Raw genomic sequence first — 243,793 nt, forward strand, 5'->3', positions numbered from 1 at the left:
GTTAGGAGTTGGCTGGTTTAAGAGACTTGCTGGGTTTGAAATTTCTTTTTTCTTTCCTTCTTTTCTCCCTCCCTCCCTTCTCTCTCTCTCTTTTTTCTTTTCCTCCTGTCCTCTTTCCCCCTCCCCCTCTCTCTTTCTTCCTCCTTTCTTCTCTCTCTTTCTTCTTTTTTTCTTTCTCTCTTCCTTTCTTTCTGGCACATTTACAAAGAGAGGAGAGAGAGAGACAGATAAAAAGATCTTTCATCTGTTGGTTCACTCCCCAAGCGGCTACAATGACCAGAGCTGAGCTGATCTGAAGCCAGGAGTTTCTTCTGGGTCTCCCACACAGGTGCAGGGTCCCAAGGCTTTTGGCCATTCTTGACTGCTTTCCCAGGACTCAAGCAGGGAACTGGAAGGGAAATGGAGCTGCCAGGACATGAATCTGCAGTTTCTATATGAGATCCCAGTTCATTCAAGGCCAAGATTTAGCCACTGAGCTATTGAGCCAGGTGTTGAAGTTTCTTTCTTTCTTAAATTGTGTTTACTGTTTAAAAACAGGCAAAGAGCGACAGAGACATGGGAAGACCAAGTGATCCAGGGAGGAGGAGGGAGCATGTTGCCATCCGCTAAGCAAGAGCCATAGCCAGGACCTAGGGACTCAGCCCTGCCCTCTCAGAGGTGGCAGAAACGCAGCTCTTAAGCCCCAGCAGGAAGCTGTCCTTGGAAGCCAGGGCCAGTAAGGAAGCCAGGTCCTCCTTTCTGGGATGTGAGTATTCTAACTGCAGGGCTGCAGGCTCACACACACTCAGGCTTGGACTTTGAGTCAACACCAGGGGAGGGAGCCGGCTTGCTTTCAGCTTGTACAAAGGTGGGACCCAATCCGGGAGGTAGAGGGTAGGACTTGTAAACCACCAGCAGTCACACCTCAAAATTAGTCACACAACTTACTGCACAGTGTATCTCTTTATAAATGCTTATTTCCTCACAAATTTGCATTTCATCCTTCCACAGGGAACATGCTAATCTCTGCATCATTCCAATTTTAGTATATGTGCTGTCAAAATGAGCATATTAAATGCTTATTTCTTATAGACAACTTATAGTTAGGTTTGATATTAAATTCTGACAACCTCTGCCTTTTAATTATTATCCAATCCGATTATAATTACTGAAGTCATTGACATGGTTGAATTGATATGGGCTATAATGTTATATTTCCTTTTTTTGTAGTTCCAATCTACTATTGAGTCTCTTATTTTTCCTTTCCTATCTGCTTTAGGTTAAATAAAATTACGCTTAGAACTTCAATTTAATTACTTATTAGATTTTGTAGTTAAAAACTTTTTTTAAAGATTTATTTATTTTTATAGGAAAAGCAGATATACAGAAAGAAGGAGAGAAAGAGAAAGATCTTCCATCCTGCTGGTTCACTCCCCAAGTGGCCACAACAGCTGGAGCTAAGCTGATCCGAAGCCAGGAGCCAGGAGCTTCCTTCAGGTCTCCCATGTGGGTGCAGGGTCCCAAGGCATTGGGCCATCCTCCACTGCTTTCCCAGATCTCAAGCAGGGAGCTGGAAGGGAAGTGGAGCTGCTGGGACATGAACTGGCGGTGCCCATATGGGCTCCTGGTGGATGCAAGGCAAGGGTTTAGCCACTAGGCTACCATGCTGGGCACTATTACATGTCCTATTAATGATCAGGTCTACTCAGGACTGATGACAGATCACTTCCCATACGTGTAAACAGCTAGCAATGCTATAATTAATTTACTGTTGTTGCAGTAACTGTGCCCACCTAATTGCCTGGAAATTAGTCCACCTGCCGACTATCTTGCTGGTCAATTCTGCAGGGCAGGGTTGAGGACAGCACTGTGGGGCTGTCTGGGCTCGGCTGCTCAAGTGCAGGGACTCAGCCAGAGGACTCGAGCCTTTGTAGCTGCCTTGCCAAGTAGAAGATGGCCAACGCTCAGTGAGGGGAGTTCTGAGATGGGCCAGAAAGGGCAGTTTGGTTTCCCGTTGGGGCTCCTTGTCTCTTTCCAGTGCTCATCCTTGTAGTACAGCTACCATGAGGCTGCCCAGTCCACACAGAGAGGTCCCATCTAAACATTCAGTTGTTTCAGCTCTGGTATCTCGTGGCTAACTTCCAGACACATGAGGAAACAACAGGTCTTCAGTCACTGTAGCATGCGGAGTTCCAGACTTCTGCCTGAGTGTGTAGACTCACAGGCCTTGGTGTGTTGAGGGATGTTTTGTGGGAGGCACTAACATGGATAGGACATGACAGACCATCCTACAAACGCCTCCTAAACCTAAGATAATTACTGTCTGTCCTCTACAGAAGAACGTCACTAACCACAACTCCAAGGCATGGCCCTTTCTCCTAAAGTGTGGCCCTCCTGGGATCTCAAATGTCCGAGTGCGTAGGGAGAAATCTCTCCACTCTGTCTTAAGTGCAAACTCCAACAAACTCTGGTCTCTGGAATACCTGTTCTTTACTAAGCGTTATGGAACCCCATCTGCCATGGACTCATGGAACCCCAACATGAACTTATTGTGCCTGCTCAATGACAAGCACTCCTGGACTCTGGTTCTGAGAAGTGTAGCCACTTCCACATCCCAACCAAACTCAAGTGTCCACCGCTCAGCATGGAGCCTTTTCGTTGTATGTCAGTCCTATGCCGCTGTGCAGTGCCTGAGAATGGCTACCTCATAATCCAGTCCTATCTTACAAGTTTTTTTTTTAATTATTTGTTTAGAAAGGCTGTTCTGGTAACTCCGTTTTTGTTACAGTGGAAGCCCTTTGACTCTTTTTTTTCATGTAGAGACTTCCTTTCCATCTTTTCATTCCTCCTCTTGCAATTTATTTATTGAATAAACTGTATAATTTGCATGATTTAAGCTATTTGTTTACTTGAAAGGCAGAGAGCCAGAAAAAGATTTTGTATCCACTAGCTGACTTCCCAAACACTGGCAAGAGCTGTGGCTGGGCCAGCACAAACCCAGGAACCAAGAACTCGATCAGGACTCCCAAGTGGCTGGCTAGGACCAAGTTCTTGAACTGTTGCTTGCTGCTTCCCAGGGTCTGCATCAGCAGGGAAGCAGGCAGGAGCTGGATCCCAGGATCTAGTGTCTTAGTCACTAGGTTACACCCATTTTTGAATGAACTTTTCTTAAGGTTGTCAGGTCTGCGTTCAGACGCCTTTAGTTGCCTGTAGCTGTCCAGTTGTTCTGATACCATTTGTTGAGAAAACTTACCTTCACTCTATTCTGTAGCCTTTGTTTCTTAACTAAAAGTTAAATGTATTCATGTGAGTTCATTTCTAGTTTTTTCCTTCCATGGATTCATTTATCTATTCCTTTTCCGGTCTCCCTCCATCTTGATGACTGTCGCTTCATTACAAGCCCTGAGCTGCAGGAGCGTCCATCTCCTCCTTCAGTAACTGTGTGTTATGCTGGTCCTTTTGCCTTTTATGCACACTCTAGAACATCTGTCAGTAGGCCGCTGAGCTCTGAGCTGGGCTGCTGTGAGCCTATTGATCAAATTGGGAAGAACTGACATCTTGACAATATTGAGTCCTTCTGTCCAGGTACATGGAACATCCTCCATTTATTTAATGCTTAAATTTTCTAATCAGAGTTTTCAAGTCCTTCCCTGGTAACTCTTCTGAGTGTTTTGTTCGACGTACTGCTAGGTATTTCATTTGGGGGAGACACTGAACTTTTAATTTCAAATCCCCCTGTTGGTTACTGATATCTAGGAAGGCAACTGACTTGTATATTGACCTTTCATCCTATAGGCTTACTATCTATTGTTTAAAAGTTGTGTGTGTGTGTATGCATGAGACAGAGAGAGACAGACAGACAGACACACACACACACAGAGAGTTCTTTCAGATTTTCTACACAGACGACCAAGTTCTTGTCTTTCTTGCATTAGCTAGGGTTTCCAGTGTTGAGGATTATCCTTGCTTTCTTATTGATCTCAATGACAGAGTTTCTAGTCTTTTGCCAATAAATGTCATGTTAGCTGTAGGGTATTGTTTTTAAAGATTTATTTATTTATTTCTTTGAAAGCGGAATAGACGGAGGGGAAGGAGGAACGCAGAGAGGAGACCTGTGGGAGAGTGCTAGCTACCTTTCACCCACTGGCTCACTACCAAATGATGGCAATGACGAGGGCTGGGCTCGGCCAGAGCCAGGAGCCAGGAAGTTTAGCTGGGCCTCCCACAGGGATGTGGGGGTTAGAGAATTTTGCTGGTTTTCCACTGCCTTCCAAAGTGCATTAGAAAAGAGCTGGAATGGAAATGGGACAGCTGGGATTCAAACTGGTGCCCATGTGGGATGCCAGTACAGCCATCCCACCACGCCCCAGCCCCAGAGGTAGGTCTCTTGTAGCTGGTCTTGAGCAAGTTGAGGAAATGTCTCTCTAATCCGAGTTGGCTCCTAGGCTGCTTTTCTTCCCAGCCTTCCCTTTTCCTGCCCTTCCTTCCTTCCCTTCTCCCTTCCTCCTCTCCTTTTCTTCCTCTTTCTCTCCCTCCCTCCTTCCTTTCTTCCTTCATAATCTTTTCTTTTTCTTTCATTTGAAAATGTTTTATTGTTTAATCCTTCTGCAGTTGCTTTTGGCTTGATTTGAGAGTAAGGTTTATTTGAGTTCTTCTCACTGACTCCATATCTAATTGAATTACCCCAACTACCCTGAGGCAAGGAGCCCTTTGCAAGACAGAACTTTAAACATCCAGTCCCTGGCTCTTGGCACCTGGGGTCCTCAGATGACACATAGGGTCCCAAGGTTACCCAGTCGGGAAATGACTTATCCACTCACAAAGAAAACCAAGCTGGTAGGCACCTGTAACTTTTGATTAGAATCTGATCCACTCCATTGAGCACCTGTTATGGACCCGAATCTACAAAACCCTGGGTTCTTGACAGTGATGTCAGCGAGCTCACGGAAAAAGAGGACAATCGTGGAAATGGTATGAATACCTCCTTTCAAAACACGAGGTCTAAGGAGGAAAGGCAATAAAAATGGGAATACATTGCAAGATTCCTTCGTGTCTACGAGGCCTACTCAGTTTTGCATACTCAGCACCTAGCCCAGTGCCTAGCACCTGGCAGGCACTCCAGTGACTTAGTGAATGAAATTAAACTTCAAAGAAATTCCAGTTGATGAAGGCCCATGAGCCACAGAGCCCTATTCTCTGGCGACAGAGTTTTAGCTTTCAGGGGGAGGCAGTGAACCCAAATGTTACATATTTCAGTGTATTCTTCCAGAGAAAGAATCTATATAGTCCTTCTGGAACTTGCAGACAATCCTGCCATAAGCCCTGTCCTGGTTAAGAAACACCCTCTTGCTCAAATTTGCTCCCTTGAATAAGATGTTGAAACAACATGTTAATGACTCCTGAGATCCAGATTTCTGGGAGGTGAGAGGTGTATTTTTCAGACAGACAAATGTCACTGGTTGTGAGCACCACCCCAGGGCTTCCTCCCTTGCCAAGTGCGTCGGAGGTTACTGGGTACAAGGATAGTGTCCTGCCAGGGAGACCCACACTAGTAAAATCCACCAAACCACTGACCCAGCTGGGCACATGAGGGTGTGTGCGTGTTCCCAGCTAGATGCAGACTTGGCAGTCAAGGTGGGCACTGCTTGCTGGGTGGACCCGGCCGCAGGAATCACCCCCAGACCTCTGTAACTCCAGAAAGGCACAAACTAAGAACATTCCAGGCCTGGCGGGAGAAGATGGTGGAGCTTCCACATCCCAGAGTGCCAGGGCGGCCTTCCTGAGTGGGCTGTGCTGGGGTGGTTCGCCCTGCCCTCGGAGGGCTCCATCTTGCCACTCTTACATGTGCACCTGGACCGCCTGGCCCAAGATCCCTTCTCATTAAAAACCAGGAATGAGAGCTCATAGCCCAAGTTTTATGGAAGGCACAGCCGAATGCACGTAAGCTGTGCCTTCAGAATTATAAAAATAAATCATAGGACAGGCTTTCCCTCCTCACATCAGTTTTTAATCCGACAAGCTCCACCTATAGGGACCAAGACAGCCATGCCTGACTTCAGGATCTGGCCAAGGCGCCACTGTGCCGATGCCAGAAGGTGGCACAAATGTCCACTAGATGGCGCCCCAGTCCAGGAAAATTGCCCCCATCTTGGCAAGCGGTCGGTTTTAGTGCTACACATCACTTTCCTGAAGGCAAATTAGCACAAAGCCTATGGAATCCTCACCTAAATAGTTTTGTTTCCATTAGAATAATTCTTTCTGTTACCCCTTACTTAGTTTATGTGACATTTATCTGTGTGCCTGTACAGGTGGTGAGCAGCCTTGTGAATGACAGTTTGCCCTCAGCGCAATGGATTTGACGTTCTTGGCAGTTTTCCGCTCATTTGGCCGTGTGGGGAAACACTGGCGAGGGTGGTGGTGGTGGTGGTGGGATGTCCTGGACTCTCTCCTCTGCCTGGCCCAGGGGACTGAGGGTTTGGCCCCTCTCACTTCAGACGGCTCTTTCCCTGCCCTGGGGTGGGGGTGGAGTTGGGGAAAGGGTGATATTTGATCTCCACCCCCTTCTATTCCCTGTAAGTACACTTTTTTTTGGGGGGGGGGAGTTATTTAATATTTACAGAAAAGTCGCAGATATTAGATATTTCCAGCCTAGGCACTCTTAGTTTCTTCTGTTGCATACATTAAAATTGCACATTTATCAAAACAAGTACATGGGAGAGGTGGGTAGCCAAAGAAGGGGCCAGATGGGGAGACCCCACCAAGTCCCGCCCTCAGACAGGAGTTGATCCCAAAGGATTTGTCCCTGTGTCCCAAATTCCCTTTGGCTGTTAAGAAGGTGCTTCTTAAGTTTTAAAAGAAAGATTTATTTACTTGTACTGGAAAGGCAGATTAACAGAGAGAAGACGAGACCAAGAGAAAGACCTTCCACCCACTGATTCACTCCCCAAATGGTTACAATGGCCAGAGCTGAACTGATCTGGAATCAGGAACCTTCTGGGCACAGGATCCCAAGGACTTGGGCCATCTTCCACTACTTTCTCAGTCCCTATAAAGAACATTGGATTAAAAGTTGAGCAGCCAGATTACAAACCAGCACCCATACGGGATGCCAGCACCACAGGGTTGAGGATTAGCTTATTGAGCCAAGGTACCATCCTTGCTTTCTAATTTTTAGTGTTTGAAACTTTTGCACTCTGCCAAAACAGAGCAGAGGTAGAGGGAGAGCTTCCATTGGTTGGTTCACTTTCCCAAATGCCCACAGCCACCAGTGCTGGGCCAGGATAAAGCCAGGAGCCCATTACTTGAACTGTCACCACTGCCTCATAGGAACACATGAACAAGAAACTGTAATTGGGGTTGGGGCTAGGACTTGAACCTGGGCACTATGATATGGGATATGGCATTTTAACTGCTGAGCCAAACATGCCCTCAGGTTGTAACACCTTAGTTACCAAGCTTGTTCTTTAACTTACCATGGCCCTTTTTGGCTTTGTAATCTATAGTCCTATGGTTATTAGTTTTGCTATAGTTTGAAGAGTGACTGAGGATATTTTAGTTCAGTTCTGCAAGCACTTAATACATTCTGCACCTGCCTTGCCTCCACCTTAGGTTAGGCAGTATGCGTGCTAAAAAGGCATGGAATTGCATACAGTTAAAATCCTACAGGGGAGCAGGAGGAGCTGCAAACACGACCACAAGGCAGAGCCTGGGGAAGGTCCTTGCCATCGGATAAACCCATCACAGCACTTTCTTGGGCAGCCTTTCATGGCTTCCAACGCTGTCAGGGCAGACCAAAGTTCCGGGCCTGCTTCCCAGCTCCTTCAAGACATCTCGCTGTTGGTCCTTTTGTCCCAGGAGCACTGGCTGCAGAAAGCTTCCCTCATGTCCTTGAGGGATGCCGCTGCCTTGAGTTTGGGCTTTGGTGCTTTACGATTCCTGCTGCGTGGAACAGCCCCTCTCTTTCCCCGAGCAGCTGCTGACCTGCAGCTTCTGTGTCTCATTGTCAGAGAGCTGATCCTCATGTGGCCTGGGCTCCAGTCTGCTGACATGACATCCTGGGGCATCCCGATTGCTCTGGGCTGACGCTCATTGCCTGGGGATGCTGACCCGCTGTTCAGGTCTGCCTTCTCCAGGCCTTGTCACTGTTGGGTTGTAAGTGGCCAGCACACAGGTCATGCTAAGAGAGGGAATTATGGGGGTAGATGGTGGATGATGGGAAGATGGAAGGATGGGTGGTGGATGGATAGACATAATGATAAAGTAGGTTTTGGATTTCAAGAGATGAGAAAGAGCGTTTATGTTGGTGAGATCAGAAAAAGGTTCCTGCGTAGGCTGACACCGACACGGTCAGAAGGATGGGCGGCTGAGCAACAGCACAGGCAAGATCATGGTGGCAGGAAGTGATCCAGTGTGGACAAAGACATGAGGGAGGAGAAGAAACCGAGAGCATAGTGCACGGAGGGAGTCTGGCTAGGGGACTGCCCGTAGCAGGAGCTGATGCCACTTGGTACCTGAGATAGAACAACGCATCGGGAAACAGCACCCCTCCTGCACTGGGAACATTTCCACTGGTGCCAGGTGGCCAGCTTCCCACAGTGTGCAGGAAGGCATTCCTCACTGGGTCAGAGGACATGCTAAGGCTCCCTCCAGTTTTAGAGCTGTTATCATTGCGATCTCTCTTCTTTCTGTTCAGTGGGCACACAGGCAGAGCTAAAGGACCCTGGCTGAGAATACAGGAGCGCCATTGCCCTGGAAGGAAGCAGCCGGCCCACAGCCTTGGACCTGGCTGGAGGTTAGGCCAGACTGCCTCAAAGCTGCGTACCAGCGACCTTGCTCCGGGAGAGACCTGGGAGGGAGATGTTGGGTGGAAGAGGCGGGGATGCCGTGAAGGGGACAGGGCAGGGGCTGAGGGCGGTCGGAGAAGCCCCCAAGGCCACACAGGGCAGGTGTTTCTTGTAAGGCTGGGGCTATTCCAGGGGACAGAGCTTGAAGAAAGTGGTGTCCTCAAGAGCTGAGGTGCACAGTGGGGCAGGAGGGCATAAGAAGGAGCCGGAGTGCCACTCCTCTGCGCCTGGCACCTGTGTCCGTGGCCTGCCATTTGGGGAGTGAGCCAGTGGGTGGGAAATTCTCTTAATCTCTCTCCCTGTCTTTTCTCTGTAAAATCTGCCTTTTAGATAAAAATAAACAAATCAAAGAAAGGAAGGAAGGAGGGAAGGAGTGAGTGGTGAAGGGAAATTTTTTTTCTCTTTTAAATTGAAGATTTATTTATTTTAAAGAGTTAGAGGAAGAGTGAGAGGGTGACAGAGTGGAGAGAGCGTATGCGCATTTTCACCTGCTGGTTTACTATGTAGACGGCTGCAGAGGCCAGGGATGGGCCAGGCTGAAGCCAGGAGCATCATCCAGATACTTCATGCGGTGGCTGGAGCCCACGTCCTCGGGCTACCTGCTGCTGCTGCTTTTCCCAGGCCCTGAGCAGGGGGTCAGTCCTGCAGAACTGAGCTGCTGCTCTAGCAGGCAGGGTCAGTCTTTGATTCAGACTGGCCAGATGGGCTTTGGACCTATCAAAGAATGGGTCCAATTAGCTTGTCTAAGGCAAAAGTGTTTTGGTTGTTTCAATTTTGTAGTTTTGTGGACTGAAGCCAGGAGCCAGGAACTTCTTCCAGTTCTCGTACATAGGTGCCAGGGCCCTCGCACTTGGCCTGTTTTTCATTGCTTTCCCAGAAACATGAGCATGGAGTTGGATGGAAAGTGGAGTAGCCAAGACTAGGACAGTGCCTGTATGGGGTGCAGGCATCCAGGCACAGGCTTAACTTGATAGGCCATAGTGTCATCCTCCTGAACTGTCTTGACTTTCTTCCCCTGTCCTACACACCAGTGAACTTCCTCCACATCCCCGAGAAATGGTGCAGGCCTGGGCTGGTGCTGCAGCACAGCAACTTAAGCCATGGCCGCAGCGCCAACACCTGCATGGCTGCTACGTGCTGTCCCAGTGATTCAGCTCCCTGCTAATACCCTGGGAAAAGTGACCAGCAGGGCCCAACGTGGTGGCCCAGTGGCTAAAGTCCTCACCTTGCATATGCCAGGATCCCATGTGGGTGCTGGTTTGTATCCTGGCTGCTCTACTTCCCAACCAGCTCCCTGCTTGTGGCCTGGTAAGGCTCTAAGTAGAGGATGGCCCAAAGCCTTGGGTCCCTGCACCCATGTGGGAGACTAAGAAGAAGCTCCAGGCGCCTGGCTTCAGATTGGCTCAGCTCCAGCTGTTGCAGCTGCTTGGGGAGTGAACCAGTGGATGGAAGATCTCTCTATATCTCCTTCTCTCTGCATATCTGCCTTTCCAATAAAAATAAATAAATCTTTAAGAAAAAGTGAGCCAGCAGATGGAAGAGCTCTGCTTCTGTTTTTTTTTTTTCTTTGTAACTCTGAGTTTCAAATAAATAAATAAAAGAAGAATGCCAGGTTGCCTGGCACAATCATGTCCCAGGCATGGACATGTCCCAGGTAGAGCTAAGACAGAGCTAGCAAGGATCTGCTATTTATTTTTTTTCTTGAGGTTGGCATTTGCTCATTTGCTCATGCTTTATTCCAGCCACCAAAAGGAGTCCAGTAATTCTTGAGGGGTTTCAGGGAGGTTGCTTTGAGGTAGGCCCTGATGGGGCCCGAGGAGAGGGTGGTGGTAGATGCACACAGCGAGGGGAGAGGTGAGTGGCACATGGCAAAGGTGTCATGTGACCAGGGAGGCAGGCCCTGATGCTGTACAGCGCCGCATGGGAGCTGTCGCTCAGAGTGCATTCAGTTCTTCTGAGCTGCTGAGAGAGGATTTTAACTGTTCTCATCAAGAAGTGGTGAGTACATCAGTCAGGCTGGGGTGGTCATTCCACAAAGTATGCATGTATCAAAGCATCATGTAGCACCCAGGAAGTCGATGACACCCCACAGGGGTGGGCCTGGCTGGGATTCCCAGATCTGCTCCCAGTTCTGGCTTCCTGTGTCCCAGCCACTTCTGTAGGAGTCCTGGAGGAAGTTCCTGGCATGTGGCTTCAGGCTGTTGCAAGGTGAACAGGGCACAGAATGTATTTCTCCCTGTCTCTCAAATACACAAAACAGATGGTTTAAAAGTTTGTGGAGGGCCCAGTGTGAAGGCATAGTGGTTAAGGTCCTCACCTTGCACGCACTAGGATCCCATATGGTCACCAGTTCTGATCCCGGCAGCTCCACTTTCTGTCCGGCTCCCTGTTTGTGGCCTGGGAAAGCAGTTGAGGACGGCCCAGGGCTTTGAGACCCTGCATCTGCGTGGGAAACCCGAAAGAGGCTCCTGGATTCAGATTGGCTCAGCTCCGGCCATTGCGGCCACTTGGGGGGTGAACCATCAGATGAAGGATCTTCCTCTCTGTCTCTCCTCTCTATCTGCCTTTCCAATAAAAATAAATCTTAAAAAAAAGTTTGTGGGAAATATGTATTATGAAAATGATGCCTGCTTTCCAAATTTTTCAATTTTTTTCACACCCAAATAAATGAATATTTTTTTAAAAAAGATTTATTTATTTTTATTGGAAAGGCAGATTTTACAGAGAGAAGAGACAGAGAATGAGATCTTGTGTCTGCTGGTTCAGTCTCTAAGTGGTCGCAACAGCTGGAGCTGAGCTGACCCGAAACCAAGAGCTTCTTCTGGGTCTCCAACGCGGGTGCAGGGTCCCAACGACTTGGTCCATTTTCCACTGTTTTCCCAGACCATAAGTGGGAGCTGGATGGGAAGTGGAGCAGCTGGGACATGAGCAGATGTCCAAATGGGATGCTGGGACTGCAGGCAGATGACAAGCTTGCTGTGCCACCATGCCAGCCCCATCAACATAATCTTTTAATTTTGGTTTTGCATGAATGGCTTGGAGTACTTTCATATATAATTATTTACCAATTAAAAATAAACTAAAACTCAAGGAGAGTGGTAGGGTGCGGAAAGCTTAGGTATGTGATGTGCACACAGCCTGAGGATGGGGCCCCGGGCAAACTATAGTGGCTCGGATGCATCTGCTCTGGGCTCAGCAGCAAGCAGGGGGACAGGAACCACAGCAGCCCGGTCCACACGGGTTCCTGCGGGTCTGAGATGGCAGCGAGGGCCTCTCCTCTCCCAGCGAGCCTGGAGTTCTGTCACTTGCATTTCCCGTACTTCCCAGCAGACGGCGCTGCTGCAGGTCCTGGCTTCACTCTGACAGTTGCTGGTCCAGACTCATCTCCACGAGGATGGCACTGATGTTGCAAAGTCTATCAGGGTGCCGAGCCTTATCATCTCCAATGCACACGCAAGAACAATAAGGTGGATGGAGTTCAAGCATACAGGATCACGTCACGAAAGAGCAGCAGAGATGGATGCCGTCCAAACGCCCTGCCCAGTGCCCCCTAACTGGCAAGCTCACTGCTGGCAAACAGAAAACCAACTAACAGCAGCAGGGTCTGGGGTCAGCCGGATGCCCAGAAATGACACTGTGAAAGCTCTCAAAAGCAGGACAAAGGAACTTGAAAGCCACGGATGAGATGTAGCTCTCCCAGGTTTTTGGCGGTGGGGGGCAGTGTTTTGTCAAGATGGGCAGGCCGTTGGAAAGCTGTCCCTTCCTGAATTCAGATGGAGGTCCCTTGGAAAACCTCCATCTTGGAGGAGTGAGGATCCTCAACAAGTCATGCAAATTGGCTGCAGCTACCGGGAGCTGAAAAGCCCTTCCTGGAAGGCAGAGACTGCAAGCAGAAGCACAAGGCAGTGTCTCTTTGGGGGACTGCAGCCTCCAGGAGCCAGGCTGAGAACTGCACTACCACAAATGTGGATAATGCTACTTTCCCAGCCATGCACCCCATCTCGCTCTGGTTGTTCCGCATGCTGCTGCCAGCACCGAGGATAGATGTTGTCCCTTGGTTGTGGCACCTGCCATCCAAGTCTAGAAGATGATCATACTCCAGCAGAGCCCACACCCCATGCCTGGCTTGGGGCCCCAGGGGACATCATTGGCTTCTACTGTGACCATCAGACCCTGCATGCCCAGGCCTCCTGAGAGGATGTGGTGGGCTGCTCTGTGTTCCCCTGATCCTCCCTTGTGGGGACCCTGACACCCAGCCCCCGTGAGTGTGTCTGCACATGAAAACAGGGTCTTTAAACACGAGGTCATTTGGGTGGGCCTCATCTCACTGGACAGGTATCCCTATAACTAGAGGAAATGTGGACAGACAACACCAGGGGTGAACGCCTGGAAGGAAGACCCTGTGAGGACACAGCATGGAGATACCTGTGAACTGTGTCATGCCCTGCCGCCACGTTGACCATGAACATCCACATCCAGACTGTAGCAGTCCTGGTCACCTGTGCTCTGTGCCAGCCACTATAGCTGACTCAGGTGGGAGGGAGCTGTTCCACCTGGAGAGGGCACTGGGCTACATGGCCAACAGAGAGCCCAGATCTGTCCTTTGCCTCCCACCAAGGGCACCTGTGGCTAAGGTTATGGCATCCAAGGGAGAAGCTCACTTGTGGTGGATAACATGCAGGCCCCCTGGTGACCACCCTGCCAGGGCTGCTTGAAGTCCATGTGGGGAAGCCTGTGAGTCTTGCAGCTGTACAGCCTCGGGAGCCTCCAGAATTGGCTTGGACTGGTTGCATTTGGCAAAGGTGCATGCCTTTGGGGCAGCCAGAACTCACCAGCTCAGGGTCTGGGCCACCTCCCAGGCCAGCCTGCCACCAACTACGCTCCTTGCCAGGGTAGCTGTTGGGCACTCTGGGAGGGCTGGGCACAAGTACACGTGTTGGCTGCAAGACCCCATTCTTAGGGGGAAGGTTGGTGGCCTTTGGCTCTCGGGTCTTGCCAGCTGTTGTCTTGGCCTGGGATGTACCCTCCCTTGCTTATGCATGAGCAGTTACCAGCCTCATGCTGGGTGCTGGGGACAGAAAGAGGATGCCATGGTGTGTGTGTGTGGGGGGGGGTACAGTGTCCTCCTACACCTGGCAGGGGCAAACAATTTAGCTGGAGGGACTGTTCTGGCACAGGTGAGAGAAAAACCAGGGCAGAATAAAATCTTATATCTTTCTGGATTCTGGCTGGTGGCATCAGATGGTCTCATGGCTACTTGCCATTCATGATAAGCCACACCTAGCTTGGTGTGAGTAGCTGCAGGCCCCAGTCAGCCCCATAAAGCTTGTGGCTTTGCATTGTCTTGGTCGGAAGGAAGGTGAGACAGGGATCCAGTGGGTGCATGTGTACTGTCCCCAAGCCCATCTCCGGGTCCTTCAAGTCTGAGCTTCGGGGACTTGGAGTGGCCTTGCATGCATCCCAAGTCACAAATCCTCCTTGTGTCTTGGCCTGAAGACAGGCTGGGGCTAATTAACTCTGCCCTGCACATGCTGGGTGACCTGGAGGGGAGCATTTGACCTCTCTGGGGCTGTTGCCCTCTCTGTAAAATGGGGTTAATAGCATTGACCCGTCTCACAGACTTAGCACAGGGGGCATCTCTAATAAAACTTGTCATAAAGCCTTTGTCCCTTCTCTCCAACTCACTACCCCCCACCCAGATCAGCAGTTACAGTGTGTGTGTGTGTGTGTGTGTGTGTGTGTCTAGAGGTGTGAATGGCAACTCTGTGTGTGTGTGTGTCTATGTCTAGAGGTGTGAATGGTAGCTCTGTCTGTCTAGAGGTGTGAATGGCAGCTGTGTGTGTGTGTGGTGTGTGTGTGTCTAGAGGTGTGAATGGCAGCTGTGTGTGTGTCTAGAGGTGTGAATGGCAGCTGTGTGTGTGTGTGTCTGTCTAGAGGTGTGAATGGCAACTCTGTGTGTGTGTGTGTGTCTAGAGGTGTGAATGGCAGCTGTGTGTGTGTGTGTGTCTAGAGGTGTGAATGGCAACTCTGTGTGTGTGTGTGTGTGTGTGTCTAGAGGTGTGAATGGCAGCTGTGTGTGTGTGTGTGTCTAGAGGTGTGAATGGCAACTCTGTGTGTGTGTGTGTCTAGAGGTGTGAATGGCAGCTGTGTGTGTGTGTGTGTGTGTGTGTCTAGAGGTGTGAATGGCAACTCTGTGTGTGTGTCTAGAGGTGTGAATGGCAACTCTGTGTGTGTGTGTGTGTGTGTGTCTAGAGGTGTGAATGGCAACTCTGTGTGTGTGTGTGTCTAGAGGTGTGAATGGCAGCTGTGTGTGTGTGTGTGTCTAGAGGTGTGAATGGCAACTCTGTGTGTGTCTAGAGGTGTGAATGGCAGCTGTGTGTGTGTGTGGTGTGTGTGTGTCTAGAGGTGTGAATGGCAACTGTGTGTGTGTCTAGAGGTGTGAATGGCAGCTGTGTGTGTGTGTGTCTAGAGGTGTGAATGGCAACTCTGTGTGTGTGTCTGTCTAGAGGTGTGAATGGCAACTCTGTGTGTGTGTGTGTGTCTATGTCTGTCTAGAGGTGTGAATGGCAGTCCTGGGAAGCTGGAGTAGCTGCTGCCTAGAAAAGACCGAGGGCTTTTCTGAGGGCAGTGCCAAGAAGAAGCAAGTGCCCCCTGCCAGGCCTCTCGTTGAGGGCTCTTGTGGCAGCTTAGGACATGTGCAGTACTCACAGTGACGCTGCCTCTGATGCTTGCTGTCTAGGGTTCACCAGCACTCAGGCATGAAAGAGGCCAATTTGGCTGGGAGTTTGTGTTTGCACAGAGGCATTGTTTGAGAGAGTGCCGAGTTCTGTGGTGTGCGCCCTGTGGGTAGAGCTGGCCACAGTTCCCTGCGGAGTGCTAGCCAACACCAGGGCTGCATGAATGTGTACATGTGTGGGGATGTGGCTGTAGATGGATATGCACACATATGTGTGTTTGAACACACATGTACCATGTAGTCGACATACATGTGCATCTGTATGCATGTGTGCACTTACATGAATAGTGAGTAGTGGTGTCTGCATGCTATGTTCATCATATCTGTGAGGATGTACGGATTTCAAAATCTTTTTACCCTAAAATGTAGATTCTGTTTTCACAAATTTTTAGAAGGATCCTCATGTGTGTGCAGGTGTATGCAAATGCAGGTGTGTGTGTATTTATGTGCCTGTAGATGTATGTGTATGGGGGCGGCTGGAGGACAGGGACCTGTCCACACGTCTTGCCTCAGGCCTTCACAAGGTTGTAACAAAGTCAGAAAGCTGCCTGGGATCTAGGGCCCGCATACCTATCCGGCTCCAAGGTGCACGAGCTGGCCTGTGACAAGGGGCTGCCGCACGTAGGTCCAGAGCCTGACTGTCCCTTCGCTCAAGGGCTGAGAGGTCAGATATCCCACATTCACTAGTCAAAAGTCATCCAAGCTCGTCACCTTTCCATATTTCAAATCTTACAGATGCCAGGGAAGTACCAGAACACACTAGTGTTTCTATTTTGCATCTGTGAAAATTAGGAAACTCCTTTGAGTTTCATCTCATCCAGGTAGTGCTACTGTTTTCACCTGATAGACATGTGGTTTTTCTTGCTAGTTTTCCAGTATTCCCTGAATGGCTGCAGTCCAGGACCACACAAAACTCTGTGCCAGCCTGAGCTGGCGGGGTTTGAGCTCAGTCCCATAGTTCTGCAGAGCAGGTTAGTCTTGAGAGAGGTTATTGGCTGATTTAAATCTTCATATTCACATCTCTAAAATGGGAAGGGCCTTATGGGACTGGTACAAGAATTCACTGAGATTCTGCAGGGTGTGCCCACCTACATGCCTGTGAGGTGCTAAGGCCCCAGCCACCAGGCTTAGCTCATTAGCAGCATGGAAGTCAAGGGCTGATTGTACTGTGGGGCCCACAGTTAAAAGAAAATGTGGAAGTTTCTTCTTAAAACATTGTCAGAAATGTTCAGATGATAATGGCAGAGTGATCGGCTAAGTGCAGGGTTCCCCCAAGCACATGGCATTGGTTGCCAGCCCAGGAGTCCCGCCGTGCCTGCAGGTGCCTCATGTGGAGGGATGAGTGACACAGGGAGCGACTCCCTGCAATATGGCATGGGCGAGGCCATAGTCTGCTGAGGCAGGGACTCCTGAGGCAGGAAGTTGGACTCCTGAATGTAACTCTGCCACTCACAGGCAAAGTGGTCCTGGGCATGGTGGTGCCCAGGCTGCTCAAGGTGCTAGCCAGCAGGTAGTCTGGCTAGGGACACAGGTGTTCCTGGGTGCTCAGCATCAAGTAACGTCAAAATGACTGCCTTTACCCAAATCAGGTGCTTTGTGACTGATGTGCCCTCCTTTCTAGCATCACTTGGCTTATCTAGTTGTATTTATTTTTGTTGGCAAAATTTATAGAGACAGAGAGAAAGATCTTCCATTTGCTGGTTTATTCCCCAAATGACCACAAGGACCAGAGCTGAGCCTAACCAAAGCCAGGAGCCAGGAACTTTTTCTGGGTCTCTCCCATGTGAGTACAGGGTCCCAAAGACTTGGGTTGTCCTCTTCTGCTACTCCAGGCCATAAGCAGGGAGCTGGGAGGGCAGTGGAGCTACTGGGACACAAACTGGTATCTATATGGCATGTCAAAACTTGGGAGTGGAGGATTAGCCTGTTGAGTTACTGCACTGACCCCAAGGTGACCACATTGACAAAGAAAGCACACCCCATAGACTACAACTCCACCATGACTTTGAGATACTGACTACAAAATAGGTTTGACTCAATGGTAGGCCTTCAGTCTAGCAATGAAGACACCAGGTAAGACACCTAGGTCCTGTCTCTGACTCCAGGGTCCAGCTTCCTACTAAGGCAGACCCTGGGATGATACAATGTGGGCTCACATAGTTGGGTACCTGCCATTCATACGAGAGCCCCAGACTGAGTTGCTTGCTCCTGGCTTTTTTTTTTTTAAAGATTTATTTGTTTTTATTGGAAAGTCAGATTTACAGAGAGGAAGATCTTCCATTTCCTGGTTCAATCCCTAAGTGGCCACAATGGCCAGAGCTGAGCCTATCCAAAGCCAGGAGCCAGGAGCCTCCTCCAGGTCTCCCACGTGGGTTCAGGGTTCAAAGGCTTTGGGCCATTCTCAACTGCTTTCCCAGGCCACAAGTAGGGAGCTGGATGGGAAGTGGAGCAGCTGGGATTAGATCCCACATTAGATGCCCATGTGGGATCCCGGTGCATTCAAGGCAAGGACTTTAGCCACTTGGCCATTGTGCCTGGCCTGCTTGTTCCTGGTTTTGACCTGGTTCAGTCTCAGCTGTTGTGAGTATTTGAGAAATGAATCAGTGGATCGGAGTGTGTGGAGTCTCCTCTTTCTCCCCACATTTTTAAAAGTTTGGGATCAAGTTCAAGGTACTAACATTATCAAAGTGCAGATGTTGTGTTGTCAATGAAGACCTTATAGAATTCAACAATTAAAATTTCAACTCACATTTGAGTCATATAGGCACATTTGATTTGACATTCAGGAGAGTGACGCTTGACTCCCCACTGCCCCTTAATATGTGATGGCTGTAGACACTTTTGCTACTATTTGAGTACACAAAATTTCTTTACAATGGTTTACACCAAAAATTGAAGCAATGAACCTTAAAAAGGGGTTGGGTCAGAAATTGGGTTTGGGAACTGGCACGGTAGCATAGCAAGCTAATTCTCTGCCTGCTGTGCTGGCATCTCATGGGTACTGGTTGGAGTCCCAGCTGCTCCACTTCCAGTCCAGCTCCCTGTTAATGGCATGGGAAAGCAGCAGAAGATGTCTACGTAGTTAGGACCCTGTACCTATGTGGGAAACCCCAGAAGAAACTCCTGGCTCCTGGCTTCCGATCATCCCAGCTCTGGCCCTTGGGACCACTTGGGTAGTGAACCAGCAAAAGGAAGATCTTTTCCTCGTGTCTCTGTAAAATTTTCAGCAGATGGAAAATTTCTATCTCTTTCAAGTAAAAATAATAAACAAACAAATAAATAAATCTTTTAGAAGAAAGAACTTGGGCTTAACACTTGAAGTATAAAAACCTAGCATTTTAAGGAGTAAACAGCAGTTGGAAGATCTTTCCTTCTCAAGCTCTCTCTCTCTCTCTCTACCTCCTCTCCCTCTCAGTTTTACTCTCTTTGGAACCCTGGCTTTCAGAGCAAACAAAGCCCTTAAATAAGGTGGTTGAGGAGGCGAGCTCAAGTCTTTCATGAAGCATGTGAATGTTTTATCTAAAGTCAGCTTTCACTATCTACCCTATTGCTTGACATTTTCTTTTTCTATTAATTAATTTATTTTATGGTACAGTTCCATAGGCTCTTGGATTCCCTCACCTTCCCCAAATGGCATTTTCTTTTTATCTTAATTATGAAGTGCCGGCTGAGTATGAAGGGCGGTCTCCCTTAGCATGCTGGGGGGAGGGGAAAGGCAGTTCACCCACTCACCCCCAGGTGCCACATCTGCAGCATCGTGCTCACTGAGGGCCAGGAGGCACAGACTGTTGCGAAGCATGGAGTGGCAGATGTAAGGGGCTTCCTCGCACTCAGCAAGCCGTGCATCATGTTAACGATGCCACTCCTGTGTTATTGCTGCACAGAATCGTGGGGAGAGATCTGAACTGGTTGTCAGAACCTGGGACTGGGAGGCGTGCTTCTCTCATAAACCATCTAATGATGCTAAATGAGTCACTTTATCTTTTTTTACATCTGTTTAAGATGCAGATTATCTCACATGCTCATTCCGCCCAATGTGTGATGCAAGGAGACTCCTCACCAAAGATCTCTAGGAAAGGTAAATTATTTTGCCAGTTCTGTTCTTTCTCTGAACTCAATGCTTTCTCATTGTGGGCATTTAACGTTAATAAAACTGGAGTGAGATTGAGCATCTAAGTGCTCAGTTATATAAGCTGTGCGTCAAAGCCGTCAGGGCACATTTGAGTTGACATGCAGGACAGTGAGGTTTGACTCTCCACTGCCCTAATCCGTGATGGCTTGACTCTGCTTCCCTTAACATGCAAGGTGTGCTTTCTGTCTCCTGTACCTCTTGTGGATCAGGTGGGAAATATTTAGATTGTCACATGGTAGTAACCTGTCATAGGTAAAACATCTTTTAAAAAGGCTGATTCTGCTTCTATGGGATGGGAAGATGCTGGTGGGATGTATACCTTTGATGGGTTTACCTTGTCTTCACACCCTTGAGCATTTTTAGATGTTTGGAAGGGCGGGAGCATTATAAACAATGGCAGAGGAAAATGGTATTGCCAGCATTAAGACCAGGACTGCGACTTCATGGGTATGATGTTCCCACCATCCTGAGCTTGACCATTTCCAAAGCCATTGTCAAACTTGACTACAGTGACTCCCTTGGACTCTCACCATCACAGCCCCTGTCCTCATCACCAGGCCTGTGTTACCCCAGGCATGTACGAGAACTGCTTGGCTGAAGTCTCTGAGCACAGCATGGCTGACTCTGGGTTTCAGGAGTCTGCTGCAGTTATCATTTGCTGTAAGGACACTAGGGAGAACGAACAGGGGATGGGTGCCATGTAGTCTTCCAGTTGTGGCTCAAATAGATCCAGGTCACTTCTTTATTTCATCCAGAACCCAAGTCCGTGGGCTAGCGCCTATATACATGGTTGCCTGGAGGGGAATCTTCTCCCTGATCCACTCTGGAACAAAATAGTATTTCTTTTGGCGCTGGGTTATTATTCAACCAAATCAGCTGGGGCAGCTTGAGGAAACACTGGCTTTCTGTCTTGCCTTTGGAAAAGGCTTGAAATGGACTTGGAAACTGAGCTTTGAGTAATCACTTTGCTCTTTTATTTACTCAGAGAAATGACAAGGACAGAACCTACCCAATGCAGAAAACTGCCTAATTAAAAGTTCTGTTACTGATCAGTTAAAATCAGATCATCAGCAATGTTTGTTAGAGACAAAAATTTGACATGCAAGATTTTTTTTTTTAAAGCTTGTTGAGCTGGCGCGGTGGCCTAGTGGCTAAAGTCCTTGCCTTGAATGCACCGGGATCCCACATGGGCACCAGTTCTAATCGCAGCTGCTCCGCTTCCCATCCAGCTCCCTGCTTGTAGCTTGGGAAAACAATTGAGAATGGCCCAAAGCTTTGGGACCCTGCACCCACGTGGGAGACCTGGAGGAAGTTCCTGGCTCCTGGCTTTGGATAGGCTCAGCTCTCAGCTCTGGCCATTGTGGCCACTTAGGGATTGAACCAGGGAATGGAAGATCTTCCTCTCTGTCTGTCCTCCTCTCTATATATCTGACTTTCCAATAAAAACAAACAAACAAACAAAAGCTTGTTAATTTTTAGAAATAAAAACTGACTTGGACAGCAGGTGTTTGGTCTCGTGGGAAAGATGCCCATGAGGAAGCCTGCATCTCCCAGCAGAGTCTTGAGTTTGGATTCCTGGCTCCAGCTCCCAGTTCTTACTTCTTGCCAGTGCAGACCCTTGGAAACAGTGATGTTGGCTTAAGTAGTTGGATTCCTTAGAGTCATAAATCGCATTTCCAGCTCTTCATTTCTGCTCCAGTCCAATTTTGGCTGTTGTGGACATTTGACGAGTAAACCAATAGAAGGCACCTCTCTATTTCTTTGTCACTCTCTCCGTCATAATTCCTAGTCGGACAAAAGAGGGCAAGAATGCACAGTATCTTCACAAGAATGTGTGTGATCTAGGCTATAGTAGATACTCTGATGTGCTACCATGGAATACTTGTTTCCCAGCTGCTTGATTCACAGCTCTGTCCTTGGTGAAATATGTTCAGCCAAAGGAAGTCCTCTTGCCCAGGGTTGGGCTCTCTTCCCAAGGGGGCAACTGGCACTTCATAAGGGTTGTTGCAAAACTATGACGTTTATGTCCCTTATTTTGGTTCAGGGTCTCTTTGATGGGCGAACCCAGCTTCAGCACTCCTTGATGTGGGTCAGTGTCTGCTGCCCAATTCTACCTCCCTTGCTCTGTCACAGATTTTCATTGGGGTGGGATTGCTCCCCAATACTACCCTGGTTTATAGATCTTAGGATCCCCTTTGTTTGGTAACCTATCCCATAGCTGGTCCTGGGAGGCAGTTGCAAATAAGTGAGGTTTTTGCAGATGATCCAGCTGCTAGAGGGTTACAATGAAGATCATAACATGGGAGATGGTGTATGGAGAGCCTGTCAGGCTGCAGTTGTGTCTGCCATTGTTAAAATTTTTATTAAAAATGAAAAGAGAAAGTGCAGCCATGGGTAACATAATCCAGTTCTTTGAGATGAGCCAGTGCTGTGTGTTACTGTAATAAAATACCACAGATGAGGTAGCCCAGTTATTTCCTGCAGTCTCAGAAACTGGAAGTGTGAGGTGAGGGCTCTCTCTCGTTCATACACAGCCACCTTCTCTTTGTGGTGCCCGTGTGGTAGAAGTGTGGGACCAGTGCAAAGCTCCTGGGTTTGTTCCCAAGAGGACACTCACCCTGCCACCAAGACCCCATAACCTCATCTGAATCTAAGCCTTCTCACCTTGGGGGTTAGTGCTTCAACGGATGTATTTAGGGAAGGGATCGACACACTAACCAGTCTAAAGCAGCCAGAGTAGTCATCATGCTACAGAGGAAGTTGGATTGCTGCTCCTGAGGGATATCAATGCCTTGAGAAGACAGCACATGGCTGTGGGAGATGGATCGCCAGCTGGAGCCTGCATGTGGCAGCACGGAGCTCCCTGACTGCACTGGGGAGACTCTGCTGAACTCAGAGCGCTGACAGAAAAGACTGAAGATCTGCCGGGGGTAGAATTGCAAGGGGCCAGCTCCAAGAGTGCAGGGTCCTGGGCCCTGAGGGAACAGATGCTGGCAGATGAGACAGTGATGGTGGCACTCAGGGCAACTGACTGTTAAGAGGTCTCAGAACATTCTGGGCCTGAAGAAGTGACCTATTCCTCCTTGTTTTAGACAAGATACAGGCGTCAAGATCCTTCAAGACAAAGCACACTCCTTCTGTATCTGAGCCCACTTCCAGTGCTGGCCATCAGACCAATCACTAGAGCCAGGTTCCAAGATAGCCTGGCCAGGAATATGCTGGGCCCACTGACACAGGAAGAGAACTATTCCCTGAAGGAGCTGCAGAGCCCCACCAACATGTTCTAGAAAGAGCGAGAATTTACAGTGGAAGATGGACTAATGGAGGCAAAACTCGAAACCAGATAAAGCAGAATGTAGCTATTGGAGCCCACTGTCTCACTTAATAACCTCGTCAAGTCTCCTGGATCCTGGGAGATGTTGCTGACACACTTAGGATGTTTTGAGTAAGCTCAAAATAATGGCTGACACTGCATAATTCAGAAGGCCCAGAATTGCCATCAGAGACAGCGGAACATGGGTCCAAAGGCCTTGGTGACGCAGGCATGCTGCCGAAGGCTGAAAACCTCACCAGTCAATGCTGCGTCTCAGGAGTGCCCATTCTGCCCACTATCTGCCCACCAAAGCCATGAGAAACAAGCAGAAATGCCATGGCAGCTGACCTCTGTGGAGCAGGGTAGGAGGGCAGGACTACTGTTGGATGAAGGGGCTTCCACAACAGTGGGACTGAGGAGGTTCCAAAGGCCGAGCAGAGGGGCTCTGATAAGGCAGGCAGGTGGGAGAAATGATCCTAAGGAGCACAGGTCAGAGGAGCTGCTTGCTGATGTGAGGGAGTTGCAGAACCAGCCTATGACAGCTGCTACACACGTGAACCACAGACAGACCCGATAGTGTCTTGCTGTTGTTCATCTCTTCCCAGCATATTGGGGAGATAATCTCAGAAGCCTGCTAGAGTCAAATTTAAAAATGTTCTATTTAAAATATAATCTCAGAAGCCTGCTAGAGTCAAATTTAAAAATGTTCTATTTAAAATATCCAGTTTCTTTAAATATAGCCCAAACAAATATAACCTTATGCACTTGCTGCTTATTTTGCATACCTTGCATCCAACCTTTGCAAGCTACAGATAGGACGAATCCTGAGACTGTGAAAGATATCAGACTATTGTTGCCCCTTTGAGAGCAGAAAATCACCTCAGGCTCCTCTCTAGTTCTCCTCTTTCCTAGGAGTTCTCTTGCCTTCTGCAGGCAGCCCTGTCAAAGCTTGCCCAAACCAAACTCATTGTGTGATTCTGCCATCGGTGGTCCCATTTGTTTTTTCTTTCATCAGCCCTGAAACCCCAGTCCATACCCCCAGGGACAAGACAGAGGAGTAGGCAGCAAGGGTATGGCTTGGCCTGTAGGATATATGGGCTAAATGACCAAGGAGAGGTGAGCCGGAGGCTGAGAGCAGCTATCTGGAGAAAGTCATAATCACTCACTTATCTTCTGAGCATGAGCCAGTTTTCAGACCTAGAACCTACCAGCTGCAGGAGAGGCAGTGTCCTTCGAAGAACAGATGGCACAGTACTGTGGCAAATGTATAGTTGTTGACCTCACCCTTCTCTAAAAAAACACCTACAGCTGCCTGTTTAATTGCTTCATGGGGAAAGGTGGCAATGCAGGCATTTTGAGCACTGTAGGATCCAGGTTGCAACTTGACATGGAATCCTGGGCCCCCCAGATTTCATTGTGTCTCCCTTGTTAGCATATGGAAGCTTTGTAGATGGAGTTTGGCCATAGATCTGCTCACTGTGGCCGTTGTACCCACCATCCACCTAGTGTATCTTCCCTTGTCATTGAATACATGATCAGAATAGACCTATTGGGGAGGTGGAGGAATGGCTACGTAGATTCTTTGTCTTGTGACTAAGAGGTATAGCAATGAAGGAAAGCAAATGACAGCCTCTGAAATCTCTCCTTTTACCCTGGCTAGGAAAGCAAATAGAAAAACCAAAATCACGTCCTCAGGGCAGAGGAAGAGCTTAATAAAATCTTTAAAGGTCTAAAGGATAAACTCATGATGGCCCCAATCATATGCCTGTTGGATCACGTTAGCCTAGCTCCTATAGTAGCCAGAGCATGACAACAGGCAATCACAAACTAACACAAACAGCGGCACCAATTCTAGCTACTGCACTGGATATGGTGATTTCAACCATAGTATATAGCCGTCAAGGCAAATGTGTTCCAATACCCTTTAGAAAGGAGAGTCAGAATCAATTTATGTTCATGTGAGACAAACATCATATACATTTGTATTAGTGGCCCGTGGTTGGGTTTAAGTTCTCACCCTTGGTCATAATGCAGACTTAAGGGGCCTAGCCAGTCCCAACAGGCCAGCTTCAGTCTCTTCATCCCCAGTAACCCAGTGACTTAAAGAGCTTAGGCTTCTTTTCTTGGAAGTTCTAGGAGGTCCTGGGGGGTCCTGATTTCCAGAGGGGAACTATATCCACCAGGACACATCACCAAAGTCTTTGTAAGCATCCAGCAAGGTTATTGCTGGAACATCCGGGGCTCTTGGAGCCAAAGGAATGAGTCACCCACCCAGCCAGGGTGTTGATTCTAATCCACAGGGGCAGGTGGGGCTACTAGTGAAGAATAGGGACCAGGAGGTATATGTCTGGCTCCCAGGTACCTGGTGGAAAAACCTGCTGGTGCTCCCCTGGTGATTCTGATGGCAAGCAGAAAAGGTCAGAAGTCATGACCTGAGAGCTTGGTCCCCAGAGTCTCCATGCCATGAATGACATTCAGAGTCACAAGCAGGGCAGGCACTCTAACAGGCAGAAGGGGTAGGGGGTAGGTTTCACAAACTCTAGAGGAGGGGGAAGATGAGTTCTGGCTGTCTTCTCAAGACGGGTAAAAGTGGCAGGGGCCATAGTTGGCCTCTTTCTGCGAGTTTCCTTTAGAAAAGAAGAAAACCCTGAGTTCCCTAGGTGCTTTCCAGATGGGGTAGACTTTGTGTGAAGAACAGGACTAGGCAGCTAAGGGGACAGACTGTGGTGGACACTGTGTTGGCTGAAGTCTCTTTATTGCCTTTGGGACCCAGGCACTCGTTCCTCTGGCTACTGTTGACTGTTGAAGGTCCACAGATGCTTCCCACCTGCAGGTCTTACCTCCAGGGAAAGCAACTGCTTCATCCAATGTTAGGCATAGTCAGTGCATACCCCGTGGCCCCTGGATGGAGGAGAACAGAGGCCTGGACACCTTGCCTTCTTTTGGGATGTGGCTGAAGAACAATTGCATTTTCAGAGTTTCCTTTGGTCCATCGCAGTTAACTTCTGCTGCCCAGCCTGACCTCTCACTTCCTCTTACTTACTGTGGGTAGCAATGTGCCTCAGCAAACTTTCCTGCATACAGTCTCTAACTTGGAGTTGGTTTCCCAGGAAATCAAGGCATACTACTTTCTCTATCTTTTTTTTTTTTTTCACCTGAGCACTTCTCCTTGGTGATTTTATTTTCCATTTCTTTTGTGTATAGGGTAATCAGATATTTTGGATTCCTTTGGACAGTCCTGTTTTACGTACCTGTTGGTATGGTGACTCATTTGACTGGTATTCCTTTTCATTTTCAAAAGGGTCCTGGTTTAGGCCACAAATTGTGTGATCATCCTACTAATTTATCACATTTTTATACTTATTACATTTTTACTAGGTGCTAGGAATATAGAATTAAATAAAATATTCCAGTCATCTGAGCCCAGGCACTAAATTCCTGCTGAAATTAAAAGAATATTATTGTAGAAAAAATAAAACCTATTATTTCTGGGAACCGGAGAAAGGTTCCATTCTCATACAATAAACTTCAAGAAATTTCTCTAAGACATATTACAGGTGCAATTGGATTAAAAAGAAGAATTTGCCTGGACAGGTGTTTCCTTAGCATTCTTATGCCATTTTTTGCAGATGAAAAGCTGCCTAGGGACCAGGGCAAGTTACCCCAGCAGCATGCCTTCATTCAGAGCCAGCAGGACCAGTGATGGCGTGGGTAGCTTTCATTTCCTGCTGGGATGCTGAGCCCTGCACAAAATGATTCTCTGACATTAGTATTATTCACCTGTTCAGGAATCCTTCTGACCACGGACCATGGGAGCTTACCTCTAGAAAAGCAAAGTGTGTAGTCATTCTGAATGCTTGCCTTCTTTCTTCATGAGGTGTGGGGGGGATCTCAACAAAAACCCATGCGAGCTCCTGCCTCTACTCTTGCTAGCCAGAAGAGATATGGGGGCGGGTGGGGGAAAGGAGTCCTACTCCACTGCTGGTGGGATTGCAGGCTGGTGTAACTACTATGGTAGTCAGTATGGAGAATACTTAGGCAACTGAAAATCAAGCTATCATACAACCCAGCAATACCACTTCTAGGAATATACCCGAAAGATTTGTTATATGAGAAAGCAACTTGCACCCCTATGTTCACTGATGCATAATCAATAATCGCAAAAACATGGAAGCAACCAAAATGTCCATCATCAGAGGACTGGATAAGGAAACTGTGGTTCATCTACTCTGTGGAATACTACTCAGCTATTTAAAAAAATGAAATACAATTGTTTATAGCCAATGGGCTGAACTAGAGACCATTATGCTAAGGGAAATAAGCCAATCCCCAAAGGTCAGATATCATATGTTTGCTCTAATTTAAGAAAATATGCTCTCAAATCTAAGGATTTTTCCTGTGAATTCTACCTTATTGCACTTCCTAATTATTTGTACCTTTGTAATAAGACCTTGTTATGTAATCCATTAATCAATCATCCATAAGAGACCGATTGCGTGTAATAAAAAAAGATTTATTAGAACTTATTCATAAAAAATACATTTGCTACAATTCAGCAACTAGTTGTGATCAAAATTCTTATTAACTGATATATTTTTATTAATATATCTGACATAAGAACATCAATAATATCCAGGACAAAGTTTGTGTACAACATGTCTACAGTTTGTCATTGTATTAGAGATCCTAGCCAATGCAACAAAACAGGAAAAATAAAACAGCTAAATTTACTAGAGAGAAGAAACAATTATCACTAAGTGTACATGACAATATTGTCTAATTGGGAAAATCAACTGAATAGATTAAAAAACTATATTCAACTAATAAGAGCTAAGTAAAAGGACTGCAGGAATAATAACCCATTTTCTTATATATTGGTTATAATCAGGGGTTACAACAGAAAAAGAGCATGCTTTCTAGGTAGGATAATTGAATCAATTTTTTTTTGTTGGACCTATATGAGAAGTACTATAAATTTTGCTGTAAGACATAAAATTCATAATCCAAAAATTCAGTTTCTTAGTTTTAAGTGAGTAATAAATTTCTGATTCTACTTTGTCACAGGTGTCACAGGTGGCAGCATGACCTGGTACACCCTAGTGCTGATCCCTGATTGCCACTTCCTAACATGAACCAAAATAAACTTCAAATGATAGTTGACATATAAGTAGCAAATGTATTTTGAATAAATGAATCAATTAAATGTTTCCATGTATCTGTGAGTCTTCAAAAAGTTCACAGAAAACTCATACTATGGGTACTCATACTTAGGGCAATTTTGCACCAAGATATTTTTAGTTTTATTTTCCCACAAACCTTTTGAAGTGTTCTTATGTAGCTAACATTGCGTTTCAATGAGTCTTCCAAAATTTGGTGCTTACTGTTAAAAGTGGAACCAAGATCTCAGTGAAAAAAAAAATCTATTGAGGGCAAAATTGAATGGAATAACAGAAAGCATAAGAAAATTTAATATTTAAATTATCTTGGAATGAGATGGCATTGCCTGAGTGTGACAGAATGGAGAATTTCATAAAGGAAAACATGAATGGATTTAACAGCCTATAATTTAGAGGAATGTGTGTGAGAGAGAGAGAGAGTTTGATCTGTTGCCTCACTTCACTGCTGTTGCTCATCTCTGAGGCATCCTCAAAAGAAGATGTCAGGTTGCGGCTTGTGGTGGCTTCTACAGCATCCAGTCCAGCTGCACATGGTCCATGTCTTGATTGTAGCCAAGGAGACCTAAGGGCTGTTTCTGGAAAAGCACTCACTTTGCTACACAAGAACAGAAGCTGCCTGTCTCTGTTCCTCTTGCCTCCTGCCATAACTGTGTGCCAGTCTTACTGCTGAGTCAGCAGTCTTGTACCTGACACAGTAAACATGAGGTTGAAACCAATACACAAAGGGTGAAGAGGTGGGCGGGGGAGAGAAAGAACCAGGAGGGTCCATGGCTTACAGAGTGCGGCACCCAACCTGGGCCAGAGTTCCAGCTGTGTGAGACAATTAAATGTCTCCATTGCCTAAAGAAGCACTTTTAGTCACGTATTTTGTCACTTGTAGATGAAAACATTATATATAAAATAAATCTATCCTTGCCACCAGGCAATTACCATAAAGAAAATGAAAGACACAGGAAGATTGGGGAGATACCTGCAATGCTCTTGGTAAATTAAAATTCAGCATCCTCAATAGAATAAGAACTTGCAGCTCCTCCAGAGGTGTATACTGGTCAAAACAAACAAGAAACAAAAACAAAACCAGAATATCACCTTGCTGGAAATTCACAAATATAAACAAACTACAAGTAAAAATGCAAAAGATAATGTCTACACTTAGAGAATTTGGCCAATTTGTAGAGTAAAAAGAAGTAGCCTCAAGGACTGAGGATGGCTGGGAATCAGGACCAAAGGCCAATCTCCAGTTTTGCTGGTGGAGGTAGAAACTTAACCTTCCCAGAGCCCAAATCTGCATTGAAACACAAAAACAAACACAGCCTTGGGTTTTGCAATTGTTGTTTAAGGACTTCATGGCAAGAAAAGAATCACAGGCTGAGGACCAACAGCTACCAAGATGTTCATCACAGTGCTGTTTATAGTGAAGAATTGGAAAGAAACGTAGACTGGCTCAGCAACTGGTGGTACGGATAATGAGCCACCATACCAATATTACAGGTTACAGTATAGCAGTATTTAATGGTAAGCATAGATATCCTACACGAAATTCGCCAAAACGTTACAACTGATGCCTTGATTCACAGTTGACCCCAAAGAAATATGTCTACAAGAAAGGTTGGGAGAAAACCTACCCCAACACTAACAGTCATCATTGATGTGGATGTTGTTAGAAGTGGTTATCAATTTCTCTCGTCGTTTGTCTAGGTTTTCTGCCAGCAACATACATTTTTATATTAAAGGTGCAAATAAAAGGACTTCTAGGGAGTCCTTTGGATCAGGAAATTTGGTGCCTCTCCTGGACACCTTCCCTGTTCGACCCCCCTTCCCTGTTAGCCCAAGCTCCAGGGGCCGCTCGGCTCTCAGCCTCGCAGATTCTCCCAGCTTCGTTCCACCCGGACTCTGGAACGCACAGCTCCTTGGGAGCTCAGCTCTCAGGGGACCGGGAGATTCCTGCAGAATCGCAGCCGCTCCTGCGGGTGACTGCTGGGGAAGGGGACGCAGGGAGGGAAGCGAACTGTGAATGGACTGTCAACACAGTCCTAAGGATCTTTGGAGAGTGCGGCACGGTTTTCTTCAATTCTCTGGCGAGTTCCGCGATCCCAGGGCACGCCAGCCTGCCAGCAGCGGTTGCAGGCTTGTGTCCAGGGAGGCAACTTGTGGATCACCGCTCCCAAAGAGCGCGAGTCCTCTTCCCCGTGGCTCCGGGGAAGTCACCTTCCCTCCCCCAGGGAAAGGCACCCACTCGGTGGTCCTAGCGGGCGCCGAACACTCCCGAAGCAAACATTCACCTAAAAAACCCGAGAACCCGCCAAACCAAGGTTAAAAAAAACAGGCGACTCAGAATTCTTCATTGGTCATGGGGAAAGGGGGGTTGCAGGTGAATCCGTCACATGGGAGACGGAACAGTCTCGAGGGCTCCGCGAGTCCAATGCGTCAACAGGATCTTGGTGGTTTTCTGTACGCAGGTGCTGGGAGCACACACGCATCCAAGGAGCTCCAGTTTCGTGCCAGTTGTCTTCTCACGCGGAAGGCAAATGAATCTGTGGCGGAATGGATATCCCTATTTCACGCGACGCAAACTGAGGTTCAGAGAGTAAGATCAAATGCCAGGCTCTAGCCTGGGTCTGTGGATACCGAAGCTGGTAGCTTGGGAACAGCACAAGCGCCCCCGAATTTGCCCGGGGTCAGATGTAGGCAGAGCCCAAGATGCGAGCCTTCCAAGGCGATTGGTCCAGTCCCTTGTGGGGCATGGCCACTAACGCCCCAAACAGGGCTCTAGGCTTTCTCTGCAGCTGAGAATCACCCCGCGGTGATTCTCCTTAAGCCCTATGGCCCAGGTCTGTTCTCCCAGGGGAGAGCAGAGAAGCTGCCCATCCATCTGGGCTACGTGAGCCTCTGCCCAGCTTAAGGCTGGAGTGGGCACCACTTGGGTGTGCCTTGGATGGACCTCCCTAAACCAAACTGAGTGGCCTTCTTTCCCACGGGGCGGGGGGCGGGAGGAGATCCTGGGTATCAGAAACGGAATTGCTTAGGCCTTGGCTTGAGGGGCGGTGTCCCACAGTTGTACGTTAGGACAACTTGAGCTGGCCACCTGGGCTATGTAGGGTGTGTGTGTGTGTGTGTGTGTGTGTGTGTCGATCTTCGCCTAATGTCAAATGCAATGGAGTTCCAGCCGGTGCCACATTTGGATGTGGGACCTAATGCCGCCACACACCCCCCACCCCCTTGGGAAAACAAGCGGATTAAGAAGAAAGTTGGGTCTGAAGGCCACGGGTGTGTGTCTGGGGGGACTGAAACCAGAGACCACTTGTACTGGGGATGGGATGGGAGCATTTGTCTTCTCTCCCCTGCACCTGTCCCCACCCGCCCCCAAGACTGTGGCCTTCCCTAGGGGCAGCCCCCGGGCGCGTGGAGGCGATGTGTGCACGCCGGGCCCGGGGTTGAGGCGCGCGCCAGTGCGCTCGAGAACGTACGTGTGAAATGTAGCGATTGCGGCCGCGGCCGGGAGTGAGCTCGGCAAAAAAGCTGCATAATCAACACGTCGCTCACACCTCCTAGGCGAGCCGGGAGGGAGCCCAGGCTGTCCCCCGGGCTTTCCCCTGCCGGCTGGTGCGAGGCAGGACCACCCGGAGAGGGGGGTGGGGCATCGCAGCGGCGCTTTGCGGTTATCTTCCCCCAGTTCGGCGGGGCTGAGTGGGGACAAGGCCTGTGTGTTGTGTGTGTGTGTGTGTGTGTGTGTGTGTGTGTGTGAGAGAGAGAGAGAGAGAGGGAGAGAGAGAGAGAGAGAGAGAGTACAGGTTTTTCTCGGAAGACCTGCTTGGTCTTGGAGGGTGCAAGATGGGTCTTTGTTGCCAGTATGGTCCCTGAAATGCCAGTTTTCCATACTCACTCTCAGTTTGTGCATCTGTGAAATTGGGGCAGGTAACTCTCAAAGTGTCCTGGCTAGTTTCGGGGTGAGAACACGACGGCCGGCGAGGCGGGGACTTCCTCTCTCAGCCTTTCAGTTCATGCCTGCTCCATTTGGCCCCGAAATCCGGTCCGTGTCTCCAGGAGGATGGTGGGGACCTGCTGAGGCCCTGCCTGCAGGCACAGATTTCTGGAAGGGACACCCAGCACTCCCTCCTTCCCCCAAAGGCCGCTAGTGGGTGGAAGCTGCACCAGGCACCTACCTCCCTCTCTCCAGACCATTTGACCCTCAATACCTGCACACTTCCTGAGCAGCACAAGGTGCTGGTTTCCTCGCCACCTGATGCTTTGAGAATGTTCTCTTGGCCTTTCCGCGTTTCTGTCCAGGCTTCCTCCCTCTTTGCCGGCAGAATAAGGCAGTGGGAGGAATGATCTTTTCCACTGGGCAAACCCAGAGGGGGAGCAGCAGTAGGCTGGAGGTGAGGAAGCTGGAGAGGGGGTGAGGTTGAGGAGGAAGACCCTCTCTGGAGGTGCCAAGCTTTGGAGCTGAGGTGAACCTGGCTCTACCAGCGTGGGGACTCAGCTGGTCAGGTCCATGTCCAGTGGCCCACAACACCTGCACCCATGCCTCAGCCTCTTGGCCACCAGTCCAGCTCTACTCTTCTTGGCCATGCAGGAGAAGACAGAGAAGCACTTCCGTTTTGTTCCAGACTGCATTGGTTGGGATGGGTGGATGGGGGCGTCCTGGGGAGAGCCGTTGTGTATGTCTGCACAGTTTTTCATCCTCCATTCTCGGCTCCAGTTTCTGGGGAAGAAAAAATGCTCATGTTGCCATTTGGAGTGAAAGTTCATGAAGCTAGGGACTTGAAAAATCATTTCATCAGGAATTTTCAGGAGGTGGTCCAAGAGGGCGGGCAAACATTTTTAACTACACACACACACACACATACACACACACACACACACACACACACACGATTCACATCCAAAGGGAGGCTTTGGGGTCGAGCACTTATTTGCAAAACTCAGACTGCTTGTCCCAGGGGATCCAATTCCCCCGGACTAGTCCAGCAGTTTGAGTGCTCCAGGCTGCCTATACGCAGCACAGCGGGTGTGTGCACTCGCAGGTGGAAGTGACCACCCCGAGGGAGGGAGGGAAAGAGGGAGCAAGGGGCTGTGACCTTTGAATTCATTCCAGGAGCCTCCTGCAGAGAACCGGCCCCAGAGGGCAACTTTAAAAAATAGTTCTCTGAGTTGGGCACCTTGGAGGAGACCGGGTGGCCGGGCCTGAAACTAGTGGCGAGTGCGGAGGTGCAGGGGCGAACCGTGTCTCTGGAACGTCCAGGTCGTTATTTGCAACGGAGGGGGCCGGGTAGAGACAGAATCCCGACGCCTTCGCCTATAGAAGGTCATAGCGAATCTTCGTTGCGTTCATTCATTTGAATTTCTCTCCACTTGGGCTGAGGGGGCCTAACGCAGCTAGCCGGCTCCGGGAGAGGAAGGGCAAGGGAGGGAAGGGGAGGCGAACCGTGCGGGGGCCTGGCTCCACACCCCCCGCCGGGCCGCACTTTCCCCGTTGCAGCTGCGCCCGCCCTTGCCCGGCAAGGCTCGGGGCGAATTTTGTGTAGCGCATTTAAAAAGGAGGTTTGTTCAGGGGTCGCCCGAGGCGGTGGGAAGGTCCCTCAAGGCGCAGCCGCTGCTGCTGCCGCCACTAGCCCCATCTTAGCCAGCGCCGCGTCCTCGGCTCCTCAAGACCAATACGAACTCAATGAGAACCCATTAGGTTGGCAAGAGCGCTCAGCGCCCACGAGTGCCGCAGTCTCTGGCGCTGCCCAGCTACACCCGAGGTCGCCGCGCAAAGACGGAGCGCCGGTGGGTCAGCTTCCCTCCGGCAAGGAACTGGTGCGCCTGCGGACAGCGCCTGGAGAACCTCCCGGCAACGCCCGACCCTCGGAGCCTTGGGAGCAGTGTGGACCTTCCCACCTGGTCCACAGCTCCCCCAAACCACCTCCCTGCGACTCCTGAACTTGTCCCTAGGGGGTGGGGCTGGAGTGGCGGTGGCCGGGCTGTCCCTGGGCAGCCGTCTGGTTGGAGGCGGGCCGCCTGGGAGCTGGGAGAAAGCAGCAATTCATTCGTTTCCTGAAGGGCATCATTTGGGTGGCAGCTGTTACCCGCGAGGAAAGCCAGCCGCGTCCCCGACCCCAGTTCTGCCCTTTAACCCTAGCCAATCTGAGCCCGAGGGGCTGAGCGTCCAGGCTAGGGGCAGGCCCGCTGCTGACCAGCAACCCCTTAGGGTACGTAGGCGTCTCTCCCTTGCGGCCAGAGGTGTAGCGGTGCAGCTGAGCGACATCCTTGGGCGAGATCCCCAAGGCTCACGCACACGTAGTTCCAGTCTCAGCCTCAAGCCCGAGGCTTTCGTCGGAGGCAACAGGGTCCGAACGGAATAGAGGAGAGGTTACTTGGGGTTCAAAAAATTTATCAAGGATGGGCAGGGACCGCGACTCTGTGGTTAAGTTTTGGAGGCACTTGAACGTTAGCCACAAGGCCTGAGTTTAACAGAGAACAGCAGAGTGGAAACCGGGCAGTAAGTTTTATCTTTGCAAATTTCCCTCTGTCTTGTTGTCTTGTACAACTCCGGTCTTACTGGGCTTTTACTGCCCCTGGGTCTGTCTTCCTGAAATCTAACTGTCTCGTGTGATTTCCCCCACTGCTGGGCCGGAGTCCTGGGGTCCGGTAGCCCCCTGCGGACACAAAGCAGAGGCGGGGTTTCACCTCCCCTTTCTCCTTTAGTCATCTAGCCAGTTCCAGAGAGCCGGGGCGCGAGGGTCAGGGTCCTGCCGTTCTGCACGCTGGCCCCTGGCTTTCAGTCTCTGGAGTGGAGCCCAGGCTCAGTTCCGCGCGCTCCGGGATTGGGCCGCGCCGCTGGCCCCGGGCACGGGTGGAGGCGCGCACAGGTCCCTTGGCGCGGAGCGCGCCTCTTCAGAAAGCGCAGCCTTGGGGCCGGCACCGACGCGCAGGCTGGCGCTGGCGAGGTGCCGTGTCCTCTAGCGGCAAACTCCCGCAGTTCAGTTCGTTGGCGAGCGCTCACCCACGCCTAAGGGGTCTGGTCCGGAGACAGTGGACGCTCACATCCGAGTCCCACGGGGGTGGTGGTGGGTGGGTGGGTGTTGGGGAAGGGGGTGTCTCTCGGAAAGGATCCAGGGTCGGGGCAGGCCCTGTCTGTGCTGAGGCCGGGAGACGCGGGCGCAGTCGCTCGCACTGCGAGCAGCTGATTGTTTCGTCCACGGCAGATGGTCTTTGAGCACAGATTTGCATTCATTGTCTTCAAATCTGTTTGCGCGCGGGTGTTCGTTCTAGATTTCAGCAGCCGATCTACGCACAGAGCAGAATATAAAAGGAGAAGCAAGAAAATCATACCCAGTCAGCCGGGAGATTTTTTTTTTTTTAATAGGCACCTGGAACAGCGGCCTTCGCTGCAAGCTAAAAAGCCGTCTAGGGTTTCAGCCGCGCGGCCGAGCGGATACCAGCTCCGCGGCCTGAACGCACGGCGGCGGCGGGCAAAGTTTCCGCCGCTTTTTCGCGGGCCTCCCGCACGGGGGCTTCAGGAGCTGGGGCTGGGGGGCCCCCGGACTTGCGCCCTGGCCTGCGCCCTGGCCGCGGGCGCTTCCTCCTGCCCCGTTCTGTCCGCAGCCTCTTCTCCGCACCGGCGCGCTTCCCGTTCACGCCGCCCGGGGGGTGTTTTCCTGAGCTTCTTCGCCGGCCGCTTTCCGCCACGCAGTATTTATTTGAGCAACACTCGAGCCTCGCTCGTCCACACACCCTACCCCTTCCCATCCCCGCCTTCAGGCCTTGGAGCCCACCGTGCCCCTCAACCCGTCCCTTCTCAACAACTTGCAGAACGCTCGCAAAATCGGAGCATCTCTGTGGAACTCCAAGAAACTCGGGGTGTGTGTGTGTGTGTGTGTGTGTGTGTGTGTGTGTGTGTGTGTGTGTGTGTGTGTGTGTGTGTGTGTGTGTGTGTGTGTGTGTGTGTGTGTGTGTGTGTGTGTGTGTGTGTAGGGGGAGGAGGGAGGACATGTGCGCGAACACGGGGACGTGGGGCTCACACCCTGCGCGCCTTCGCCGACACGCGCACACACCCAACCCCGTGCAAGCTGACTGCAGGAAAACAAAAAACAACAAACACCTCCCGCGTCCGGAGGCGGGGTGTCCACCGCTGCCCCTCACTCGGGTTGGCAGGAGCCCCCGCTGCCCGGCCTCCGGACAGGGTTCTGGGGGAGCCCCCGGCCCCGCACCGCGGGCTCCGACAAGGACGCGGCGCCCGCAGCCGCCCGTCCCCTTTCACCTCCCGCACTCGCGGCCACGCCGAGCGCCGCGCGCGCCGCCGGGGGACGTGGGCCCGGCCTGCCCGGCGCCGGCCAATCCCGAGCGCGCATGCAAATGAGGCTCCTTATCGGGCCGCGGCCCCGCCTCCGGCTGGCCGGCCGTAGTAACCCATGGACGGGGCCGGCGCGCGGCCGCAGCCGGGCTCCGCCGCTCCACGCCGCGCTGCGCGTCCTCCCCTGCCCGCTCCACTGAGCCTGCCGGCGTTTTTTTTTTTTTTCAATTGGAGAGGTGGGGAGGAGCAGGGAGAGGGAGGGAGCCTGGAGGAAGGGGGAGAGATTAGGCAGCCATCAATCTCCTCCCGCTTCTCCCAGAACAGGTGATGCTTCTAAATTGTGACCACTTTGTGGAGGCAGCACTGCGGCTGGAAGGATGCGAGCGACCTAGGGCGCAGGGCCTGGGGCGGCAGATCTGAACTTTGCGAAGGACAAACCCCAAACTTTTGACTCCATCAGTCCGCGTCACGCGCGTGAAACCAAGGCCCGGGTCTTCTTCTTCTTCCCCCACCCCCTCTTAATTTCAAGAGAGACTCAAACTTCAGCACTTGGTCCCTTTTCTTGGATTGCTTGGAAGGAGACAGTGTGGTGGCAGCCGCTGGGAACTGTTGTGACCGTGTTGTTGTTGTAAACTCTTGATTTTAAAGCGACAGTCAAGGATCAGACTTTGTCAATGTTTGGGATTCAAGATACTTTAGGACGAGGACCAGCTCTGAAGGAGAAGTCGCTGGGCGCGGAGATGGATTCGGTGCGCTCCTGGGTCCGGAACGTCGGCGTGGTGGACGCCAACGTCGCGGCGCAGAGGTAACGAGGCGGCCGCGCAGGGACTGCGCTCTGTGCGAGGCGCTCCCCTGCGCGTTCCCGCCGCCCGACCCCTCGGCCTTTCCCTCTCGGTCCCCATCTGTCGCTGGGCTCTCCTCAGGCCGGCGGGTCGCGGCCCTCAGGGGCGCGTAAAGGGCCCGGCGGCGGTGCACACTGCCTCGGTCGCGTGTGCTTCTTCCTGGCTTCATCCCCGAAGGCCACTCTCGGGGACAAAACCTAAAGTAGTACGTCGCCAAGACGAGGCTCAGCCCCTGGCCCGGGGAGCCGGAGCGGTCTGGGCGGAGCGCGGGGAGTCCAAGCAGGGAGCCAGGGTAGCTGCTGAGCCCGGGGGTTCGTCACCGCGCCTACCCTCCCGCATCACCTCCGGCCGGGTTCCCAAGGACCGGGAGCTGGGGTGGCCAGAGGGCGGCGACGACAGGAGACTGAGAAGCGCGGGCGAGGGCCGAGCGGCTCTCCGGGAAGGAGAGGTGCAGGCAGCCCTGGAAGGGACTGCAGCAGGAGACTGACCCGCAGGCCAGACACACAGAGGCGGGGAGGGCGAGAGGCGAAGTCAGGGAGTCACCAAAGCAGAATGGCGAGAAGACGAGCCAGTGCGCCTGGCGGCCGCCGGCGGGGTGATCCCCCAAGTTCACTTTGTTCCCAGGCGTCCGCGCTGGGATCCTGGACAACGTATCCAGGGTGCTACCCACGGGGACATCTGTCTGATTCACATTCTGCCGCTTAGGGGCTGGAATTTTTGGCCTCCAAGAGGCAGACTTCTTTCCTTCCCGCAAAGAGCCCAGTCCTTCTCTCCCGAGCCCCTCCTCGCCACTGGACCTCCCGGCTGTTCTGTAAGTCCCGGCGTCGCACCGGGAAATTGCTGCTCTCCCAGGCAGGCCATGTCTCCAGGTGTCCCGGGTAGAGCGAACCCGGCGCCGCCGCCTCCCTCGGAGCAGAGGAAGCAGAAGTTGAAGCTCTCAGGGCCCGGGGCCGGCGGCGGTTCTTGCCCGTGGGCCAGAGCTCGGGGGACGCGGGTGCCCACGGGTAGACGGCCCCAAAAGCAGCGGGCGTTCGAGCGGCGGCGGCGCCTGCCAAGGTCTGGGTACAAGCTGAGCTACGAAGCTCGGTGAAGCCGGTAGCGTTACCAAGGCGTCCCAGCGGCGCACCTCCTTCAAGACATCTCCCCACTTTCCTCCCTTCCCGGAATCAAATAGTTTGTGAAAGTTGGCAAAACCATGCTGGCCGGGTCTGTGGTGTTGGTGCTGATGCTGGTGATGAGGTCCTGCCAAAATAACTACACTCTTGAAAAAGAGTGAAAGTGCTTGCCACTGGGACACAGGGCTGGACGACCCCCAGTGCCACGGGACAGCTCCTGCCACCTGTGCGGGCCTGCACTCCCGACTGGACGCGCAGCGCTAGTAAGCGGAGGTCTTTTTGGCTTCTAGGCGTCTCTAGTAGCTCGGGGGTGTGTGGGGAGTGAGAAGGGGGGACTGAGCGTCTCCAATGTGTGTGGTCCACGGTGACTTATGGTCCCCAGGGCTGGTCGAGGTCATTCCGCCCCAGGCTGTACGGGTCACAAGTTTTCGGAAAAGCGAGGGAACCCTGAGGGTAAGGCCAATAGCAACGAAATTTGGGTACTGGGCCTTCCTGCTCCCTCGTAGGGTGGAGGGGAGTGTTATGGGTAAGGGCTCCAGGACCAGAAATTCCAATGAAGTAAGAGGGTCACCCCTTAATGAACAGATGAGAAACGTAGGTCTCTAGTCAGTGGGCCCCATCCATGAGCAGTGGGGGAGAAAGACGACCGGAGCCCAGCGCGCTGGGGACGGCTCCAGGCCAAGGTCGACAGCCGGGTCCTGAGCTTTCTATTGAAGACACCAACAAGCGATTGGCTTCTCGGTCCGAGTGCTGGCGTTTCCTGGACACCTGGCCTTCAACGCTCACCGCTGTGGCCACCGGGACTCCCCTAAGGAGTTTTCACTTCTTCCTCCGCTTTGAAACAAGGCCCAGGGTGCAGGCTCCTGGCGCCACCTCCCTGACGTGGCCCCTGGCCCCCTCTCTGGGCGCTTTGGTAAAGTGGTTCTCTCTCTCTTCCCCTTGTCACTGTCCCCCTGTGTTTCTTCTTGCGCAGCGGGGTCGCCCTGTCCCGGGCTCATTTTGAGAAGCAGCCCCCTTCTAACTTGAGGAAATCCAACTTCTTTCATTTCGTCCTGGCGCTCTACGACAGGCAGGGGCAGCCGGTGGAGATCGAGCGCACGGCCTTCGTGGACTTTGTGGAAAACGACAAAGTAAGGGACTCCCCTTGCACTCCCCCACCCTGTAACACACACACTCTCTCTCTCTCTCTCCCTCTCTCCTTGGGAAGCACTAAAGATTCCATCTGTCACAGGCGACACTTTTCGGCTCGCATCATCAGGGATGATAAATTGAGGCTTCTCACCCCCAGCTCTCAATCAGCCGATTTCCCCGCCACCTCCTCCTGCCACCTGCCCCCTGGACCCTGCGCTGTAAGGAGCGCTCCTCTTGCTGTGGCAGTGAACTTCAGGGTCATTTGCCCAGCCAGATCACAGCGGCGGCGAAACACACTTGCTACCTTCCCAGATTAGAAAATATACCCAAAGCCTCTGCTGTCCCTCTTTGAGTTCCTGTTCTGTTAGTTTTGCACCTGCCAGAGCCCACGATGTAGCATGGATGAGTACTAAAGGGAACCGCACTATCCAGTTGTGGCTCCTAACTCAAACCGAAGTTGGAGGCTTGGATCTGGTTTCAAATGAAGCACACTCCACCTAAACCTGATGTGTGACCAAAACTGCACTTACCAGGAAACCTTAGATCAAGATCCCCCTTGACTCTCTGGCACTGGGTCACTGAGCCCGTGGTGCCTATGGTCCCTGTGGGGTGCTGGCCAGACAGCTGCCTTTTCAATTGCTCTGCTCCTTTCCCCTCTGCTCTAGGGCTTCCTAAGGATGGACAGACAGAGCTGGATGGGTTGGGTGGGGTATGTTCAAAGGCAGCCTTGGTGCTGTGACTGCTGATGGCTTCTCTAGGGTCCCACTCCTGAGGACAATTGTAAAGGGGACAAAGAGCTGGAGAAGGTCAAGTGTTCAAGAGACTTTGCAACTTTCAGAGGTGGCCAGGGCAGGCAGCTGCTGCGACTCCTTGACCTGCGGTTGGACAGGAGGAGATTGTTGGAGGGGTAGAAGGCAGCGGGAGGTGGTGTGAGGACTGTCATTTTTTTTTTCTATCCCCCTCATTTGGGGCTGAAAAAGAAAGGGAACTGGATGCTTTATGTCTTTTTAGGAACAAGGCAACGAGAAAACCAACAATGGCACCCACTACAAGTTACAGCTGCTCTACAGCAATGGTGAGTGCCGGCTGCCCAGTGCCGCAGTCAGTCCCCGTTCCTGTCTTGGACCTTGTGCGATCCTCTTCATCCTCTTCGGGAGGCTGGGAAGTTGGCTGCCTGGGAGTGGCCCAGCCTGGGTGCTGGGATTGCTGGCTGACTGGCTCTCCATCTTCGAAAGGGGAAATGGGAAGGGGTTGGGGTGCCTAGTAGGGGCTCCGAGACCCCTGACTCATGCGCTTTCTCTTCGGCCCCACAGGTGTTCGCACAGAGCAGGATCTCTATGTCAGGCTCATTGACTCGGTCACCAAGCAGGTGAGCCCCATCATCTGCCGCCGCCTGGCACTGATCTCACCTGTTTCTGATCCCGCCCACCCTTATTTCTCTGACACCCCCCCTGCAGCTTGATTTCTTGGGCCACACTAACACCCCGTTCTGTATCATTTTCATCATTCACTCTGGATTTGTTTTCTCTCTCACCGTTTGCCTTGTTCTGTTGACTTGGGGAGAGATGTTGGAGGGAGCGAGAGGTGAGCAAAATCATGGCAAAAAGAGACAGCAGTTTTTGGGAGATTTAGCAGTTATGCATTCCCAAACTTTTTTTTTTTTCCTGGCTAAGAACTCTGGTCTCAGTGGGGGTGGACTTCTCTGGGATGATTTCCCTTGGATTTACCTGGCAACCTGCTCTTGTTTTGTGCTGTGTGTTGGGACTCCTAAGCAGGTGGCAGTTAGTGAGATGGAAAGCCAGGGTCGGTGCAAGATCTAAAATTCCTTCTTTGTTTCTCCACTCCCTCTGGTATCTTCCCTTCCTGCGTCCACCTGCCTCACAGCCTATAGCATACGAGGGCCAGAATAAGAATCCAGAAATGTGCCGAGTTCTGTTGACGCACGAAGTAATGTGCAGGTAAGAGCCACACGGGTCTGGGAATTGGCTGGGAAGCCGCGCAGGTGAGCGGTGCCTGCAGGGTTGCGCGCGCCGAGAGCGGACTCAGCAGTGAGGGCTGCCAACGAGCCAGCGCATGCTGGCTCGGGCCCGTTGCACTAGCCCTCGCCTCTATCTCAAGCAGGTGGCTTAGGCAGATTCATTAGGACCAGGGAAGGAAGCCCGCAGACTCTCGCAATTCCAGCCTATGCACAGCCAGAGGTTCCCGGTGGCCTCGGGCTGCGTCTGCTCTCCGGCTCTATGCACCGCAGCGCAGGGAGGTGACAGGGCAGCCTCCGGTAGGGCCCTAGACGGCGGATTCTCACGCGCCGGCTGGCTGCGAGTGGAGGGTCAAGCGGGGCCACCACCTGTGGAGTCGCCGAGGCCAAGTCCTGGAACAAGTTGCAGTGTGGCTCAGGGACCACCGCGCGGTGAGCCGCTTGTGTTCCCGCCGCTGGCTGCGCCTTCGCACCTGTCGGTGCCGGGGATGCGGGTCTTCTGGTTATTTATTCACTCCGTGTGAAGTTGATTCGCCTAGGACTTCATGTTTCTGCAAAATTTCTAGAAGAAAGACCAAACGCAATTCCCAACAGGATGTGAGCGGCACGCGCGGGCGGTGGTGGGGGGACCAGAGCCACAACTGTACTCTGATAGGCACGCAAAGTTGCAGGTGACTGGTATTTCTGTACCTTTCCCATTTGCCTTCCAGAGACCAATCCCTTCCTTTTGAGTTCTGCCAGTGGCCCCTTTCTTCTGATTGATATGAAGAAAAACATGTTAGAAGTTCATACACACACTCACTCATTCTTTCATCAACTGTTTGAGTGTCCAACTTGGACTGTATATTTGGGGTGTGGGCAGTGGGATGCCACTTGCCAATAGGCTAAGGAAGCCAGCTCTGGCAAGAGAATGGTTATTTCACTGTAAAAAAGAAGCCAATCACAAATGTTCATTCTGTCCACATTTCTTCTTCTCAGCTCCCCCAGAATTTCTGGTTGAAGGGGATTCCTCAGTTTTCCTTGCACTGCCCTTGCTTCAGCCTCAGGTCTCCCAATGCTATTCCTGCTGGTGCTGGTAATTGCAGACCCTCTAATTTAGCATGGGCTGTTTTATGGGTCACTCCCTGAAGCTCTGTTTCCCTCGCCAACCCAGTTAGGAAGAAATCATAACAATCAGACATGTTTGTTTTGGTTTTGACCCCATATTAGAAAAAAAACACGCTTGCCAAATGCCAAGTTCAGCTCAGCCGAAGGCTTCAAGGGAGGGGCGTTGAGGGTTCCGTGGCTGGATAGCAGAATGGGGCTTCGGGCCACGGACTCAGGAGATAGAGGCTGTGTTATCCTGAGGCTCCTACAAAGGCTTGTTCAGAAAGAAAATACAGTTCCAAGATGGACTTGCCTGCTGTATCTTGATTAAATAGTCAGAATGCTGTGATTTGGTTATCTAAGTGAAGGAAAGTTTAAAAATTTCTCTCTACACTTATAAATGTCTTAGAAGAAAACAAACAAAACCCCTTGTCTAATGAATTTTACCTATCACTTTAAATAATATTTTCGAACCCATCCAGCTGTAGTTAAGGCTGACATTTTTATTTTTAAGTCCCATCAAATCCTTCTCATTTTATGCTGTTTAAGTAGCAGCATCAATTTTTAAAGCCTCTAGTTTAGTCTGCATTAGTAACACAATATAAAAATTTAATGTACTGTAACTTCTCCATGTTGGAGACCAGGGAAGATGCACAGCTCTTTTCTACCCAAACTGGAATTTAAAACAAGTATTAATCATGGACAAATAAATGATCCATTGGATGGGTACTTCCTGGGGTGTGTGTGTGTGTGTGAGAGAGAGAGACAGACAGATAGACAGACAGACACACACACACGGGGTATGAAATAGATCCTGTCAAACATTGGATGCATCTGAAAGGGAGATTTTTACTCCATCTTTCAGAGCTGGTGATTCCCCTGGAAGAGGGGAGATTCCTTGTTCCACATTTTAAGAGTCAGTTCTGGCAATCAAGGAGAGGTGAAACAGATACCCTTTTCCAACAGTTATTGCATGCACTTAGTTTCATTTGCATGATGTTATTCGCCATACCTGGGTACTCCCATGAATGGTTTTTATGTTCTGTAATCTTTATTAAAAGGCTCCTAAATGGGTATTTAGTTTTGAGAGAGGAATAAAGCATAGGGACAAAAATCAGTCTGTAGGAATAACTTTTTTCTCCCTTCCCCAGTGGGTCTCTGATCCCCTCTCTCCTGCTTTAGTTCATTTTGCCAATTATTAGCAAGGAGAAATCTAGTTGTTATGTCGCTGCCAGCCACCTCTATGCCCTCAATGCTCAGAGGGTTAAAAGATATTATAATTTGAACAGAAGTCGTCTCAAGGCCTACAGCTGGCTAATAACAGAGTTGTATTGAGCGCGAGCAAACCCCACAGCTGTGACTTTTCGCCACAAGGCGCAGGCTAGACAGGGCCCTAATCAGATGGGCCAGCCGGGCAGTGGGGCCAGTGTCTTTATCGGCCAGATGGTGTGAATTTAGACACTTTTGTTATGCAATCGCAGGGAGGAGTTGGGGAGAAGAAAACAAAACAAAAGCCACCATGCTGTGCGCTTATTTGAGTTTGAAATTAGAGACAGATTTTTGAAAGTTGAGGGTTGAATTTTAAAATTGGTATTGAAGGGGAAGGGGACACATTTAGCTTGTCTTGAGCAGGAGTTGGCCGGACATGCCCTAGCTAATGCGAGGGCTTTTATTTCTTTTTAAATTTCCCTAGTCATCTTTTATACTCTTTATTTTTCTGGAAAAAAAAAAGCAGGTAAAATTCAGGATTGTGATAAGATTTCTCATATCTTCTCCCCCCATCCCCCACCCCCGCCTCAATTGTCTTGTTCTTTCTCGTTCCCTCCTTAAAGACTCCGTGTGGAGGAGGGAGAATGCAAGAGGCCTGTGAGCCAATTGCGAGGGTTTCAGGTGGAACTTATTCTCCAAATAAAAGTGCTCGAGTTTAAGTAGCCCAACCGAGCCGGACGGAGATGCAGAGAAGTAGCTTTCATTTTCTACAGGAGAAGGAGAGCATCTGGAAGCCTCTTGGCTTACTGCTAAGTTTAATTTCCTCTTTGTTTTAGAATCTCCCCCCCCCCCCCCCATCTTTCCCTACTTAAAGCCCCTCTCAGTCCCTTATTGGAAACTCCAGACTTTGAAACTTGGTTTGGGGGAAAGAGCCCTTCAAGCCTTGTAACCACAGTAGCTGAACTTGAAGCTGGTCGCCCAGCCTTTGTCTGTACAGCAGAGGGGAGGAGGAAGAGCGTTTGTCGACTGAGTAAGTCGGGGTCCCTATTCTTCAGGGTCAGCTTCGCATGTTGTTTGGGGAGGCTGGGTGTGTATTTGGTGTTCCGCTTCCCTTTGTTGGTTGGTAGGACTGTTGCTGGCATGAGGACTAAATGTTGAAATAAAACAAAAAATGAAAAACAGCTAGAATCTACAAATGAGCATTTTTAAAAAAAGATGAAAAAGAATTTTCTTTGGCTAACTTTTAAAGACTCAGAAATGTTAAGGGATCAAATGAGGCAAATACAACCAACTGCTATTATTTTTCTACCTTTAATATTACAGTTCAACAGTTAAGTGACTGTGTTTCCTATCTTGTCTGGGCTGAATGTTAACATTGGGGATTACATTTAAATATGTCACTGTTGGAAACTAGGGTTATCGGGTCCTAAAGTTCCTTTGCATTTTTCTTGGGTCATCATTTCTTTCCCCACACTGGCACCAGGCTTACATTTTTATCTGTTTTTCTTTTCCTCCAGAGCAAATCCCCATGGAAAGCAGCTGAGTTGAGCTGAGCAATTTTGCAAACTTTCTCAGCCTCCTCAGTCAGAATCATTTCTACCCAAACTAAACAGATTGGCACAATCTGCCAGTATGTGCTCTTGTAATTAAATTGTACCCAGCATCTCGCACATGTTTGGGGTTGGGTAGACATGCTAGTGATGTCGAGGAAGCATCTAACGTGAAGTCTTTGGGTAACTAGCAGGCTGTGTGCGTCTTTTAAAATTGTGCTGCTAAGCAAAGTGGTTGGCTTGAGCTGCAAAGGTGTTTCGCTTGATGTAACAGGTGAGGTGGGAGGGGAGCAAGTGGGTGGGGGTAGGGAGCTAGGAAGAGAGGCAGGGCTGGTGGGAGTGCAGCTGGCCGTACTTTCATTGGTGTTAATCTTGTCATAGATTGAAAGTTGAAAAGTTAAGACTTAATATGATTTCAAAGTCCAAATATTATTTCAGGAAGTCCCAGTGGCCAACTCTGGTATTAAAGTTAAGACAATTCTTCTTATGCTTCCTACTAATTTGATTAAATTTCTTAAAAATCTCGTGCTCATTTGGTGAAAATGTTCTAGCATTTTCTCCAGTGTATTTTCCTTTCTAAAGATGGGAGAATTGTTCACCAAGTGACTATGACATCCGTGAGTGAAAGAGATGAGCTTTAAGAGTTTTAAAGTGTTTGTTTTTTGTGTTTGATTCTATGAGCAGAAGTGAGGGGTTTTCTGAGGGCCACAGAATAATTTTAGAACTGGTACCATCTAGGCCTTGCACTCGATGGCTCATCCCTTTTCTCCTGTAGGATCATCATTTTGGAAGGATGCTCATGGAATCCTGTAGCCTCCTGAATTTAAACTGAGAAGGGACTCTAGAGAGAATCCAACCCAGTACTTTAATTTTATATGGAGGAGAGGTACAGCCCAGAGGGGTTAAAGAAATTTGACTAAATTCGTGCAGCTGGTTAGTGATGAGTTAGACGCCAGAGCGCTGATTCCCAGTTCAGCCATGTTTCTCTGGCACCACATCAATCTTAAGCTACAGAGAAACTGCCGAGGGAAGGGCAGGGTTCATAGAGTTTGCTTATTGTTAAACATTTATTAGACATATTCTCCAACCACTATGGAAGATAATGATTTTCTTACAAACTATGTCAAGGCTGCACCCTTAATCAACTACAGTTGATAGTGGACTGTGCACTTAAAATGACCTAAGAGGGCTTCAGTGGTGTGTGGGCCTGGCAAGTGGCAGAGAGGCACCATGGTGCTTGTGTCAGGTGGGTGGGGGTACCTCAAGTTTCTTTTGCCCTTCTCAGTTTGTCTCCATATTTGCAACACATCCTTTTGGACAGGAGTGTTTTGCTATCTGCTCTAGTCTTTCTGTTTGTTTCTGGTAGAAAGGTGCTGGGTAATGCTGTTTATTTCTTCTTTGTCATTAGCACCTCTCCCCCTCCTCCTTGTCAGTATTTCCCCACCCTAGGTGTCTACCCAGCACCTAGCCAGGAGGTTGCCTTGGGACGTGGACTTGTCAGGATTAGGGACTACATGCAATCAAATCCCGTTTCTTTCCCAGGTGTGGTGAAAATTACTGGAGAAATCATTTTACAGTTCCCTACCTCATTTTCTTCCCATTTTGAAATATACACCATGATGCTGGTCTTCCTCCTTCATGTTTGGAGAATGATGGAAATGAGTAAATGAATAAATGTTTATAAACTATGCTGAATTCTCTGGAGAAACATGCTATGTAAATAAGGTTTATAATAATGCAGGCAGCTCCTTGTGGTCTATTTTATACATTTGCCATCTCCCACCCCTCTCTCCTTAAATACTTTTTTTGCAACACAAAGATCTAAAATTAAAGAATGATCAAGTCATTGACTACTAAGCTGGAAGTAACCTCGTAGATCTTAAACTCCAGCTGTCTGTGGTTCAGGTTGCAGAGATGGCCCTTGGGAAAGCTGAGGTGTGCTGGGTGGTCATGAGTGGTGCTGATGTGTGTGTAGGTCATGGAGTGAAAATTTGAACGTGTGTATTTTGGCTTGACTCAGTAAATCTCTTCCTTTTTACAAAAGGAAAACACGGTGCAGATTCTGCCCTCAAGCAGTTGGTAGTTGAGAGGCTCCCCTGGACACAGTTTGCTTTTTGTGACCATTCTGACAGCGTGTACCCTTGGTATTACCTTGACTTAACACATTTTCTATGTACTCTTTTGGCTGCTTCCGGAACTACAGTCGCTGCTGTGAAAAGAAAAGCTGCGGAAACCGAAATGAGACGCCTTCAGACCCAGTCATCATCGACAGGTAGGGGGAAACATCTCTGGGGTCTTGTCAGTGTCTTTCCTTCATGAATTTCAGCTGAGCATTGGTGGCTCGTGCTTTGCTGTGAGATTGGCTTCTTCTCCAGGGTACTAGGATCACTTCTTAAGGGTTTTCTAGTGCTGGCTGGCCTTTCCTGGAAGGAACGAGAACCTGCCTTGTAGAACCTGTGTCTTTGAAGCTGGACTTTCCACCAGGTGTGCTAAGGTCAGCTTATTGGGGTGGTGGGGCGTGAATGATACAGGAGGTGAAGCCTACTGCAAATCCTGCCTGGTGGGGTCCGCCCTCAGTTTCTTGGGTGCAGCTGGTGTGGCCTGAGGCAGGTGGCTCAGCCTTGACCCGTCTGTGGTTGCTGCACAGGATTCACATGGCGTGGGGGTGGTGACAGGCCCTCCATTGCGCTGGGGCAGATTCCCTCTTACCGCCTGGGTGTGCCCTGTGGGTTCTGTGCTGCGTTTGGAGCAGAAGAGTGTCTTTGGGACAAGATGCTAATTCGCTGAAATGTGATTTAAGCATCCTCAGCTGTCTGTTTGTGTGATTGGAAACAGAACTTACAAACCAACAAAGAAATACCAAATTAACTTCCAGCAATCATGTAATTTTTAAGAAACCCCATATTCCCACCCCTAATTTTTTCTCTTTCGTTAAAAAACGGAGTAATTCCCTGTTGCTTCTTTCTTTGGGTTTTTGTGTTTCTAGCCAGGTCCTGAAATGGATTGGAGAGACCACAGTCTCCAAAGTTGTTATTCCAATATTCCAATGAATTCTCAGCTGGGAGAATGGAACCTCTGGCATCCTTCCCAGAAAGCTAGCTTGGTTTCTTCATGGAAAGTAAAGTATAGGCCTAGGAATCGAGGAGGTTAGAATTCTGATCCTGACCTAGCTGCTGACCTGGGATGAAGCACTCTACATCTCCATTCTCCAGATGTGTGGTGATGGGTGGGAGGGCGCTGCCTGCTACTCTGGGCTTCAGGAGGCCTCTAATATGTCATGACCGGAAGCAAATAGTGTTCTCTGCGATGCCTGGGGACAAGAAGACAGTTAGAGGGTGTCTGTTACTTGTGTACCAATGGTGCCTTTGCCATTTTATCAGGTTCCAGTGAGCTGGGGGAGTTCTTTGAGTTTCTTCAGCATTTTTGGAAGTGAGGTCACTCTGCAGGAGTGAGCCATTGGCTCCTTTTATACATGCTGGCCTGATTGATACCCCTGCGCTTGCGCAGCTGACCGTGGCAGAGCTTGTGCTAGAGCCCCGTGGTCCTTACTTCTAAGGCCTTATCCGTGCACTTCTAGAATGCTGTCTGTCTGAACAGATGAGGTGGGTCTGCTGGTTGCACATGGCAGGATCTCCTTGCATTTCAGGGTGCACATGGGGCTCTGCTGGGGAAACTGGATACATGAGAGGCCAGCCTGGACCCGAGTCCTTTGCTTTCTGTTGTGTAGACTGAGCTCCCTAGTCTTCTAGCCATTTTCACGAACGTGAGCTCCTCTTTCAAGAAGGTACTCTTCCCTCATGCCTGTTACATCTTTTCTTGTCATAAACACCCCATAAACCAGCTTTAGAAATGTTTGCCAACCCGTAAATGCTAACCTGCACATTACATCCACACACACAGCCTAACGACATGGTGCTTAGCAGCGGTGCTTAACCTTAAAGTACTACAAGTCGCTTGCATCTGTGGATAAAGCTGAGTATGTGTGTGCTTTCTTCCTGTGCTGTACACATGTTGCATGTAGAAAAGAGTCATTCTGCAGCTGTGAGAATATTGTCATATTGATACCATCACAGTTTATGCTAGGAAGCTTTTAATTCTTCTGAGAACAACAGTTGTATCTGGGCTTCATTTGATGGAGTCTTACATGACTCTGGCATTTGTTTTTACCATCCTAGGTACAATAAAGCAGCCAATTGATGTTGTCTGCATCATTTGAAATATGCATTACTTCCGAAATGTTGCCTGTCTGCACATGGAGACACCCATACCAAAGGGTGCCGTAAATTGACAGCACTGGGTTTTAAGGGAACCCGTTTTTATTATAAACAGATGCATTTGTTTGGCTTCATCACTGAAGGGCTTTGTTTGAAGATACTGTTTCTTCATCACAGCCTTGTCTTACTGCTTTTGAGCTTACCTTATTGCCTTCGTGCTGTCATTTTCAGAAGTAAAGACACAGGAATTCAGGTTTCCTTTTGCTCAAGTTGGAAAAGGTGCTTAGTGTTATGCGGAGGTGAGCTGTGCATCTGGTTTGGGGTGCAGTATCTGCCAGCTTGGAAGTGTCCGGTTTCCTGACAAGCACCGAGTGAGTGCAGAGGGCCCTGTATCGTTGCCCTTGTTCCTATAATGCCAACTAATGATCTTCTCCCCCTTGTTGCCCAGCCTTCCCAAATTTTACACAGACTTTCTTGAGTTTTCTCATGCAACAGGCCACCTCTTTTGTGGCCTAAGGGAAATCTGTTTAGTTCTTGACTGGCATGTTTGTTCCTTGGTGAAACTAGGGTGATGCAATGACATGCCTCTCAAGTGTGAAGCATAGCATTGCTGTATTTGTGATTCCATTTTTTAAAAATCAAAGATGTAAAGGATTAAGAAAGAATTCTCATCTCAGGCATGCTCTGCATGTCATCAGTGGCAAGTCAGTTTTTGATTGGTATAGGTGTATGCATTATCACATTTGCTGGAGAGACTTCAGCTCAAACACACACGGAAAAAAACCACTTGATCTTCTAGTCAGCCCTTGTGATAGTCAATTTCCAGTGGACTGGTTAAAAAAAGGAAAGGCACTTAGAGGCAGATGTTGTGGCACAGTGGTTTAGGCCATTGCTTGTGATGCAGAATTCCATGTCTCAGTGCCAGTTTGAATCTTGGATGAGCCACTTCTGATCCAGCTTCCTCCTAAAGTATCCTCAGGGACAGCAGGCGATGGCTCAAGTGCTTGAGTCCCTGCCACTTACATGGAACACCTGGGTGGAATTCCAGGCTCCAGGTTTCAGCCTTGTCTGACCCTGGCTACTGTGGGCATTTGGTACATGAACCTGAATCACAGAGATGAAAATAAATAGACATTAAATAGAAAGATTTCATTACCCTGTAACTCCTTAATTGTAAACCATTGTATTTTACAATAAGGGATTTCCCCCATGAGGGACTTCATTCTTCATTTCCTAAAAATTGGCCCCAAATCAAAGATGTGATTTTTTTTTTTTCTCTGTTAGATGACGTACTGCCTTGATATCTCCAGAAACATTAGCTGACTTGTCCACAAGCTTTGGTAGCTTGTTGGGCACTATGCCTCTCTTGGAAAAGCAGGCCAACACGCAGCACGGAGATCTGCTCTGTCAGGAGCTCTCAGCAGCGCCTTGCTCCTATATGAAAGACATGTATGAGCGCAGGCCAGGGGCAGGACTTTGATTTTGAAGATAAAAAGCAAAGGTTCCACTTGACAAAACCAAATCAGAACCCAGCAAAACAAAACCACCAAGATAACACCAGCCTTCTGGTGGTCTCCAGCCTGTCAGTGAAAATCCGTGTGGTACACAGAAGCTCAAGCTGATTCACAAGTGTGGGTTTGGAAGGAAGCTCCAATTCCCACTGGTTTGTCATGGGCTGTGCTGTCTTCAAACTCTCTTCTTTCCAAGAAACTCGGGAATACCCATGGAGTCTCCAGGACTCAGGATGACTTAGTGGCCTAGGAAAGAGAGGCTAAGGGCCAGTTTCACTGGTGTGGGAGCAGAAAGAAGAGTCTATAATTTCTATCTCATGGACAGTCAGATGAGTAGAGAAGAAGGTAGGCCCCCTTCTTACCTCTGTAGGGTGCCTCTGCCCACGTACATCCTTGTAGGGAGTTTTCCTGTGAAAAGAGCAGGTCCAATCTATTCCTCACTATCTTTAATTTGGGGATCTTGAGTATTTCAGAGTTCTGTCCTGAGAAGACTATTTCAAGAGTTGATTTTTTTTTTGAAGCAGAACAAATAACAGAATGACCGTCATTCAAAAGTTTCACTCAAAAATATCTGGTTTAGTTGTCTACAAGTGATTTCCCTGACACTATTTTGTATTTTCTTAAATTTCTAACTGACAACCTATGTACAATATAGAACATGTCATCTTAAACATTCGCTAACATTTTTGCATTTGTTTGAAAGGCTGTGTGACACACAAGAAGTTAGAGCCATCTGCCTTCTGTTAACTCAATCACTAAGTGTCCATAACAACTGGAGCTGGATTGTGTTGAAGCCAGGATCCTGGAAGTCAATACGGACCTCCTGTGTGAATGGCAGGAACTCACACACTTGAGGCATAACCTGCTACCTTCCAGGGTGGGCATTATCAGGAGGCAGAACTGGAAGGAAAGGTGGGGCTTGAACCCAGGCACTCCAATATGAAACGCAGGTATCTTTAGCAGTGTCTTAACGTGCCACACTACAATGCTTGCCCCACCTTAATCATTTTGAAGTGTGTGGCTCAATGGCATTAAGTATATTCACATATTTGAGCTCCCATTGCCACCCACCAGTCATGGCACTTTTCCATTTTACATTTTGATATCCATCAAAGGACTTCCACCGTCTCCTCCCTTTAGTGTCTTGCAACGCCCATTCAATTTCTGTCTCAATGACTTTGATTTGTCCAGGTAGTGTACTTAAGTGGAATCGTACCCTCTTGTCCTTTGGCTGCAAGCTTATTTCACAGGGCGTGGTGTCCTCTAGGTTCCTCTGGTGGAGCCTGTGTTGGGATTTCCTTCCTTTTTCAAGGCTGAGTTAGATTCTGCTGTGTGTGCTCACAGAACCCACGTTCTGCTCTCTGCTCATGTGGTGATGCTATGGGTGGCTTTCACCTTTTGCCTGTTGGAACCAATGCTGCTGGGAGTATGGATATACAAAGGGTCTGTTTAAGTTCTTCCTTCCAGTTGTTTGGGGGATACACCCACAGTGGAATTGCTGAATTACATAATAATTCTTTGGTCAATCTTCTGAGGATCTGAAATACTGTTTTACACAGGGGCTACACCATCTTACATCCTTGCCAACAGAGCACAGGCAAGGACTGGATCCTCTAACCGCTTGTTTCCTTTTGAATGTTTTTGACAGTAGCCCTCCTACTGGATATGACTCCTGTTTTGTTTGTGAAGTTTTCTCCTACCACCATCATCTTTGTCTTTCTTCCACTTTGGTCCAGCGCTCTTCTTTTCCTGTCCTTGGCTGCCTGGCATACTCTCCTTCTCTTTTCCCCTCAGACCACCTTGTTTGATGGGAGCATATGTTTGCACCCACTTTTTTTCTGGACCATATTTGTGATTCCTTTCCCTTGATAGGTCATTTGACTCCAGCAAAATCTTATCTATGGGACAGGAGCTTCTAGTAGTGGTGGGCAATATCCAGTGCCCTTGAAATCATTTGGTCTGATCCTGCAAAGGTGATTGCAGGTGGGGCTGGAAATTCAGTAACTCTATAGCAGGCTCATTTTAAAATTGATAGTTCTTTATAGCCCATGCATGATACTATAAATATCCAAATGACCCTTGGCAGGGAAAAGTTTCCTCACCAATGTAAGAACAAAACTGTGGGAGTAAAGCTCTCACCTGCTGTACGTGTTAGAGAATACTGTATCAGTCTTGAACAGTGTGAGTTTTCTTTCATTTTTTTGCTAATTTATCAAGGAAATTGTATATTAATCTATTGTTAGAAGCAGATTTTTTCAATTAAAAATTTAAGAATCGAAATCAAGATGGCAGAAAAGGGCAAGGACACGTTTAGACAGAATGAAAAACATTAGCCAGTGTGAAGCAGAGAGGGCGCATTCCAGGAAATAGAGGATAGACAATTAACAGAGGGACACCTGGACACTGACAGACACAGGAAAGTAGCAGACACAATGGTGTGGTGTTGCAGTAACTGATACCCCAGTGGCATTCAGCGAACGGCGATCTGAACTCCACCAGCAGCCAGAACTCTACCAGCAACAAGGTGGGAAGGCGTGTTCACCGGGAACTCAGGAGATGAACTCAGACAAAGAACTGCCCATCCTGTGAGTCATAAAGAGACATGAGAGAGAGATCTGTTGGTTGAATCTCTAAATGCCCCATTGGGTTCAGGGTGGGGACTGAAGTTGGCAGTTGGAGACTCGCATGTCAGGAACCTGATCCCTTGAGCTGTCACTGCTGCCTCCCAGGATCTGTCTGCCTCCCTGAGAAGAAGCTGGGAAGGGGCACTAGACCTGGGAATCAAGTCCCAGCACTCTCATGTGAGGCACAAGTGCACTAACCAATGTCTCTGTTGCTGGGCCAAATGCCTGCCCTCCAAATGGGCATTTCATCTCACTATTCCTTTCATGATAGAGATGGTTATTGGTATAGTTGGCATTCAGATTTATGGGTGAAATCTGTGACTGCAAATCTCCACATACTCCTGTGGGCCTTAGCCACTCAGGCTAGATTTCAGGCTGTCACATCTTCCTTCCCTCCAGAACTGGCTGAGCCTGGCATAACAGTGGTGACACTCCTTTGAATGAAGAATTCTGTTCTGAGAAGCACAGTTAAAATCAAGAATAAACATTTTACTTAATTGACACTTCTAGTATGCTGGGCCTTGTGCTAAGCAGTTTGTGCTAATTAAATGACCTTCTTAATTAGTTTTCAATGGTTGATCAAAATCTCAATTTTACAGATGGAAAAAATCAGTCTGAAGGAGTCAGGTAACTCGGCCAAGGACACATAGCCAGTTTGAGTGGTGAAAGCAGAGCGCAGTCAATGGGTAGAAGTTACAGAGAATAAGTGCCAGTATTGTGGAAGGAACAACTTCACAGAATTTAGCTCTGTGGGAGGTGGGATGATCTGGAAGAGGTGATCTGGAAGAAATTCTGACATAAACATTAGGGAGGGAATCTGCTTCCTGCAAAGGGGAGTGTTGTTGGCCCCTTTGGTGTTGTATTCAACCATGTGGTGTTCTTGATGTGGCTCGGGGTGGCTCAGTGAAGCTGAATGGGCCTTAGGTCAGGAGACCTGCCCCTGGTGCCAGGTTGACACATTTTATGTTTGTGAGTCTGCTTTCTGAACCTACGTTTCTCTGTTGAATGGGTTGATGGATGACCTCTTGTTACCTTCCCACTCTAATTTCTCGGGTTCTAGTTGAGGGCTTAGGGTTGGGTGTCTGCATTGTTAGTTTGGAACACTAGAGCTGCTCAAATGCATGTTTTCTCTGCCCAAACTTCGTTTCTAAAATGCAGAAGATGTAGTGCTATGAAGAATCTATAAAAACCCAATCCCAGGCCATTTTTCTTTTTTTGGGAAAACAATCTATTAGGAGAGTTGAGATTTTTTTTCATTAAAAATATGCATATTGTCTAACCAATGTGAATGCATCATTCTTTCATGTTCTCGTCCCTTTGTTTCCTAACTAAAGCTTTGCTAGTTTCTTGGCCATTTTGAGAGATGCAGACAGAGGAAGGAATTTTCACTTTCCAGTCTAGAAAACAATTTCCCCATGGGTCAAAGCTGTTCACTGGATGACAGCCTGAGCCAAACAGTAAAAGATACAAACAACATTTCCTTTGAGAAAATGATTTCTCTTAGTGTTTAACTGGGCGGTGCTACAAAATTGCAGTGTTGACTTCAGTTATTGGGTTAGATTCTAACAATCATAGTTGTTCTCCCTAGAATTGCAAAGCTATAGAACTTGACACGCACAGCTTAGTCACCTATGAATGGGTTTGTTCCATCGTTCGTTCACTTAGCAGTGTCTTGTGTTGTTCAGTAACTAAGCAAATATTTGTGAATTCCTAGCAGTGAGAAGTCAGCAGGGAGTATATAGCAGGTATGGTTCTTACTGTTGTGGAGTGTGCAGCTTACATAATTGCAGCAATGTGTTTATAAGCTGTGGAGATGCTCTGAAGACCAGGTAAATGAGTGACAGGTAGGTTCCAACTTTCTTGTCCAAGTATGCCTTTTCCACAAACTTCCAGGTCCATAACACAGATGTGGAATATTTACCTTTTTCCACCTTTGTATACACCATTTCCACCTGGAATATCCACTCCAGGCTCTGTCAGTCTAAATCCTGTCTCATTCAGGACTGAGTTCAGCATCTACCTCCTCAAAGAGAATCAATGTTTGTAGCCAAATTGACAGTTATCACCTATGCTTGTTGTTGTTTGTGTATGAGTGTGTGGATAGTAGTATCTTTTTACCCATTTGTGTTGCCTTACATTTTCAGTTACGCTAAAATTCTTGCCAGACACTGCATATCCCATAAGTCTTTTTTTTAAAAAAGATTTATTTATTTTTATTGGAAAAGCAGATACACAGAGAGAAGAGACAGAGAATGGTCTTCCATCTGCTGGTTCACTCCCCAAGTGTCTGCAATGGCCAGAGCAGAGCCTATCCAAGCCAGGAGCCTCTCCCAGGTCTTGCACATGGGTGCAGGGTCCCAAGGCTTTGGGCCATCCTCTACTGCTTTCCCAGACCACAAGCAGGGAGCTGGATGGAAAGTGGAGCAGCCAGAACATGAATCTGTGCCCATGTGAAGCCCCAGTATTCAAGACAAGGACTTTGGCCATTAGGCTGCCATACCAAGTCCCCTTATAAGTCTTTAAATTCATTTATTTATTTGAAGGCAGAGTGACACACAAAGGGCAGATTCTCCATTTGTTCATCTACTTCCCAGATGCCTGGAACAGCCAGTGCTGGAGCAGGCTGAAGTCAGGAGTCAGGAATTCCATCAGGTCCTTCCATGTGGGTGGCTGGAACTCAAGTACTAGAGCCATCATCTGCTACCCCCCAACAAGGTGCACCAACAAGATGCTGAGTTGGAAACAGAAGCAGGACTGATCCCAGGCATTCTGATGTGGGATGTGGGCATTCCAAGTGAAGCCTAACCTGCTATGCCAATGCTGCCTATCATTAGTCTTGACTCTAATATTTATTAGCTGTGTGATGGTGGTGTAAGTGATACCACTTCTTCAGGTGAGTTGTTGTGTTAAACACATTAATGTAGTTCAGGTATCTAAATAAGGCATGACAGAATAGATGTTTTAAAACAAGTCTCACAGTAGTTAATGCCCTATATCTCCTATGACTATAAGTGAATTGGATACTGCAGGGACACACTAAGCATTACTTGACAAGATGATTGTCAAATTTGAAAGAGTTGGGATGACTGAATCTTTGGCTATTCCTATGTTTGACAGCTGCTTTTCTGTCTTACCCTCAATGGCAACTAAATACACAACACTTCCAGAAACTTATCTAGGGTCATAGAGCCAAATGAAGCCTTATTTATTTTTTTTTAGATACTTATCCAGAGTCTATTATGTCACAGATTTTGTAAGATGTGCTTTGTGGTTTAAGTCTGTCCTGCACACTGGAAGGGCTTGTTCTCTGTGTTAATGGGGTAACACAGCTACTATTCAGAAAGATAGAATAGATTCAAAACTTTCATCCATATACTATTGGTTTTCATGGAAAAGCAACAGATTTACAGCTGTAACTAGGATAAAATGTGAAATGTAAAACATTCCAGAGAGAGATGGAGATAACTGCAAGAGGAGGTTGTGTCCTGGCGTAGCAAGTTAAACCACCATCTGTGATGTCAACATCCTGTACGTCCTGGCTGCTCCAATCCAGCTTCCTGCTGCTCTGCCTGGAGAGGCAACAGAAGATGTCTTCAAATAGCTGATTTCATATGAGGCAGCGGTTCCTCATCCCTGGGTACTGGGACATGTGGAAAATCATGAGTGGTTGGTTTCCCCCTTTGCCTCTCCCCTTCCCCCAGGAATAACAAGAAGAAATAGCAAATTTGGAAGTAATGAGTTCACCCAATTTTCCCTGAACCTTGATCTTCCCATCTTGATCAACCACATAGTCATTACTAAAAAATAACATTTAAAGAATTAGCTGATTTCTTGTCACCCATGTGGGAGACCTGGGTGGAGCTCTTGGCTCTGGTTTCATCTGGCCCAATTCTGGTTATTGTGCCACTGGGGGAATGAGCTAGAGGATTTAAGATGACTTTGTCACTTTGCTGTTCAAGTGAATACATAAATATTAAAAGGTGTACAATATATTAAAATCTTATATATACTGAGGGAGTGAGACAATTTTCATCTTCAAGAGGTGGATGGGGTGACAGTTGTAACTTGGATGTGCTCAGGCAGAAGGACATTGCAGAAGGACAGTGTGTAGGAAAAGACATATAAGAAGGATGTAATTCCCTAAATCTGCCTGCAGTTTTACATGTGTTGCATGAGTGTGATGCAAGACAAGATAAATTGGAAAGATTATTTGTGACCAGATTTTAGAGGGCATTGCATGTCCATCCACTTATTGTGGCATTATTCTATTGGTGATGGAAGACAGGAGGATTTTGAGGAGGGCAATTTCATGCTCAGGTTGACATTTTGGGGAGATGGATTGGAAAGCAGGAACTAGATCTAGGAAGTCAGTTTTTCCCTGCCAAATACATTATCAGTCACTGGAGATGAAAGCTCGTTTTTCTCACCTCTCCATGTCCCTCTTCCCCAATACACCCACCTCTCCAAAGCTGTTGCTGACATTACCACTTGTCCCTGTAAGTAGATATCTACTTTGCTCACTCGGTAGCTCAGATCCTTTGCAGGGAACCATTTGGCAATCTGAATTTCTCAGTGGCCTAAATGTTTGCGAGAAAGCAGAGGCTCTGAATTTAGAGTTCAAACAATTTCTAGGAAATTCTCTAAAAAAGAGGAAATATCCATCAATGTGAGTGTTTTGGCATTCGAAATGCTTTTGCCTAAGTCCTCCAGATCAATTAGAGGACTTACTAGTTGTGCGGGGTTACTCATAAGTCTTTGTCATGCCACAACTTTCATTTTCTTCATAAAATTGTGCAATATGATTAAATAGTAGCTTTGCCAGGAAACAGTTGAACTGAGAGAATAGCTGTGGAATTGTGCTATGCTGGATATAAGAAATAGTTATTTGTTTCTAGGAAAGGTATCCTACTATGAGTATGTCTGGCTTTGGGGGAACAAAGATCCTGGACCTTGGGAAAGATTGTGGACTTTTCATATGTAATTGTATCATAAAGTTCTTGAAGAGGTGTTTAGCTTAGATAAGATACCTACGTCCCATATCAGGGTGTGTGGGTTCTGGTTCCCGCCTCTAGCTTCCTGCAAGGGTAGAAAGCTTTGAGAAGGCATGGTGATGGCTCAACTAGATGGGTTCCTGTCTTCTATGTAGGAGACCTAGATTGAGATCCTGGATCCCAGCTTTGGCCATTCTAGGCATTTAAAAATGAATCAGGATGAGAGCTCATTTTCTGTCTGTCTTACTCTTCTTAAAATTAATGGAAAATACGTATTGTGAACAAACTGCATGAATTCTAATTTTTTTTTCTACCAAAATAAAATTACTTCTAGTTCAATTTTGTAATGAATTTTTGGAAACACCTTTGCATTTACCTAAAGAGAACTGTCTGGAGATCCCAGGTAGTCCCTTTCTTTTTCTGTTTGAGCAAGTGATGTTGGCTAAGTTGTTTTGGGCCTATTTTGACACTGCCAAGAGACTAATGGACCAAATGATTGGGAAGTGAAACACATGTCTCAAAGAGATGAGAAGAAGGTATCTATCCACAGATTTGCATATTTAGGGTTCTAAACACTGGGACTTCATAGATTATTTATGAGGACTGAAGTTTTGCAAGCATTGTACCTTGTTGCTCTATTTCTCACGTTGATTTAGAGTTGTATTCGGAAGGGATGTTTGATGAGTTGGGAAAGTAGTTAACTGACTAGAAGCTCGAACCTGTTAGCTGGTCTGGACCCAAGGCCACAAGGAGTCAGCATTTCAACAGTCTGTGTTCCAGACATGAAGTAACTATCCTCCAGGAAGGCTTTGTTCTCAACTCAGAATTTCCAGCAAAAAGCAAACTCTTCTGCACCTGGTTGTCAGGGCCAGGACTAGTGAGAAACTTTTCAGCTACCTCCATAGAACAAGAACTTGGTGGGAAATTTCTAGTTTTCAGATTTGATGTGAGGAGTGGAAGAATTTCCAGGGCTGGCATCATTGGCTCTAAGTTGTTCCTTTGGTTTAACACTTACATTTGTTGGACACTGGAACTTTTTCAAAAGAGACACACAGCATGGCAGTGGGGTTACAGCCAACACCATGATACTTCCCAGTGCTGCTTGCACATGATCCCTTCCACAATGTCCCCAAATGGATCTCTCTGGGGACAAGTAGGGAACTTTGTAGGTCTGTCATGCACAATTGCACAGACACTCCCAGGCTAAATCTACACTTATGATATATGCTCAGTTTTGTTGTTTTCTGGGGCTTTTATTCCACATCGCAGAAGAGAAAACACAGTTGAAAATGAGCTATTATGGGAGCTGTGCAGCAGGTCAGACTCTGCTGGGTTTAGAGGTGAGGTTTCTAGCCCCCAAGACAAAACCTGCAGGCAAAGGGACGGGAGAAGCAACAGAGTTCTTGCAGGAAGTACTGTTGCTCAATTACAAGGCTTCCAATGGAAATGAAGGTTTGGAGAAAACATCAGCTTCCAGGCCTGTGCCATGGGGCAGACAGATTGCGTTTTACTTTAACCAGATATTTTTGTCGCTAGCCAGTTTCTTCCATGCAAGAGGAATTTTCTTACTTCAGAAGAAGTAAGGAATATGCAGGACTAAGATTTATGAGATGTGGGCTGAGGACTTCACATGGCTATTACCCTGTAGAAGGATGATGGCTGTAGTGAGATCTGGCAAAGAAGTGGTTTGACTATTACTCTGCCACTCACTCACTCACTCATTCATTTCCTCCCTCTCCTTGAACCTAGAGATGCCAGAGTTAGCAAATGAAAATAGTTGAATGTTAAGTATCAGTCAAACATCATTTTTTTAAAGCTTACGTATTTACAGCGAAATTTGAGCTTCAATTAAACAATGAATCATTTTTCACTGTAAGTCCTTCCCATATGTGATATTTGGGATGACTTATGCCAAAAAATGACTATTTATCTGACATTCAGATTTAACTGGAAATTCTGCATTTTATCTGTGCAAACCCTTCCTGAATTGTTTTCTTCTCTGAAAGCTAGGAAGCTCATGGCTGTCTCACAGTATGTGTGTGTGTGTATATGCACGTGTGTGTAGGTGATGCAGAAGTCTTGTCCCAGAGTTAGTCAGTACGGATGGTTTTCCTACTTGTATGCGGCACTCATTATCTTTGCCTTCTAGGAGATGCACTGAAAAGCCGAATAGAGCAGCAGACAGCATTGTTGGGAGTTTGGCATATTCTCCCTCTTCTTTGTCAGCTGCTTCCAGACTCCTCATTCCTGTTCCCTCTCTTCCCTCCTTTTTTGTCACCTCTCAGTGCCTCAGTCTGATGCTCTGTCTAGACCCTGCTTTATGGACTTGTCACCTCCCCGGGATTGCTTTTGCTTAGCGTCCATGGTCCATGTCTGCCCACTCACTGTCTGACTTCCCTAAAAGCCTTTGTTCAGTCTTCCCTAAGTCTCCTTCCTTAGTGCTTCAAACATGTGGGATTGTTTAGGCTCAAGTGATAAATTGCACAGAGTTAAAGGTAAAGGAGAAGCTTCGCTCTCTCAGCTTGGTCTGGGCTGACGTTTGAACAAGAGCCAGACTTGACTTCGAGGGACCGCAGAGTCCACTTGATGCTTGCCCAAGCAAATGTAGAATGGCGAAGACGTTTTATCATTCAACTGTTGTCACAAGATGAAGAATAACTGCCCTTTAGACGTATCTCTGGATAATTTAGTGAACTTAAAAAAAAAAAAACCCTAACTTTGAAAATCGGAGTCATGTAGATTCAGCCTATGTAGAAAAAGGGCTGGTGGGTTTCAAAATTCCCCTTCTGCTTCCCTTGCTTCCTTTTCACCAGCACCTTTACCGTTAGCTCCCACTTTGTTTTTCAGTCCGTCTTTCCTCGTCCTTTCTGCCTTCCGCTTTTGGATCTCATTTGCTTTCTCTTAACCTGCGTTTCCAGTGGGGTATCTCACCTCAATTTCCACTCAGCTGGTCAGGAATATTTTTGTTAGCAACTTGCACCCTCTTGCTCTCCTTCCCAGTTCCCCTTCCTTTTTTCTCTCATTCCCCTCTGAAGAAGGAAATGTCTGATTCTCTGTAGGTGTCCCTTTATATTTCTGGTTTTCAAGTGGTGTCCATTGAGCTTGTAAATGGTATTGGATCAGTGAGCCCATAATGAGACCTTCAAACCCAAACACTGGAAGTCTGCTGGGATTTTATTGTTCATAAAGCTTCTTCCCCAGGGAGGGATAGAGTCATTAGGTGTGCACTGTGTTTAATATTTGGTCATGACAGGAGGCAATCGTTTTCTATTTTTATGGAGTGGGGTTCAGAGGTTTTTTTTTTTTTTGGTAATGCAATTGTTTAATTACCATGCCTCAAACTGAAAGCCAGTGAATTCAACAGTGGGGGGAAGTATGTATGGTTTTGCTTGGGGTGGATCTTGCTTAGCGTCACCCTGTACCTGATCTGCACTTCCTCCTATGGCTGCCACCTGCCTGTGCATAAATACAACCTATGAGGTCCCTGGACTCCTCGCCAGGTAGAAGCATTTCTTCTCTGAAGAGCAAGAACAATTGTTGCAAAAAAAGAGCCTCTTTGAGAAGCCCTCCCCTGTTGTTTGAAACATTCTCTCCCTCCCATGTGAGAGGCGTTTCCACCCTGCAAGTGACTGCTTCTGCATGTCTTGCCTTAACTCTTGGGAATGCAGGTGGCTTTAAGTGTGATTGCCATTCTGCAGATTTCCAACCCAATCCAGCATGAAAGAAGTATTAGGTCTCCCTGCCTCACTGGGGAGGGACATGGCTCAGGCTAGAAACTTCTGGGACAGAACCCAGGTGCTGTAGTAATCCCAAGTTCCTGGAGAATACTGGAGAAAGAGCTTTTGATCAGTTTGCATGTTTTCCATCCATTGAGCCAAGCAGAGCTCTGAGGCCAGATGATGAGGTGGGAGTTTTTGAGGAGATGAGTTCAGCTACACTTAAAGGACCATTACTAGCTGGTTATCCCAGAGGTCATGGGGCCCATGGTCCATTCAGTTCTAGATGCTCATCTACGCTGACAGCAGAATTTCCAGCTCCATGGAACCAATTTTCTATGATGTAATTCTGAGGACACCACAGGATAACCAGTGCACCAGCTGTTTTGGTTGCGATCCATTCTGGTTGTAGAATGTCTTGATCTCTTTGGAACATTTCTTTCTCCTAGTAGAAAAGTAAAAACGAGACTTCAGATGCATGCTTCTTTTGGATGTCATAGCCTATCTGTTTTTGAGTTTTCCAGGCTTAGTGGGAACCAGTTGAGAGAAATTATCCTGCTGGTCCTGGCCCACAAGCTATGGGACTAACTCTTTGCTGTTAATCGAATGTGATGGCCTTGAGAAATATTTTCTCAGGCGTTTGATGCCTCAACTTGTTGCCTATTAGGGAGACCAGGGAATGTTCGGAAAGCTTGGTCTAAAGGCACAGAGCCCAAGCCAGAGAGGACAACAGAGGCTCCTACCTACCTGTCCCCTGAGACAATATGTTGTAGGGATGCCTTGTGCTGTGCAGTGCAGCAAGGTTTTCTTAACCTTTTATTATTTTTTGCGGGGGGGTGCGGCTAGGAACCCTGCGGGTGATCCAGGGTGTCCTGTGAAGCTGTCCTTGTAGCTTTGTCTACATTTAAAATGGGAGGGAATGATGGATTTCAGTTTGAGAGCAGTGGAGGTAAAGATGTAATATTTACCGGTCCTAGCTGGGAGACCTCTTGGATTTCCAAGTGCGTGGGCAGTGCTACCAAGGACACTTGGTGTGCCCTTTCCTGTCTCCCGTCCATCAGCTCTCATTGTTTCCTTGCTCGTCTCTTGCTTTTTCTTTGTTCCATTCAGTATGCTTTTTTTGTTTTTGTTTTGCTTGTTTTTTGTCTGTCTGTCTTCTTTTTCCTGTTTCTCCACCCTCCCATTGCCCATCGTCTCTTTCCTAAGTTATTGAGGATGTCTAATGGGAGTAGCTGACAGCGTGTTTGTCAGTAACTTAGCCTTCACCATTCTATTGCTCTCAACGGCCCATTTGTTTGCTCCTGTAAAGAAAAAAAAAAACTTTTCCAACCTACGAGTTCCGTTGTCTCCCTTGGGACCCCTGTTTGAATCTTTGCTGTAAGATTTTTTTTTCCCCTTGCTCTATGAAAGTACCGAAGAAATAATTGCCTTATCGTTAACAAACAGAACCTGGCTCTTATCACTCCATACCCCAGAGTCTTGGTGCGAAAGTTGGGCCTTGCCAAGTGCATGCATTAACCTGATACGCGAAACCCCTTTTCAAAGCCAGTCCTCAGAGGACGCTCATTGAGGGCGTTTTTGTCGAGAGGTGGCACAGAGAAGCCACTTCTTATAGCTCTGGGTGCCAAAAGAGATTGGCTGGCGTTTACACCCCTGTTACAACAAAAAGGAGTGTATTCTTCCAGGAGGAACATTTTCAGATTGTTCTAATTGTCACTGGCAACAAACGGTCCTTGGAACTCAAATCTTGCAGTGGTCTCACTGGAGTTTTAAAGCATCCCTTGGCACAGGCGATTTGTTGGTTCTATGGGTGAGATGTGGCCTGAAAAAGCAAAGTGATCATGAAAAGGAGCAGGCCTGGCTGCTTGTTTGTCCTGGCGAGAGGATGTGATGCGACCTGGAGCTCTAAGCAGGCTGTCCATGTGCTTTCTGGGTTTGTTGTTGGAGCCACAGAAGCCTCCCATGAGAGCTCCTTTGCATGTAGTAACAACCTCTTTGCTGTTTTATAGAAAGGGCTCATCTTCCTTTGGAACCTGGGTGAATTGTGGTGTCTGCACGTTTACATTGATGGTATCATTTTCTGGAACATTGAGCTTGAGTTGGCCTCTGTCCTTTCCTTGCCAGCAACAGACCAACACCAACTTCTGGTGCATTTTTGGTTCTTTAATCCTGGTGGATGCTCAAGAGGCCTGGCAAAAGGTTCACTCTGGGATCTACTTGAATTTCCATCCTTTAAAAGTGTTTTCCCTACTGTATCTTCTTTGTTAATAGAAAATAAATAAATAAGGAAACCCCACACCAAAACACAAGCAAGATATATGATGTTGTTTCGGCATCAGACACTGACAGCAAGTCTCAGAAGATCCTTGGGGAGGCTTTTGTTTGGGGGTGGGAGAAATCTTTCTTTTAAGCATTTCCCAGCATTCCTTTCAGACATCTGGTTCTCTCATTTTCTGACTTCTGTGCCTTTTTTCTTTTTTGGAAATAACTCCACTTCTGTCATTATTTTTATTATTTTTAACCATTTAACTAAATGTGCTGAATGGTGATCTCCCATGACATCTTCTCCAAAACCCATTTGACCTTCAGAAGCGATGATCTTAACCAGTTTATACTGGCAAATGTCTTGACATTATTACTCGGAGACAGCTTCATTTGTACCTTGAGGAGTGAGTGAATTTGTTCTAAGAGCAAAGGGAAGAAAAGAACAAGGAGGTTCTACCTACCACCTATCTCTGTCCTAGGCAAAAATGTTCTCTTTCCTATCCCTGTTTTATTATCATTCTCGACATCCTTATATATTTTATAAAAATATAAAAAATAAGGTGAAATCTCACCCATGTCTTCCATAGCCACATTTCCTTCTTAAGGCTTTTGGGCAAACTTTTTTGTTTGTCCTTTGAAATTGCGTTGCTGAGTTGCAGAATCATCTAAAGTAATTACTGTGTTATTTTGTCCAGTCCAGGCAGGGGCTAAATTTGTTAAATATAAGATTGAATGGACAAGTAAAGCAAGCTGGGCCAGTGGACTCTGTTTTAATTTAGTAGGTGTAGGTTTGAGTAAAAAGGATGAACTTAGTTGCTTTTCATGCTACCCCTCGCCTATATTGCTAACCTCAATGCTAAGTGGGTAGAATGGCATGCAGTTGGTAGACACTGAATAAAGAGGCTCCAAGGCAAAATGATCACAGGAGATGGAGTAATCTATGTTGCATTGGGAGTGAGAAATGGCAGGAAAGCAGATCAGCATTGGGCTCCCTCTATTTCTCTGCATTAAAAGACAATTTGGCTTTCTGGCATCACAGATCTCAAGTTAGGAGAAAAGAGTGTTTAATCTGTAGCTTCTTCCCTGGAAATGGGAATGAATCTTTTGCTCATCTGAGGTTTCTTGTTAGGAAAAATACAATGGCCTTGACACTGAAACTTTCTTGTGAGGTGTGTGTGTTGTGAGAACAGTGAGAATGGAGAAAGGGGGCTTCTTTAGGGAGCAGATGTCTGGAGGGCATTGTGGTGGGGAAAGGTCCAGAGCTGCTCTCTGTTACCCAGTATTCACTTATATCACTGCCTTCAGACTCTCTTCTCTCTTAATAACATTGGCTCTAGTCATCTGAGCTTTAACACTTGTCAGGAAATTCAAATATCTTTGGCCAAGTGCTTGACCACATTATCAGGTACTGTAAAGAAGCATTTTTGTTGGTGTGCTGAGGTAAGATTTCTTTTATATGTACCATTTAAAGTTTGGATTGGTAGATCATCAGTAAATACCATTTGCAATAAGAGAAAGTGTTTTAGAACATTGAATTTCTTCATGTGACATAACTCTGGCACCATTGCTCTCATACTATCCAACGTTCTTAAAGATAAGGAAAGCAGTGCTGTTGATCCAGTTAGCTGATCATGCTTGGTCAACCCACCTATGAACTTAATTACATTAAGTACCATGGTAGAACTAGGGTAGGGAGTATGAGATTTTCTGGTTATAATGGAAGGGCATGGTGAGATTTGTGGCTATGGTAGAGATGACCATTTCTACATTCTTGGTTCTATCTATGCTTATCTATGTACCTAGAACTCTTAGGATATGTTGCACATTTCTGGGGCTCAAGTTCACCCATCAATTCTAGAAGTTATGCTGATGGCATTGCTAGGTTGTTTTTTAAATTCTGTGGTCATTATTAGTTTCTCGTCCTCCCCCTACCCATCCCAATCGCAAAACAGAGGTCATAGCACCATGACCTTTTCCTGGTGGAATGGACTGCTGAAGAAACCACACGGCCAAGTTTGTACTGGGGGTCCACATTTGTTTCTTCTACTCTTTTAATCAGAATGCTCATTTAATTCTATTCCAGCACCTGTTCGGCAATTAACACCCTACGATTTGCATCTTACCCTGACATTTGCTATCTTTCCAATTAGTTTTTATATCAGTATAATTAGGCAGGGTTATTACAGTGCATCAACCAGGGTCATGGTGATTCCCAAGCCTTTAAGCGCTTTCCCAGATTTGTTTAGGGAAGCCACTAAGGGCAAATGGTTGATTAGGATCACTGTTTTTCTTCTTCATTCAGATCAGGAGAAAGCTGTTTCCCCATGTGGCTCATGAAAGATCAGGGAAATATGTCAACCTATAAGAATTAGTATTATGTAGTTCATGACTTTGGGGCAAATTTACAGAGAAGTATAAATAAAGTACATAAGGTGGCTGTACTGCACACGTTTCTACACAGGGGCAAGACAAGTCCTTATGTCACTTATTTCTGGTTAGCAGTGGCAAGGACAAAAGGAGAACATTAAGAGACATTAAAGTCAAGTTTTCAGTGAGGAACTGGGGTAGGGGAGGTGGCAGGGGTGGGAATTTTCTCTCCAGGGTAAAAGAAACAGTTTGAAAACCATCCAATATATCTCACCTTCAGTTTGATTTTGTAATTTTTACTCACCTTGGGAGTATCCAAAGTGGTAACAACCAAACTTTTCTACCTAAACAAATATGCCAAGGGAGGATGAGAAAAAACAAGAGAAAGAAGTCAGGGCAGAACCTTTGCTCGCCTCGTTAATGTACCTGTTTATCGTAGCCTGGATACTTGCAACCATAATGGAGGTGTGCTCTGCAGATGATCTGTTATATGGGCTGGAGGGAATTGTTGCCTATCATTAAATAGAACATCCAGAGTAGAAGCTAACCTTTGATAAGATTTCAAGTAAATACCGTTCAACAATGTATTATCCTATGATGCAAATATGTGTATACTGTTCTCCCATATATTCCTATATTGGAATCAGAGCTTTCTTTTAAATGTGTATGCGCAGGTCAAATTCCAGTTCACCCAATACACATGTTCCAGAATACCGAGAGTTGATAACTATTGGAAGAATTCAGATTTTGGTAGATTTCGTGCTACTTGTAATGATACCTGACTTCCATGGTTTGAAGGAAAGAGACTGCTGAATTGGTAGGGTGACAGAGCAATATCTGGATGCTGCATCTGATACAGTTGTTGGAGAAACAATGCCATGATTGATGGGGGATGTAATAATGCCATATTCCTCAGGGAGAGAATTTTACACTGCCTGATTTCATATCGACAAGGTTTTCTTTTACCTGTGATACAAGATTGTGTGGAGTTATCTTGTTGGGCTTACCTTGATTTTTTTCTTTTTAATAATAGGAAGAATGTGATTTTTAGATGTGTGGATCAGAAAACCAGAGAATAAGAATTGTCATAACTGGAACACATTTATTTACTCTTTGGAAGATGTGTGAAATGAAAACCTCCAAGTGCTGAGCTGGGATGCTGTGAATTGTCTGCCTTAAGGAAAGTAGGAGAATGGGGAGGAGAAACAGACGAGCAGAACCATGGGATGGAATAGCTTCTGCTGTCCATTCATCCTGATAATTCTTCCTTGCTGTGCTTGACATCGAGTAGGCACCCATCAAATATTACTTAGTCATGATGGAGCCGATTGCTAAGACCCCAGGAACTCACTGGTCCAAGGTGAGTGGTAGAAGCTGTGACTTGACCTTGCAAAGTAAAATAGAAGCACAGCTCTTTTCCCAGCTGTGATTGGAATGGCACCAACTATGAGAAAGTCCTTCTTGTGAGTTGTGGCCCATTGACTTACTAGCGGGGACTCTGTGCCGCACCAAATAGCCTGTAGCTCGTTGCCTGGATGTCACCTTGATGGCACATCCCTCCCCAACCCAGCATGTAAACCCCCTTTTCCTGTTTTCCTCATAACACTTGTCACCAACTACGATGCTGTTTCTTTTACTCGTTTATTTGTTGATTGTCAAATTTCCCTTTCCCTGCCTCCCACTGCTAAGCTTTTCTGTTCCTTGGTATCTCAGAAAATGCCAAGAACAGCATTTCGGTGAACATTTGTTTAGTGGATGAATAACAGAAGACCTGCTACCATGGAAGGCTGTGTAATACTTCATGGCAGACAGAGGTGTGAGGATGGTTTCAGCACTCAGGACACACACTGTGACTAATAAGGACCTTGTCTGTTCATCTGTGTGCATTATTAATAGTTTGTTTGGCAGACACCCCCAAATAGAGCCCAAGTGTCTCCAATGAGGCATACATATGTTAAGAGTGTAGTGAAAGTGGTCGCCATGCCCATTTGTGGAAAAGTTAAGACCCCTTTGTGACTATCTCAGCTCACATTTCATATATTTCTCAATAGATCTCATCTTGGACTGAAACACACTTGTAAATACGAGATACTCACTGTGGGAAGAGGATAAACCTGAGAATGAGAGCAAGAGAAGCCAGTCTAGTGCAGGCATCAGACATCACTTGAGTGATTAAAGTTAAGGCAAATTTGGCCAGCTATTTCAAGCTAGTTATTTTTGATTGTATTGTTCCTTGCATAGTATTTCACAGAAACTAAATGTGGTCTTCTTTTCCTATACTGGACTATCTGACATGAACTTGACCAAGTCAAGGCAACCATTCATGGAAAAAAATCTCTGGTGCACCTTGTTCTCTTCCAACCCTCAAATTCCTGCCCATTTAAAATTTCAAGGTCAAAAGTAAACTTTCTTGAACCCAAATCTGTGACGTAACAGCGCGAAGAAAGTCACATGCTTACAAAGAAGTGGGAAAAGTGGACAAGCAGGCGTGATTCTCCCTCTTTTTCCTTGCATCAGGAGCAGATTTGGTTTCCCAATGTGATGAAGCTCCTTTCTCTACTTCAGTTTTCTGAGGCTTCTGTTCTTTCAAGGCCCTCTTTGTCAAGGTACTGCAGGGAGGCGGGAAGACATGAGCCCATGAGGAGGAGGGCTGCTGGGAGGCGGTGCTCGCCTCGGCCCCTGTTTGTTATAGATGTCACCGTGTTTCTGGCTGTGCACATGTTCTAGAAATATGATCTCGTGGTGCTTAGGAGACAGGGTCCCCAGAAAGCTGTTCTCCCTTATGTCTGCTGAGGGCTGGGCAAGTCTAAGAGTGGCCATCAGAGCAGACTTGATTCTTCAAGTAAGGGTCCATGGCCAGTTCTTGGTCCTTGTCTGTCACCGGTCCCATCCACATGTACTTAGACATCTGGTAAAGACCCATCCAGAAGCTGCTGCTGGTTTTCGCTGAAGCATCTCTCCTGTGGCAGTGCTGCCTGGCTGTGGTTTCAGTGTTGGACGGAGGGTGTATCTATCTTGGGATTATGTGTATTGGGTGTTTGGAGGGGACATGGTGCAAAGAGAAGTGATCTGAAGATATATATATATATATATATTTTTTTTTTTTAACTGGAAATGCAATAGGTGAGACCGGCATATAAAGCCAGTCTAAATAGAACTTAAAACAAGGCAGCTGGAGACTTTTCCCCTGCACAGAAAATCTGAAAGGAAAACAGTTCTGTTCTTCCTCTTTCCACCCTTGTTTGAGTGGAGCAAGCTGATTGTTTTATAAGTGCAACCTAAAAATCAGAAATCATAGCATGTGAGAGGAATGGCCAGATTAGCAACATGATGAATATAAACAATATTGCCAACTGTATGCAGTTTCCTCGGGAATAACCCTAAGTGACAAGGATGCAGTTTCAATCCCTGTGATCAATGCAGGTTGCATGGTAGGAGCAGAGCTGATCAACTGTTGCCTGCCTGCTTAGAGGTGGAAGCCATGCAGAGATTTGGGAACTTTGGCTGCTAAGAGGAATGTGAGACTACCTTGAAGCATATGTGTGCATACGTGTGTGTAGATATTTGCACATGCATACATAAGCACAGGCACATATGAGAAAAATCTCATCTTCTGAAGGTAACAGTCTGTTTCTGGACTTTTAAAATTAGTGTGGACTGTTGAATCTTGCCTATCCATGCCCACCTTGGTCAGTGCCTTTGAAGATCTCCATTCACAGGATGGAAAGAGCTACCCTCTGAGGTGGCCCCAACCCAGGCTTCAGGAAGCCGTGATCTTTAGCACTGTACCATCCAATTTGGGGCAGGCATTCCATGATGTCGTGAAAAAAAAATCACATTGACTGTTGTTTAGAAATCAATTAATTTGTAAGTTGAAAGGTCACACAAAATATTGAGAGCTCGGCGGGGCGGCTCTGGAGTGGCGGCAGTGGTGGCCCGGCAGCAGCTGGCGGGAGCGTGCACCCTCGCAGCTCTCAGCTGCTCCGCGCTGGGTATTTTCCACCGGGAACGGTGACCGCTTGATTAGTCGCTACTGGGTTTTGTTCAAGGGAGAGCTCTGCATGGTTGCATTTTAACACCTTCTCTGCTAAGCAGGAGGCCAGCCCAGGGTGCTAAATTCCTGTCTGTGGCTGTCTGTGAAATACATCTGTGTGTTGTGCCGTTCCAAGCTGTCAGCAGTGGTTCGCCCTGACGGGTCCCTGAAAGGAGTTTCCTCCCAGTCTGTGGAACAGTGAGCAGCCACTAGGGAGCTGTCTTTAGCTCGGATTTCAGAGTGAGCTCATTAGACCAATAACAGCAGACACTCTCCTCAACATATTCACAAAGTTATCTTAGGAGAAGGAGGAAAAACCCCACGGCCAGACAATGCTAATATTCGGTTTCCCTTGCCTTCTGCGCCAGCCTGCGGAGGAGACTGGGGGTGGGAGGGCTCTGTGACTTCAGGCTCCTTTTCCTTTGGTGTCCCCCTACTTTCCTTTCTGATGTGTGGCCTATCTCTGTGACAAGTTTATTTATAAAAGCCCAGTTTCTGCCCTTTCTGGCGAGCCAGTATCTCTTGTCCTTTTTCTTCATCCCTTCTTAATAGGAGTCTCTGCCAACGGTATCTCTAGCGAAGGCCGTCCAGTGAGATGATGATTCCTGGCCTGGCTGCTCCGCTTGTTCGTTAAATTGCGTGTGTTTTTTTTTTCTTTCTCGTGGCTTAGGAGGTCAGCTGGCCTCTCACATGTTTATGTGAGATTTTATGACATGAAGCCAGCAACTAGATGTCTGGATGTATGGTCTCCCCCACAGCAGTGCTATCCCCTACTTTTTAGTAGCTTCTTCAACTCTTGTATTTTAAACATCCCAGAATTTCTGTGACTCTTTGCCCTGGCTGTTCTTGGTGCACAGTTGGCAGACTAGAGGCCACGGAGCTGCTGTTTGCAAAGAGCCTCAGAAACCTTTGGTTTTAGGGGTGAATTTTCTTAGGGAATCCAAGCTAGAAGAAGCAACATCTCACCAACCCTACAACATGCAATGTTTGCATTTCAGTAAATGCTGTCTGCCTTTGAGATGATTTCTGTTGTAATTGTTTAAAAAGGACCTTAAGAGTCCAGTTCTTGGCTGATGTATCCTAAGGACTCGCTTACTGTGTTATTCCTGCAGCTAGTTGTCATTATGATGTGTGATCTGGGTTGGGTCTGGTAATGCTGGCTTTGCTGTTGTGTATGGAGCTGCCTTGAGGATTTCCTAGCACTCCTTAGTTGGAACATGCCAGATAGGTTCATGTCTGGCCTTAACACAATGGTGAATTTCTTTTTTCTGCAAAATAAAAAAAAAAAAACCCTGACTTAGGTGAAGTTTGCTCAGCCATTGTAAAGTTTCTCAAAGGGAAAGAAAGAGCAAAATAACTTTTTTCCCTCTTTTATGACAAATTCAAACTCCCACTCCATGTTTTCTTTTTTTTTCCCCTTTCACTCATGGATAACTTAAAAATGGCTCAACTTGAAATTTTCCATGTGTCCAGCAAAGCTCCTGGGACTTCTGAGGCTGTGTAGGCAGGAAACACTTTGGAATATATAAGCAACCAAAAATTTGTTTTCAGTTTGTGAGCGCGGTGTATAAAATACCACAAACTTTCTGGCTTAGCTACATTTGCCTACAATTTTATATGCACATAGTGTATGTTGTTATTTTTACTTTAGCTCAGTTTTTATACTGAGACACTGATTAATAAGGTTAAGAATAGTTTCGTTATTCTACATATGAACAATGAACTATTTCAGTATCAAGTAACTGCCATTCCCCTTCTGTTTAATTTCTAAGGAAGCAAATGCTTGGGATATGAAAAGCAAAGAAGAGACAACATTGATCATTTATTTTTTTAAAAAGATTTACTTATTTTATTGAAAGACAGATCTACAGAGAGAAGGAGATACAGAGAGAAAGATCTTCTGTCTACTGATTCACTCCCCAAGTGCCCATAAAGGGTGTAGCTAAGTTGGTCAGAAGCCAGAAGCTTCTGCCAGGTCTCCCATGTGGGTGTTGGGTGCCAAGGCTTTGGGCCATCCTCAACTGCTTTGCCAGGCCACGAGCAGGGAGCTGGATGGGAAGTGGAGCATCTGGGACATGGACCAGCACCCATATGAGATCCTGGCATTTGCAAGGCAAGGATTTTAGCCACTGAGCCATTGTACCAAGCCCAGCACTGATCGTTTAATACTGGTGGTAAAATTTCAGGCAGATGTTGTAAATTTTTGAATTTTACTCCTGTTGATTTTGTTTTATGGCTTTTCATTTAAGGGAATGTATAGTAACTGTGTAACAGACTATCATATCCAGATGTGAAAATACAATGCAGTATGCTTCTCTACTTCCAAATCAAAGATAGACTGCCAATGAAACTGTGAAATACATCTTGACAATACGATGCTGGAGTGTCTGCCATCGTCCCGACCTACAATGTCAGGACACACTTAAGCAACAGAATGATAGACTTACGACTGCTTATGAAGGGCTATACTCTTATAATAATATTACAATATACTATTGTAATAATGACAGTAGGGGGAGGAAATTTGGTGTGGGCTAAGGGGAATCTCAGTCCCCATGGAATTGTGTCGTAAAACAAAATAAATGAAAAAATATATTCAGGCTGGAAGAAAAAATGAAATGCAAACTCATAGTTCTTATCTGAACTGGATTTACTATCATGAGTATTTTGGTGGTTTCACTAAGTGGTTTGATGGACTGGAGTGTGAGTTCTCGGGTAGCACCTTCTCTGTCTTCCCTCGCTTTCCGTGGCACCTGCGGGCTGACTTTACCTGTACAGTAACTCAGACATTAATGCATTGAAACATGACCTCACCATGTACTTCTCACAATGAAGGAGGCAGAATGTGTTTTGCAGTATTATTCAAATGCAGAGTAGGAAGGGTATGGTAGGGCATGCAGAAAGAGAATAGAAAATGGAGGAGTGCAGAGATGGAGCACATTACAGTTTTTCATCCTTGCCGAGGGTGGACTTGGTGCTTACAGACAAGGAGAGGTTTTGTGCTGTAAGTATTGCTTAGTAAAATGGACCCACATCCCTGTTTCACTGAGGTCCCTCTCCGACGTAGTTGGAGAAAACCGATATTGACCTCAAAGATCTCCCAGGCCCTGCTAGTTATGACGATTGCATTGGAATTGGGGACAGAATCTCCCAAGTGGATTCAAATATTAGCCTCTGTGAACAGCCCAAATGTAGGACATTTAGAACGATTTCACTTGGAAACTATGCAGTGATAGCATTGTTTGCAGGAAGAACTGCTGAGATCTTCTGTGGAATCAGATTTTAGGGAAACCTGTGCTAGTGCTGCACAGTTCAGGTTATACCGTGTTGGGCCGAGGTATGTAACTGGGGCTGTTTTTCAGTGAGTGAGTGAGTGGGAGAGAGGGATAGAGGGAGAGAGGGAGAGAGAGGGAGAGAGAGAGAATGAGAATGAATATACAAAAGTGATAAGTGTTTAGGGAAGTTATGTTTGTTCAGGGGTTAAGATCTGAGTCCAAGCTTAGAAACGAAGGTGCTCTGCTGTTGCAGCCTGGTTCCCACTGCATGGGCAGCGTTAGCCTGGAGCTCCACATAGGGATGTGTAGTTAATGTATACTGGATTCCTCCGGGCTGTCAGTACCAGCCCTCCATACCAGTCCAGACTGAAATTTGTTTTCTAAATGGAGTTGTTTTGGTTGCCATCCATTTCTTTACAATAACCTTCCCCCCCCCCATTTTTTTTTAACAAGATAAATGGATCTGGAATTAGATGATTTTCCAGAAGCAACTCCAGTGAAATAGAGAACAGACAGCAAATGACAGTATTGGCAGGGAAACATGATGAAACAAATCGTGTCTCCATCTTCCCAAAGGGAACCAACACCGAAGCAATTCATACTTTGTGAATGGAGCATGTAGGAGGCCACAGCATGTGTTCAGGGCCTGCCTCAAGGTGGTGGAGTAAATCAGCCTGGGAGGCAGGACATGAAGCCTGTGCCTTATCAGCATGTCCCAAGGCCAAACTCTCTCCCTGTTGACCACTCACGTTAAGACAGTGGGGATAGAAAAAGCCTTCCTCCAGGAAACAGGATTCCAATGAACAAGAAGCCACAGTTGGCTTGAAGTTATACTTTAGTTCTCAGAGGTTTTCTTACGGCTTGGGTGGGTCCTGTCAGCTCCCTTGCCACTGTTGTCTGGAGGGGCTGCTCTTGGCGGCAGCAGTGAGCGGCACACATGCATTCCTTCTGGTGGAGAGACTCTGCTCCCGGCTTACAATAGCCAGAGACTGGCTTTGTGACGGTGACAGCAGAGTTTGGACTGAAAGCTATGTGCCTGTGGGTTCCTCTCCGAGGCCGTTGCCAGGTCCCATGACCTCTCAGGGCAGAAAGAAATGACACTGGTTCTAAAGAGATACAGCGTGGAAGTTGGAATCCTATTTCTATTCTCTCCGATATGGAAGGATGAGGACTTGGCAGTATGCCTTGTCCCACTAAAGCCAATGTCGTTCTGGCTGTTGGACTTTCTGGTTTTGCCTCCAAGGAACCCTGCTGTGAGCTGGCAAGGAGCTGGCAAGGAGGTGGCATCACAGAACTGTGGTTGACTGCACTGTGTAGTTTACTCATGAAGAAGTCTATGAGAGGTTGATTATTTTTGTGTAGACTCATGGGGAACGATGCAGCAGGAGAAAAACTGATGTCTGTGAATGTTCACTTCATTATATTATCTATATGAGCAAAGACCTCAGCAACCTAGTTCATCAGAGAAGACCATGCAAATGGTGGCATGGTGATGTGCAATTGGACAAACTGTTATCCCATGGAAGAGAAGCCTGTACCATCTAGCAGTCAGGGTATTGTTTGATAAAGACTTAGAATACATATTAGTCCCTACAATAGATAGTGTACTCCTTACTGGAATGCTTGGGACTAGAAGTGTCTCAGCTTCCAGAGGTTTCCAGATCCTAGAATATTGGACTGCATTGGTTGGACATCCAAAATCTGAAATGCCCCCAAAATATGTCAAGGATTTCGGATTTTGGAGCATATTTGATTTTGGAGTTTCTCAATCTGCACTGTGTAAAATATGCCTGCATTTGTGCATTCAGCAGCAGAGAAAACAGGTGGTGGTTAGGGTGGTAGCCTTATACCTCTTGGCCTGTTTTTTTTTTTTTCTTTTCTAATTTGTTTTTATCCTTAATGTAATTAACAATAAGATTTCAGAGAAAATCCCCTGGGCCAGCTTTTGGATAACCTGCCTTCATATGTTTCTCACTTTTTTTTAAAAAAGGATTTATTTATTTTTATTGCATAGTCAGAAATACAGAGAGGAGGAGAGACAGAAAGGAAGATCTTCCTTCTGCTGGTTCATTCCCCAATTGGCCACAACAGCTGGAGCTGAGCCAATCCGAAGCCAGGAGCCTCTTCTGGGTCTCCCACATGGGTGCAAAGTCCCAAGGCTTTGGGCCGTCCTCGACTGCTTTCCCAGGCCACAAGCAGAGAGTTGGATGGAAAGCAGAGTCGTTGGGATTAGAACTGGTGCCCGTATGGGATCCAGGCATGTGCAAGATGAGGACTTTAGCTACTAGGCTACCATGCTGGGCCTCCATTTTTTTCACTTCTTATTCCCACTCTGCCTTAGTGTGGATCCAAGAATGTGTGGCCCTTTTTGAAAATGAACCTTCATTTTGCAGAAGGGGATGTTTTATTTCCCTTTGTGCAGGGCAGGAAGCAGAAGGCCAGTAGATACATGTACATGGTGATGCTTTCATTTTAAAATCTCAAATTGTTGCTACTTTGGGAAAGTTTGTATGCTTTGCAGTTACTGTATCAAAGCCCAGGTCCTTCCTGATATGGTTTAAAACTCTTTCCATTAAAAAGAACACACAGCACACGCCATCTTACAGAGTTATTGCTGTGGACATCAATCTAGAAAAATAACTATAAAAAGTTAGTCCAGCTGTTCTCCAACATGCAGATAACTTTGGTAGCAGCACTCCATGGGTTTCTCATGACCTGTTAAAAAGCATATTGGAGAAAGAGAAAATCCTGTGCTCTCATTGAAATTTACCACTGACTTTGTGTTTCTGGGCAGGTGGTTCTAGCTCTTTGTTATCTTCGTACCCCCCTCAATAATCTCCATGTCTCTTGTCTATCTCCAAGGAATACCAGTAACCTCATGGGGCTGTTGTGTATGGATCTCATTGTTCTAGATACATGAAGCAATTAAAGATAATTCTACTTTACTCTGGGTGAATGATCTGTGTTTTGGAGTGAGGTGTAGCTATATTTGAACGGTACTACTCAGCTCTCATGTCTGGTTCTGAATTACTATATAGACTGTTAGCAGTGTAGCTGCCTTTCAGGGACTCCTGTATTTCTAAAAATGATATGTTTAATTTTGATGGACTGGCTTTTACAGGGGGCATTTTATAAGAGCAGTTTGATTTTTTTAGCCCTGTCTTACTAATTGAAGTAATTTACACTTTGAATGCAATTTGGAGACTAGGTGCCGATACAAATCATGATACAGGTCTACCCTGTTCATTTATCCTGCAATAATTTTGTCAAATGTGGCCAATTTAGAGACAGGTCATTTGTTGGGTTGTTCCCAGGAATAGCTAGTGTGTAAATTACTGGAAACAGTAGTACATTTTATTTTAAATACTTTTAATAATGAAAAGGGGAAATATTAATGAACTATTAGGTGCCACCTAGAAACTGAAGTCTTTAGCACAATGCTTAGAAAAGACATCTCCTAACGAGATGGAAAAAGAGGAGTGAGTGGCAGAGACAAAGAGCTTTGGCACAAACTACCCTGTTCCCCTGAGGGGCCAAACTCTTGCTGGCAAGAGAAAGCACTTTGGTTAATCCTTAATTGTTCTCTTGGTGTTTCGCCAAAGAGGTGCTTTTTCAGAAGACATGATGGTTCAGGTCTAAGTCTTTGATGATATGATGGTGAGAAGGACTGGTAGTATCTTCAATTCTGGGACAGGACTCAGTGAAAACTGTCCAGCAGTGGATTTGGGAGAGTTGGTGCAGGTGGAGCCAGGCGATGCCACTTCCCTGCCTGCAGAGGTGCACACTGCTCCAAGACCTGCTGCAAGTCGACCTTGGAGGCTTGTTGGGCAGGGCTACTCTGGGCACATACTGGGTGCTCTGCATTTAGCCTGAACTTGCCTGTGGTCGGGGAGAAGCCCACTCGCCATCAGGGATCCCTAAGGAAACCCCAGCTGCAGGCTCCAGCCTCCTGACACTGAGCTGATTCCAGCAGCGCCAGTGGGGAGAGCCACCTCCCTGATGAATAGGAGTAATTATAAATGACTGTTAGCTCTCTCTTTTGGGGAGAAGGTAGGGAGTAGCAGGAAAAGATGGCAGTATCAGAGAGCTGCAAGAAACTCTTGATTACAGAAACAAGTTTGTGATGATGTTTGAACAGAAAGGATGAAGAAGCTGATGGAGACTTGCTGCTCCTATCTAGCATGATCTGGAAGTTTCTGGCCACTTTGCAGCAGACTTTTCCATAGGACCAGAGCCTGAGGATGAAGGGTTACCCTTATATAGCCATTGCATAGCCACTCAAAGCCTCAGTTGCAATTTTACTCTGAGTTTCAACAGACCTCCAGAGCAGGAGCAGAGAAGTGGCCAAGAACAGGCTCTCAGAGTGCAGGTGAGGACCATACTCCTTGCCCCAGCCTGCTGGGGACTTTATTCTGTGGCTCCCTCTTCTACAGAATGACACTGGAAACAGGGAAGGAATGATGTCTAATGGGAGCAGTCTGGGGCCTTTATATAGCCATTGGCCCACCTGACCAATGCTTAGGATTGTGTCTATAGCCATAAACAGCCACACTCTGCTTTGAGAAGAGGCTTCACACCCAGGGGGGAGAGACACAGCCGGGAAGAATCAGGCCCATTATTGCCCTCATTATTTATTTCTCACTCAGCACTCCAAAGCCTGCAAGGAAAAGAAGTCTAATTCCCTCCGCATTTCAATCCTGCAATATTTACTCCAAGCCAGAGCCTCTGCCTGTTAATGCTCTCTCTGAGGAGCTGCACTTGCTTTGAGGCAGGTGCCATTGGGGAAACAGAACACAAAGGGAAGGGGATGCGGGGAAGTGCTCAGGCCAGGCCTTTGCCCAAGTGCATGGCTGTCGTGATCTCTACACCTTGCCTAACACACAGCACATGTCTGGCCCATGGAAGGCTACAATTGGCACTGTCTGCCTCACCATGGGCCTGCTGTGAGTATGTCAGCGAGACTCGTAATGATGACAAAGTAGTTCATCAATAATGTGTTCCCGTCACACCCTCTTCCAAGGACTGAGCAACAAAATGAAATCTCGCTCCCACCAACACCCATTGCACCAGCCCTGAGTGGACTTAGGCATGGGGGCCACAGGCTCAGTCCCAGAAGGTGGGTCCTGGCTTGCAGGCTGGGACCTTCCACTAGGCTTTCCAGCAGGAAACCCTGGCTGGCACCTTGTTTTCCTTTTTCTAAACACTCTGTCCAATATGGTAAAGTCAGGTGGTCCTTGGGTCCCTGTTCTATTATACTTCAGAAAGGGAAACTGCTAGTTCTTCTATAATCTTAGAGAGTTCAGTATATTTCAACTGCCTTATATGCTTCAGCCTTGAAGTTGATCTGGGAGTGGCATAGGGAACACCACAAAGTAGGTGGAGCCATTCTTTATGAAGATGTAAATGGGGCAGACATTGGTACAGCAGTTAGACGTCACGTGGGACACCTGCAGCCCATGTGAGAGTGGTCATGTTAAAATACTGGCTCAGCTTCTGATTCCAACTTCCTGCTAGCGTGATCCTGGGAGGCAGCCAGTGATAGTTTACATACTTGGGTCTGGCTTTGGCTTGTCCCAGCCCTGGATGCTATGGATATTTGGGGAGGAATGAATTGGATAACGGGAGATTTCTTTTTCTCTTTGTGAACCTACCTTTCAAATAAAATGAAAATAAACTTTGTTTTATATGTGCTATGTTTCGTAGATAAGAATTATTCAACATTAATGATATTATAGGAAGAACAGAACCAATCTACTGAGCCTAGTCACTACTAATATTTGCTAAATATGCAGATACTTATTCAGCTAGTTTGTTTTCCATTGATGTTTTTCTCTTTTCTGGAATTCTTCTTTTTCTTTTTCTCCTTCCTTTCCTTTAAATATGTACAAGTTTGCTACGAGAAGCAGGAGCCACAGAGTGGGAATTGTGGCCCAGCATAGTAAACCATTGTTTGCAACACTGGCATTCCAGAGCTGATTCCTGTTCTGACTGCTCTGCTTCTGATCTGGCCTTCACTAATGTGCCCTGGCAGGCAGAAGGTGATGATTCAAGTATTTGTGTTCCTTCCACCTGTGTAGAAGACCCAGATGGAGTTCTGGGCTCCTGGATTTGTTGACCTGGTTCAGCCCCACCTGTTACAGACATGTGGGGACTCAGACCCATGGGTGGAAGATTTCTCTTTTTGCAGCTCTTCCTTTCAAATAAATAAGCAAATAAACATTAAAAAATGTAGGAGCCAGTTTCATAAGATAAGATTCAGTCCATGCATATGTTCTCTCCTCTTGTAGGCATGGATGCGTGGTTGTTGTACCTGATGGGATTTGTTCTTTGAGGCCCCATTGCCAAGCATAGTGCTTATCTCTAGGTGTTGGGTTAGTGCTCATGAGTTATGTGTTTGTACAATGTTTGAGGTATCCCAGGGCTGTGTATTTATTTCTTCTGCTGGAAATCATATACTAAAGACTGTATCATAACTGGAATTTGTGGTAAGGGCCCCTTATTTAGATGAATCTAAGTTACACCCTCCCCTACACACACACATTTGAATTTGGCATTCACTTTCCAGAATATGACTGTTAGTGATCTTCACACAACGCAAAACTTTTTTCCTTGTTTCTCAGACTAGCTCCTTAGTTGACATTTTCATGATAATGTTGTACCTGTTGATAGAACAAAATTATGGCTGATGACCACAAGGAAGGACAGTTTGCAAATTCATTTTATCCTTTTGTTGCTATTGCAGCTCCAAAAGTAATTTAACTAATGTATTGTCCCTGGATCCCAGGTGTTTCCACGTGACTGTGTTGCCTGAGCCTGACTCCCTGGTGGGACATTCAAGATGCTAGAATGGATGCAGCCGATGAAATACTCAGTTCCATTTATTAAGGGCTTGAGGACCTCAGCATAGCCAGTTGATTAAAGTTACAGACAAATAGTGTCATTATTTTATTTATGTGTTGACAGATGGATTATTGCATTGGTCATCCTAACACAACATGGCCTCATCACTGGTGAACATTGCCAATGCTCACAGGTTTCAGGCTGTAAGTGCTAAGCTGACAGGGACTAGCAATATCTCTTCAACTTCTGTAAAACTTACCATTGCCATAAAATATGGTGGTACCTCATATCTGACATTTGGTGATGTTGCTGCTGATGGTATAGCTGGCACTTGGTGGCTGTGTTAGTTGGCCAGCCTAAAATGCAATGCCCAAAGACCATTTTAACTACTACCCTCTGTTCTTTCCCTTGACGACATGAAGTCAATGGAGGCCTAAACCTCTCCCAAGTCGCAGTTGCAGTGTGACTGGAAAGTAAGGATGCAAATTACCACATTCTAATTTTAAGAGGTTCCAGGACCCCCAAATTATCCTAGGACAATGTTGTGAATTGTTTGGTAATGTGTGTATTTTAATGCCAGCCCATGCAGGAGTTTATTCCCATGAGATAACACTGTTTGTGAGTTGTTGGTACTATTGCAAATTGGTCTTAAGGTCAAGTAGTCTGGAGTACTTCTGTTCCAGAGGCCACGCTCAAATGTATTGGTCCAAGGAGAGAAGGGGCTTGAGGCATGCAGTGGGACTGGAAGAAATTTAGGGAAAACACGCAGCAGAATCTCTGGTGGGGCATGTTAGACAGCTGGAATGGGCACATTCTGTGAAGAACTCACAATTCTGGTTTGGTTTTTTTTGTTTGTTTTGTTTTTTTTTGTTTTCAATGGTCTACAGGACTAAGGCACAACTAGTTGGTTAAAGCAACAGATGGATAGTGCAGTTACTGATGCATGGAAATAGAAAATGTGGGAACATGGGATAGCAGAAAGAACTGGCTGGTCAGGCTGAGTAAGAAAGAGGGACAGGAGGTGGAGAGAAGGAACTGTCCATGAAGAGAGAGTCTGAGGCTGTGATGGCAGGCTTGGGGAAGATGGGAGGCAAGGGAGGACGAAGCAAAGTTGAGATCCAGAGTGACACCAGGAAAGAAGCAGATCTGCAGGGAAAAGAGGAAATGAAACATCCAGATGTAGAGAAACCAAGACAGCACCAGCAAGAAAAGGAGAGAGATGGGAAATGACAACAGAAGAAACAATGGCAGGTTTTCTTTCAAGAGAGAATAGAGAATTAGTCAAAAGACAGTTTTTATCAAACATGCTAAGTTTGTTAGCTGACTTCAAGAAAAGAGGCTGGGAAACTCAATGATATCTGATGCGTTTTTAAAAATGACTAATATCTACATTGGCACCCAAATCCACAGAACAGAGACCAAAGCATCATAGAAAGGTGTTTAAGGAGAATAGACAAAGTACAGTCATTGCAGTGGATTGTTTTTCATTTTCCATTTCAGAGACAATTTAATAACAATTTGGCTTTGATGTGTTTATTTTGCTGCTGCTTCTCAAGGGCCTGTCTTGTTTGCCCTGTTTGCATCATTTGCTTACTAAGAGGAAACCTAATCTTTTACTTGAGTAACATCAACACACTTTTCTCAGGGAGATTGGGTTTTTCTTTCTTCAGCTCTTTTACAAGAAATGGGCTACCTGTCCATCTTTCCTTTTCTTGAAAGGTTTTCTTCCCTGCCATCCTGGTTACTCAGTGGTGCCAAGAGGAATTGGCTATTTGTTCAAAGAGAGGCAGTGGTGATGAGTGGGTCTTCCGTGGTGTGAAATCTGAACTCGCCTGCACTCTTGGATATCAATCTTTTGTGTAATGCCAGGTACTGCGCCTAATTGCCCTCTTGTAATGTGTTATCCCTGAGATGATCATTTGAGTTATTTCTCCGTTAACCTTTACACAGCTGATAACAAATTAAACATCATTATCTGAGTTTAAAATAGGCTGTAAATCTTTAAGCCCTAGTAATACCCAGACACCTACAACCAGGGAGTCATAAAATGACATTAAATGACACTCGGAAACACAACCCAGAAAGTGGGACAAATAGATGGGGAGAAAGCGGAGCGTTGCCAACCGGAGTTTATATGGGCTGATCTGTCTCATTCACCAAGCTCAGGCTGTTTAAATGAAGGCAGTTTGCTGTGACATAACACCTCAAATGTACTTTTTGAGTCTTTCTACTGCTTGTCCTTCAGAACTGGATGTTTATTCTTTGTGTGTGGCTTTAAACATTGTGGGGAGACTCAAAGCTTGCTTCTGCGGAGGAGCCAGCATCGTTCTTTCTCACCCATTGCCTGAATCTCATCTGTTTGCTTCCTTTTTTTTTTCTTTCTTCCTCACTAACATGGTTAGTCATGTCTCCCTCAGGATTCTGAGAACCTCTTGCCAACAGAACTGTTGTCTCACCCTTATCTGCATAGGAGGTGAGCCACATTAATGAGGTGGGTGGGGCGGCAGAAAAAGCTGATTCTGGAGCAGCACTGCTAGCTTGCGCGCGCGCTCTCTCTCTTTTGTCTTAACTCACTCTGTGGAATCACAGTCTACTTAAATTGAGCCTGGTGCTTCCTCCAAGGCCAGAAGGGCCGGAGACAGCAAAGGTAGTGCAGAAACTTCAGTGAGCAGCAGAACGAGAACTTGGGGCTTCCAGAACTGAATATTCTTTCTGTTATACCCCATGTCTGATGGAGAGGAAAAGCTAGTTCCTTGGACTAGAAAATATATATATGATTACATAAATAGCTGTGGCTCAACAACATATGTGTGTGCATATATATATATAAATATATATAAATAATTATATGTGTAATTGTGGCTCACCAGGTTAAGGCACCACCTGCATGGTATTTCATGTGAATACCGTTCGAGTTCTCACTGCTCTGTTTCCTATCCATCTCCCAACTCATGCACTTGAGAAGGGGATGGAAGATGGCTACCCCTATAGGGGATCCGGATGAAGTTTTAGGTCCTTGACTTTAGGTTGGTCCACCTTGGGCCATTGTAGCCACTTGGAAGTGAACTAGTGAAAGGAAGATAGCTGTGTCACCTCTGTGTCACTCAGTAATTAAGGAAATCTTAAAAAAAAAAAGACTGAATAAACCATGGTGATAACCTGAGAGGATGCACCGCTAGGATTGCTGGGGCATGGAAACATCTCATGAAATAGCAGGCAGAAGCAAGCCGTGCTGCAGGCCTCTGGTGTGAACACCAGGATTTTGGATACACCCTCTCTATAGCCTCCAGTGTCCCTGACCTACTCACAGGATGCCTTATAAAATAAAATGGTTTCAGTTTCATAACAATGACTGGTGTGTTTACATTTCATACTTGTTGAAATTCTGTTTTAAAAGTTAGTACTTTCTTAAAACTTCACCTTGGCGATCTCAGACTTGACTTGCACGTGTGCCAGCCATTGCAGGCTCAGGTTTGATCTATCATCCAGTCCAGCCAATGCACATTCCAGTGAATGCACCTGCAAGGTCAGTTCCATCCCATCCCCATCTCTCATGCAAACTGATGGGTGCTGCAGCCTAGCTCAACCAGCCCACCACAGACCCAGTCCTCACACATAGCAGCAGATGCTGCGACCCAGTCGGGGCAATCCTCAATAACCCTTCTCTTCTCTTTCCTCTTATTTATTCATTGGAAAACCAGAGAAGAACAGAGAAAGATCTCCTATTTGCTGGTTTCCTTCTCAGACGGTCACATTGATGGGTGCTGAGCCAGGCTGAAGCCAGAATTAAGGAAATTCTTCCAGATCTCTCACATGGATGGCAGGGGCCCAGGCACTTGGGCTGTCTTCAGCTGCTTTTCCCAGGCCATTAGGAGGAAGCTGGATTGAAAGTGGAGCAGCTGGGACTCAATCTGGCACCCATATGAAATGCTGATATCGCAGGTGATGGCTTTATCCACTGTACCCTCTCTTTAATATTGTTGACAGAAGTTTTTCAGATATTTAAATTATTATTTATTACTTTTAAAGGATTTGTTTATTTGAAAGAGTGGCAGAGAAGGAGAGAGAATGAGAGGCAGGGATAGAGGTAGAAAGGGATTGATTCATCTTCCATCCATTGGTTCACTACCCAAGAGGCTGTAGCACCAGGTTCTGGCCAGGCTGACCCTAGGAACCAGGAGCTCCATCTTGGCCTCTCATATGGGGAGATCAAGGTGCATTAGCAGGAGGCTGGATCAGAAGTGGAGTAGTCCCAGGGTTTGAATGTAGAATGTTGGAATTGCAGCTTAACCCACTGTGCCATGGTAGTGATCACTACATTTAAATTAGTTATGTAAATCTGTTCTCTTTTCTAATTCAGTCTCCCTGGTTTCTGTGAGTATATTTTATTCTAAATTTCCTTGTTTGGGTTCTTTTTAATTTTATGTCTGTTTTGACTATTGGATAGGAAATGTGGGTGTCTAAATTGGAGTCTTAACCAATAGTCCACTTGTCCTTATGTTTTATTCCTTTTGCTTTCAAATCAAGGAGATGATTTTGGGCTGTGCATTATCCTCTGTGTCCAGTTTTGATCATGAGTTTCAATGTTTTTCTTCAATGTCATAAGTACTCAAATATTAGTATTTTTTATTTCTTAGAGATTGATTTGTTAATTGAACTTAATTTCTTCAATTTTAACAAATTATAAATCTTACATTTTGGTTGGAAAAGTGGGATATGGACAGGTTGGTGTTGTGACACAGTGGACTAAGCCATCACATGTTGGAGCACTGGTTTGAGTTCTTGCTACTGTTCTTCTGATCCAGCTCCCTGCTAATGAGCCTGAGAAGACAGCATAAGCATAAGATAGGTGAAGTTTTTGGGACCCTGCTACTCCCATGGGAGACCAGGATGGAGTTCCTGGCTCTTGGCTTGAGTGTGGCTCAGCCCTTGTGAAAAATTGGAGGAGTGAACCACTGGATGGAAGCTGTCCTTGTCCTCCCATTAACAACCTTTAAAAATAAAATCTTTTTTTTTTTTTAAAGAGATGTCATGTGATTTGGACAGTTTCTTTTGTTGATTCTGAAAAATGCAAATTAGAGGAAGTTATCCTTTTTGAGTGAGTTAAGTGCTTCTTACTTTCAACTAATGTTGGTTTTGTGACTTTTGCTTAATTTTTAATAATTGCTTCACAATTCTTTGCATGTATTTTTATCTCTAATTGTATAATTTTTATTAAAATGGTTTATATGGCAAATAATACTTTTTTGTTGTAGAATTTAGTCATTTTTAATAAACTCATAGATGTGTATTTGTTTGGCACATTGGTTAAGATGGCACTTGAGGTACGCAGATGCCATGAACTTTCTGATCCCACTTCCTTCACTTCTACCCCAGCTTCTTCCTAGTGCACACCCTGGCAGGTGGCTTGTGACAGTCAGGTCCTGTGTCCCTGCTGCCCACTTGGGGGATCCATATGGAGTTCTGGCCTTCCGACTTCAGCATGGGTTATTCCTGGGCTTTTGGAGAGTGAATCAACAGATAGAAGACCAATGTTTGTGCTTCTGCTTTCAAATACAATGAAAATAAGTAAAGAAAAACCCAAATAAGTTTAAGTTTTGAAACATTTGAGTGTTGTTTTTAAAGATAGCATGTAGTTGAATATAATTGGATCCAGTATGAATCCAGTCTCCTTTTAGTAAGAGTTTAACTTATTTACATTTGTTATACATAAGTTAAACTTTCTTCATTTTTATTTCCTTGTCATTTTTAAGCCTTTCTTTTAAAATATAGGTTTTCACTTTTAATATTCTTGAGTCTATCTTCTAATTTTATTAAAATATTTTCAAAGATATTTCTTAGCCTATATTTCTGTCATGAGTGAAATGACATCTTTTTATTTAGCTCTCTTCTGTTGCCATTTATTAGTATTTTAAAATAATAAATTCAGCTTTAACTTCCACATTAATACATACTTTTTGTCATGTCTTCTTTCAAAGTATGTTTAGCCAGTTAAGCTTTGATAATTAGGGTGCCTCCATTTTGGTTGGCTTCAGTACCATCTCACTTATCTTTCAGATGATACTATTTGTACTTGAGAGCTTTTAATTTGGCTTCATTTTTTTTTTTTTAGTGTTTGATTATATCTTCACAGATCTTGTCAAGAAGGGGATGTGGTTCTTCTAATTTTCTGCATCTTTTAAAGAGATTTTTACTTATAATGGCTATGGAACTTTGCAAGTATGTGCTTCTCAACTATTTAGAAGCTGAACAATGTATTACAGCTGAACAATGTATAATTTTATGTCAAGACGGAGAATTCTGGTAATAGCTTGATTTTTATTGATTATTACTGGAACATAACGAATTTTTAGCATCTGCATATGTTTTTTAAATTCAGAAACATATTCCCCTGTGTGTGTGTGTGTTCATTGGTTTTCCCCCTTGCATTTCTCTCTCCTCCTCTGCATCTGAGGAGAGCATCTCAAGCTATGCCCACATGGTTGTTGCAGCTTTGTCCCTGGCAGCCCTGTGGTGAAGGGGCTTGAAGGAGGCTGGAGACAGGGTGCAGCTGAAACACAACTGGTGGCTCTCGAAGAGATGTAGGAAATGATTTAGCACCACTCAGGCCAGGGGGTTGGCAGAACAGAGGTAAGGAAGTTGATGGATCTTAGATGCATGTTTACAAATTTCAGGTTGTTGGGAGCAACTTCTGTTTAGTTGTCTCTTCCAGTATTGTAATCAGATTGGAGAGAGAGAGAGCCTAGAAACTGCTAGTTAAACGCTGTTTGAGCATAGCTCTGCTAAGGGGTGTGGCAGATTTACAGGGAAGAGGAATTCTAATAGCTGGGCACTTACAAAGTGCTTGAAAACTTGCAGTGATGGGCCTGGCATGGTAGTGTAGCAGCTAAAGTTCTCATCTTGCATGCACCAGGATACCACATGGGCGCCAGTTCTAATTCCAGCAGCCCCACTTCCCATCCCGCTCCCTGCTTGTGGCCTGGGCAAGCAGTCGAGGATGGCCCAAAGCCTTGGGACCCTGCACCTGAGTGGGAGACCTGGAGGAGGCTCCTGGCTCCTGACTTCAGAGCTCTGGCCATTGCAGCTGCTTAGGGAGTGAAACAAAGGCTGGAAGACTTTTGTCTCTGTCTCTCTCTCCTCCTCTCTGTATATCTGATTTTCCAATAAAAATAAAATCTTAAAGAATTTATAGTGATGCCTCATACTACAGCATAGAGAAAGGTAAGAAAATGCAGGTGATGAGTGATTCAATGACTTGCTTGTATCAGCAGTTAAATGCAAGTGGACTCTCCACTGAGCCAGTATATTGAGAGCCTTATATGTTTATACAGACGCTGAAACTGCCATCATAGTGGGAGGAGGACAGAGGGAGGGGAACAGGTCAAGTCCTCACACAGGGTCTGGTTTCTTACAGTTCAGAAATATAATTTTTTTTTCATTAAAGGAAGCCTGTTGCTAGACAATGGAGCTTGCAAATCATTTCAGGATATCATGTTGCCGCCAGCCGTTGGACTTGATAGGTCAGTGGCTTTAATACAAAGATTGAGATCCTCTCCTCCCTCTCAATCTAGATTCTGACCAAGTGCATCGCCAAGTGCAGGTGTCATGACAGCATGAGACAGTTTGGAAAATTCATAGTTCAGCTTCACTGAGCCGGGTGGCTTGGAAGCCTCTCCACCCCAGGCTGCATCTGCCAGCAGCCCACAGCCACCCCTACTCCTTTCTTGCCTTTCAGTTCACCTGCTCACACTTAGCCCCGTACCCATCTCTCTCTTTCTTCATATGTATACCATCTCTTCATATATATACTGATATATATATATACATATACCATTGTATGCATATATATATATATCACTCCTTTCTATTCTGTTTTAAAAAGGATTTTAAAATAAAATTTTGAATTTTATTGATTCAAAAACAGACAGACAAAGGTCTTCTATCCACTGAGTCACTCCCCAAATGCCTGCAAAACTCAGGGCTGGGCCAAGCTAAAACCAAGAGCCTGGAATCCATTTCACTTGGGTGGCAGGGGCTCATGTAGTGCGACCGTTACCTGTTGGCTCCCAGCAAGCTGGAGTTAGGAATGGAGCAGGGATTGAACCCTGCTCCCACTCTCACATGGGGCTGCAGGAATCCCAAGCAGAACCTCAGTGCCAAATGCCTATTATTTTTACTTTTTCTTTCCCATATTTATCTTTTCCCACTGTGATTTCTATCCATATTTTCTGGCATATTCAATGTTGACTTCATTTTTGCTTTTCTTCTGGGTCTCCCTTTCCAGTCCTGTTTTCCTATCCTTTCCTTTCCCTATTTTCCATAATACTTGTCTTCTTGTCCTTCTGCTATTTTTAATCAATTTATTATGAAAATACTGGAAATGCACAATGCCAAATGCATTTCACAACATCTGTGTGCTCACCAGATTCCACCATTAACATTGTACTAAACTTGCTGTACTGCCTATCTGTTTATCTCTATAACCATTCACCAGTATTTTTAGTTGCTCCCCAAGTTTTAGTTATCACTCCCCGAGCTTCACTTGTAGTCCATTTTTATTATGAAGTGAACATTACATTTGAATGGCACATGTCTAATTGTGCTACTAGATGGTTTTTGGTGAATGAATATCACTGGGTACCCCAAATCCTAATCAAGAGGGAGAATGTTCCAGTCACTTCTGAAAGTCCCTGCAAGTCCTTTCTCACCCAGGCCCTGTTCCCAGTCACCATAGGGAGACAACTACTATTCTGATAGGTTGTCATTAGATGGTCATATGAAGTTCCAAGACTTCCTATGAATGTGATATTTGAAGAATAAAGATTTTGAGTCCTGGTTCTGTAGGCTGGGGCGTGCAGGGGCATATTCTAGCACCTTCTGGGTTTCTGGGGAGGGCCTTGTGTTGCTTCCATTCCAGGTGGAAAGGGGAAGGGCTGACGGGGACATGTGGCAGGAAGGGGGCAGCTCTGCTGCCTGGCTTTGTAACAACCCACTTCTGAGACAGCCAGCTCAGAGCCTTGAGAGCCACCTGGATCCCTCTTGACAACCAATCCCATTGTAACGGCCCTGCCTCCGACACTGCCCAATGGGAGTCTGATTTCCACACCAGGGTCAGAGGGGACAAATGGCCATCAGACCATGGTAGCTTGTTCCTCAGCATGCAACTTGGTGCTGCGTCCATGATTGTTTGGCTGCGCTCCTGTGGATGGCTGTGTTTGTGAATAAAAGGGCTGTGCGTCTACCTTTTGTCTTTATTGCCCTTTGTTTTCTGCTTCCCTTTGCTACTCACCCTCATCATGTTGCCCGAACACACTCGGGGTGTTTGAGTAAAAAGGAGATCCTAATTCCGGTCTCACAGAGTTGTGGTGGGAAGCAAGTCAGATGTTATCTAAAAGGCTCCCAGGTCAGGCTCTGACACACCGTGGGCCCTCAGTAAATGGTAATTAGGATTATGTAAAATAGACATCAAGGCTTCTGTCTGCAGGACTTTGGGGATTGAAATTTTGTTTCATTTTCTAGCTCTGCACCTCTTGCCAAGCTATATCACACCTATGTGCCTGTGTTTGCTTCTCTAAAATAGTTTCCTTTCCTCGTAGCTATATAAATACGGAAACGTTGATGGCCCCGCTAGGATTGGAAGGGGCTGATGAAGAAAGATGACAGCAAAAGAGTTAGAAAAAGAAGTAGCACCTACTTTTCTTGCCCACTAAAGTTCTGCAAGAAATGGCTTTGAGATCCTTGGATGAGAAAGCTGTGTTCAAAAGCCAAGAGCTACAGTTGGAGGGATATCCTTTTCCCAGACCCATTAGCTGCCATTCAGCTAGGACTTAGCAGCTTCCACTGGAGCAGAGAGAAGTTTATTTTACCATTTTAATTTGGTGCTGCTTTATTTACCCTGTTTGTGCTAACCCAAATTTGGCACTCACTCTGTACTCCAAGTGCTAATTTAAGTGACATATTTCCGTTCTGCCTGGGAAGAGTACGCAGAAGAGCTGAAAGACGTGTGTTTATAATTATAAGGGACCGAGTTGGCTCAAATAACATCTCATAGCATATGGGAACTATGTGGGCTAGTTAGCAAAAGTTTATGCTGAAGCTTGATGCTGTTTGGCTGAGTTTTGTAAACTCAGAGTTGTTAAGCTGTGTCTAATAAAATATGGGCTGAGTCAATTTAATATTTCCAGGCTAGTTAGTTGTGGTAAGGACAGCCCCTTTCCCTGTTGGCCTGGATATGCAAAGGATTAGGGCTCTGTTCTGGAGAGTAATACGTTTTGTTGGAATAAAAGGGCCAGGTTATTTTCTTATAATACAGTTTGAAGAATTTGGACATGAGTCCTTGGCTACCAAATGGAGTTCTTTTATTTTTTGTTCTAGATTGATGTGGAGGGAAGTTCTTGGTTTATATTCCACACAGTGTATTTAAAATGCTTATTTATTTATTTTCATTTTGTTTGACAGAAATGACGGGTCAGAGGCACTGGACTGTGAAATGCTAACTCTCTATACATTGAATTCTAGAAAACTCTAGAAGCCTCTAGACATTGAACTGCAGGCTAGGTCAACTTGTGGAAAAGAAAACCATTAATCTTCAGTGGAAGGGGAAGCCTGTCCTGATGCTTAAGGCACTGACTTTTTGGTGATCCTAGCAATAAGGCCACAGCCCAGTGCTTTATGCAGAAAACCAGCTCAGTTTGTTGACAGGGTAACCCTCATGCCTTTCTTTTTGTTCCTTGCTTGGGACATGTGATGCCTTCCTATTGCAGGCGTGCTGCCAAGAGGCTGAGTTCCAAATTTAAATAAATGCCTTGTAATGTGGGAGAGTTCTCTGCAAGCCGTTGGCATTGTTTTATATCCAAACTGTTTTGACTCTCAAGTTCCTTGGGTGCAAACAGGCTGAAGTGTGTAGTCTCAACACCCTCCTTCTGCCATGCACGTGGGTATTTGTTTAGAAAATCGGAATTTCAGATGTTAAACATTGTGCCTGTAAATTGTGTCCTTTTCAATTTTCAGAGGGAATTAGGTGTGAGATCTTGTTGTTTGACAAGTTTGTTGTAACATGGACCTTTGTAACCCAGGGTTGAGTGTGCTGGAGACAGACACTCAGCAGAGAGTACAGCGGCCCTGCTGCGGTCCTGGCCTGTACGCCCCTGAGTCTCATGGCTGTTAACATGCCTGTAGAGGTTCCCTTCTCATTGCCCTGCCGTCCGTGGTTAATGCGCCATATTCCCTTGTTCTTGTTCTGTCTGTATTCCGCTTATGCTTTACAATGCCCATCTTGCTGGAGGAGATGCAATTATTCCCATTTTATAGAAAACTTGAGACTCGAGGAGGCCTGCATGTGAAGACATGCTGCTTTACCGGCAAGCAATAAAGCCTGCATTGTGGGGCTCCAGGTACAGTGTTCCTGTGCGCTGTCCTTCATATGTGGATATCAGATCATCATTAGCTGCATGCTCTTGGGTGTTATGATGCTGTTGGTTTGGTTTTCATGGGTTAGTCTTGTTTTTGTACAACCAGCATGATTTCTTGAAAAGAGCTGTGGATTTGGAATCTGAAGAACTGAGTTGAAGTTTTTGCTTTTCTTCAATTTAGTCATATGGCTTTGAGAAAACTGTTTTTCTTTACCTGCAAAATGAGAATAGTAGTAGATGTATGTTTTAAGATTAATATGCTGGGCCTGGAGCATTAGCCTAGTGGTTAGTCCTTGCCTTGCATGTACCAGCATCCCATGTAGGCCCTGGTTCCCATTCAGCTCCCTGCTGTGTCCTTGGAAAGCAGTCAAGGACGGCCCAAAACCTTGGGACCTTGTACCCGTGTGAGAGACCTGGAAGAGGCTCCGGGCTGCTGGCTTTGGATCAGAATGGCTCCGGCTGTTGCAGCCGCTTGGGGAATGAATCATCAGGTGCAAGATCTATCTCTCCTCCTCTCTGTATATATCTGACTTTATAGTAAAAATAAAATCTTTTTAAAAAAAGAGTTATTTGCTTATTTTAAAGAGAGGGAGGGGAAAAGTGTGAGAGTGAGAGAGCTTCTGTTCACTGGTTCACTTCTCAGACGGCTCCAATGACCAGTGCTGGGCTGGCTGAAGCCAGGAACTTAATCATCTGGGTTTTTCATGTGGATGGCAGGGGCCCATCCACTTGCATAATTTTCTTCTGCCTTTTCCAGGTCATCAGCAAGAAGCTGGTTTGTATGTAAAACACCTGGGACACAAACTGGCGCACATATGGGATGCTGGTGTTGCTGGTGGCAACTTTAACTTCCACCCCACCACACTGGCCCTACTAGTAGATGTCTTGTGAGAAAGCATCTTGTGAAACAAAATATGATGTAACATGTCAAGAGCATAATTCCCTAGAGTATAAGAAGCATAGCTCTTAACACATTCATATGCATATTCATGAGCTCAGAGAACTCATTTCAGTTATGTGCGAGAGGGTCTTATAGATGATAATCTGCGTATGTGCCAGGACTTTGTCATTAGTGGGGGCTCACTGACGGCCGGTGCATAGGACCAGTGGAGCCTCAAGTCAAGGCTTGTCTGCGTGGCTCTGTGGGCAGCTCTTTGAGGTTCCAAGGCTCTCAGAGATGCATTTAGGGCCCCTGGTGAGAGCATTTGCTGCACCTTTCCCATTTTCCCGTCTCCTCACACTCCTCAGTCAGTTGTCTAGTGAGCAGTCAATTGAAAAGGAGGACTAGGCAATCCTGAAGGATTAGATCTCTTGTAGAATCCTTGGACACCACTAAGATGTCCTTGGAATACATGTCTGCTAAAAAAGAATTTAGTGAATCTAAAGATGCCTTATAACATGAAAAGAAAAACTAATAATTTGGAACAGTCTGAAGAGATTTTCAGTAATGTTGCTTTAATATGTGACTGCTGCATACATATGTGTGGCTGGCAGGCTGTCTGTGGGCACACAGCTACTCCCCAGATCCTGGAGAAGTGCTTGGAAGCCCCTGAGAGAGGTGCATGAGGGAATGCAGGGAAGGCATTCTGCAGGTGTATTGGACTGAGGTGGGAGAGCTTAATATTTGCTTTGAAGGGAAGTGTTAGCATATAAACCACTGAACCCAGAAGTCAGGAGACCTGGGTTTTGGTTTGACAATTTTATTCATGACACAATGTAATCTCTGTGTGCAAAGAATCAGATGGGAACTATGCATGAAAGTTCTTAGAGATCTCTGAAGTGTTGAGCAAAGAAAAGGTCACGTGATGGTTGCTCTTGGGGGACTTGGCTGACCCGTAGGCTGGCCCTAGGAGAGTGGTGGAGGGGAGCCCTCCTGAGGCCAGGGACCAGCCCTCAGCTCTGCGACTTGTCTGCTGTGTGACATGCTGCTCTGCCTCTGTGCCTCAGCTTTCTCTTCTGTAAAGGGGAGGTGATGGTCTCCAACAGTGCTGGAACAGTTTATGTCTCGATATATGCTTTGTTTTATTTAAAGTAAAATATTTGAATATAGATGGTGTCCATATACATGTAATTTACAAGTTTGCAAGGAATGGAATGGAAATACATTTATTTTGATGCAATTTCCAAAAAAATCCACGCATGTGAATTCTTCAAAACTTTAATGATAAATACACACTATGAGAAACTGTAAGATTTCAAACATTTTTGCATCAAAATAAACAGCTTTTCACTCAGTGAAGTTTTGGAAATGCCTTCTTACATCTCAGGTTATTATCTGATGAATGCAATTTTTAGTAATTCATTTCTGCATTGTTAATAGTGGATCAGTTTTTCCTGTTTCCATAAAATCAGTTCTTCATGTCCTTGCCCCCAGCTACATCTCTTTAGTCTTCATCTTCTCCTCTGATTTTATGGGAAGCAGTTCATTTATCACTGATTTAACAACAGTTCAGGGTTAAGTGTTGAGTGGTGTGTTTGAGTTGTGCTCGGCAGAGTCCTGCAGATCTCACTGGGGAGTGAACAAACTGGTAGAAGATTTTCTCTTTCTCCCCACACCCCATTTTCCTCTCCTACTTCCTCTCTCTCTCCTTTTTCTCCCTCCCTCCCTCCTTCACTCCTTGTCCCTCTCTGTATATGGCTTTCAATATAGACAAATCTTTAAATATATATATATATATTTATATATTTGTTTTTGGAGGTAGACTATATGAAGCAATCACATAACATCATTGAAAAGTTTAAAAATAGATTAGCATAAATATTAACTCAGGTGATCAGAAAATAGCCCATTGAATTTTTTAAAAAGATTATTTATTTGAAAGGCAGAGTGACACAGGTGTGGGTGGAAGGGTATCTTCCATTCGGGCCTCACACAGGGATGAAGGAGCCCAACAACTTGTACTATCAGCTGTGACTATTTCCCATGTATCTTAGCAGGAAGCTGAATCAGAAGCCAAACATCTGAGGCGTGAATTGGCCCTCTGATACAGGTTTGCCAGCATTGCAAGTGGTGGCTTAGCCGGCTGCGCCAAAGTGCTGGCCCCAGGCCGCTGACCTTAACTGAGATTTTTACACAGTCAGGAGTGAATCAGGGAATCTTAGGATGGGCTTCTGTCCTGACGCACTTGCATAAGATGAAAACATCTGAAGTTGAGAATGCACCAGATTCACCTACTGAATTCTCCCAGCAACCTAGTTCCCTATAGCGTATTGGCTGGCGTTGTGATCCTGGGGCTGACTGGGAGTTGAGACTCCATGCTGTTGCCTGGCAGTGTGAAGGAGGGTCGAACTGTGCATTGCTAGCCTATTGTAAGATCAAAATGCAAAGTTCAGTTTCTACTGAGTACATGTTGCTTTTACACTATCAAGAAGTTTAGTAGCTGTGTGGAGACTGTCATATCTAGTAACATGTTATTTAACTTCGTGGCATTATAAATTTCTATTTTTCTTTCTATAGTTGATTTTGTATTATGACTTTTCATTTAAGGGGATGTACAGTAGCTGTGAAATGGAGGCTAACATCCAGATGTGATGATACAATATAGTATGCATTTCTACTTCCAGACAAAGATGGACTTAAAATGAAACTGTTTACTATATCTTGACAATAGGATGCTGGACTCTCTGCCATTGTCCATGACCAAAATGATGGACATATGACTGTGTATGAAGAACTATACTTTAGTAATGATATAGAGGAACTAGGTTGGGGAGGAGGGAATTGGGGAGAGGATAAGGGAAATGCCAGGAGCCTATGGAACTGTATCATAAAATGATAATAATAATCATAAAATGTAAAGAAAAAGAAGTTTAAAAATCCTAGGTTGCACTACTAGTAGGAAACCATGTTGAGAAATTGCTGTCTCATATAAAACCCTGATTTCTTCTTTCTTTCTTTAAAAAAGACTTATTTATCCTATCTGCAAGCCACTGTTATGGTGAAAGCAAGGTCAGGAGAGGGCTTCTATCCACTGGTTTGCTTCCCAGATAGTTGCAACAGCCAGAGCTGGGCAGGTCCAAAGCTGGGGGCCAGGAGCTCCCTCTGGGTCTTCATGTGAATATATGAGCCTAAGGCCTCTGCTGCTTCCTTACACCATTAGCCGGCAGGTGGATTAGAAGTGAAGCATTCTGCACTAGAATCAGTGCCCATATGGGATGCTGGCACTGCAGGCAGAGAATTAGATTACTATGCCACTGTACCTCCCTCCCCCACCCCTGCCTGCCTTATGTCTATCTTAAGGCTATAATTACCTTCTAAGTTCATGAAACCTGCCCACACCTTACGTGCTTCTTAACGAGCAGAATTCTCAGTCCTTCCCATTACCCTCAACTTCTTCTGCCTGGTTCGACCGAGAATAGACTCCCAGTGCATGTTAAGGATTTAAGAATGATTATATATATTCCAAACCTTTGTATCTTAGAAGAAAACTAAGCCCACAGAAGTGCTGTGACTCACCCAGGGTCATACAGCTCACCATAGAGTTTCCTTTGGTTCAGAAGATTGGCTTTTGCTGTGTGGTACATGCCTTTCCTGTTGGGGTGGAGCGGACTCTAGGAACCTCAGCAGAGCGCCCGGCAGGTCATCCTGCCTTGTTGTCTGGCAGGTCATCCTGCCTGCGTGTACGGATGGAGTATCCGGTGCTTTCTGGGTAATTTGTGTGTGAGGGCATTTGCTACTGCAGCATGTGTTGGAGTTGGGAACACTGGGTGTTTCAGAGAAGGCAGCAGCTGGTCTGCCAGCCAGTTCAGAGAGCTCCTCTTTAATGGTGATGGCAGAGAGCTCCTCGGAGCCCTGGAGGGTTCTGTGAAGGCACTGGGGTGCACTGGAGAGCTCCTGGCTTAGCAGCCTGCCTCCTGCGTGGTGTAGCTCTGTTTTATCACTTTTTAGATAGAAAAACATGCCCCTGCGTCCCCGAAGAGCAGAGTTTACTGTCTCTGAGATCTGGAGACAGAGGAAAGAGGTTTTTCCTTTGAGCCATGATTTTTTTTTTTTTTTTGGCTGAAGCGGAGTTTTTTGGGAGATGTTTCTGTTACAGAAGGTGGGTGGATAAACATCTTTGAGAACACCCAGGAAGGGTAGCTACAGATCTGAGCTGTGCAAATCTCATTCTGTAAAATGCCAAAGCACTCTGCTTGAAGAAAGAATGCTGGGTGGGTCCCAAAATACAAGCATCAAGGAAACACTGCCCCAGTGTCATCGCCTGGGAGCTGACCCTTCCGGAGCAGCCGTCAGCTAGCAGGCTCACTGATTTTTCCCAGTGCTGTGACTTGTTTGGTAGTCATGTTGACAGACCTGAGTTTGGGGTTTATTTACATCTGCCTTTAATTGTATGGATAATGCAACTGTGTGTTAATCTGACATACACATTGAGTCAGCCAGTATTGTTTAGTGCCACTGCTGCTTCTGTGAAACGGGTGGGCTCTTAGAATCTTACGAATGTAGGATTCTCAGGTCCTACTATATTTGGATTTTAGCTGACACCCATATGCACAAACACCCAAAAGTACACACCTTGTTTTAGCTTATGCTTCACTCTCCTTGACTTGTATTTTCATGGCCACGCACTAGTGCACGAGAGAGCCCTGTCTGCAGCAACCTAGCAAACGTTGAAGGAGCAGATCCTTTAAAGACATGCTCTGATGCAGGCTTTTTTTTTTTTTAAAATCCATTGTTGAATGGTTAACTTGGGCGTAGCTCTTAAGTAACACCCCACGGTCACAAAGGATAAAGTTCACAAAGCAAAGTTTTTGATTTTTTTAAAATGGACATTGATACCAAAGGGAAGTCCTTTGTTATGTCTCCAGTGCTTGGATCTCGGCTGATCCATCTGCACCAGTGGGCACACGCAGCGAGTTTTCATAATGCATAAGCCCAGAGGCCGCCTGGTGAGCAGGAGCGCTGTGCAGCCGGGACTGAGCGTTGTGCTGTGCTCAGGAAGCTGGAGCTGGCTCGGCTGAAGGCTGCAGATGGGAGCGCAGGCTTCCTGCCTTGCCTGAGTGGTGTTGGGAATCCAAAGCCCAGGCCCCAAAGTGGGTCCCCAGGGACAGCCAGAAAGGACGGGACTGTGAAAGACTTCTTACTGGAGGCGGCACTGGGCTTGGAGTCAGAGGACTTGATTTTAAAATTTTCTTCTTGAGTTCTAAAATGAAGTAGCAACTCAAAATAAAGTCTGGGAAATAGGAGGAGAAAAATCACTACGATTCCCAGCATGGTTGCATAACTTTTCACTATTGCATGTCCTCTCTGATTGTTTTTACAAATGTATTTTACACATGTTAACATGTGTGAGAGCTGGTATTCTGTTAACGTTCATGTTGAATCATGTACATTTTTGGTGCTCTTACATATTCTTCAGATTTTCAAAATAGATACTATTTGATTGGGTGGATGAATATAACACAATTCATTTCTTTTAGCATTATTTTTAATATGTGGAGGTTCTCATTTTTTCCTTTACGAATGGTATGTGGATAAACATGAAAGTATGAAACCTGGTTTTGCTCCACATTTGGGTGTTTTGATGAAGGGCATTAAACAGCTCTGAATTTGTTTTTCATAATAGAATATTCTTATAATTGTTTTTCCTATAATTTTAAATATTTATGTGCTTTATAAATAGGGCCATACTAAGAGGACACATTAATATAGTAACATAACCTATTCATATATAATTATATATATAGACACTATTTCAAATTACATGAGTTTACATATATTCTCATACATGAACATAAATGTGGGATATATGTAGAATATAAATCACAGAAGTACAATTTTGTGCCTATGTCATTTTTGTATGTTTCTGTGAAATTTAATGACAATTTCTGCATTATGAAACCAAAGCAATTTAAACCTTCCTTAAATTTAAGAAAAGAACAAACACTTTTTCTCCTGCAGAGGTGGAAGGGAGAGGAGGTGCTGGAACAGTCACACAGCACTAGCCTGTTACTACTGTCAAAAGGTTAGAGGCCACCAATTCATTTTACTGGTCTTGGAGGGCCATGTAAACACAGATCAATGAAATGCACACACAATCCCCCAGCCTGCTGCTAGAGAGCGGCTTTGGTATCCTCACCCACGCAGTCCTGCATTAAAACTCTTTCCCTGGAAATGAGTTTCACTTCCCATGTCCACCTTTAGTGGAGTGTCCCATGCACTGAGCAAGAGGCAAGGGGCAAGGAATAGAGTGAGGGAGGGAAGCCAACCCCAGCAACTGGCTGGGGAGCCTTCCTGGTGGACTCCAGTTGACCAAGTGCCCAAGCTCCATCCCACCCAGGAGGCGTTCCTGGGAACTGGGAGAGTGAGCATTCAGTGTGGGTGTTCCTTTGCACTTACCATTTAGCAAATGTCTGAAGGAATAGCTCACAGATTTGGCAGGAGAGTTCAGAAAGAGTATGGGAAAGAGGAACTTCAGCTGTTTTTGAAGCATAAGTGAGAATGTTAAGCCCAGGTGTCTGGGAGTAGGGAGTTAAAAATGCCCATCCAAATCTGCACTGTAATTGGGTCAATTTTATATATAATGTGAGGAACTGGAATGACGGAGCCTGACCTCTGGGGGTAAATCTGCAGTCAAGTTTTTTTTTTAAGCTTGGTCCACAAGTGGTGTTGGACTCCACCTGCAAGGGCTCTGGTCCACAGAAAATTAGTTTTGTCCATTGTATTAACCATTTGTGAGACTGAATTTGCATTTAACTATGAGACTATTTTGAACATGTGACTATGTCCTTGAATTTAATGAAGGAAAAGCCAGATACATATGACCCATACCAATTGTTGTGCACATAGTTCCACTGGGAAAGCAGATGCGAGTTCCCTGAGGCCTTTACTTGAACCCATTGCCTGCCTTCATTACTCTGCACATTTCCTTTTGGGGACCATACTCCTTAGACAGTCATCAACATGGATTATAGTGTGTTGATCCATCCAGTCCTAAGTGAGGGAGGGTGGGATGGCAGCCAGGATCTGGACAAGTTATAACTAACTTTTCCTGGTTACAATTTAGAGGTTGGTGCTAGGGAAGGGAGGTTTAAACAAACAAACACACACACATAAAGCATATGCAAAGGGAAGTGCAAGGGGCGAAGCACCAAATTTGCATTTTGGGGCATGAGTAGTGGCAGCCAGGGTCGTCTGGGAGAGCCAAGAGGAAGGCTTTGGCGACATAGCTTGTGGAGGGGGAGGACTTTGGCTGAGCATGGCCTCTAGGTAGCGCAAACAAGAAATATTTGTCGAGTTTCAGGCATAAGCTGAGCCCCTGGAGCTGGGATCCAGAACTAGATGGTACTTGAAGTTCTTTGCTTATGGACTTTGTCCCACTGAGCTGATCAAATCCTCCCTGGCATAAATTACAGTCCCTTGGGGATGAGGGGCCTACTCCATCCACCATGGTATGGTGGCACTTTGCTGGTGGCTCCTGACTACACCCACCCCCAACTTCTCTTCTTCCAGGCATTTGGTGTGTGCTGTGGTGTGGTGTGGTGGTAGTAGTGTGTATGTGGTCGCCTCCTAATGTCATTAAATAAGTTAAAGGTCATCAGTCTAGAAATTGAAACACTTGACCCATTTTCTTTCTGCAATGGACCTTGAGTTTGGAGCTGGCTTCCCCAGGGACCGTGTGGAGGGCTTGAAGCCGAGTCCTCTGTGCTTTCTTCCCATGAGGTGTATAATTTGATATTTATTGCTTCTCTCCCCAACAAGGTCTATGGTACCACTGGGATCCATTTGGTAAAGAATGCTGGTCCCCTTTATGAATTTTTGATGATGGAGGAGGAGCGCTGGAGACACTGGGGGGCCTTGTGAAATGGAAATTTTTTTTTCTTTTTGATCACTTCTCTTGTTCTTTTTTTCTCCTCAATTGCTTTCTTCCCTCCCTTCCTCCCTCCATCCTCTTTCTCATTTGCTGTTGTTGCACTTTCCAGTCTTCTCCAATGGCAAGTGTGAAGTTTCTCAACAAGAAAGCAAAATCGTAGGTCTTCGAGGTACCAGCTCCCAACACTTCCTTGTGTTCCTAACAACTGTGGAAACTTTCTTTAGGAAAAGAAATATTTCTCGTCCTCAAATCAAACAAACAAAAAGTATAGATGAAAAGTGCAACAAAGCAACAAACAAGATTCACTCTAGATGGGAGAGGAGAAATGCCACCCCCTACTGCCCAACCCCCACCATTCCTTTTTTGGTGGTCTTAGGGGGTGGGACTCTTGGGACTGAACGAGTCAGGATCTGTATTTCATTGCTGAGAGTTTGACAGCTATAGTGCAAAGCAATACAGTCCTGCTTTTTATTAGCCTGTGTGGGTCCAGCACAGAATGGAGTTTTTTTTTTTCTTTTCATTTTTCAGAGGTAGAAGTTTTTGCCAAACTATGAGATGATTTAACCACAGTTTCCTTCCTGATTTTTTTTTCCAAAGGGTGGGGGGAGGAGAGGACTAGATGGGTGTTATTGTTTAATAAGATTTAAACAGGGTCTCTGTTTTGTGGCCGGAACAGCCTTTCATGCCCTTTATCTGCACTGGGATTTCAGCTGGGTTTTTATTTTGGTGACATATGGCCCATCGTATAATAAAAAGAGACGAACCATTCAGATTTAATTTGAGTAGCTAAGGACGTCAGAAGGGCTGCAAGGGGAGGCTGTACCTGAGCTTTCATTTGTTTAAAAAAAAAATCGCACAGAGAAGTTGAGAAGGTGACTTTTGGAATTAGTTTGGTTTGGAGGCATTAAGTCCCAGATCAAGAGAGAAGGTCAATTTGAAAGTTTGGGATGGATGCCAGCTTTGCTCGCTCTTTTATTGGAGGATTGCCTGTGGGGCCTTTCAGAGGAGCTGCCCTTCAGGGGTCCTGCTTTCCACCTGCTTCCCCCTTGAACAGGGAAATGGGCTTTTAAAAATATTACGCAGCACGCTGCAGCCGCCTCCTGATCCAAATGCTGTGTGGCATGACACAATGTGACTCGAGGGCCCGGGGCAAAGCTTGGGTCTGCAGCTGGCACACGGGGCCTGGCCGGTGCTGAGGTTGCTTCGGAGCCCAGCACGTGCCTCCCTCCGCAGCCTGGCCCACCTGGCCTCCAAACACCCCTGGCAGCGGTCCTAAATCCTTTACTCCAGATTCACCCCCAGGCACTGTCATGGAGGACATGTTTTTTTCTTTCTTTTTTTTTTTTTTTGTCTTGTTTTTGTTTTTTTCTGGTATCTGTGGACATACACCAGCTTGCAGGGATGGTTTTGTGGGAGCCGGGTGTGACAAGTACATGGAGGGCAGAGAGATGTGAGTCACCACATGGGACTCTCCTCCTTCCCCCATGTGCGTCCTTAGCATGTGCATCTTTGGTGTGTGTGTGTGTCCTTGGATTGTGCATGCTTGGGGTGTGCGTCCTTGGCATGTACGTGTGTTCATACACGTGGAGACTGCCACAGCAATTTGGTGATCTCATTGTGTCACAGGAGCAGTGGTGTTGCGTTGCAGAGTGAAACCTCCTCATGCCAGGCGGGTTGTTTGCCTTCCCCATCAAGCCTGCATCTCTAACATCTTTGAAGCTGCCTCCAGAGGGTGGAGCACAGCTCTTCTCTCCCATTCCTTTGGGTCCACTTTTCTTAAACTGTAAGATCTGGCTCAACTTGGACTCCTGCGATGTCCCTCATTGCCCTCAAGGAAATGACCAAGATAACCCTGCAGGCCACTCTCCAAGACAGATGCCAATAGTGTTTTTGATTTATTTGCAGCATCTTGGAGATTCACCACTAAACAGCCATCTTGATGGGAAGCAGTCTTGTAATTGCATGGGGAGAAGGGCAGGTGTTTAGCAGTCATAAAAGAAAGTATGCCCACCGTCAAATCAAATGCTGCAGCTCCCCTTCTATGTGGCTGCCCACGTATACCCCTCTAGGCAAGCCTCCTCCTCCCCACCCCCAGTAGGCTGGGATCCTCCCAGGCTCTTTAATCCTGCCCGTTTTGAATCTGGGTTTTGGGCAGTTCGCTTCCATTCCCCCAGGGGAGGTGGAGCGCACAGGGAGGGGGCAGCAGTATTCATGGCATGCTTTCTGGGGCTTCCAGTGTGACAAGAGTTCCGTGACAGGAGCTTCTGATGGGCTTGGCTGCCCAGCAGCCTGTGACCACAGTCGATCAGCTGGGGGTTCATGATGCTATCTACCTCTTCAAAGTGACAACAGGACACACACACACACACACACTCACACACTCACACACTCACAGAGTAAAGCTTAAAGTAAACCCAAAAACTTGCAGGCACACACATACAAGCTCAAAGCAAACCCCAAAACCTGGCTACAGGGTAACATAAAATACTAACAATCCATAGCTTTACCCATCACATCCCTGCATGTACTCCTTATCACCAGTCTCCAATCCTGGTCTCCAATTGGCTATTTTTGTAGCCAGCAAAATGTGTTTTTGACGTGTCATGGAAGTCACTGTTGGCCAATAGCAGGTGTCCTTCTGTACTTTGGGTAAGGAAGTTGAGACTGATGGGCTCTGCTGGTGCCAGAGGTCAAAAAGGGCTGCTACTGTCTTTCTTGGGAACAAGGCACAGCTAGTGTGATGGCATCAGGTGGCATTTCCATGCTGGCCACTTCCTCTCTAGGTTCCTTCCTCCTCATCTTGCCCTTGGCTTGCCTTCACCTGTTGAGGATGCCATATAGGCCATGTGTAAAGTCACAGGCCCTGCCCCTTTCACTGTGGGGTGTGGAGAAGCTGCTGTGAAGCTGAGGTACCCAGAACTCTGTGGAGGATCAAATGAGAGAGCATAGGAGGAAGTGTTTGGTCAAGTGGCTAAGCCACGGAGGGCATGTGATGCGTGGGCAGAGGGCGGTGTGGAGCCCCAACCTGCCCTTGGCCTGCTCCTCCCACCACCTCACCCTCTCACAGAGGTGCCTGAGAGCCAGAGCTCCATGCCCGGGAATGCAGCGGCCTCTGGGTCTGGAAGTGCTTCTGCCGTATTCCCTAATCAGATCTCCGCCAGATAGCAGCGCAGACCTGGGAACATGAGAGTTTAATGTGAAATGAATAAGTACCCTGAGACTGAAGCTTGTCACTGCCGCGCATCTGGAATCACTTACAGCTGGGTAAATTCACTGGGAGCCGCAACTGAAGTGAACAAGGGGTTTAAAAGGAGGCGCACAGCGCGTTCCTTTTAATGTCTAAACAATCTGATGTTGACAAGCCTTTCCCATTAACCCCAAAGTGGCAAAGTTTAAACCCTTTATTATCCGATTGGGTTTGGCAAATCATTTAGAGGCTTAAGAGTCCATATTTACAGGGAAAAAAAGTCAATCTCTCTCTGTCTCTGTCTTCCCTCCCCACTCCAAGTGCTACTAATGAACACACGCTTGTATTTACTGAGAAGGTTTAAAAGACCTTCAACATCAAATGAGATTCAGGCTAGAGAAAGTTGATTTTTTTTTTCTTGCTGGAGGCCTCTAATCACTTTGAATACATCAGGCATGAACATTCTAAACCCTGGAAAACCATATCAGATTAACAAATAAGTAGAGGAGAAATACAGGAAATTGTTCCCAAGTATTACTACTATTCATTTGAAAAACATTGGATGCTGGCAGCTGACCCCAACCCTGTGTCACTTTCCTGAAGTTTAGCTCAGAGCATTATGACCGATTCTGAAGATAGCAAAAAAGGTAGTTTGGTGTTCTATAAGAGACTACTATGTAGTGTGGCATTTAGAAAGCTGAACAGTCAAGCATTGCTTAATAAACCATTTCTTGGACTTATTGCCAAACCTGCAAATTTTAAGGACCTCCAAATTAGCACGTAGAAGAATATGGAAGTGGTTTTTGGGACATAGAATTAAATCATAATTTTAACCACATCCTCTAAGAGCAAAGGAGATACTCTAAGCTTATTTTTTTAGAAGCATGATAAGAGTTAAAATTTTAATTTCACCTGAGAATTTAATGTGATTAAACTTATTACTGTTACGTTATTTAGAAGAAGACCAAATGTTAAGAATATGGTAACAGACTCATTCTCTAGAAGGAATCTTTCTGGAAGTGTTTGGCGTTGGTTTGAATCATAAAGGTGACTGCTGTAGTATAATTTTGACCATGGCTGTCCAGCCTTTAGATGTAATTTTTAATATTGTTTTGGCAGGTGTACAGATCCTGAAACCAGATCATTGGGTTCCTGCTCTACTTAAACAAAATTTCCAGTTCTGTCATAACTTTCTGCCTGTTGATCCTTTCTGGTAATTTTGTGCACAATGCCAATTTTTATGACTGAGGATACTGCCAAGTTTCTGCAAACATAAAAACATTTTTTTTCCTTTTAAAATATTGCTTGGGATGGGGAACATAAATATTTAGCGTAATGCTGCAGTTTTCGAGTCAGGAAAGAGGAAAAAAGAATTTTAGAATCTTGTTTATTTAAAACATTTCTTATAGCACAACCCTGCATATAAAAAAAAAATGGACTGCGTATTCCAAATGTTTCACTTAGCAAAGCCAATGAATATGGTCAACAGATTAATCGGTCTGCAAAGCATATTACTCAACTTATAAGTGCACTGATATCTGCCTAAATTTGTCGTATTATTCAACCATGAAAAATTTGCATCTGCATTTAACATAGAAGAGTGGTAAGAAATGTATCTGCCGGTATTTTCTGCTTTTGCCTACCTTACATCATGTACCCATGGCCTGCTTTCCTGAGACTATTGTTCTTATACCAGCCCAAGTTCAGCAGGAGTGAAAGCTCCAAGACCCATTCAGGTTTGCCTGATGTGAATCACTGTAAAATGTGGACCATGCAGTGTTTCTTTCATTGTTCCTGGTCTCCCCTGCTCACAGGGTTGCGCAGAGAATGCAGTTTTCAGCACAGGAGTCCCTGTGTTGTTCCTGAGTTAGGGATGTGAAAGTTTGCTTTTGTTTGTTGCTAATTCGGGTGTGCGGTATCAAAGGAGTGAGACTTAACCGTTGAGCTGGCACTGCTTGAACTCTGGTCTCTGACGCATCTTTAGTTGCTTTTCATTTTTGGTGGAAAACAAATAGTTTCAGCAAAGGTAGTGTTTATTTGAGAAATGGATGTCATCTTCGGAACAGGAGAGAAGGAGCAGGCGGTAGCTGGGTTGTTTTGGATGAACTTGCAGGATCTGGTGGGAATACTGGTACCTTGACCCTAATGGCCCTCAGAGTGCTGAGTGTGAAAAATGGGAAGTCTTCCCAGCCCTCAGAAAGCACAAATGTCAGAAGAATGAAGTTCTTGCAGAACTAGTCTTTTGGGCTGAAGTGTGATTGGGGGTGGGGGCAGGAGGTTGGCAGGAGGGACAAGAGGGAGAGAAGGGGCTTCTATTACTTTATGGCCAAAGTTCTAACTCTCTGTTAGTATAGTGTGTTAGGACTTAAGAAATTAAAGTAAGTATGTGTTTTTAAAATCTCTTGGTTATGTAATAAATTTCCAATTCATTTTTTGTTTAGTTTATACAACAGTAAAAGTTCCAGCTAAATGATTTCTGGCTGTAGTCATGTTACCCACATTCTCCCAAAATTAAGGGTAGAGTCTTTTTGATAACTGGGATACCTCTCTGGCAGTTGTCTGCTTAGTCCTTCCAAAGGGATGCACTAGACTTTAAAGAGATCTCCCGCTCACTCACAATGAGTCACTGGTTGCTCAAGTAATCAGGGAGGGACAGGAAGTCAGTGGGAGGTGCTGGCACGGGCTTGCCTGGATCTGAATCCCAGCCTCGGTTTTGCCCACTCTCTCTGCGACCTGAGCCAGTTCCCGTCCATGCTCATGGCTGTCAGAACGAGAGCATGGTGTCCCCAGTTCTTTTCTTGGGTGAGAGTTTCTAACTCTTGAGAGGAGTTTCAGCTTGGAGCTCTCCTAGATGAGAGTGGCACTCAGACCTCACATTCTTTGGAAATGAGCAGAGAGCCATGTAGGGTTTTCAAGAGAAATGAAAAAAAAAAAAAACACAAAAACTTAGATCAGCCTTGCAGGAGTAAAGCAGCTGAATTCAGCAGATAGATTTGAGAGTGGAAATTTGGTTTGAGAGTTGCTTGTTTTTTTAAATTCAATTTTCATTTAAAAAAAATGTTTCATCCATTATTTTACAAACCTTTGGAAATAACTCCTCCAAAGTAAAATTCTAATGAAAGTCAAAATAATGCTTTGTGGTGACCACAGGCCAGTCCAGTGTGGGAGAAACATAAGTTCTCCGCTATAAGTAGACACTGTCCAGATGAGCTCAGTAGATAGGCCGTGATAGTGCAGAAATAATCTGTGTAGGTGACCAAGGCTGAGCAGGTGATAGGTGGGTTACTTAGCCTAAAGGATGGACTCATCATGTAAAAATGCAATAAATACATAAATTGATGATGACCTTGCATTTTTTAAAAAGTCTGCCCAAATTCACATTTACCTGGGAGACCAGTTGGTGCCCAAGGACAATCTATGTCTCTCAGGTAAATAACAAATGCTTTGCAGACCGCCTAATTGTGTTCCTTACCCTGGAAACCACAGGCCTCATGGGTAAACGCTGTGCTTTGGAAACTTGAAGTAAGAGGGATACACAGTGTGTGTAATTTAGAGACCCAACCAGAGCCAGGAGAAGAGAGGACACCAGTAGCTCCAACCCAGGGATGGGAGTAGGGAGAGGAGCAGGTTTTTGAAATGGAAAGGAAATTCAGTCACGATTGATTTAAAAAAAAAAAAAAAAAAAAAGGTGGCTTCCAAAGCAATGCTACTCCTGTATTCTCTTGCCCTTTGTGTACCCATTTGTTTTCTGGAAAATTTCAGCTACTCCAGTTGTTGGGTAACACATAGCTCCTATTGCCTGTGGTTTTTGTACCTCGCTGTCTGACTTGCCCCAGCCTGTGGCCAAGAGTCCTTGAAAACACCCTGCATGCATCAGACTGGGCGTGGCTTGGGCTGCACCTGCTCTCTGGTGGCCTTCAGCACATTGTCACCCTTCCTCTCCAGTTTCCTTGTCTTCAGCCTGTCAGAGGAGACTGGTGTTTCTCTTGCCTCTGAGAATGTGGGAAGTGAGCCATGGATTCTGTGCTTGGATTCACATGCCCACTGCAATCTCTTCAATGTGACCCTGAGGTGCCCACCTGGGTTCTGAGCCTTCTTTTTGCCTGGCACAGGGGTAGCTTGTTGGACCCTCCCAATCACAGCCATCGGACCTGCAATAAAACCATCAAATTCACCCCCAATGGAATAAGCTTTTGTTTGGGCAAGCTAGAGAGGCTCCTTTTGTCCCACACTCAAGGAATGGGGTAATTCCCGGTCTTGAGTAGCCCAAGGTTGCTTGGTGTTTAATTTTGGGGGGGTGGTAAGGGAGTGGAGGTCCTTGAGGCCCCTTAATAAGGGAGGATCATGACAGTCTAAGACTACCGTTGTTCAGGAAGTTGCTGTGTGGCAGGTGCCTGAGGAACCCTTCCCAGGGACGGAAGGCTCCATTCTGTTGACTTCTGCAGCCGAGGTGTGGGCTTTGTCTCCTGGGGAACAGCGTCGTGTCCTCCTCTCGCTACTCAGGACCCTTGGTCCTGGTCAGCTGGAGCCAGCTCTGCAACCCCCTTGCAGAGCATGAGCCTTTTGATTTAACTTTATTCACCACAGCAGGCCAATCACCAAAAAAAAAAGGGAACAATGCACCCTTACCATCTGGCCTTAGCTGCCCGAACCCCCTCCTCCCGTCCACCTCCCGCCCGGCTATGCGCAGCCTAGAGCTCTTGGAGGGGCTGCTGAGAGCTACTTCCCACCAGCCTCACTAGATGGGTGTCCTGTTTTTGTATTTTTGCAAATCAACTTTTCAAAATCCAGATGTAGGCTACAGCCAGTGACTCAGAAAATCATAAATAATACACCAGACTTAGCTGGAGAAAAAAGAAAATACAAGAAAGTGTCTCTGTCACTGTACTCAACCGGTAACAAGCCAAAGATAGTCTTTCTTTCTTTCTCATGACCCTTAAGTAAGTGTGACAGGCATTACCCTATCAATATTAGTGAGTGATTTAAAACACCAACCAACATTTGCCTGCAATAATTTCTGTTGTAAACGACTCCTTCTGGGCCCTCCTACCAATAATTCAGTGTTCATAAATCATACCCCAGAGCGTGTGGCTCTGCTCCTGCCCTGGGCAATTCTTGAGGTCTTTCTTTCTAGGGGCAGAGGTCTGGAATCCATTCATATTGTTGTATTCCCCCTCTTGTCCCTGCTGACATCTTCCTATTGAGAAGAAACATGGCTCTGTGAAAGCAGACAGGGCTGCATTGGCCATGGTGCCCCTTCTCCACTGTCTTGTCCTACTAACAGGAGATACAACTTCCTCTTTCATTGTTCTTGCTGGACACATCACCTAGGGGTTATGCTGCCTTTTGGAGGAAGGACTTCTATCTGGAGCTTCATGTTAGCTAACAGCATTAGAAGGGTCACCCCAAGATGGGGGTTTTTGTTGAAACCTCTGAGAGGAGGAAGTGACAAATCCAAGGAGAGATGGGATAAGCAACCATGTGGTTAGTGATCCAGCTCCAGGGGAGCAGGCCTAGGAAAGTTCTGGATAAAGAATAATAGCAGTAGCAACATGGCCAACACCAACAGGGCCTCGTGTCTGCAGCCGTCATCCTTCTCACAGAGTCAGCCTGAGTACACTCATGCAACCAAATAAAATATCCACTTCAAGAAAAGTAATTTCTTCAGAGTTAAGATTTATTAGGCCTTAAGTGTGTGTGTGCGTGTGTGTGTGTTTGTGTGTGTTGCAGAGGGACTGAGACCCATCTGGTTTGTTGTGGGTCTTTTTTTATTAGAAGAGAAAAAAAAATCACTCTGTGGGTTCATATGTCTAAGGAGAGCTCAATTAAAGTTATTTGCTGGAGCTTAAAATATGCCCGCACCTGCTTCTGCGCCAGGCTCCGAGACCGACATGTGCTCCCAGAAGGCAGAGCAGATGAAGGCTCCTGTCGAGGCAAGTGGAAGAGCAGGGGACAGACTTTCAGGGATGCTTCGGTCCCAACCTCGACTGGGAAAGTCAGCAGCCAATGAGAGATGGCTTCCTGGTTTACCCAGAAATTAGAACCCAGGAGTGTCCCTGCTTAGCCAGCTGCAGCCCTCTGGAGCCACAGCAGGAATGGAGCTAGGAGACAGAATGGCACTGGCTGAGACTGTTAGCATCTTATCCAAGTCACTCACCCACCGGGTGGTTGCTGCTTTCCCAGCATCGGGAAGACTGTAAAGTCTGCTCCAAAGGTCTGTTGCAAGGATAATAAATAACAAAGCTGACGTTTGCTGTGGAGTGGAAACTAAGCCTGTTTTACACATCATCCCATTGATGTTTTACCGCAACACTTAGAAACAGGTAATGTTGTCATCCACATTTTATAGATGAGGAAACTGGTGCCAGGAGAGATTAAATTCCTTGCCTGTGGTTACTCAGCAACCCAGATCCATCTGCCCCCAACCTGAGCTTTTTAACCACCTTGCCTCAGAGGAGACTCGTGAGTGAGAAAGCACTTTCTAATAGTACAACAGCAATGTAAAATCACCCTGTTCCGAGCTAGGCTCTAGTTAAGCATGCACCTTTGCATTAAATATGTTCTGTGTCCTTTCCTGGTCTCAAGTTAGGAGGTGTCCCCCCCTGCATGGTGCTCTAGTGTTTCCTGTGAGTCGTGAAAGAACCCAGGCCAGGGAGGATGTTGAGTAGCACTGCCTGGTCAGAGGTGCAAAGGGATCACCAGAGGTGGGAACGTCTGTTGCCTTTGTTTGTGAAACAGGCGGCAGACTTCAGAGCCTCCTTTCTAGCTTGCAGAGCCTGGTGTCTCCATCTACCTTGCAGGCAGCACATCATGAAGGGAGCCAGGGCTCCACACTAGGGAAGCAACACACACAGGAGACAGAGGAATTTGCCAACACTCAGTGGTAGGGTTTTTCACTCATTAGACCTGAGTCTGAAACTTTTAAGACAGGTCCCTGTCCTCCAAAGGCTTGGTGATGAAAAGGCCTCTCCACACAAGAAGTTAGAGGTTAGTGACCATTCATTTCTGAAAAGTTTTCATTCTGTTAGAATACACTTGCTGTAGATGTACTCTTTTTTTTTATTTTTTTTTAAAAGATTTATTTTTATTATTTTTTCATTGGAAAGGCAGATATACAGAGAGGAGAGACAGAGAGGAAGATCTTCCGTCCGATGATTCACTCCCCAAGTGAGCGCAACGGGCCGATACTATGCCGATCTGAAGTCAGGAGCCTCTTCCGGGCCTCCCACGCGGGTGCAGGTTCCCAAAGCTTTGGGCTGTCCTCGACTGCTTTCCCAGGCCACAGGCAGGGAGCTGGAAGGGAAGCGGGGCTGCCGGGATTAGAACCGGCGCCCATATGGGATCCCGGGGGTGCAAGGCGAGGACCTTTAACCACTTGCGCCACCGCGCCGGGCCCTAGATGTACTCTTTTAACGATCTTTGTATAGTTTGTGTTCAGTCCGTTAGCATTGGCAATCACTGCTAACCTGTACCTGCAGAACCCTTTCTGGTTGCAAAACTCAAACTCTGACTCCCCTAAAACTTTATTGCCCTTCCCAAAATCATTGTCATCTACTATTGTACTTCTTGTCTTAATTAATGTGACTCCCCAGGTTCCTCACATTAGAGGACTCGCTCAGTCTTTGTCCTTTTGTGGTTAGCTGACTTCGCTTAGTATGATGTCCTCAAGGTCCGTCCATGGTGAAACTGAGCCAGAATTTCTCTCCTTGTTAACACCAGATAACATTGCACTATACAGTTATGCCATATTTCTTTATCCTTTCATTCTTTGATGGGCACCCGAGTTGTTTCCAGCTCATGGCAATTCTAAATAATGCCATTTTTGCAAAAAAAAAAATATCATTTAGATATCGTGCTGTCAGTTTGTTGGAGGGAGATCCTCAGAAGAAGAGTGATTGGATCTCCAGCCTCTGAGGTTCTTAAGTAGCTCTCAAGTGGACTGGCATTCATTTAATAGCCCACCAGTGTGAAAAAACACACACACCAACTATAACCTGTGTCTCGTACAACTTTGAAGAGCTTTGATCCAGATTCTTTCAGTTATGCTGTGTGAATGTGAATATGAGTACTGTGAGTATACCCTGGGTGCATATGTGCTGTATGGGCCACCCCTGTGCGAAGTGCTGCTGCTGGCTCCCTCACTTAACCTGCACTTGATACTCCTACGCGGCAAGTGCTGTTAGCTCTCTTCCGCAGTCTGCGACCAGACGAAGGCTCACAGAGACTGGGAAACCATCCGTGCAGGAGCACATAACTGAGCTCAGGCCTTCTGTCTCCAGGGCGGCTGTCTGAACAGTCGCTCTTTGCTGTATCACATGGACCTTGTGTAGGAAGCTCAGTTGATGAATGCTCCTCTCTCCTGCCCTCAGTGCATGGATGCACACATTCCAATTCTCTACTCAAGAGAGAACTCAATTTTTCTTTCTTCTAAGCTGAAGTACAGATTTCCAAGTGGTTGCTTCTGTTTCTATCCTTAGCAATGACTTCATAAACATCTATCATCTTTTCCTTTGCAGCCTCCACCCATTGGGAACTCCCCCTTAGCAGTGTGCTGTACATACCTCTCTTTGAAGATTTGGTTTCCAAATACACAGCCATCTCCATTTTCTTGCTTTATTACCTAAGATGACTGTATTTATTTAGCCTCCTTTTCCTCATTGATTATAGGTGAATTTGTAGTTTATGTATGATGAATTTTCCTAGCCATTGTTGATATTGGCTCTAGGAATTATATATATTCAGGCATGGTGTCTGGACAGGCCATCTAGTGAGAATCTGCAGACAAAGATGTCAGGCTAACTGTGTTAGGGAGGGCTCAGGGCTTGTGATGTAGCCTCACTGGCTGCTGTCTTCTTGTATGCTCTGGCATGCTGACTTTGGATTTGCACAGGCGGTCACCTTGCTTGGTTGACTTTTATCAGCTGAATGGCAACAATGTTGAAGCACTCGGAGGCAGGGTGTAGAATAGACTTCATCCTCAGGCCACGGTGCCTTCTCAGTGGGACTTTGTTAAAGACCTGGGACTTGCTTGTAAAGATGGTGCAGATGCCTTGCCTTTGGGCTTTGGATCCTGGATAAGGCCTCTGGGGGGTTGACAACAGAGCTGCCAGGCAACTTCTGCCTTCTCGCTGCTACTGCTCGAATTCTTTCAGCCCCGCTAGGGGGGTGTTGCTGTTGCCAAATGTACAGATGAGGGAAGTGTGCGGGATGGGATTTCTTTTGGGTCTCAGGCTCCTGGGACAGGCTTGGGATAGGGTGGGAAGAGTAACTAAGGAAAACTCCAACCCACCTTTCCCCTCCTCACTTCACCTTCCCACCATCACACCTTCATTTACCTTTCTCTACTTCATGGGGATGAGGAGTGGGTTTGAATGACTCATGTCAAATATGCCTGTTCTTAAATGAGTAGCCTTGGAAGCAAAACCTCTAGAAGCTCCTGCAGCCTCCTTCCTGGCTTGCAAACGCATTGCTGTCCTTAAACGCTCTTTCCCTTTAGGAAGGAGCTAGCTCTGTTGCAGTGGGGTACAATGGGTGCCTAGATGGCCAGAATGCTGGAAGTTCTCCATCCTTATTTTCCTTTAGCACATGAATCAGAGAGGTGACAGTGCTCCTCCCCCATGTTTAGCCATTCCTCACTGAGATGTTTCATGGGCAGAGTACATGGCCAGTGCTGTCCACATAACAGCAGGAAGCCTTTCACTACTGCCCATGGGAGACATCGTGGCCTGTGGGACTTGGTCAGGTACAGATGGTGGCTTTTCCTTCCACCTCACTTGATGTGATCTCATGCTGGCTGTTCTGGTAAACACCTTTCCCATCCTTCTACCTGAGTTTGCTGAGACAGTCAATGAAGAAGACAAATCTAGGGTCCTACAGTGAGTCTGGGGGCCCTCCAGGGCCCCATGGCAGTAGGTTGTTCTCATGTCTTTGTTGGGAATGGCAGGCATCAAACTACCAGCAGTCATCTCTGGTATTTATCATCTCCTGTGAAAAGTTGACAAATAGGATTTCTTTATGGTGCACACTCACATTGGTTGCATTCACTTTTCACATCATAGATTATTTTTGGCAATGGAGAAAATGAATGGACTCCTCAATCTGATATTGTTAGCATTTCAATGTGCATTGGGACTGGACTCTGTCTTTCTTTGGTGGTGAGTTGCATGGGACCAGACACACATAGCACTTGCATATAAACAAAGCAGTAGAAGACAGTGGGCGCTTTTTATGTTGCTTAACAAAATATGTTAACACTAAATCTTTATAGACTGAATATGTACTCTGAGTTCCAACAAAGTAAACCAAAGTAAATATCAGTCTTTAGGGAAATAAAATTTCATGTGGTTAGGGGAAAGGCTGTGATTAATTCAGTGGCAATGGACAGACCATGAAAATATAGCAATGCTATTGATTCTGACAAAGAATTTAATATCTGCTATATATATACATACATGAATATATATGTGTTTATATTACATATATGATTTAATACCAAGTAATGGGTGGTGGGAGAGGCATTGGAGTTGCATATCTCTAATTGTATTTTTTTAAATGTGCAGATATGCACAATTGATGTATAGAAATCAGTAAGGAAAGCAATGATATAAAGTAGCACTGCAAAAAAGAGGTGATGCTTCTGTGATTGTGAGTGTAGGAGTGTGTGTACACATGCATGTAATACTCCTGTGGGCGCGTGTACAGTTGCTGGTCTGTGCAAGCATGTTCACATGCATGTGATAGTTTCTCGTGGGTGCATCAGTGTGCGTGTAGACAGCTCCATTTACCTTTTTAATCATTATCAACTGAACCGGAGATTTGTCAGAGTTCTCTTGGACTGCAGCCATGTCCAAAATGCATGCTTTCATAATATGCATTTTTAACATTAAATGATTTTTAATATTCTACATATGGTTTCATGGCTTTATGTCTCCTCTCTGGGAATGAACAGGGCTGTGGTATTATGATGAATGGTGGATTGTATCCAGGACACCCACTTACTTCCCTACGTATCAAACATGTGGCGCTCTCATTAAACATGGGACTGTCTCTAGAGATTGCAGTTGTCCTATCTAATCCAGTCCTGTTTTGTTCCCTCGACCCGGATTGAGAAGGATACATTGTTCTCATACATTCTTCTTTTAATTAAATGCAGTAGATATGTCACGTCCATGAAATATTCCAGGTCTGTGTTCACATCTGTGGCCATTTTCCCCTCCTATACTTCCATTTGGCTTTTTGGAAAGAAAATTAACCTTAAATGTATACTTGGATTAATTGGTTGTGTGCAATTTGCCTGGATCTTATTTTGTTTTAGATTAGATCTTATTTTGTGTGTTTGTTTCTAATCCTAGCAAAATGTTGTTGGTGGCAGCTCTTTGGGACACTCACTGAAGACTTCATTCATGTCCAGTGATTAGTTTGAGTAGGATATTCTTGTTCCAGTTGATTCAGACAAGGTCATTCCCACCTTCATTCCTGCTGGAGTATCAAGGGTACTTTTGGGTGTAGGAATATGCTTGTATGTGTTTTAAATTATAATTGCTGGGATAATTTGCTAATTGATCCTGTTGGTACAAAGCACTGTCAGGAACCTTCCATGCAGACAGCACTAAAGCAACAGCACTGAAACCTGATATCTCGTCAAATTCTCCATTCAATTATAATTTTAAAATACTGGAGTAAACTCCTAGCAATTCACAAGAGGCTAAACTAGAGCCCCATTAGAAGGGTACTACAAGTAAACATTATTAATTATAAAAAAATTGCCTAAATTAGATTTTTTTCACACCTGCTTCTTGCTTAATTAGCTAGCAATCCACATATTCCATTCAGTTGAACTCTTACTATTTATTCAAGCATACTTGACATTAACATACTGTTTGATGTTTGATATCCTCAGTTTTAATTTAACCACATGACAACAAATGGTGTTTATGAAATACCAGTGAGCTGGAAAAATATCCTGTGTTGGAGTCACACATGGGAGTGAATAAGTGAAAAGAGAATAGAGCTTTTTCTTAGGAAAAGCTTGGAGGCATAAAAAAGTGAGACCCTTGTTTTCTTTCTTTCGCCTATTTTTTTTTCCCTATTCTTTTTCATTCCCTTTAAAAATAGCTTTGGATGAACCTACAAGGATAGCACCCAGGCAATGATACACAAATATCCTGAATAGTATTCTATTAGTAGTTAGAAAGGATAGTACAGAATTGTCTTCATATTAAAGACAGCATGACCATTCTCTAGTGATTAAAGAGGAGGGCAGGTATGTGAAGGTCTTGCAGGTAAATAGGGTTATTTGGTGCCAGAGAGGAGAAAGTGAAGAGTACAGAGCCAAAGAATTCCAAGACTTGACCCATCTTACATATTGGCTAGTCTAAGAAAGTATCTCTCGAGTGTGATGCATTTGAATCTGCTAGTCCAGAGTCACACCCATAAAATGGGATGTGAGCATAGGAATGGGCTACACCATTCAAAATGAACCTGCTGACAAAGCCTTGGACTTGTTATTCTGAGACTCCCTTGTCTAATTGGATTTATTCCTTAAACTTTCCCCTACCCCTCAAAACGAGCCACACAAGGGATCACGACTGTGATTGCTGTCAGCCACTTTGTAACCCGAGTCCCTTGCAATCTAGTGATGAAACTCAGCTCAGAAAATTACTCAGGCTGAGAGACAAAAGAGAAAATTGTCTCCATAATGTATTGGTTTTGACTAATGACACGACTTGTTGTAGGGGATTCAGATTGATAGCCGCTGGCTTGTCTCCAGTTCGACACCAGGTTCCACCTGACTCTGATCAGACGGCCTGTAAATCATTGTTAACTTGGGTCCTGTAGATTTTGTGTTCACACCACAGAACTATGGCTTGGGTTTGACATCATTATTCTTCCTTGGCTGTCTTTGTTCAAGAGCCACTTAAAATTTTTGGCTGCTGGTGAATAGAGAAGTTTGTTAGCTAAGGAAACATGTGATGTCCCACACTTGCAGGGTTTGTTTCTGTTTATTTATTTATTTTTAAAATTTTGATGGATCCAGGAGAATGTGTGTTATCTGTAATGGGTGATTTTCGGTTCAGAGGCCAGGTTCAGATGTGTCTGGATAATAGTTGGAAGTTGATCCGAAAGAGTGGCCGTCTCTAGATAGTATATTTACATCAGACCAGCATTTCTCACTTCTGGAGGGCTTGTTTATCTTTGGCCTAACTTCTTAGCTAAGGCAGCCCTCCTGTGAGCAGGGTTCCCTGAAAACCAGGTGCAGCAGAGAGCATCTGCCAGTAATACCACGAGCCCATCTCATTCCAGGACCTCAAGAAAAACGGGAATGTACCTGGAGTCCCAATTCTGACCTCTTCCATTTTATTCTTCACTCACAGAAACACATCCACTCCAAATGCGCCTTTGAATGGAGAAGACAGCAAGTAGGATTTGTATTTGGTATTCAGAACACGTACCTCTGCTCTGTCATATCATTATCTGTTTCAATTGAGCTGCCCCAAGGAACTTGCTTTCCTGTTGTCTGGGTCAGCTAGGTTCTGGGTAGATGGACATCCTAGTGTGATGAAAGGCATAGTTTGGCTTCTCTGCTTGCTAAGGACAGCTTGGAGAGGCCCTTGTCTTTAGGAAAATTCTCTCTCTTTTTAGATGAACTGTTCAGTTACCAAGCAAAATGGCAAATGCGGGTTCCATTACACCTCTTCATAGTATATTGAGTTTGTCCCTGAAGGTTCTCCTTCCAAAATGACCCACTACTCTTTCCTGTTGAAAAAAAATTGTAACAGCGTAGGAAAACGAGCAGAATAAGGAGCTGTCTCTGTATTGTCTGATCTGCAATGTTCCATAAGGATCGAATTGTAAAGTTCATTTTAGTTAATCTAGGGAAATGGAATTCCTTTTTTAAGTCTGAATATTAAATTTTCTATTTAGGAAATATCACATACATACATAAATAGAGTAATATGAATCCTTGTGTTTCAAAGGACTCGTTTGTTTTATGACACACCTCTTTTTTGGATTTCAATGGTTAACTGTGCTATTTTTTATTTCACATATACAATGCAGGAAAACAGATATATACTTCCTTCCACCATGTGTCAACCATAATGAAACAAGAGTCCTTGGATTGTGTTTTTTTATATTGTTCAATACAGGTACTATGAACACATGCTTAACAGTTTTATCCACACGTAAAAAATTTCATGGAGAATTTTATCTGCTTTTAAGGTTTTTAAGATTTGTTCTTTTACTTGAAAAAAGCAGAGTGTGTGTATGTGTGAGAGAGTGATGTGCTGGTTCACTCCCCAGATAACTGCAGTGGTTAGTACTGGGCTGATGTGAAGCTGGAAGCTTCTTCCTGGTCTCTCATGTGGGTGCAGGGGGCCATCCTTTGCTGCTTTTCCAGGTGCATTAGCAGGAAGCTGAATCAGAAGTGGAACAGCTGGGTTTCAAACCAGCACTACTCTGGGGTGCTGGTGCTGCAGGTAGCAGCTTGATGGTGGCTTTACTCACTGTGCTGCCTCTCCAGGCCCTGTTTATAAAAATTTTTAAGTTGGAGACATTGAGGGGATAGAGAGCTCTAATGTATTTGGTTTGATTCCCTAATGCTTGTACTGGCTGGGCCTGGGCCATGCTAAAGCTGAAAGCCAAGAAATCTGGGTCTTTCATATGGGTCACAGGGACCCAATGACCCTGGTCAGTACCTGCTGCATTTCCAGGTGCTCATTAGTAGGAAGCTGGAATCAAGGACTGAGCTCAGATTTGAGCCTGGTTGCTTTGATATGGGACTTGGATATCCCAACCATTAAGTCAAACACTTGCTGTTGTCATTTTTATAATTTGTTTTTATTTCAAAGGCAGAGAGAAATCTTTCATCTGCTGATACATATCCCAAATATCTGAAACAACTAGGGCTGGGTCAGATTAAAGCTTGGCACCCCGAACACCAGCCTGTGTGGCAGAGACTCAAGTTCTTGACACTTCATTTACTGTCTTCCAGCATGCGTCTTAGCAGGGAGGTGAATTGACATGAGAGCAGCTAGGACTCAGGCCAGGTACTCTTGAGGTGGAATGCAGATGTACTGAACCATGCAGGCCCTGAAAGAGGGAAGCCTGAATCTTGCAGATGGATTCCTTTCTTGCCTCAGGAGCCCAAAGGAGGTTGTGATGTTGAGTATGCTTCTGTCTTTGAGCAAGGGTTGAGAGCCTGTCTTGACTCATGGATTCCAGGGCTGAGCAGCCAACAGAGGGTGGATGCCCATGTTCCCTGTGTGCCGGGGGCAGTTCGCCCTTCCTCAGACACAGTCATGCAGCCACATGATGAACTTTTGGCCAGTGATGCAGCATACATATGTTAGTGGTCCCATAAGAATAATCTCTAGAGTCCTTGTAGCTATCTTAGTTTATGTAAGCATGCTCCGTGATGTTTGTCCAGTGATGAATCACTTACTGGTACCATTTCTCAGAAACGATCCAGTGCTGAGTAATGCCTGATTGTACTTGAAAATCATTGACTGAAGTACTAGATGGGTAGCCCGTACCAGAAATCAAGAAAGATGAGTGGGTCAGGTGTGAACAAGTTGTGTTTATTCAGTGTTAGCCTTGCTGTTTGCAATGTCCCTAAGCTGTTGGTTATTATCTGTAGAATGGAGCAGTACCACCTAATTCCTGATCCTGTTCATGAGATGAACTGAAAACCACACACACACATGAGTTATTAAATGTGAGAACTGTGTTCTGGTCTTTGGCGCCATGTAAGTGTGAATTATACTACTTAAGAGACTTACTGGCCCACTTTGGGTCAAGAGGATAACTCAGCTCTACTCAATTGGAAAAATGACTTTGCTTTTAAACCGTGAATAAAGTAAACAATGAAAAGTCATGTTTTTGAGGCATGCTGCACATCTGTGCTATAAAACAGTGTAAGAAGACGCCTTTCCTTCACTTGCCCAGGATGTAATATTGTTGCTATGCAAGCTGAGGAAAGGGAGAATGTGTTGGAGAACATTTCAGATTTTGTGGGATGAAGTTTCTTCTTGGACACAAAAACTTCCTGAGTGCATTTTCAGAGAAGCAAGCAGCATAGGCAAATGCAAGGGGCACCGGATCAAAGGCCAGGTGGGCAATGCAGCCTCAGGGTGGTGGGCTTCAGGAGGCTGCTCTGCCTTCTTGGATCTGAATTGGAGACAAATGGGAAGAGAAGCCATTGGAAACGTCAATGACCTTTAAGCTTATAATGGTCAGTGATGTTCATTTCCTATTACTTGTTAGCATGACTTTTGAGGCATCACCCTTTATGTAGCTTTTTCATTTTGGATGTCATATTTTAGATGGGACTATGATGATGTAATTTTAGGTGATAAAACCCAAGCAGGAGAGGGACTGAACTTGGTGGTGGATACATCAAAACCTGGGGCAGAGAGATTTGGGGTAATGTTGAAATGATTATGGTGTGAAGGATGGAACTGGAAGCTGAGTTTGGATATAAGAAAAACAAAACAAAAGCCAGTGTTTTGTCAAACAACAGATGAGTTAATCTCATCACGGGAAGAAAAATGATGGTTAGCTTTTCAAACTTCAGTTCAACTGCCTATTAAATGATATTTTCAACATGAGTTGGTCCTCAGTGGCAGCCAGGAGACCGACCGACCCTGGGTGGCTTCTGACTTTGCAGAACAATCTAACACATTGAAAACACGCCTGAGCCCTAGTAATATGGGGCAGTCATTCTTCAATCTCTTCTAGAAAGTTCTACCTCAGTGCCTCCTCCCCTAAGGCCTTTCCCATCTTTTCCTGGGCCTAACTTGCTGCAGCTCCCAAAGAACCACTCCTGACAGCGATTTGTCACACATTGGGGCCAGTCATGCCACTGGGAGTAAAGTAAACAAAACTTGGAGACCCGATTTTTTTTCCTCCTTAAAAAAAAAAAGAAATGGAAAGAGGCTACTTCAGATTCGACTGAAGTGAGAATAAAACTAGCCCCACTGGGTCACCATATGTTGGGAAAAGTTCTCTTGGGCCTTAGTGTACACACTCAGGGAGGGAAACAAAGAAAGACAGAGCAGCAGTTCTATTGGCAACTGTTGTTAGGTAGTATAAACAATGGCCAGTCACTGGCATGGAGCAGGAGCTCGGATTCCAATAGCACTCAATGGGGAGCCTTCCTTAAAAAATTACAAGAAGCTGGGCTGGAGCTGGTCCATGCTGGGAATGGCAGAAGAAGCAAAAACAAGAGTAAATGAATGGAAATTAAGCAGCAGGAAATGGGGATTTGGCACAAAGTTGGAATTTGAAACTGCAGAGAGGTGTCAGTGATAAGGTTGTATAGAGTTTCTGGCCAAAAAAAGAGAGGGAAAGAATGCAGATGTGTTCATTGAATAAAGTGCAGATGGAGAAGGAGGCAGGAAGAAAAAAAAAAAAGGGCTGGGGAATCATAATGAGTGGAGGTGCGTTTATGTTTAAGCAAAGCTTTCAAAATTATTCTCCCTGCATGTCTGGATGAAATTACAGGTTGTTTCAGATTGTTCCAATCTACTGGAGAGATTAAGGCTTCGTTTATTTACTTTCACCCTTTCCTGCTCTGGGCAGTCTGGGCTGTTTCTGCCGACGGGCTCTGAGTGGGGCTGGACAGGCGGGACCCAGGTGGGAGTCTCGGTTTAGGGTCTGCTTAGGAATTGAGTCTATCAGTTCCTCTTTAGCAGAAATAGTTGAGACATCTCCAGACAGCCTGGGTCCTTCTGTGGGCTTGTCACCTGTCTGCGGAGCTCAGGAGCAGACGAGTGGCAAGGAACACTGACCTCTTCCAGGACCACCTTGTCCTTGGCTGGGGAGACAAGCCAGCTCCTTGGCTTCTGCCTCCCTGACTCCCCTGCGCCCACCCCCAACCTACCCTTGCGAGTGCTGGCTCGGACTGCTCTTTGACAGAAGGCAGCCCCTGCAGTTCAGGACAGTTCCTGAGTTTTCAACACTGGCTGATTTGGCTTACTCACAGACAGGCTCTAGTTGGCCTCTGCAGCCTTCTCTTTCTTGCCCAACCGGGAGTGTAGTTAAATAATAATAACAGGATCCAAATATAAATATTGTGCAGACAATGAGGATGGCAGGCAGAGGGTGTCCATGGGGGCAACGCAAAGGTCTCTAGCTCTGAGCTAGGAGATAGGACCCTGATGAGGTCACTTTACTGTCTGCAGATGGTGTTTTCTCAACATCATGACCCATGACAATCATGACCCAATGCATTTGAATCTTAGGTGACACATGCAGAAGTGTTCTTTAGGATGTCCTATGACATTATTTGCAAGGTATTGTCAACTTTGTCACATGTGGGGTAGAAAGATTTGCCCTTGGAAGGGACAGTGGCCATGTCGGCAAAGAGACAGGGTATTGCTAGGGAGGAAGGCCATCTAAATGGGCTGTTTTCACTGTTGTCTTTCCTTCCAGAAATGAAAGGAGTGGTTTTGGATGTGTGTTACTCAATCCTTGTTCCATGTTTGGAAAGCAGTTCACTGCATAGGGATGCAATTTGGTCCTTGCCAGATATTTCCAGTGGATCAATATGGACATTGGTAAATGCACAGCAGTGAGTAACATGTCAATCTGGTTTCCTCCACTTGATGAGCAGCGTTTCCTTGGGGATAAGCACAAATGTTATGTTTTCCACATCAGTGCTGGTGACATGAATGTCTGGATTACATTCAAGTCTGATTCTGTCATCTTGTGAGAGAATAGTGATTGGTTAAATGTTAGCATTAAAACATAAAAATTAGGTGAGGGTTGGAGATTGGGCTGCAATGGCACAGGTGTCACATAGAGCCTGCTCACTTTCTTCTTCCCTTTACTGGGGATTCCAGGTCAGAAATAAGGACTTTCTATTCTTGCTCTGTGTACTGACTTGTGCATCCTGCCCATTTAGTACTGTGCTCACTTAGAGGGGGAAAGGGGAGCATTAATACCTCCACTTGTTACCTGCAATCACTAAACACAGGAAATAGTACTCAGGTCTAGCCAGGATGAGAACTTTTAAAAGGCTCCAGGTGACTGTCAGTCATCTTCAGGTGGAAACACCTTTGAACGTGGCTTATGGCTGAAGCTAGTGGGCATCTAGTGACTCCTTTCCTTGCCCCATTTCCTTCTTTAGAGCCTCTCTTCTATTAATAACATCAAAGGATCTATAGAAAAATATAGATCATGGGTTAAAATAACATTTAAAATTATTGTCACAAAATGTTTTCTATAATGCTCCTGGATGCATGAATGTGTCAGTAACAATTAGTGAATATAGATAAGCATATTGGTAAATACGTACTAAATGTTGGGTTTTTAATTTTTTTGATCCCCTCTCCATCGCTTAGAATCTCAAAAAATATATAATGTTCCCCACAAAGTATTTTTGGAAATTTTCCTTTTCCTTCTCCTATATTCCCAAGACCCTCCCACCCTAATTTGGGTTCTCTTGTAGCTAATTAGAAGAACACCTGAGCTGTTTTTTTTTTATTATTATTATTCAGGCTTTTCCTGAATTCCCAGAATTAACTTCCAGGAGCACATACTTGACCTTGGTTAGTGCAAGGGCAACAGTTCCAGCAGCTGTTGGGGGAAGCCTGGTGCTGGCTGCCCTGGTCTCTGGGCTGGACCATGTAAGGTGGACAGTGGCCCACTCTGGTGACCTGTCCTAGTAGCTTGATTCTTCCACAGTCCATGTGCATCTTGAGGATGTAGTGTGCCTGGTGCTCCCTCTGACAGCTTTTTATGTGTGCCCATGTCCTCTTGGCACAGAAATCCAGGGCCCCATACTGTGGTGTGCACATTAGGTTCAACCCCTACCCTAGGGAAGGTAGCAATCCATTCAGGTAGAATCAATCCACCAACTAGAATTAAAAGTGCAGTGGATCTCCAAAAGAGTGGGAGGCTTCAGTAGTGGATCACCAAGGGACCGTTGTCAGGTGCACAGGAGGGGTGCCTGCAGCAGCAAGAAGCTGAGTGTGGGGTGTTGCCACAGGTAGGTGTGGGGGTACTATCCCTAAGAAGGGCCCTGAATTGGGAGCACAATGCAGATGGCGAGTACAAGATGTTAGAGGGAATGAAGTGAGCCCTGCCCTCACCCTGCCAATGAATCCCTTTCCAGAAGGGCCATCCATGACTACATGGATATATATATAGCCTTTAGTAACAAAAGTGATGCATCTGCATGTATCAAAGCCCCTATGGCCCATGCCCTGTGGGAATCTGCCCCTGTATCATTCATCTGCTCAGCTACCAGGATCAGGAGTTGCCTCCTCTTCTGGCCTGTGCACTGCAGGGTGGGGCCACAAGCCACAGGTATCCCATGGTGCTCCCAATACAGGTGGCTGCAGTGAGTGGGAGGAAGCAAAGATGCCGGCCGCTGGAGAGCAGTTTGGATTCCTACATTGTCCCTGGTGTTCTTCCTCTACCTCGACTATTCTGAAACATTCCTGCCTCTCTTCTCTCCCGCACAAACCCTTACCATGGCTAGAATATGGCTGCTTTGAGCTAACATATGTTCTTATAATTATGTTGCTAGCATGATAGATTATTCATTCGACTCATTTTTTTGGAGTATTAAGACGAAAGATCCTTAAATAAAGAGATACTAACACACCTTGACAGCAGCCTGTAAAAAACCAGAAAAGCCTCAACCTTTAAGAGGTCTCAAATCTGCATTCCATCTGTTTAATATGCAACCTAATGGGCTATTGGGAGACTCATTTTCTAAGAAACAGAAGGGAGGAATCATAGGCTTTGTCTATCAAGCCTTCCATTGCTGACTGTAGGGACCTTGAACCTGGGGAGGCTACAAGGGAGGCCTCCCCAGGCTTTGGGGCCTGCTTCCTCCAGTTCCCAATGGGCAGTCAGAAGCCTTGAGCACAGTATCTTGTAACATGGTATAGGCAGATTTGGATCCCAAGTTAGTTGCTCTTTGGTTTTTATGCCTTGTTTGCTAAATGTTGTGGGTCAGCAAAGTTGGTGGAAATGGATTTCATTGGTCAATTTGGGAGACAAACATGAGCCAAGAATCAGCCACCCCAATGTGCTTCCTGTAACTGCTACATCCCAATTACTGAGAACATGGTGATGGATGCAACAGAGTTCTTGTCCTTTAGAACTTTTCCATATGGTGCATAGGCGATCAAAGGATGGCTGTTCTGGTCCAGTCATCATGGCAAGTGATATACAGCAGTGTGGGCCATACTGAGAAGCACACGTGGTCCCAGGAAATCATGGAATAGGGCATTCTACACACACTCTACTAGAGCAGTGGGTGTCAGGATAGGTTCTTTCATTTTGCAAAGAAGAGTCTTGATATGACTTTAGATAAGGTATGTCTGAAGTTGCTCTGAAGTTCCTCAATTGTTCTATTTAACATTTTGAGCAAGGTGTATGCTGTCCTAAGGTACAAGGCAGAAGCCCACCTTCCAGGAACTAAAAGTCTGATTGAGAAAGGAACCTCACCTTGAGGGAATAAGTAGGGAAAAAATCCAAAGCAGCATATATAGTTCAGAGCTTTGTTAGATGAGATGGACAGTAAATTCTCAGATTTTACAAAGAGAGAAAAAAAAGTAGAATGAGTTGGAGTAGGCAGAAAGCTGTGGGAGGGAGGGATGTTCATTTGGGTTTGAAATAAAGAATTTGATTTGCGTAGAAGAAGGGAGATGGGGAGGACAGTCTAAGCATGAAGGATGGGGGAGATTAGCAAAGGCCTGTGAAAAGGAACCCAGCAGGCTGGGACTGAGCCGGCAGGCTGGGCTGTTTCTGAACTCAGGGACATCCTGGCCACATACACAGGGTGAGCTCATGTACCAGTTAGCCCTAGCCTTTCCTGAATGGTGTGCCCACTGTTCTGGTGTAATTCTTAGCAGTTTGCTTTGAACCCTCTTAAATGTGTTCATGACTAAAGAAAAGTATCATTTCTAATGAGCCTTGAACATACATCTTGACCTTGTCTATTTCTCTAAGGGTACAAGCTTGACATTACTTCCCATTTCTGTACCTTTGTTTAGTCATCTGTAAAATTGGGGGGGACATTTCTCCCTTGGAATAAGTGGAACAAAAAGAAATCTTCAACCTTGTTTTTTCCTTGATAGACCAGAACAATGCAAATGCTTGTATCTTTCTTCCAGCTCCGTGTGTGTGTTCTGTCTTCCCAAGTGAATTTCCAGGTTCTCAGAGATTCATCTTTGTCTAAAAGGGCCAGAGAACTGAGTCAGATGACTTGGAAAGCATTTAAAAATTCTTTGTACAGAGGCATCATAGAAATACCAGGTGGCCACTGGGAAGTGAGGGGGCGGATTCCATCCAGTGGTGGCGCCATTTATCATGTTCAGTTGGGTGGGCCAACAAGGATCCTGGAGCAGAGAATAAAGGACTGTATGTTGTGGGACTTGATCTTGCTCTCACAGCTGGTAACTCAGCCAGCACAGGCCTGAGCTTCAGCTGACATAACTGTTTCTGAGTCCCTCCCTCACAGGCACTGTCAGTGCAACACCTTTTTATGAGTACTGAGCTTGTGAAAATACCAAATGAAAAGGAAGTTTTGCATCCATTTAGCTTGTGTTCTATACAGTGAAATAAATAAGAGTGATATCAAATTAGGGACTGATTTAATTATCTAGAAAAGATAATTTCTAAAACTGTCAAGGATGAAAAAAAGCAGTTACTTTTGATTTTCGTTTGACCAAGAGGCCATACAGAGATTTTATTTATTTTTTTTTCTTTTAAAAAATGTGAAAGTACTACATGGTCCTGGCCTGGGGAATCAGTTAGACAAAAAAAAGATGGGATGCAGGAGGAAGGACTCTTTAATTTTATATTGCTTTGGTTTTATTTTTATTTTGGCTTTTCTCAATTCATGTTAAAATGTTGATAGATTGGCCTCATTTGTTAAGTCTTGCTGGCATTTCTGGTACAGTGTGGAATGCCAAGGCGTGAAGATTGCCTGAAGATTTCTCATACCTTAAGACTGTGATTCTGTGCCTGAGGCAGGTGATGAACAATTGTGGTAACATCTTTGACCTAGGGTCAGTGGTTTAAAAGATTTGAATCCCTTACTTCCTGAAGAGGACCACAAGGTGCGGTTTTTCATTTGGCCCTGTTGACTCTTCCTGTGTGTGTCAGTACTCAGGATCATTGATGTTTTACCTCCCTTTAATTCACGTAGAAAAGCTGTCCCAGTCAGTGGCCAATGGTGGCTTGGTTGCCTACCTCAGCAGCCTGGAACTGTCTGGAACATAAAAGCATTTAGATTCTGGGGACTTACATATTGTACATGCATGCTCTATGAAGAACTCTTCTAGTGCTTAATGAGGCCAGTTTTCTTTCACATTTCTATTACTATTTTGAATTCAAGTGTGTAACTCTCCTGTGAAGAAGGCATTGGTGATGGCAGCCATCTTGTTTTAGCAAAATATGGAGTTTGAGAGGCAGGCATGAGGTTAGAAGGAGTTTCTCCAAAACTTACGGTACTGATGAGTGCAAGAGGGGAAGCAGGCAGTTCTGCTGTGATGCTCATTCAGGAAGCTCTGATTAGGGTCCACCACGCGATGTCCACGAACTTGTTTCTAGACTGAAAGGTAAGGGTGTGGGTTTTTTGTTTGTTTGTTTGTTTGTTTTTTCAGGTAAAATCCCAGATCTGTTTGGCTTCTTGCTTCTTGCTGTGGTTTTTATTTCAAAAGGTGATAAGGTTAATACTTCTAGAAGTAATGATTTAAACCTGAACTGATTTAAAACATTTCACCAAAAATGTCATCGTGTGGTACTGATAAATGCCCTCAGGCCAGCTTTGGGCAAAACTGTGAAGTAGGCCAAGTTTAATTTTGACTTGCCCAACTGGCTCCCCAGGTGGTCACTTCCCATCCTGCCCAGGGCCTCTGGCCTCTTCTTTTCCCTCACTCTCATAACCCCCCTTCTTCAATCCCAGTGACATCCTTCCAATGCCCTTGGCTTGGTTTTGTTTTCTAACAGTGAGAGGATGATCTGGAAACCCTGACTGTTACTTGCTGAGGGATTGGTGCATTTCACGAGGACATACTGAAGCAGTCCTTTACCCTGACAGGAGGAACCTCTGATGGGCATCTTTCAGGTTGTGCTGTCAAGGATATTTACTCAGGGTGTGAGTTGATTTTTATTTGATCCAGTTGCTGGATCGATCTCTGAGTGGTTTGTTGTTTGCCAAACCAGAAGAAGATCCTCACTGAATCAAAGTCTATTAAAAGAAAGGCTCTCCACCTGAATGTGGAGATACTTAAGGTTAGAAACTGCTTGCTGAGAAGTGGGGAAGACAGCATTGTGCAGTAGTTACAGAACCTTCTGGGGGCCACAATGCCCAGCTGGAATCACAGCTCCACTTCTTTTCAGTGGTGTGAGAAAGTTACTCATCTTATATTTTCTTGCCTAGAAATTGGGGACTGTAATGCTAATGTACCCCACTGAGAGGCTGTGAGAGTGTGCTAAGGTGTAGACTTTGTGTTGGTAAGTGCTTAACCTATGGGAAACACTTAACAAATGGGGCCCAAGATGGTGATGATGATGATGGTAAGAATAACTGCAAACATTCAAAATGTGCAAGTATATATTTGCTCAAGATCTGTTTGGCTTCCTGGGTGATTCAGAATCACCCCTAGCTGCCCAGGGCTCTACAGTCCTAGTTGGAGTTTGAATTCAAGCCACACCCTGGCTGGCCTCCCTCTGCAGAGATAAGGCACAGCCAACACAGCACCAACAGAGGATTAAACTCCAGAACACCCGGAGTTGCAAAACTCAGGGACTCAGAGAGAGGTTCATCTTGCAGTTACAGTGCTGTTTATTTCCCTCGTGTTCAGGAGCTCAAGGAGAGAGCTGTGTTTCCTTTCCTTTATGAATCACAGTTCTGTGGTGTCATTTGGGGAAGGGCCTCAGGCCCCTCAGCAGTGTTGCTGTTGCTCAATTATCTTGAGCAAGGGCGTGCACACGCACACACACAGAAAGAGAATTTCCTTTTTTAATGTAGTTATAAATGTCGCATCAGTTAGAGATTTAGGGATACGATCAGGATTTTCATTTCATAGTCAAATGGGGCATAATTAGAATGGGACTCTGAGCCTGTGGCTCACAAGGGCTGTGTAACTGGGGAGAGTGAAGTCAGGTGCCTGTGCGCTGCCCCTGCCCCACGAGGGTTTCAGCCAGAGACGAGCCCCCTTGGAGCTCTGTGCACGGCTCACGCTCTTCCCCGCCTCCCTCCTGCCACACCCCTGCTTCCCTAGGAAAACAAGTTTCCAGTCATCCACAAAACTCCAGTGTTGGGCAGGGGGCATGGCAGCAGAGCATACTGCCATTTTAGAGAAAGGCTAAGGGGCCTCCAAACCATTTAGAAAATCTGCTCTCTTAAGATTAGACTTTGAGCAGTTCCATGTCCAACATGGAGGAGGCCTAGAATGTAACAGGAGTAAACGAATGAATGATGCTTGGCCAACCAAGTCATCTGAAAGAAGCTTCTGGCATCACAGAAGTTTTCACTGCACATCTTCTGTGGAGCGAGCAGAGAAAAGCATGTGTCACAGTTTCTTTGCTTTCCAGCTGGAGAAACAAGCAAGGACACTAGAAAATGACAGCAGAGCGTGTCAGCATAGACCAGAGGTCTGTACAAAATTTACTGACAGGGTGTCTGACTCTTATGAATGCAGAACAGGATCATGGATTCTGTGATGCCTAGACTGGTAAAGGAGGAAGAGAGGGTGCCTGGGGAGGGGGGAAGGAGGGACCAGCCTCCTAGGTGCAAGGGACAACAGCAGGTGCATGAAACAGGGAGGTGTGCAGCGCTGCAGAACTCCGAACTTGCCTGGGAGTATGGTAAGGAGCATATTATTAAGGGCTTTTAGACCAAGCAAAGGAATGTGGGCTCACTCTGGTGTGAATGCAGTGGTGTTGGGGGTAGTTTGTTGGGGGGGAGGTGATGAGAAAAGTTTTCTTGTAAGAATGCAATCTGATTGGATTTGCCTTTAACTAGTCATAGAGTGGTTATGGGAGAGAACCTAGGGGCAGGGCATCTCTGTAGGGTCCTCAGGTAGTAATCCTGGCAAAAGGGGGAAGGAGACCCAGACAAAGGCAGTTGCATGGTCATGGAGTAGAGTGGGAGAAATTGGAAAATATTTTGAGGAAGAATCACCAGGATTTCAAAGGGTGAGAAAATGAAGCAGCGGGAGAAGCCTAGGTTGGCTTTGTGGATCCTATCTCAAATAGAGGGTGGATACAGAATGTGTAGAGGGAGTGTTTTGGTGATAGGAGCTGGTTTGGGCATGGGGAGGGCAGAGAAGAGTATAAACAATACCTTGTACAGTCCAAAGTAAATTCTTCCAGTGGAGCCAGTTGCCCTTTATCAGATGACTATTGGGAAAATTGGTAAGTCTTGGTCTATTTTCCTTCCAGTCACTTCCTGCTTGGTGAGCATACTTGGGTATAGTACCATGCCAGGTATGGAGGACACAGCTATGATAAAGCATAATCTCTGTTCCCAAAACATTTGCTTAATTGGGTTTTTCCATGAGCACTCCCTATGCCCTGTCCCACCTTGAGCTCACTTTTCTGGTGTCCCAAACCCAGAAGGATGTGCTTTATTTCAGCTAGTTATTGCCATGTGGTAAACACAGTGGTTGGCTGTAAGAGTTGCAGGGTTTGTGGCCATTCTACACAAGTGTGCGTTTGCAGGACACTCTGCGGGGATAGGATCTGTTATTCAGAAATCATGAATTTGGATGATGGCATTTCTCCAGCATTCCAGACCTGGAAGGGATGGTTTGGGTCTGTTAGGATTTCCTGGGGCTGCAGCAGGCAGATAGCTGAGGTAGTGGCTGCTCGGTCCCTGTGGATGGGCTGTCCAGTTGCAACTCCTGGCTCCTGTTGAGATCAGCCTTCCTTATGAATAGTGAAAGGCTTTCACTGCTTTTGCAATGAAAGACCAGGAGAGTTTAGAATACTTATTTCTTCTATAGCACTGAGAGTATAAATTCCATTCCTCCCAATCAATTTAGCTAGCCTCCAGCAGCATTAAAAATTTAACAGAGCTGGAATCAGAACCACCTTCCTTCCAACTTTACTGTTTTTTTATAAGTCCAGCTACAGACCCATTATTTAGAGACCCTCAAAGGACTGCATTATCAGAAATAAACTATGCAGCTTTTCCTTGTGATCCTGAAGCCAGACACAGCTCAAACTAACAGAGAAAAGAATTTGGAAATGATGCCACTCCTCTGATATACTGATATTTGGGATATGATCTCCTCTGTGTTGGGAAAACTGAGCCAGACACTTTCACTTCTCTAATCAGATGATCCAAGAAGCTTCCTTCAGCCCGAGAGACTGAACGGGAAATGGAGGCAGAGTACAGAAGAATATGGTATCTCTGCCTCGTTTCCCTTAGCCCAGCTGCCCCAGAAATTAGCAACTCATGCAGCTTGAGAGCCTTCAAAATTCTCTAGTCTGAACTACCACCTAACAAAAGAAGAGGGGGTGGGGGAGAGGAGAGATAATTATACTCCCTTTTCCCTAACCCTAGATCCTTCCCACCCTGATCGACTATGTAAACATCATCTAAAATAAAAATTAAAAAAAAAAAAGATGGGGGGAGAGTTAGCTGCCCAGGAAGCCATGTGAAATGCCACCTAAATATTGGGTTCAGCTTTGGGACCATAACAGAAGCATGTTGACAGCTGGGCCTGCATCAGAGGAGAGCCATTAGAATCATGCAGGTGACAGGGACTGGAACCCGGGCAGAAGCAAGTTGGAGTAGTGGGTCTGGCTAGGAGAGGCCATCTTCATATACAGGAAGGATCATCACATGACATAAGGATAGATAGCAAATCCACTGGTATGAACAGCTAGTTCTTTCTTTTACTCTTGAGAAACCTGAAGCCTAAAGGGATAAACACCTTTTTCCATAAGAGGCCTGCACACTCGTGTCCTCACGCATCACACAGAGGCCACTTGTCAGGATATTGCTGATTTCTTGCCTGGATGCAGCCCCTGTTTAACAACTGAGTTGCTTTGTATAATAACCTTAAGTGAGTCTGTGAAAAATGAAATTACAAGATAAATTTATTTTGGCATAAATGAAGTAAAAATCTATGCATAGGTTTCATCATAATATTCTGTTAACGAGCTTGAAGACCACATCATAAGCATGGATTGTACTTGTTTTGGTGCCAAAACAAACCTCTTTTAATTGTATCTCATGAACTCTTTCAAGTACCTTTGTATTTTTTTGAAAGGCAACTGTGCACTGAGATTGATGCTGGATGCTAAGGGGAATTTGAACTGTATACTTTGACATCTACCTCTAAAAACCTTCCCATCCTATCAGGAGAGGGAACCTGAGACTGATAAGGAAAGAACCAACTGCACCTAGCAGACCATCTCATTAGGGTGAAGGGAGACTCAGGAGATGGTTGCTCTTATGAGACTGGATATGCAAGTATCACTTCAGCTGAATGCTGGAACATAAAGTTGTTCATAAACTTGAGTTTGTAAGTCTGTTGCTGGCCCCTTGTCATCTGTGTCTTGTCTGTTAACTTACAACTCCCTTGAAAGCTGGAACCCTGCCTATGCTTTTTCTCTTATCTCCACAGAGTGCCCAGTGTGAGCCAAACAAATAGCAAGTGCTTAGCATAACTGAAGTAGAAAATTATACAGAGATGCATTTTTAATGGAGATTGCCTTTTGTTTTGTTTTGAAGACTTGACTGTTCACCAGATCTTTTCCGAAGGGGAATAAGATCCCATTTCAGGGTCTGGCTTGGGCTTGATGGAATCCTTTTGTACTCTAGAATTTTCCCGATTGTTGGACGTTGAGTCAGACATCTGTTCATTTCAGGATTTGGGGGCAGCTATGAGGATTCTCTGGTATCTTGTTCTGCTCTATTTAATTTTAATGAGAGATGAGAAGGAGGAGAAGAATGTTCCAGATAATAATCCCATGGACAACGTTTTAGCACCAGTTGGGAATTAGTGTTTTATTGATCTTTACAGTTCTGTTTTAAGGGGTGAGAATTTGTTGTCTAGATCACGGGGAAGGGTTCTGAGATAATCGCAGTCACCATCCATGTAGAAGGCTCTGTACTAGTAGGTTGTTTTAGAGAAGAGCTGAGGAACCTTTGCTCTGCCAAGAGTCATTGGGATATTTATACCGTCATTCACTGGCCATGTACCACAATCAGCTCAAAAAGTAGCCTGCTATAGAATTATTGGATTTTAAGGCCTGCCTTTCAGGGCCAGATCAAGTTATTTTGCAGGGTCCTTAGATGGACCACGGGGTCAGACATTCACCACCTTTGCTGGAGGAACACAGAACTGGGAGTTGGGAAATCTCTGATTTAAGTATGAGGTCCTAGGCAGATGGTGCCTGAAGTCTTTCCTCACGTAACAATCTCATTCCCTAGAGGAAATACATATTTGACTCCATTCAGGCTCTGGAGCTAAGTGGGTACTTAGGATCCAAGAGAAACCCTGTGACGTCTCCCCCGAAGATGACCGGCGGTTTTCCCACAGGCTTTCATGGAGAAAACACTGTGCCCTAAGAGGTTAGCCACTCTTGCAGGGGAGAGCAGTAGAGCACACCCCACAAGCCGCACGCCCGTTGCTCAGCTATCCTTCCTCAAATTCTGTCCATGTTAAAAGCCTCCCAGCGGGCCAAGAACAGTGCAAGAGGAGAAAATGGGAAACTCCAAGGAGCCGTGGAGGGGGCAGGCCCTCGATCGGGGAGGGGGGTTGGTGAGATGGGCAGGGATGAAGGGGGATCCAGTTTTCAAAGCTGCTCTGCGCCTTGGCCACCTCGAACTCCACAGTTAATTACCCAGGAAAGGAGATACGTGTAGAATCTCCAATTTAGGCTTAGGTCAAGTTAGAAAAGCCTTTCAGTTTCCATTTCAGGAGCGACTTTACCATATATGTATCTCTGAAGCTGCCTGGGGAGGGGGCCTGGGGTAGCCTCTGCCCCCCCTAGTGACCTAAGACAGCAGCTAATCTCCACAGAGCCTCCCTAAAAGGGGGATAAGCCCCACAGGGACCTTGTGTCCATTTGCTAATGACTGTAAAAGGCGGCGAAAACCCCCAGGACTGTAGGAATGCTACTCCCAGCAAAGGGAAAGGAAAGCAGTGTGACTCTGGGATGTGGCAGCCTCGAGACTGTGTCTTCCCCGGGTGTGGTGGTTGACGGCTCCTTGCCTAGGGGTAGCTGGGCTCCTGTTCAGCCATGTAAGGACTGGGTGGCTTCCAGGTAACAGAGAATGCGGCCTCGGAAAGGGAGAGGAATTCAGGAGAGGGCTGTGGGGACCGTTGAGAGGATGAGAAAGAAAGCAGAGGAAGGATGAGTTCAGGGGCACTAAGAAAGGAACTGCTGTGCGTTAATGTCTTAGCAAGTTTATTAACCCAACAAACATTGATAGAGGCGAATATACATCCCATGTGGTGCTTGTTAGACATTGCACATGATATATCATTATAACTTTTATATGTGGGTATATGAACGAATGCAGATATATGCAGGCACTTAAAATTTGTGGAAAGCAGAATTAGAAGATGAGTTTATTTTGCTGCAAAGATTTTGAAATGTGTGCATGCATGGGGTTTTGAAGCAGTTCACGGAAAATGCATAGATGGAGAAGACTATGCATGAACTTCAAATTGTTTTGCATCAAAATTAAGCTATCTTTTAATTCCATTTCCCTCAAATTATTTGAAGCCTGTACACATGGACACGGACACAGATATATACACATGTACTTGGCAGCCCAGATACAGCAAATGCCTCAAGAGACCCCTTCAACCTTTCTCAAGACTGAAGTGTGCACACAACAACAGATATAAAGTGCAGTCGGCTGCTATGGGCATGCCCGAGTGAGTGCCCAGAGTGACAGTGAAGCCCACGCACCCACACTGTCCTGGCACCTGGCAGTCACTCTGTGGGGCCATGCACAGCATTTTTCATTGATTGCTTTTCCGGTTATTTCTGGAAATCCTTTCTTTATTAGTTTTCAAAATTGAAGTTTTCAAAACTGAAACTACCAATGTCTCCAAAAAGTATTCAACAAGTTAACAAAACATAAATATGCACCAACTTAAAAAGGTTACATTCAAAGTTTAACGATATCAGTATGCTTATGCCCCAAACTTTGAGGTTCTCTGGCTGCACAGCCCCTTCTCCAGGGCTTCATTCAGCTCGCAGGGGAGGGCTGACCATCAGCCAGGCATGACACTGAAGGCAGATGACCTGTCCATTCGTCATGGAGAGGGACCTTATTTAGCTCACTAACCAGGCCTCTTTCCTTGGAGATACATGCCAAATCTAGGGGGGAGGAGCTTCTGACATAATACAGATTGCTGGTAGTAGATTGATTTATTTTTGAAAGGCAGAGTTTCAGAGAGAGGTATTCCATCCATTGGTTCACTTCCCAGAGAGTTGGAACAGTTAGAACTGAGCTGGTTCGAAGCCAGGAGCTTCTTCCATATCTGCCACAAATTCAGGGACCCAAGCACTTGCACCATCTGCTGCTTTTCCCATTTATATTAGCAGGGCACTGGATAAGAAGTGGAGCAGCTGGGACTCCATCTGGCTTTCATATGGGATGCTGTGCTATAGATTGTGGCTTTGCCCACTATGCCATAGCACTGGGCCCTAGAAGAAGTATCTGATTTTCCAGCTGGAAGATGTGCTGTGAGAGTCATTTCATGTTCTCAGATGGGGTTTTTGGCTCCTCTTCCCTGTTGCCTGCTCACCTCACTTCTGTCTTGGGACTGAGTACATCATCTTAGAATTTCCTCCCAGTGTTAATTCCTCTCCACTAACTGTTGGGTTTTGGAAGACATGCCTTTCTATCTCTACCTTGCAGTACAGTGCTTGGCATGTGACAGCCCAGGAAACACGTGTTGAATGAACAATAGCCACTCATATAGCCCAAGCATGGACTAAAGTGGACTAGGACCTGTCTTGATGGGAAAGGTTCACTTTGGACTACAATACCGCATTTTACAAATGTATCACAAATTGGAAAATGTGGTTGGATGGAGGCAGAGGCTGTTTCAAAAATGAGGGAGGCAACTTAGCCTAGTGGAGGTTGGCTGTGCGACTGGCTCTATGAGAGCAGCCGGTAGCCCTGTAGCCTCTTCTGGCCAGTCTGGGTGTCTTTCATGCTCTTCTGAGACATAGGACACGGATCAGGTGGAGGACTGACAGTTTCCACTGTCCTCTGTTTTCCAGAAGAATCCTTTGCTTCTTCTATGGTGCTATTGTACTGTCCCTCCAAAAAAAAAAAAAAATCTTATGTGGAAAAAGTGAGCAGAAAATAGAGGGAACAGCTGCTGCTTGGGTTCTTTGGTGGTCGTCTAGTCCAACAGCAGCCGATGCAGGAAGGTGGGCAGACCCCAGGGGCTGCAGAGGAATGGCCTGCACAGTGGCATTCCCTGGCATCCCCTCATTACTGCCTGGCACCCTTCACACCTAGGAGGCTCTGTGTCACACCTTATCTACTAACCAAGGGAGAATATGCACAAGCAAATGTTTTAGACACCGAGCGCCTCAGAAAGGATGTTTGTCATTGTTATTACATCTTTACAAAGTGAACTGTTTCCTTCAGGATGAAGTTGTTTGGCACATGGGAAAAATAATCCCGGCTGTCAGCCTTGGAAATCACTAGGCGGCGTTTACTAGTCTACCGTGTGTGGGGCACAGGGAGGCAGTGCTGGGTCAGGGATTCTTGCTGGATTCCTATTCCACACGCCTTCCCTCATGAGGCACATGGAAAACGCGGTGAATGAAATCATTCGCGCACTCACCTGGTTTGAATCATTGTCTGCCTGATCAAGTGGTCAGGGTGCCTATTTTAAAAGTCTTTGAGGATGCAAGCAGAAATGAAGGTTTTCAGTCCGGATGGCTTGTGAAGAGGCTGGCTCATTCCTGTTTTGGTTTTGTGAAATGGAAGGAAATGGTTGTAGGAGCTCTTCATCTCGGACAGTGAATGAGCCTCGGGGAGCTGGCAAAGCCCCCTGCTTGCTACGGGCGTCCCTGGGCTGCTCATCACCTCGGGGAGAGATGTGCGTAAATCTTGAACCGGGGAGAAGCTTCCGGACAGATCCTATCCAGTGTCCCAGGTCCAACCTTGCAAATCATGGGGGTTCAGACAAGCCCCCCCCCCCCATCTTCTGTGTCTACTTCAGAGCAGCTAGGGAGTCCTACCTCACAAGGTTGGAAACCATTTCATCAGATGCTCTTCTGACATGAGGCACAAATAGCCCTGGTCCTGCCAACAGCCTCAGGGAAGTAGAGGGGCTGCCCAGATGATTTCCTGGAGGTCTCTTCTGATTCTAGTGGTCTGTTCCATGATTCTTACCAAGCAAGTATATGAGGCCCCCTACTGAGCAGCTCTCTGCCTTAGCATTATCATTATTTATAAATGTAAATTATGCACACACACATAGCTGAAAGAGACTTTGATATGTGCAACACCAGGCAAAAATTTTCTTTTTTGAAAAAATTCTTTCATGACATCCTTGACATTGAGTTTATCATGATGGAGAAATGGTGCCTAGCAAGGCAGCCTCTTGTGATTTAGAGTGGCATAATACTTTTTGTAAGATTGATTTTTATGCATTTGAAAGGGATAATTACAAAGAGGAGATGGAAGAGAGAAAGAGACAATGTCTCCCATCTGTGGGTTCATTCACCATATGGTCACAATGGACAAAGCTAGGCCAGGCAGAAGCCAAGAATTTGGAACTTCATTCAGGTCTTCCAGATCTTCCCCATGGTAGCAGGAACCCAAGCTTTTGGGCCATCTTCGGTCTTCCTAGGCACATGAGCAGGGAGCTGCATCAGAAGTGAAGCAGCTAGGACTTGAATCCATGATCATATGATATATATCTATCACAGATAGTAGCTTAATATGCTATGCTACAATGTTATTCCTAAATAGTGTGGCACTTTCATTCATTTTTTTCCTATGGAGCCTTATACTTGTTTACGTCCCCTGGAGCTCTGAGCAGAAAAAAGTATTAGTTCTAGCTCGGACTCCTCTCTTGTCTGAGTCATTCATCCTCTTCCTGCTTCAAGGACAGGGAGAAAGAACAAAAGTTTTGTGACTAGTCCTGATTGCATGGTGGGGAATAAAAAGAATGATTAGAATTTACTCCCACTGAACCGCCCCCCCCCCCCCCGAGCCTCTTAGAAAGGATCTTTCAACTCATGTAGGAAAGCCCTCATTTTGTTTTACGAAGAAACCACAGCCCATTGCTTTGTTTTGGGTCCCTCAGTTTAGTTCATGTTTTCATTCCTTTCAGATGAGGTCATCAGTACATGAGCATGCACGCACATGCGTGCACATCCACAAGATAAACACATGTGGAAATCCAACATATAACCCAAGTGATGTATCAGGAAACTACGGAGGAGAGCTGTTGTTCATGTTTGTACATTAAGCTTGAGACAATGTCAGGAAAATAGGGAACATACAGAAGACCTTTTAGTGCTGCCAACCTCAACAAACCAGTGATGTCAGTGAACAGAACTAAGAAGAAAATGGTGTAGAACAGCAGCCAGGGCCAATGCTGACTGTTGAGGGCATCTGAGGAGTGAACCAGTGGATGGAAGAGCTCATCCTTCCTTCCCCCTTCCTCTGCTCCCCTCCTCTCCCTTCCTCTCCCACTCTCTCCCTCTACTCTCTCTTTCAAATAAATAACTTTTCAAAAGTACAGAACATTTAAAAGGATTTGGATTTTATTTTGTTAAGACTGTGGACTATCTTCCTTAGTCTTCCTGATATTCTATTTTTTTTTGAGTCTGAGTGGAAGCACCCCAACAGCAAAATGCACAGTGTCTAGGATTGTGTGGTTCAGCAGGGAAGGGGTTAGTCTGAAAGAGGAGGGGCTGTCGTCTCTGGGAGCCCTGGAGGGGCCTCCAGGCCTAGGCTCAGCAGTGAGGGTGGCAGACCAGGCAGTGGGATGCTAAGGGTTTTTTGTGGCATGGGGGTCATCCAGAGTTCTAGCTGCTCTCCATACTGGCTATAGCTTTCCGGAAATTGGAAGCCCAGAAAATTGTGGTGACTTGAGTGCCACTACTTCTCTAACTGGGCAGGGCCAAGATTGAGGTTTAGGCCAGTGCTGTGACCTTACTTATACTGTCCATGGACACCCTAAAAACAAAGGCACTTCTCATCCTACTCAAAGCTCGGGGAGTCACGCCTGCCACTGAGCCACAGAGAACCTCTTGTCATTACCCCATCAATGTCTGCCCCAAGGCGTTAGTGCTTCATTCCTGTTTCTCAGATTTCGATTTAGTATCTTACAAGGCTAAGAAATTTGTCTTCTCGACTTGCTGTCAATGAAGGAAGAATTTTAACAGCTGTACAACTAGAGAAAAAAAAAAAGAAAAAAAGGAAGGAAGAAAAAAAATCCTAGGCTTTTATTTTTTCAGGGTGAAGGAGGAAAAATAACATGAACACAAAGGAACACTCTTACGAAGAGTAGGTGCAGAAAGGCATCTGAAAATAATACCTCAAGATGCATTGAAACATTTTAGGGAATTAGGGAATTCTGATCTCTTGGAAAAAAAAAAGGAAAATTAATATTAAAGACAAGCTGTGAGTTTCCATCTGGCCTTGCCGCTTTCGACTAACGCTTCCATGACGGAATTCATCTGTCCATCAACTGTCAAAAATTCTCCTGTCAGTAACTCCCCCGACGCCCCAGCAAGCCCACCCCGCTCAAAATATTCCATGCCACAAACTATTCCCAATTCTGAATCCTTTTTTTTTTTTTCAGATCTCTGCACTGTAAGACATAAAAGTTGTTGCTTTCTCCCCTCCCCTTCTTTTTCTCTGCCTTTGACTCAAATCTCTCTTCACCCACATTCTCCGGATGGGGCTGCAAGGAAATCCCGGTGGAAGATTTGGGGATCCCTCAGTCATTTGGAAATTGTGTTCCCACCAAATCCTTCTAAGCTGTTTCACAGGAGTCTGACAACAGACAGCCCACATCTGTTTTAAAACACTGAGTGGTTGTGAAGTGTGAACTCCCCACTGTTTAATGTAACTACATGACTATTTAATGTACACAGTGGTAGAGCCGCTCAGAATGCCAAACTGTTGTGACATGCCTGAAGGACATATATAAACAGAATATACTGTGGTTTATTGTGACAAAGAACATCGATGCAACAAATAGGGAGAACTGTTTGCTCACTGGAGTAGTCAAATGAGGAAAGAACAGAGCCTGTGGTGGCCTCTTCACCCCCGCCCCCACCCCATAACCCATGTCCGTAGTGAAATTGCTATGGGACACACCCAGAATGGGCATTTGCAAATGTGTTCTGTTCATAATTTAAAATTCACAGTGTTGCGTGAGTTGGTGTTTCTGTGAACCTGAATCTGTGGTACAGATGGGTTGGGCACAGGGATGTCTGCTGGAGACTTGGTCACTTCTGTGAGTGTCACGGGGAGTCCTCACATGGCAGGAACTCAGGTACCCTTTGGGGGGCTGCTTTTGGTGACCATAATTCTTGGTACATCAGCACCAGTAGAAAAATATCTAGAGTTGTGTTTGTGTTTATACGCGATGTAATAGGCAAAATGTATGGCTTCACAAAAAATATTTCAGTTTGAAGACAATTCTCCCAAAGGTGAATTCTTATACTTTCTGACATCTCATTAATCAATTGATCAGAATCTGTTATCTTACACCTCATTGCTACAATTCTAATTAACCTTTGCTAGTTAAACACTTACCAAAAATCCTCTCCAATTGTAACTCCCTTTACTCTAATCCAGGTTTCCATGCAGAAGCTTTTCTTTTTAGCAGTCTTTAATTAGGAATTAAGTGGAAAAGAACTTTGCTGTGTGGTGCCTCTTTTAGGAGTTTTGAAATTCTAGAACAGAATCTGTACATACAGAGCACATTGAAGATCACACTCGCCCCAAGACCCCGGAGTGTTGGTGAAGCTACTCTCACATGGACATTTAAGAAAGCATGAGTTGCCTTTTTGTTTTGTTTTGTTTTCATTTAAAGTGACCACTTCTTAGAAAAGAGTTCCACAGAAAACCAAACATCCTGAGATGACACCAGCAGTAACTGTCTTGCATACGACATCAGGAAGGAGAGATCTAGTTTTAAAAATACATTTTGAATTTTTATGGTTGTCAGTCTTTAAACCATTTTGGTACAAGACCAAGATTCAACAATATCAATTATTTCTGTATGGAAAATAATCAGCACGGAGTCTCCATCATTAGGGAAACTCACTCCAGTCATTGACTGTGTGTGGTGAGTTCTTGTGATTTGTCCAGTCGTGTGTATCCTATGGTTTCCTTAAAAGTCCCCCAATAACATAGCAACCACCCAGGGAACGAATCGGAGAACACCATTCACAAAAGTGGCTGCCACTTGCATTAGCTTCGGCAGCATGGCCTCGGTCCTCCGTCTTCCGTCTGGGCTGCAGATGAGCTGTCCGTCCGAGGCGCTAAGGACTTCTCCTGCAATGCATAATTTAGAAGGGCAGATTCAGGGCCCAGAGTGGAGTACTCCAGCAACACGTCCAGGAACGGGGAACAAACCACTTCTGGAGAGCAGGGGCAATGCAGAGTTCAGGTAGCAGGTTGTTTAGAAGTGAATTGCCATTTTTAAAAGGTAGAGACTTCACTGTCTTTACTTCCACACGGTTCTCTCTCTTAGGCTCGCTGAGGAACAACCCAGGTTAGCCACTCACACGCTGGTTTCTGGTCTCAGGACGGCAGCTGCTGGCTAACGTTACCACCTTTCCCCAGCCTAGAGGACTTGAGCGGGCTTTTATTTTAATTTCCTTTCTCCTGCTGCAACTTTGGAAAGGAACGCGAGCGGTTGCTGGCCGCACAAACAGGGTTAGTGCCTCTTTAAGGAATATTTAAATTGCATTTCCTACTGTCAGTTAAGTCTCATCAATCATGTTTTTAATTAAAAAGAAGGACATCTACATCCCACTTTCCACTCAAAGTGCCTAATGAAATTGTAGATTGGGCTAGGGCTGGAGAGTTTTAGCTTTGCTGGTTGCCTTCTGCGGAGACGCAGAGGAGGCCAGAAACCCTGGTGCATATGCAAGTGGCAAACAAATAGCACTCCTGATAGGGCCGGGTGACATGTGTCAACCCTTGTCATCGAGAAACAAGAAAGGCAATGTGCCCAGACAAAGGGTAGGGTGGAATCTCTACACACTGGCAGAACCTGACCCACGAGCAAGGGCTTTGTGTAGCAGATGCCGTGTCTCATTGTTCTGTGCCTCCCTCCCCAGTACCCCTGACAACAGCCACTGCCGCTGGCATTCCACCCTGACATCTGTTCAGCTTTATTGATGCGGCCCTGGAGGAATTCCCAGTGTAAACAGGGAATTCTCTAAGGGAACCCCATGTTGTAAAGGGATGAGCTGCATAATGCAAAGATTTAACCACTATTTAAAGGTGTGACACTTGATTGAAAGTGACTTGATTTCCCCCCCCCCCCCCATCCCACCTCCCTTCCACCCTTAACTATATTTGGCACAAACTGGCTGCAGCCACACCCCACCTCCCACTCCAGCGCATCGCTTTGTTTTTCTGATGCGGAACTGTTAGAAGGAATGAAGGCTGGGGTTGGGAGGGGTGAGTGGTGGCTTGGGGAGGGGTGGGGGGCATGAAGAGTACCACCATCCAAAAAAGCCACTTTAAAAAAAATTCTGAGTTACAGTCAATTGAGTCTAGTTGTCACATTGGGACCCTGCCCATTGCCCACCCGCACTCCTGGCGAGAAGCAGCTTGGAAGTCACTTGGTCCTGTGGCTGACGCTAATGGGGTGGGCTTTGTGCTCTCCACTAGAAGCAACTGTGGCAGTTTACAGTCCCCAAGCAAAGCCTACTCATACTAGTTCTGGCAGTGCTAGAACTTAAGGGATTTACCTTTGGAATTTTATGTTTTTGGCAATGGCGCCGTAGGATATTAATAAGGATCTATTTTTTTTTTAAAGCAAACCTGGTGGGACACGCCATGCATCTATCATTGCCCCAGCAAAAGTACACACACTCCAGGGCCAGCTCTGAAACGTTGTAGCCTCACTCAGCTGCTTGGCTGAAAGTCAAGTCCAGGGAGTGTCGTGTGAGCTCTGGCCACCAATATTTTCTTACTGCAGTTAAATATGCAGAGATCTGTAAGCAGGGCCCAGTCCAGTGTGATTGTATCCAGTTAGGAATAAACTTGACTTATAGCATGTGAACAGTGGATTTTGTGAGGCTGCGGGCTGGATTTGGATTTGTGCGGCTCCAACCCCTGCTGCCTTCCAGTTGACGAGTGGCTAAGACAAAATGGGAGAGCTGGAAGGACTCCTTTCTGCACTGCTTCAGAATAAATGAGGTTCTGGGTTGTCATAGCAAGGGCATAAGAAAGTAGCAAAATTACCAATGTGGCAGACTTAAGACACTAAAAGAAAGCTTACCAAGGTCTGAAGTGCTGCTGATCCGCTTTCAGAGAACAGGTATGAGAAAGAAGACTGGGCAGTGTGTCGCTCAGGCGCAGTCAGTCCTGCTCTTTCCCAGGAGTCTCCTGGTTTGCTTTCGGTTGGCTGGGGTCTCTCCATAGCTGGACTGATAGACGGACTGATGCGGGAAGACAACGGAGCTCCACGTTGAAGAGGCCAGATCCCCACTCAGGAAGGTTTCTCTTTCTGTTGCTGCACATGGAGTTTTTACAAAAGAAAAACAGCAGAAACTGTAGAGATTTTTTTTTTTTACTTCTAAAAATGTGTGTGTGTGTGTGTGTGTGTGTGTGTGTGTGTTTTACTGAAACAATGCCTTTTTAAAGAAAATTTACAAAATACAGGCAAACAGAAGAAAAAAAGTCCCTTTATCCCACCGCTCAGAAAGAATCATTCTTCCTCTGGGTGAGCTTTTTTGGTCCTCTTTTTTTGAAAAGAGTGACTATCCTGTGCTTCTGCTTTGCAGTTTTTAACTTGACTACCATCTTTCAGCATCATTACATGTTATCTTAAAACATTGTTTAAATCATGACATATTATTATCCCTTGGAGCTCCAGAGTCGATCATTTATTTCAGGGCAAATGTGGTTTCTGCTATTTTATTTATTATAAATAATTCTGCAAGGAACATCTTTTGTCGTTAAAGCTTTGAACGAAAACATGGTTCTTGGTTTGGTGCTAATCCGTTGAATAGAGGTGCTGGGTGAAAGTCCACATGGGTTTTTAAGACTTGTAATCTGCATTGTCATAACCAGGAAGAATGGAATCAATTTCCACACTTCCTCCCCACCCTGGATGGATCAGAGTATGTTAAAATGGACATCTTCTGGGCTTATGCACGTGCGTCTACTTCATAGAGAAGTATGAGGGGTCATTAGCATATTCGGGTAAATGAGTATCATGAAATACTTAGCATGGATTTTTTTTTTAAAGTTTATTGTGTCAGAATAAACTTACCTTTTATTAGACTTAAAAAAAAAAAAACTCTTTGAAGTACTCTCTTGTGTGGTGAAGTTACAGTCTCTTTTCCAAGAATCCCAGCATCATTCTAATGAATACATTTATCCTTTAGCATCTGTAGGACTCTGCCCACAGTGATTGGCAAATAATGTACACAGCCAAGGGCTGATAGAGGGCTCAGGGTCTGATCGCTCCCTTCCTGTCCTCTGTCAAGAAAATAAGTTCATTGTCATTTTTACCAATGGCCGGTTTAAGGCAGAGTGGAAGGGGAAATTCAGGCCCAAATCTAAACAGGACGAATGAACGCAGCCCACAAGCCTGGCAAGTTCTGCTAGGAGGTGGTGAAAGAGAAACACCGCCCAGCTTTGCAAGCGGGTTTGTTTTCATCAGAACGTGACTGCTGACGGGCTGCCCCTTTAAGCGCAGTTTGCCTTCCCCGAGTCTGAATATACCTTTTGGGATTCAAAATAATTTTGCAACAGTGGATACAGACCTTCTTTATGTGTTATTGGTCTGGGAACAGCAACAGATTAAAAAAAATATTACCAGGTCAAATAACAGCTGTTATTATTAAGTTCAGCTTTTATTATCAATTTGCCAGTAGATTCCGGCAGTAAAAAAAAAAAAAAAAAAAAAAAGTCTGCATCTGAGCTTTTTCCTAATCAGTACTCTCATTTTGCTAATATTCTAACGACTGTCAATTTACTTCAGTGCTGCCATTTGCAGAATTTTCCAATTAGCAGCAAACCTGTTCCACCTTCTCCTGTAATTACAGGGGACTCAGTTCAGATCAGCTGTGGCCAGACAGCATATGATGTAGTTGCCAAAATCTGTGCAATGTTGTTTTTAACCTTTGCATGTGCTGGCACAGTTTTAACATCTCTGTTTGTAGGCAGGAGGCTCCCACAGTAGTGGCATGTGTCAAAATATCAAAATTATTTTTAATAAACACACAACGCGGATGAAAACACAAATATGGGCATATTTGGTTTTTGGATCAACGTAATGTCTGCTCCAGATTCAGTAGCGTTCTCATGCTTTGCTCCCCCTCCTCCCTTTTCATTTTTTAAATCGGTAGTCTTTGGCAAAAGAAACAAGCAAATGTTGCTGCATTGCATTCATTCCTCCCCATTTCCTTTGCTAGTAAGACCACGTTTATGAAGGAATCTTAAAATTTGGCATGGAAGGGCTGTGTATGATGATTTTTACAAAGGAGAAAACTAAAGACCAACAGGCAGAAGGGACTGCCGTAAGGTCACAGAACTGGCTATGGGCAGAGCTGAGACTAGAACCTGGTCCTTCTGCCTCCAAGCCAAGGCTCTTGCCACTACAGCTCACATTGCCCGGCTCCCTCTGGCCCCCACTCCTGGTGGCTTCTAAATATGGCAGAAGACAGAACAGGGAAGCCTCATCCAGATTCCTTGTTTCACAGAATGCCTTGCTAGCAAGATCAAAGCCAGTCATACTCTGTGAGAGGCGCCTAAACAGCTGACATTGCAGTAATAACAATAGTGCAGCAATAACTATTATTGCTACATGAAAAAAATATATTTAATAATAAGCTCATTGATTTTTAACAACATCTCTGTGTTGCCTAATTGATGGGAAGTTGTATGTTTGTGTAGCCGATGGGGGTTATGAATTAAATATGGCCGTCTTTCCTTGAGGGATGCATGTCAATGCAAGGAAGACGGAAGATCTACATTTCCCCCAAGCAAAACAGTCCCCTTGTAACAGAAGCAGGGAAGACTGAAATGCGAACAAAAATAAAAACCATCCATCACTGTTTATTAAGTGCTGCTACTTGAAGGTAAAAGGGATATTGAACTGTTTTTAAATTGGAAAGAATGTAGCTGGACAAAATATTGATGGTAATATTAGCTGGGTGACAAATTTTATTCTTTTGTCCACATTTATCAAAGGAGCAATTTGGAGTGAATTATTCTTTCTATGCCCATAAACCAATTTTTCTCCTCTTTTTATTTTTTAAGCACACATGTTTATTAAAGTACCTGGGGTGGACGACAAGATGATGGTTTTGGGTTCAAGTTGTGCGTCTCTTGCTGTTTGAGTCAAAGGATTCCCCAACTGCTTGAGACCAGGGCATGCACTAATCTCAAAGGTGCTTCCATAAAATTTAATATAGACTTAAGAACTGAGGCCGACTAAGTCTGTTCCCACAATTTGAAAGAAAGGGGGTGGGTCAGATTTGATTTCATTTTTAGCTGTGGTTTTCAAGTGGAAGTTCTGAAGCATTTATTTATTTTTCCAAATTTATAGTATGCCCCACCAGTCCAATGTTCACTGGCTGCTGTTCAATGAAAACATCCAAGTTTCTATGGCAAAATGGGCTGAGGCAGGGAAATGAAAATTGAAAATGTCGGCTGACAATGGGGAGAATTTCAATAAAAATTTAGTTTGAGGCTTCACTTACTTCCACTCCATTCAGCTTCAAGTCTTTGTTGTTGTTTTTTATGAGGCCCTGTAAACTCTGAGCTGTTTCCTGAAAGCCTTCCCAGGCAGCCAGGGTACTCAGCAGGAGAGAGGAATTGCTGTATTTAAGATTCAATCCAATCCGCAGTGTTCTCCGAAAAACCTGCTGTGTGGCTGCAGCTGGGCAAGTTGGTTGGCATCCCCAACTTCTTGTCTTGGATATTTTGGAATCCAGGTTCTCTCGTCCTCACACATGCAGGAAATGACAAAATGAAAGTGTAGATTCTTCCAAAAGATCTCATCCCAATCAAAGTCAGATTGACATGAAGAACTTTGTTTGTGGGTATGTTTATAAACTGAAATAAACTGTTTCTGGACAGCCCAGTGAATTTTCTTGGGTGACACGTGACTTACACTGTTATCCATTTCTCAACTACATGAGGAAACTTTAAGGAAGTTACCCAGAGTTAGTCAATCGATCTACAAGATTTTTTTTAAGATTTATTTTTATTATTTATTTATTGGAAAGGCAGATATACAGAAAGGAGAGACAGAGAGGAAGATCTTCCGTCCGATGATTCACTCCCCAAGTGAGCGCAACGGCCGATGCTATGCCGATCCGAAGTCAGGAGCCTCTTCCGGGTCTCCCACGCGGGTGCAGGGTCCCATTGCTTTCCTGGACCGCAGGCAGGGAGCTGGAAGGGAAGCAGGGCTGCTGGGATAGAACCGGTGCCCATATGGGATCCCGGGCGTGCAAGGCAAGGACCTTAACCACTTGCGCCACCGTGCTGGGCCTGATCCACAAGATTTTAATGAGTCTGTGCAAGGCACTGTACAGCGATGACATATATGTGGCCCTTTATGTGTTTTGAACACACCCATGTACTCTTACTGATTATATAGAAGGCTATTATCAGTGAGACTCAGAGCAGTTCAGTGATTTCCCCAAAGTAACGGAACTATGAAGCAATGGACTCTAGTTTGGATCTTCTGCAATTGGTTTCTCCTCCACTGCCCTCCTCCGCCCTAACTTTACTTGAGATGTCAATTACTCTGACATGAAGTATGAAACAAGTGTAGCAGTCAAAAATATACATGGGCTTAGGTGAGCCTCGGAGATGTATTGAACAGAAAGCTGGAAGTCCACCTTTCCTGCCTCAGCATGATGTTAGACCCAAACATTTCAGTAACCAAAAGAAGTTGAAAGTCATTCTAGTTTTCTAGGTAGCTTTCAAAGAGCATCAATGCAAGTTAAGATTTCATCTCATTATTTTGTTCTCCATCCCTCGTCCCCTCTTCAGCCACCAGGGAATCTATATTCCAACTCCTCATTTTTGCCCCAATTTTTATTCCTCCTTGTTTTTTATTCTCTCTTCTTGAGTAACTTTTAGCCTTTCCTGCCATGACTCCATTATTTTCCCACTAGTGGTTTGGGCATGAATGAGGTTTTGGAAGCCCAGTGGTATAGATTGTGTTGTGGGTGAAGAAATAAGATGTGAGACTCACCTGGATTGATGTCTCTTTCTCATGTGTGTGTGTGTGTGTGGTTGTCCCGATGTCATGGATTAAAGGAGCAAGGCTTATAAGGGGGGTGGTGTTTGTGTGTGGTCTGAAAAATGGGTGAGCCTTACAACATTTCAAAAACAGAAAAATTACTTGATGGAAGCAAAGGAAAATACACATTGGATGAGAATTAAAATAGAGCCTCTTTGCATGGGAATCACAGTAAGTTTACAGTAAAACGTCGTATTGTGTGCTTTCAGCAGGCATGTAGCAAGGGGTCCAGTCACCAGCCTCCTGACGAGATGCTTGGGGGGAATACAGTGATTCCTTCTCTCTATCAGATCTTCGATATGTACAGTGGTTCAATAAGGAAATTCTAGGAGAGCATGCCCTGAGTATATTCCCTCTCTGCCGGCAGAAGAGAGTTAGAATCAATTTAACCTCAGTTTTCCCATCTATATAAAATCATGTGGGAATGCTATACATCTCAAAGATTGTGAAGTAACACCAGCAGATCACTGGTCAACACAGGATGAACATTAGTTAATTATTGGGTCTTCTATTGAACTCCTGTGACTGTTTTAGGAATGCTAACAATGCTAACAAGTGCATTGTTATTAAGTGTTGATATAGACATTTCACAAGATTTTACATAACCCTTGAGGGCATTTGGCATGGTAGGGGCTTCTCCTATTGAGCAGCTGCTCCTTGGAAAGCAGGGAGTGTTTTCTGGTTTGTTTATAGTTTGGCCAAACCCAGTCCACTCCCTGGTGGAGAGGGGTGACTTATGGTCCCTCTCCACCCTGTATCTCCTTGGGGGATGGCATTGCATGGAAGTCTGTGAAAGATCTTCAAGGGTTCTCTTGCTCTCTCTCTCATAGTTTAAACCCAGGTAAGGTTTCAGTTCATGGTTTCTCAAAGTTTTTCTGTCATGTAGTATATGGAAATCCAGCCTGCATATTCTTAGATGCCCAACAGTCCAAAGGCAGCAGGGTAAATGTTTTTGGAAATCACACTTAGTTGTGCATTTGATTTTTCTGAGTTCAACTGAAAAAAAAAAAAAAACAACATTGTTCCTACCAGATTCCAACCAATTTATTTGCCCTCGTAATTAGTGGAGAACCTGTATCTGACAGCTACTGAAAGTTTGCCTACAGTTTTACTGATGAAATGAGAAGGCTGAGACTTACTCCTTATATGACAAGCATGGTTCTTTGTTTTTCTATTTTCATCCAATGGAGTAAATACATTCTGAGCTTTTCCTGAGGCAATGTAGGACAGGTTTTATTCTTGACAATATTTTCTTATTGGAGTTACATAATCCTTCCAGAAAATCAGGGGATTTCTCAGAACAAGAAAAAAAATATGCACAATTTGACACACTTTAGTTATACTTGGGCTATATTAATGACGGTAGCCATTAAACTCATTCTGCTTAGGTCTTCAACTCTAATTGAGTGCATTTCATTCTGATGTGTTAACAGTAAGTGCTGCAGGCTTCAAGTGTTGTAGGCATCATAAATGATGCAAATATTCCTCAAATCCTTTATCCTGCCACTTTTCTAACACTCAGAAGGTCCCCATGAAGTTGTGTTATTATTATTATTATTTTTTTTTATTTAAAGGGCAGAGTTACAGAAAAGAGGAGAGGCAGATCTTCCATCTGCTGGTCCATTCCCCACATGGCTGCAATGGCTTATAGCTAAGCCTATCTAAAGTCAGGAGCTTTTTCCAGATCTTTCACTTGGGTGTAGTGGCCCAAGGACATGAGCCAGCCCCTGCTGCTTTCCCAGCCATAAGCATGGAACTGAATGAGAAGTGGAGCACCAAATATAAATTGGCACCCATGTGGGATGCCAATGCCTCGGGAAGACCATTTGTTGTTCCTTCTTGCTCCCAGGGACATTGGTCTGTTGTGATCTTTTATATAGAACTTCAGCCTGGTTTGGTAAATTTACATAGTTTTAGGGGTGATGAAAAGAACCTTCAAATGTACTTCTCAAGTCTTAAAACAATAGCTACTGCTTGAATTGGATATTGATTTAAAAAATCTTTCAGGAATAACCTGGGAATATGGAGAGGGTCCGTGTCTTGATGAATTAGGCATGATTATTTCTTTTAAAGTTTTTTTTCCTAATTGGAAATGCAGATTTACAGAGAGGAGAGACAGAAAGATCTTCCATCCTCTGTTTCACTCCTCATGTGGCCTCAGGGTCAGAGCTGAGCCAATCTGAAGCCAGGAGCCAGGAGATTCTTCTGGATCTTTCATGTAGGGCAGGGTCCCAAAGCCATGGGGCCATCTTCCACTGCCTTTCTAGGGCACAGAGAGCTGGATGGGAAGTGGCGCATTCAGGACATGAACAACACTGGATCCTGGCTCATGCAAAGCGAGGTCCCCAGCCACTAGGCCACTGCGCTGGCCTGGATGTGGGTTTTCAGTGCCTGTATTTTGATAAAGTGGAGCATGAGAAGGAATTAGTGAAAATTATGGAGATGATATAAATGAACATTTTCTGCCTAAATGAACAGCCTCGAGTCAGCACACCTGAGTCGAGAAGATGGTGCCTCAAGAAACAGCTCTCGCACTGTCTCCAGTAGAGGCAAGGAGATCAGTGTCCAGTTCAGATACTTGAGTGTTCTCTGTCTTCGGGGACAATCTTTCCTAAGAGACTTGCTCACCACCGTATTCACTCAATTACTTATTATTTCTTGTCAGGCTTGAGAATAATATTAGAAGGATTGGTGTTAAAACAAATGTGGGGTGAGATGGGAGCCTCCACAAGTACCTTTCGTTTTGCACGGCTGCCTTTACTGTGGGAGAACTGGCCTGAACCAGGTCACTCTGTGGAAAGGAAGAGGGGGTCCAGTGGCATTTGGAAATATGGAGCCCTTGTCTGCTGGCCACACTTCATAGTGGACAGAGCTCACAACCATTCTGAACTGAGGAAACACCTTTGAACACTTGTTGTTGGGTCTGGAAATTGAGGGATATTTTGCAGTTAGGCTAATTGGCAGAGTAGGAAAGCATTATATATATATATATATATATATATATATATATATATACACACATATATATATTTAATTTTTTATTATTGTATTTTTGAGAATCTTTACATAGTTAATTAGGGTAAAAAGGTTCGAGGGCAATAGGAAAGTGGGTAAGACTATTATTTCCATATGGTTTCCTTCAAGTTTAAAGGTGGGTATTAAGGGAGAAGGCCCACCCAATTTCCCACCCTCCCCAGGTCCCGGATGTTGGGCATGCTCTGAGGTTCTTGTTCAAGTGGTTTTGATAGTTCATCAGTTATGACTCACTGCCAATCTTTCCACACCAAGCACTATGAGGTCTTTGAAGAATCCACTGATTGACATAGTCCACCATAGAGTCTCTGTTTGCTCCGAATTTCGCTGCCATCAACATGAGATGGTTGATTGACCTGTTCTGTCTTCTCTCTTTTTTTGGTTAGGGTTCTGAGTCTAGCATTCTGATTGGGGAAATCTCCAAAGAAACTTTGTCTGAGGTATTCTCAGACCAGATTCTTGTATGTACTAGCAAGTACCACTTCCACAGGAGGGCACGGAAACCAGGACAGGGGCTGGGGTGGAATGGAGTGTGGGACAGACTGAACTACTGCTACACATACTGGCAAACCAGGGTAGGGGACGGGCCTGGTGGGGGTTATTGTGGGTCACTCCAACTAGGCAGCTCCCACTTGTCTATGCAAGGGTCGAGAATGTGCTGGGCAGTACCAGGCTGGACTGCAACACCCATTGATTCCAGTGGAAGTCGGGGCTGAAAACAGAACCAACCCAGCGATCACAACCACCAGCTGATCAGGGTGATGGACTGTGCCAGGCCCTGTACTTGCTAGGAAAGCATTATAATTAGCATCTCTTGCTCTCTCTCACACACACTTAACCAAGATGAGTACAGCCTGCAAAGAAATAGACAAAGGAGAACCTTCTAAGGAACTGGCTGGAGCCTGTCTATATCAGTTGCACTTAAGGAACATTTATAACCAGAGCCTGTGAATTTAACAACCCTGACATAGGGATAGTCACATTTGACCTTTAAAATACATTCCCCACGTGGGCCAACAGCACTTTCCTTTCTATCATGGCAATGGAAAGCTGAATACTTCCCTTTCCCGAGACTGACTGTGAAGGGATTTGGGGCTCCCCAGTCATAGTGACTCAGAGGCAGCTGCTCTGACCTGTGGCTCACACAGACCTCCAATGCAGACTGTCCAGAGGTTTGGCTGCCTGGTGATGAGGCCCTGAAGAGCTGTTTGGCATTTCTGGCAGTTGACATACACATGTATGCGCACAAATGCTTCAAGAAGCAGCGGAAGAAGAGGTATATTCAGAAGGACTGGCTGCAGGGATGGAATGAAGGGAGTGGCCTCAGACAGAGGCTAACACAGCAGAACGTCCCTTGGGCCCTTCTGTAAGATGCAGAAATGCTCTACCAACTCCCAAGTGTGCGTGTACAAGCCATGCTGAACACTACCTCCAGTGCATGCAAGAACCCTTAACCCTGATGCTTCCCCAATTTCTACACTCAGCTCATTTTGTGCAACCCTGGCTTTCAGAAAAGCCTGCTCTTTGATAGTTATAAGATTCTGAAATTCTGAAAGTTGTAAGAGTTTCAGGAGTAACATCTATTATAACTTTCAAAACTGCAGAAATTAGAAGGGGACAAGATATGTACAAATTTCCCTAAGAAGGGGACTGTTCTCAGGGGCTGGGAGGAACTGCAGGGGTCCTATAACTACAACAATGGGCAAATGACCAGGGTTCCAGAGAGAGCCATGGAAACAGGATTACTGTGTGTGAAGATTGTCCCCTCAAGGCCCAAATGTATGTCCAAAGCACCCTCAAGACAGGCCTTGGGAATGCCTCGGTGTGCTTTGCAGAGTAAGTGCCTGGTTTTCCACGCATCAGCTGTGTGTCCAGGCTCTAATGGCTACTACTGGAGCAAAAGTAGGTGCCTGCATTTGGCATGTATGTTAAAGGCACAGGACTGCTGGGCTTCAAAGGTCTTGTGCCAAATCATGTATTGCAAAAGTCAAAATTCAGGCTCAGACAGCTGATGATGGAATCACACAACTCTGGGATTAGTCATGCTAATGAAAGCCATTTGGCCCTGTTTTCTCTGTGAACAAAGCTATCCGCGTTGGTTCATTTAATCTAGCAGATATCTGGTAATTATTGATATTAAATTGATTTATTGGGTTGAAAGATGTTTCAGGCACCAAACACAGAGCTCCCCGTTTATTTTACAGTTGAGTACGGAACATGAATTCCTTCCCAACACAATCCGCTGTCCATCTAACCACTAAAGTGTAAGCATCAGTTCTTCCTTATCTCAGCAACTTAATTATTAACCACCACACCCTCTCTCTGTGCGATTTACTGTCTAGAAATAAACAGAACGAGGGTGGGGGTTCACCTGCCTAAGCTCAGGAGAGCCTCACTGTGACGGAGTGGAAAGACAGCTTGCTAAGTGTGCTACAGTTAGTTACCAGAGGCTGATTCCATGAGAGGAACACTAACAATATCTGCTATTTCACAAGAAAGTTATAAAAGGTGTTTTAAGTTGTTCCCCAAAGCACCTAAGTAATTCTCCCTGCATCTCTCCGAGGTATTACCCAATTTTCCAGGAAGATATGTGAGAATGTGGATGAGGGGTGAGAGGAGGAAAGTGAGGCGCCTCGTCGGTAATTCCAACAGTCGCTGAGTGAGAGCTCCTTACTCCTGAATTCCATTCTGTCAACCACTCTGCCTCCTACGTTACGTTATCAGTATTAACATAAACATGGGAGATTAATTTTATGGGTTGCATGAAGGTAGGTGGCATTTATGTTTCCTTTTCAATGAGTCATCTCATTAGGAGAAGCATCAACATTCAGCCCAGGTTAAAATAGTTAAGAGCAAAATTAATCCACTAATAAAAAATTGAAGGGGTGGGCATTTGAACACCAGCTATGATGCCCACTCTCCATATCTGAGTGCTTAAGTTCGATCCCTGGCTCTTGCTCTTGGATCCGGTTTCCTGCTATTGTAGACACTGGGAAACAGCGCCCATGCCTCAAGAGGTTAGGTCCCTGCCACTCCACAGAGACCTGGACTGAGGTCCTAGGTCCTGGCTCCTGGCTCCGGCTTGGCTCAGCTCTGCTCTTGTAGGTGTGTGGGGAATGAAATCAACAAAGGAGAGACTGTTCTCTCTTTTTCTCTCTCTCTCTTACATAACCATTCAAATAAATAAAAACATTAAAGAAGTTTTTAAAAAGGAACTTTTGACATGAATTATGCTTTAAGTGTATGTATAGAATAGTCTTGTGCTTCCCTTGACATGTTGGGAGATGTAGACAGACAAAACCCTAAGTCTGATTTTCCCAGTTCTGTTCTATTTCAAGGCAGGATTTGGCCAGGAGGAATGGGGGACATTTAGTTTCCATTGAAGTCTAGTGAGCAGCCAGTGAATTCTGACTCAGACGTGCAACCAGAGTACTTCCTTGTCATAGTGTTGATCAGAGACATTGTGGGGCCATTTCTGGGCGTGGCAGTGCTGCTGATGTGTTTGCATGCAAGCCTGATGTCAGGTCCCTAGTGTCCAAGTAAGCACAGAGCACTGGGCTGTAGAGTGGCCTCTCTCCCAGCACAGCGTGCCGGCTCTTCTGTGCATCTTCCCCAGGGAGCTGTGGTCTCTCTTTCCCATGCTTCTAGACCCCATCCCACAGCTCCCTGAGAAAGCAGATCTGGCTCTGTGTCCTCTGAGTGAAGGCTTGAGATGCTTTACTTCCAGGTCAGCTGATGGTTTCCCAAGGGAATTTTAAAAAAAATGTTAATGGTCATATTTCATCATCCACTGAATGGGGAGAAACCAGGAACACAGCTCTCAACTTTGGGGTCAGAAAGGCTCATGTAGGTAAAATCAAGTCACGGGTTTTTGCAAATTTTTGGATACCCAACATACTGATAAGGCCTTTTGTCTGCTGTTGTTGTTAAAACTTTAGTCATTTATTTCTTTGTCCCATTCCCCAAAGAACTTGAGGTTGCTCATTTGGCTTATCTGTACTTCTTTCAAAGGCTAGTTGAATGGTGAGAAATCCAAGGACATCGAAAATCTTAATTGAATTTTGAGGGATTCAATGTTACATATACATTTTTGTGCTACCCCTGTCTTGTGTGTGCGTGCATTTATGTGTGTGTTTATTCAGTGATATCTATTCTGGCAACTTAAATGGGTGGGTGAAATATTTTGAAGTTTAGAATTTTTATAAACAATTATACCACTGCATTCTTTTTCTCAAGAAGAGTTTGCCTTGGGTCATCCTGATTATTTGGTCTTTTTTTTTTTTTTTTTTTTTTAATTTGAAAGAGTTACAGAAGGGACAGGGGAGAGAGAATGAATATCTTCCATCTACTGGTTTACTCTTCACATGACTGCCTCTTCTAGGGCTGGGCTGGGCTGGGCTGGACTGCAGCCAGGATCCGGGAGCTTCTTCTAGGTCTCCCAGATGGGAGTGGGCACCTAGCACTTTGCTCTTCTTCTGCTGCATCCCCAGGCGATTAGCAGGAAGCTGAATTGAAAGTGGAGCAGTCAGGATGGGCACCCATAAGAGATGCTGGCCTTACAGGTGGTGACTTAATCTGTTAGGCCAACGATGTGGTCTTTGGTAGAGAGACAGTTTGGTTTGTTTAGTATTTGTTGCTTGGTGATTGTTTGGTCTTTGATAGAGAGGTAGTTCATTCGACCATGTTTTTAAAATAGATCTCACTTAACTAAGGTCAGAATCAACAGATAAAACCTTTAGAAATTATCTGGATTAATACAACCTCGTGAAAACATAAAGCCTGGTTAAAAACAAAAGTCCAGTTCAGTTTGGAAGTTATTTGGAAGGCTGAAGTTTGGGTTGACCTCAGTTAAGGACTCCTGAAACCTCATTGTGAACTCAGATTCTTGTTTAAGCAAATTGGGGCTGATTTATGGTGTTCTTCTGAAACTACTCCAGGCACATTTACTTCTTCTTTGGGTGTGGGGTGAGAAAGTTCAGTCACTTGGGGTGGGATATTCTATGCCTGGCCTCAGTATTTGAGATCAGATGGCTCTGATTTCACCTTGTTCAAGTAATCCATCGTATTTTTGAGCAACAGTGTGATGTGGTATGCAGGAAAGATTAGAAATTTAGGATTGATCTGTACAACTAGCCAGAGACTACTTCTACTCCCAGGGAAGGCTGCTCAGCTCAGCAGGGCGCTCCGTTCTCCCATGTCACTTTCTGTCGAAGTGTAATTCTAAATGGAGGAAATGAAAGAAGGAGAGACTATGGGCCAAGTGAAAATTTCAAGATGACCAGTGTTTCTATAAAATGCAGTGGTATTACAGATAAGGAAGAGATGTCAAACACATGGAATTCTCTTAGGACATTTAAAAGAAAGCTTTCATTTGGGGTGCCAAGATTTGGAAAACTCCAAATAATTGCTGACTTTCATAAAGTCGATGGAAACTTTAGAGTCAGTAAAATTCGGTGAACAAAATATTGGAAATAAGTGACTGCTTCCTAGAACCATGAGAAGACTCACAATTTTGGCTGCTCCACTGATAATACTTCAGAATATCCTGAACCTTTTCTGAATGTCTTTTGTATCAAATTCTTGACCTGGTTTCTGTCCCAGTTTTTCTTTTATACCATTTAGGTTTAGTTCTTTAAGAAAAAAAAAGTTTAAAAAAATTCCAATGAAAGCTGGCCGACTCTACCATAAGTAATATAAGAAAATCTGTTTTGCTAAGAAAGTGAGAGAATATTGAAGTGCCTGGTTTTATGTTTTTATGTGGGTTTGGCAAATGTAGTCTGAAGGTGGCTAATATGATACCCGACCTGGTGTTAATAGCCAATGATAATTCCATATGTACCACCTGCTACCTGTCAGGTTACACCTTTCTTTCTTTCTCCTCCTTTTTTTGTGGCATGAAGTTTCTATTAACTGTGAATATGGGTTGTCTTGGTTAAAGTGGAGGCAAGCTGTCATACATTTTTCAAGCGAAATTGAGATCTGCTATAATTATCGTCTTGGTTTCTCTTCAGTTTACCTCCTTTTCCCAGATCACTCCATCTGCAGTGTTCAGGTAATACTGAAAGAGCATCATGCATCAGGCTACATTTGGAAATGGGGAGAGGGTAAAGGCAAGAGAGAGAATGGATAAACTATGAAGGATTTTCATGGAGGGAAAAATCTTCCTGCCAAAAAGTGAGAGAAATTTTCTGGAATGTGTGGATGAGGGAAAACAAACGAAACAAACTCCATCCACCAAAGGTGCTGCTTTGTTGACCCCCTGCTTCATACCTGAGAAACATTGTCACACACCCTCTTCTCCCTGGTAGCATGCTAACTCCACATGGGACACCATAGTGGATCAGTACATATTTGGAAAGTGGCTGAGCAAAGCTGAAAGAAAAAATGAAGCCCTAACCCCAAACCTAAACCAAAGCAAAACTGCCTGCCTTTCTGTTGATGGACTTGTTGGTGACCCGTCGGGCTGTGTGCAGCTCCAAGCTTGGCTGTAGCAGGTAGGGAAAGCCTCAACTGGGCACCATCTGGGAAGAAACAAGTAGAAAGACTCCATACTTGATGCTGTGGGTTTAACCATCAAGCACTTTTTGCTGCAGAAAAATAACTGACACATGTTCCTGACTACAGAGAAGCCAGATATCTTATTACAAGTTGAATGTCCCTTGTTCATAATGCTTGGCAATAGAAGAATCTGATTTCAGAATTTAAAGAAACAGGGAGGGAGGATTGGCATATGTGTAATGAGGTATCTTGAGACCTAACAGTCAGGCATTTCCAAAATAGTTTTCGCACTTAGGTTAGTTGTTGGGGCCAACCCCCTAGCTGTCCTGGCTTCTCCTTGCAAGTAAGGAGATGCAGAGATTTCTGGAGTCGGTGTCTCACCAGGAAATCACAGGACCAGTTGCTTGGATGGCAGGGCCCTGCCTGATCTGCTGGCTTTGTCCAAGAGCCTTCTAGACATCTATGTACTTTTTAACTTCTCAATTCCCAACTTATTGTCTAAGCTTCATAAAACATTGAAGAATACACTTTAAAATGTTGGCTGCCTGCTATTGAGACAGTGTATCTGGCATGGGAATGAACTTGGGGAGATTATTTCTCCTTTACGATGTTTTGCCTAGAGGTGATAGAATGCTCTTTCCATTTCAAGAGACTCCAGGCTTTTGGCTCAACCATCTTTTGACCACTCATATATGTGGTTTCACTGAATTGGAAGGGTCAAGGAGCCTTTTATGTTCTCCAAAAGCCTATTTCTCCTCTTCGTGATGGTTTAGAGCTCCTCTTGCTAGCACATTCATCTCCCACAATCTTTCTAGAGTCTCTCAATTTGTAGCACTGTTTATTAGGCTTACCTGTCTTCCACATTCTTGCCTTAGATTTTCCAAAAATCATCTACCCGCACCTTGAGCCTGCTTGTCCTGGGTTTATTTTTTAGGTCAAAATGAAACTTTCATGCTTGGTTGTAAAGCCTACAGCTTCCCGTCTTCATGTGTACAAATGCATACTTTGTGACTCTACTCTCCAGCATGAAAGAGGGACCCTTCGTAGCGATCATTACCGAATGGATACAGTACTAATGGAACTTAATTGTTTCCACTAGATGGATCTCGGGTGTTTTTGGCAGCCAAAATGAAAATGATTCCAAATACTATCAAAGGGGCTTCTAAGCACCCAGCATGCACAGAGTGTTTTGATATACAGTGGAGTGTTAATATCATTATCTCTCCTAATACAACATACGGTTCCTTTAATCCTTTCCCGCCTCTGTGATCTTGGAAGATCCATTGGATAGAAGGCAAAGAATAAAACACTATATACAAGGAGACAAAGGAAGAATTAGTCCCCATCCTCTGGATGTGATTTTTTTTGATTGTTTGATTGTTGGCTTCAAATATGAACCTTTATCAATACTGACTTCTGCATCTTCTATGCTAGTTTGAGTTTGTATGCGACATCAAACATACCTTTTCACACATGTTCTTTCCAGATTTTTTTTAACACTTACTTAGCAGTTTATAGAAGGAAGTGAATGATCTCCTCAAGCTGCTTACAAATTAAAAAAAAATCTGTGCTTATTAATTATGCAGGATTAGTCTAATTATAATTCAGCAAATTAATTAGCGACAGAAGGTGTTCTGAAACATTGGAGTACATTTGCATGTTAAATGGAGAGGCTAGTCTGTAATATATGTAAATTTATGCATGGCTTCATAGTTTAATTTAAAAATTTGCAGCTGCATATGGTATGGGAGCAGGTGAAAAGTCAGTTTTAGTTTAATGATGCTAACAAACATTGGATGGTGTCCTGTCTTAACAAGAGAATGCACTCATATCTGCTAATCTATGAATCTGTTGGAAAAATATAATGTTGCATAGATGCTCAAGCCCAAGGGCATTAATGAGTGAATCCATAGGTGCTGTAGGTCTGAAGCTGAAAACTTAGTGAGGAGGCCATGCTACAAGGTGCCCAAACTCTAAACTTCGTTCCCTACTTTCTCCAATATTGGGTATTTAGTCATGCAGCCTTGGTTTAGGGAAAGTAACATTCCAGCGTATATGATGAGGTATCATATTGTCTCACTGCTATCTGTTCTGGCAGGTGTAAAAGAGTTACCCAACCTTGATTCCCTTTCCAAATATTCACATTTGCACTTCATGTCAATTTCCCGGAGTCATGGGAAAGTTATTGCCGAGTTATGAATTAATGGTAGGGTAGAGAGTTTTACACATTGGCCTCAACCATCTGGCAAAACAGTAAAACCAGCAGACCAGGCAGCAGCAAAGGGCTCTTGGTGTAATTGGTGTTCACTGCTCAGTCTAGCATAGATGAGCTTCACTGGGAGGGCAGAGAAGTGGCAGGGGAGGGGAAAAGTGGGGTACAGGCACTGAGGAAATACCTTGGTGAGGACCCAGTTAGCTGGTGGTGGACTAATCACTGCATTTCTCTCCTTCACCTGAGGAGTCATGGTGCAAGAAAGGGAACTCTTTTGTGTTCTTGTTTGGAAGTTTCACAGCAAGATGTTTTTCAGAACAAAATCTGTCATGTGACTCAGTTTTGTTTTTGGCTCTGGAGGATAAAGGAAAAGGGATAGGTCCAAGAAGAGGATGCAGTTTGAAACACAAAGGAAAAGATAGAACTAGAAAGATGTACTTTGCAAAGAGCCCTCCAAAGATGATTTAGAACAATTAGAATCATAAATATGCTCTTCATGTTGTGTTCCATTGCAATTCAAACCCAACAAGTTCAATTATTATTTTCATTAATGGTGTCAGATTTTTATCTGAGTGCAAAAGCAAGGACTTTTCTTTAGAGATTTTCTGCCCCTACGCGTCTCATGGTGCCAAGTCATGGAATTCAGCAGTGGATGTATCTGACTCTAGGAGGGGGAAGACTCCCAACCTGAGGACCTTGTCTTTGTGATGGTCAGAAATCAGCTGAGCATCCAAGTGGCTCCTTATCTTTGTACCGCCACGGCTGCGGGTGGTCCACCACTTGCCATGTGAGCTGTGGGAGACATTTGCTTGGAAGAAGTCCTGAAATGGCTCTGTAATGAAATCTATCGATATGGAGTTATATTTACACAGTGGGAGAAGCAGTTCCCTCCTGGTGCCTAAATGAATACAGCGAAACCTCCTCGAAGGCAATGTGTTGGATAACAAAGAATCTATTGCCAAGCTGCAATGCCACTTCCAGGAGCTTGTCATTGCAGTGAACATGGAATCAAATGCGATTGGACAGGGCCTGTTGCCAGTTAGGAATAGCCATAGAGTGTAGATTAGCTGTGAAATCTTCTCTTGACCAGCGTTTACTAACAATGAGGAGGACTTTGCTGTCTACCCCAGTGTGTATGTGTGTGTCAATATCTCTCCCACAGAAATTAAGAGGAATTCTTCAAGTAGAAGACATGCCGATATTGGAGAGATGGCCAATGCCAAGAGAATCAGATTGGATTTTGTAATTTCTCTCTCAGGAATGATTTTGTTGGCATATGGGTTGTTTAAAGACCTGGACAATATAGGGAAGGGGACAGGAGTATGCTTAATGAAATGGATAGCAGCTGACTTTGTACCAGGCATTTACTCTCACACTTTGCATTGATAACTAGTCCTGCTACTGGTCTTTGAAGTTCCTTAATTTTGATGTATGATCCTTAATGTTAACATAGGTTTTAAATAATAGTAATACCAGATACATTGAAGTCAGGTGGAAATGACTTGGTAGGCACTGCCTGATTAGCCACCAAAGGAACCAGCTCGCTGGATCTATTTAAAAATCTCTCTCCGAGGAACTCTTCCTCTCTCCCTTGGGTAAGGCTTTCAAAATTTAGCTTTGATGACTTGATTCTGGAAAAATGTTTTCCAAGATTTAATTCAGCTTCTTATAAGACATGTTTAATTCTTGCCTCACCCCTCTCCATAGTGATGATGGACAAATGGGCCAGAATCTTCCTAATAAGCTAGAATAACTTTTTACATTTTCTGGCAGAGGACAGCAAGTGTTTGATCTGTGCCATTTTTGGAACTTGGTTTCATGCAAAGTCTTGTTTTCTGACTATCTCATAGACTTTCTTATACGATCATATACTTTGTGAGGGCTTGTAGGCATCTTGGCTGTCTTTGTCTCACCATGTTAACAACTTCACTCTGATTCATCCTGGAAGGGGAAGGACGTGACATGATCTGCCAGGTAGATCGAGGCCCTTGGTTTCTGAAACAAAGAGCTGCTGCGCAATGTGCTCCACCTTTTCCTTCTAAAGGGACTTGGGCTCGCTCCCTCTAGAGCAGCTTTGGGCAAGCCTGAGTTCCACTGCTAGCTCTTCCACTTCTTAGCTAATTTGCATTGGGAAAGACTCTAACCTTTCTGAATCTTCTTTAGCACCTCTGTAAAATGGGCTGTTAATCCCCCTATTCCCAGAGCAATAAATGCATGCATAGCAAATAATCTGAGCCCAATGAGTCTGGGCTATCATTAATTGTTACTGTAATTATCATGTTCAGTTTTTTAGCCAAAGGAGTTAGAGAAATTGAGGGGGTAGTTGAAAACAAGAATGTTTATTGCTTGAAATATTTCTGGGCACATAAATATTTTAGATCTGAAATGGCCTTTACTAAAATAGTTCAATGAATAATCTTTTCTGGTAATATGTCTCTTCTGCAGGAAGGCCCACAGGGATTACAGATTTTATACCTAACTCTGTTTAGATATTCATATTTACAGTGGAAGCATTGTTTATATAGAGGGATTAGGTAGAAATTAACTTACAAAAATTAATTTTTGGTTTAAGCATAAAGAAGCCAGTCAGGCAAAACTTGTAAATCATTTCCCTTTGCATAGACCTTCTTGAGTCTTTGTGTCAACCCTCCCCACCTTGCCAAAACACATCTCAAGTACCAGGCTTTCTCAGATGCCTCATTAACTAGGGACTTCAGATAGCAAGAGCTATGGGAGGCTGAATCTGCTGGAGTCTCTTCATTTTCATAGACTTCATTTAGAATCATCTCAAGGTGTTTAAAGCTTCCAGATCCTTGCCAGCCTGGACTAAGATCTCCATGGATCAAAAGACTGATCAAGGGCACCTTGTCCCCAGACCAAGGTTGGGATGCACTGTGGCCCTTCATTATTGGTGTTGCTGTTGTTTGAATTCTATTGGAGGTTTTGGGAGAAGGAAGGTATGTTCCCGATAGACAAATTCAAAGAAGATATGACTGTTAAGTCTTGGGTCAAAGACAGATAATTGTCATTGTGTTATCACAATGTTCTCCAGTAGAAATCACTTATTTGGGGATTGTGCTATCATATGAAGCACAATGAGCTCCCACAGGGCCATTTTCCGAGCGAACAAATGGATCCACGGGTGCATCCCACAGCACTGCATCTCACTGATGTGAGAGTTGAGTGTTCTGATCCTCCAAGGGGTGTGGCCTCATGGAGAGGACCCAGGGAAAAGGAAGGCAGTTCATTTCTTTCAGATGGGATGTTGTGATCCAGCCTTTCCCTGTCATTGAGTGCTCACAGAAATGCTGTCAGGGAAAGGGGCCTGGCAGTTTTGGAAGCATGCACAATGACACTGACTATTTGAATTATTGGACTATTCAAAAAAAAATTCAACAATCCAGATAAAAAAATTATTCCTCCACAATCAATGAACATAGACCTCGAAGGACCTCCATGGTGTGTGAGGGTCAACTGCAAGCTTGGCTCAGCCGTCAGTGATTGCAGCCAGTTTATGTGACCCTCGTGGCAGACAGACCCAGCCGCAGTACCCACTTCTTGGTCTTGGAGAGTGCGGGGTGTTTTCATTTCTGTGGTGTGTAAAATGTGACCAAGTCATAACAGAAGTTGTTTCTGAGGTGGACAGAATAAGATTTTTTTCAAAGGAGTTTTTCATTTTTATTTGAAAGGCAGATTTACAGAGAGAGACAGAGATATTGTCCATCTGCTGGTTCACTTTCCATTTGGCCTCAACTCCAAGTTGGGTCTGTCTGAAGCCAGGAACCAGGAGCTTCTTCTGGGTCTTCCATGTAGGTGTAGTGGCCTAAGGACTTGGGCCATCCTTGGTTACTTTCCCAGGCACATTAGTAGGGAACTGGATCACAAGTGGAGCAGCCAGGACTCAAAGCGCTGTCCATATGGGATGCTAGCACTGCAGGCAGAGGCTTAAGCTATGATGCTATGATACCAACCCTTGAACTCTGAGTGTGTTTTTCTAAGAATAAGGAACTAAGTTTCAGAGTGAAGGCTATTGTACTTTTTGTACTTTTTGCACACAGGTTAAGACTGTGTATATGATGCTGTTAGGATGCCAAGGTCCTGTATCTTCAATATGCATCCCTTTCTGATTTTTTCTTGAAAGATGCTGTACTACCTTTCTGAATACTTGTTTATATTTTTTTTGCACTTGAATTGCTTTAAAAAATGTATTTATTTAAAAGGCAGAGTGAGTGAGTCAGAAACAAAGATCTCCCATTTGCTCGTTCACTGCTAAATAACCACAACAGCCATAGTTGGGCCAGACAAAGGCCAGAAGCCAAGAACCTCTGGCCTCCCACATGAGTGTAGGGGCCCAAGGACTTGGGCCAGCCTCCACTGCCTTCCTCAGGACACAATAGCAGGGTCCTGAATCAAAACTGGGTTAGCCAGGAATCGAACCAGTAACCATAGAGGATGCCACCAAGCTGGCCCCTCGTACTTGTATTTTTTTTAAGATTTATTTATTTTCACTGCAAAGACAGATATACAGAAAGGAGGAGAGACAGAGAGGAAAATCTTTTGTCCATTGATTCACTCCCTGAGACACTGCGATGGCCAAAGCTGAGCCAATCCGAAGCCAGGAGCCCAGAGCCTCCTCTGGTCTCACATGCAGGTGCAGAGTCCCAAGGCCTTGGGCCATCCTTGACTGCCTTCTCAGGCCACAAGCAAAGAGCTGGATGGGAAGCAGGGCTGCTGGGACTAGAACTGGCACCTAAACAGGATCCCGACACACTCAAGGTGAGGACTTTAGCCACTAGGCTATTGTGCTGGGCCCTTGTACTTGCATTTTTAAAGATGGTACCAGAGCTGGGATTTTAAGTGGTAGGGGGAGGGAGAGTGTAAATTGAATGGCCACTTCCATCTATCTGGAGAAATCTGGTGCTGAGTTTTGTGGCTATCAGACCCTTGCTTACCATCCTGGAATCTGGCCAGCAGTTGCCATTTCAGGGATTTTTGATTTCTCCCTGTCTCCCCTCTTGGAGCTTAAGTCGGATTCTGATTTGTGCATGCAGGTTCAAACTTGGTTTGTACCTTGGGAGGACACAGGACATGTCTAGGTCACTTGGGAGCTTTCGCTGTGTTTCTGAGAAGTGCAGAGTCTTCTAGAGAATAGAGGGGAAAGGGCCACCTTTGTACGAGGGGATCCCTCGAGGCCTTCTACCTGTCCCTGGGACTGTGCGGACCCAGGCTGCGTGCTGCACCTGCTCCCTGCGGTGTGCGGTTTTGCAGAATTTGGTTGTGAGCTCCAGGAGGTGTGGACTTTGCCACTGTGCCTGAACTTTCCTGATGGATAAAACACACTAAATGCATACTGATCAAATGAGTAAATAAAGGAATTCAGCAGTTTTCAGTCTTAGCATTTACTTCCGTGGGATTCTCTTTCACCTAACATTTTCCTCTTGGGGGTGCTACACCCCTCTCACTTCCCCCAAGAAGCCAGAATCCTTCACCCTTTTTTTTTTTTTTGTCTTCCCTACTCAGTTGTTCTTGCTTTACATTTTGTCCCTATTGCCCCTTTTAGGTCATGTTTTCTGAAGTTCCTGTCTAATAGCTTTGCTAATATGTAATTCATACATCATAAACTGTATTTTTTTCAAGATGTACAACTCAGTGATTCCTGGTAGATTCATAGGCTTGTGACCATCACAATGTAATTGATATAGGGAACACACAATGCCAAATGGAGCATGTGACCAAGATCCAGGTTCGAATCCTTGTATCCACCATTTATAAGCTTGGAGGTCTTTCGTAATTATCTGAAGTTCTTGGGGTCTTCCGTTTCCCCCAGCTGTACAATGATTCATCACTCTTAGATTGTTGTGAGATTCAAATGAGGCATTGTATATAAAACACAGGATTTTACTTTCTATGGTGTTGGTTAAATGTGATCAATTGTGGCCTGAATAAAATTAAATAGAAGATCTTAGAAATAAGCAGTTTAAATTTTAAATAAATCTTAGAAGATATTGTTATCATTGTTCCAGTCTGTTACTAACTGTTGTTATTTTGTGTCTTCTTGTGCCTAATTTATAAATTAAACTTCAGTCATGTCTGAAGAGAAAAAACATGGTGTATTTAGGGGCTGAGACATTGCCTAGGGGTTTTGGGACACCTGTGGCTGAAGTGTGGAAGCTACATAGATATCCATCAAGCCCCCTTTCTGGCGCTGCTGTGACCCCTGAACCCTTCAGCTGCTGAGCACACAGGACCGTGAGAAGGCACAAGGAGAGTGCCAATGTGTCACGCTGCCCAAGCACAGTCCCTGCCCCAGGATCCCCGAGGAAGGAACCTAGTGGAAAGTTGCCTCTGACCCAACCAGCTACCTGTCTGCAGAGGGGCACTGCCAGGGACAGCCAAGGCAACATCCCAGAGACTCCATTTTCTGCCCCTCACCTGTTTCCTTAGCCCCATCTCGGTGACCCCGAGCTGTCTTTCAGAAGCCACCGTGTCACCCACACATTGGGACTCAGGAAGTGTTGATGTTTGTTTTCAGGAGTTTGTCCCTGACAAGGCAGTCCCTTCCAGAGGTTCGTCAAGTCCGCGTGTTGTTTTTTTTTTTTCATTGCACTTACATAATATGAGAATGACTCGAAAGATGGGTGGAAAAACAAAGTTAAAAGACACATTATTTTGGTGTAAACCATTGTGAAATCCACACATAGTGTTTTCATGATACATATTTTCCATGAGCTTTTTGAAGATCCCTCCCCAGCTCCTCCTCCCACCGACTCCCCACCCCATTAGCACTTTGTATGGTAATTGGTTGCAGATCAAGACTTGTGTGCTGGTGGCATTTAATACATATTTGTGGACCAAAGGAATCCCTTTCAGTACATTTTATTTCCATCAGTGACCCGATTACCAGACTGAAATCTGAGGGTTTAAGTTCCCATTGTGATGTTACCTCTTGATTCCTCTTTATTGATGACACAAAGATAAACCTGTAGTTATCAGTGCTCACTTGGAAAAGCAAGATCAGAAGCCTTGCCTGCCCCATCCTGCTAAGGGATTGTAGTGTTCACGTTGTCAGTATTGTTGGGAGAACGTGGAAATGACCTCCATCCTGATGAGATGGGAAGCTGCACATTCGGTCTGGCTCTTGTAATTCATTTTGTTTCCCATTTCTGAGTGCAGAGAGCTGACATTTTCCAGGCAGCCTTGGCTTCAGTGGGATCTAGACCCAGGGGATTCGAAGAGAATTTGTTGCCTGCATGTTATGCGCTGGCTAATGGACTGTATGGTTGGTAGAGGACGTTGAATCAAGCCCTGAACACAGAGGTCAAGGGGGAAAACAGTGGAAGGCATGAACAAAGTCAGGAGCGCTAAAATTTTCTATTACTTTTCAGAACCATACGTTTGAAAGGATCTAGGTTTTATTTCTGGAGTGGTCATTTAGGGGTAACAGTGCCTGCCTTTAGAAGATACTATGTGTGTAAGAGAACTTTCTTTTCCCTGCCTCCTCTCCCCACCCGCCTTCCCCTTTGTAAGCTGAGTGCCACATCCCAAGTGTGCAGGGCTGTGCAGTTCATAAACTCAGCCCCCAGACACATGAAAGGGTCAAAACAAAGTGTTCTCCATCCCAGTAACTGTTTTGGTCCTAATTTAGAATGAATAAAGCCTTTCAGCAGGCTCTATGTTTCCCTAAATCAGTTTGATTTTATGTAAACATTTATCTCCTTTGCACTTTTCCACCTACCACGCCGTTCACGTAACAATAACGCCTTCGCGAACATTAATGTTTTCACCAGATCCACTCTGGAGGAGGAGTCGGGGAGGACGGAGGAAATCTCTCTCTCTCTAGCTGCGGCAGAACTTCTCTGAGATCTAGTGAATGAGAGAAAAACACTTGATTTTGGTTTAGTCCAGGAAAATTAAAAGTTGCTGCTGGGAGTTTTGGGGGTACGTGTGGTATGGGCTAGGGACAGTTGTCTAGAAAGAGATCCTGAAGAGAAAGGCAGGTGTTTAATACACGCTCAGAGCGTCCTTGTGCATTGCGAGTGGCTGGCGCTGACTGGGTAGGAATGTCCCCATCGCGCTAGGCTTCCTTTTTGGTACCTGAATCCCAATCTGTCTTCACTTACCAGAAAAGCAGTTTTCCCTCTAACGCCCTTCGCTGACTGCGGGCGGATGTTTCACTGCAGTGTCCGAAGTGGCGGCAGGCTGTGAATTTACACCACGGGTAAAGCAAGGCCGCTCTTGTCCTCGCCTTGTTCTTCTGGAGCAGCTCTGACCGGGACTGGGTGACACCTCTGTTACGTGGGATGGCAATGTCCCACCATCCACCCTCCCTGAGAAAGATGGAAAGACAGAGTGAAAAGTAAATGTTGTAAAATAATGAAACAGTACTTAGCTGTTACTTGCAAATTCACACATTGGGTCAGGAGCATGTTGGCAAATATTTTTAGCAACATCGTAGTCAAGGAAGATAGGAGCTATTTCTCCATTGTTGTTGTTGACTGTTTATCTTCTTCTCATAAGGTGTTTTGTTGTTGTTGTTTTTTCCTTGAAGTAGAAAGAGAATTAATTCAAGCGTTCTCTAATTCTTTTGTGTGATTGTTCCAAACATAAAATGGAGCAGAAGGTTGTGAAGGGAACATTTCCACTCAGCATCGCTTTAAAACAGAATTTTTGGAAGCATTGTTGATTTCTTCGTATTTTTTGTTGGTAAATCCTGGGAAAAATGTATATCTTTTCCTTTAAAGTTCTAATTCAAGGCATGGATGTGAGAGTTCTGAAGGGACTTTGGGACTGCGGTAAAATTTCGTTGTCATAGTAACAGAAAGGGAAATAGGCCTAGCTCACCTGGGACTTTAACACTGCAAAAGCTGGATTTTTTTTTTTTTTTAAGGAAAAGGACTCTGCAAGTGAAATAAGTGAAAAACTTACTGTATTTGGAAACAAAATTTCAGACGTTAATGAGATGAATTACTTCTGCCATTTTTCTTGGTTGAGGCGCTTTATCTGATTCCTGATGTCTGATTTAAAAATGGCCCAGAAAGTTAATTTAGGAGAATATGGGCTTCAAAAAATAATGTCTTCCCATTGATAACCTCTGTATTTTCCCGGATGAGCTAGAGATCATCTGGACACACACTGACCCTGAATCACAAAACCTCTGACCCGTGTGTACACAGACTTTGGATAACAACATACCATGTACTGATGATATGTGTAAACAACGGTTAAGAATATCAGGTCATCTCTGCAAGTGAGCATAGGTGTGTGTGACTGGGGAAGTGCCACCTACATCAGGTGCCCCAGGGGTCATGGGTCCAGTCTGAGCATTTTTAACCCTGGAGTGAGACTTTCTGTACAGCAAGGGTCACTGCTGTGTTTGAACACCCTCCCCCACCCTTTTTTTTTCCCAGTGTGTGTGCTGTGAAATCCCAGAGCCCATGCACAAACCAGAGCCCAGCTTGTGAACTGCTTAACAATCCCCTACAGTGATGAAGTAGGGGTTGCCGGGCTTGCGATTGAAAACATCCAAATTTGCAAATTGCACCAGGTCAGCACTGTTCGTTCACAGGCAGGGCTGGTTGAAATTCCCCAGACCTGAAATACAATCGCTTTCAAATCAAATCTAATAGAATGCAGATATGGTCTCCCTTAAAAAATGTTTACTGAAAAATGTAACACATTGCTTTCTCTTCACAGATTCTTTTTAAAATTTTTCCTCAAGTGCAATCAGAATTGTTTGAAAACAGCAGGAAACCCGAGGGACATGAGACGGTTCCAGGTAAGGAGTTGTGCCGATCTCGCCTGCTAAATAAGTCATCCTTTCGCTTTCTCTTTCTCACTCCTTTTTCTCCACCCCCAGTAACCACCTCTACCACCAAAGCAAAGAAAAGCAAAACAAACCCTCCCCCCCCCACAAAAAAAAAAAACAACAAAACCATCGTTCAGTGATGCTGCTAAGGGTCTAAGAGTCTAAGAGATAAGCATCTAGGCTAACCCTCATCCATTAGTAAGGGTTGGGGTGGGGGGAGCTTCATTTTGTCATATTTAGGCTTTCTGCCTCCACTGCCCAAGTCCCACTGGGAGAGGCAGCGACCTAGGCTGGAGATTTGATTCTAAGCCCTCAGGCTGCCCACTGCACACGCAGCTGCCCACAGCAGGAGCCGTGTTCTTGATATTCAGCCACCTTGGGATTTTTCAAAGCAGCTTCTCCATGTTTTTTGGCGAGCAGCAGCTTCTGCCTTTCCTCTTCCCTGGTTTAACTATTCAGTGGCCTCTCTCAGAGCCTTTTGGAAAGCAGCAGCCCAAGCGGCCGTGGTCACTTTAAGATCGCAGCATGACAACAAGACCCACGGGACAGTGACCCAGCTGCCTGGCAGTTAAATCTGCCACCGGTTTCATCAGCCTTGCCACTGATGTACTGAGGAGACGGCTAATAAAAACACAGAGCAAGGCCAAGGGTGTGGGGTGGAGCTGGGAGCAAGTGCAGCCCCTCTCGACCCCTTTCCTTAAGCTTTGAAGGATCCTACTGAATTTGCCAAAGGACCCCGCTGCCATTCATGTCCAAGTTAAATACATGGCATCCGCTTTTCCATAGAAAAGTAAAAAAGGTGTTCAGCACTAGTATTTGAACTTGAGGCTTTAAATAATCATCCTTGCAGCAATGCAGGACACAAGGATTTCCAAGCCTCACCTTTCAAGGTGGGAAATGAGGTTGTGGGTGGTGAAGTGGTTCGCCCATAATCAAAATGAGGAGCCCGTGGAGGCAGGAGCACGTGTTGGACCAACCTCTTCCCAGTAGACCACGGGTGCCACGGTGGCTCATGCGTTGCAACCGCCAGCTTTGTACATTGCAGCGCACTTGTAATTCTTGGCCATGTTGGAACAAGGAGCAGTGCGTTTTCGTTTTGTGTGGTACCCCACACATGCTGTTGTGCTCTTGCCTGTTACTTAGGGAGTTTCTGGGTTGTGGCCATGTTCAGACAGATGATTTGGGACAGAATCATTTGCAAAGTCAACAAACGAGATGGTTAAAACAGGGCCACTGAGAGCTATTTGGAAAACAAAAATCCTGTAATTTATCTATTTTTGTACCATTCGTGGTTATTAAGCCATCCTGCTATGCCTTTGACAACTTTGTGACACCACTTAACACAGTTCCCTTAAACACATGGAAGCCTACCTCTGTCCCACACAGAATCTTCCCTTGCTGAATGATCCCAAGACAAACAAATGCTTTTAGCCTCCCCTGGGAATGAAACAGGAACACTATACAGAGTGGAAGTATCAGTATTTCAAATAAAATAATAATAATAATAATAATTTCAGTCCAAAGGATAGCTAGATTCAGAAGAATCCCAGAGTACCTGGTTCACCAAAGCTCAGCCTCATTCTGGAAGAAGTAGCAGCAGATACAGGTTGGCACAGTGGCTCAGCAAGCTAATCCTTCACCTGCAGTGCTGGTGTCTCATGTGGACACTGGTTCTAGTCCCACTGCTGCACTTCTGATCTAGCTCCCTGCTTATGGACTAGGAAACTAGTGGTGGATGGCCCATGTTCTTGGGTGTCTGTACCCACTTGGGAGACCTGGCTTTCACCTGGCTCCTAGCTTTGGATCAGCTCAGCTTCAGTCATTGTGGCCATCTGGGAAGTGAACCAGTTGTTAGAAGATACCTCTCTCTTCCTGTCCCCCTCTCTGTAAATCTACCTTTCAAATATAAATAAAGTTTAAAAAATAAAGATAGGAAACAGAAGATGCTACTTCAGATTCCTTTATTTATTTATTTGCAAATTAGAATTGCAGATAGAGATTTTCCATCTCCCAATTTGTTTTCTAAATGGCTGCAATGGCCAGAGCCAAAACAGGCCAAAACCAAGAGCCAGAATCTTCTTCAGGGTGTCTTATATGGGTAGCAGGAACATAACCACTTGAGCCAGCCTTTGCTGACTCCCCCAGGTCATTAGCAGGGAACTGGGTGGAAAGTGGAGCCTCCAGGACACCAACGGGCAGCCAGATGGGATGGTGGCATTGCATGCGATGGCTTTGTTCACTGTGCCAGCACACTGGTCCCGTATTTCGTATCCCTATCCTATCCCATTCTCCACTTCTGTGGAAGGGTTTTAAGATAAAGAATGCTCCTGAAATTGTGAGGAGGTCTCAGAGAATGCCTCGTCCTTTTTCTTCTCCTGAATTTTAGCAAGATATTCACAAAGCCAGAGCATGCTAAAATTTCTGCTGCTTCCTTGGTTATTTGCTGAGTCAGGTTTTCATTGTGCCCAAGATTTCTACTGGCTTAAATAAATAGTGTTGGTTTCAAAGGGAGGAGAAATTCTGATCCTGGGTGAAATTATTTGATTTTGATAAAGATGGGGAGACAGGGGTATAGAGAGGAGGGTGTGGATTCTGTGCTTACATTATTTCTTGGGTAGAAATGAAAGCAATTTGCAATTTTTTGTGTGTTTTTCTGAGATAAAATTCATTCAACATAAATTTACTATTTTAACTCTCTTAGAAACATACAATTCAACAAATTTTAATGCAGTCTTAGTGCTTACAACCGGCACCACCTCTGATTCCAGAATGTTTCCATCCCCCCACATAGACCCCAGGCATCTTAATTCTTGTTTCTGCCCAACTGTCCCCAACCACTAACCTACTTTCTATCTCTCTGGGTTTTTCCTGAAATTTCATATAATTGGAATCATGCAATATGTGGTCTTTAGTCGGATTTCTTTTATTTAGTATAATGTTTTCAAGATTCACCTATATTGTAGCATGTATTTGGATGTCATTCCTTTTTATGACTGAATAATATTTCGACCTGTGAATATATCATTTTGTTTATCACTGTTAATAACCACTTGGGTTGTTTACACATTTTGGCTGTTATAAGTAATACTACTGTGAATATTTGTGCACAAGGCTTTTGCGAGCATATGTTTTTCATTCTCTTGGGAATGTGACTAAGAGTGGAACTTCTGGGTCATATGGTAGTTCTAACTTTAACTTTTTGAGAAATTGCCAGATTGTTTTCCACAGCAGCTGCACCATTTTCCATCACCACTAGTAATGTTTGAAGGTACAACTTCTCTAACTCTGCATCAACACTTAGTTGTTTTTTTGTTTATTTTTGTGGATGTGCAGTGCTATCTCGGGGTGGTTCCCATCTGTTCATCTCTAATGAGGAAGGATGTTGGGCTTCTCCTTTGTGTAATTTCTTCAGAGGAATGGCCATTCAAATCTTTTGCGTTGTTTTTAAATGTTGAATTGTAAGAGTTGCTTATATATTTGAGATACTCAGCTCTTATCAGTTATGTAATTTGCAAATGTTTTCTCCTACTTACTAGATTGTAGTTTAACTTTCTCCTGTTTTCCAAAAACCACTACGATGTGCATGCCGTGTGTGTGTGAGAGAGAGTGCTGATTCACTCTCCAAATGCTTACAATTGTCAGATCAAAGACAAAATTTTTATCTTATTTTAGATGATATTTACATATTTGATCAGGGTGGGAAGGATCAAGGGTTAGGGAAAAGTGGGTATGATCATTCTTTCCAAATTTTCACCTTGCTCCTGTTTCTGGGGGTAGGGAGGAGCCATACCCAGCCTCCCAACCACCTGCCCCAGTACCTGGGGATGGGGAAAGGCCACCTGATATCAACACAGGGTCTCGAAGTGATGCATGCTCTGAATCAAAGACAAAAGTTGTGAACTGCTCAATTCAGGTCTCTCATGTGCACAGTTAAAGCTCAATTACTTGAACCGACCTTGAATCCTAGGTGTGGGATGCAGGCAGCTTAGCTGGCCTTAAACTACAGTTATACACCTTAAACACCTATCCTTCCACTTTTTTTTGTTGGCATCCTTTTCATAAAATAATTTTTATACTGTACTCAGATTCTATTAACAAATAACTCTCCATGAAAGCTGTTTCATATGAAGAATGCTAGTATGAAGAGAAGCTCGACTGTGTGCTACTATAATAGCCAATTAAGATTCAGGTGCAAATAAGAAATCACTACAGAGAGTGTTGGGGAGTGTGAACTGAAGGGATGGTAACCTTTAGGACTTCTGGAACATCTTTCTCATTCAGAATGATAAAGTTGATCATCTTGGACCACATATACAATCACTCCAGTTCACTATTATTAGATGATCAAACACATTTTTGGATATGAAGGGCTCACTTATGAGAACTTGATATAGGCAAAATAGAAATACAAAACATTTCTGACCGAATCATGAACTCAAACTCTTCTCATCCTTCTTCCTGCCCCATCGCTTAAACCCTGGTGGGACCTGAATTATCTTCCCCAGAATGATCAGATGAGAAGATAATTGGTTTATCAGACTTGTTTTCAAGTCTGAACCAATCTTCTGTTTACCTCATTCAAGTCTTAGGTATCACTGGGCATAAAAAAACATCTATTAACAACACAATATGCTTTCACCTTTAGTCCATAACCCTTTGAGAATTTGTAAAAACTCTGCTCTTTGTCTAAACAAAAACCTGTTTTTTAAAAACACTGTCCTCCACAGATCTCCATTCCGCCACTTGACACTTGGTCTGACGAAGTTTCTCTTCACTAGACTGTGTGATGCTTGGCAGTGGTTGACAAGTTTTATTCACATTTATATTTCTCTCCAATGGCTAGCACAATTCTAGGTGCTCTATGGAGCAAATTATTAAATGAATCTAAGAGCAAGCAAGAAAAAAGACAAAAAGAAAATCTTTGTAGGACTTCCCCAAAACCTCAGTCCACTGATAATTTTTTTCTCTCCTTGAAATGGGGCAATTAGGTGAACACCAAGATGAACAGCTCCTTGAAACAAAGAAAAAAATATTTGTCGACTTTAGACTGATGGGCCTGTTAAAACGTGAATTCCGTTCTTTATTTCTCTGCACTATGGGCAGAGAGCAGGACGTTATAAAACCTAGAAGAAAATGAAGTCAGGAAAATAAAGTTGGGCACATTATCTTTTCCCACAGTCGATGTCTAAAGGACAGTAGAAATCAACAACACTTTGGCTTCTGTTGCTCTAGTGAAACCTAGAGGTTATTCATTCATTTGTGCATTCTCCCATCCTGTGCTACTGAGGACAGCCTAGGGCAGGCACTATCATGGGTACAGGAGATGGGACAGAGCATGCCAGAGGTTCACCTTCTGGTAAGGAGACGGAAGATGAAGAATGAAGGTACATGGATCAAGCTTGCTTGTCTGTGGTCTCCAAGGGACTTGGTGGGGAACAGTGAGAAGCCTTACCACGTGTCTTTGTGGTGCTGCCCAGAACTCGGCAGGGTGACCAAGTGTGGGGAATATAGAGCTAAATGATGCCCAGCGTTATAATATTAGCAAACAAGGATGCGCCTCATAGTGGTTTCCAGAGCCTTCCACAGCATCATCTACAACAGATACCAATGTTAGCAGCACTTTTACTTGAGATAGAGGTGTGGATGCCATCTTTTCACACAGTATGTCAAAAGAATGCTGTTTTAAAAAGACAGGATCCACTGTAAAAGTGTAGGTTGTTTTCCATGCTGTGGGCAGCACGATTGAGTGTTAGATCTTTCTGGAGTTGGTAGCTTTCTTGATAGTTTTGACATATCTCCGACTCTCAAGTTCCTTTTAATGAACTCCTTCATTCCAACTTAGAGCTTGCTTATATCTAAATAAAGATTCTTTCTTGAGAAGCTATTGGGTATTTCAGATTCATCCCCTAAATTACTCTCTTGTTTTATTAGGCTCACCAAAGTCGTCATCTTTCATTTGTACAGTCACACTGGGGAGAAGACAGCGTTGCATGTGTAGATGTGTCATCTCTGGCTTCAAGAGACAAGGATCCCAGCAGGCAGGGAAGGGCATGTGCATGTCTAGCCAAGGGAAAGTCCTTTTATGGGCTCAGTGGGGAGAACCGTAGGGAGGTTGCATGCACACCCAGGATAGGCTGGTTGATGGGCATGTGGAAGGGGCACACCTGAGAGGAAAGGAGAAGAAAGACAAGGAACTGTGGCCAAAAATATGTGCTCTGTCAAATGCAGATCAGGCTGATGTGATGTCCACCGGGAAGCTGGGTACTACAGGGGGCCTGGTGTGTGAAGGCCCTGTACTGGATGTAATGACTGCACAAGAATGATGGGAAAATTAATGTCTGTGACAAAGACACCCAGTCCACACAGCTGGGTGTTAGCCATTAGTCTGTTTTACTAAACGATGCGAGAGCAAAGGGCACGGCTACTCATGTCTTGGAATCAAGCCAAGATCCATCCAACAATCCCTTATGATTTTTTTTAAACCCCCAGCTCTTATATAAAACTTTTAATGGCACCACCATCTATTTTCCTTAAATAAAAAACATTGAATGTTTCTCTCACACCCGTTGAAGAGGGAAACGAGAGTTTAAATTAACTCCAAATGGTAAAAATTTAATACAGCTCCAGCTGCCTGCAGGTTTCTCCAGTTCCAACCTTTCAGTTGGAGAGCTACTCCAGCTGCTCTGTGATCTCATCCACCATTTGAAATGTGCTGTGCTACTGAGCAGCAGTTCTAAAGCACATAATGAAAATCACTTGACTTATGGCCTCGCACATCAACAGGTGAGTCCATTATCTGGTGATTAAACAAACCAGATAGTCCAAGTTAAGAACAATAATTATCTATTCAAGTCACAAAATACCTTGCAGGAGTTGAGTATCTTGGCCTTGGCCTTGTGCTGTCCATCTGGAGAAGGCTTGCTGGAGGTTACTTGCTGGGGGAGGTATTAATCTGCCACCTCACCCCGACTTCTTTTGTGTCTCGAATGATGACAAAAACCAAAGCAATCATTATTTTGACCAACTCACATAAGAAGTCTGCTTTGAGTTCTTTGTGAGAGAAAAAGAAGAGTTGCAACAACAGGTATTTGCTTAAGTAAGCTTTAGGAAAGTGTGTGCTGGATTCCAGGTAGGTACAAATAAATTCTGTTTAGGCACAAACAAACAAACTAAAAAACCCCAAGTGCTCCAGTATTTTGGCTAGCTGGAGTTTTGGCATCTGAAGCCATTTAGGGCAATCAGATACAAAACTTCCTGGAAGGCCAAACTTAGTTCTGCATGAAGAACTGCCTTGGGGGCTGGTATGCTCCTGGTTTTGGGTGGATGATGGGTGATTCATGAGGTTCCTGGGCAGAGAGCTAGAGATACATGCTGGTAGAGCCTAAGAAATGCACCAGGAATGTTCTGGGGGCTCCCCTGTGGCTCTCAAAACTTTCACTGGCAAAATACTGCCCCACCATAATCTTCCCTCTTGGCATGCATTTTAGATGGGAAAAACAATGGATTCAATGGAACAAAGCGAAGTGGGATGATACTGGCTGGTTCTCTGGCCTTGGCGATGAAGGGAAATGCAGTGTTGTACAAAAGCAGTGAAGGACCTCAGGCTCCATGTGATATGAAAGGCTGGCTCAAGCTCTCACTTGTTTTCTGTACCCACACAGCTGGATTTCAACAGGCAAACTCTTAAGAAGCAGCCTGAAATCCTAAAACCAACCTGCCAAGATGAGCCCATGTAAAACACTGAGCATACACTACTTCTGTTTAAAAATTTAAAATTAATGTTTAAATCACCCTGATGATAATTTTGGCCATCTCAGGCTGTATCTATCTCTTCACTTGATCAGTTCTGTAAAGCCTAGCCCCAGTCTTGCTTGCTTCATGAAAATGTCTGCTTCTGCCTTCAGTGCAGGTTGACTGAGCTTACCTCTGACACATAGACTGCTCAGTGGCTGCAGTTTGGGTCTCAGTGATCTAGTACTATGCAGTAACATCTCCTGTCTATGTCTAGTGTGTTTCTGCTTTGCCAACTATGGGATAAGCTCCTTGAGACAGAGGCAGTATTCTGAAGAAATGTCCATGGCAAGCAAGGGAGTCTCCATAAAATACCTAATGGCTGCTTAAAACCCCGTGCTTCCTGGTTATTGAAAGTACCTGCTCAGTTACACCACAAATGCCACAATCCTGCCTCATTTAGTGCTGTCTCTATGGTCAGCAACATTGGGTTGTTCTGTTTGCAGCTTGATGCTTCAACGATCAAAACATTTAACCTGATAGAATATGAAATAGCAGTTACTGCTAGGAATATTATTCATTCCTTCTCCTGTTAGTCCTCCTCCTCCATCCACTCCCCTCTTCTTTTTTAAGACAAACTCCATTCTTGTGGCATAGGTGTTTAAAAGTAATGTTGAAGGCTCCAGAGTTCACTAATAGAGAAAAACCTGAGCTTCAATTCTGGTTTGAAAAAAGGTTTTGTGCCAAGAATGAAGTGGCATGGAGACACAGGCTGTAGTAACCAATTGGTTTGCTGTTAACCTGGTTTGAATTAATTGAGGCTTAGACACAATTGTTGCTTTAGATTTACCTTATCAATTGTGAGAATTAGCCAGTGATGGAACCACCAAAGTTTATTTCTTACCACAGTTGGACTCCCAGTTTTACTGCCCACCACAGCCAAGAGGCCCGTCTTGATTTTCTCTGCTGCTTTAACGGTCTCTGTGTCCCTCTCCTCCTTCCACAGGTGGAAAATAAAATCCCACATAACAGCCGTGCTTTGGGAAAGCTGAAATAACATATATAGCAACTGAACAGTTATAAAGGAAAAGCACATCGTGAATTTAATTCCATTTCCAGATGTAAAATGTCATAAAGAATTTTTTTCCATACTTGGCAAAATAACAGGAATTTTTTAGACCATTTTATTTAGCTGGGTGTACGCATGTTCATAAGTATGGTATCAGAGTCTTCAATGCTGAGTGTGCTGTAAATGCTACATGTTATAGCTTTACTGAGATTGAACTACCAAAGGCCCCGCATCCAGCTAGGAGGTGCATGACTTGCATTGAATGGTGGGGACCTATGTCTCACCAGTGGTAGAAACTGGTATGTTTTTAAAGCAAAACTCTGATCTGTGTGTTGGAGGGGTTTTTAGCTGATGAAATTTTTCTCCAGAAACTATATACTCAAAACATTGTCTGTTTGAAAGAGCAGATCGTTTAGTCATTCCACACATTTTTCATTTGAAATTCTTTTTTTCCCTCTCCTTGTATGAAACTTTGGGTCTTTGTAGGAATACCTGGGTGTGAACTGAGACAAGCTAACTGCAAGGAAGGCTTGAGCCGGCTGTTGCTCTGACCTGTGTAATTCGACTAAATCATACAGTTAGAACTTAGAGAAATCTAAATATTAAACACACATGTACACATGTGTAGAGCTCCAAAAAAAAGGCATAAAAATAACTCAAGGGTAAGCATTAACCTGTTTAATAACTGTCGTCACATCACACACTATCATGGTGGTACCAAAGAAACAGCTCCTCTACTGGGAAGTGAAAGGAACAGGAGAGTAACAGATGTGTCCACCTGACAGGTAAATCCTGAAGTGGCCTTTTATGAGCAGGAAAGAACTGTTTACAACTCAGCTGTTTCTTTGTATAAATTATTAGAGCAAGGGAACTGGGAGAACTTGGGGGCAATGAATGAAAAATAGAATTTGAGAAAACCAGTTTCCTTGGGTCATTGTAGCAGACCACTAACATGTTTGTAGATTTTACTCCAAAACTTCTCCTCATAATTTTCAAGGGGAAATAAGACATCTTATTCTTGTTTACTTCTGAATATTTTACACTATTGTATAATTGGAAATGAAACCTACCACAGTCACTCATCACTTTTAGGCTTATTGAGCCAGCTTACCCCAAACCTAAGATATCATATCAAAAGAAAGTAAGGGATGATGAAACACAAAAATTGCTTTCACTTAAAAAAAAAATACAAACCAAACAAACAAAAAAAACTGCAAGCAGTGTCAGTTGGTCCCACAGTTGTCTTTCTTGGAAACTTGGCTTGCAGCTACTGATCATAAATACTTGCTTTTGTGTTGAAATGTGTTCATGGAAGAGGGCTGCTACCTGCAATGTCTTTGTATACAGATCTGCTGACTGCTGCTGTAGCTTTGAGCTGAAATATAGTTACATCAACTAGGAGAAATAAATGGAAGTTGTCACTAGTGTCAGCAGCAAAATCCAGGGCCTGTCCCACGCAAATTATGGACATCTGTGTTTCTAATTGGCATTCTTGGAGGACTGTGCCAGCAGAATGGCAGTGCCAAGAGATTCTGAGAGCCTTAGAAAATAGGAGGTGTCATGCTGAGGTGACAGGAGACGTTGATGAGGCACACAAGAGTCTTTGGTATAGAACACCTTCCATGTTTGTTGTGATAGCAATGATTTTTAGTTTCAGGTATCTTCAAATGGCATCTTTTATCCATGTTAGATTAACTACTTTTAAAGCATATCAGTTTATGATCTTTGGAGAACAAGTGATATTGATGGTTACCTGATCAGAAGACAGTTGGCAAAGATGCATACAAATAGTTAACAAGGTAATGGTAAGAAATGTTGACCTTGATTTGTTTAGCTAAGATGTAAAGATTTTTGAAGGTCAAAGGTGTCCTTGTGTAGTGTTTTGGAGTCTAACTGTGCCTGACCCTCTAACATTAAGCTGCTGTGGCCTGCAGTTTTGAAGAGTGAAGCAAACCAGGGGAAAAGCGAGAAGGGGGAGAGAACAGGAAATGGAGTGAGGTGTTTCAGGAAGTTGTCAGGGGTTGACTGATTGATTCCAGATGGAAAGGGTCAGCCTTCATGACCCAGGAAATACTCACTAGGGGAAAGAAGTTGGCTTGTGCAAGGGGAAGGCCTGGGAGGGAGATGATGTCGGAATGCACATTCCACTTCCTTTAGTCTTAAAGCATTCCGAAAGTTTAACTTCTCTGAATAGAAAGATATCAGTGTTATCATCATTCAGCAGAAAAGAGTGAAGGAAGTTAAATTAGAAGCTGTTTCAAATGCATCTTCCCTCCATAATGTGGTTCATTTTAATACAAGTGGTGTGAACATAGGGAGTTTCGGTACTTAAGCGTGCGTCTCCACACATCAAAACCACCACCCAAGGGGTCTGAAAGCATTGTGGACTTTGTGAATTTAATTCATTATTTTTTCCAAATTTAATTTCATGGGCAGCCTCTTCTAGGGACCTAGCAGTTTAAGATACTTGGAATTTGAAAAACTAGAACTTGCCTCATATTTGTATCTCTCTATATATCCAGGCACACACACATACATTTGGACATAATTTAGAATCTTGTAATAAATTTTACAGACACTGAAATAATTCAGGTTAATTCCCTTGCTGTCATGAGAGGCCAGCACTAGCCAGCAAGAGATTAAAATTTATTTCCATTGTTAATAGAAAATAATGAAGTGCATCTGAACCATCAGGGTATGTCATTCGGGAAATGTTCACTTTGGAACTAAGTCTCACTCCACCCAAATGAACAATGATGAAATCAGCTGGCTCAGGAAAGCCCCATATTTTGTGGCAGAAATGCATGAGGAGCGTTAACAGACAGCATGACAAGAAGCTTGTGGAATGAATTAAAGCGGTCGCAGAGAGAATGCTCTGTACAGCCACGTAATCCTCAAGTCAGGGCAGAGAGTCCCCTCGCTGTGCTGTGTCCAGCTCACTAGCAAAGCTGCAGACAACTTTGCTGTGTTTTTGTTTTCTAGGGATGACAGCCATGTCTTTGAGAATCCATTCACTCACATAATTTGTCAGAGTGACTTGAGCCCTCTGCTTCCTTGCCTTTCTCCTTTTCAGAGGGTAAACATGACTACGGGGGATTACTTTCAACCCTCGCCTTCTTAAGCCTGTGACTGTGAGGTTCAATCTCTCACTGGAACTGTCATGTGCTCTTATGCTTTTTAAGATCCCTGTGTTAGAACTTGGGCCTTGGTGCCCTTGCAGGGAGTGCTGGGTGTCTCTGTTGTAGAGATGCTTGCACATGGTAGGAACTCTCCAGAAGGACTTTTCTTGGATTCTAACATATTAACATGGACACAATTGAAAACAGACCCAGAGCCAGACAGGCTGCATCCCTGAATTGTGAGCAATTATGCTGATGATAATTTTCTGAATGACCACAGAATTTCCTTTAGGTTTACTCACTGAATCCCCAGAGCCTGTCATAGTACCTGACATGTAGTAAGAACTCAATGAATATCTGTTGGGTTGAATGATTAAAACTTTATGTCCATGTAAAATTTCATGTTTGCTGTCACCATGCCTATGGTGTGAGGATATATGAAATGATTTGTGGGCCCATGGGTTTCATGAATTCTTCCAAATCAATTCCATTCTAAACAAATAAAGATTTTTAGAGATACCATCAAAAACTAGTTTACAACAAAAAAATGAGACTGTTGCTTTTGAGGTGGTGGTGGAGGAGGCAGGGTTTAATATTCATTGGTAAGGGACATAAAATGACTTTCTGAGGAGATGAAAATATTCTGAACTGTGCAGCTGAAATTTCTGCATTTTAGTGCACATTAATTTTGCTTGACAGAAAAACCCTCAATATGTGGTCAGCACCATGACAGAATAGGGAAATGGAGTAGGTGGTAGTATAGATAAAATAACAATAGTAATATTTGGACAGTCCTTAATGCTGGGTGATAGGTACTGTGAATCCATAGTGATATTTTGTTGGGTTGAAATTATTCAAAGAAAAAAAATTCTTGAAGTGCCATCTAAGAGTTTAATATGAAGATGTAAGGGAGGGTCAGCCTCCTCCCATCCCCCTTCACTTAGGGAGTAATGTGAATGGCCACCAGTAAAGTTGGATGGCCATCAAATTTCATTCAGGAATAGGTAAGAGTAGTTCCATTAAATAGAATTCTCTGTTATGTACTTTTCAATGTTCTTCCGTGGGAAGTTTATATATATGTAGAAATAAGTATATAACATGTTCCTTTGTCAAAACAAAATTAGTGTACAGAAATAAGCATAAAGTAGTGGAGAAGTAGCTGTTTCTAGAAGCTTCCTTAGAGCTCAGACTATGGAAAAATCTCAGTAAGTCATCTTTCTGACTGACTAGTCAAATCTGGCAGGGGTGAAGCAAATGAGGAACTCATCCTAATTTGGCACAAATCAGGCATTGCACTGAATGCTTTTTTTTATTATCTCACTTTATCTCATTCAATACTGAGAGGCAGTTTTGTCTGCTTTACGAATAAGAAACACAAATTCTGAAGGTTATGTAATCTGTCCAGGGTTATCTGTTAGGAAGCAGCAGGCTTTGGATTTAAATTCATTCTGACTCCAAATACTTGTTCTTCCACTCCTCCATACTCACCCCTTTCCTCCAGTTAAAGAACCTTACACTTGGAGCAGTGCATCTCAATGACCTCATTACTTCTTACAAGCCTGAGCTCTTCTGCTTTTGTTCTTGGTGGGTGAGAACGTCACAGATAACACGTCAGCCAGAGACTGGATGTATGATATGACTCTAAGGCCTGACTGATGAGCAAGAAGCCCGTCCCCAAGCTTGGGGCGTGACCTTCCAGCCAGTGTCTACATCTTATCTTCCAGAATCACGTCAGCTTCTGTGGTGACTACAGCTTGAGGGACTCAAATGGGAATGATGGCACAGTGCTTTGAGAAAGAACTAAGTTTCTGAAAGCATCAGGCAGATGGCCAATCTCCCCACTTCACTACATGGATATAGTTTGAATACAAATACATAACAGCACATGGGTGAAAGGCAGTCTCTTCTTCATTAACATTCTTCCATAAATGAAGGAACAGGAAAACCTGTTGAGTTGTTGTTGAGACCATGCCTCATCCTCAAGTTCTGTAAAACAGAATCATGGACCCCTTACTATTTATGTTAAATTAACCCTGCTCTCCCCTCTCTGTTCTACTTTAAATATGTAGGTTGTGCTGTCAACAACAGTCAATGTGGATGGACATGTGCTGGCTGTTTCTGACAACATGTTTGTTCACAATAACTCCAAGCATGGACGGAGAGCAAGAAGACTCGACCCATCAGAAGGTAGAGCCTTTTGGCTGAGCATGGTGGACAGATGAAGCTCCCCACATATGTCCTTATTTTAATTTCAAATTCATGTCTTAGAGTTAGAATGGAGAAAGTAGACAAAACCATGTGGGTTTTTGAATGAAGTTGTAAACACTGACTCTGGCCTGTTCTATTGCAAGCTCCTCTCGGCATCCATCCCCAAGTCTCCCAGTCACTTCCATTCAGTTCTGTGTTTTTCTTTTTTGCTAGATACGCATTTCAGGGAAATGTAGGCCTATGACATCTTAGTTAAACAGGAACATTACAGTGCCAGACATGTATGAATAAGTGTCAGATGTGCCCTTAAACAGATTGTGGACAAAACAAAACAATGTGCAGAATGAAACTGACACTAATTGATTTTTGTTTGCTTGGACAAGAAGAAATCATGTGCTGTTCTGGGTAGTTTTCCAAGTGCATTAAAGTAATTAGAAATACCAGTAACTGTTAAACTTCAAGTTGTCCAAAAAATTAAAGCATATTGAGGAAGATAACTGACAAATTGAAGTAAATTCCAGTTCAGTTATTCCCCTTCCTTCTGCACTATTCAACTTAGTGGTGTTAGGGAGACCTTATAATATGAATTAGTGGCCAAATTAGGCTACTATTTTAGTGCGATGTTTTGCTATATTCTGCCCACCCACCCCTAACCCAGCTTGGCCCTTTAAATGTATCTTATATCATTTTAAATAGGAATTAATGAACTGAAAGAAAATGATTGAATCAGTAAAGAATTTGGAGTGGTGTTAATTCTCCCACAGTGGGCCCTGAAAGGAGAGAAGAAAATCCCAGAGTTCAGAATTTAGGAACCCCTCCAGTTGCTTTTGACTGATTGGATGTGATTGACTGGCTGTTCAAAGGGGGCTCATGTTTTTGGAGTCCTGCCAAAGTTCTCCTCCACCTTTGACCCTGTCAACTTTGGAAATGGAGTGATGGATTGACTTTAGTTATGGCCTGAAAACCATATTGGGTTCCTGTTGGGATGTAAAGTCCAGAGGCCTCAAACATATGGAAGAAGGGAGGAAAATTCTACCTACAAAGTTTGGAGCACGATTAGAAATTGCCTCTAGATTGTGCTGGAACAACAACAAAAAACCAAAAACCAAAAACCAAAACAAAAAACTACTTTCAGCCACAATACATTCTGCTTTCTCTTTTTCTCTTTAACACAGTAACAAGCCTTGCATATTTTAACATCTTGGGTCAAAGGAGGCAGGGAAAAAAGGATTTACACATTTCTAGTGATCAGCTTATAAAAATATAGACAAAAAAATAACAGTTTAAAAAATATCCTTTGCATGGTTAGCTCAATGTTTCACTTTTTCATACACTGATCAATTAATTAAGCCTTAGTGATCTGGAAAAAAATAAATCAACAGACAGTTTGGGAAGGATGGCAAATGAACAAAGCTCAAATTGAATTTCTTGGAATGACCAACACTGTCTCCAAAAACTGCACATTTCGACCACCAAAGGGCAGAGCTGATTTTTTCTCTTGTCTCTTTAGCCACTCCCTGCATCAAAGCCATTAGCCCAAGTGAAGGCTGGACCACAGGAGGAGCCATGGTCATCATTATCGGGGACAACTTTTTTGATGGCCTCCAAGTAGTGTTTGGAACCATGCTTGTATGGAGTGAGGTAGGCAAAAATCAACTTATTTCCCAGATTTCATTTGGTGCAAAGGTTGTTTTGATTTTAGGAAATCTAGTAATTCACCGAGTATTGCTAGCATTAACACACATTGCTGAGTATCTTCTAGAAAAGAGACACCAAGCGTATAAAGACATGGAACCCGTGATAATTGAGGGGATAGATTCCTTAACAAAAACACAATATTTATTGTGGAAGTATTTTAAATGTCAAAATATTAGAAGTAAAATAGAATTTGGATATAAGAGACTAGAAAAATATGTGATGAAATATAATTCCTTTTTTGAAAATCATGTTTTGAAAAAATTTCTAATGATACAGGAAAGGTGATATGTGTACATTATAATGGTAAGTAGAAAAAAAGTCAGGACAGCAGTATTTATGCCTTGCAAAATTAATTCTGTAACATTCATAGAAAAATATCAGAAATGCTAAATATTAATATTGGTTTATTTGGGTTACATATTGTTACTATTGTTCGGTGATTTCCAAATTGAGTATATTTTACTTTCACAATAAAACAATGAAATGTGTTATGAAAAGATCAGTGACAGTACTATGTTGGGCATGAAGATTGTTAAATCAATATGTAAGGCTGTCAGCAGTGTCCCTGGTGATGGCTTGTCCAACAGGCATCTTATTTCCTTTCCGATTCTCTCCTCAGCTAATAACCCCTCATGCTATCCGAGTACAGACTCCTCCTCGACATATCCCTGGAGTGGTGGAAGTGACATTATCTTACAAATCCAAGCAGTTCTGCAAGGGAGCTCCAGGAAGGTTCATTTACACAGGTAGGTGAGAACATGTTCCAGGAGACAATGGCTCCTGGTTCACTTTCATTCTACTTGCTAGTATCTACACTTTACAATTATTCTAAGTTTTTTTGGTTTTTCTACCTACCTGGGACATTAAACATGGAGGTATTGACTTAATTCTGTATTTGCATTTTATTTAAGTAATTTTAGTATCATCTGAAAAAATTCATTTCAGGAATATATCCTTAGATTTCTAACTGTATAAGAAACTCAGTAGTATCCTCTTTCATTCAAGCAACTGGATTTAAAAAATAGAGGTCTAAATCTAAATTTTCTTTAAAAACCAAGGTTTCCCAGCTATTTAGCAGGGTGATAAATTATTTTAAAATTTTATGAGGTTAGAATTAATCTATTTCAACATTTATTGAATGTCTACTTTGTATGTACTGCTTTCTTAATGCAGAAGGTTCCGGTTACATGTAAAGATGTGGTCCTATCCTTGGAAGTGGTAGGAACTCTGGGAGAAGAAAAAGAAGAGTTGGAGAACTTGTATTTTCAAAACTCTTGGTGTATCCAATGAATCGAATGTGGGTTTCATGAAGAGAGTGTTTAGTGTGAGTTAGTCATGGGATGTGGAGTCAAGAATGGGATGGATATGGAAGACTTGGATGAGCAAAGGGAAAGGAGAATGTTCTGACTGTGGGAATCCAATGTGCAAAGGTGGTAGGCTGAGGCGAGCTTGTGTAAGGAGCATGCAAGCTGGTTCAACAGTGAGAGTGATGCATTTTGTAGAATGTACACAGCAGATCTTAGTCTCACTGAGAGACAACCTCTTCTGTTCAGTGTGTAAGTGTCTGGTTAATTATCAACTAGGAATATATGGAAAACTGCCATGTTCAGCTATAATTGTTTAAAATTTTACCTTTGAATGCTGTCTCCTGTGATAAATGCATCTCAAGTGTTACTCCTTTTGTGAGTCTATGGAAGATTCTGTTGTGACATTAAAAAACACTTCTGCAATAACTCTCAAAGAGGCACATCCATGAGTTTAAAGTAGTGTTTATTACATGCACACATTGGGTGGGTGCAACTCTAGCCTCTGAATCATAGAAATTAATGAGGCAGAGTCCCCCATGTGGAATAGAAGAGACAAATAAAACAAATGATTTAATTGCAGAGAATGAGAGATGGGTGGTGGGGAGGAGTGGGGAAGGTCTTGGCTTAGAATGCTGAGGGAGGCTTCTCTGAGGAAGGAGCATTGAGCACTGAGCATTGAGCAGAGACCTTTATCACAGGAAGGGGTTAACTATAGAGTCCTGCTCCCTCCGTCTCTCTCCACTGCCCCTCTCCTCCCTGTTCACACTGCCTTGCCTCCTCAGGACTGTGTGTTCTGTTTGGTTCACTGATGATCACTGCAACACGGACTGGCAGTCGATGAGTCTGTGGGAGACTGGGCTAGAGACAGAACACAACAGGATGACAGGCCAAGAGGTGGGAGGGAGCCTGTGTGGGAGAGGGGAGTCACAGGAAAGACGGTGGGAAAGGGCTTCGTGTGGGAAGATCTCGATACTGCTGTGCCAGGGTGCAGTCAGCATCTTGACAAGCTCGAATCTCGGGGCTGGATGAGCTTGCTGTGGAAGGGATGGGAGCTAAGGATGATGGCTTAGGAGCACCACACACCTATGGGACCCAGGATGATGGAGGATGACTCAGGAGCAGTTGAGTTCAAGGCATTTTCCCCATAGGAGGCATCTGGCATTTCTGGTGTTTTAAAGATACCCATTGGATGCAGAGGATGGGTCTAGCCCATGATGACTTAGGAGATATAATGGCAAGCATGAGGACATAGTAGATATAATGGCAAGCATGTTAGAACCAATCCCATACTCTACAGAAGTAAAGAAGGATCTCTGTGGTCAGCAGGGCTATGGACATTGAAAGTGATGGATAGTGAGTGCATGTGTGTGTGCACAGCTATGCATGTCTTCTTAAAGCAGATTCTCACACAGGCTGGACTTCAAGTCACCAGTGCCTAGGCTAGACCCAGACCAGTTAGAAACCTTGCAAAATAGCAGAACCCAGGTAGCAATGTAATCTATCTATTCAGTAAGTAAATATGTGCCCCAAATTAGGTTCAAGACCAGCGCTGATAACCAGTAACCGCTTTATCAGTCTGGAAGCAAGGTAGCTACTTCTCCATGACAATTATTAGGGTAAGTCCCCTAAGATATGTAGAGACAAAAAAGGGTGGAAGAGTAACAGGGAGTGACTAACAGGCAAGAATCAGGGAATGTAAAGCAACACCTGATGAAACCAAGGGAAGGAATCTGTGGTCTGTTCTTGGAAACTGCTCATTAGAAGAGCAGCACCCATGTAACCCTGAAAAGAGCAGATGTTACTTAACATGGCTACATGTCAGCGTTAGCGAATGCCTCTTTCCTGCTGCCCTGAGGCATCATGCAGTGATATCATGACTCTACTGTGCAGCATGTATTCACTGAATGTGCACATTGTGCCACGTGTTAGTGCTCTCAGGGACAGCTCATCAGCCCTCCTGGCCCACAGGGTGTAATGATGTAAAGGTGAACTTTTTCTATTCTGAAGTCAAACTGCCCAGACTCACAGCTTGATTTGTCCCTTACTGTTTTTTTTTTCTGTTAAAAATGGGCTACCTGTCTTGTTAAGGTAAAGTGAGAACCAAATGGATGTGGTGTTTGGGAACAGTGGTGGACTGGTACAGGTTTAGTAATCCACCAGCTCTCCAGGAAAAGGAAGATTAAACAAGAGCATTGTTGTAGCACCTGCTGATGTTTGTGGTATAGATATTCTCACCATGTCTCAGTTCAAGCAACCAGTGTGACTTGGACCAGGTCACAACATTCCTAGTAATTTAACCACCTGCTCTTGTAAATGGATAAAGCCCAGTCTAGTGCCCCTCTCCAAGTAAAGCACTTGGGACAAAGCATAAGTAGAGAATGACATATCTTATCCAAAAGATGTTTATCATTAATATTATTGGCAATAATATACCATGGAAACTGACTTGACTAAGGAATTGAAAATGTGATGAGTACTACAAAGGAGCTGAGAATATATGCTAGGAGAAATGAAATTAATAATTTAAGGTTATAGGAAAGACCTAAAAAGTCCAAGTAGGAAAACTGTGTACAAAGACCCTGGGGTGAGAAAGAACGTGGAACATGTTTGTGAAAGATGGATAAAATAGAGGTTGGGATCCAGCTGGAGGGAGGGCAGGGTCCAATCTCATCAAGGCGTTTCTTTTATTTCCCCACCCCACAGGTGTCCTGGAGAGCTGTGGGAGAATATTGCCATAGTCAGACTCACCTTTTATGAGGTTTTTCTGCATCGAAGAGACTGGCTTAGAAGCCGGGTTGGATGCAGTCAGGTCAGTCAGAGGCCAATGTGGTGGCCTGGGCCATGAGTGCTGGCTGCTTGGTCCTCGGTGTCAGCAACAGGGACAGGCAGAAGTAGTTGAAATTTAGGAGGTAGCATTGACGGGACTTGATGATTGATTGGATGGGGTGAAGGTTGGGAGGGGAGGGGAAGGGACAATGCTCAGGTTTCATAGTTGAAAAATTGGGTGGGTATAGCTTAGAAAGTGATTTTTTAAAAGGTATAAAGTGCTGAGGGAGTTCAGAGGAAGGACAAAATACTTCCAGCTGGAGGAGAGGTGGGAAGATTTAATATTGTAAAGATGTCGATTAGTGAATAAACTTAACACAGTGCCAATCACAATAACAACAAAATGTTTAGGGGAAACTTTACAGAAGTTCATCTGGAAAGGAAAGGTGCTAAAATAGGGACCTTGATTTTGAAAAATGAGAGGACCTTGCCCTGCCAGACATTAAAACCCATTTTAAGTTCCAATAATTAAAAGAATATGGAGTTTTGCAAGAACATAACAGCAATGTCATGTAACAGAAAATGTAATAAATTGTTTTTGCCCACATCCAAGGTATGAGTATCAGTGTGAGGCGTAATCTCAGGGCAATTGGCAAAGATGGAATGGTTAGCAAATGTGTTGGGTCAGCTAGTTAAGCTTTCCCAGAAAGAGTTCTCATCAGCTGAAACATATTCAAGTTAAATTTTCATTAAAATATAGACATTTCAAAATGTAGGAGCTAAGCAATACTTAGTCTTGAGCCTTGTTCATTTTGACAGTAAGAACAGACAATCAGACAAAAGATTTGATTGCATGACAAGCAAAATTTTTCATGTTAAGGGACAAGCAAAAAATGAAAAATAGCTGGAGACATATTTTCTCTGAATTCCATAGTATCTTATGCATAACAATAATTATTCTTGGGCATGTGTTGTGACACAGTGGATTAAGCCACCACTTATGATGCCAGTATACCATAGCAGTCCCAGCTGCTCTACTTCTGATACAGTTCCCTGGTAATGTGATTGGGAAAGCAGCAATGGATAACCAGATAACTCAAGTGCTTAGGCTCCTGCCACCCACATAGTTCTTAGCTTTGGGCCCAGCCTTGGCCAAGGCCTTTTAGAAATATAAGATTTATATTTCTTATTTCTCTCTCTCACACACACATTCTCACATAGATATATATATTTTTTATTTGACAGGCAGTTGAGAGGAGGAAGCAGAAATGATAGAAAGAGAGAGAGAGTGGTCTTCCATCCATTAGGACACTCCTCAGATGGCTTCTTCTGGGTCTCCCACATGGGAACAGGAGCCCAAACATTTGAGCTGTCTTCCATTGCTTTCCAGGTACATGTGCAGGAAGCTGGACAGGAAGTGAAGCAACCAAGACTCAAATCGGTGGCATTGTGGGAGGTGGCTTCCCTGTCATGCCACAATGCTGCAACTGCCCTTCAAATAAATAAGTAAAGCTTTAAAAAAAAAACCAGATTGAATATATTTTTTTAGAAAAAAAGATTCATTCATCTCTTCAGCAAAGACTTACTTTTTCCTACTGTTCATTAGCTGCTATGTTATGTACTGAAGATAAGAAAGTGCACGTTAGTTATCTTAAACATTAAGGGGGAGACAAATCTCCAGATAGAAAGCTAGCAAGTAACAATAGGACTTTTGGAAGGAATTCAGTTAAGCAAGAGACATTAAAGAAAAATCCCAACTACATTCATAATCAAGTACATGCAAATGAGGGCAAGAGGATCCCATGGTTTCCCTACCAAACTGGCATAAACAAACAAACAAACAAATACATACAGACACCTAGATTGGTCAAATTCAGAGAAAGTGATGACTTTCTAATACACTGCTACTATATGAATATAAATGGTTAGAGGAGAGCCCCTGAATGATATCAGCCTTGAAATGTGTGTACGTGTTGAACCAGCCATTCTACTTTTAGGAGCGTACTCTATAGGAATTAATGAGTTTGCCTGTAGGCTCGTTATTGCAGCACTGTTTCTCCTGGTGAACAATTGCACAATCCTAGAGTGCATTAGAGGGTTCATTAAATAAACAATGGAACATCCTCACACCTCTTTCTAGATAGTCACAAATGGATGTTTACTAGATAGTCACAAATGGATGCTTATTTACATGAAAGATATCTGCAGTACAAATTTTTATAGAAGCATAAAACTGTACATTCCCAATTTTTATATGTGAAGAAAGGATGGCTGTTCCAAGTGAAGTAAGGAAGCCTGCACACGAAATGTAAACACAGTTAAGGGGCTCCTGAGTGTTAGCATTATGGGGGGTTTTTTCATGTTGCATACTTACAGCTATTATTTTCTAGTAAAATTTTTTAATTAAAAGCTTTAAGATATAAAATTAATGTCATACGTGCTGGTATACTTAAAGCACACAGTAGTAAACTTGCCTTTCCAGATATAAAGAAAGGCTTTCCGGACAGTGGGTGAATCTTGCAGGAGGTGGTCCTTGAGAAGGAAGGGCCCCGGGGAGACCATCAGGCGTGAAAGGAGCAGGGCCTCAGTGGTTCTCTGACAGTCACAGCAGGTGTCAGCACTGCACCACCATGTGGGAGGGCTCAGCAAGCAGTCACTCCAGATAAACGTCCACCTTGTGGGTTCTTGGGCCACATGCAAGTTAGCAGAGACAAGAAGCTGCTGGCAGCCAAGGTATAGGTATAGGGGTCCCATCAGTGGCTTCTTATGTTTCCCACTGAATGGGCAGACACTGTTATAGAAAGCTACCTTAATCCCGGTGACTGAAAAAGCAGTGGCTTCTACAGGAGATTGAAGATGAGACTGCTGGATCCTGAGTGAAATCCTTAGCTCCAGTCCCTGGAGGGTCATGACCCTTTCCTTGGGCACATACTAAAAAGCCTTTTATATTTCCTACTGGCCCAGCCTCTCGAATGCTGGAATTGAAACACTGACCCAGAGGTTCTGAGCTCCTGGGTGCTGGCTCCTCCATCCCGACATCTGGGTTTTTCCTGAGGCAGTATTCCAAGGCCTCAGCCACTGAAGTTCCCCCATAAGCTACTCAGTTCCAAAGTAGAGATGGAGAAACTCATCTTGACCCAGAGGAAAAACAAAACTTAAAACCTGGAGAGCTTTGCTGGGGGTGGAGTGAACCCTCTGTGTGGGACACGATCGAAGAGGAAGAGCATTCTCCAATAGCCGGAGGGATGGAGCTCTGAGGGGCTTGCTGTGTCGCCAGTGACCTATGTACCCCTTTGTCAAGTCCTCAACCTCTGGAAAGCTCTGGTCCCAATTATGCTATTACCCCTAGGTGTTTCCCTGATTCAGCTGGCCAGGAATGCTTGGTATCAGTCCAGAGGTACCAAATTGTCCTCTTTGGGCAGAGTCTGGAATCTGTATTTTAAACAAAGACACGAGTGTGAGAGACCCCTGTTTTGCCCATAAGGCTGTTGCAGAGGTTTGCTGGCTGGTAATGTATCTCCCGTGTAGGAGGCTTCTTAGGAGATGAGGCCATTTCCCCAGGAACACAATAGTAGTATTTACTCTCAGTGGAATCTCCTAGAAGAAAACCCAGAAGCAGGAGTCAGGAAGAGGGCCTCCAGCAAACCTCTTCTCCCTTGGGCCCTGCCCACCGCACACACTCCATGGCCCTCAGTTTGGTGGTTGATAGCTCCTGTCTTCAAGGGCGCACCGCCATTACAAACCCAAGCCTTATTAGAGACGCTCAGTATCATTAGCAAAGTACATAATCGGTTCCCCATGGTTGCTGCTGCCAAGCAAAGCCCAGACAGCATCAGGGCTCTGAAAAATGTTTCTTTCACACATGTGGCTTTGTGGGTCTATTTCTCCCCCCTCCCCCCCGCCCCTCCCCCCCCCCAACCAAGGTGTGCTAATGGGCAGCTTGCTGCTGTGAAACTGGAAGAGTCTCTTGGGGAATGTGATTTGTCAGGAAAGTTCAGTTGCCTCTGTCTGGCTTGAGACAAAGTGGTAGTATGTCACCCTAAGCTTAGAAAGCAGGGGCTCCTTCCTCAACTGCCACCACTGGATTTTCTTTTCTTTCCTTTTTAAGAAAGATTTATGTGTATAGTTAGTTATTTGAGTGGCAGAGTTAGAGAGATATCCTCCATTCACTAGTTCACTCCTCACATGGCCACATCAGCTGGGGCTCAGTATCTTGCATGAGCTGATGGTAGGTCACTGAAGACACATGGATAGTTAAGTGCAGTCCTTGCTCCATGGTTCTTGGCAGAAAGTGGGCCACTTATTTGATTGCTGGCTAAATTTACCATAAGTTCTATCATAAGACAGAGACTGATAAGGGAAAAAATAATAAAAATAATTGAGTCGTGGCAGCTGTCATCTGCCGTGCATGCAGGGCCAGCCCTTTCCTGTGGGTTCTGACCGTCATCACCTTTGCTTTGATGATGGTTTGATTATATGTCAGCTTTATTGATGAAGGTCCTGCTGCTTAGAGAAGTTAAGACACCTGTATCTTGTCACTAAGCCAGTTTTAATTCAGGCTGTCCTAAGTTCTATCCTTTACCATTCACCTATGCCACTTCCCAATACTGAAGAGCTTATTGGAAGGAATGACAGCAGAGCCATCTGCTTGGCCTTCTCCAGTAGTTGTACTTGACACGTGCCCATTCCCTTGCCTCTCCAGCTGTTTGTCCCTCACAGGAAGTGCCCACAGAACAGGCTGCAGCAAGGGAGTCTCAATTGGGGCCTGGCTGTTGACCTGCTTTTGTTTCTTCCTTTCTGCAATGATCCAGATGCACAGCCTGTGAAGTGCTCAGAACTGCACACAAGTGCTGCTAAATTGCCTTGACTAACTAAAATTATAGAAGGCAAAGGAGTGCAGAATTGTTAATTTTGAAGAACTTAGCCTAGAATGCTGCTATTGGATGGTGAGGAGGTAGTGATGGAGTTAAGAAGCTGGGAATTATATCCCAATTTTCAAGGATATCAGTTTGACTACTCTTTGCAGTATTTTCTAACTTAAAAAATGTGAATGTACTTAACTTACTGGGAGGGAGAAATTATAGACATAAGCAAAGGTTTGTAGGTAAACGCACATTAAAATAGAGAACTGACCATTCAGCGTCTCTATAGGAATGTATGTATCAGCCATCACGAGTTCCGGGAAATTTAGCTCCTGGCTCTGAGCTTTCTACAGGCCTACCTCTGGCCATTGCAGCTTTCTCAGGGAATGAACCAGCAAATAGAGAAAATCAATCTCTCTCCCCCTCTCCCCCTTCCCCCCTCTCTTCCGTTATCTCCTTCCCTCCTTATTCTCTCCCTCCCTCCTTCTCTCTCCATATCTTTGACGTTTAAGTAGGATAAAGTGATCTTAAAATAGAGGTTTGATAGCACACATAGAAGGCCAAAGCAGCCCCAAAGCATGGGCTTTGCATGTGGTAGGTGAGAGGGAGGCGGGTGGAGATGAAAAAGGACAAAAGGGACAAAAGGGACAGGGAAGACTGATGGGCCCTGCTCTGGGACAGGTATATACAGACTAGGTGCTTCACCAGGTCTGTGGTTGAACTGAGAAGTTAACAAAGATAATCTGTTAATGGAGACACCCTGGAAACCAAAGACTTCTTGTTAACTAGCTTCCTCATTTAAACGTTGAGGTTGTTCAAAATATTCATGAAAATAAAATGGAGTTTATTGGATGCAAAGATTTGAAATCCATGCATGAATGGGTCTTCAAAAATTGGTCATGGAAAATGGGCATTATGAAAAACTATGCATAGGTTTCAAGCATTTTTCTTTTCATCAGATCGAGTTTACCTTCAAATCCCACTATCCACAAACAAGGTAGTTTAAAAAGTACTTGTCTACCTTTTATCTTTTATATTAGCAAGAAAATTAAATACCCGTGGTCGTCATATGGGAGGAAATATACTTCTATAGGAATAAGCAGCCACGGGGAGGAGGAATACAAGGCCTGGATTTTTCCACAAACTCTTAAATTGCACCCCAGGCGGCCCACTCTGCGAGGCTGTGCACAACGTGTGGGGTTTCGCCTCCATAAAGCTGCACCGCACAGATGTGCAAACTGGATTTCAAATGTTAATAGCTCATCCACTTTGCATTTTTTTTTCGGGTAGCATTATCCTAAAAAAATCCCATTGAAGAAATGAATCTGATTTTTAGTTAAAAATACCCAATTCAGACATCAAAGCTTGGCACATCTACAATTGTTCCCTGTGCAGAGTGGAAACAGGTTGAATCAATAGCCCTCCTGGTAGCCTGCACTTTCGCAGAAGTTGCCTGCATCCCCGCTTCTCCTGAAATTCCAGTACATGATGGAGCTGAGTCTGAGGAATGGCATCTCCGCTGTCAGCCCCAGAACAGGAGGCTGTTGTTTCACTGGAGATACCCCTGCCTTGTAATGGACTGGTGCTCTCTGCTATAATATTCTAAATACACATTCCTGAGAGCAGGAGCATATTCATAACTGCTCCATTGTGGCATTTAGATTTACCCTTGAAATTTATCTTTAATTTTTACAGTTGTCTCCTTAAGCATGTATATTACTCCCTTCTTCAAACAATCTGTCTTGCTGCTGCAGTTTTTCTTGACACCAAAGTGTAATTAAATATTAAATTAATATTTCATTTAAGATTAAATATCACAGGCTTCAGTCTAATTTTTCACTTGTGTGCTGTTGGTTCTCTCCTCGTCGTCTTGTTTCTATGTCCACAAAGGCAGGTACCACCTCTGAATAATGTGTTCCCATATTATCTTTGTTCCTTTTTCTTTTTTTAAATGTTGACTCTGAACTTTGGCTATATTGAAACAAATGAATATGCGGAGGCATTTCAACATAGCTAAGGCTGAGGACAACTTAATTTAACAGCCTTGTCAAGTGCTCGGATGAAGGTGGTGCCGCTGATCTGTGTCAAATCTAAAGCATATCTGAAGAAAGGGCCTGCTGTATAGTTGTAGCACCATGACAAAATGTGACATTAAAAAACAGGAACGTTAAAAATGTGAATGTGCAGCCAATTAAACTTTACTACATATTGAATCTCCATCACACCCAAATTCAACATCCAAAATGCTTTGGAACTGGAAACTGCATGCAGGTGTGATGCCACAGGTAGAATCTTCTACCCCTAACTTCATTTCCTCTATCACAATCCAAACTTGAAAACACTATATAGTATTACCTTCAGGCTATCTGTGTAAGAAACATAAATAAATACTGTGTCTAGACTTGAGTCCCAATCATTATGTATAGGCAAAATCGGGGGCAGGGGAGGCAGAGAACCTGAACTATGTAACCCTTATTGTTCCAAGTACTTTAGGTAAGGGATTTTCAACCTGTACAGCTTTTGGATGTTTGTCCTTTAAAGAGTAGGGCAGAAGGCAGACAGTTGGATAAGAAAATTATTCTGAGGAAGAGGAAGGCAGAGGAGAAAAAAATCATAGCACTTGATTAGTAGACTTTATGGCAATGGGCGGGAGAATGAAAGCACTATTCAGGCAGAGACTGTAAGAGAACAAGGTCGTCAGGGCTGCCTGAGGGCAGGTGCTTATCTGTGAATGTTTCCATTCCTCCTAAAGCTGGGTGGTTTGAAGCCCTTCTTTCCTCACCTGCCAGATGACCACTTTCTCCTTGTATCTGATTCTATCTTCTGATTGGTGTAATGTGACTTGAAAGAAACATCAATTTTAGGTTTCTTTATCTTTATATTTTTTAAAATAAGATTTTAATTTTATTTGAAAGGGAGACTTACAGAGGGATGGAAAGACCACGATCTTCCAATACTGGGTCACTTCTGAAATAGCTGCAGTGGCTGAGTTGAGCCTGTCTAAAACCAGGAACCTAGAGCTTCTTCTGTCTTTCCTACGTGGGTGCAGGGGCCCAAAGATTTGGGCCATCTTTTGCTTCTTTCTATCCTAGATACATTATTAGGGAGCTGCATTGGAAGTGGAGCAGCCACGACTCAACCCCATATGAATGCTGACACTGCAGATGGAGATTAATCAACTGTGTTGTGGTGCTGGCCTTGGCTTTGCATTTTTAAAATGCAAAGAATAGGATTCCTTTCCATTATTTTCTTTAAGGTTGGAATTTAGAATTGGGCTTGTCTCCCCACCCCCACAGAAGGGGAGGGGTTTTTGTGAATATCTGATCAAAGACCACATTCTGATAAACCTACAGATGAGCAGAGCCATGGAGTTAGTGGCCATCTGTAGGCTTCATATGACGACTGAAGAATAAAACTCAAACTCGGGCCAGAGGAGCCTTCAGTTTCCTTCAGTCCATCATCATACTTCTTTCTTCTCAAGTTTCTGCAGAGGAAATCAGTCAGGCCTTTATGACTAGTGCCCCTAATGATCAAGAGTCAAAAATGACCTGCCTGCAGTATCACTGGTGAGGAGAGACCAGCATGTTCACAGGTATCCCTCTTTCCATCCTGGTCAGTGCCCTCTGTTTTTGGGAAACAGATTAAGACCATACTGAGGGATTAGCATTAACTTGTCTCTGCATTCTCTTAAGAAATTCATGCAGAATTTTATGTGTCTTACTAATCCTTTGGGAAAATTAATATTGAGTGTTAGCCAGCTTCTTTTTTTCCAAATGAGTGGTTCCCAGTAGATATTTTTAGTAAAATACTATTTATCTAAAAAAGAAACCTTTCACACATGGCTTATAATTTGTATCTATTTGTTGGGTCCAAGATATGTGAATAAACTCATATATTATACCTGCAATCAAGATGAGAAACGATACTTGAGATCCAGACTCTGGGGAGAAATGCTATGAAATCTCAAGGTATTGATGAGAGTTTTTCAAGGCTGATCCAAATGGGATTTAGATTCTGTGGCAGTTGAAATGTGTATTATTAAACTCCTTAAGCAAACCCGAATGACTCCCAGTGGAGGATTAAGACATTCTATGTATAGCAAAGACGAAATTCTCATGTCTGAGTTTTCTCTATTGAATTCCCCCTTGATTATCTTCTGTAATATTTAACTTCATGCCATGCCATAATTATTTAATAAAAGATAAATATAAATTATATTTCAGTGGGGATATGACCTTTTACCTTAATGTTATATGACTAAAGAAAGACATAGGTAAACAGAGCCTATAGATTGAAGCATATTTTTAATTTATTCTGTTTTTGTCTTGCCAGCATTTCGCTGTGTCCCTGTCAGCGAAAGGGTTGGCAGAACTTCACAGCATCCCGTTCTCCATGTGGTAGGCAAGGTTGTAAATTTACCCTGATGATGGCGGTTAATGACCTGGTTGCCCCTTAGAGACCATCCTGGTACTGGTCTTGGGCATCTCATTAGCTAATTGAGGTCTGTTCAGCTCGTGCCATGCCTGAAAAAATAGTGAACACCCAGAGAGGTGAGGCAGGGAAGCAGGAGAGGGAATCTAGGGTTCAATGTGAAGGCCAGTCTAGAAGATGCATGGACAGCTGGTCAGCTGGGGAATCAATGTGGAACCGAAAGAGAAATTGATATTTTGAAGGCTGATACTGACTTTTACTCTTGTGGTTTGGTGGCGAGTAAGCACCCCTGGTACATTTGATTTCATGATTCCACTTCAAACATGCACTTTATTAAATCAGATTGTGTGTGTGTGTGTGTGTGAGAGAGAGAGACGAGAGAGAGAGACACGGACAGACAGAGATTGATATTATTCTCTGTTCATATACAAGGGCACATGAAAAAGTTCATGCTAAATAGAATTCCAAGAGGAGTTTATTTTGGTGTGATTAAAAATATCTACAAAGGATCTTCAGAAAGTTCATGTAAATCCATGGCATGACAAAACTGTTATTCTCGGTTCGGTGACTGGGCTGGGGAGGGGTCGGGAGACGAGATGACGTGAGACCTGGTGCTCTGGTGGTTTTGATTCTGTTAGGGCAGAACCAAGGAGACAAATGTGCTATACATTGTTACAAAGCAGCTGTCCTCTTCATCCCATCCGTGTGCACTGCTCAGGGCTGAGCTTCAGAGGAGCTAGTGAACAGAAGCAGGGGCTGGACGCTGTGGGTGGACGTGTGTAGTGGGTTGGTGGTGTGGTTGTGGAAGTGCAGGTAGACAAGAAGGAGTAATGACAGCATTGGAAATGGAGAAAGGTTAGATTTTCTACCTTACAGATAATTACTTCTTTTGTGTTTGCCTCATTGTGAGCATGCCCACATTTATCATTTCTTAGTTTTCTCTACTTAAGAAAACACAATGGTGTGTTACAAAATGGTATGTAATTTTTAAAAGATATTAGGCAATAATGGATTCTGTATTTGGTCAACACATGTGCTTGCACTGTAGCACCAGGCAGCTGTTTGTAGTTGATACTGAATGGGACCTTCTGTCTTTTGCTCCCCAAAACTGAAAAGTCAGGCATCCCAGCCAGGGCTTAGCATGGTGTCTGCAGCCAGTTGCTTAAGCTGGGGACGTGGGTCTATGGTGGGAGAGGCTGAGAGCACAGGCTTTGGTGCTTGGGAAGCCAGGTGCTGATGGATCCATCTTTACCCCTGGAATTGTGTTTAAAGTGGGGATGAAACCCACACCATAGGGCTGCCACTAGCAATGAGCTAATGCATATAAAAGGCTTTGCAGGATCCTGGTAACAGAGTAAGCCCTCGGTAAATTCTACCAGTGGTAATTATGATTTTCATTATTGCACATCGCAACCACTAAAATCCTGTTATTAAAGCAAAAGGAAATTGCTGGCATTATAATGCTAAGTGAAAAAAGTTTCCAGAATGATTCCAATTATGCATACAGCTATTCTTACACGTTTCTGGCTAAGATTGTAATGTGAGTGCAAGTGTTTAATCTCCCACCAATGCCTTCCCCTCCCCACACTCCTGCCCCCAGAGCATGTCAGAGGATATTTTTGGGAAAATACAAAAAAATGAGGGAATTCTGATTCAGTGCTTGAAGCTGGACTACTATCGTCCACATGGCAGCATCATTGTGCTGGTTTGTGCAGACGGCATGGTACAGAGGATGTGTGAAGCCAGCCTCATCATTCTCCCCATGGGAAGGAAAGGTGAACAGGAAGGTATGGAGGAGACTCTGACAAGCCCCAAGACCTGCCCTGTCTCCACCTTGGGGAGTGAGAACAATTGGTACAAACTTGACCTTGAGTAGAAAAAAATGGTTAACTCTTTTATAACCAGAGAAGTTGTTTATCTGTGAAAGGCTCAAACAGAACTCAGAATTCTATTTATTATTTGAAAGCTGGAGAGACAGGGAGAGTGACAGAAACATCTCCTAATTCTCTGTGGGTCTCTCCTCAGATTCTCTCAAAATCAACAGCTTGGCCAAGATAGGAGCCAGGAACTCAATCTTGGTGTTCTACGTGGATGACAGGGAGCCAAGTCCTTGGGCCATCATTTGCTGTCTCCCAGGGTGTACAGCATCAGAAATCTGGACAGGAGAACAGAGCCAATCTTGAGTCCCAGGAATTCTGAAAGCAGTTACAGGTGTCCCAAAGGGCATTTCACCAGAAAGGCTCCCAAAGCGAAAACCTTTTGGGTATCCTATCAGGAATTGTGCATTTTTGGATGACAGACGCTCAACCGTGTGATGCTGTATCTCTGGCAAACTGTCCAGACTAGGGCCGAAGATTTGTGATCAGCGTGTAACTTGGCATGGCAATCATGGGCACAGTGATGTAGCTGCCTGGCAGAGTGCATAGCAAGGCAGAGGACTGCCTGAGCAATGATCTTGAGCTTCAGTGTTCCCAGGATGAACAGAGAAAGAACAGTCTTCAAATTGATTTGAAACACTATGCCCAGAGGAGTCAGGGGGAGTAGTGTGAGTTCCGGAAAGCCAGTGAGTGGGAGTACTCCCAGATGAGAGAATCTTAGTGGCATCAAATGTTAATTTGGAGTGCAAAGAAGATTTCCTGTGGGATCCCCTCATCCCAGGTCAGAGCACCTGATTTCGTGTCCTGGTTCTGCTTACACAGACCCTGGGAGGTAGTGAGTGAGGGCTCAAGTGCTTAGATCCTTGTCAGTCACGTGGGGAATCCAGACAGAATTCAGGCTTCTCTGAAAAACACAATCCCCTGTTAAGAACCCAGTCTGGAGGAGTTTGACAAGAGAAAAAGTTCCGTGGCTTATTACCTCTTTACAAGGCAAATACAGAATTCTAGAGCACTTCAGAGTTGGGACTTGTAACTTATGCTGGGAACCAAGGCAGGGTAATTGTGAATTCTAGGCAAACATAAAGAGAATACTGGAGGAAGGGAGGCAGGGAACATAACACGTAAAGGCCTGCTGGCCACGAGAATATGCCTACGTGTTTGTCACAGTACACTAACAGCTGTAACACATGTTCCCCTAATTTCAGTGATTCATATGATTCTTACTCATTAAAAACAAGTAACTTAAAGAAGCATTTTTTACTCAAAAATCAGAGAGAATCTTTTATTTGCTGGTTAACTCCCCAAAAGGCCACAACGGCCAGAGGTAGGCCAGCCTGAAGTAGGGAGCCAGGAGTTTCTTCTAGGTCTCCCGATGTGAATACAGGGGCCCAAGCACTTGGGCTGTCCTCTATTGCTTTCCCAGGCCATTAATAGGGAGCTGGATCAGAAGTGGAGCTAGCCAGGACCTGAACATCAGCCCATATGGGATGGCAGCAGTGCAGGTGGCAGATTAGTTTGCTATGCCATGGCATTGGCCTGAAAATGGGTGACTTTGGCAGCAGCATTTTGTTAAAAAAAAAATCAAAACAGTCAAATCTTTCAAAGATTGATTTATTTTTGTTGGAAAGTCAGATATACAGAGAGGAGAAGACAGAAGATCTTCCATCTGCTGGTTTAGTCCCAAGTGGTCACAATGGCTAGAGCCGAGCCATTCCGAAGCCCGGAGCCTCTTCTGGGTCTCCCACATGGGTGCAGGGTCCCAAGGCTTTGGGCCATCCTCAACTGCTTTCCCAGGCCACAGGCAGGGAGCTGGATGGGAAGTGGGGCTGCTGGGACATGAACCAGAACCCACATGGGATCCCGGCACTTGCAAGTTAAGGACTTAAGCCACTAGTCTATAATGCTGGGCCTGGCAAGAGCATTTTTGCTTCGTTCTTTCAAACATTTAGTTGAGATACTATTTATGCATGTGAATTTTAAAGGCAAAGATATAGAAAATTGTTCAATTTGTTTTTCAAATCTGGTATAATTGAAGCAATATAACTTGGGCAGAACAAAGCAAATTGGGCCTATCCATCATAATCCTCCCCATCAACATTATAATAGCTAACATGTGAGTGTCATTGTGTACTAGAATAACTCCATGTAATCCGCCCATCAGTCATCTTAACAAAATATTAACAAATTGAGATCAGGATACCAAGAAAATGGCATACCATGTTGTTGTCTTCATGTGCACTTGTGTGAAATAGAGAAATCTAAATTTGTCAAAGCAGGAGATTCTTTGGATTGTAATTTTCTAAAGTTACAGAAAGTCAAGATTTTAAAAAAGTCATTAAAACATAGTAAATAAACTTTCCCAAATAGCCAGTACCACTTCTGGTGGTGAAATACGAGTATGATTTCAATTAGGAAAAATCCAATAATACTCAATATCGTACTCCTTTGGGAGGCATAATTATTAAGCATTAATAAGTTCTTAAGAAATATGAAAGTGATCAACAAATACAATTATAAGAATCCTTTTTCCTCACTGGTAAGAAATCCAAGTGAAAATGTCTACGCATTTTGCTAGAGGGAGTATTAATTTATATATTCTTCAGAGGAAGGATTTTGTATGAAAGGTCTCAGATATAAATTACAATTTTCAACCCAATAATTCTAATTCTTAGCATTTGTTGATTAAAATAACTATAGTTATATTCAAAGGATAATCACTGCTCTGATTTTTTAACAGTAAGAAATTAGGATTACATTAAATGCCCAACATTAGGAAGCCATTTAAATAAATTATAGAACATGGCATGGAAAATATGCAGGAATTTTAAATAATATTATAAAAGAATATTTAATAACCTAGGGGAAAGTTTATGCTACACAGTCTTATTAAGTAGATAAAAAGTAGGTTATGGAAAAGCATGAGTAGTTTGTCTCTGGATAATTTCACGTGTCAAAATTTGGAAGGATGTAACCAAACAGTTAATCCAGGTCATCGCTTATGAGGTGGGCTTATGAGTGATCTTATTTCTATTTCTGTACTGAGATTTTCAGATAATTTAAGAAAATGTGTTACTTTGATGTTAAGATAATAACAGATACGCATGAACACAAAGGAAAGTGCACACTGCTGTGCTTATTGTTATATAACATGAGTTCAGGGAATTGTTTTATTCTTTGCATCTTTCCTTTGATCATGTATTAATTTGAAAGCCATAAAATTTAAATGGCAAAATTTTTCAAAATGCAGGAAGGAAGGAGAAAGAATAAGGGTAGACGGTTGACGTCTGTCACTCACTCATTTTCCCCGTCCCTGGCACTGATTGTCTCCGTGCGTCAGGCTCCATCTTAAGGCACATGCGTGCAGAGGCCAGAGCAGCTGAGGTCCGCTCCCGAGAGCCCCGCGGGAGAGCAGGAGCCGGCATGTTAAACACGCACCTGTACCTGAGGACAATTGCAGTTCCAGAGTGTGCTCATGCTATGCACACATGAACTGGGTTTTTTGAGAGTAAGTTCATAAAAGGCTTAAGAAAGCATGATATTTAGAAGAATTAAGAGATGGCAGAGGTATGCTTGTGGAAGAAGAGAGGAAGGAAATAGGGAAAGTAACATAAAGGTAGTTCATTTAAGAAATGGAGGTATAGTTGATAATGCAATGTTTGATTCCTGAGCACCTGGGGAGAATTATACATTTTGTGTGTAAAGAAAAAATTAATTCTCTAATTTTGAATGGTATTCTGGTAAGATAGTGTAAAATCATTATAAATTCCAAAATGATTTATGGATTAATCACCAACACTGTCATAAAACCTTTACTTCATGCATGTGTGTATTAATTCTTAGATAACATCAGGATCTTTTGCCTGTGGAAGGCTCACAAAGCTGACTGGCCAAGATAGACACTTCATGTGAGGGCTTTTGTCTTTCAGCCTTAAATGAACCCACCATAGACTACGGCTTCCAGAGACTGCAGAAAGTCATTCCGAGGCACCCTGGGGATCCTGAGAGATTAGCTAAGGTAAACTGCTTTGGAAATCCACTTGTGAAAACTTTTTTTCTTTTTGGTAGAATTTCTGCACACCTAGAGAGATCTACCCATTTACATCCTGTTAGCATTAATTAGACCTGCCTTGAAATTTGACCGGGCTTTAAGAGCAAGATGTCTATAAAACACTATGAAGTTTATTTTTTTTAATCTCTGAGGAAATACTCCTATGAAATCTGAGAATTTGGCCCTGTAAAACAGATATCCCACAAGAGAATTCAGCTTATAGGACACTAATGAGTATTAAAATAGCTGCTTCATTGCCTAAAAATGTAAATTCCCATTCCTTTGTATTTAAATAGGATTATGTATATATTTTTAATTATTATTTTGATAATCTTTACATAGTTGGGGTGCAAAGAGTCAAGGGCTACAAGAAAGTGGGTAACACCATTGTTTACATTTTTTTTTTTTTTGCCTAGCTCTGGGATAAAGAGAGAATAAAGGGAGAAGCCCCACCTGGCCTCCCACCAATCCCAGGTCCCTGACATGGGGCATGCTCTGAGGGCACTGCTCAAGTGGTTTTCATGGTCCAACAGTTCTGAATTCCTGCCAATCTCACCATTCCAAGCTCAATGAAATCTCCAGAATCTACTGGCTGACATAGTCCACCTTAGAGTCTCCATTTGCCCAGATTTTCACTGCCAACACATGCCTGGGGTAGATGATTGATTTGTTTACCCAAATTACTAATCATATACATCATAGGCTCTCAGTGAATAAGTATTTAATGAATAAAATGACATCTCCATATGAAATTTCTATGAAATGCATCATTTTTAAATGAACTTGCTTATAAAAATTGTATTATGAATCTGGCCCACAATAGTAGTTTTATAATTTAAATGATACATCAATTTATTAATCATCAATTAATGAGAATCTATTAAAACATATATTTATATGTGTACTTTAAACATATTCTAAAATGGCATGTTATTTTTTTTCTGTACTGTAAGTAAAATTCAACTTCCACAGTTGCTTTTACATCATACCTTTAGGTTCCTCCTGGAAAATTCCCAGTTCCACCATTAAATTAGATGATCTCAGAAAGTAGGTTAATAGCAATTTAAATGGCTGTAAAAAACAGGAGGTGGAAAAAACAGAATGAGAGGAAAGGGATTAGTTATCACTAATTCTTTCTGGCTAAAGTGAACAGGGGGAAATGTTATTGAAAGAATTCATCTTTATTAGACAAAAATTTTATAGAAAGCATTGCCAACACAATTTCAGTACTCTGGACAACTCCTTGGCAAGCAACTAAATCCAGGTCCATCAATCATTTTAAGAGTTTTTGGTTAATTAGAGTCCAGATTTTTAACAGTGATCTGAAAGTAGCTTTTAAAATAATTTGTGACATTAGTTATAACCAACTCTACCCTCAATTTGGTTGATATTTCTGTTTTGTTTTGTTTTGTTTTGGTAGCATAACTCCTTATAAAGATATTTCATAGTGGTAACTTTAATGTACATAAACATTTATAGAAGAATCTACATGAATGGTTGAATTATACATGTCAAACCCTCTGGTGATATTTACATTTTGGGCATGTGTGTGTACTTCTGATTTTTATCTGTAGTTTTCCTTTGTGTGTTTGGATTTGACCTCTTATTACCCCCACTGTTTTCTTCTCTAGGAAATGCTGTTAAAAAGAGCTGCAGACCTCGTGGAAGCACTGTATGGCACACCACACAATAACCAGGTGAAAAATCCACATCTTGCTAGGTCAACCGACTTTGACTCTGCACGCTGAGGCCAGTGCTCACCCCACCCTTCTGTTTTCCAGGACATCATTTTGAAGCGAGCTGCAGACATTGCTGAAGCCCTCTACAGTGTCCCCAGGAATCCGAGCCAGATTCCAGCCCTTTCCAGCTCCCCAGCTCACAGTGGCATGATGGGAATCAACTCCTACGGCAGCCAGCTTGGGGTCAGCATCTCAGAGTCAACTCAAGGAAATAACCAAGGTACCTCCTTTCCCTCAGGGTCCAGATTCAAACATATCTCACATGTTTAACAGATTTTCTCTGGAAAGAGAGCTTCAGCCAATGCTATCAAACAGAATGTGGCTCCAGGGAAGCAACAGAATCTTAGATTGCATTTTGACGTTATAGATGCTCTGTTAAATGGCTTGCAGCTTTTTGGGCACCACGTAAAGGAATGTACATGAGTTTAGGTTTATGAAATTAATACTTATAAATCTAGTCTTCATAAAACGTACACTTTTGTGATAGACTAAAGAATGAAAAGAGGCAGAGTTTTAGCGTTATCATTTGTTATACCAAGAACCAACCAAGAGTAACTTGATTTTATTTGGGTAATTTCTATTATATTTTGTCACATAAGCAAACAGATAACAACGAATGCAAACAAGGGCTCTTTTAAAAGTTCATTGGGAAACCTGAATTATGAAAGGGTTTCACAACTGTTTTTTTGCAACAAAATAAGCTTACCTTTTTATCCAGTCTTCCATAAGCTTTAAAAAGCTTTTACTCTGGGCCTGGTGCAGTAACCTAGTGGCTAAAGTCCTTGCCTTGTATGTGCCAGGATCCCATATGGGTACCAATTCAAGTCCTAGCTGCTCCACTTCTGATCCAACTCCCTGTTCGTGGCCTGGGAAAGCAGTAGATGACAGTCCAAGGCCTTGGGACCCTGCACCCATGTGGGAAACTCGGAAGAAGCTCATGGCTCCTGATGGGCTCAGTTCTAGCCGTTGTGGCCACTTAGGGAGTGATCCAGCAGGTAGCAGGATCTCTCCCTTCTGTAAATCTGCCTTTCCAATAAAAAAAATTTTTTTCAAACCCTTACATTCATTTAGTAGATAAGTGTGTGCATTCTTAGTGGGTCACTCTCCAAATGCCCACAGGGCTCTGGGCTAGGGTGGCAGCCAAGTCGGAGGCCAATTACTGCATCCACAGGAAACTCCAGTGTGGGGTAGACCTGGGTATCAAGTCTAGACAATGAAATAGCACACAGGTATCTTAACCAGCCTCCTAACCATTAAACTAAACCCCTGCCCTGCACCTCAAATCGTTTGAAATGCTCTCATATAGTGAAGCGTGCCTTTATATGTAAAGTATATCAGCAAAGATTTTTTTCATTGATGTTGACTTTATTACAAAGACTAAATCTGCCATAAATCATTTGTGAAAAAGAAATGTTCTTAATAGTGTCACTAAACCTAGGAATTTTGTTTCTAATTATCACTCATCCATTGGAAGACACTTCCCCTTCTGTAAGAGTGAGTGAGACTCATTATCGCTTTTCTTTCTGGGGGGCAGACATTGGACTTATGGATCTTCTTTGTCAAATTTAGGTAGTTTTTGAGATAACTAACTCTAGCAGCTTATTTCGTTGGAGACTGAGTTTTGTGTATAGGTTGGGGTTTCAGGAGTGCGGGGAGAATCCATTATCTCTTTGCTTCTACCGCATGGGATGGATCCTCTTACACTGAGTTGCTGATGCCTCCAAGCGTTTGGTTAAAGGAGAGCACTTTTGCTGAACTCGATGTTTTTTGAATGAAGATGACTTCCAGTCCAACATAGAGTATGCAGTCACTCTGAACCAATGTCCCTGCTTTTCAGAATTCAGTTGGTCCTGGAAGTATTCTTGAGCACCCATCCTCCCATCTCTAAGAAAGACACAATAGAATATTAAACTTGAGAAATGCTAAATTAGGCTTATTAAACCAGTCATCTATGCTCTAGGCCTTTCAATACATGAATCCTCAAGAAATGACTGTAGAACATAACATCTGCCTAGATTTATGTGATCATAAAATGGTTTTGTTTTGTTTTTTTTTTTTTTTTTTAGTGACACCAATTAGTACTCTTCGGACTTGAGTGTCACATGAGATAAAGTTTGGGAGACAGCCCTCCACACTGCCGTTAGTTGTTCCCCCTTAGCATGTGCTAAGTGCTGAGGGCTGTTTGAAAGAGGAGGAGGGAGGCACTATCAGGAATACCACCTTGAATAGGGAGGGAAAGGGAGAAGAATCAGAGGGTGAAGATGAATTGTACAGCTCCTGGGTTGAGGGCTCGTGCAGGCCTGTGCCAGGTACATTTCACATGGCTCTGCATTCCAGCTGACTTACCAGGGCTTTTCCTTTATTGTCAAGGATACATCCGCAACACAAGCAGCATCTCTCCGCGGGGATACTCTTCAAGCTCCACACCTCAACAGTCTAACTACAGTACCTCGAGTAACAGTATGAACGGTTACAGCAATGTCCCGATGGCCAACCTGGGCGTCCCAGGATCGCCAGGATTCCTCAATGGCTCACCCACAGGCTCCCCTTATGGAAGTAAGTCTATGCATCCAGCTTCCTATTCTGTCTTGTCTGAGTTTAATGATGGAATTTTGCAAGGGGAAATTGCATTCCCAAATAATACTGATTGTTTTGTGGGGAGTAGCTCAGTTTCTTAGTGCAGTGTCCTTCCTGTGTTTGTGTTTGCTTAGCTGCAGTTGACTTCATGTGGTTACTCAGTGCCTCCTGGGAGAAGGAAAAGGACAAAATGATTCCCTTTACACAGAGAAAGAGTTTCCAACAATACTTTGAAAGTTCATGGAAAACGTGTATTATGAAAAAACTATGGCTTCAATTTTTTTAAATTTTTAATTCCATTTCCCATGAACTGTCACTGTCTGGTGTGTTCCTTTTATGCCTCGTGAGGAGTTATGAGTATTTCCCTTATCTATATGGATGTTCTTCATTAGATGCTCTGTTACAATAAATCATTTTCATGAGAACTTTCTGAGGTTAGTGCTTTTATCTCCGTGTTACAGATGAGAAACTGTATTTGGAGTCGAGCAGGGCAGTTGGGCACAAAATGGATGACTAAGAGTTTTTCTGTGTAGCATACTTGTGCTTCTGTTTGATTTTGTAACATGACCTTGCGGTCCCTTAAGTACCTCCAGAGAGGTGAAAGTTGACTGATAATGCTGAGGTATATTGAGACAGAACTGCTTAATCTATGGTCTAGCAGAAAAGTTGACAAATTGTAAACACTCATGGGTTGCTTTGGGAGCTAAGTTGGGAGCTTGCACAATGGTCCCAGAGGCCCGAAGAGTATGTTTTTCAAACCTCAGAGAATGCTTCAGGCCAGGAGACATGCTGGCATGCTGAGTCTGGAGTGAGGAGTGTTCTGGAAACCCTGGGTGTTACTGCAAGGTCCTACAGGCTGTCCTCTTTTCACCCAGAGTGATTCCTTTGGCCAGGAGTGAGGACATATCAAGGACAGTCCTCAGCCATGGTCACCACGATTCCGGAAGTGTCATGCCTGGGAGGCCACCTCTCACAACCTTAGGTTCCCTGGGGAAACACACCGCTGAGAAATTTCTGGGTTTTCTGTATAATTGAGTCACTCAGCCCCTCTACACAGATTACCAGAACAGAGTACCAAGTAGCAGCGGGCAGGCAAGGTCAGTTCTAGCACAACTGAAATCTTGTTACTACAGAAGTACTCTGTTGTGTCTTGTCAGATGGCCCAGGCTAATTAGATTAGTATGGTCCAGGGGAAACAAATTATTGCCTGATTTGTCTCTTGGCTTGATTTTGCCTTATCTGCTTCCAAAAATTTAGTGGAGGAATCATAATTGTCAGATGGGTGTGTGAAAGTACAAGCTAGAAACAATCGAGAAACTGCAATAAGTGAAAAAATAAGTCTGTTTAGGATTATCAAATAAATCCAGTGGCCAAGCATAGATACCCTTTGGTTTTCTGAAGGAAGTCATTGATTTGGTTCTGAGTTTTCATGATGCTGGAGTGAAGAGAGGAGCAGGATTTTCTATATGGTTTATGTCCACACATTTGTATTTGCTTATGTAGATCAGAGGAATGTGGGTGCTTCCATTGCTAAGGTCTTAAGGAAGTCTCCCCCAGGCTTCCTCAAGGAGAAGGAGTCCTGCATGATAAAAGGCCCACATCTTTAACAACCCATCTAAGTGATGTAATGGCCACTGTGTAAGTAATGCTTGCATCTAGAATCCAGGCAGATCCTCACCATCACCTCTGACATGGGAGTAACTTATTATCATTGCCATGTTTCCTTGCACAAGATAGAGATGTTGCATGATTTACTCAAGGATTAGACACAATAGCAAATGTGAGACTGGAACACATGTCACCAGACTCTAGATACCATGCTCTGAACCTATGCAATGTTGTAAGAAATATTTACTGCTTCATAATTATTAAGCTGTGCCATATGAAATGTCCTCTATTTGATCTATCAAAACAGAAATTTGATGTGATTCAATTGTATATTATGTAATAGCAACCTATTATATATGCACCAAATGAAACAGTTGGTCAGTCTAATACTACAATGCTGACAGAAAAAGAGAAAGTTGAGGAGGCAAAAAGAAAAGCAGAGAGGGAGGTGGGAAGGTAAGAAGAGGTCAGGGAACAGGCCAAGTTGAATGTCAGTTGCTTAATGTTTCTTACTGGGTAATTCATTTGGGAGGAAAGAACGCTTCTACTCCAGCAGGTAATGAACAACCCATTCCACTTTTCTTTCATGATCACACAACACCCCAGCTATGAGAAAATTAGCAACACCTCAAGTCTTAAAATCACCCCAACAGAGAGTAGGAAGAGAGGAAGACCAAGGCCACCAGCCCAGTTGGAAAAGACAAAGATAGGCTGCTCCTGTGACCATTGGGATCATTTACACCTTTGTTTTGACAGGGAAGTGCTGAAGGGGATGCAGACTAGGATTAGGATTCCAAACAATGCATGCAATACAATCAGATTACCGTACTGCAAAAAATACTGAATACCCACTGGAGTTCATTACCATAGCACCTGACCTGTATTTCTAACCAGTGAAGTCTTCGCTTCTCTGGGAAACACAAGAAATGCCCAGGGGGAAACATTTCATCAGCTCAGTTGCTTATGTCCAAAAACACAATCCTGTGAGTTTTCATTTTCTTTTCTAAACGAGTCTGATGTGGCTGGACCATGCCATACAGCAATTACTTGCCAGAGACATTGAAAAAGAACCCCAGCCAAGCCTCTCAGTCAAGTTGGACTTGCATTACGGCCAGACCTGAGTATCAAAAACCCGCATCTTTCCTGCATTTGCTCTCTCACTACTTCAAAAATGGCCAAACAGATGTTTTTTCAATTTCACATACAAACTTCACTTCCTGGCGGTAGCAGTGTGTGCCAAGTTCCAACTCAGTGTAAGTTTTTATGGCTGAATTCTAAACCCCTGACAATAGGGGGTTATAATGAAATGCTGACAGACCCCTCAGCGCCAACAAATGCAATGGCTCGATGCAAAGGAGGATATGTGCCCCGTGAGTTCCAGCTGGGGCTGTGCAAGCCAATCAATCCTTGTAAGAAGGAAAGTGCTTTTTCCTTTGCTCCCCATGTTCACATAGATTCTTGGCCCAGACGTGCTTGCCTTTACTTTGGCCTCTCTCCACAGAACAATGCTCAGCCAGAGAATTCCTCCAATGGAAGTACGAGCCATCAGCTTTCCTAACAGAACCCTCTGTTGTCTCCAACAAGGGTCTACTCCGCAAGCTTGCAACACCCACGGGGACTATTCTTCCAAAGCCCAGAGCCAGCCAGCCAATCCGCAGCTGGGGACAGGGTCCACTGGGGCAGCCACCCGATCTGTTCTCAGGGATTCCGACTTCCCTGACAGTCCTAGACTATGTCCTGGCCTTCGGTGTTTTTACACTTTCAAAAATAAATAGTAAAATACTTTTCTATTGTAAATATTACATGATTATTATAGAAAATGTAGAACATAAGGGAATAATTTCTAAAAGTAGTCAAATTACCCACGTAGGAAACAACTTCTTTTAAAATATTTTAGTATATTTCTATCGTATTTCTTTGGAAAAGTAAAAAAATACACATACCCTCTTACAATAGGAACATTCTCATCATAGACATTTTGAAAAGTTTGTACAGGTAAAAAAAATTTCCATGCAGAGATATGGGTTGAAGTATAGTCTCACTCACGGATACGTACATTAGGAAAATTGCAGTGTTTGCTCCGATGCACAGCTAATGAGATCTACAGTAAAATCAATGAGAGAAACTAGAGAGATGTGCCCACATCGCCATAGACACAAATAGCAGGCTGGTCGCCCCAAAATCTAGCGATACAGACCTGGGTCCTGAGTGCACAGAGCGGAAAGAGAGGTTGATGTTTGCATTTAAAACTTAATGTCCATCATCACGCTTTCCCCAGGAGTTTGAGAACTTATGAGTCGGCTTGGTTTCTGTTTGGTAGCAGAAGTAACAGACAATTTTGTTTAGCCTTAGATCAAAGAGGAGTAATTATTCAAGAAAGATACGGTGCCTGTTGCCAAGGACTGTACTGTTTCTTGTCAAAGAAAGATGTTCTGTTTTAAGTGTTCTACTGATTTCTCATTTAGAAGTCATACATGTTCATTGCAGAAAATGTTGAATAAATGGATAGTTCAATTCATCTTCAGATAGTCATAATCTAATCAACAAGAAGAGATATACCATCATTATGTATTCAGATGTCCATCAAAAAAACTTTTGCTTATTTTTTAAAGCAAAAGTGAATTTGATGTGTGTGTACATTTTCATGTAATTTCAATTTTCTTAAGGATACTGACCTTTCCATGTTGTTTAATAAAATGCTATTTTGATGTTTCTATTGTATGGACTTAAATAATAATATAGTTTATTTTGCATTGCTTAATTTCTCATTATTACAAAAATGCCCTTGGATTGATTTCTTTTGGCACATTATTATTATCTCCTTGGGATTAATTTCTAGAGATTACATTAGTGGGTCAAAGGATATGCATATTTTAAAATACTTTGAGATGCATTGCCTCAGTGTCTCTAGAGAAGTTAATCCCCCCCAGTAAAATAATATTTCCCAACTCTTCTTATTTTTTTCCTAATCTTTATCAATTTATTAGGCTAAAAATAATGTCTATTTGCCATTTTAATTAGCATTTTATTACTAACCAGTTGGAAGAATTTCTAAATGGGTATCTTGGTCATTTTCATTTTTCCTTTTGTGACCTTCCTTTGTGTCCTTTACTTATTTTTCCATTGTAGTGTTTTTCTAAATGGCTTATAAGGGTCTACTAGCTACTAAGGGCCTGAACACATCAAAGTAATTATTGTATTAATTTTTCTTTCATTGTGTGTGTTAGGATTTTCATTATATGGCAAACCTGTCTTGGAAGCTAGGATTAGGCAAATTACATGGCCTTCCTAATTTTACTACCATCATGTTTGCAATTTTGTTTTTACTCATTAGCCCACTTAGATTTACTTTGGTGTTTAACAAATATTCAGTGAACTGTTTCCATGTACTTATGTCTCCATTATTACAAAAATTACCTTTATATAGTATTAATTGTCATACATAGCCAGGTCTATTTCTGGAATCCATTTTGCTCTAAAGATTTGCCGATCTGTGTTAATGTAACACTGATTTCATTGATGTAGATTTTATCATGTTTTAGATGCTGTGCTCACCTTGCTTTTACCACTTTAACAGATTTTCTGGCTCTTATAAACTTTTGTTTAATGTTACTGAGTTTTGGAACATATAAACATAAATATTGAACTTGTTGAACAAATTAAAACTCCCTTTAGGATTTCATTATGTGTATATCTATCTATCTATCTATATATATATATATATACATATATGAGAGAGAGCAAGAAGCAGCCAAGGTCTCGCGATGCTAGGTGGGGTATAAAGGCTGCGGCCTGGTTGTGGCCTGTCTTTTTTTTCTCTGGGAGATCATGTGAGTGTCTGCATGGGGTGGCGGCGCGCATATATATATATATAATTTTAAAAATTGTTAAAATGGCATATGGTTGTTTTTCTACTAAATGCTGTGAAGCACCCTTTTTTTTTTTTTAAGATTTTGATTTTTATTTCAAAGGTACAGTGACAGATCTTCCTTTTGTTGGTTCACTCCACACATGGTCTCAATGGCTAGGACTGGGGCAAGCTGAAGCCACAGCCAGGAACTCCAGCTAGGTCTCCTGTGCAGGTGGCTGGGAACCAAATACTTGGGCCATCTGCTGCTATTTCCCAGGATCATTAGCAGGGAGCTGTATCAGAAGAGGAGCCCCTAAGGCCAGCACTGTGGCATAGCAAACAAAGCCAATACCTGTGGTGCCAGCATCCCATAACAGGTGGCAGTTCGAGTACTGGCTACTCCACTTCAATCCAGCTCTCTGCTAGCGGCCTGGGAAAGCAGCAGAGGATGGCTCAGGTCCTTGGGCTTTTGCACCCACATGGGAGACCTGGAAGAAATCCCTGGCTCCTAGCTATGGTCCAGATCAACTCTGGCCATCTGGGGAGCGAAGAGGCAGATTTGGAAGATCTCTGTCTTTCTGTAACTCTGCTTTTCAAATGAATGAATGAATATATATTTTTAAAAAATGGAGCAGCTGAGACTTAAACTGGCATTCTGAGATCTCAGCCTTGCAAGTTACCCACTGTGCCACAACATCAGTTCCACTTATTAAAGCTTAGAATCACTCCTCTTCCACATAGACTAATCTTTGTTCCAATAAGCCTCACTTTAGATTGGGATCTATCATTAGAAGAAAACACCTGTCAAAAAAGTCATGCACTGACTGCTAATGGAGCTGAATATAAGTGTGCATGCCTGGCTTGCAGTGTAAGAACCTTCTTTGTCATGCTGTGTGGGGAGGAGGCTCCTCCAACGTAAGTGCCGAGACCTGTGGCATCTTGGTGCCTACAGGATGCAGGCAGCATTGTAGAGCTTGGACCATCATCAGATTCAGGGACTCCCAACCTTCCACTTTTCCTTCACCTTGAATCCCATACCTCAAAGAAAGTTGGATTTTGTTTTTCCTCTGACTAAAGTGCTCTGACTAAAATACTAAAACCAAAGCCAGAAGAGGAACTCTTGCTTGGAATTATGCATAAGAATCACACATGGCCTTCTGTTTAAACCTATATCCTATCTCACTACAGTGCATTGGCCTAAATTTTGATTCATGAAACATCTTCAAGTATTACCTGCGATTCTTCCAGAACTCTGTCTTCCATTCCAGAGTCTCCTCCTTTTATCTGTATTTTTTGAGAAAAAGAGACTCTTCAGATGTTTGCTTCTGCATGGCATAGCTCAGCTCTTTAAGACTACTTATGAATAGTTTGTACGGAAAGTGCTCTTTCTCTACCTCTGTAGTTCTATTGTAAAAGGTAGCATACAGGAAGTGTGCCTGGTGACTGTTTCACATATCCAGTTGAAGGAATATAGCCTGAAGTGTACCTCTTATAGCAGAGAAGGAGAATACGGCTGGGGCCTTTGACAGGACATCAGAATGGGTGACTTTCGGTGTACATTGTACTTGGTCTTTTAATCAGGTCTCCTTTGGGGTAAAGGGGTCACTGATGAGACAGGATCTGTCTTTACTGTAAGCTTTGGCAGCAGATTCTAAGAGGTCTTTCCCAAGCCATGAGAGTTGAACAGTTTAAAATCTGGAGCCCAAAGTTAAGAGGAGCCCCTAAAACTTGACCTTATACTAGCAGTGCATATGTATGGAAGATTTTTGCCCTCATGAGCTCTATCTCCTTCTGGAGCAAATCAAACTCAGAAAATTATCTTCTCATCTAATGTAACTTAGCACAGTGTCTGACATTAAGAGACGGGGGCACTTCATTGTGTAAATTGTCTTTATTATTCCTGGAAATTGCAGCACTTCGTTTTTTGGCTTCCCTTAAGTCATTTTAATGTTAATAGTGTTAATATTGCTGTTTTTTTCCTAAACATTATGTCAGGGGAAGCTGACTTGCAGCTTTATTTCCCAGGAGCTCTGAAAGTACACGGAGAGGGAGATAATCTTGTAAATGTTAATAAACTTTTACATTTAATGAGGAAGTGGCCCATAGAGATGGTGCTCGCAGAGAAGATGTTAACCCAACAGATCAAACCTCTGGGGCCCTGGGCCTTCCCAGGGAGGCTGAGAGCTCCTGCTCAGGGCTTTGTTTTAGGCTGAAAAAGAGGCTTCTGTTGCTGGATAGATTTGATGCTTTTGTAGGTTGGTCACAGTCATTTCTTCCTGCTGAGCTTCTACTCATGAATTAAGGCCCATCATAGTTTCACAGGCCACTGATTCCTTCCTCACTCTTCCAGATAACACTTTTGGCCCTCTTCATCACCTTAGCATGGTAAAGATTCTTCTAGTGGGACCATTAGCATTGTAAAAGTGTGTCTTCCTCCCACTGGACTAGGTGCAGCTGTTGTCACATTTCATTTTCTCTTTAAACTCCTGGAATCTGGAGGAAGTCTTGGAAATGAATTGCTTCAATGAATGTATACTAAAGAAAGATCTAAACTTCTAGATGAGTCCCCCTTCTCAAAGAGTCCCTTTGCTTTCCAGTCATGTCGTCAAGTCCCACCGTCGGATCCTCCAGCACATCATCCATCCTCCCGTTTTCCTCTTCAGTCTTTCCTGCTGTCAAACAGAAGAGTGCCTTTGCCCCTGTCATCAGGCCTCAAGGCTCCCCTTCGCCAGCCTGCTCCAGTGGCAATGGGAACGGATTCAGAGGTAAGCAAAGAAACCACCTTAGGAGTCAGCATGACTCACATGCCCCAGAGCCCATTGATAGCTCTAGCCATTTATCCACAGAGATGGTCTTTTTCATCATAGACCAGGAGTGGCTTATGCAACTGGGCTTATGCTTTTAGCATTTTAAGGGAAATGGAAGCCAGACAAGTGTGCAGGTCACAGGCTTGACTAATGGTAAAACTATGTGTACTGTCAAGCAGTGTCTGGACTCCTGGCACTATCCTGTCCACGAGCCATTCCACTGTCTCCCAGCAGGTGCTGGCCACCCTGTAAGCTGCCCAGATGCTACAGGGCAAACACTGCTACCCTGATCAGCTTGCCACATGCAGTGCACACATATTCCCAAGGAATACATGGACAGGCTCCATCAGGAGCAACAAGCAAGGTCTGAGAATTCTGGTTATACGTTAGTCAAATTGATAGCAGGTGTCTGATCAAGGATGAGGTAGGAAGGAGGAAAAGACATACTGTTTCTAAGAACAAAAATTAATATCACCTGTCAAACTTACTTTTGCGCACTGTCCTAAAATATGATATGACGTGACGTAACACAAATGTGATGAGTACATGAGAATCTAATCATCTCGCTGTGAATGGGAGGCAGCTGATGGCAAAAGAGCAAATTGGAACCTGCTGAGCACTACAGCTCACTGGTGACTCGCGCCGTTTTTGGGCTGCTCCTTGTGTTTTGACATGCAAACATTCACAGCAAGCAGTGTTGGGTAAAACCCAGAAGGGCAGGGGTTTGGCTAATGCCTCATGCCTCATGGATCAAAGCCTTTGAGAGGAGTTGAGCTTGACAGGGAGCCTGGGACAGGTTGTGCTGTTATTGGGACAGCAACTGCCTGGTGTCCTTATGATGGGAATAGGCTCCTCCTCTTTGTGACCTGGGATGTTTTCCTGGTCCCTGTTTGTATTAGAGACAAGTGGCTAGCCAGAGAAACTGGCAAAACCGGAACTAAACATGTAGCAGTTTTTCGGAAGAGCTACCGAAAAATGTTTTTCCTCCCAGTGAGGCAATGGAGCCGGGTCTCCATTGCCACCCAAAGTGTGAGTAGTTGGAAACATCTGTATATTCGATGGAATTTTTTCCTCACCCATATGTCTAAGCTATTGGGAAATAGGCTTAGCCTGCAGCGGAATATCTCCACCTGCTGCATCTCTCATCAGAGAACAGTGGCTTCCAACTCCTTGTTAGCAGATGTGCCAGAAGGTTCTCTGTGATTATTCCTAGACTGAAAAGGAAAGCAGTGGCTGAATCCCCATTGTCCACTTCTTCCCCACAACTGCTTCAGTGATGGTGTGTCTGTTTTCTAAGTCCTCTGGTTTTATTCCTGAGCCTTAAACCAGTAGGAGCCACATAGCTCTCACTGGGCAAAAGCAGAGTGAGAAAACAATAAAACTTAAGGAGGAGCACTAGCTCCCCTCCACCCGGACACCAAAGGAAAACAGAAAGGGAGTGATCCTTTTCTTGTTCCAGGCAACTCAACAGGCTCACCTTCACTTGAAGGAACATGGTGTCACTCGACCTCCATCCAGCAGCCCTCCCTTGCCTCCTTTCTCATATAAACCCTGGGCTGCGGCAAGAGTGGCAATGCACAAAGATCTTCTCTGGCTGGGCTGCCCATGGAGACTCAACATGGAACTGGTCCAGCTTCTAGCTTACAACTTTCTCATTGGAATTAATGGCTTGTGATGCCTATCTTGTCTTTTGCTGCACACCCAAGATCCCAGCTATGTCGTTGGTCAGCTTTGAGTCAGTCCTGAGAACTGTAAGGGAGTCTTGTGAAATGTTAAGATTCCCTGTCTCTAGCAGTGGCAGCTTTATTGATTACATGAAACCACAGGCACTAGACTCTAGCTTTATTTCTGCAGGATCACTGTGGATTCTCAAAGTGTGAGTGGACACAAGGGGTCCTTGCACTTGGGGTTTTGCCAAATAGTCAACCTCAAGCGAATTTTGCTCAGAGGAAAGCTGTATTTACTTGTTAATGATTAAAAGAGGCAATGAAAAGTATGTTAGCTCTCTACAGATACTGCTTCCTTCAGAAGCAGGGCTAGGGGAGAGGCTAGGACATAAACTCTTATCCCTCATGCATTGTTCCAAGAAAAAATAAAAATGGCAGCCATCTCCTCCTTTGGCAGTGAATTTGCATTATATTCAGAAAAGTTCTGTCTGGATAGCAAAATTCTGTCTCCAACTCCTTGGTTGTGAAGGTATTTGTGGTAAGACAAGCTTTCCTGGGACATCCTCCTGAGGGCAAGTGCCAGAGAGGTTGGGCTTACTCAGCCCATCTTCCAGTCACTCCTTTTTTGCCTAAATGCTATACGAGATCACACAAGCTCTACTGAGTCTTACCATTCACTCTAAATTTCTTTGTTTATAACCTTGAAGGAAAGGGAAAAGGAGAATGGATGAGGGGGTGTAGAAAGGTGTAATGTACCTGTCAATTTAGAGTTCTGGTCTAAAAAAAGTTTCAGAGTATTTAAAATGATTTCTAAAGAGAACCCCTTAGAGTTTGAATTGTGCGAAGAGCAGAACTCAAGTTCAACAGTCATGTGTTACAGCAGTGAATCCATGCAAGTTGCCTCCTGCTCTTCATCATTGTAGAGCAGGTGGGTGGAGGTTCAGGGATCAGTGCTGTGGGAGCCCTGCAGAAGAAGAGAGGTGGGAAAGCACGCTGATGGTGGTTCATGCACCATCCAAGCATTGCAGGACAGGTGCCTGAGAAGCAAGAAGCTCCACTTTTTTTCTGAGACAGGCAGTGAGAGAATAGAAATGCAGGCCAAGGGGTCTGGCTATTCCCAGGCCGATGAGGCTGTTCCCCAGACTTCCTGCAGGGTGAGATGTTCTCCATCACATGCTGAGCACATGTGCAACTGACACGCTTTAAGACTCCCTATTACTGAGTCATACATTGCAAGGGTCCACTGAGTTCCTCAAAGCTCCTCCTTCAAGTCATGCATTATTGCGATCACTAGTCAGGTAGTTGGCCATCACTACACACCAAGTGACCAATGACATGGAACAATAATAATAAAATTCCTGTACCCTTCACCAGGACCAAAGGGAGATCATTACTTTCCCATAAAATGTCAAAGGTAAAAAGAAATTGGAAAATACATTCATGCATTCCCCCACTGCTGGTAAAAATGGTCACTTCGATTTCTGCCTGTTGGTGCTGGTTTCTGTAAACACGAAGTCTGGGTTACCCTCCACTGAAGATCCATCCCTCTTGAGTACTGGATGTGAGACCAGGAAGAAAGGAAGTAGGTGAAATCTGTTTCCTAACTGCTGTGGATCTTGTTTTCTGAGCAACTCTGCCTTTCATAAGCCCTGCTAGTAACTGTACACCAAGATAAAGGGGTAAGGGAGTTATAAATGCAATAACTAAGTTCATGCTGAGAACATGAGTGAGTGGGATTCTACTGGCGGAGAGCTCTATGTGCAGCATTCATTGTTGTACCTTGTGCCTCATTTATCAGGCATTTAGAGTTGATGAGTATAGATTGTCGAGATGGTATTATACACTATGTGTCTGATTCATTTTCCAGCTCCCTCCAGGAAGAAAAAGAACTCCTCCACTCTGGGATAATTACTAGAGTTGCTATCTCTCTAAATCTTCTGGGAGTGTCCAGAATCGAACCACTTTTATTGAAAAGTTACATCGATTCAATATATAGTAATACAGGCAAAAATAATTAAGGCTTTGCTAGCTGTGTTAGACCTTAATCCAGATCTCACAAACATTCAATAAAGGCTGTATGAGCAGGGAAATAGATGGCTGACAATTTTGCCTGAGAGGACTGACTGCTATGTTCAAAAGGGGTGGGGGCAGGAGAGTGAAGAGGAGGAGGCAGAAGAGCGAGCGAGATGAAATGGGAAATAGAATTCTGACGATTTGCTTGTAAACTTAGTAAATACCACTTGGCAGAATCCTTCTATGATGTTGGATAACCCCTTTACATACATTACAGATAACATTCAAAAGAATCAAATTCTAGATATGGTTGCTTTGCATGAAAATGTCAAACCATTCAGCAATTTTCTAAGGAAGGCCAAGGCCAGGATACATTTTACGGTTTTGTTGCATTATACCATTTATTTCCCATATTTAGGGAAAATCATGGATATAATTCTGCCCAGAAGACAGGATTATCTGTGTCAATAAGCCTTCAGTTCCTTTCACAGGAGTTTTGTTCCCTCGTCTCTCAATTGAGTCAGACTGCATCCTTCTTAGCTCATCCCTCTTGGAGCATGTAGTCTTCCACCCCCAAGCTCTTCAAATCTCACTGCTGTGCCATTCTTCCCCTTGCAGCCATGACTGGACTTGTCGTGCCCCCGATGTAAAGAAGAGGAACTGCTTTCTTACGGCACAACACGATTTACTCTGATGGACCCACAGAGAGAAAAGCACTATGAGCTCGCTGGGAGAATTAAGCCCCCAAATGAAGATGCTGGGCAGATTTGGGTGTCCAACGAGCTGGCGTCTTGGTCTCACATTTCTCCTATAGTGCTGATGGCAGCTACACAAACTGATCCTCTTGGGGGACATGGACAAAAGATGTCATTGGCATGGTCAGTGCTAAGAGCAGAAATGCAATTCTTTGTTATGAACATTATGAAAACCACCTTCCTATGTTTGTAAAATATTTAAGAAAAAAATTGGCAAACAATTCATGCTTAATATTTTGGATACTATTTGTTTTTCTTTGTAGGAAAAAAAAAGTTGAAAATTTCTATTTTCTATGAAGCCTTTCAGATACCAATTTAGTTTATGCAGAAAAAAAATTGAACAAAACAGGGTACCAGCATGGAAGACTTTCTTAAAAACGAAACCTGAATTGAATGATGAAATGTTGTATGTGTGTTTGCTTATAGTTTGATCTCTTAAAAAAAAAAGAAACAAAAAAGGGAAAAAATTTTAAAATGTTTTACAATTATTTAAATAAATAAATGTGTAACTTATTGTAAGTAGAAGTAGCAATTAAGATCCTTTTTTCGGAGGAGAGCGAAATCTCTTCCTGATGTAAAATGAAAATGATGCAAACCTGTAGTAACAAGTTTAAAGGTGTGTGATTATTACTGCAGTTACTAACTAGTCTCTTCTCCCCTATCCTGCAGCCCCTCTTTTTCCATCATTTTATTGGCCTATGGGCAAGAACATGTAACTTAGCTAGATTACAAAAGAACAACCCAGGTCAGACACACTCAAGTACACATGTGTACACAAATACTCAGATTCATCAATTCATTCCCAGCTCTGTTTGCTTTCTCAATAGTCTACATATCCCTTTTGATATCCTCTTTGTGAATTTTTTTAAATTTATATTAGCTTTCCACTTTCTTCTCTGAGCAATGCAGAGAATTCCCTCATTTAGTGTATCTCTGGCTTTAAGCATCCCAAGGACAGGTGTGGCTCACCTCCAGAAAAGCCAAAGCCACGTAAGTTTCTTGGCTAAGCTGCCCCTTTGGAATTCTTTCTTTGCTAGAGCCACACACGTCCTTGGCTTTGCTTACTCCATTCAGCAAGGAGGCAAAAACCCCACAGAACTTTCAAAACTGGTCTTACAGAACAGACTCTGGGCATGGGGATGTGGTAGTAGTTTTTCTTTTGACTCTAGTGAATCAGTCTAGGAATATCCAACTCCTTTCCTATGTTTGTATGTTTCTTTCACAGAATCAAGCTCTCTTGGAAACACACACACACACACACACCCTACTTCACAATGTTTCCAGGTAAAAACAGGATGGGGTAGGGTGTGGAAACGCAATGTTCGCAATGTTAGAAAGGCCTAAGTCCTCCTTGTGTCTAGAGAAGAGATTCAGATTCCTGGGAGTTTCAGTCCCTAGATCCAGCAGGATTCTAAGCCAAGCAGGAACCCAGGCCTCTAACATGCCCACCTTGCCCAACTCCTAGGGCAGGAAACCTTGCAGTAGAGTACAGCAATTGATTCTGGAAGGCCTCTGTGAGCCTAGACACTTGTCCACACTTAGGTAGCATGTCAACAAGGATGTCATTGTCCCCCTGGGTAGGGAACCTCCTTGATGATTTCGGGCGCACAGTAGAGTCTGCACACAGGCTACCATTTGTGATTCTAATATTAGATTGATGCAGTTCTCACAGAGAAAGAGCTTGAGTGCATCTGAGCCAGTTTCAGATACCTACGTCCCTCCTCTGCCCCAGGCAGTCATGCCCACACCTAACCAGCCCTCTCCTCTCTTACTTGCCTTTAGTCCATTCCAGAATTACCCAGTGTGACTCACCTATTTCTATGCACATGAAAATCCAAGGTTTTAGAAACCTGGCATGCTTGTAACTATTGCTGACACTCCCTCATAGTCAGGGCCTAAAGAGCCAAAATACATGGAAGCATACAAGAATAAGTTCCCCAGTGAAAAATTTGGTAGAAGGGGAAGATTGTGTGGAACACAAACACTGCCATCCAAAAATGAAGGCAGGACAAAATTAAGCATGTTTAGACCTGGATTTGAGCCAATCCAACATAAGGAAATGTTTTTTTAAGTAGCATTGCTTTTAGAACCTGTGAAATTTTGCTCTTGCATGAAGATGAGTGCAGTACTGTCTTCAAAATGATTGTAGAATTTCTTGGTAGCTTTACACCGAAAAAATGTGTAACTAAATATCAGACCTCCTTGACCATTCAGCTAGAACCTTGGCAGCAGATCTATTTAACTGTACAAATGTGTGTAAGGACTCTTCTTAGTGTACTAATAAATTAAAAATGAACCAACTCTGTCCTCTTTAGTCATTGCTGTTGAATCATTCTGGTCCCAGATTATTTTCGTGCCACTTGGAATATGAGTATTTCTATAGGTAACTAACTACACATTCTATCCTATCTAAGAGGAGCTGTGTAAGATTTTTTCACTTAAAGGGACAATTTACTTCACTATTTATCTCATGTCTTTTGTTATAGCATTGTAGTTCTTCCCAGTTTTTCTTTGCACATTTCAATATGCATGGTTTAAAAACCATTATCTTCTCTACCTTTTGTACAGTAAGGTTTCATTTTCAAACTGTATAGTTTCATTTATTGTTTTGCTTTGTCAGTTATATACAGTATAAAGTTGCTATGCACAGAGCTTTTTGTAAAGATAGCTTTTTTGTTTACTGTTTTTAATGGTCTTACTTATGGAAGAATATCTTGTTTGTAAAATGAATATGTCTACTTCAGTTTTAAATTATCCTAACAAAAAATAAAATTTTTGTACTGTAAAAACTATTGGATTCTTGCACTTTTTTCAGTGGAAAAAAATTTGGATTTTTTTTTTCTAATGCTCATGTCTATCATTTAGTAACAAGCTTATTCACAGTTATGGGAATAGAGTATACAGGAATAAATATGACTCGAGACACAATTATTAAAAGTTAATTGTTCTGGCATCATTGGACCCAGCAACTCCACTTGTAGTTTATATCTTATATCCAAGAGAAATAAAAACATCCTAATACAAAACTGTCAACAGACATTCATAGTATTATTTATAATAGCCAAAATGCAGAAGTAGCATTTTGTCTCATAACTTGTCCTTCTTGGGCTCTGCTTGAGGAAATCTTTAGTGTGAGTTTACATGGAACTGGTCTTGAGGTACTTGCTTGAAGGAGAGAGTATGAGTTTAGGTCATTTTTTTGGTAAGTATCTATACATCTATTTGGTCAAATTCCTACCTCCAAACAAAACCCTCAAAAATCAAGGGTTGGCATGGCTGCACAGAGTTAAGCTGCTGTTCGTGATGCTAGTATCCTGTATCGCAAGGTCTCTTTCAGTCCTGATGTTTCACTTGCAATCCAGCTTGCAATACAACCTGATGTGCCTGTGGAAGTAAGATGGCTTGAGGGATTGGGCCCTATTACCTGTGAGTGAGACCTGGATGGAGTTCCAGGTATATAACTTCGGCTTGATCCAACCTCAGCCACTGTGGCCATTTGGGTAGTGAAGCAGTATATAGAACTGTTCCTTTGTCAGTCTTCCAAATAAATAAAATCTAAGTTAAACTTTAAAATCAAAGGATCCCATGTACTATGTGGAATGTTGACTATATAAAACTCCTGAGTTTACTTTGATTTGAGATGAAACTGCTTATTAAACAAATGCTGAAAGTTGATCTTAGTGCAATTCTCAAATGCCCACAAAAGCTGGGCCTGGGCCAATCTCAAGCTAGAAGCCAGTAACTCAATCTGGGTCTCCCACAATGGTGTCAGGAAGCTGCCTAAACTGCCTTCTCCAGATGAGATGAGATGCTGTTTCTAAACACAAACTATAAAAGGCACTAGAACTTTCCTTCATGAAGACTAGATCCTCTCCCTCTTTGTCCCTGCACATATGCAGCCGTGTTGTCTTCAGGCCTCTGGTCAAGTACCATTTGTTGATTGCCTCTGAGGATGCAGATTGCCTTACTTATTCCCTGAAACTAAAATCTGCATCCTTGCCCTGATAAAACAATCTGTTGTCTTGGTTTTCTGCCTCCATTTTTAGACTTACAGGGCAAAGGACCAGGGACCACGGTCATCTCAACACCAAATACTTCACATCGGGTCAACAAAGCCTCGTTAGAGTGGATGTGCATACTCTAGGCATGTGGGAAAGGCAGCTGTTCTTTCTCAAATGATAGAAAATGTAGAACTACAATCAGAACATAGAGAATCACTATCTAGAGACTATCTTGCCAGTTAATTGATTAAAAATATAAAGCGTGTTTATAATGTAACATGCATGGCTATCTGACAAAAAAAGGAAACTGAAAATGGGAGGAAGGGAAGCAGTGATCTCTGGCTGGTTGCCTGTAACCCAAACTAGTCTATAGTTTACCTCATCTTTTTGTGTGCCTGTCCAAAGGAGCCTTTGTTTCTTTATGCACCTTCCAAGGCTCTACCATAAACAGCTATTGCTCTATGCCTTTTCCTCCTGGGCTATAATGTTTTTTTCTCAATGCATAGATTCAATTCTGGTTTTGTTCCTGAAACTTTTACCTCTAAAGGTAAAACACATTCTCTGTTCCTTCATTCTATTCTCTTGCATATGTTGTATGTCTAGTCTGTCATTCATATTGATCACATTCCCTATACCTGCGTTGAACTCTTAGTACACATGTATACTTGCTTTCCTCAATCTTGACCTACCTTGTTTGTTATGTGGTTTTATTTTCTCAGATTTTACATTTTTTTCTTTTTCTATTTTCATAAACTGTGCCAGCTTATATACCACCATTTTCTATATGTTAATTATTAAATAATTGTACTTCATTTTGAGCTACTGATATATAGAAAATTTTTTAATTGTGGTTATGAACTTGAAGAACATTGCCATCATCTCCATGAATTTCTTTCTTAATGTGCTTCATTCTAGGAACTAACCATTCCTAGAAACTTAAGAGGAGAACACTTAAGGTTATGGACCAAGGTCATTTTTACTTCCAAGTGTGTATGCAAATGTGTATGTGTGCGTCTAGAAGAGGATAGAAACTCTTGCTCATTTCCTCTTGAGCAAAATAAGCCAGCATTTGTGCAACTGCTCACATGCAGACTGCCTTTTCCACCAACTCAGTGGAGAAAGGCAGCCACATGTGACCTGCCTGGTCTGGGTAAATCTTTACTCAGTTCAGCCTACTGTTTACAACTCTGCCAAATTGGGCCCAGAAGCATGTCCACACTCACACTGCATGACATTCCAATAGTGTGAGATGAGAACCTGGGGGTTTGGGCCCCAGGATAATTTCATTCTGTCCTCTCAGCTTTTTCTGCCAAACATCCTTTCTCATTTTTAATACATTGTTCTTTAATTTTTCTGTAATTATTATATTATATTATATTATATTATATTATATTATATTATATTATATTATATTATATTATATTATAATTTAGGGTAAGCTGCTTTTTGTCTCCACAAATGATCAAACTCCTCTTTTATTTTCCTTTTTTTTTATCACTTGACAGTTATTGTAACAGATGTCTTATATTCTTAGACTTGGTCTAAGAAGGCAAATAGTTGCTTTGAGGAGTTAAGTGCCCTTCTTTCTGCTACTTACAGTAGCACACTGCCTGAATGGCAGGTTTGCAAAGAGAAGGATTTAGAACAGATGGGATTGTTCTATTCTGAGCGCTTGTAGGAACAACAGAAACTTTAGACCCAGTGCCCCCAGAAGTTGCCTGTGAACCACCTCCAAATAATTCCCGCCTGCCTGTACAGGCCCTCAGACCCAGACCTTAAACATCAGCTTATTATGCACCAAAATATTTCAAACATACATAAAGTGCACATTTATAAGACAACTTCTAAAACTAAAAATCTATAGTAATAATTCACAAAAACATTCCACCTAGCACTTTGCCAGAGCCCTGCGTGTACCTGTTAGCTTCCGGGTAGGCTCATTTATGTATTTCTTTACAAAATAACCTCTAACTTGGTAAGTTATTATAGACCTATGGCTGATCTCTTTTTTCTTCACCTTTTAAAAAATGCTTTAAAACCAGTAGATTCCACGCAATTCATGCTATAAATTTAGAAACACAGGGGCTTCTCCATCCCCTCCCTTTCCCTAGCGCCTTCCCTTCCCCTCACCCCAGCCTTATTTTTTTTCCAAATTACTACAATGGCATATTTTCCTTTCACTTCAAAATTACAAGCCTAACAATCCAGTAGATAAGGATATCATGACACAGCAAGTAGAGGGGGAAAAATGGAAAAATCCTATTATTACGCAGCACTATAGACACAGGTGTAAACAGCAATTAAATCCCAGGATCTTAATCTTGCTTACAGAAATTACATTTTTGCTTCTTTTTTGTGCTCTGTGTATTAGTTGTCACAGATCAGAGAAAACATGATTCCATTTCTGGGAATATATCCAAAAGCAATGAAATCTGCATACGTGAGAGTAACTTGTATCCCCATGTTTATAGCAGCACTATTGACAACAGCTAGCATATGGACTCAGCCTTTATGCCCAACAACTGATGACTGGATTAAGAAGCTGTGGCACATATCCAATATGGAATACTATTTAACCATAAAAAGGAACGAAATCTTACCTTTTGCAGCTAACTGAATCCACTTGAAAACCATTATGCTAAGTGAAATAAGCCATTTCCAAAAAGACAAATGCTTATTTTCTTTTGAGCATTGTGAGGAGAAATTGGTGGAGGAATTCTTAGAATAATATTTTAGCTTGGATGCCTGTCTACTTCGTGCCTTGTGCCATGGTGACTCAAGAATAAAGGGGAGGGCCCGGCGTGGTGGTGTGATGGTTAAGGTCCTTGCCTTGCATGCCCCGGGATCCCATATGGGCGCCGGTTCTAATCCTGGCAGCCCCACTTCCCATCCAGCTCCCTGCCTGTGGCCTGGGAAAGCAGTCGAGGACGGCCCAAAGCTTTGGGACCCTACACCCGCGTGGGAGACCCGGAAGAGGCTCCTGGCTTTGGATCAGCATAGCATCGACTGTTGCGCTCCCTTGGGGAGCGAATCATCGGACGGAAGATCTTCCTCTCTGTCTCTCCTCTCTGTATATCTGCCTTTCCAATTAAAAAAAAAAAAAGAATAAAGGGGAGCCACCTAGTGTCACAGTACTATGTTCCGGCTTACCTTTGAACTTGTGGCTTGTCCCTGATTGCAAGTTCTGCGGCCAGCTCTAACGGCTCCATTCTTCACATTCCTCACTGGATCCTGCAGAATACAAATAGCAGGATACAGGTCATTCTCAAAAACAACCAATGGTTGTGATTATTCACCTGGAATTTACTAGAATAACACACAAAAAGGAACATGTTGACTGACTCTAGAAAAGTTGCTGACATGGCACACAAATGTCACATCACCCAATAGCACTGAAGCTGATACTACATCAAACAATGAAACTTTAGTTTTCATAAATTCTATGAACAGAAGAAAGTATGATAAAATGGAAGCAGCTAGGAATCAGAGATCTGGATTTATATCAAGTCCTGTAATCTGTACTTAAGTAATCTTGAATAAACTGCTGTGGCTTTTGTTGGTCTTCTCAAATGCGAAGCAAAATCAAGAACTCCACATATGTATGTATGTAAATACTTCAAAATGCTCACGCAAAATTAATTTAAGAGATAAGTTTATTTTTGTGCAAAATTTTTGAAATGTGCATGTACCTTTTGCATCATGTACCTTTCCCATGAACTTCTGAGGCACGTGTATGTGTGAGTGTGTATGTACTGCATTCGGTATTAGATTTAAAAATATGTCCCTTAGAGAATACAAGTTCAGTGAAAGTTCATGGTTTTGGTAATTGACTTCACTGTTCTATTCTCGGTGCCAGGAGTCATACCTGGCAAGAGCCTGCACACAGCAATTAACACCTGGACAGATACGTAAAGTTCTTAAATGAGACACAAACTCGGTTCATTCAACAACACCTCAGTATGGACTGTTGGAGTCCCACTCACTCCAGCTGGGATCTTAGCTTTCCGATTTACTAATACAAGAATGAAACAAGCACTGGGACCTAAGTTCCTTAGATCATTTGGAAGAGCAGAACTTCAGCATCTCATCCCATCACAGGGTCAGTTAACACCTTCCTCTTAACGGCCCCTACTGTATATTCAACAGTACAAGGAAGAGTTCAATCCACTTGGTTTACAGACGAGAGAATAAATAGCAATAGGATCCTTATTTGACCCCAGAAAATCCAAGGAAATAATTCTAGGCATTCAACGTGCTTGGAAATCAGTGGTCACACCTAGGAAATGCCACAGCCCCAGTTCTTCATATGTGAGCAAAAGTCGAAAATGTATCTTAACCACCAATCTATGTTTTCTTCCATTGAAAGTAAGCTTTTTAAAAATCATAGGCTATAACATCTGGCGCAATGGTTAGGATTCTGGAGGACAAAGTTTGTATTGTTTTCAGTTCCACATTTCCCAAGAGTGAACCCGTGAAAAATTGCTTTTAAAACAGGAATGAGACCAAAATGATTTTTAATACCCAATCAAAATATTTACCTCTTCTGAACTGAAAGTAGAAATAGTCACACAGAACTCTAAGTGCTTCAAAGAATAAGACTATGTAAGTTTGAAATATTATGGCCATTAAATATTAATAAGGCTTGTTGTTGACAATAATGATGATAATGACTGGTACATTGGAAATACTAAAATTCCATTCTTCACACTCTGAAACAGCACAATGAATGAGCATTGGCCCCACAGGCCTGACTTTAAATGCCACCTCCCCCTAAAACCATGATTATCAGAAAATCATCTTATGAGCTACAACTTTTCTATTTGGAAAATAGAAAATAGAAATTGGACATAAAGATAACTTCATGTCAATATTCTCCGACCAAGCATTAGGAGGTATAAATAAAATAACGAATGTCAAAATGGCAGATCTGCAAGAAGGTAGCTCTACATATTTTTGTTAGTTTCCCCTTAATGTTGGATAAAAACTAACTTGTGCTTCTCTGGGAAGCACCACCACTCTCTCCTTACAGCTCCTCCAGTGTTGAAAAGAGGATGATTCATCCATCCATGTCAGTGAAACACACAGGAAATGAAAGCGCCCAGTGAATCAGCATCATTTACATCACAATATTCGAGCTGCCTGCTCCTTCAAGGGCATCCACGTGCAAGTGGATCCTAATAGACGTGTTCCTGACATCCAGTAATCAATGCGGGAGTCTCCAGAAAAGACACGTGTCTGCCTGCCAGGCGTGCAACAGGCAAAGCATCCGGTGAGGCAGTATCATAGATAAAACTCTAGCAGTCATGACAAGGAGAAGTCAGGAAAGGCAATTCAAAGCAGGGGTGACGAACATGCCAGAAAGTAAAGGCACTAGACAGTATTTACCTCTACTCCTAAATAAAACCAGGACTCCCAATGAAACTTTATGTATGTATACACACACACACACACACACACACACACACACACACTCCTTCACATTACACTGATAGGCTTCCTACCTTTCCCTGAATTTACTGTGTCATGATAACTTAAATACCAGAAATTTAAATTTGCAACTTGTACTAAGGGAATATACTTGTGTGATAATATGGGAACAAATAGTGGGAGGGGAGAGATTGGGGAGAGATAAAGGAAAGGCGGAGGGAAGAATCCCTATATCTACAAAACTGCATTGTGGAAAATAATAAGTTAAATGAAAGTTGATTGAAAGACCAGCTGTCATGGCAGGTTAAGCTGCTGACTATATTGTCAGCATCCCATATCAGAGTGCCAGTATTGGAGTCCTGGGTGCTCTGCTTCTGATCCAGCCCCTTGTTAACGTGCCTTTTTAGAGATGGCCCCAATGCTTGGGACCCTGCCACCTACCTGGGAAGCTCAGCTGGAGCTCTAGGCTCCAGGTTTCAGCCTGGCCCAGCTCTGGCCATTGTGGCCTTTTGGGGGGTGGAAGCAGATGGAAGACCTCCTCCCACTCCTCTCTTTTGTCTCATCACTCTGCCTTTCAAATAAATATTTGTAAAATACAGTTTTACTTATCTAATTGAAACAATAGATAGCCAATGTTTCCTGGAGCAACAACTTGTATCAACAAGGATCTCTGACCTACTTTTGTGACACACTGTCTGCTTGCCCTGGTAAATCTTGTAGTACAGGAATGGGGGACAACAATCAATGTCACATAGACGGAAGAAATGCTTCTCAACTATTCTTCTCAGATCCCTGGACGAGGGCTGCGATACTGCATCGTGGGAGTGGGAAGCTACGGGTCTCCATTACTGACTTGCACTGTTTAATTCTCCTCGGCTCCTGGTCGCATGGAAATATTGAACTTTCCCATGTTGTTTCAGGAAAACATCATCATCCATCACTGTATGTTAACATTGATTTTTGTGCCTTTATTTTTACTCTGTGAATTATCTTTATATAAAATAAGCATATATAATTTAATATTACATATTAGCTTTAATGCATAGTCTTTTTTTTAAAATTGCAAAGTCAGATATATATAGAGAGGAGGAGAGACAGACAGGGAGATCTTCTGTCCAATGATTCACTCCCAAAGTGACTGTAACGACTGATCTGAAGTCAGGAGCCAGAAGCCTCTTCTGGGTCTCCCACATGGATGCAGGATCCCAAGGCTATGGGCTGTCCTCGACTGCTTTCCTAGGCCACAAGTAGGGAGCTAGATGGAAAGTGGGGCTAATGGGATCATTGGCACCTATATGGGATCCTGGCGCGTTCAAGGCAAGGACTTTAGCTGCTAGACCACTGCTCCAGGCCCTCTAATGCATATTCTAATGCAATAATAGTATACTTTATTTTAAAGACACTGTAGCCTTTCAAGGATGCCTTTATAAATTATATGTAATTTGTAGATAATTATATAATTTATTTAAATAACATTCATTTGTATATGTTTATATAATATAAGCATATTTAAATATATATAATTTACAGATTATAAATTACAGATAATCTATAAATTATTAATCTATAATTTATAATCTATAAATCTGCAAAATCTTGAATATGAAAGACTCAGCTTAATGCTAATTCCTATGTTCTATAATTTTGCAGCAATAAAAGAAATCTCTAAATCTGAATGAATGAGGTTCCATATACACACACCCATGCTTATTGGGTAACTATCCCTACACATTATTTTTTTCTTGGTGTTGTTTGCCTTTCCTTGGTCCTATGAAATATAAAAATGTATTTCGAATTGCCAGCAGAACCACCTTGTAACTGCACTGCATTGTCCCAGTAAGATGACTCACTTTATACACAATTTGTTAGAATACAGCCATGTTTGATGCCATCCAGGGGAATTGGTTACTGGGGCTAATACTGAGGTGTAGTCGGTGAAGCTATTAGTTGTAATGCTGATATCCTATATCAAAGTGCTAGTTAAGTCCCATCGGTCCACTCCTTACACGTGTGGGGAGGAGTGGGAGATAACTCGCACACTTGGCCTACCCTCCCGTATGGGAGACCCTGACAGAGCTCCTTGGCTGACCCAGAGCAGCCCCTACCGTTGCAGCCATTTGGAATAAACCACGTGGCTGCCACTCTTCGTTATGCATCACTCTGCCTTTTAAACAAATGAATATCTAAAAGAATCAGTTACTACATTAACCTCATATTTTGTAAACCAACAATCAGAACTTGTGACCTCACAAATACACCTGAAATTGGGCTTGTTCCAGAAAATTCATTTTGTAAGGTTACACAAATCACCTAGTAATTAGATCTCTGATGTCTTTTCTTCCTTGTTTTTTGAGAATTGACAGCAATTCTTGTGGCTTTTGTCTTCCTAGTTCCTATATTTTATGTGTGTGTGTAATCTCAGGAATCGACCATTTGCCTGAATTTCCTGAGTTTACAAGATGGGGATACAGAAATCAAGCAACTTTTTTTGGGAAACCTACGTGAGTTCACAGAAAAACCAGAGAAACTTCTCTGTATAGAATCATCCTCTTAGAAAAGTGGCTTTTGTGATGGGAGGAAAGCTGTCTAGAGCCATAGAAGGGGCTTCAGGATTAAATGAGGCTTTTGTTTCATGCTGAATCATATTTTACTAGCCCAACATACTAAGTTTGCAAGCCCATGCTCATTTGTATGTATCATTTCCACATTTATTGATAATTGCTTTCCTTCCTAATCACCTGATTGCTTTTTGAGAAAGCAGGAATGTCAGAGTAGAAGAGATGAAATGAAGAGAGAATGTGGTATACATTTGATCTTCAAACAAATAACCAAAGAGTTTCCGCATTGCAATCCATGTGGCCTGGAAGCGGAAACCCCACAGAAGAAATGCTCACTGCAGTGAATTCTCTGAGGCCTGAGGCACAGGAAGGAGAAGTCAAGGCTGTTTCTCTGTGAGGACATGGGAGACATGACTGATGGCCTCAACTCCCAGGAAATGACAGCAGAACATGGAGCTTCACCTTGACATTCATCAGAGTGGCAGAGGAGAAGGAGTCTATGGCAGAAGCAGCAGCTGGTGGAGGAGGGAAGGAGCAAAGGTGATGCAGAGCCTTAGGCAAAATGCTCCAGGTTCCTACTAGAAGCACTGGACTGCCTCCTGCATAACAGACAATTGTGCTGGCAAGAGAAAGACAAGAGGGGTATGTCTGGGAAGGATGCTTTCTCCAACATGTTCTAACCTAGTTTTATAAAATTCAAAGAAGAAGTCTGGTGCGCTGACCAACAGGCTTACTTCCACCTGCAATTGCCAATATCCTATATGAGCACTGGTTCATGTCCCAGCCATTCTACTTCCCATCTAGCTCCCTAATTATGTCCTCAAAAGGCAGGGGGAGGATGGCCCAAGTCCTTGGGCCCCTTTACCCACTTGGGAGACCCCAAAGAAGCTCTTGGCTCCTGGCTTTGGATCAGCCCAGCTTTGGCCCTTGTGGACATTTGAGGAGTTAACCAGCGGATTAAAGATCTTTGTGTGTCTCCACCTAACTGCAAATCTCCCTTTCCAACAAAAATAAATCTTTAAAAATTATGTCTAAAAGCCAAAGATGTGCAACAACAGCAACAAAGTAAATGCCTTTACTGAATGCTAGTGCCTGGGTAGAAAGCCAGGTGAGCCAGGCTCCATGGATTCGGAGATATTCCTTCACCCTGGTAAGGTCTAGCCATGTCCCTACAGTGCTGTGTCAGGCTGTAAGCACACAGTGCAGCCGATGGCTAAGGTGGGCAGGGCACAGGGCTTAGAATCTCAGCTCACCTATTGATTGGTTGTGTAACTACTTGTCCTCTTTGTCTTGCAAAATAGGCCAATTCTTGCTAACCTCAGGAAGCTGTGGTAAGGATGAGATGACTTCTATGAACATATGTAGAGAACTCAGTCCACAGCGGAGTCCAAGATTCTAGAATGTGAATCAAGGCGCTAGACCTTGTTTGGGGCTGTCTGGTTTTCAATTCTAATCAACTGATATATAATAATAGATAATCAGTAGGCAATATTGGGTAGGCTTTGTGGTAGGGTTTGAATATGATTTGCCCCCTCCAACTCATATAGAAGCTTAATATCTAAAGTGTTAGAGCAATGGCATGAAGAGAGTGGAAATGTGTTCAAACTCTGCTGTTATAGGTGAGTCCTTTGGAAAGTGATTCTATTCAATTAGGTCATTACTTTAGACTGAATCCTCATGGCAATGCACAAACACTTGACATTCACCGTAATTGTGTGAGCCAGTTCCTCAAGATGAACCATCTCTGTCCATCTGTAATTGCCTCATTCTCTTTCCTATCTTTAAACACACACTATCCATTTTATTTTTCTTGTATATATATATATGCACGCACACACACATACACTTAACACATGTGATTTTTACCTTATGTAAGTTGTACCTGAGCAATTTCTTGAAATTTAATATATATGGTAGGTTTCCATTTATATTAAATTCCAGACACTTGCAACTAATCTGTAGTGACAGAAAGCAAATCAGTTGTATCTGGGGCAAGATTACAAATAGACATGGGTAAACTTGAGGGTGATGGATCTACTCACTACTGCAGGATGACACAAGCTTCATAGGTATTTACAAATGACACAACTTACCAAAGCACTGACTTTTCAGTATGTGTAGCTTACTGTATGTCAATTATACCTTAATAACTTAAGGGGGTGGGGCACTGCAATGGCTTAATTGGCTAACCCTTCTCTTACGAGTGCCAGGATCTATATGGGCACCCATTGGTGACTCGGCTGCTCCACTTCCAATCCAGACAGGGCCAGTGTTTCCTGTCTGGTCCCCTTTCATCTCACTCCCCACTTGGTGTCTGAGGCTGTAAAAATAAGAGGGATGAAAAAGAACACCCTGTCCCTGGCAGGACCAGGCCCTACCTCAAGGACTCTGAGGGCATCCTATTCCTCCCGAAAGTCAGACAAAGATGCCAGCAAGGAGCTGTCCCACAGACACACAGTGAGTCCAGCCGTTCATGGAGACAAGAGGGAATCGGAGTAGGTCCAGAATTCTAAAATCAGAAAGGATGTCAATAGACACCGGATGATAGTGACACCAGAGAATCAGTTTCCATCTTGGAACCAAGGCTTTGTCCCAGAGCAATGGAAGGTAGAGCATCTAACTTCTCACTGCAAGAATCAGTAGAACCGACCAGAAGACATAGCTTCCAGAACCAACTCTATGGCCAAGGAAACAGAACCATTTTCCTCTCTGCACAAGAGATATAACAGCATTTGGCCCCCATGGGGGATCCACCAAAGTTCTGCTCAGACAGTGCACCTTAGGCGACTACATTGTCATGTAGTACAACCCAGGCAACTGCATTAGAAACACACATAGGTATGGCTCCAGATCGGCAGGGAGGCCAGAAAAGATCCAACAGCACAATAACCCAGCAAAGGAAAGTTGATGAGGAAGAACCTAGAGACCATCCTCTCTGTATACTTGCTAAGAGTTGTGGCAAAGAGGAAATAGAATTTGATGTCAGAAGTCACCCTACCATAGTGATGGCCATTGGTGCATGCTCAATGATGTGGCTTCATCCATTCTTTGGAACCCTTGTCCACATGATGTCCAGGAGCTTAAAGCCAGTGGGGATGTTTTGCAGATAAAACACAATTATTTTAGATAGGATTCTGGTGCCCTGAGCAAGCCAACAAGGGAGGCTGAGCAAGCTACCTGGGTTCCCTGGTGGTCTCTGGGCAGGTCAGTGACAAGATTCCTCTGTTGGAGAGCAGCAGTGCTCCTGGAATTTATAAACTCAGGCACCGCTGAGTCTCCGATCTCCCTGGAATGATTTTTTGTTCTGAGGCACAGACATCAGAAATTTTCTTTGCCCCCATTCTGGAGGTTCACAGTCAGATCAGGCTAGCAGGAGCTTTTCTCTGTCACCTCAGCACTTAGGTCACAGACAGCTGCCTTTCATTCTGTCCCACCTTCTCCTGCTGCCTCCATATCAGCAGGAAATGGGAAGAGGAGCCAGGACTGAGACCCAGGTGGAGACCCAGGATGATCCCAAGTAGGATCGTACCTGTTGTTCCAAATAGCTGCCTTTAGTTTTTCTAGCACATTCTATCACTAGAAAATGAGCCTAACCAAGTAGCCCACGCCACTGTTGCAGGGATGAAATGAAATGATGAACAGTACAGGGCATCTACCAGCTGTGAGGTCATTACAAATGTGCTGGGAAGCACAGATGGGGCATCCTTGGTTGGATCCCAGAGGCCTCCCTATTCCCAGGAGAAGCAGGTGTGTGAGCACACAGCTACAAGATGGCCCCTGGGGCAGAACAGACATGAACCCAGGCTGAGGGACAACAGGGCAAGTCTCCTCTTGCCTAGCAATGGTATCACAGAAACAGTGCTGGATACATCACTGAGATTTTTGAGAACTATTGGCCTCTCTTATTTTAATTCACAACTAGATTTAAAGATTTTAATGTTTAGTTTATTTTTTTAGGATATTTATTATTTATTTCCTTGAAAGGGAAAGAAGTTGATTTTCCATCTTCTGGTTCACCCCCAAGTGGCTGCAATGTCCAGGGTTGGGCCAGGCCAGTACCAAGAGCCCAGAACTCCACCTGGTCCCCCACATGGTTGGTGGGAGCCCAATCACTTGCGTCTTCTACTGCTTTCCAAGGTGCATTGACAGGAAGCTGAGTTGCGAGCGGAAGAGTCGGGATTCGAACCATTGCTCCAATATGGGATGCTGGGATACAGGCAGTAGCATAACCAGCTGTACCATAGCACAGGCTCCACTAATTTTTTACTTTAAAAAAGGAGAAAATAGTCCAAGGCACTTCCCATATTCAGTCTCTCACACTCCCAGGAAGGCTGTGAGCAGCTCCCTCTCTCCATGTTTTGCAAGTGACCTGCCTCGCCTGACATCATGTAGGGCCCTGGCCAGAAGCTGAGGAGTCAAGCCACCAGAGCCAGAACCTCACCCTGTCCCTGACTCCTCTGATTTCCCACGGGAATCTTAAAACAATATAAGAAAGACAGTATGTGGCTTAAAATTTAAAAATCCTTTAAAATAAAATGATTGTTTTCCTGTATAGGAGGGCTTGAAAGTGAGGAAAGAATCAAAAGGACCTGGACAGAAATTTGGGAAGAAAACAGCCAAAAAGAACAACAGTTTGGGAGAGGGAGAGAAATCTTGTCCTGAGGTTGTGTGTCCGTGGGGTGGGGGGTGGGGTGGGGAGGAGTAGGGAAAAAGGAATCTTTGGGAGATGGCATTTCCCAAGGAGCCCAGGACCTGCATGTTAATTAAGACTTTGCTCAGTGACTGCCCCGTCACGCTACTTCCCAGCAGGAAACCTCATGGATTCTGGGTGACATTGCTGAGACTACTTTCGACTGAAAACACTCAGGGGTGGAACAAATCCCGACAGCCTCCAAAACCCACATGTAAAGGAATCAGAGGGCATAATGTCCGAACAAGAAGGAAAGTTCTAGAATGCCTGTACAAAGTTAACTTTTTCTTTTGTCTGAAGTTGGGTGTGAGACACTTGCATAAATCACCAAGGTTGCAAGCTCTCTCTTTGGAGATGTCAAAGACGTCTGTTCAGGACAAAAATTTGGAAGGAGTAGTTAGCATGTCTGCCACCCTGGGGATGGCCTCTCCACAACTCCCAGCGAGAAACACCAAAGAATCCACACCTTTACCCAGTACCAAGAGGCTAATTCGAACGCGGCTTTTCAGTCTGAAATGACTTCTCCACCCACAGCAAACCTGGCGGGCACCCAGAGGATTCCAGGGACGTGGCTACGCCCCCTGGAAGATAAGGGAGAGCCTTTCCAATATCTTCCGAGTCTTTGTCCGGGAGTGAATGCAGGGCCGGTAATAGACGTTTTCTGATCCTCCTCACACTGTGTCTGGCTCTCCTAAGTATTGGTCCTATTACGTTGTTAAAAATAGCTCTGAAGTAATTTGTGTGCTGAACTGGCTACAGGATAAAAAACCCACCTGAATACATTCTACTCGTTCCTATCAGCCCGAGACTGGGAAGTATAGAAACAGTTTCCTCGGAGCTAATTTTGAGCATTAGAGTTTATCAGAACCTAAATTCTGTTCTAATCAACGATGAAACAGCAGCCACTCTGTCAGCCACTTACATGGGCGATCAGGGAATTGGCAGATGAGTTAAAAATTTCCATTGGTGACAACACACAGCTGTTGAGGTGCAAAGATCTGCGACTCTAATCAGACCAGGTTATATAAGTAGCACTGTCTCATTAGCTCTGCTTGGGCGCTGGCATTCCACCCAGCAGCTGCTGTGCACAGGGGTGACCAAGGCCTAGCTCGAGGGAGGTGGACACACTGGAGCACAGCTACTTGGTAGAGAGGAGGTGCCCTGCTGTAACCCTTAGGAAGATCACCGAGGGGCTGCAGTCCCTTCCCTCAGCTCTTCTTACACTAGCTAACATCTGTAACAGTGGCTGCCCTTGTCTGGACCTCAGAACAATGCTTGATAACAACACTTAGCCAGGGCCTCGTGTTGGCACACTCCCATGAACGTCTTAGGTGCCGTTACATTCTGATGGACATGTGATTTGAATAAAGCAGGAACACTCAGGATAATAAATGATCTTGGGTGCCTTACACAGGATAGGAAATCCCTAAGCAGAAACTATTCCCAATATTAATATACCAAGGTGAGTCCTGCCCTTTTAAATTCTGACTTGTAGAGGAAGTAATAGTTATACAAAAACTATTAAAGGTAACAGTGACTGGCCAAATTGCTTAATGATTAGCTAATTATTCAGACATTTCACTTTCATTTCCTTCTTAATCTTCAAATACAACATTTATTTTTGGAGCTTCTTACCCCAGCCTTCAGCAGCGAGTTTTGTTAGAGGGTTCTTTGAATTCAACAAATACTAAGAACTTCTCCCTCGAAGTCAGAATTTATTAAGGGCTAGAACAGGAGCCAGGCAGGTGAAAAGGAAAATGTCAGCTTTATTAATGATCAAAGGTTTTGGTGCTCATGGCACAGGCATGCAAGGAGCCTGCTAACCTTCTCTGTGCTGTCCCCATTGGTCCACATGACACATCCTAGCAGAAACCCTGGGGCAGCTCGTCCCAGTACACCTCTAGGACTGCAAAACCAAGACTTCTGGTTAATACAAGGAAAGCAAATCCCTGTGCGTCCTGCCATTTGGAGAGATGAGCTCTACCTGCTGGCAAGCATCCTCCACAGACTCCAGGTCCCTCCTCCTCGTGGGGAAGATGGGGTTAGAGACCAGGAAAGCTATAGGAGTCATCCTGGAAACAGGGAGAGGAAAAGCCATGGTTAACATATCTCCCTCCATGTGCCTCTAACCCACCAGCTGCTATTTCCACCTTTCCAAAGCCAGTTTCCCACAATGAAAGCCACAGTTCCTTGGGGGGAATCCTGCTGGGATCAAAGGGCCAGAGTTGAGACTTTGTCATCAGAATACTCTGAATGGATCCAAAGAGTGCATTGATTTACCTGAGGTACAAGTTCACAATGGGATTAAAAAACAGTCTAATGAGGTTCAATAACATAATTCCATTAACCTAGAAAGGACCAAATTTGAACCTAAACTCATTCCCATTCAGAGATTCCAAGTGAGATATTGAAGTCCAAAAAATTAAACCCTGCTCCAAGGAAAGTCCAAAGAAGTATAATTCCAAATGAATTCAAATCCAAAATTAAATTTCTTTAACATGTCAGAGGAAAAGTCCAGAGATATTAAAGTCCAATTCAAATTTTTTTATTTTTCCTGTGGCTTGACATGCAAAGAAATTAATGTCCAAAATATCATTTCCCAGTTTCCAACCCTGCTCATTCTCAACCAAAGGGTCTTGGTCTGGCATCTTGAATAGTTGCAGCCTGGGCTGCCTTCCAGGAAAAGGGGTGTGGTGCCTTCGCAATCTCTCCTGAGTCCCATTTTTTTTAACAAGTTCAAAGAGTTAATAGAACACATAAGATTATTATAGCATCAGCCTCATAGTCCACAAGATTTAGAACCACAAAAAATCCCCAGTCATCAGAGAAGTTATCCAAGCAAAATTGTTTTTTCAGATTCTAGTATTTAGTCTTGCCAGAGGCCCAGCAATATTTGGAGAAGGAGAAAAAAAAATCTGTGAGTTAAGCCACAATTTAGGGACTGAAATCGAAAATCTTAGTCAATGCTTATGGTATTTAACAAATTTAGCGCCAAATTGGAGGCAAACTCAAATGCGTGAACAAGCCATGTGAATCCAATCACATTTTAAATTCCTTGCCAGTCCTCTCACTCTGCCCTAGTCGAGACTTGAAGCAACATCAAGAGGGATGACTTTCAAGAACTCCAATCTAGCCCTGCTGACCTATGACTGGCACAAGGCACCTCTGCGTTCTGTGGATCACATGCTGATGGCATCATTTATATGCTTGGCTTTCAGCCTTGACTAAGATCCATGGCCCACACTGCCAGTGCAGTTCTGCCCACCAATGCCTAAAGACCCACCATGCCGTGGTAAGCCCGGATAGTACTAAGTGAAGCTTGCAGCAGCCACCATGACCATGAACTAATGTCAGATCCCAACAGCTTGCTTGCTCAAGCTTATATACCAGAGTTTGCAAAAGTCCATATTTATTTAAAACTGTAAGAAAAACATTCATTTTGTCATGGGCTAAGTTCCCATGAGTGGTGAGACCACTTTAATGGTTTGTTGAAAATAACACACTTTTGACAGTGAAAAGGGAAGAAAGGAATACACACTGTGTGGTAAAAGCATTAACTGTCCTGGGAAGTTTGTGATGCATGGGTGGGTGAGCCATCAGTAGCAGTGTCACGCAAGGAGAAAGCTCTTTCTCTAGGGAGCCTTTTCCATGTGGGAACTTGGGGAGTGGGGAGTAGGAGTCTGCCCTAAAGGAAATCAACTCAGAGAGTCAAGTGATTTGTCAAAAGTGAACACGCTGCTAAGAGATGCAACAAAGAGATTGAATTCAAGTTTTCTGAGTCCAAAGCCAGGTTTCTTTTAATGGATCCCAATGACCTGTTCTTTTAGGAGTCTTTTACCTAACTCCTTACCAACCTATGCATTTGAATATCTTGCTTTCCTTTATTTTCCTTTGGTTTTTGAAAATGGGTATTCTTCTACTACACATGTAACAAATGATCATTGGACAAAATTTGAAAATGGTAGCAAAGTATAAAGAAATAAAAACAATCACATTTTATTACTGAGAAATCAGTGTTAACATTTTGAAATATATTTTCACCAGATTTGCCTTCTGTATGTGTTATAAATGTAAACAGCATTTTTGAGCTGTTCCCATTTTTTTTTTCTCTCTCTTCCTAGTGTATCTCCATTTTCCTTCTTTTGAACACATTTCCTTTCTCTTTATCTCCCTCCTTCAAGCAGATAGAAGGCCCTGTGCTCATTTCCTCAGGGGAGACATGAGATAGGAGAAAAATCAGAAAATAAAGGAGAGTTGGTTGAGTTCCCAAAAAATCCAAACCCATCAAGGATATTATCCTTGTCAGCTTTGAGGCAAATAGTTTTTCTCTTCTTTCCAATATTCATACTTCATATTTCTTTTTGTTGATGCACTGTTGACTATGAGTGC

At 44.2% G+C, this 243,793-nt stretch overlaps 1 protein-coding gene and 1 non-coding gene across 11 annotated transcripts; one reads left to right on the forward strand and one right to left on the reverse strand.

Moving 5' to 3' along the window:
- Positions 1-945: 945 nt before the first annotated feature.
- Positions 946-1,049, reverse strand: LOC121146899. Its single transcript, XR_005882277.1, has one exon. It is a non-coding gene; the product is annotated as a U6 spliceosomal RNA (small nuclear RNA).
- Positions 1,050-36,994: 35,945 nt separating this feature from the next.
- On the forward strand, positions 36,995-222,668 carry EBF2 (EBF transcription factor 2). Of its 10 annotated transcripts, none has more exons than XM_040965853.1 (17): positions 37,133-37,263; positions 39,389-39,545; positions 40,558-40,621; positions 40,860-40,915; positions 41,431-41,504; positions 47,570-47,638; positions 170,485-170,566; positions 184,585-184,722; positions 184,811-184,817; positions 186,234-186,364; positions 187,041-187,167; positions 205,591-205,679; positions 207,344-207,409; positions 207,494-207,671; positions 209,822-210,007; positions 218,084-218,251; positions 222,592-222,668. In XM_040965853.1, exons 1-17 carry the CDS (start codon positions 37,133-37,135, stop codon positions 222,621-222,623), a joined length of 1,755 nt encoding a protein of 584 aa, XP_040821787.1. In that variant the 3' UTR covers positions 222,624-222,668. The 10 variants fall into 10 exon arrangements, with proteins under 10 accessions (XP_040821790.1, XP_040821787.1, XP_040821786.1 ...); XM_040965852.1 differs by lacking the exon at positions 184,811-184,817 and adding an exon at positions 185,533-185,543 and having other exon boundaries at positions 184,585-184,702; positions 186,209-186,364; XM_040965854.1 differs by lacking the exon at positions 184,811-184,817 and adding an exon at positions 208,546-208,548 and having other exon boundaries at positions 184,585-184,702; positions 186,207-186,364.
- Positions 222,669-243,793: the final 21,125 nt, after the last annotated feature.

The sequence above is a fragment of the Ochotona curzoniae genome, unplaced genomic scaffold (assembly GCF_017591425.1).
Source record: "Ochotona curzoniae isolate NIBS_2020 unplaced genomic scaffold, NIBS_Ocur_1.0 scaffold_4505, whole genome shotgun sequence".
Taxonomy (NCBI): Eukaryota; Metazoa; Chordata; class Mammalia; order Lagomorpha; family Ochotonidae; genus Ochotona; species Ochotona curzoniae.

What these genes read in the sequence shown, in the direction of transcription:
- EBF2 (XM_040965852.1), top strand. Translation starts at nt 37,133, where the DNA reads ATGTTTGGGATTCAAGATACTTTAGGACGAGGACCAGCTCTGAAGGAG. An exon ending in ACTTTGTGGAAAACGACAAA is followed by an intron (nt 39,546 to 40,557) that starts GTAAGGGACTCC and finishes ATGTCTTTTTAG; the next exon opens with GAACAAGGCAACGAGAAAAC. An exon ending in ATCCTGAGAGATTAGCTAAG is followed by an intron (nt 205,680 to 207,343) that starts GTAAACTGCTTT and finishes TTTCTTCTCTAG; the next exon opens with GAAATGCTGTTAAAAAGAGC.